At 50.2% G+C, this 264,391-nt stretch overlaps 3 protein-coding genes, 3 long non-coding RNA genes and 1 other non-coding gene across 12 annotated transcripts; 2 read left to right on the top strand and 5 right to left on the bottom strand.

Annotated features, from left to right (window-relative positions):
* The first annotated feature begins 13,209 nt into the window (after window positions 1-13,209).
* On the top strand, window positions 13,210-13,588 carry LOC138436514 (uncharacterized). The gene is made up of 2 exons (XR_011255444.1): window positions 13,210-13,295; window positions 13,394-13,588. It is a non-coding gene; the product is annotated as an uncharacterized lncRNA (long non-coding RNA).
* Window positions 13,589-23,441: 9,853 nt separating this feature from the next.
* On the bottom strand, window positions 23,442-26,355 carry LOC138436513 (uncharacterized). Its single transcript, XR_011255443.1, has 2 exons — window positions 25,654-26,355; window positions 23,442-24,131 (listed from the first exon to the last, which is right to left on the bottom strand). It is a non-coding gene; the product is annotated as an uncharacterized lncRNA (long non-coding RNA).
* A 7,116-nt stretch (window positions 26,356-33,471) lies between these two features.
* On the bottom strand, window positions 33,472-123,489 carry NUP214 (nucleoporin 214). Of its 3 annotated transcripts, none has more exons than XM_069582128.1 (36): window positions 123,316-123,489; window positions 120,816-121,011; window positions 120,029-120,180; window positions 118,453-118,651; window positions 117,485-117,555; window positions 116,906-116,969; window positions 116,181-116,284; window positions 114,897-115,003; window positions 114,212-114,278; window positions 111,819-111,945; window positions 109,857-110,018; window positions 105,749-106,208; window positions 104,206-104,381; window positions 101,672-101,766; window positions 97,353-97,439; window positions 96,996-97,145; window positions 95,163-95,321; window positions 93,330-93,433; window positions 91,177-91,359; window positions 90,148-90,233; window positions 89,965-90,048; window positions 87,941-88,201; window positions 87,031-87,192; window positions 84,844-84,943; window positions 75,278-75,353; window positions 73,845-73,923; window positions 70,807-70,894; window positions 68,620-68,681; window positions 64,037-65,863; window positions 62,190-62,260; window positions 46,451-46,604; window positions 42,016-42,168; window positions 37,964-38,135; window positions 36,053-36,192; window positions 35,166-35,190; window positions 33,472-34,667 (listed from the first exon to the last, which is right to left on the bottom strand). In XM_069582128.1, exons 1-36 carry the CDS (start codon window positions 123,358-123,360, stop codon window positions 34,634-34,636), a joined length of 6,282 nt encoding a protein of 2,093 aa, XP_069438229.1. In that variant the 5' UTR covers window positions 123,361-123,489; the 3' UTR covers window positions 33,472-34,633. The 3 variants fall into 3 exon arrangements, with proteins under 3 accessions (XP_069438229.1, XP_069438227.1, XP_069438228.1); XM_069582126.1 differs by having other exon boundaries at window positions 46,451-46,607; XM_069582127.1 differs by having other exon boundaries at window positions 46,451-46,607; window positions 122,971-123,455.
* On the bottom strand, window positions 56,676-56,807 carry LOC138438492 (small nucleolar RNA SNORA48). The gene has a single exon (XR_011256417.1). It is a non-coding gene; the product is annotated as a small nucleolar RNA SNORA48 (small nucleolar RNA).
* On the top strand, window positions 65,222-71,637 carry LOC138436509 (uncharacterized). 3 transcript variants are annotated; one of them, XR_011255439.1, is made up of 5 exons: window positions 65,225-65,301; window positions 65,595-65,767; window positions 65,974-66,060; window positions 66,199-66,267; window positions 66,934-67,211. It is a non-coding gene; the product is annotated as an uncharacterized lncRNA (long non-coding RNA). The 3 variants fall into 3 exon arrangements; XR_011255438.1 differs by lacking the exons at window positions 66,199-66,267; window positions 66,934-67,211 and adding an exon at window positions 71,372-71,637 and having other exon boundaries at window positions 65,222-65,301; XR_011255437.1 differs by lacking the exons at window positions 65,225-65,301; window positions 66,199-66,267; window positions 66,934-67,211 and adding an exon at window positions 71,372-71,637 and having other exon boundaries at window positions 65,329-65,767.
* A 1,226-nt stretch (window positions 123,490-124,715) lies between the features above and the next one.
* AIF1L (allograft inflammatory factor 1 like) lies at window positions 124,716-151,683 on the bottom strand. Of its 2 annotated transcripts, XM_069582160.1 has the most exons (6): window positions 151,120-151,683; window positions 150,830-150,891; window positions 135,493-135,559; window positions 133,018-133,059; window positions 130,999-131,161; window positions 124,716-127,490 (listed from the first exon to the last, which is right to left on the bottom strand). In XM_069582160.1, exons 1-6 carry the CDS (start codon window positions 151,148-151,150, stop codon window positions 127,403-127,405), a joined length of 453 nt encoding a protein of 150 aa, XP_069438261.1. In that variant the 5' UTR covers window positions 151,151-151,683; the 3' UTR covers window positions 124,716-127,402. The 2 variants fall into 2 exon arrangements, with proteins under 2 accessions (XP_069438261.1, XP_069438262.1); XM_069582161.1 differs by lacking the exon at window positions 150,830-150,891 and having other exon boundaries at window positions 151,120-151,267.
* Window positions 151,684-155,152: 3,469 nt separating this feature from the next.
* On the bottom strand, window positions 155,153-223,417 carry LAMC3 (laminin subunit gamma 3). The gene is made up of 28 exons (XM_069582129.1): window positions 222,949-223,417; window positions 207,443-207,747; window positions 203,168-203,298; window positions 198,990-199,156; window positions 196,664-196,852; window positions 196,466-196,583; window positions 195,122-195,220; window positions 191,457-191,593; window positions 188,853-188,966; window positions 187,371-187,563; window positions 187,078-187,196; window positions 184,361-184,579; window positions 181,976-182,164; window positions 178,178-178,423; window positions 177,228-177,381; window positions 176,428-176,570; window positions 175,759-175,937; window positions 174,221-174,362; window positions 172,784-172,989; window positions 172,182-172,258; window positions 170,379-170,513; window positions 168,706-168,853; window positions 167,041-167,190; window positions 164,474-164,576; window positions 161,816-162,015; window positions 160,419-160,565; window positions 160,232-160,331; window positions 155,153-156,640 (listed from the first exon to the last, which is right to left on the bottom strand). The coding sequence occupies exons 1-28, from the start codon at window positions 223,322-223,324 to the stop codon at window positions 156,390-156,392; spliced, it is 4,737 nt and encodes a 1,578-aa protein (XP_069438230.1). The 5' UTR covers window positions 223,325-223,417; the 3' UTR covers window positions 155,153-156,389.
* Window positions 223,418-264,391: the final 40,974 nt, after the last annotated feature.

Consider the following 264,391-nt stretch of genomic DNA (forward strand, 5'->3'; position numbering starts at 1 on the left):
TGAAACACCAGAGCAGGAAATTGCATAATAGGCCTGGCCGCCCTCCGCCAAGATGGCTTATGGGTGGTGCAGTTCGCTGTCGTGGTTTGGCTTTCGACCTCAGAGTCAGCTCCTGTGCTCTGCCCATGGACCGTGGCGTGCGTGTGTGTGTGCTTGGACGTGTGTGAATGTATGTGTGTGCACGTATCAACAGACAGTGGGGCGCGGCCCTGGCTCACGGCAGGAGGAAGCCGGGCTGGACCCCATTAGGGTCCTCAGTTTCTCAGACATTCGAATCTTCATGCTGACAGGCGAGGATGCTCAGATGGCTGCCTGCGTTTGGGGGTGACATTTGGGAAGGGATTGTGCAGGGGGAGCGCTTATGAGCGAGCATACTGGATTCCAAGTGGCATTTTGTCACCCGGTGGAAGCCTCCGGCCTCTCAGGCTGATAGCAGGTTAAATTTAGAACCCTCAGACTGGGGTGAGACACACACCAGGCTCCCACCGGCTGTTGCAGCGGCCCACCCCCCAGGAGTCAGGGTGTGAGGAGTCGGCTGTCTGGACTGGGCCAGGCCCACCTCCCCCAAGACACCAGGGAGGAGCAGGTGCGCCAGGCCCCGACACCCAGCCTGCCTCCCCCTTCTAATGCCACTTCTGGGTACAGCCCAGGCTCTGTTCCGGACAGAGTTCCTCTAGTTTGGGCCCCGAAGCATGGAAAAAAGAAAGAAAGAGAAGTCGCTCAGTTGTGTCTGACTTTTTGCGACCCCATGGACTGTAGCCTACCAGGCTCCTCCATCCATGGGATTTTCCAGGCAAGAGTACTGGAGTGGGTTGCCATTGTCTTCTCCAGGGAAACTTCCCGACCCAAGGATCGAACCCAGGTCTCCTGCGTTGCAAGCAGACGTGTGCCCCACCTTGTGGCTCAGCTGAGGCCTAGAGGAAACCCCATTTGGGTCCAAGAGGGAGACAGCTTTTTGTCGACTGCAGAAAGCCAGAGGATGGTGATACTCTCAGGCCCCTGGACATTTCCAATTGCTCACGTACTCGCTCTCTCCTCTGGCTTGAGTGGTCTCTTGGTCCTTATCTATCCTGCCTGAATGGCCCCAAGGAGACTGTTTCTCTCCTGGTTGGGATCTGGGCCCTCCATTAAGGAAAACGTCGTAGGTATGGACCATAGTGTGCACACACTGTCCACCGAGGATCCATCTGAATCATTAGTAGAACGACATCCCACCAAGACAGGCATCTAAAGAGCGAACGCTTGGCCTGCCACCACCCCTTCCCATCCCTGTCGCTGTCAGGTCACTAAGTCGTGTTCGACTTTGTGAGACCGCCAGGGTCCCCTGTCCATAGCATTCTCCAGGCAAGAGCACTGCAATGGCTTGCCATGCCTTCTCCAGGGGACCTTCCCCATCCGAGGATGGAATCCGTGTCTCCTGAATTGGCAGGCACATTCTTTACTGCTGAACCACCTGGGAAGCCCCTTCCTGTCCCTATACATCATCAATGGTGTTCTTCTTCTGTGGATGAGGAAACTGACTCTCCAGAAGGGCTGAGGGCCTTGCTGAAGGTCCCTCAGCTGCGAAGGCCCAGAGCTGGGCTGCTTTCAAACAGCTGTCTTTTTTTTTTTATGATTTATTTATTTCCTTATTTCTTTTTGGTTGCACTGGGTCTTTGTGACTGCAGAGGGTGGGGGCCGCTTTCTAGTTGTGGTGCGTGGCTTCTCCCAGCGGCGGCCTCCCTGGTTACAGGGCACAGGCTCTCGGGCGCGCGGGCTTCAGTAGTTGCAGCACTGGGGCTCAGCCGCTGCAGCCAAACAGCTGTCTTTTGACTTGGCTTTTTGGGCTACCCCCGCCCCCCATTTTCCACCACACCCCAATTCTACCACACTGCCCTTAATTGTTCCTTCATTAACTGGCCACACAAGGTCCCCAAGTATGTGGCTTAGTAGGCATCATCAGCAGCCCCTCTGGCGCTGGAAGACAGAAATTATCCAATGCAAAAAAACAAAAAGTACATCTTTGCCATGAGCTGGGCCTCTGTGCCTGTGACCAGAGAGGCAGAGCCACACGGTTGACACCCGTCCTGGCAGAAGCCAGCCCAGCTCCGAGCTGCCAGGCCTCCCCACATGTCCCTGCAGACTGGGAAACGCCGAAATTCTCCATCAGCTTGAGTCCAACTCAGGTTTCAGGGCCACTGCCCTGGTTCGTATTTTATGCTCCTTTTTAAAATCAGACAGATGAAGGGTGGCGCGGCTGGGTGTTTACAGCAGGCGGGACGCAGTTAGACGCCTTGCGCTATTCCCGGCTGCCACTTGTCTCGCTGAGAGAGGTCGGGCTGCTCGCCCATGCCCGTCTCCTAATCTGCAAGCTGGGACATGCACCCCCTCCCCCCGCTCTCCCGCCCTCCCCTGAGGGTGCTGCTCAATGTTAAATGTGCAGAGGGGGTTGCCTGAGAAGGATTACCCTGGACCCCGGTTTACGTGAGAGATCAGAGATTCCTTCTTTCTCTGTGGCTAAAAGTCTCGACAACATCCAGATGACAGGAGCTGGTTATTTAGGACTCAGCATCCTCAACAAATAGAGGCTTTCCTGATGACTCAGTGGTAAAAAACCCACCTGCATCGCAGGAGATGTGGGCTTGATCCCTGGACTGGGAAGGTCCCCTGGAGAAGGAATTGGCAACCCACTCCAGTATTCTTGCCTGGGAAATCCCATGGACAGAAGCGCCTGGCGGTCTACATTCCATGGGGTCACGAAAGAGTTGGACACAACTGAGTGACTCAGCACACACATGTCCTCCACAAATATACACTGAGGGCTCGCTGGTCTTCCAGACGGGTGTCTTAAACTTTTTTTTTCCATAGCTTTATTGAGAAACAGTTCACATACTATAAGAGTCACCCATTTAAAGTGTCCAACTGTATGGTTTTTGGTATCTTTACAGAGTTGTGAACCCATCACCAGGGAATTCGGGGATATTTTCATGTCAAAAGGAAGCCCTGCACCCATTAACTATCGCCGGCCCACGCCCTCCCAAACAACCCAGCCCTGGCTATCACTCATCCGTTTTCTGTCTCTATAGATGCCCCTATTCTGGACATTTTGTGTGGATGGAATCCTGCGAAAGGTGGCCTTTTCTCCCTAGCTTCCTCATTGAACATGTTTTCAGGTTCCCCGTTCTATAGCACACACCAGCGCTCCCTTTTTGAGAAACACACTTAGAAAACATTTATTTCCTTATCTATTTGGCTGTCTGTGTCCTCAGTCGCTTAGTCAAGTCCGACTCTTTGCGACTGACTTCCCTGGACTGTAGCCCATCAGGCTCCTTTGTCCATGGGATTTCCCAGTCATGAACACGGAGTGGGTTGCCATTTTCTCCTCCAGGGGATCTTTCCAACCCAGGGGTCTAACCATGTCTCCTGTGTCTCCTGCATTGGCAGGCAGATTCTTTACCACCTGAGCCTCCGGGGAAGCCCACTTATTTGGCTATACTGGGTCTTAATTGCAGCATGCGGGATCTTTGATCTTCGTTTCAGCCTGCAAAGTCTTATTTAGTTGCAGCATGTGAACTGTTAGTTGTGGCCTGCGGGATCTAGTTCCCGGACCAGGAACCGAACCTGGGGCCCCTGCATTGGGAACATGGAGTCTTAGCTACTGGAGCCCCAGGGTCGTCCTGACAAATGCACTTTTGGTCATCTCCCGTGTATGAGGTCGTTTGTTCTGTGCCTGAGAGGCAGCAGCCTGGAGCCCACAGCCCCAAGGATGAGCAGAGGGTGGGCAAGTCTTCCCAGAGGAGCAGGCTTTGTCAGGGAGACCTGGAGGATGAACCAAAGAGTCTGAGCCTCGTGAGAGTGGGGTGGGGAAGCAGCACTGCCTGGAGAGTCGGAGCTGGGAAAGCCCCCCGGGCTGGGATGGTGAGGAGCCCTTTGGAGAGACGGTGGCCGAAGTCGAGCCTGGGGAAGGAGTGCTCGTTATTTTAGGAGCAGAGAGGACAGGGGGTGCTCGGCCATGCCTGGGGTTAATTGTGCAGTGGCGGCAGCAGCTCTCTGGAAGGCGCCATCATTTGGGAACAACCCAGAGATGATTCTGGGAAGGACAGTGGTGGAGGCCGCGTGCCACACCCCCTGAGTGTCGGGAGGAGCTCTGGGTCTCTGCAGATGGCAGCAGCTCCTGATCCATCCTGGCCACTCAGGCAGAGAGGGTCACAGTGAGCTCAGCGGGGCCACATGACCTTGAGCAGGATACATGGGCGTGGGTACGGAGAATGGGGATAAACATGGTTGCTTAATGGAATTCTGGTCCAAGATGGCAGAGGAGGGAGACCCTGAGCTCATCTCCTACCAGGTGGTAGGGCTTAGTTGCCAGGTCGTGTCCCACTCTCTGTGGCCCCATGGATTATAGCCCTCCAGGCTCCTCTGTCCATGGAATTCTCCAGGCATGAAGAATCCTGGAGTGGCTTGCCATTTCCTTCTCCAGGGGATCTTCCTGACCCAGGGATCGAACCCGGGTCTCCTGCATTGCAGGCGGCTTCCTTACTGACTGACCCACCAGGGAAGCCCCTCCTACAAGGGAAACACTGAAAATCCCGGGACAAGCATTCAGCAGAGGGACCAGAATCTACCCGAAAGGACCTACAGCTGAAGATACAAGGAGAGAATCACGATGAGGTGGGAAGGAGAGACAGAGTTGTGGTGAAGTAGGAAAGACACGTGCCCCTGGGGGGTGACCTCCAAATGAGAAAATAATTGCAACGGCAGAGGTTCCCCTGAGAAGTGAGGGGGTCTGAGTTCCACAGCAGGCTCCACAGCCCTGGGGTTTGGAATGGGAAGAGGAGCCCCCAGAACCTCTGTCCTCGACGGCCAGAAGGGCATTGTGCATTCGGGAGGCCCAGAGGACTCTGGGAAATGGAGACTTTGCTCCTAAAGGGCACACACAGGATTCACACACTTGGAAACCCAGGGCAGAGGCAGTCATTTGAAATGAGCCCGGATCAGACCACCTGCTGACCTTGGAGAGCCTCCCAGAGAGGCAGGAGGCGACCGGAGCGCACCCTGGGGACACAGGTGCTGTGGCCGCAGACCCAGGGGCTGCTTCTACCGCGTGGACGTTGGCACTGACGAGTGCCATTTTGGAAACCTTCCCGAGGTCATTAGCGCCAGGACCTGTCCCTGCCCGCCAGCCTGTCGGCCCTAGGCCTGGGACATCTCAGGCCAAGCTGCGAGCCGCGTGGGGACAAAGCACCCCCCCACCAGCGGGCAGGCTGCCTTAAGATCTCCTGAGCCGGGACCTCCCCGGTGGTCCAGTGGCTGAGACCCCACGCTCCCCATGCAGGGGACCTGGGTTCAATCCCGGGTCGAGACACGAGATCCCACCTGCTGCAACTGAAGATATCCTGAGTGGTGCAACTAAGATCTGGTGCAGTGAGATAAACACAGTCAGAAAAAAATCCTCAGGCCTACAGTGTGCCTGGACAAGGCCCTGTCCACCAGGGAGGACCGGCTCAAGGGACCCGCACCAGACTCAGAATTCATAGGGGCCTGGCAGCCAGGGACTCCAAGACCAGGCTCCACCCAGCAGTGGGCAGGAACCAATCCCAGAGTCCCTGAGGCCCTGGCTCTGCCCATAAGCCAGCCAGATCTAGCCTGGGGACCAGCCTCACAGACAGTGGGCAAGTACTCAACTCAGGAAACCCTGGGCCCTGGCCTGCCCACCAGTGGGAGGCCCAACCCCAGTCCCAAGACCACTACAGTCCTGCAACTTGCTGCAGTAGGACCCAGTTTACCTACTGATAGCCTCGCACCAGCCCTGGGATGCGGCGGGAGGGAGAGACAGAGTTGGGTTGTAGGAAGGGCACATACCCCTGGGTGGGTGACCCGCAAATGAGAAAATTATTGCAGCTGCAGGGATTCCCCCGAGGAGTGAGGGAGTCTGAGTTCCACAGCAGGCTCCACAGCCCTGGGGTCTGCCATGGGAAGAGGAGCCCCCAGAACCTCTGTCCTTGAAGGCCAGCAGGGCGTCGTACATTCGGGAGGCCCAGAGGACTCTGAGAAATGGAGACTCTGCTCCTAAAGGGCGCACACAGGATTCCCACACACGGAGACCCAGGGTACAGGCCGTCATTTGAAAGGGGTCAGGCCTCGGCCCTCCCCACCGGGCAGGCCACCACCACCAGGTGCTGAGACAACTTGGGCCCCTCAGTCAGCTGCCCTGGGATTGGGCCCCACTCAGCGGTGGGCTGATATAAGCTCTGGGACCCCTGGGCCCTGCAGCCAGAGACCCCAGGACCAGGGTCTATCCACCAGTAGCCTGCACTAGCCCTGGGATCTCCTGGGCGCTGATCGCACCCATGGTCAGTCTTCACCAGCCCCAAGACCACTGCAGCCTGCAGCCCGCCCCTCCAGGCCTGGTCGCCCCCCGCCACCAGCAGGCCCACACCACCTCTGAGACACCTTGGAGCCCTCAGCAAGCCACCTTGGGACCCAGCCCCCTCACTGGTGGGCCAGCACCGGCTTTGGGGCACCTAGAACCTGCGTCCAGCCCTTTCAGGGATCAGTCCCGCCCACCAGCTGGGGTGCCAGTAACTCCAGGAACCCTGGCCTCAGGACCACCCACTTCAGAGTCTGGTTCTGCCCACTAGTGAGCCAGCACCCACACCAGGACCCCCGCCCCCTTGGGATACCGCAGCCTGTGACCTGGACTTGGCGACAGGGGCTGGCAGCCTCCACACCGGCAGGGCCTGGCAACCCAGCAGACTGGGGGTCAGCCACGCCCACTGGACCACACTCAGCAGTCAGCAGGACTCATGCCGCCCACAGAGGGGGCGCTCCTAGAAAATATACAGCTCTGGTGACCGGAGGGGAAGGCGCTGTGGGGCACACGTAGGACGCCTCCTGTAAACCGCTATTTCTCCAAGGTCGGGAAACATAACCAAACGACCAGATACTTCACAATACAAATAGCAAATTAAGAAAAATGAGGCAACAGGAGGAACATGTTGCAACAAAGGAACAAGATGAAACCCCAGAGGAAAAGCCAAGTGAAACGGAGATGGGCACCTACCCTGCAGAGAGTTCAAGGTAATGAAGCAAAAAGATGATCAAAGAACTCGGGAGGAAAACGGATGAGCACAGTGAGACGTTTAACGGAGAGTTAGGAGATATAAAAAAAGAACCAAGGAGAGCTGAGGAATACAGTACCCGCAATAAAAAATACACTAGAATACGGAATCGACAGTAGATTAGAAGAGATAGAAGGACGGATCAGGGAGTCGGAAGGCAGAGTACTAAATATCTGAACGACAACAACAAAAAGCATAAAGAATGGAAAGAGATGAGGACGGCTTAAGATACCTCTGGGACATCATGCATACCAACAGTCTCAGAAGAAGGAGAGAACATATTCGAAGACGCAGTGACTGAAAGCTTCCCTAACCTGGGAGAGAAAACAGACGTGGAGGGCCAGGAAGCACAGAGAGCTCCCAAAAGGATCAACCAAGAGAGGGCCTCAGCGACACACACTGCATTAAAAAATGATTAAAAAAAGAAAAAGAGTATTAAAAGCAGCAAGGAAAAAGCAACAGTTGTGTACAAAACAATTCCCATAGGCTAAAGCTGACTTTTCAGCAGAAACTCTGCAGGCCAGAAGGGAGTGTCATGATACAGTTCAAGTGATGAAAGGGAAATACTTACGACCAGTAATACTCTAGCTGGTAAGGTTTTCATGTAGATTTCATGGAGAAGTAAAGAGCTTTACAGATAAGCAAAAGCTCAAAGGGGTTTCCCTGGTGGCTCAGTGGTAAAAAACAACCCACCTGTCCATGCAGGAGACTTGGGTTTGACCCCTGGGTCAGGAAGATTCCCTGATGAAGGAAACGGCAACCCTCTCCAGTATTCTTGCCTGATAAAAGCCATGGACAGAGGAGCCTGGTGGGCTACAGTCCAGGGGGTCACAAAAGAGTCAGACACGACCTAGAGACTAAATATCAACAAAAGCCAAGAGTTCAGCGTCACCAAAGCAACTTTACAAAAAGTGTTAAAGGGACTTCTTTTTCATTCCATGAGATGAAGAAGCAAAGGACACAACTAGAAACATTTCCTGAAAATTACGGAGGGAAAAGCTCATCGGTAAAGGCAAATACATAGTAAAAGTAGGAAACCACCCATGTATACAGCTGGTAGGAAGGTTAAAAAGACAAAAGTAATAAATCATTACATCCGCAATAAGTGATACACAAAACAGAGTTACAAAATATGATATCAAAACCAGTGATCATGGGGGGAGAAGACTAAAATGCAGAGTTAAAATGGGTTTGCAATTAAGAGATCAGCAAGTTAAAATAATTATGTGTGATTATTAATAGAAATAAATCATATATATATACATATATATATACACACACACCCTTGTCATGGTAACTACAAAGCCAAAATCTATAATGGGTATACAGAAAAACCATATTAAGCATCTTTTCCAACCATAATGTGAGGAGACTAGAAATCAACCGTAAGAAATAAATTGCAAACAAAACAAAAACATGTGTTGTCTAAATAATGTACTATTAAACCACCGATGGACCACTGAAGAAATCAAAGAAGAAACAAAAAATACCTGGAGACAAATGAAAGCACAATTATTAAAAGTTTATGGGACCCAGCAAAAGCAGTTCTAGAGGGGGGAGGGAGGTTTATTGCCATATCTCAGGAAACAAGAAAAATCTCAAATAAACAACCAAACTTTACAACTGAAGGAACTAGAACACAAACAAAGCTCAATGTGAGAAGGAAAGAAATCATAAGGACTGGAGTAGACAGAAACACCAAAAAATTAAAAAAATCAATAGAACTTAAAAGAGCTGGTTCTTTGAAAAGCTAAACGAAACTGATAGCTCTTTAGCCAGCCTCATCAAGAATAAAAGAGAGAGGCCCAAATCAATAAAATCAGAAGGAGAAAAAGAGAAGTTACAACTGACACCCCAGGAATACAAAGGATCATCAGAGACAACTATGACCAATTCGCAGTAATGAATCAAAAAAAAAAAAACCTCACCACAAAGTCTAACACCCCTCCTTGGGCAGCCTCCCTGGAATGGGCAGCCGGCCTGGCTGTGCCTGCCCGGCTCTGTGGGCTTTATTTACCCTGTGCTCCCCAGGCGCTGAAGGCTACAGTGAGCTTCGCCATGGTCCTGAGCCAGATGCACGTGGCCCTGGAGGAGAGCACTGCCTTCACCTTGGCTTATGGGTTATCCTCCCCGAGCATTGTCAGCGTCCTGAGCTGAGAAGGCCGATGGTATGTTATTGATTGCTATTATTATTGCCATAACATACATGCACAACGTGGGGTCTCCCTAGGTGGCTCAGCGGTAAAGGCTCGGCCTGCCAAAGGAGACGCAGAAAACACGGATCGGATATTTGGGTCAGGAAGATCAGCCTGGAGGAGCAAGTGCCAAGCCGCTCCGGTGTTCTTGCCGAGATCGTCCCATGGACAGAGGAGCCTGGTGGGCGGCAGTCCTTGGGGTCGCAAAGAGCCGGACACGGACAAAGGGGCTGAACACGCATGTGTCCGCCTTACCCATTTCTCGGGCATCCGGTTCTGTGCCAGTCACATCGCACATTGCCGGCATTGCGGCAGAGCCCTCGCTGCCGCGTGTCCCCAGAGCTCTTTCATCTTACGCGATAAGAGACTCTGCACTCATTCAGCGACAACTCCCCAGTCTCCTCTCCCCAGCACCCCCTGGAAAGCACCCTTCCTTCCGTCTCTATGCATCTGAGCACTCCGGATGAGTGGAATCATATGTTATTTGTCTTTCTGCGTCTGCTTCATCATCACACATGGCATCCTGTCTTCAGGGTTCATCCACCCTGGAGCGGGCCTCCGCACTTCCTTCCTTTGGAAGGCATTTCTGTCTGACCCATTCCTCGTTGGGTCCTGACTAGGCGGACGTGCCCCAAGGTTACAGCCCCAGTCCCTGCTGCCCGCGGTGAGTCATCGACACGTGGGCAGACCTAGAGCTGGGCACGGAAGTCCCTGTGTTGTGCACTTTGAAAAAGTTCCCTCCAAGGGCTTAAAGGAAGAAATGTTTCTCACCTGAAAAACTCACTTACCTATAAAAGGCTCTTCTCCATGAAATGAAGTTATTTTGATGCACGTACAAGGAGAGAGGATGAGGAAGCACTTTCCCAAGTGCCATAGTGAACCTGGACTTCAGAGTGACCTTTGAGACGGTCCTTTATTACACCCAGGGTTTCCCTGATAGCTCAGTTGGTAAACAATCCACCTGCAATGCAGGAGACCCCGGTTCTATTCCTGGGTCGGGAAGATCCGCTGGAGAAGGGCTAGGCTACCCACTCCAGTATTCTTGGGCTTCCCTTGTGGCTCAGCTGGTAAAGAATCTGCCTGCAATGAAGAAGACCTGGGTTCGATCCTTGGGTTGGGAAGATCCTCTGGAGAAGGGAATGGCTACCCACTCCAGTATTCTGGCCTAGGGAATTCCATGGACTGTATAGTCCCTGGGGTCACAAAGAGGTGGACACTACTGAGCGACTTTCACTTTTATTACATCCTCGGGGGTGGCTGTTCACAGGTGAACCTTGGGCGTCCCTGGTTCTTTAAATCTGGAGACAGCCCATCATAAGAGGTGGCAGGGACAGGATGGGACCTAGAGGCTATGGCCAGGGTGTTCCCACTTGGTCACCCGATGACCTTGTTGTGGGTTAGTGGCCAGGGCATCTGCCCTGATTTCTGATTTTCAGCCATCGCTTGGTTTTGGCTGCAGATCTGGCTATCAGCAGTGGAAAATGAGTTCCCTTTGGGACTTCTGGTGTCTCTGATCAGTGAGGAGCTCTGCACGGTGGGGCCTCAGAGATTAAGCCTGGCAGCCAGCGAGGTGGGTTGAGGGACTAAGGCAGCCCTTAGGATGTTGTCACCTGCAAGGCCAAGGGATTTCCCTGTAAACAGCCTGACATTTCCAGCACAGATACATGAGGGGAGGCTGACCAGGCTTCTGAAGCTGTCCTCTTTTTTTTCTTAAATTTTAAATTCTGTATCAGGGTACAGTGGATTTAACAAGGCTGTGGTGGTAGTTTAGACATTAGGTCGTGTCTGACTCTGGGACCCCATGGACTGTAGTCTGCCAGGCTCCTCCTTCCTGTACCTATTAACAAATTTTAAAAAGGCTGTTAATTAGCAAGATAGGATAGTTGCAGGTGAACAGCAAAGGGACTCAACCGTACATACACACGTCTCCGTTCTCCCCCAAACTCCCCTCCCATCCAGGCTGCCACATAACACTGAGCAGAGTTCCCTGTGCTATGCAGTAGGCCCTTGGTGGTCATCCGTTTTAAACACAGCAGTGTGTACATGTCCATCCCAAACTCCCTAACTATCCCTTCCCACAGCCTTCTCCCCAACCCCCCACCGCGGGTAACGTTAAGTTCCAAGTTTGCTAAGTCTGTTCTCTTTCGCTGAGTCTCTCCTGTTCTGTAAATAAGTTCATTTGTCTCATTCCTTTTTGGATCCCACACATAAGGGGTATCACACAGTACTTCTCCTCTCTCTGCTTACTGCACTCAGTGTGACAGTCTCTAGGGCCATCCACATTCCGCAGCTGTCCTCTTGACACATGGCTCCGACACACGTGACACAGAATTACATCACGGCAACTCTGCCGCGTGGACACATGCCTCCGCTCGCGGACGGTGATGCAGGAGGAGGATCCAACTCCCCACCCCGACCTCCTGAAACGAAGCTAATGATCCCATAGGAACGACGGATGTGAAAAATGGTGTTGGCAGAATCGATGGGTTTGATGGCCAGGGAACCCAAAAAGGTCTGAATCCTGCTCACAACCCATCTACTTCCCTGGGGGGCTCTGAGGAAGACGGACACCCTAGGAAGAAGCACTGCTTCCCTGTAAGCTGGACAGGGGTCCTGAAAATTCAGCCTGAGAATCCAGACACCTGGGTGCTACAGAAAACCCCTGTGCTGCTAGTTTCTCCCACCTCTCCACTGCCAAGGCTCAGCCGTATGAGACACCACTGTGGCTGCTTGGAGGGCAGAAGAAACAAGACAAAGATGTCGACTTTTAGCACTTCTATTCAACCTTGTGCATAGAGCAAAAAAGAAAGAAAAATATAATGTGCGAAGAGTTGTTAAGGAAAAAGAAAACTGTTTGCCATGAAATGAAAAATGTTTGTGTGTGCAGAAAATGCAAAGAAATCTACATACACACACAGAGAGAGAAACACAATAGTAGAATTAATAAGCAAATTTAGCTCAGTTACAGAGCACATGATCAATTAATAGAAATTAATTATCTTTCTATATACTACCAATTGTTCAACATCATTTGCTGAAGATTATTCTTTCTCCACTGAATTGCCTCTTCATCTTTGTCAAAAATAAATTGATTGTATATGTACACATCTATATTTGAGCTTTCTATTCTGTATAATTGATCTATTTGCTTATCTTGATACCAGTATTGAATGGTTTTAAATATCATAGCTTCACAATAACTTTTGAAGTCCAATAGCTTCTCTTTTTCTTTTTTAATATTGTTTTGACTATGGGCTTCCCTGATAACTCAGTTGGTAAAGAATCCACCTGCAATGCAGGAGACCCTGGTTTGATTCCTGGGTTGGGAACATCCTCTGGGGAAGGGAACAGCTACCCACTCCAGTATTCTGGCCTGGAGAATTCCATGAACAGTATAGTCCATGGGGTCTCAAAGAGTTGGACATTGAGTGGCTTTCACTTTCACTTTTGACTATGATAGGTTGTTCGCACTTCAATATGGATTTTAGAATCAGCTACAAAAAAAAGAGAGTCTACTGTGACTTTCATGGGATTGCACTGAATCTGTAGATCAGTTTGGAGAGAACCGACATTCCTTGACAATATAGAGTCTTCTGTTTCAGGCATATATATCTCTCCTTTTATTTAAATTCATGCAGCAATATTTTGTAGTTTTCAGTGTATAGGTCTTGCATAAATCTTGTCAGATGTATACCTAAGTCATTTATACACTTGATGCTATTGTAAGTGGTATTTGCTTTTCAAATTTCAATTTTTGATTATTTGTTGTTAGTATGTGGAAATACAATTGACTTTTTACATTGACCTTATGTCCTGCAACCTTGCTAAAGTTCCTTACTAGTTTTAGTAGTTTTATAGATTTTATAGAATTTTCTATAGAAAATCATGTTATCTGCAAACAAAGTTTAACTTCTTCCCTTCTAATCTGGATCCTTTTGTTTCTTTTTTTCTTGCCTTATTGCATTGGCTAGAACTTCCTGTACAACATAGAACAGAGCAGGTAAGAATGGAATTCTTGCTTTGTTTTGAATCTGATGTGAAAGCATTCTTTCACCATTAAGTATGATGTTAACAGTGGGCTTTTTTTTTTTTTTCTAGAGGCCCTTTCTCAAGTCAAAGAGATTTTTTGAAGATTTCTACTTCATTGAAAATTTTTGTCAGAATTGGACAGTGGATTTTATCAAATGTGTTTTCCGTATCTATTGAGATGATCATATGTTTTTTTTAATTTTTTACTCAATATAATTGTATTGATTGGTTTTCAAATGTTAAATAAACAATTGCTAGAATAAATCCCACTTGATCATTATCTTATATAGACAGATAAATTGGAGTTGATGCCTAAACTGTTGTTAAAAATTCTTACATCTATATTAGATGAGTGATATTTGTAGTTGTCCTTTATATTATAGATCTTTTTTTGGTTTTGTTATTTGAGTAGTGTTAGACTCATAGAATGGGAGAAGGCAATGGCACCCCACTCCAGTACTCTTGCCTGGAAAATCCCATGGATGGAGGAGCCTGGTGGGTTGCAGTCCATGGGGTTGCGACTGACAGACTTCACTTTCGCTTTTCACTTTCATGCATTGGAGAAGGAAATGGCAACCCACTCCAGTGTTCTTGCCTGGAGAATCCCAGGGATGGCGGAGCCTGATGGGCTGCCGTCTATGGGGTCGCACAGAGTCGGACACGACTGAAGCGACTTAGCAGCAGCAGCAGCAGCAGACTCATAGAACACATTGGGATGTAGTTCATTCTCTTTGATTTCTTTTGGGAAGAGTTGGTGTACAATTGGCATTCTTTTTCCTTAAATATTCGCTGGCGCTCACTAGGAAAGTCGTTTGGACCTGGATTTTTCTTTATGGGAGAATGACAGCATCATCCAGAACTTTCCCCTACAGGAAACCAGATCCAAGAGGGTTGCTGTGGTTGCTGCTCTCCCCGCCTCCGCTTCTGCCTGCTTTGGATTGGTTTAAGTCTCCATCTCACCCCCTTTGTTGGTTTACGATCATAACTCCTTGTTGCGCCATTTTCTCTGCGTCCCCAGGAGTGGGCCCCTGTTTCCCCCAGTCCTGTGAGGTTTACTACATCTTTAACCCGTAGTTGATGAGCCCTACAATAGCCTAAGAGACTTGAAAAATACCCCCCCCCCCCATTTTTATATTTACTCATGTAGTTAACATTTCTGATATCTTTTGTATTTCCCTCATCTCTCTTTTCGGGGAGTTTTATGACACATACATTGAGCTGCCTGAGGTTGCTCTTCAGTTTATCGATGCTCAGTTTCAATTTTCTCTCAGCCTCCTTTGTGTGGTTCATTTTGGGTGTTCCTATTGCTGTGTCTTCAAGTTCACGAATCTTCCTCCGAAGTGTATAATACTGTATTCATCCCGTCCAGGATATTCTCATTTCAGACATTATAATTTTCATCTCTACTTGGTCTTTTCCATGCCCCTATTTAACATGTTGTCTTTTTTTTTTTAAGCTTCTTAAACATATATAGTTTTAATAATGATTGAAAAATTCTTAACCACTAATTGTATCACCTGGGTCACTTCTGGACTAGTTTCAATCGACTTTTCACCTCACAACAGCTCACATTTCTCTTTTTGCATACTTGGTAATTTTTGGTTGGATGCTGGACGTTGTGAAATTTATTTCATTGCATACTGGGTATTTTGTATTCCTGTGAGTTTCCTGAGCTTAGTTCTGGGATCTGGAAGTGATCTTATTTATCTGGGTCTTGCTTCTAAGCTTTGTTAGATAAGAGTGGCATTTTGTTAGGACTCATTTACCCCGACTTCCCTGGTGGCTCAGACAGTAAAGTGTCTGTCTACAATGTGGGAGACCCAGGTTCGATCCCTGGGTTGGGAAGATCCTCTGGAGAAGGAAATGGCAATCCACTCCAGGACTATTGCCTGGAAAATCCCATGGACGGAGGAGCCTGGTAGTCTACAGCCCATGGGGTCGCAAAGAGTCAGACGCGACTGAGCGACTTCACTTCACTTCACTGAGGTAAGACCCTTCTGAGTATATTATCTAATGCTAAGTAAATAATGAGGTTTTCCACTTTTGTTGATAGGAACCAGCACTAGTTTATGGCCTGGAGTCCTTGGGACTTTGTCTCTAATCCTTTCATGTTGCTTTTTCTCCAGACACGGGATTTCCTCACGTGTGTGCTGATCAGTGCTTCGTGCCGGAGACAGACCCTTGGCAGAGTCCAGAATTCTCGCTGTGCACCCGTCTTCTCCGACACGTCGCCTTACGAGCGCAGAAAGACTACTGGGCCCCGCCCGGATGCTCCTTTCCGGTGCTGTAACCTGTTACGTTCCCTGGGCAGGAAACTGGGGAGGTTGCAGGATTCACCTTATCTGTTCCTTGAATCTCAGGGGTCACTGTCACTTGCTGTTTGCTGTCAACTGTCTTGAAAAATTGACTGGATTTTTAGTTGTTTCCGAAGGAAGGTAAATCTGGTGCTTAGTAATTCGTCTTCCTGGAAATAGACAAAGTCAGCATCCTTGGAAAGAAAAAAGAATTCGCGGGCCAGTATCACGCATTTCTACAATTTCTAGAGGAAAAGAACTCGGAAACAACCGAGAATTAGAAGGATCGACTAATTTTTTCGAAAAAGGCATTACGGCAGCAATTTCACAGAAACATAATGACCCATCCAAAAGGACAAGTGATCCTCAAATTTATGAATTCACTCGTAAGTAGCAACTGAAAACCATGACAAATTCAAGGCAATGCTGATGCTCGCTGGAGAAAATCTGGCCCTCCTCCAAACTTCAAGAATCCCCACTCTCCCGACAGCTTTGATGCAGTGGAAAGTCTCATGATAGCTACAAATCTCAACAGGGACCTAGGGTTCCCTGTAGATTTCCCCCGTGCTTTCAGTTGGGAATACCTCAGATGGGTAACCTTTTCTAAGGCATTTTCCTCACATGTGAAGGAAATCTAAGGAATTCTGTGTTGAAGGAAAACTTCCGTTTTTAGATCCACAGACCCTTCTAGAGGATGTTGCCCAGAGGTTTGGGAACTTGGTCCATCGCTCTGGCATCGGTGACCAAGATACAGGTTGAAACAGGTTTACTTTAAAGATGAGTGGTTTTGTCTTCCCCTCTAGTCCTCTGCCCTCTCCTACCCATCCAATCTGGTGTTAGTGCCAGGGAATAAACAGGAGTCGCTGTCGGACAGCATTAATAGACTCACAAGTGGCAACGGGTCACCGTAACATAGGCCCCCATGGTCCTGTTTCCCGTTATCAGGTGGCTAAGCTGAGTGTACTCTGACTGTTCTATTTGTTCTTGACAGAAGTTTAGCGGGTAAGACAAAATAAACATCTTTGATTAAGAATCCAATTGGAAATTCAATTTACTTGCATAGATTAGCTCTATCTGCTCAGGCAAGTTCTTCTTGTGCCCTGATTGACATTAAATGATGAGTAGAGCTGGGGTCCTTTCTCATTCCAAATTCCCTAATCCAATACCTTTGGCACAAAATACTCCTTTATAGAGCTTCCCTGGAGGCTCAGTGGTAAAGAAGCCGCCTGCCAATACAGGAGATGCAGGTTTGATCCCTGGGTCGGGAAGATACCCCGGACAAGAAAATGGCAACCTACTCCAGTATTCTTGCCTGAGAAATCCCATGGACAGAGAAGGCTGGTGGGTTACAGTCCATGGGGCTGCAAAATAGTCGGACACAACTGAGCAACTAAACAACTTTATAGGCAAGAAGAACCACTGCAAAGAGAAATGAGTTTGAGAGAAGTCCAAGGTACATTCTGATTTTATATCCAAGAGTGGATGGACACCATCATGAAAAGGCTGATCTCTACAACAAAAATCAGACTAGAAGCTTCTTCGGGGCAGAGTTTTAATTTCTGTATATTTGCAGTTTCCAATTTCAGGCCCAGCGCACTTTGAGAGAGCTGGCTTTAACATGGATGAATGAAAAGTGAAATCTCTCCTTCATGGGTGCCATTCCACTGGGGAAACGTGTGCAGAGAGGGCATTAGGGACACCCAGAGGCACTTAGGGACTCATGTGGGTGAACAGCCACCACCCACGGTTTGCACCTTTGAGCGACAGGCACCTGCGGAGCCGGAGTCTCCGATGGACCACATGTTCCTGCTGCCCCCTAAGACCTTCCAGGACTACAGGGACCCACGTTACAGCTAGAGTCCCAGGATGCAACTTTGAATAATTGATTCTCAGGGCCCGTGGCTGAAAATGTGAAGATAAAACATTTACCACAGTTTGACTGTGGTTATTTTTCTTATCCAGTGAACATCTATTGCACAAGCTGACCTATCTCGCATGTCTTTTTGAGTTGTAATGCTCTGAGAAACATTTAGCTCTGGGCAGTCAAGCTCATTTATTTTGGAGTGTATAAACAGCTAACAGAGAAGAGCCTCAGAGCTTGCAACAGACTCATTTTAGCTCTTCGATTATTGTCATATACTGAGCACAAGGCTCCTTATGTGCAATAAATGAGAAGTAGGTCAGGTATGGGGAACTCAGGGTGCTGCGCTCAGTCTAATAAGCGAGGAGAATAATACCAGCTTTACACATAACGTCTCATTTAATCCTCAACAAATCTGGACAAATATATTATCATTGCTCCCCTTTTTAAAAAGCACTCCCCTTTTTATATAGGTGAAACAACTGAGACTCAGAGAGGCTAAGTAATTTGCCTGAAGTCACACAGCTAGGATGGAATTCTAGCCCAGAATTCCTTGTGTCCACATCTTAACCAATAAACTCTACTTGCTGGATTGAGTCACTTTCTTCCCGTTTTTAGGTCTGAATTCCTTTCTGTATTGAGGATGGAATTGAACAGGACCATTTTCAGCCTTTAAATGCTGTGCTTCTTTGAGTCCCACTGGGGCTGGCTTTGCTGCGTGCTAAGGCCACAGGAGGGCCCACCTCCACCCAGAACACACATCTCACAGCCAGCAACACACTTGGTGAGAAGAGGGCCTGTGGCTGGGGCAGTCGGACCCACTGCCCACCAGGAGGAGATGTGACGGGTGCGCCATCTAACGAGGGCCCGGCCGTGAGACGCACACAGGAAGTAGGACACGTGAGCACATGCTTGTGGACGGTGACCACCAGTGCCACCATCTGCAACACTGGCCACTTGGCTCGAATGTCTCAGAGATGATGTTTATTCCTGTTTCCAGAATGACTCAAGATGAAGAAAGCCGCAGCTGTAGACAGGAGTCGGGTCAGGGGGCGGGTCAGCTGCCCGAAGCCCCAAGGGGAGAAGAGGAGCCGGCCTGAGTGTAGCTCGGAGCAACTGCTGCTACTTGATCAAAGAGAGGAGTGTGGTTCTCGTGGGTCCGGGACAGGAGGGCTGGTGGCAGAGGTCTGGGCTGCGCTGCAGGTAGAAACTTGCAATTATAGCAGTTTCGTTTCCCTACACTGGGGCACATCTTTGTTCCCTAAAACTCAGAGCATGAAAGCGATTTGAAAGCAAAGCAGCCCAGGACTTGAGAATTCTAAGTGCATCTGAAAATGCTGGGTGGTGACGGCCAGGCCGTTGCATCGGCTCGCACGGCTCCTTCTGTCAGCTGCAGCCAGTGATTCAAAATTTGGCACCGCGGCCCTTCCTGCTCCTCCCGCACCCCCCAGGCCAGCTGGAGGGCTCTGGGATGGGCAGATTAGCAAGGGGTGGGGCTGGAGAGGAGCATGGCGGGTGTGAGCTGTGGATCCGGCGGCTCTTACTTGCAGGGAACCTGTAGCCTGGATGTGTGTGTGTGTGTGTGTGTGTGTGTGTGTAGCCTGGACAGGTGTGTGCATGCGTGTGTGTGTGTGTGAGGCTTGCACCCTCCTGCTCCAGGATGAGTCAGGCGGAAGCAGGGGCCACGTATCTTTCAGCCTGAGGCCTGTCCCTCCTCAGGGACTGAGCAGATGAAAGCGTGGCAGGCTGTGCCCAGGTGGGGGGCACAGGGGCGGGCACGGGGGCTCACCTGCTTGAGCTGGGCTGCCATAGCTCGTGGGCCTCTCGCCTCTCCCTGGGAAGCCACTGGTGAGACTCCCGGTGACGTGCAGGCACGGCCTAGTGCGCACCTGCTCCGAGAGGCGTGCAGCCTCTGCCTGCTTCTAACTTGGACGGAGGACACGACCAGTTGCAGCTGGGAAGTCTCAGGAGGACAGCTTTGTACCCAGGCCTCTCTGCGTCTGGCCTGTGCCCCCACACACTTCCCAACGTCACCTGCCGCGGGCCACAGACAGCGAGTCCAGCCCCAAGCAAGCACTGTCCAGCGATGCTGAGAACCTGGGGGCCACCGGGCAGGGTGGGAACCACGGGCCCAGCGACTGCAGTGACGCCTGTGGGGAGCTCCAGCCAGCTTGCACAGAGAGCCAAGAGCCAGGCCCCCAGCTGGGGGACGCTGTGTGGCCCTGGTGTGATCAGTTGGCTCCACGCTCCCTGAACAGCAGCCCTGCCCCAACCCCCCGCCCCCCCCCCCCCCCCCCCGCCGTGTCCTCCCCTGCTGGGTTCTGGCTTCAGGTGGGGTGGGAGGCGGGGAAAGGAACTCCTATTTGCTTCTGGAAAGTCATCCTGGGTGGCTTCTGCCCACAGTTCCTGACTCTGCCGCCCTGGCCCGATCGGGGGCTGTGGACAGACAAGGTTGACCCGACCTCTGCCCGCACTGAGCTGAAAATTGGGGGTGCAGGGGGGAGAAGGCATGGAACAGACCAGACAAACCAACAATCCACCCGTTCGACCGACGAATGACTGTAACTGCAATGTGGGCCTCAAAATGGCAGCAGGGCGGGACACAGTTGAATCTGAGCAGGGCAGGCAGCCCGGGGTGGGGTGGGGGCCGCCGGTGGAGGAAGCAGAAAGATTCAAACTGAGACCTGCAGGGTGAGTGGAGGGCCCAGCAGCAGAGGTGAGTGTGGAAGAGCCCTGAGCAGGGAGGGAGGCCCACCGGCTGTTTGAGGAAGAGAGAGTACAGAAGGGCCTGCAGAGGAAGGTGGTGAAGCAAGAGGGGGCGGCTGGGGTAGGCGGGCCTGGATGTGTGACCCGCAGGCCACAGTAAGGATTTCCTTCTCGATAGCAGGCTTGGTTGTGAACACCACCCAAAGGAGGATGAGCGCGGCCCACTGCGACGCGGGGCCCGAGGCTCTGGCCAGCCCCCCACACCACCCCACCCCACCCCACCCGCCTGCACAGACTTGCTCTCCGCAGCTGGCGATCCAGGGCCACAAACAATGTGGAGAATCTCTGGCTGGGGTTGTGGGATGGATGGGGTTCTATTTATAAGCACAGAGGGAGGGGCTGAACAATGGAGCCACTGCCGCCTGGGTGGGTCTGTGGCTGACCTCCTGGGGGACTCTGGAAAGCCTCAAAGACCGAGCCCCCCCCACCCCACCCCAAGAGACAGCGCAGGAAGGAGGGGATTAGCCGGCCAGAGGGCGTGAGGCCAGCTGCTTCCTCCAGGGTCTGATCACCTTCCTCCGAAAGCGGCTGGCAGGTTCCCATCTGTGGACGGCGTGTGCCAACACGGGCTCAACGGACTCGGCCCCTGCCCCCACCCCGCCTCCCTGGGGGCCGCGGCTTAGACAGACGATCACGTACAAGGTTGGAGCCAGTAAGTGACTACACGACAGGCAGAGCATTTACTGGAGTCCACATCCGTCGTCATTCCGTGGGGTGGACGCGATAGGCGTGTGAGGGGCTTGGCAGGGTCCTTGGCACAATTGGGCAGGTATTTCTTCTAAAAGGAGTGACCAGCTTCAGGAAGAATGATTGTGAGAGCCAGTGATGATGGCCTGGCCTAGCTGAGGGCACGGGGCTGCGGGGTGGGGCAGGCAGGAAGCACCACCCGGGGTTCCTTTCTGGCTCCACCGCTACCCACGCTTGGGACTCAGCAGACTGCTTCTTCACTTGGCCTCATTTGTATCTGAAAGGCGTAAGTTACACCTGAAAATGTCCATGAAACACTCAGGACAGGCAGTGCCTGGCAGCTGGTAATCACTGAATGAATTCTCACTCCTGTTATCATCAAATACAAGAGAGGAACGTCTTGGAAACACAACCCTCGGGAAGTAAATAAGCTCTGCTTTTGTCCAGAGACACCCACGATGAAGCAAAGATGAGCTCCAAGGAACCTGGCTCAAGAAGGAAGGTTCCACGGTCACAATGTTTGGGAAACGGAGGACTATTTCATCTTACTGATTTACAAAGCAAATCTGCATATTAAAGACACACACAGCGTCCTTCAATAGAAAGATCTATTAAATCTTGTTCTGTTCACTCTTGTCCCCAACTTATCTGACCCATGGAACCCTTTATGTTTTGGATGAATATACAAACTTTCCAGGCTTCCTGGGTGGCGCCTAGTGGTAAAGAACTTGCCTGCCTAATGCGGGAGACATAACAGATGCAGGTTCAATCCCTGGGTCGGGAAGATCCAGGGAATGGCAACCCACTCCAATATTCATGCCTGGAGAATCTGCTGGACAGAGGAGCCTGGAGGGCTACCGCCTGTGGGGTCACAAAGAGTCGGACACAACTGAAGCGACAGCTCGCAAGCAGTCTTCCCACAGGAAACATTCTGAAGATAGGGGAGGTTTGGGGGCTAAAACTATTTCAGTCTGATTGCTCCCCCCACCCCACCATGTAAGTGAGGAACAGACAAATCGGAGAGAACCAGGGTAGGAGGAGGAAGGGACTGATGGTAGAAGCTGGGGCCAGGAGGTACATCCGCCCTGCTCTCCTCTCAGCAGGCGACACCTCCTAACGAAGGAGCAGGAGTTGGAGAGCCGGCCGGTGCCTGGAAGCGCTGGACAGGGGCTTCATGAGACTGAGTGGGAACCCGGGGCTGATGGAACTGGAGAGGAAAGCATGACGGAGCTGCCTCTCGGTACTTTGTCTAAAAGTATGACGTGGAGATAAGAGACAGCGGGACTGAGCGGTATGGCAGACAGGATGGAGTTGGGGAGGGGGCCTCCTTGCGCCCGTTAACCGGGGACACTTCACCGAAGCGGCGGTCAGACACTGCCTCCAGGGGGAGGAGCTGACGGCCCACCTGTGCCTTCTCTTGTGAGCAGGTGCCCAAAACGCAGCTGAAACTTAAAACTCGGTGCTTCTCATCAGTGATTTCAGAAAGATCCTTTCGCCCTGTCGACTCAAAAAATAACATGCAACCTAAAAGTTGAGGGTTCTGCTTTACTTGGTGGAAAGTTTTAGGACTTAAGGCCGGGAGGGAGTCTGAATGTCAAGCGTATTTTTGTGAATGAAAGAAAACCAGATAATCCTAAATTAAGGAATTTAGTGCTTTTCTCTGTATGGGAGGAGGCAAGCGTCTGGGCTCCTTGATATCACCCCTTTCATATGCACCTCAGCCATCTGGGGCCGGTTTCCTGTGTCTTTCACATCCTGAGCTTCCTCCGGGCTCGCTGGAGGGAGTGGCTGCGGTCTGGCGGCTGCTAGATGGCAGGTGTTCTTTCCTCCCTGCGTTCCCTCAGGGCTCGCCAGCTCACCTTCCCTGGCGGCTGCAACTGCCGGTGGCTGTGATGTTTGTTGTCAACTGATATGGCGGGAAATACTCCACTGCTCAGTTCCTCCTCTTGGTCCAGAATTCGGCCAATATTTGGGAGGCATCTCATGACCAATTTTTGTCCCCTGTGGTGCTGGGAGGCTCATCCTGGATCAGGCAAGATTCTCATGGATGCGTCACTCCAGGTGTTAATTTTTGGATTAGGCTCATTGGGAGATAATCAAAGGGCTTCCCTGGTGGCTCAGATGGTAAAGAATCCGCCTGTAATGCAAAAGACCTAGGTTTGATCCCTGAGTTGGGAAGATCTCTTGGAGAAGAAAGTGGCAACCCACTCCAATATTCTTGCCTGGAGAATCCCATGGACAGAGGAGCCTGGCGGACTACAGTCCATGAGGTCACAGAGTCAGACACGACTGAGTGACTAATGTTAAAGCTTCTCTGGATCCTCTATCTACTAACCTATTATGGTCCAGGAGATATTTCCCTTGTTGCTTCTTCCCATATCTAGAATCACACTGTTATAATTATTCTATGTTATACACGCGATCTGTTTCTTCAAGATGTTTAGCCATCATTAATTTGGCCAGGGGCCTGGTTGCACATCGTGTAATGCAAGAGACAACAATCTTCTGGTTTTTAAAAAAATAATCTTATTCATCTTTGGCGTGCTGGATCTTCACTGCTTGTGCGGGCTTTTCTCTGCTCGTGGAGTGGGGGCTGCTTGCTGGTTGTGGTGCACAAGCTTTTCAATGCAGTGCCTTCTCTTGTTGCAAAGCACAGGATCTAGGGCATGTGGGCTTCAGCAGTTGTGATCCCTGGGCTCTAGAGCACAGGTTCAATAGTTGTGGTCCACAGGCTCAGCTGCTCTGGGGCACGTGGGATCTTCCTGGGTCAGGGATCAAACCCGTGTCTCCTGCATCGGCAGGCAGATTCTTAACCAATGAGCCACCAGGGAAACCCGACAACAATCTTATAAAATAGTTCTGGCCAAAATCTTGGCTTTCTCTGTCCACCAAATAAAAAATTATGGAGACAGGGTCTAGAGGAAATAGAAAGATGGCTTTAGTTCTCAGCTGGCTGAAGGGAGAACGCAGCAGGCTAGCGCCTCAAGAACCGTGCCCCTACGACGGGGAATCTGCGGGGATCACACAGATGGGGCTCACGGTCTGGGGTAAGTGATAAGCGCAAAGCAGTGAGTCTTCATTCTTCTTGCATGGTTTCAAAACGGTTAGAGCTCGCATCAGGTAGGCCGGTATGTGGGTCTGTCTCTGGTTTATGGTATTGCGTCCTTCTTTCTAAAATGCAAAAAGCTACAGCGGTGATCTGCAAAGAAGCGTGGGGAAGGTGAGCACCAGGTACAGGATGTAATCTGCCTAGAGTCAGGGGAGGTCGGTGCAGGATGCAACATGCAGAGCTGGGGAGGTCGGTGCAGGGTGTAACTCATGCGGAGTTAGGGGCAGTGGGTGCAGGTTAGTTCTGAGAGATACAGAGCACAGATTAGTAACAGTTAAAGTAAAGCCAGGAGTGATCAGCTCTTTCAGGCCCATTTGTTTCTTCTCTAGTCTGCTCACAGTTCTCTTTACTTTCCTTGTTCTCAGCAAAAATTCCACTTCTATTTTTGCTGCAACAAAATTGTGAGTAATACAGCTAGTAATGTTATTAAAGTTACAAGCAGGGATTTAAGCCATGGGTTTCCAGAGCCAAACCATCTTCCCAAAAGATCACCAAGGTTAGATGATATGGATCATCTCAGGCAGCCATCTGATTTTTCAGATGAGTCATTAAATGTGTTGCATTAGAGGATTTGTCTGGTGTGTAAACGCAACATTCAGTTTGAATTATGGCATAGGTGCCCCCTTGAGATGCCGTGAGGATATCAAGGGCTATTCGATTTTGTAAGACAGCTTTCCTCATCACAGAGACCTCAGAATTTAGCAGGCTAATAGCCTGGTTGCTATCATTTAAAGGCTTCTGAGTGAATTTTGTTAAGGTTTCAATGTGGGAAATTACATCTTTCAATCCTAGCGAAGGCACAAAAATAGCTGCCAAATGATCATACCAGTGGAGCACAGATCTCTCAGTTCGTCAGGCTCGGATGGATGGTAAATTTGCTGGAGTTACATGTAAATTTGTACATAAGGGGCCCTGAGCCCAAGGGAATCCTAAAGTACACCTTCCCAGCCACCCAGGGCCACAGATTGGACCCACAGAGCCACTGAGTCCTGTCAGGCGCCACCCAGCACATTTCTGGTTGTCTGATCCAACCTGTTCCGTACCAATCACTATCTTTGAGGGAAATGATATACTGGCATTTTTCACAAGGTGCCCATTCTAATTTTCTAGTGTTATTAGGCCAGTTAGTATGATTCGACTGTTCCCAGCGTAGGGAGGCCTTTAGAGAACTCACAACAAGAGCCTGGTGTTTCAGCCAGACAAATCCATCCCACGACTGGGGACGGGTCCCTCCCGAGAGCACAGAATTTACATTTTTTGACTGAAATTTAGCTTGTTGTTCTGATTTAGCTTGAGTAACCTAAAGAGAAATTTCGTATTTATGGCCAGGGTCAGAATAGGTGTGTTTGACTGGCCGAGTGAGTGGGTCCCATCTAGTGATATCAATGGTGGCCCAGACAGAACTATAATTCCTTTCTTCTAAAATAAACTAAGAGCCATCCAATCAGAGCCTCGGAGGGGAGAAACCCACCGTGGTAAACCAGAAGTACGGGATGCAGGCAATTGACCACAAACCCAACAATCTGATTTAAAATCTGCATAAGATCATGTCCATTTGATTCATCTGTAAGAGTCCAAGAAACCGAGAAGAAAACGTCACAAACAATCATACAGGTCAGGTCCAGCATCTCGGGGTAGCAGTCTCTTTTTGTCCGGTCCTGGCGTTGGTATTTCTACCTCATTAGGGCGACGTCTTAAAGTGAGTTTGAGGTCAGCAGTTCTTGCTACATACCATTCTGGTTCAGGAGTCCTTTTTAGGTGAGAAATAGGAATTCAAGAATCAATACCCTTCAGTTTCGCTGCACATGAGCTAGTTAAAAGACCCTGACAAGGGCCCTTCCAGCTAGATTGGAGGGGGGTCCGTTAGATTTGTCTTTTCCAGTATGCACAATCTCCTGGTTGTAAGTCACGCGACATCTGATCTTCATATGAGGACAGATTACTGTGACAAGCTTCAGAAACAAGCTTAGGATGTCCTGCTAATAATCTGATTAAAACTTTGCAATTGTGTAATATAGCTCCCTTCAGCCACATAGGATCATATGACCCCTCATCCATTCTCACTGGTCTCCCTGTGACAATCTCGAAGGGAGAGAAGTGATGTTAGCCAAAAGCAGTGGATCTGAGGTTGGGGAGAGCCAATGGAAGGGTCGCAGGATAGGGAAAGAAATAAGCAACCATTATTTTAGCCAACTGAGTTTTCATTTGTTCGATTCGCCCTTTCTACTAACCCAGAAGACTGGGGGCGGTAGGCACAGTGGGTATGTTGCGTAATAGGTCAAATTTTACAAATTTCCTTAACAATCTGTCCAGCAAAATGAGTCCCTCTGTTGCTGTGTAGTTCTGAGGGGATTCCCCAGATGGGAATCGCTTTCTAAAAGCAGCTTCCTGACTGACTGTGCCGTGGCCCTTCGGCAGGGGAATGCCTCAACCCAGTGTGAAAACACATAGATCATGACAAGAACACCCACATCGTAACAAGAACACACTGATAACCTTGCAAGGGAGGCTTCTGCTCTAAAATCAATCTGCCATACTTCAGAAGGACTTGCAGGTCACGGCAAACCTCTCTGAGAACCACACAGGGCCTTTCCTGAGTGATACTTCGGACATGAATCGCATTCTGAATAGACCTTCTGAGCTATGGTAAAGAAAGGCATCCAAAAATATTGTTTACCCCACAACACCATCTTATCTGGGTTCCGAGGAGTTTACTCATGAATGTATTGTAAAACAGGATACTGGGCTGAAAACAGAAGGACAGGTTTCCCATTTGGCCCTATTCTCTGCTGCAGTTGAAACCTCCCTCCCTTCTGTACACAGGTGTCTTTTTCTTGGCCTGCTACTGTTCTCTGAAACTTGGACAGTCAGTGGGGTTACTGGAGACTGAAAGGGAAAAGGCAGTGGTTAGTTGGCTGTTGATTGCGAGAGAGGCTGCTGTCTCGGTGGCACCATCAGCTGAAGGGTTTCCTTTGGCCTGTGCAGCGTCAGCCTTTCAGTGGCCTGGCATCTTGATGAGAGCAAGGGCGCACGGCAGCAGGATGGCATCTCCCCGCTCTGCGACCTGCTTCCCGTGTTTGATGGGCCGTCCTGAGGGTGCCAGAAATCCTGTTTCCAAAGCATACCAAAATCATGTGCCGCTCCCAAACCACAGCGGCTGTCCGTGCAGATACCGGCAGACTTTCCTCTTGCCAACGGACACACCCGGGTCAGTGCTATTAACTCAGCCTGTTGGGCGGAAGAGACATTAGGCAAAGGCCCATTTTCGAGGATGGACACTGGAGATGCAACAGCACAGCCAGCCTGGTATTCTCCCTGAGGTCCTCGTAAGTATGAACCGTCAGTGAATAAAGTAAGGTTAGGATTATTCATCGGACTATCTCCAAAGTCAAGCCCAGGAAATAAAAGACTGTTAGTTGCAACAATACAATAGAGCTTTTCCTCATCCAACTTTTCTGGGAGCAAGGTGGCTGGATTGTTATACCTGTGGAGAGTTTTGTTTGGCGAGAGCAGGACAATCTTACGAGAAGTTAATTGACTTGGTGAATAACGCTGTGCGTGAGGAGAGTTTAGTAAGGCTTCCACAAAGTGTGGAACAAAGATAGTGACAGGGTGACTCAGAACTCTCTCTCCTGTGGTTCAACACATCATAGCTGTTGCGGTGACAGCTCAGAGACACGGAGGAAGGCCACTGGCTACCGCATCTAGCTGCAGGCTCTAATATCTACCGGCTGGAAGGAGCCGCCATGTGGTAGGGATAATAACCTAGCGCAGCACTCTGGTTTCCATGGACAAAGGAAAAAGGGTAAATCCTAATGTGGATGTCCTAAGGCTGGGGCCTTTACCAGGAGGCCCTTAAGGGTCTCCATAGCTTTAGAATGTTCTGTTTCCCAGCAAAGAGCTTCAGTTTGGTCTTGTTTAACTAAATCATAGAATGTTTATGATTTAGTGGAAAAACTTGGAGTCCAGTTCCTGTAGTAGCCTGCAAGGTCTAGAAAACCTCTCAGTTGCCTTTCTGTTCTAGAGGCAGGGAAGGCCAGCAGGCCCTTTACTCTGTCTAGATCAATTAATAGCCACCCTTAGCTATCACATGTCTTGAATTCTTTACATTAGCCTTGTGAAAGTGTTAGTCACTCAGCTGTGTGTCTGACTCTTTGAGACCCCATGGACTGTATCCCGCTAGACAACTCTGCCCATGGACTTCTCTAGGCAAGAATACTGGAGTGGGTAGCCATTCCCTTCTCCAGGGGATCGTCCTGACCCAGGGATCAAACCGGTCTCCTGCGTTGCAGATGGACCCTTTACTGAGCCACCAGGAAAGCCTAGCTGCGGTTTCTCTTGGACCCCGTATGTCTTTTTGAAGCTGACTTCTGGAGCAAGTACAGGGTGTCTTGCTGACTATCTGTTAAGGAATTTGAACACAACAGCAAGTCATCTACATATTGTATCAAGACTGATATATGAGGAAAAGCTAGATTATCTAAATCTGCTTTTAATACCTGAGAAGAGCAAGTGGGGCTTTCAGTGGAGCCCACTGGCATCACAGTCCACGCATAATGCGCCAAGTGAAGGCAAAAAAGATACTGATCATCGGGATGTACTGGGATACTGAAGAATGCACTTCGGTATGTAGCGATACTATCCCAGAAAAGAAGTCACTGTTTTTAGGGCTATAGGACAGTAACATATGGGGTTAGGTACCACAGAGTGACAAGGAATAAAAATAGCGTTGCTAGATCTCAAATCCTGTGTCAATCTCCAACCTTTGCCATTAGGTTTTCTAACTGGCAGGATGGGCTAGTGCAAGGGACAGTGAGCCCTTCCTTAACGGAAGCTGATAATCAAGGGTTTTACTTCCTCTATGGGCTTCCCTAGTGGCTCAGCAGTAAAGAACCCACCTGGCAATGCAGACGTGGGTTCGATCCCTGGGTTGGGAAGATCCCCTGGAGAAGGAAATGGCATCCATTCCAGTATTGCCTAGGAAATTTCATCGACAGAGGAGCCTGGTGGGCTACAGTCCGAGAATTGGGAAGAGTTGGACACAGCTTGGTGACTAAACCACCACCACTAGGGTTCCTGCTATAGCTTCCTGCTTCAAGGGATGACTTGGGCAGGTGTTATTGTGGTCTATGGTAATGCTTTATTGACTATGCCAAAGCCTTTGACCGTGTGGATCACAATAAACTGTGGAAAATTCTGAAAGAGATGGGAATACCAGACCACCTGACCTGCCTCTTCAGAAACCTATATGCAGGTCAGGAAGCAACAACAACAGGCTAGGTCCAAACAGGAAAAGGAGTACATCAAGCCGTATATTGTCACCCTGCTTATTTAACTTATATGCAGAGTTACATCATGAGAAACGCTGGGCTGGAAGAAACACAAGCTGGAATCAAGATTGCCAGGAGAAATATCAATAACCTCAGATATGCAGATGACACCACCCTTATGGCAGAGAGTGAAGAGGAACTAAAAAGCCTCTTGATGAAAGTGAAAGAAGAGAGTGAAAAAGTTGGCTTAAAGCTCAACATTCAGAAAATGAAGATCATGGCATCTGGTCCCATCAATTCACAGGAAATAGATGGGGAAACAGTGGAAACAGTGGAAACAGTGTCAGACTTTCTTTTTTTGGGCTCCAAAATCACTACAGATGGTGACTGCAGCCATGAAATTAAAAGACGCTTGCTCCTTGGAATGAAAGTTATGACCAACCTAGATAGTATATTGAAAAGCAGAGACATTACTTTGCCAACAAAGGTTCGTCTAGTCAAGGCTATGGTTTATCCAGTGGTCATGTATGGATGTGAGAGTTGGACTGTGAAGAAGGCTGAGTACTGAAGAATTGATGCTTTTGAACTGTGGTGTTGGAGAAGACTCTTGAGAGTCCCTTGGACTGCAAGGAGATCCAACCAGTCCATTCTAAAGGAGATCAGTCCTGGGTGTTCTTTGGAAGGAATGATGCTAAAGCTGAAACTTCAGTAGTTTGGCCACCTCATGTGAAGAGTTGACTCATTGGAAAAGACTCTGCTGCTGGGAGGGATTGGGGGCAGGAGGAGAAGGGGACGACAGAGGATGAGATGGCTGGATGACATCACCGACTCAATGGACGTGAGTATGAGTGAACGCCGGGAGTTGGTGATGGACAGGGAGGCCTGGCGTGCTGCGATTCATGGGGTCGCAAAGAGCTGGACACGGCTGAGCGACTGAACTGAACAGCATGTCAGTGGTGGTTCTCCCCGCGTCAGCAGGGTCACATGCCCGTACTTCTTTAGGCACTAAGCCTGGCAGTTTTCCTTGCTCTGCATCCCCTTTATCATGGGCTATAAACATTATATGAAGAGAGAAACCTGATTGATCTTTTACACCTCAAAACATTTCTCCCTTAGGAGTAAAAGAAATCTGGGCGCCATATATTTCTAATGAATCTCTACCTATCAGGTGACTAGGGGTACTTTCTACTGGGAAAAAGGAATGTTTTTGAAGTTCTGCTAAGTTAAACTCTAAAGGTAATGATTTAAAAGCCTTAATGGGTGCACTGGAAATCCCCACTATTCGCACTGAGGTACTCCTCTGGGGGAGGGAGCCTTTGATTTTGGTAGGGTTTAAAACTGAGAAGGTGGCTCCTGTATCTACCGGGGTTTTAATCGTTTCTCCTTGTATATTCATTTCTACTTCCCCAAGGGTGCTAGAAAGGAGGAGGGGGAAGACTATCCAGGTTTCCTCAGTGCAGTGCTAATTCCTTTTTTCCCCTAATTCTTGTTTAACTTGAAATTCTGGTCTGAAATCTAGTCTGTCCTCGATTTTTAAAAATTTTCTGCAGTCCCTTTTTTAGGTGACCAAGTTGATAACAGTAAAAGGAAACACTAGATTTCTGTATGAGTTACGGATTGGACCAAGAGTTGTTAACCACCGACAGACCTTGATTACTTAATTGGCACAAGTGAAGGTTCACAATTTTTATAGAAGTGTCCTTTTCTTTCTTTTTAATGGTTTTGAAAAGTTGGTCTGCCAGCATGACAAAGGCATCTGTGGCGGCTCAGAGGGTACGTAACACAGAGCACCCTAGACCATGTCCTTTAATCAGAGCAGCCAATTTCTCACCCAAACCTTCTAAAAACCTCTTGATATCAGCTTACATTAAGAAAGAGCCCATCGTGCCTTGCACTAGCCCTGATACACTCCCATTCTGCCAGTAAGAAAACCTAATGGCCAAGGTTGGAGATTTGCACCTGATTTGAGATCTGTCAACGCTATTGTTATTCCTCGTCATTCCGTGGTACTCGATTTCTCACCCTGGACTTGTGACAAAATAAACACGTCCATGAGAATGAGAGTCTCTTTTGAATGTTCCCTCGGGAGAAAGTATTTACTGTCTCTAAACGTGGAGCACGGACCATCTTCGTGGGAATCACCTGTGAAGCTTGTTGGAAACAGGTTCAAGGGACCAACTCAGCTCTGCTGGGCCAGCACCTCAGGCGGAAATGGCCCCACCTGTGTTGGAGCTTCGTTAAGCGGGGATGACCCCTCACCCAGAGTGGTCTCCTATCTGCTAAGCCTAGGGCTGGACAGCCAGGTGGAAGATGCCCCCCATCACAAACCAGATGAGGCTGACGTGGGGATCTATCTAAAATTGTTTACCTGGGACGTAGGGTGAGGTCTGTAGGCTGAAGAGCCACCATTTAATGAGAACCTACTTTGTGCTGGGTGCTCCAGGGGTGGACCCTCCTTTCATCCTCACAAGGGCCCCCAAGGTTGGGATTTCACTGCCAAGGGAGACTAAAAGGGAAAACTGGTCCCGGTCCCAGAGCCAGTGAGGGTGAGAGATCAGCCTGCAACGTCCACACCCTCTCCACAGCGCCAGAGACCTGACTCAGAAACATCTCTGGGGGCTGCCAGAGACGGAAAGGAAAGCTGAAGACAGTACCAGGGTGCTTGTGGGGACAGGGCGGGGTGGGGGGGGGATCGGATGGAGGGGCCACCCGCTCAGGTACTGGGGGTGCTACGGCCACAGCTACACGCAAAGGGACTTGGTTCACGCGTCCAGTTTGTGAGCTGGGTTCATCTGGCCCCTGAGAAATTCAATTTCTGGCCTCAAATCACTGCAATGCCTTCTGAAGCACCAATTATGAATGAACGACATTTAGGTCTGGAAAAGTCTAGCAAAACACGACCTAGCTCATTAAACTGCCATCCTCCTCTTCCTTCCTGCCTTTCCTGAGTTACACAAGCAGAGATACAAAGCCAGCCTGCTGTGACTGCCCATCTCCTGCTGCCACCGGCCGCTCTGCGAGAGCTGGGGGCACCCCCGCCCTGGGCTTCTCCCTGGGGCACGACCCCCCTCCCTCCACCGGCTGCTCTCTGTCTGCCCCTACTTGGGAAAGGCGCAACCCCGCCACCTCCTCCCTGGGCAGGCTGCACTCCCCGCCTGATATCCTGGGAGCTTGGGTTTCAGAGGATGCATGTTGGCTGCGTGTTGAGATGACCCCTGCCACCTACCAGCGAAATCGACCCCAAAAAAGGAACTCGCAGGGGCTCTTACACCAGCCGCGCATTCCTCAGGGCTGCCGCCCTCCGGTGAGTGCAGGACCTTATCTGGCTGAGCACAGCTGATACAGCCTTCTGGAGAGATGTCACATGCCACCTCGATGGGGGATTAAGCAGAGAATTTGAGGTCAAGGGTTTAGGCCAAACCAGCTTCTATTTATAAAAAAGTGCCTCTGGGGGGAAACAGAAGGGCAGGAGATGGCTCTGTGTGGGTGCCGGTCAGCAGGGGGACATGCTGGGGCAGGTCAGCACCTGTCACTCAGTCACACTGCTCCGTGAAAGCCAGGCCTGCCACTGGCCCACCGCCGTGACAAAGGTCCTTTGTCTCAAGATGGCCCCGTTAGGAGCACACGCCCGGGAGGAAAGGACCCTGGGCCAGGCATGTGGACGTCTGGCAACCAGCTCTGTGGCTGAGGGGCCTCCCGCAAGAACAGGTGGAGACGAGCTTTTCAATTCCTCGAGGACCAAAAGGGTCCCCATGATAGGACTGAAGTCCAGGCTCTCTGAAGGAGGCAGACGCCCTGTATAGTACAATGGACGGATAGAGGCTCACTCTTCTTTCACAAACTGCACAGAAAACAGGGGAAGTCACCAGGGACCCAATCCTGCGCTGGGGCTCCTGAAACCCAGCGTGCTGCGCCGGCAGACTCCTCTTCTGATGAGCGGCAGAAACTGCTGACCTCAGCCCGAGGCGTCCAGGCCCCATCTCAGTCCGGCTGAACCAGAAGCTGCCGGCCTGGGGCCTGTGGGTCTGCGTCACCCAGAGCCCCTGGCAGAGTAGGGGCCGGCAGGGCAGGCTGTGGCCCCGGCTCCTCGCCGAGGTCTACCCTCCCCACAAGCCCACATTAGCAGCGAGGCCATGCTGGCTGCAATGTGACACACTAAATCGCATGGAAAACTTTTATTAGAATGTTTCAAAATAAAACTTTCCAGTATACGAAAATCTAAATAATTGTCCCTTTCCACCCCTCCCCTGCTAATGGCCAGGCTGTCCCACTCTGAGCCTGAAAGGTAACATACGCTTCTGCCTGCGCCTGGTGCAAGGCAGTGTCTGTCAGAAACCGCCTAGGGTGTCACAGGCCTAAGAACTAAATACGCCCAGATCTGAAGAACTCTGCCTCACAAGCACTTCAGCGAGACTGAACTCGACCTCCAGGCCACGCTAGCACACGCGTGTGGTGGCCAAGGGCAGCAGCGATGTCGTCTCAGCTCCTGGGCCTACCCAGGTCTGCAAGCACTGCAGTTCACAGACAGGAGCCAGGGGCGGTCAACCACATCACCAGCGCCTGCTGGAATGAAAGCGGTTTCTCAATTGACTGCCCACCTCCTTGCCAGAGCGTGAGAATCACTTGTGGGATGCTCAGCGCCCAGAGCCAAGTTGGGAAGAGGGGCTGAGGGCTTCCCAGGGCGGCGCCGCCATCGCAGGCCCTGCTGCTTCCATGCTCCTCACAGCCGCCCGCGCTCTGAGGGGCTTGTGCCGCTTCCAAGACTTGGCTAATGCCCGCGTCGGTGAGCTTCTTTCCCTCCAACTAGTCGCCATACTGGCATCTCGAGGGGCCTGATGCCAAGCAGCAGAAAGAAGTGAAGAAGAGACAGCAAGTCACGGCCTCAGAAAGGCGCTGGCAGGCACATGACCTCTTTCCTCTGGGGGACCGTCTGGGAGAAGCGCCAGCCTGGCCACAGCCCGCACCAGACCCTTCTGGAGGCCGCCTCTGCAGAGAGACACTGCTAGCTACCGGCAGGCGGTGCAGGCTCCTCAGAGCCCAGAAATGGGGGACCTTTCTCCCTGCCTGTGACCGGAGGAGGCCCATACACATTCCGTGTGGATACAGACCGAATAGTTTAATAGCAGGGGGGGACAACCAACACAAAACGCAATGCAGAACACGCAGTCAGGCATCTCTGGAGTTTGGTTTCTGCTGTTTCTTTGAGGGGGTGGTGTATTTCAATGAGAGCATCCAGTTCAGAGGACTGCTGCAGAGTTTCTCAGAGAAGGGGAGCTGAGAACGCACCGGGTCACAGGGATGGAAAGGAGTGCCAACACCCACTCAGCTTCTCCAGCCACCAAAGCCCTGGACAGACCTGCAAGGAAGCGCCGGGAGAGGCAGGTCAGCTACTGCTCTAGGAAGGGCTCCGGAGCTCATGCAACTGCCTGTGTTCAAAGAGCAGGACTTGGAATTTCCAGTGTCAGGCAGTTCTGCACAGACGCAGAAAGCGAGGACAGAAAAACAGGACTTGGGGATGGGCTTGGAGCCCAGGGCGCTTCTGAGAATGAACAGGGAAATAAGGAAAAGCATCTCTCGGGTTCTGCCTTCCAGGCTCTGCTCAGCAGAAGGCACCGTCCTCTCTCTTACACATGGCCCAGGAGAAGGCCAGGCCTGGAACCTCCGGCCACATGCCTACTGAGAGCAGCAAGTCCACACAGCCCAAAACCTGCTGCTGAAATGCCATTTCCAGAACAAGATTTTAAACAGGAAAAATAGATACCAAACTGTACAAACAGACCAAAACTACTGTTTTCACATACTGCACAGGCTTCTACCCTTACTTAATGACTCAAAACTGAAGAGGGGTACTTACGAGTTAGAAGATCCAAAGGTGAATCCTAAAAGAGAGGAAAAGGGTGCAGTTAGAACACACAGACGCCTGAAAGGCAAAGGTGGTCTCTAGGGCGCCTTGGCCCCCTCCCTGTGTCTCCATAGGAAGCCCTCCTCCCACAAGACGCAGGCCGGGAGGGGGTGGGGGCAGGAAGGGGCGTGGTCTGCTGGCTGTTTCAGGGTCCGTCCCATCTCCACCGTGGCCAGCAGAGGGTCACGGCAGGCCTCTTCTCACTGTTGCTGATGCCACACAAACTCATTTCATCAAGAAAACGTGCTTTTTCTACTTTCCCCATCCACTTGCTCTCTCTTCTCCTTGAGGCCAGAGCAGCTAGACACTCGGTTTGAGGGCCAGCCCTGCTGCTCACTGTCTAGTCCTTTGAGCAAACTGGCCCCTTGCGGTTTCTGTGTCATTTGTAAAATAATAACAATACCTAACTTTTGCATCTCATAAGTGTGCTGCAAAGATATTCTACTATCTGAAGAAGTAGGGTGTCAAATGAAAGACATTTTGTAAAGTTTCTACCTCTTATTTTTACTTTCTTCTATATCTTTTGAGTCTTCTGGTTTAGACTTTTACATCAAGGTCTAGTTAGAATGGATATTTTTTGGGGTCCTCAAATCTTGAGAGAAAAGTCAAGTCAGCCATTTCTTTATTTGGTAAGAAACAGCACAGTGTTACAAGTCTAATTAAAACCTAAAAAGAACACTGTGTCTTTCCAGCACTTTCAGCTTTTCAAGTACCAGACTGAATGGCCAGGTAAAATCACTCATTCTTTTGGAGGGTCAGGGTAGGGGTGAGGGTTGTCAGACATTTACTGGGGGAACAAAAGGAGAGACCACAGTGTAGGGAGAGGTCAGGCTGCCCACCTCCTCCGCCTGATCCGAAGCCTGAGAATCCGCTGCTCTGGCTCCCAAACCCAGCAGACTGCTGGGACAGCGATCCGAAAGTTGGTGCGTTCTGGCTGGCGAGGGTGCCAAACGACGTGGTGTTGCTGCTGCTCCCGAACCTGCGTCCCGGTGAGAATGGAGACTGCGGTTAGCGTGGCCACACGGTCCCTCTGCTGCCCGACAGCCTCAGCCCCCCTCCCGAGTCTCAGGATGCACGACATACATGATTCGAAGTGATGAGCTTGGTTTAAACTGGCAGCCTCTCAGAAAAAGTAGGCTAGAGCCCAGAGCAAACCTTTGCCTCAGCTTCGTGAAGAAAAATAAAGGGCTGCAGTATGAAACCCCACTTGTCCAGTGTTTGGGTTTTCCTCTGCTGTCTGGAACTTCCACGTCACTGGTCCTGGGCTAATCTCACCCATGCCTCAGGCCTCTCCTACACGGCTGTGGGAAGCCCTCAGGTCTCAGCCAGGGTCAGAGACAGACTCACGACGGGGACCTGAAGAACGGTGATGGGCTCTTTGGGAGATGTCCCACCAAAACTGGTGCTTGATTCTGCTGGACAACTCGGAACTAACCAGCCAGTCAGGATTTATGTGGGCGAGCCCCTGGCCAGGGCAGAACCTGATCCTTTTTTTTGCTAGTGAAGAAAATAGCTGGTTTCAAATAAATAAATAAAAACCTCAAGATTCCCAGTCAACTACAAACCTTCCAGCAACTTTGTAATATCATGTGCTGGGCGGCCACTGCAGAAAACAGTATCTGTCAGAACCTGCCAGAAAACTGGTTTAAGTCGACCCCAACTCTCCTTTCAAAGCTTTCCTTAATTTCGGGTTTCCTGACTTCCTGGGAGCAGCTTAAGAGACCCATCAGTCTCTACATGAAATCCAAGAAGCAATGTATCAACTGGCTCACTTTCCTTGAAACTTGCCAGCATGTCTGCACCAGCCTCTTTCATGGAGAGGTGAGGAGGTAGTGAGCAAGGGCTCCATTTGAGTTTACTTTCGAGACAAAGATGCTCCCGCTTTGCCAGCACTCATCCCGTGTGCCCTGACAGTGCTCCCAAACGGCCCTGGCCCCACCCGCCAGCTCTGTAGTGTTACGAGTCCCGAGCCAGGGTTGAGGGCTGTGAAAGGCCCAGCAGACAGTAACTTTAGATATCCATACTTCCTTCGAATGAGACACTTTGTAGTCATCACCACATATATTTCACTGGGATTTTGTGATGTGGTAAAGGCTATTTTCTCCTTGGGGTTTTGGTAACCAGACTGAATTTCTGGGGCCCTCTGGAGCAAATCTCTACTATGGCATTTTCAAGTGAGCATATACACCAAGCAGTAAGAGCAGCCTTGAAGGCAGAGCGGCCCTGGAGACTCTGCAACGTGTCCAGGGCCCAGACGGTGCCTGTGGAAGCTGGCCCGGGGACTGTGGGTGGGAGTCCTACGCTGGGGGTCTGCAGTGCAGCAGGGGGCTTAAGGAGCTGTCTGCTCAGGGACAGCAATCGCAAGAGAAAAGAATTTGGTAAAAACTGTTCATTCGGAATTTCCTAACACAAGTCACCACACGAGGGGCAATCTTGCAGTAAGGGCAGACTGTTTTTCTTCCTTTAACCAATCCTTTAGCTCTGCTAGGAGAGCAGGGATCTGCCAGACACCTATCAGGGGACAGGAACGTGGCTCATGTCCAGCAAGAACTGGACAGAGTCTGGCCTTATCCCTGCAGAGAACAGGAATCCCGGAGTGACTGGTTTGCGGATTTTGAGGAAGGGAATTTCAGCTTAGTCAAGAAAAGGGGAGACAGAAGAATTTTCTTTTCAAAACAGGAGTACTGGGCCCCAGTGCTTCTGCTGACCTGAGCCTGGGGGCTTCCTCTGGCCTCTCCCGGGGGGCTTACCCGAATCCTCCCGCGCTGGCGGCAGCAGTGCCCTCTCCGAACACTTTGCCTCCCGTCGAGCCCAGAGGGCTTGTAAAGGCTGGGGCTGAACCGAATGCTGGCACCCCTCCAAACCCAGGGGATCCCCCAAAAGTAGGAGGGCTGCCAAACACTGGAGCAGCACCGAAGCCACCTGAGCAAAACAGAGGCAAACAAAGAGAAACAGGGAGAAATAAAGGAGGAGACAGGAAGAGAAGACAATGAGCAGTGAGAAACCAAATCAAAAGAGGAAGAAGGAGAAAGGGGAAAATACATTAGAACTTCAAATTCAAAAAATTATAGCAAAGGGCAACACCCCTTCTATCAGCAAAGTAATAAACCCAAACCCAACCAAACCGCCACCCCCTCCATTTCCAGCAGAAGGGTCTGCGGTCCACGTAGGAGCACATCTTGGAGTTCTAAGCACCCAGGAGACCTCATGTTTGTCTGTGAGCTCCCCGGGCCTTCCCAGAGGCAAGCTGGACTCCTCAGCTCCACGTTTTGTAAGATCCAACTGCCATGAAGAACCAGCTTGGCCACATCAGGCCCCCACCTGGCCCCCCTGCCATGTTTTGAGACTCTTCACTGAAAAGTCACATGCAAGAGATTCAATCCCTACCCAGCTGTCAAAATGGTCAGAGTTTATTACTTATCATCACATAGGCAAGGTCTCTAGCTTCACAGAAACACGAATTAGAGGCTCACGGTGCCCTCTCAGGGAGGACCTGCGAGCTGGGTTCCGAGGAGACGCAGCGCCACGGGGCGCTGGCGCTCGGCCAGGAGCTCGTTACTTATTTACAGCCTGATGCCTCTCCGTCTCTCTCAGGAGTCTCCCTCTCCCTGCACAGAAGAATTAACAAAAAGCTCTCTCTCTGCAGTCAGGAACTACTCAATAAAAAAAGGCACACTGTGTTTCTTGTCTGGAGGACGGCTGCTGTATGAATGAGACAGAACCCTCCATCAGCGGGCAAGGCGAGCCCTGAGTCTACCAGCCCGTGGGCAGGCTCCCGGCACTGCTGCTCACATGGACACAGGCCCACAGGGGCGGCGCCCACGCAGGTGGCCGCACATGAAGGGCCAGGCGCGCCCGGGGCCGCCTCCCCTGACTGGTAGATGCCTGCCAAGTGGCAAGACGGAAGGCCCTTGCCTGACTGTTCTTCCTGCCCCCGAGGAGGATTCCCAAACCCGAGACTCTGCTGACATCGTTCTAGGACACGAGCAGAGACACTCGCCGAGCGTCTGTTGAACAGAACACGGCAAAACGGTATAAGAGGTGTGCTCTGAAGGGAGGAATGGTGGCCCAGGCCAAGCCAGGAGGCGACTGGACCAGCGAGATGGGGCCCTCATTCTCGCCCAAGTGGAAAGTGAATCCAGGTGTTAGAGGGATCACCCAGGCCTTCTTATTATGAGTGTAATCACCCACAAGCTTCTGCTGCCTGCATCAGGCAAGAGCAAACGCTGGATGTGAAAGGCTGGCAGCTGACCGCCTTAGCTAGCTGCTGCTCTCTGGTTCGGTCGTTTGCTCATTCACCAGGAACAGCAGGAGCACAACTGAGAAGGTGATTTCCGTGCGGGCTCACGTTTGGGTCTACAGTCTGTATTTTAAAACCTTGAGTGAAATTCCAAGCCATGATAATGGAGACTGCTGGGTTACGAATATAACAGACTGGAAAAAAAAAAGTGCTAAAAAACCCTTGCAGTTGAATTATTTAAGACTGATCACGGATCTGGTTACACTTTCTTCCTGGACACACAGACCTTCACCTAGTACTTTGTACTCAATATTGTTCAGAGTTCCTGGTGGAAGGTAAGTGAAAAATGAGAAGTCACAATGATACAGAAAGTACACTGGGTGGAGAGAGGAGATTACACGGGTACACACAACGCCCCAAAACAACGGATCCACCTCACAGCTAGACTAGAGAAGAGAATGAACGGTGATCCGGGCTTCACTGTTGGAGACAGACAGCTCACTCCTGATGCTGAGGGTTCCAATTTTACTAGATGCTTACATTTTCATGATTTTCTTCTCCAAAAGAGACAGGAGTTTAGTACTCAATAAGACATCCAATTTACTGAGGGCCCTCCACGTGCCAGGTACTGTTCACCAGTTTCAATCCTCCCTGTAAACCCGGGACCCTGACTTCACAGGGGAGGACACCGAGGCTCAGAGAGGATGCCCCATGTCTAGAATGAGCCACTGGTGAGCGGCAGAGCTTGGATGGGAATAAAGGCAGGGTGACCACACGACCACCCAGCACCTCACCACCATGCTGCCCCCTCCACTGCCACCAAAGCCAGTAACTCCGGCGGCAGAACATGGCATGACCCAGTGGACTGGGGCAGCAGGTCACTGTCAGTCTGTTCTACTTCCTGTCCTCTGTTCAAATCATCTCCAGTGGTGTTATTTTTTACTGCAACTGTACTCAAGGGAGGAGGGCTGCTTCTGGAATTTTTTAGAGACCCACCCAAACCCACAATCTGAAATTCCTGGAGTCCTCAGTCGAGGTGGTTCCATGGGGCAAGTCATGAAATAGGAAAAACCAGTCTGAAAAGTGGGTGGATGCATTTTCTCTCAGACTGAGAAAACAAAAGGGTCAAGTTCTCAACTCAACTGGAACGTGACCCCAGGATAAGGAACAACAGAGAGGACACAAGAGTTGAAGAAAACATGATCAGGTTCCTCAAAAGATAAGTTAAAAGGTCTTGATGATTAATAAACTAAACTATCTTAAAAAAAAAAAACAACAAACTGTCTTAGTCAAGTGCTATTTGCCCTGTTAACTGGGACCAAAAGATTTGTAGCCCTTTTGTTTTTAAATCACTCTCTGCAGGAAGTGTTTTTAAATCACTCAAAGCTGCAAAATGCAGCTGTGGTGCTCATTCCTATTCCAGTTTAGATTCTAGGAGAGAGCATCAAAAGCTAGCAAAGACATACCCACGCCAGGCACAGGTCTGAGTACAGGTGCCCAGTGTATTAGGAAGCCGCAGTAACTTCAGTTCTGAAAGGTGGGATTCCAGGTACTAATTCGGGGCAGCCACGCTCCCCTGTCAGAGGCATCCAGGAGGCTGCTCCTTCGGGAGGGTCCTTCCTCTGCAATCCCCACACAGAGTCCCCAACACACACCCGGGGAAGCATCCTGCCTGCTCACCTGTGGGGCATTTGCTTAAACAAACTGCTTGCTCAGCAGGTTAAGGCTCCTTGCCCCCCAAAATCTTTTCACACAATTTTCCACAAGACAAGGGCAGGTATGCAGCCCCTCTGTAGAGCTCAGACACAGAAATAGGATAGATGGGGCAGCTGACAGAGATGAAGGATTTTTTTTTGCAGGTAAATATATACTGTTCTTTAAAATCTTTAATTGCAAGTATAATAATACACGATTATAAAAAAAAGCCACACAGTTTACAAATATACATTTTACAAGTGATGCTGGGATAAAAAGTAGTACTGCAATGTTCTTTATCCCTAGGTAGGTATATTCAGAAGTGAAAATTAATTGTGTTGTATCATTATGCTATGCAAACTGTATACATACAAGAGCATGTGATATAGTTATGTGATTATACTTGATAAAAAGTTTAAAAAAAACTGACTTGGGTAGGACAAAATGATATAGACATAAGAAATTACACAGACCATCTGTCTTACCCATCACAGGTAATGGGCACCCAAGCAAATATGACTCAGGATGCTTTCCTGTTTATGTTTCAAGTTACAGTCTTATAGGCTCCCTTCTTTGGTTGTTAAATGCAACTGTAAATATCCACAATGTTTTCTTCCCTATGAAGACACTACACTCTGTTCAGGGCTGCATGACATGCATTCTGTGCTTAGTACGTCTCCAGAGACAGAGAGCAGTGTCAGGAATGTAGTAGATGCTCAATGAAGAGAATGAATTTGGCGGAAGAGTATCTTCATCTGCATTTCAGTCACCTCCCTCGAGAACCAGCCTGGAGAGCTCTGCTTCCAAAAGTCTATGCATATTACATACACGTGTAACCATAAGCATAGCAAATAGGCAGAGCAGTACCTGTTTTATTCGGAGTGGAAAACCCAAAGCCTTGGGAGGCCACGCTTCCTCCACCAGAGCTGAAAGTGCCAGCAGGCTTCTGGTCTCCAAATGATGAGCTGGCAAATCCGCCAAATGTCTTGGCTCCACTGTTTCCGAACAGGTTAGATGTATCTGAAGAGATATGTGTGAGGGAAGTCAGAGGAAGAAAGATGTCCTTACGTACTCCTCAAAACAGAGAAGGAAGAAATCTCACTAGGCATTTGGGGAGAAGGGCGTGACAAAGAAGTCAAGAACCCAAGGATGCTGGGTGGCAGTGAGACAGAAACCTCCTTTGATGTGTATGTATCTTCATGACAAGCTTGTAATCATTCCAGTGCCCAGGCTCAGGATTTCCTGATAAGATGTTACAGGCACAAAACAAAGGGAGGCAACAGGTTCCAAGGAAGGGCTCTTCTGCAGAAATGCACCTGTGAGCCCACAGGTAGCAGATGTGTCCAACGGGGGGCCCACCCCGCGGCCACACGAGACTCGGCTTCTGAAGAATGGGGCTGGTGTTCATGGATCTCCTCACATGAAGACCAACTTCAAATTTTGTCAAAACTAGAGAAAACAAAGCTAGAGTGAATTCAAACTGAGCACACTGACTTCCAATCCTACTCTTACATGCCTGCCATTGCCGGCTCTGCACAGAGAATGCAGGCAGAATAGGAAAGATCCTGCTGCTCCTCCTTCTGGTTGGATGGAAGCTCGGGATGTTCTGAAGAACATAAGAGGCCAGCAGGACTTCCAGTCCCACTTCCTCTTTCTAAGAGGTTCAGAGTAAGCCCTTGACCTTTTAGATGCTTATATGGTGGGTTGCTCCCTCAGCTGAATTGGCTCCAAGAATTACAGGAAAAAAGGAATTGAGCTCCTAAAAATCAAGATGGGGGTCAAGTTTTTTGTTACAGATACTGCAAATCTGACAGGCAATGTATAAACTGCCAAAGGTCAAAAACACGGACGCTCCTAGGGAGTACACACAGCATGCTATGTAACAGGAATTTTTCTTTAACCCTTCACTGGGAGGAGCGGGGAGGGGCGACTCACATTTCCCCACCCTGCTGTGATGGGTGTTTTATTACAATGAGCTTGCACCCACAGTAAGGCAGCAAACCGCTCTCTTTAAAGAGGATCACTGCTCAGACACAGGCAGGGACAGGAGGCTGCAATGACATGCTCTGGGTGTGTGTGGAGAGCTGACTGCACGGCACCAAGAGAGATGTACAGACACCTGCATGGGCCAGACAGGTGCTCACAGGGAGGGTGATGGATGGGAGAAGCGTGGAGGGTGACTCTCCAAGATTAGCTGTCTGAAGAGGGGGTCCACCACTAACCTGTCAAGGTCAGGGCCTCTCTTCTTGCTCTGCTGCCAATCCAACCCCAGTGTGAGATGCAACTCTGTTAACACTTCTGGTTTCAATGCTCTTGATCCAGAATCCAGCAAGTGCAGAGCCTCATCTCAGGGACCCAGCCATCTCTAATTTCCATGCGCCAGTAACACAGAGCCCCAGACCACGGCATGGTCACCTGCTCTGTAAAACTATTGCTGACAGTCTAAGAGCTTGGCTGTGAGCATGTCAGGCACTGACAGCATGCGTGGGTAGCAAATTTCTTTTCATCACCATCATATATGGTCCCAGGGGGCTACGTATGCCCTAGTGGAGCCTGCAAAATGCCCTCTTGAGCAGTCTGATCCTTTCCTGATCCAAGGTGACTGAGGATTACATTAGATCCCTTCAATGGCGGTGCGTCTGATATTGGAAACAAAAACCAGGCTTCCCAGCCATTCCTTTCATTTGATATTTCAAGAAGAGAGGGCGATGATTTTCTGACTTTGTTAGTGCTAACAAGGCAAAAATTCCAAATAACAAACGAATTCAAGTGTAAGATTAGAGACTAGATCTCCTCTTGGAGAAACCAGAAATACAGAGGTGAAATGATTTTACTGGAACCGTGTTGGAAGACCTGAATTCCGGGGAGGTCAGAGAACATTTACAAGCTTTGGGGCTTCTTTATCCCTTTATCTCTTTAAGACTCCTTGGTCTTTAGGATGTTCAAAGACATTACAGGGGGATAAATGAGTGGTGCAGTCAGCCCTGGCTTAGAAAACATAATAATCGAAGGGAAAGGACTAAGCCTTCCTGAGTCAAGGTTTCCTCACACATAATTCACATGGCCCCAGGGGTTACCTGTGTCTTTGGTAGAGTCTCCCGGGAAGAAAGAGAGCAGAAACCTTTGCAGTGTGAACTTCAGGATACAGAACACTCCAGCACCAAGCACCAGTCATATCCCTAGCTTGTCTTCTGAGATCACTGCATAGTTAGTTCCAATTATTTTTCAGGGCTAAGGAGGGCAGCTCCAGGACTACGCAGCCCGGGGTCTAAATGTCAACAGGGGAGGGGCTGGCCTCCCAATCTGTGCTCTGATCTATCTGCAGGGGAGCGTGTTCAATGAATGCCATGCAAAGCAAGCATGAGGGCCGTCAGACAGGGTGCACAGGGAGGGGTTCCATTCCATGGCGGAGCTGGAAGATCTCAGGAGGCAACACGGTGGATCAGAGCTCTGAACACATGCTTGGATGAAACCCCTCTTACACTACTTAATGGCTGTTACCTCTGGAAGCCCACACCCTCTCTCTGAATCTATCTCTTTATTGATAAAATGGGGACGGCCACATCTGAAACTAATGACACCATCCTAATGGCAGAAAGCAAAGAAGAACTAAAGAGCCTGTTGATGAAGGTGAAAGAGGAGAGTGAAAAAGCTGGCTTAAAATTCAACATTCAAAAAATTAAGATCATGGCATCTGATTCCATCACTTCCTGACAAAGAGATGAGGAAAAAACGGAAACAGTAACAGACTTTATTTTCTTGGGCTCCAAAATCACTGTGAACAGTGACTGCAGCCATAAAATTAAATAAAAGATGCTTGCTCCTTGGAAGAAAAGCTATGACAAACCTAGACAGCATATTAAAAAGCAGAGTTTTCATTTCACTGACAAAGGTCCATAGAGTCAAAGCTATGCGTTTCTAGTAGGTCCTGTACAGATGTGAGAGTTGGACCATAAAGAAGGCTGAGTGCAGAAGAATTGATACTTTCGAACTGCGGCGCTGGAGAAGACTCTTGAGAGTTCCTTGGACAGCAAGGAGATCAAACCAGTCAATCCTAAAGGAAATCAACCCTACAGTTTTCAAAAACTGTTAATGTACTCGAGTTCTAAGATCTCTCTGTTTTAGGTTCTAAATTCCTACTAGCAGAACAAAAATTTCTGATTATATAATTTTGCAACTTTAAAGATGTGTGTGTATCTTCACTACAATCTTTCCTTACATATTACTAGATAAACAGTGACATCAAAATAACTGATCTGTCAATATGTGAGTCTCAGGAAAGAGAGTTTTGCTTGTAACTACATGAGCCTCATCATCAAGGAAACCTCTGTCCCATCTGGAGAACATTAGCGCCCGATGCCTTGTTGTTCAGCTGCTCAGGTGTGTCCAGCTCTTTGCCACCCCATGAACTGCAGCATGCCAGGCTCCTCTGTCCTTCACTATCTCCCTGAGTTTGTTCAAACTCATGTTCATTGAGTCAGTGATGCTACCTAACCATCTCATCCTCCGTCGTCCCCTTCTCCTCTTGCCCTCAATCTTTCCCAGCACTGGGGTCTTTCCCAATGAGCGATCATGTAATCATCACACAGATGAGAGAAGCTTCTGGTGGTGCATATTTAATGAGAGCAGCTAAGATGAAGATTGACAGGTGCCTGACTTCCCAACTCAGTCTTCATCGGCAACACAATATTGTTTTTTTAGAAGATTTAAACAAACAAATTTCTTTCAGTTCCAATCACGAATAGACAGATCAACAAGGAATTAGCTGAAGAAGAAAGTGCCAGCACAAAGATACAGCTTCGTTTGAAAATAAGACAAAAGTGTAAGAGCTGGGAAATAATGATGGCTTCAACTTTTGTGTGACATTTCTCTACAGTAGCTGTATTTTAAAGCAAATTCAAAGCAAGTCCAACACAAATGAAAATCCAGATGCTCCTCCGAGCACACCCAGCCTGTTCGGCTGCTCTCTTTTATGCTTGTCTGCTTGCATTCATTTCAAGTCATCTCAGTCCTAAGAAACAGAGCAATGTGGGCCTTGGGAGAGACGATGGGAGTAGCTCAGTGCATAGATCCTCTCTCCCTGCAGCTCTGATGTCTTTTCATGGTTATATAGGACATCTCATTAAAAACCCCAAAATGAAAAACAAAATCAAAACAGACCGCACTGCTCTGGGGGAGAGATTTTAAATGGGCCTTCCAGACCTTTCCTCCCTTGCTACCCTTGTCACTGAAGCTCTGATACTGCCAGGAGAATGACAATGACATCAGGGGACCCAGAGACCAGGAAAGTTTCTGAACTTACTTGGGGTAGCTGTGGACCCAAAGCCCCCGCTGGCCGAGCTGAATGGGTTTTTGTTGGCTGCATCCTGGCTGGGTTTTCCTCCGAGGCCGCTGAAGAAGCCTCCCCCTCTTCCAGCATTTCCAGACCCAAACACACTGCCACTGGAAGAGGACGACTGCTAGGAGACAAAAGGGACAGGAAGCCAGGGAGGATGAGAGGTCACGGTAAACTGGCAGGCCCCGTCCACAGAGAGCAGCTCACAGCTGTGCAGACGGAACGAGCAAGGGAACGCTGATCAGTGCTGGTGCAGATGTTCTAACGACCAGAGAGGGAGCTGAACTCCGGATGGAATGATCCTACAACCACACGTTCTCAAGTTATTCTACGTTGCCAGTTCTCTGAAAACATCACTTGCGGTAGGTGGGAGCCCGAACAGTTCACCTGCCCTGATTCCTGGGGCAGGAAACCCAAGCCTCGGGAGCTCCCCCAAATGTGAGGGTTACACACATTTCTAGGTTATGATGGGCGTCACTTATTTTCATTCATCCTGTGTTTGGCTGAACTCATCAGCAACCGACTATCAGTGATTTACACAGTCTTTTCTCCCAATTTGTGCACTTTTATTTCATAATGACTTTCCCAGTGCTGCAGAAATAAGCTTAAATTAGCTCCATTGTTGAAATGATGACCACAGCTGAATCCTGTCCAAATCTGCAAATCTCACACTCTGAAGGTGTTAAATGTAGGCGCATGCTGACACAGAGCTGGACCCAGCACCACACGTACTTCTGCTGAGGAACTAGCTCTTTAAGGAAGATGGGTGCCAGATTTGAGGGGCCATTAACACTAGTTAGATACGTTACTCGCTGGCTGGTAATGAACAATACAGCGGGCCAGTAGAGACGGGCCGCTGTGCGCAGGAACCTAACAGGAGCCCCCTTCCAGGGGGGGTGCGTAGGTGGAGAGGTGCCGAAGTCCCTCTTCTGTAAGATGGGAAAATAAACTACTCACCTCCCAACACTGGGTGACATAAATCAGCTGGAAATGTAGTGCCCTTTAGAAAAGTGCCTCAAATGTAGCTGACATGCTCAGAAATGGTTGCTGGTATTTCAACAACCACCAGCCAGTGACTGAGCACTTGCTCTGTGCAGGCACTTTCCTAAGGTCTTTACACGCAATCATTTAATCCCCCAAAGAAGCCAGACCTCTAACGGGCGGTCCCTGAGACAGGCTCCCAGCGGGCCCCTGCTCTGGGGGGATGCAGTCGCCACCCGCAGTCTGAACTGCCCGATCAAGACTGGACCGCAGGAAGGGGCCACCGGCGTGCTGCTCCCCTGTGACCCTGCTCACACAGCTGCTAGAAGAACACTTGAAGACAGCAGTCAAGTCGCTCCGCTCTTGCTTACAAACTCTGAAAAGAAACTACGTGCTTTGGCCCCGCCCATCTCTCAGCATCACCCTTTATCCCCCGCCTTCTTTTGTGCCTTGAACAGGACAGGCTCATTTTTATCTGAGGGCAACCTACTTAAGGTACTTGCTTGTCTCCCGCCCCCCCACCTCTGCCCCTTTAAACTTCTTTAAAAACAACCGAAACTGTTTACTATACCCATTTAACAATGACTGATTTTTAAAACTTGGAATGAAATCCAATCATAAGAGCACAGGCTTTGATAACTAGTGAAGTGACTTCCAAAGGGACGAAGACATGACAAATATGCATGTGTGTGGAAAACAGAAAATACCAGGTTTCTCAGCTGACTTCCATGGATCCAGCTGAAACAGGAAAATTGCCAATAGATAGACCGTTTTTTGTCCTATAGGAAAGGAAAAAAAAAAGCCACAACAAAAAGCCCCACAAACCCCAGCAACTTCAGATGGTTCACTCTATTTTAAAAAATATGATTTAAAAAATAATGGCTATCTGTAGAAATGAGTAGAAGTGGGTAACACTTCACTGAAGTGAATGTGAACTGACAGTTAAACTACATCCTCAGAAGTGGGTTAGAATAGCCCATTCATTTTAATTAGAGTAAATAATAATAGTTTTAAGAACTTTAAATTATGGCAGATCTTGAAAGTACCTATGGAGGGGCACAACGAACCCACGTACTCACCACCTAGCTTCACCCATGACTCACAGCCAGCTGAGCATCACCCATAGCCCCATGTTCTGCCCCTGATCCTTGATTAGCATGAAGCAGACATCTTATCATCCCATCCACTGTGTAAAGCTCCAAGACAGAAACCGTAAAAGACTTACCACAACCAAAAACTAACAGTGCATTTACACCATTAAAGAGGGAGTCAGTGTTCAAGATCCAGAATTTAAAAATTGCCAAAAACCCTGAGAATTTCATCCGGCCTCCAGACCCAAGCACCACTTCACAGGAAGGGACAGAGGAACAAGTTAATCAGAAGCTACACCACAGGGATGCAATCAGAACAGGAGTGCGGCGATCTTAACAGGACCAACAACCTGCTGTGTTCAACAGCTGTATTCTGAGGAAAAAGAAAAGGAGGACAGACATGGAAGGGCAATCAAAGACCCTGAAGAGACCTATCAACCAGTCTCAGTGAATGAACCTGCCTTGATCCTAAATCAAAGAAACAAATGTAAAAAGAGAGATTTATGAGACTTTCTCAGAAAGGCATTTCCGGACAATTAGACCCAAGTAAGCTTCCCTGAACACTACCACATCATCTTGTTCTCTTCACAGTACTCTTTTTGCTTTTTTTTTTGGCCATGCCACATGGCATGTGGGATCTTAGTTCCTCGACCAGGGACTGAACCTGCACCCTCCACGTAGGAAGTGTGGAGTCTTAACCGCTAGACTACCGGAGAAGTTCCTCTCCTCATAGTGCTTAAAATTATCTGAAATTAAACTCTCAAAGACTGATCCCCCCACGTCCCATCAAAGGTAAGCTCTATGGACACAGCCACTTTTGTCTTTCTTACTCATTACTGAATTCCTGCATGAATGTTAGTTTTCCCAGCCCTGGTTCTCTACTGCCATTTTAACAACACTAAATCTTTCAATCCATAAATATAAGATGTCCTTCCATTTATTTTGATCATTTTTTATTTCTTGAAATAGTGTTTTATCATATTCAGAGTTTTGTGCTTCTGACTATTTCTGATATTTTACTCCTTTTTATGATACTGGAAATAGAATTGTTTTCTTAATTTCAACTTCATTTTTGGATGGTGTGTTGCAAATGTATATAAATACAATTAAAATTTTATACGTTGACCTTGCATCCTACAAACCTGCTGGACTCATTTATTACTTCTAGTAGTCCTTTGGTGGATTCCTTTGGGATTTCTCTATATATGATATTATCTGAACATATATAGTTTTACTTCTTCCTTTCCACTCTGGATACCGTTCTTTCATTTTCTTGCCTAACTGACCTGGCTAGACCAACATATGCTCCTGAGGTCCATCCATGTGGCTGCAGGCCTTGTCCCTCCCTTTTTACTGTTGAGTAGTATTCCACTGCATGAGGATGACAGGGTCGACTATTCTCCTAATGATGAATATCTGGGCTATCATAAAGCTGCTAGCAACATTCTGACACCAGTCTGCCTGTGAACAAATACTTTCATTTCCTTTGGGTAAACACCTAGAATTGCTAACCATAAAAAATAGTGTATATTTAACTTACTGAGAAATTGACAAATGGTTTCCCAAAGTGATCCCACCATTTTACATTCCCACCAGCAGTGCATTAAGAAATCAAGTTGTTCTACATCTTGTCCACGTTTGGTCTGGCTGGTTCTTCAGTTCAGTTCAGTTGCTCAGTCGTGTCCCACTCTTTGCAACCCCATGAACCGCAGTGCGCCAGGCCTCCCTGTCCATCACCAACTCCCAGAGTCCACCCAGACCCATATTCATTGAGTGGGTGATGCCATCCAACCAACTTATCCTCTGTTGTCCCTTTCTCCTCCTGCCCTCAATCTTTCCCAGCATCAGGATCTTTTCAAATGAGTCAGCTCTTCGCATGAGGTGGCCAAAGTATTGGAGTTTCAGCTTTAGCATCAGTCCTTCCAATGAACACCCAGGACTGATCTCCTGCCGGGAGCCACCACAGGAGATCCCACCCATGACAAGGTCATGCGGAAGAGATCTGATAAGCAAGGCTTCAGGACTCGATGGACCCCCAAAGAGCAGAGACATCACCTTGCTGACAAAGGTCCATATAGTCAAAGCTACGGTTTTTCCAGTAGTCATGTATGGATGTAGGAGTTGGACCATAAAGAAGGCTGAGCACCAAAAAATTGGTGCTTTCAAATTGTGGTGCTGGAGAAGACTCTTGAGAGTCCCTTGGACAACAAGGAGATCAAACCAGTCAATCCTAAAGGAATTCAACCCTGAATACTCACTGGAAGGACTGATGATAAAGCTGAAGCTTCAATACTTCGGCCACCTGATGCTAAGAGTCAATTCACTGGAAAAGACCCCAATACTGGGAAAGAATAAGGGAAAAAGGAGAAGCGGTCGTAGAGATGAAGTGGCTGGATAGCATCACTAACTCAATGGACATGAGTTTGAGCAAATCAGAAGACGGTGAAAGATAGGGAAGCCTGCCGTGCTGCAGTCCAAGGGGTCGCAAAGAGTTGGACACACCTTAGTGACTAAACCTCAACAAACTTTTCAATTTCTTCTTTTATGGTTTGTGTTTTGTGTTCTAAAAAAATCTCTGTCTTCCTAATTGTTTCTTCACAGTGACATTATTCACATTTTTGGCCACATAATTCTTTGGAGGGCTACAGAATGTCCAGCAGCATCCCTGGCTAAATGACTAAAGTAGTAGCCCCACTCATGAGGCTCAAACAAATCTCCAGACACTGTGACTGTGAAATTCCTTTGGGGATGAAAATAGACACTAGTTGAGCAGCACTGATTTACTCCAAGGTAGCAAACTTTTTTTTGCTTTTTTGCTATGGTTGTCATATATTTAATACCTTGTTATTAACTGCACAATACATTATTTCTCTTTATGTCATCACTCTTTTTTTCTTTAGCTGCTTTAAAAGTTTTTTTTCTTTTTGTATTTGGTTTTCAGAAGTTTAACTAAATGTGTTCAAGGGTGGTTTTCTGATATTTACTCTGTTTCAGAGTCACAGAGTTTATTGCATTTGTGGGTTCCAGTTTTTCAACAAATTAAAAAAAGCTTGGCCATTGTCTCTTCAAAAAATTTTCTTCTCTCCCATTCTGTCTCCTCTCCTTCTAGGACTCTTAATGACACCTTGCTGAATTGCCTTACACTGTTGTACAGGTTACGAATGTTCTGTCCAGTCTTTTTTTCCATCTCCCTAAGCTTCACAACCAAGATATTCACGATGGTGTGATCACTCACCTAGAGCCAGACATCCTGGAATGTGAAGTCAAGTGGGCCTTAGAAAGCATCACTATGAACAAAGCTAGTGGAGGTGATGGAATTCCAGTGGAGCTATTTCAAATCCTGAAAGATGATGCTGTGAAAGTGCTGCACTCAATATGCCAGCACATTTGGAAAATTCAGCAGAGGCCACACGACTGGAAAAGGTCAGTTTTCATTCCAATCACAAAGAAAGGCAATGCAAAAGAATGCTCAAACTACCACACAATTGCACTCATCTCACATGCTGGTAAAGTAATGCTCAAAATTCTCCAAGCCAGGCTTCAGCAATACGTGAACCATGAACTTCCAGATGTTCAAGCTGGTTTTAGAAAAGGCAGAGGAACCAGAGATCAAATCGCCAACATCCGCTGGATCATGGAAAAAGCAAGAGAGTTCCAGAAAAACATCTATTTTTGCTCTATTGACTATGCCAATGCCTTTGACTGTGTGGATCACAATAAACTGTGAAAAATTCTGAAAGAGATGGAAATACCAGACCACCTGACCTGCCTCTTGAGAAACCTATATGCAGGTCAGGAGCCAACAGTTAGAACTGGACATGGAACAACAGACTGGATCCAAATAGGGAAAGGAGTACGTCAAGGCTGTATATTGTCACCCTGCTTATTTAACTTCTGTGCAGAGTACATCATGAGAAATGCTGGGCTGGAAGAAGCACAAGCTAGAATCAAGATTGCCAGGAGAAATATCAATAACCTCAGATACGCAGATGACACTACTCTTATGGCAGAAAGTGAAGAGGAACTAAAGAGCCTCTTGATGAAAGTGAAAGTGGAGAGTGAAAAAGCTGACTCAAAGCTCAACATTCAGAAAATGAAGATCATGGCATCTGGTCCCATCACTTCATGGGAAATAGATGGGGAAACAGTGGAAAGTGTCAGACTTTATTTTTGGGGGCTCCCAAATCACTGCAGATGGTGACTGCAGTCATGAAATTAAAAGATGCTTATTCCTTGGAAAGAAAGTTATGACCAACCTAGATAGCATATTCAAAAGCAGAGACATTACTTTGCCAACAAAGGTCTGTCTAGTCAAGGCTACGGTTTTACCAGTGATCATGTATGAATGTGAGAGTTGGACTGTGAAGAAAGCTGAGAGCCGAAGAATTGATGCTTTTGAACTGTGGTGTTGGAGAAGACTCTTGAGAGTCCCTTGGACTGCAAGGAGATCCAACCAGTTCATTCTGAAGGAGAACAGCCTTGGGATTTCTTTGGAAGGAATGATGTTAAAGCTGAAATTCCAGTACTTTGGCCACCTCATGTGAAGAGTTGACTCACTGGAAAAGACTGATGCTGGGAGGGAGTGGGGGCAGGAGGAGAAGGGGACGACAGAGGATGAGATGGCTGGATGGCATTACTGACTTGATGGACGTGAGTCTGAGTGAACTCCGGGAGTTGGTGATGGACAGGGAGGCCTGGCATGCTGCGATTCATGGGGTCACAAAGAATCGGACCCGACTGAGCGACTGAACTGAACTGAAGCTTCGTTTCAGGTAATTTCTACTGACGTGTTTTCAAGTTCATTGTTCTCCTGTAGTATTTCCTCTGCTGTTAAATGAATCATATTGGATACTGTACTGAAACTTCCGATACGAATTGACCGTTTTCGTAATTTCCATTTCTCTGCTGAGATTCATTATTCAACCATTCTTTTATTTTCCTGTAAATACCTGAGCACAATAGTTATTATACCTGCTTGTTCCAATACGTGGATCATCTGTAGGTTATTATTTTATTATTATTATTTTTTTGCTGATTTCTAAAATACGACGGCAGGTCCCCGTTTTTGTTTTACCTCTTCATATGTTACCGAATTTGTTTGTTAGGTACAGTGGACTTAACATAGAAGAACAGTGTTGTGGTGACTGAAGACTGCTAATAATTTCCCCGGAGAGTGAGAGACCACTCTTTCATCTCTGTCCTAAAGTGAGGAGCTAATGGTTCACAGATTTAGAGTGAACTCTCCCCAAGTAAGCCCAGCACGGTCTTTGCTTGGGATCTGGGTTGTCTGTTGTGTGCGTGCTGGCGCCTGGAGCCAGAAGGCAGCTGAGTTGCAGTGTCACCCTTGGATTAAACAGCTCTAGGGAGCAGGAGGATGCAAGACTGCAAGTTCTTTTTGCTTCACTTCTTTACTCTTAGCAAAGGGTGGGAGGGGTGAATAGAGCAGTTTTACATTGAACCTGCAAGTCTTTCCGACTCCAGTCTTTTTTAAAGAACTTTATTGGGATATAATGCACGTACTACACAACTCACTGATTTAAAGTATAAAATTCAATGGTTATGGTATATTACATCTAAGTTTTAAAAACTGTAGTAAAATATATATGACCTATTTTCTCATATACAGCTGAATGGCATTAATTATGTTCACAATGTTATGCAACAATTAATACTATTTCCAAAATTCTTTCATCACATAACCGAAATTCTATAACCACTAACTCACTCCCTGGTCCCTCCTTCCCCTAGCCCTTGGTATACCCTGATCTACTTTCCAGCTCTATGGATTTACCTATTCTAAATATTTTATATAAGTGGAACCATATAATATTTGTCCTTTTATCTACGGTTTATTTTACTTAACATAATGTATTCACAATTTATCTATCTGTGATGTGATGTGAAGAACAACTTCATTCATTTTGAAGACCGAATAATATTCCACTGTATGAGTATACCATATTTTGGTTATCCAATCACCTATCGATGAACACTGAGCTGTTTCCATCTTTTGGCCATTGTGAATAATGCTACAATGAGCATTGAGGAACAAGTGTCTGAGCACCATTTCTGGCTCATATGACAGAGTTGGACTATAGAGATCAGTCCTGAGTGTTCATTGGAAGGACTGATGTTGAAGCTGAAATTCCAATATTTCGGCCACCTGACGCGAACTGACTCGTCTGAAAAGACCCTGATGTTGGGAAAGATTGAGGGCAGGAGGAGAAGGGGACGACAGAGGATGAGATAGTTGGATGGCATCACCGACTCAACAGACATGAGTTTGAGCAAACTCTGGGAGTTGGTGATGGATGGGGAGGCCTGGCATGCTGCAGTCCATGGGGTTGCAAAGAGTCGGACACGACTGAGTGACTGAACTGAACTGATGACAGTTGTATGTTTAGCTTTTCAAGGAACCTGCTTTCCATAACCGCTGTACCATTTTCCGTTTCAACCAGAAATACATGAGGGTTCCAGTCTCTTCATATCTTTGTCAATGTATGTTATTCTTTGGTTTGCTTTTAAATTATAGCCTTCCTAGTGGATGTGGAGTGGTGCCTCATTGTGGTTTTGATTTTCATTTTCCTAATGCTTCTAATACTATTGATTACCTTTTGTGTGTTTATTGGTCTTTCGTTTGCCCTCATTGTTACCAAGATCTTCCTCTGGCTTCTTCTCCAGCCAGTATTCTTCCTTCAGCAAGGCCTGTCTTCCACTTTTCCAAACCCAGTCCTGACAGTTACTCCCAAAGGCTGCTGTACCATCAAGGTCACGTACAACTAACTCCCCTCTCTAGAAATCAAGTCAACAGGCTCTCTGCCATGCCTCGACAGGCCATGTGACAGAGTATATTTCCCAAAGATGGTCACAGTAATATTTCCAGACCTAAATGCTCTTCTAGAGCAAGAGGTGAAGTTTAGTCCCCTCCCCTTGAGCTTGGTGGGACTCTGTGACACAGCCTTGCATAAGAAGATGCAGTATAAATGATGCTTGCAACTTCTGAGGATAGCTTCTGTATGGCTCCCTTTTTCTTGGAATAGTCTTCCTTGGAATCCAGCCACCATGTTGTAAGGAAGCCCAGGCCACATAGAGAAGCCACATGAAGATGCTGTAGCCATGAGTTCCAGTTAAGGTGGGAAATAACCACCAAGCCAATCTCCAGAGAATGCTACTATATTTGGAGTTAATTGGTTAAACAGCACTAGATAATTGTAACATTCATAAAACCAGTGTGATAGTCATACTAACTGGATTTTTCTTGGACTTATGAAGAAAATGAAATTCTATATCCTGGCCAGAATCTACCCTGTATCCTTAAATTCTTCTGAGAATACCCCTATGACCTGAAAATTCATTCATTTTTATAACACTCGTCTTGTGCTACCCATAGTCTGAAGCACTGGGGATACAGTAATGACTATAACAGATAAGGCCCCTGCCATGATAGAAAACAAACAAACAAAAAAAAACTGACTTGAATTTCCAGCCTTTCCAATGGCAACCCTAATTTCTGTGAAAGTGGGGTGGGGTGGGGGGAGTAAGCATTATGGAGTTTATCACAGTATGGGCTTTAAATCTCTTGGCTCAAACTGTGCCTGTGGGAGAGAGAAAAAACAGGCCTGTGAAAATCACCCATGCAGCTCTAATGTGTTCATTTTCGCAACCATATTTCACCATGTGGTAACATTCTATTACAGGATAATACGAGTTCATCTGCCCAATGGTATATCCATAACCATTTGAGTTGCTTCCAGGCTCTAGTTTTTATAACACTGTATCCCAGTGCACAGATGAGTTTCTCTACAGAACAAACTAGGAGTGGAACTGCAGGGCTTTACCCGATCATCCCAGACTATTTTCCCAGGCGATTGTGCCAACGTACACTGACTAAGAGCACATGTGAGTTCTGCTGCTTTGCATGCTCGCTGGCATTCAGTATTGCTGGGCTTTAAAATGTGTGCTGTCTTCCAGGAGGGTCTCTCTTTGAGGTTTTAGTTTGTGTTACTAATTCAGTTGAATATACTTATGGTCCTCTGGCTATCCTTTTTCAAAAAATATTTTTTCTTTTTCTATACTGTGGTAAAATGTACATAAAACTTATCATTTAAGCTTCCCCTCCCCTATCTGTTCAGGGCATGCAGCAGGCATGGGCACAAGCCAAAAGCCAAGCTCAGATAAACAGGAGTTGCTCTGTCCCTGGCTGGTATGAGACAGGCACCACCAATCAGGTAGAGTGTACCATTTTAAGCATAAAATGCTTTTCCAATGAGTCAGCTCTTTGCATGAGGTGGCCAAAGTATTGGAGTTTCAGCTTTAGCATCAGTCCTTCCAATGAACACCCAGGACTGATTTCCTTTAGAATGGACTGGTTGGATCTCCTTGCAGTCCAAGGGACTCTCAAGAGTCTTCTCCAACACCACAGTTCAAAAGCATCAATTCTTTGGCTCTCAGCTTTCTTCACAGTTCAACTCTCACATTCATACATGACCACTGGAAAAACCATACCCTTGACTAGACGGACTTTCGTTGGCAAAGTAATGTCTCTGCTTTTGAATATGCTATCTAGGTTGGTCATAACTTTTCTTCCAAGGAGTAAGTGTCTTTTAATTTCATGGCTGCAGTCACCATCTGTAGTGATTTCGGAGCCCCCCAAAATAAAATCTGACACTGTTTCCACTGTTTCCTCATCTATTTCCCATGAAGTGATGGGACCAGATGCTATGATCTTCGTTTTCTGAATGTTGAGCTTTAAGCCAAGTTTTTCACTCTCCTCTTTCACTTTCATCAAGAGGCTTTTTAGCTCCTCTTCACTTTCTGCCATAAGGGTGGTGTCATCTGCATATCTGAGGTTATTGATATTTCTCCTGGCAATCTTGATTCCAGCTTGTGTTTCTTCCAGCCCAGCATTTCTCATGATGTACTCTGCACAGAAGTTAAATAAGCAGGGTGACAATATACAGCCTTGACGTACTCCTTTCCCTATTTGGATCCAGTCTGTTGTTTCCATGTCCAGTTCTAACTGTTGGCTCCTGACCTGCATATAGGTTTCTCAAGAGGCAGGTCAGGTGGTCTGATATTTCCATCTCTTTCAGAATTTTTCACAGTTTATTGTGATCCACACAGTCAAAGATGTTGGCATAGTCAATAGAGCAAAAATAGATGTTTTTCTGGAACTCTCTTGCTTTTTCCATGATCCAGCGGATGTTGGCGATTTGATCTCTGGTTCCTCTGCCTTTTCTAAAACCAGCTTGAACATCTGGAAGTTCATGGTTCACGTATTGCTGAAGCCTGGCTTGGAGAATTTTGAGCATTACTTTACTAGTGTGTGAGATGAGTGCAATTGTGTGGTAGTTTGAGCATTCTTTGACATTGCCTTTCTTTGGGATTGGAATGGAAACTGACCTTTTCCAGTCGTGTGGCCTCTGCTGAATTTTCCAAATGTGCTGGCATATTGAGTGCAGCACTTTCATAGCATCATCTTTCAGGATTTGAAATAGCTCCACTGGAATTCTATCACCTCCACTAGCTTTGTTCATAGTGATGCTTTCTAAGGCCCACTTGACTTCACATTCCAGGATGTCTGGCTCTAGGCAAGTGATCATACCATCATGATTATCTGGGTCATGAAGATCTTTTCTGTACAGTTCTTCTGTGTATTCTTGCCACCTCTTCTTAATATCTTCTGCTTCTGTCAGGTCCATACCATTTCTGTCCTTTATTGAGCCCATCTTTGCATGAAATGTTCTCTTGGAATCTCTAAGCTTCTTGGAGAGATCTCTAGTGCTTCCCATTCTGTTGTTTTCCTGTATTTCTTTGCATTGATCGCTGAGAAGGCTTTCTTATCTCTTCTTGCTATTCTTTGGAATTCTGCATTCAGATGGGTATATCTTTCCTTTTCTCCTTTGCTTTTCACTTCTCTTCTTTTCACAGCTATTTGTAAGACCTCCTCAGACAGCCATTTAGCTTTTTTGCATTTCTTTTCCATGGGGATGGTCTTGATCCCTGTCTCCTGTACAATGTCACGAATCTCCGTCCATAGTTCATCAGGCACTCTATCAGATCTAGTCCCTTAAATCTATTTCTCACTTCCACTGTATAATCTTAAGAGATTTGACTTAGGTCATACCTGAATGGTCTAGTGGTTTTCCCTAGAAACCACTGAGCCACATGACGATCTGAGCCACAGATCAGCTCATGATCTGAGCCACAGTCAGCTCCCAGTCTTGTTTTTGCTGCCTGTATAGAGCTTCTCCATCTTTGGCTGCAAAGAATATAATCAATCTGATTATATTCTTCCATCTGGTGATGTCCATGTGTAAACTCTTTCCACAGTCCGTCGCAGCCAGCGTGCTTCTGCACGATCCGTCGCAGCCAGTGTGCTTCTGCGCTGTCCCAATCTTATATGTAGCGAGCTCAATGAATTTTGGCATAGAAGTGTTTATGATGTTCAACATTTAAGACATCAAACACTGTTAGTACTTTGGGTGGCTCCCCCAGACCTCACTTTTTATGTCCTAAGACTAACCACCATTCTGATTTTGTGGGTTACTTATCTAGAGTAGATACAGTCTGCTTATCTGGAGTAGATACACAGGTGTTCCATGTATCTAGTTTTGACACCAAAGTGATTCTATGAACTTTCACTCCTGCTGTGTTTCTATTATAGCTGCTCTGCCTCCTCCCAGGTACTGGGGTACCACCAGCCCTTCAATTTTAGCCATTCTGGTGGGGGTGCAGTTGTCTTTTTTCCTTTTGACTTGTATTGTTTATATCTGAATATGATTACTCTGTTGGTTATACAGGCTACAATTTTCCTATTTCATGGCTTGTTTTACCCTAAAATTAAGAGAGCTGTAATTTTAGTGAGGTCACATTTTCCTTCTGCCTGAAGAATATCCTTTAGAATTTCCTTCAGGTCTGCTAGGCATATATCCTCTCAGGATCTGCCTGAAAAGTGTCTTGATTTCACCTCATTATGTACAGATGTTTTTTTGCTGGGTTCAAAAATTCTGGGTAGACAGGCTATGTCTGGTTTTCACTGCCACCATCGAGAACTCTGCTGTTAGTCCAACCATTGCTGCCTTGAAGGGAACCTGTCCTTTTTCTGAGTGCTTTTAATATTTTATATCGGTAGTTCCACAATTTCACTATGGCAGGTCTTAGATTCAATTTCTTTTTATACATTCTGCTTGGTATATGTTGGACTTCAGAATCTGTGGGTTACTGTTTGCTGTTGGTTTTAGAAATCTTTTTCTCTTCTAATATCATACATTCTTTTTCTTCTCCTTCTGATTAAACGTACATTAGATTTCCTCTTTCAGCGTTTTTGCTTTCTCTTTTGTATTTTCCATCTTTTATGCTCTCCATGGTGAATTCCAGATAACTTAATCTGATCTTCTAGTTCAAGGGTCTGCAACCTCCAGCCCACGGGCCGAATCTAGCCTGCTGCCTGCTTTTATAAATGAGGCTTCATGGGAAAGTAACCGTGCTCAGTCTCTCCTGTGCAGCCTCTGGCTGCTTTTGTGCCACCGACAGCGGAGTTGAGTAGTTGTGACGGAAGCAGTAAGTAGCTCTCAAAGTCTAAAATGTTTATTATCTGGTCCTTCACAGAGAAAGTTCTCTGATCTGTGATCTAGTATATTACTATTCTCTTCAGCTGGGTCTGATCTGCTGAGTTAAAATTTTAATTGTAACAGTTTTCTCAAAGTTCTATTCGTTTCTTTTTCAAAGCTGCTATGACTCTTGTAATTTCTGATTCTTGATTGGTATTTTCAAGTCTGTCCTTTATTTCTTTGCAACATGTAAAACACAGCTGTTTTATATTCTAGGGAGTCTTTGCAAATGTGTGTCTCATGTTTGTTCTGGCTCTTGATCATAGCTCCTTATTTCCTGCTGTGACGAATTTACGTGTGGGAATCAATGTCCTTAAAAATTACCGGAGGCCTAGAGTTACTCTTCTTCAGTGTAGTCTGTGCTGTCCTGCCAGACGTCTTGGAGACACTGCCGTCCCTGGAGCAGGTCAGGCTGCATGTTTAGGACAAGACCGGAGAGGTGCAGTCACAGCGGACCATGGCGGGGGCTCTTTCAGCCTTCCCACTTTGCACATGCCTGTGTGAGTGAAGCCTGCCCCTCTGTCCTTTGGGGTTGTTAACACAGGAAGTCCAAGTGCTCTCAGACTAGTAATGCTCTCAGGGCAGAACTGGCTTCTGTGCTCCAGTCACTTCTACAGGTTCCCATTTCGCCTCTAATAAGGTGTGGTAAAATACCTTGTTAGCTTATAAGTGCTTTCGAATCTATGGTTTATTTGGTTTATCTAGCTATTTTTAGCTGTTTTCCCCGGGGAACTTGAAAATCAGAAGTTCTATTTCTTTCTGTCAAGAATCACTGACTAGGGCAGAGCCCATCTTCTTAGGAGAAAGGTGAAAAAGAAAATCTCCTACTGAAGACTTGGAAGAAGCATATGACACGGCCACCACTTTCTCCAGCTTCTGGACAAATGTCAATTCTACCCTTAGAAAGTCAGTCATTTCCAATATGTCAGAGCATCTTTCTTCAGAAGGACTCCTTGTGAAGGTACTATGATCTAAAAGCAGCATCTGCCTGCCAATGCAGGGGACACAGGTTCGATCCCTGGTCTGGGAAGATACCACATGCCAGGGGGGCAACTAAGCTCATGTGCTGCAACTACTGAGCCTGTGTATCTAGAACCTGTGCTCCGCAACAAGGGAAGCCACTGCAATGAGGAGCCTGCCTACTGCAACTACAGTAGCCCAAGAGCAGCAACAAAGACCCAGTGCAACCAAAGACAAAACAATTAATTACAAATAAATGAATAAAAGCAGTTGGATTGGGGACTTCCCTGGTGGTCCAGCAGCTAAGACTCTGCACTTCCAACACAGGGAGCCCAGGTTCGAGCCCTGGTCAGGGAACTAGGTCCCACATGCTGCAACTAAAGATCCTGCATGCCACAACTAAGACCCGAAGCAACCAAACACATAAACACATATTTAAAACCAAACAAAAGTAAAAGCAGCTAGCTTTTATAACAGTAAATTTAATCCCTTTGGGTTCTCAGTGTTCTCATGTGACAAATGGGGATAATGACAGCACTTACCTTATTCAAGCACTAATGATTTTAAGTCTATGTGGGTACATCACTAAAAACCAGGCCCAGCACACAGATAACCACTAGCTAGACAAACGGAAACAGCTCAGGTCACCAAAGGAGCTCCTGGACTACATGTTGCTTAGTACAGGGGCCATTTACAATTTCTGTTGCATATTCTTATTATTGTTTAAACAACCACTTAAAAAAAAAAAAGGGCCAAGGAGCAGATTTCGCTTACGGGCCATAGATGCCAATCCCTGGCCTCACAATAGGCAGAAGACTGACAGAAACCAGGCAATGTGCTTTAAAGTGCTTTCCGAGAGGACTTTCAAACAAGGATCAACACTGGAGTGATTCTCTCAAATCAGAAGCAGAGACTTTTGTGACCCCAAGGAAGCTACGGAAGGCAGAGCTTGAAAACCTCAGTGTTGTTTGCTGGACACACAACACATTACACCCTCTATACAGGAGCAACGCAAATGGGACTGACCGTGTCGGCCCGAAGAGAGGCAGATACCCACATTACCTGGCCGAAGACTGCTCCACTGGTACTGGCTGCTTGACCAAACAAAGAGCCAGTATTGCTAGACCCAAAACCTATAAAATAAAAGAAAACAGAAGTTTAATTCGAATGAAACTTCTATACATCAAAGTTTTGTTTTTCGGTTTTTAAATGCCATTCATGTATGTGAAAGTACCTCAGAATAAATCATCTCAAGAGTCAAATCTGTTTCCCTACCAAGGAAATGGAGAAAATTACGGGCAAATAGTTTTGAAACCTTTTTTTTCACTGCTAAAATTTTATAACAGTTAAAAAAAAAAGTCTCAAAGCCTCAGGGACTGAATCCTTGTCTCTACTAAACCCCAGGGGGTGGGGGTGAGGACTCTGAGTAGCTTTTCCTTAGACTCATAGCTGCTAAGAAGTGTTTCCAATGACTGACTTAATATCATGAGTATGACTACTCTCTGGTTTCCTCTAACCTCAGCGCCAGATTCTTGCAGAGCTGTTTATCTTCCTTCTAGGTGCTGGGTTGAACGGGGCCTGGGAAACCAGGCAGAACTATATATTGTAGCAGAAGAGCCCCAGACAAGGAGCTAGACAGCAAGAGTTCCATTCTCCATTCCTGCTACCGGCCTAGGTAGGGGAGCTCAGGCAGGCCTCAGTGCCTCCACCACAGCTGGAGGAGGCTGTGCAGGCATCTTCCCTCCTAGTTACCACAGGAAGGAAGAGTTTTTCACAGGGACTGAATACAAACTCGGTTGTATTGAAATAGTTTTGATTGTAGACAAGGATTCTCAAGTTTTGACTGCAGAACAAAAGATGCGCTAGAGATAGGGTTAAATATCCTATTCTCTTCTAAGACCCGCAAGACCTTCTCTCTGCCTGTGGTTTAGACCAACCTGTCACACTTCGCATCACTCAAACAGGCTGACTAGCTTCTGCACAAGGCATTAGGCGGATCTCAAAACTATCTCGCATCACTGTGTCTTGCATCCATTACTGTAGTGGAACACACTGGGGGTTCAGCAAATAGTTACTGAAGACAGGAAGGAATACACTTCCTTTCTAATAAATTGTGAGCCAGCTTCAAGTATATTATCATCAAAGGAATGAACCAGCAGTTATCTGTATCCCTGCCCACCAAGAAATCAATGACCTTTGATTACGCCCTCACCCTCTGAGCCTGACTGCTAAAGAAATGCCTTTCATAAGATAACCATGGAGAAAGGAAGGTTAGAAAAGATTTTGGGAGTGTCCCATCTATTGGTTTTTGGAGTAAAAGCAGCTGCTAAGATGGGACATGCAGTAGTGAGGATTACATTTTACTTTCAAAAACTGTAAAACTTAAAAGATTTTTTAAAACTTATACTGAAAATAGAAAAAAAAAAAACCCCAACTTTTCAAATGTCACTATCTGCTCTTCTAGGATGCAAGATGGTGTCAGAAGACAATGAAACAAAGGGCTAGGGTGAGGAGCTCTGGAGTCTAGGTCTGGTTCCATCACTGGCACCGAAAGACATTAGACCAGTCACCTCCAGGCTTGACAGTCTTGGACATTATGACCTCTAAAACACCTTCCAAATTTAACATTTCATACTCATGAGTCATTCATTACTTGCCATGTCTTTAAACTTGTTTTTCTCCCCCATGGAATTGGCACTCTGGTGGAGAACTTGCGGAGAAGCAAGACTGGAGCCAGTGATTAGACCAAAGAAACGCCCAAGGCCGCAAGTGTCCAAGCCCTCTTACAGACTTTCCAGAATCTCTTCTGTTTTCCCTCACTTCCTTTTCATTTCCAAAGCAATGCAAACTTGTTGCAAATGTTTCATATATGGAGGACAACCAAGGAAAAATCTCCCGTAAGTTCTTACCTGAAGCTTGACAGAAGCTAAAGCCAGAGGATGACGCTGTTGTGGTGGCGGCCGAGGTGCCACCAAACACGGAGCCTCCCTGACCAAAGCCAGGACTCTGACCAAAAGCAGGAGGGTTGTTCTGGCCAAAGAGCCCACCTCCGTTGTTGGTAGACGACTGTCCAAATGAGAAGGAGCTGGAGCTACTGGTGCTCGAAGAGGCACCGAAGACATTCCCGCTGGTGGACGTAGGGGTGGAGGACACGGACTGACCAAAAGCAGGCACAGAGCTGAACCCAGGCTGACTGAAGGAAAAGCTGCTTGCGGGGCTGCTGGTCGACTGCCCGAAGGCCGGGGCCTGCCCAAAACCCGGCTGTCCGAAGACCCCTGGGGCGGAGGTGCCAAAGGCAGGACTGCCGAACCCCGAGCTGCTGACCTGTGGCGCGGCGGCCGCTGTGCTGGCCATGCTGCCCGTCTGCTGCCCAAACAGGCTGGGGGCGGTGCTGGCGGCCACCTGCCCAAACATGGGGGTCGCTGAGGGGGCGCTGGCTGTGTGGCTACTGAGCTGGCTGAAAGCTGAGCTGGAGCTGGCAGCGGGAGGCTGAGTGAAGACAGAGGAGTCAGAAGTGGCCATCCCAAACACTGGGGTCTCCGTGGCTGGGCCTGGAGCAGCGCTGCAAACACCACTGGAGGTGGTGGCAGGTCTGGATGTTTCTGGGGCCACAGGGATGGTGCTTGAGGCTCCAGGTGCCGAGATGGTGGCTGGCCCAGGCACAGAGACGGTGGGGCCTGGGGACGGCACTTCCGTCTTGATGTCTGGGACCCCAGGGGCTGCTGGAGCAGCCTCAGCTGCAGGCACCAGGACACTGGTACTGGCCGCTTCAGTGCTAGGACTGCTGATGGCAGGCTGGGTGAGAGCAGGCTCTTTCTTCCCAGAGTCGGGAGTTTGAAGCGGAGCCTGGGGAAGCGGGGTTGGTGGCTGCTGCCCCAGGAGGGAGGCAGTTGATGTCGAGGCCTCATTACTGCCTGGCTTCTCGGGCAGAGCCGATGATGCAGCTGCTTCTGAGCTTTTACCAGAGCCCGTGGGCAGGGTGGGGGCAGACCCTGAGCTCAGGGGGCTGCCAAAGGACAAGGTGGGGAGTGACGTGGGCAGGGGCGTGGCAGTGGACGCCGGGGAGGAGGAGGGTGCTGTGCTGCTTGTCGGTTGGCCTCCGAATGAAAAGCTGGTCTTGCTACCACTGAAAAACAGGCCCCCAAAACTGATAGCTCCAGAGGAGCCTGCACTGGTGAGTGGCAGGTTGCCAAAGACGCCCGTTGAGGAGCTGCTGGGGCTGGGACTGGCTGCTGCTGTTGGTGCCGCTGCCGAGGTGGCTGCAGAGGTGGTCTCGGGGGGCTCTGCGGGCTTCCCCAGCACCGCAGGGCTGGGAGAACTGAACCCGGAGGGGGCGGTGGGGGTCTTGGTGGGCTGTGCACTGGCACTGGTCACGCCTGGGGATAGTGCCTTGCTGGCTGGCTTGGTGGGCTCGTCTGCTTGGCCGACCCGCAGTCCTGAGAAACTTCCCAGAGTCTCTCCCGCCAGGGAGCTTGGGAACAGCAGCTCGCCCAGCTTGGACGGTGGCGCCTCCAGCTTGCCAGTGGGAGTGGAGAGAGAGATTCCAGAAGGGGCTGCGGGTCTGCTGCTGTGTGGGGCGGACTCTCCTGGCGCGGCACCAGCTGCTCCTGTGCTAGCTGATGTCATCGTCCCTGAGGAAGGTAAGCTTTCAGGAACGGTCTCATAGAAAGGCTTGCCTCCCCCGCCAAAGGAGAATGCATCGAGCTGGCTTGGCTCTTTGGTGGGGGGTGCTGACCCTGGCAAGAAAAAGAAATTAGGAGATGGGTTGGGTGTCACAAAATATGACCGACCACAGCCTCACTGACTTCTCTAAGCCAGAGCCTCTCTCCTCCCTTGACCTCATCAGGACAGCCTGTTCTGACAGCACTGTCCTTGCGCGGGACAGAACGTGTGCTTCTCCGTGGGAACATGAGCACTGAGTCGTCTCACTGAGGTGAGAGGAACGCACGTTCTTTTCATCACCATTAAGTCACAACAAATACACTTGTATCTAGAGTACCTGAAGTTAACCTAGTTGTCCACAAGAGAAACAAAAGGACCTCACGCACATTTCCTCCCGTGTGTGTCTCAGGAGTAACATTCTCAGCACATGCTAGCCTATGGACCTCTTCTTGACAAGACAAGGAATTGATTCCGTATGGTAGGTTTTCTTTTGCTTCTATGAACAAAGTGTCAATCCGCAGGTCATCTTTCTTACCTACAATTCAGGGCTACTTCCTAGTGCTCTCCTCACGGAGTGCTCTCACAGTGGCAGCGTGGTCTGCTGGGCAAGGACATGAGGGGCTGAGGCTGAGGGCTCTGCCACTTGCTGGCTGTGCCACTCTGGAAAAGTTAATTGATTTCTCTGGGCTTCAGTGTCTCCATTTGGAAGACAGATAATAATAGCTATACCTCATAGAGTTGTTGCAAAGATGAAATAAAATGTAGGTAAAGTACTCACAAGGCCTGGTCAAAAAAGTGGTCAACAAAGAAAACTAAAATTTGATATTATAAATGGAAACTGGTCTGTTGCAAGGGCCTGTTGAGGTGTTTAGCTCCATGTGGTTTTAAGAAGTCTAGCTATCACAAACACCTGGGAACACTGCGAAGCCCCTGGTATCTGCAGATAACTTCCAGAAACCCCTCTTTGTATCACTGAAGTTGTACTGAGTTGCTTGTGATTCTGGATTGCTGTCTGTTCTAGTATTAATGAAAATGGTTATGGAATTTCTGTTGTGTTTTATTCCTAATGTATTTCATTTAGGATTTCTGACAATTATTTTGTTCTTGCCAATCTTTTTATACCATTGAGCTGTTTTTCTTTTAGAAAGTGAGACTCGGGAGAGGAGTGGGCCTCAAGTGGTCCACATCTAAGTGGACAGAACCGTTTAGGAATCACTGCTCCAGACAGAAAAGACAGAATGAAATCAACAACCTTTTAAGTGCCACACACAGACTGGGTTTAAGATGCCTGGTATGCTTTCAGCTCCCGAATATCCCTCTAGCAGATTTTAAGAGATCCCTTTTTTACCAAAAAATGTTCATCACTTGGGCTGACACACAGAAAAGCACTCATAAAAGTACATGCTGAAGGAAAAGTTGAAAGATGGTCATTGTCTTATTTATTATAGGAAAACCTGGAAAAAGCCTGAACCGTTCAAGAGGGGGATGGTTAAATAAATTAGGGCACATCTGCATGACAAATTATGTAGCCACTAAAAATGACATTTAAACAAGACTCTCATTAATACTGGAAAACTCACAAGGATTGTGTTAAATGAAAAGGTAGAAGCAAAAAATCCCAAAAGGAAATAGAACTGAATGGTTAAGGGTACAATGTGTAATTCTAGAACATATTACTTTAATAAAAAATATAAACACTTTTATAATAAAAGCTTTCTTTTTAAAACAGAAGTAAACTCAATTACTTTGAACTGAGAACTTGAAGGCACTTAAAAAATACATCTGGTTTCTGATAGGTCCTCAAAGTCTTTTAAACATTAAAAACATGCTGGTAGATGTTGGTCTGAGCGTCCCAGCTGGCTCAGTGATAAAGAATTTGCCTGCAATGCAAGAGACTCAGGTTCAATCCCTGGGTTGGGAAAATCCCCAAGAAAAGGAAATGGCAATCAACTCCCAGACAACCCCATGGACAGCAGGAGTCTGGCGGGCTACAGTCCATGGGGCTGCAAAAGAGCCAGGCCCGACTCAGTGACTAAACAACAACAGACGCTGGCAGATCTGCACCAGCGTGCGCGGGACAAGTGTGTCTCCCGATAGGTTATCAAGGAAAGAAACACGAGTTTAGTCTTTCCTTTCTACAGTACTGCGTGTGTGTTCAATCACTCAGGCCTGTCGGACTCCGTGGACTGCAGCCCACCAGGCTCTGTCAATGGAATTTCCCAGGCAAGAATACTGGAGTGGGTTGCCATTTCCTCCTCCAAGGGATCTTCCCAACCCAAGGATTGAACCAGCATCTCTTGCGTTTCCTGCCTTGGCAGGTGGATTCTTTACCATTGCCTATCTCAACCTACAAATTGATACAATTTTGACTTCATTTAAAAAATTTTTTTAAAACAAAACAAACAAAAAAAATTTTTTTTAATTATGAAAGTATGATAACACTCTACAGGAAACTGGGAAAATACAGAACAAAGTTACATATAGTTTCACTACATATTATGATTATTAAAAATTGATATAATTTTAAATACCATATGACAAAGATGGAGAAAGAAATTTTAATTTGCGTGTAAACATTCACATTTAAAGCACAGCCTTGCCTTTCTAAAAGCAAACCCTTTCTGAGTTTTTAACTATGAAGACAAAAGTCATTCCCCACAGTTTCTTAAATCCAGCCTATTTCTAATGCATAATATCAACACCAAGTTCACTGCAGATACTTTAAGCAAAATGCAGCAGCAAGTAAAATGTCAACCAACCTGCCTCCCTCAAACCTGCACTTGTTTAGAGGGAAACACGAAAGTGAGGCGACTCAATGCAGAGACTGTACCTTGTGTGGCAGTGAAGTTAGAAGACGGTGTTGGTGTGACTATCCCAAAATTAAAGCCAGTCCTAGGGGTGGAAGAAAAGAAGTTAAAAACGAACAGACTTAAGGCGCAACACTGCCCTTTAACAGTACATTTATAATCCATTCACATAATCTACTCTCAGGGACTTGCAATCTATCGATAAACATCAGCAAGCGCATTGCCTCTGAAGCAGCAGCGCAGAGCTCTCAGAGCGTGGGGGGGAGCGATGTGTGGGTGAGGTGAGAGGGAAGCAGCCAGTGAGGAGGCCTTGGAGGAACAGCCAGGCTTCCCATGGTAGAGGGGGTGGGGACCTATTTCAAGGAAAGTGAAGGAGCACTAGGACTGTGCCTTGGGATGGTGGCTGGAGCGGTTGGCTCGCCTAGTGAGGCGGACGGGATGGGCTAGGTGAGGAGGAGCCTATGACCCACCCAGGGAGCACGTCAGGACAGCGCATGCCACTGGGGGAGACAACAGACAGTATGAAATGGAAGCCACTGTCTTTGCTGTTCGGACAAAACGCTTAGTCCTCGGCTGGGAAATTTGGTTCAGAAACTTTAAAAAAAAAATTTTGGTTGCACCAAGTGGCTTGTGGGATCTCACTTCTCTGACCAGGCACTGCACACAGCCCACAGAAATGAAAGCGCTGTAGCTGTACCCTAACCACTAGGCCACCAGGAAAAGTCCCTCAAAAACCTATCTGATTCTTTTCATCCTCTCCTCTCTTTCTGTACATTTTCTTCACCCTGTGAGTGAAGACAATATAAGCAAAGAAGAAAACTCAGCACCAGCTGAGCCAGAATGGAGTACTCATTCTGAGAAAAGTTCAAATAGCAAATTAAAAACTGTTGGATTGGTCAAAAAGTTCATTTAGGCATTTCTGTAAGATGTTATGGAAAACCCCAAACGAACTTTTTGGGCAACCTGATAAAAAGCCGAGCATATCAAAAAGAGTAAGTAACAGTAAAGAGTAGAGTTGGGTTTTTTTTTAAACTCGTCACTGGCTTCATCAAATGGTCCAAGACCACCTAAGATGTGTTAAATATTTTATCATCTTAAAAAAAAGAAAACAAATCTCTTTCTTTGTCTCAACTCTGGTGAAGAAATTTGATGTAACAGAGGTAAGCAGCTGACCTATGACCCAAACCTCTGTAGGTTATTTTAAAGACGGGAAGAAGAGTATCAGGTTCACAGAAGTAAAGATTAATTAACAGATGCGGTAGCTCCTGGAACTGACCTACTCTCTAAAACTGTGCTCCAAACTACCTTTGGGGAGTAGAAAACTAATGATTTACAGGAAAATATATATGATTTCCCCCTTAAAATTCTATTCTAACACCCTCCTTTCTCGTAATGTGTTAGGCTGAAGGGTGTTCAAGAAACAAACTCACAGCAGGGAAAAGAGACTGTGGTCAGTGTGATTCCAGTTACAAAAGCATAAACTGGAAGAGCTTAAGAGACTTTTCTAGTGGAACTGAATGTGCAACCCTTCACAGTGAAAACAATCTTTGGATGAGTATTTATCTCAGCCACACAGAGACTAACTCCACCCCAAAGAAGAGAGATGCTCTGCCAACTCTCACAGGTTTCATGATGAGTGTTCGCAGGATAGTGAAAAGGTATGCCCCCTCCAACGTTAATAAGAACTTCCTTTGGACTGAGGGTTAGAAGACCCTTTTGTTTTTAAAAATAACTCAATTTGACAAGTACAGACATCATCACTTTAAAAAAAATGAAACAGAAATGGACTTCCCCACATCTATATAAAACCCCAATTCTTAAATGGCCACTGTCTTGATTGCTCAGCAGTCTAGTATAATGTGACCTCTCGGGGCAGAGAAGCCAATCCAAGGTCTCACCCAGCCGCCAGATGGTGTCAGAATGAAAAGATCTCGGTGTGATAAACTAGAGTAACCACAGACCCACTACCCAAACAAGGCTTATCCTAAACAACAAAACAAACAAGCCAGTAAGAACACACATATAAAACTGAATCGAAAAGGGCAAACAGATTTACATTAGGACACTAAGCTACTCCCACTATCATTAAATGTGTCACTGTGGAGATAAGAACTCTGGCTTCATATAAGTATACCCGCTGACTATAAGATTTGGAGAAGCAATCTATAAGGATTTTGTGATCTGCCACAAAACTTAAGTTTACAACTGACCCTGATGAAAATGAGAAAGGCTTGCTGAACTGCCCAACAGTAGACGGGGTAGAAGTCACAGCTGTTTCTATCTTGGTTGCCACTGGTCCTGGAATTATGGGAAAAAAAGAAGAGCATTACAAAAAAACCAACACCATTTTAGTTTAATTCTCTGTGGCACTGAATGCTTAGTGCCACGCAAAGCGCAGCCCCAGGTCACGTGCTTCCTGTAGGTCAGCAGTCAAGGGGAGAGTGAGGACTCGGTCGTGCTCAAGGTCTCTGAATGGGCTCTCTGGCCCTGTCAACTGTCAATTTCAAACCAAGGCATGCCACTTTACCCTTTCCAGGAAAGACATCAAAGTAACTGGAGTGCAGGTCAAATTTAAGGCTTTAAAAGTAGATTCTGCAATTAATGAAATGTGATACATGTCAAAGGAAAAGAAACTCCAAGGGGAAACAGGTCATGTGAAACATCTCTGAGTAGTGACTTCACGGCTGCTGGCTTTCTCGCCGCATCTGTTTTTCCAGAGACTTCTTGTATTACTATTAGTTAATAACAGGTCTGCTTCTTTATTTTTTATTACAGAGGTAACACGACTGCTGTCACACAGAGAAGAGTGGAGAGTTAAAGTGTAGTCCGTCGTCTCCCCACATCTGGTGTACTGTGGCTGCTCACTAACAGGCTGGGGCAGTACCCACACTCTCCCCCCCACCTCTCCCTCTCCTTCTAAAAGGAGAAGAGGGCTGGGGGAATTACACTTGAGAAGCCCAAATCAAACCAACCCAAACAATAAGAAAAAGCATCTTCTGTTTACATGAGTATGGAGTAAAGATTTGCAAAATTATCTAAAACACTACTATAATACAACGTGATGCGGACAAGGATGTCTAGTGCAGCCTTACTTATAATTCTGAAAAGTTAAGAACAATCTGAACTATCAGCAGAGTATTGGTAAAAACTGAACAGGGTACAACTGTACAGCGAAGGGATTAAAATGAGACAGGCAGACTTATACCAGACCTGAAAAGATGAACATGATATTTTCCTGGGGGAAGGGAGGAGAGGGGACAGATTACAGATCAGTATATACAGGATATGGCTATCTTTGTTTAAAGAAACCAACAGATATACATCAAACCCCAAGACACATCAATTCTTTGAGGGCTGTTATCTCTGGAATAGGGAACTTACAAATTTTCTACATTATACAGTTCCACACGGTAGACTTTTTGTGGTCCTGTAAATGGCAACCCACTCCACTGTTCTTGCCTGCAGAATCCCAGGGACAGGGGAGCCTGGTGGGCTGCCGTCTATGGGGTCGCACAGAGTCGGACACGACTGAAGAGACTTAGCAGTAGCAGCAGCAACAGCTTTAAAATCAGGAAAACAATGAAGGTGTTTCCATTATTAATTAATAAGGGAATTATTCTATAGAGGTTTCAGAGATGACTTTTTGTTTTTGTTAGAAGTTTTTGCAAACTCTTAAATAGTGTTTTTCAGGGAAATTTTCCTGCTCAAAAAAAGTCTGTTTCTGGCAAATAGAAACAGAAGGACATCTAGCAATGAGAGTGAATATTTCACAATCATCATTGAATGATGAATCTTAGAAATTTCTTTCCAAGTCATGCTAACTGCCCCTGAGATGTTCTTGACTCTTAATTTCAAGAGTGACAAAAAACTCTCCAATAAAATCCTTGAAAGAGGTTAGGATATATAATCTTTCAAACTTTCTTCTAAAATATTAGCCAGAAATGGAAACAAACTTCTTAATTTGAATCCTAAATGATTCAAAAGTCTTTGACAACTGCACTAAAATTTCCCTTCTGAGTTAAAGTTTTAGCTCCTAGTCGAGAAGCGCTACATACTGCCTTCTCATGGAAGGCTTATATGATAAAAACTGTGCATTAGTCTGAATTCTAGAATAGAGCATTGGCTACACAATGGTTTCCATCTGAGTGCAAGGAATATTTGCTGAGGATAAACCCAGTATCCAATGAGAAAGCTTCTGACCACAGAGGAAGGTGGGATGACAGCATGACTATGTAGAGATTACGGTAGGCAGGCTCCTCATGTGTGAAGTTCAGCGTCTCTGACAGAATTTATTAGCTTAAAGACCCACTTGAGAGCATGAATCAAAATAAAAGCTGGAGTTCAGAGCACAGGGAGAATGCTGGGCTGTGGGTGGCACAAGAGCCCTGCAGCAAGAAGTGACACATGCTGAATGAAGTGGGCTCTGACAGGGAGCCAGCAGCAGAGGCCTGCATTCAGCTAGGCTGGATGCACAGGCACGCTTCTGCATCAGGTGGGCTCAGGCCAGCAACGATGCCTGGTCAGAGCACTTCATGGTGACTGTAAAAACTAATTTCAGTTAAGAGGCCTGAGTGTTGGAAGCATGTGAAGCTCAGTCTTTCAATACTGGATTACATCCACTTATCATGCACTATGCTTTGTTGCTCAGTCGTGTCTGACTTTGCGACACCATGGACTGTAGCCCACCAGGCTCCTCTGTCCATGGGATTCTCCGGGCAAGAGTACTGGAGTGGGTTGCCATGCCCTCCTTTAGGGGATATTCCCAACCCAGGGAACGAATCCAGGTCTCCGTATTGCAGGTGAATTCTTTACTATCTGAACCACCAGGGAGGCTCTCCATTTATCATATTATCGTATATTGTAATGGATCCATTTTACTTTCTATATTTTACTGGCTTTTGAATTATCCTTAAAAACCCAGAGAGTTTTTCTTTCCCTTTAGTAGAAGATATAAGAGTTCAATGTTTGGATCTGCTTCTCTCAAAACTTCGATATCCAACAAGGCAGGTCCTCTTTTTAGGAAAAATGTTTAAAGGAAGGCTTTCTCCTACTGCTCTCCTATTTCAGAAGTCTACAGAGCTGCCAAAGGGCACACTGACTTCCTGGAGATTCTACATCCCCTGAGGCTTTTCAAATATGTCTTTACTTGATTTTACATTAACTGCCCTTGTGATCTAGAACAATTAAATTCCTCTGTGGAAAATATCTTTCACCTCTTATTTTCACTAAAACAAAAGTGCAAACTGACCTGAAGCTTTATCACCAGATGACAACGGACTGGGTGCTGGTGGGGGCCCAGATGGCTTTAAGGCATTTATCAGCGATCCCTGTAATAGGAGGAAAACAGTTACGTGACCCACAAAACAGTCTTTGGAATAAAGGAACACGTAAAATAATGACATAATTTAAAATAAGCAAGCACAAACACTTCTATTCAGTTAAATTTTGTTCTTCAGTTTCAATTTAGGTCAATATGTTTAAATGTGATATCGTCTCAGAGATGGGAATACTCCACAAGCACAAGAAAACAGGGTCCTGCTTGCCGAGCCCGCAGTTCCTCCCGCAGCGCCTAACGCGATGCTCAGCACATGAAAGGCATCAGGGTGTTTGAAACCCAAATGAAGGAAGAAGTAAATGAATGAAATACATCCTGGCTCTCAATTAAACTTATAGTAAGGGTAAGAAGCAAAACCGCCCAACTTAACCATCTCCAGTCAATGCTCTTTCTCTCTTGTTCGTTATGGTTTCTGCCTCACCACGTGTCCTCCAAGGTGAAGATGGAAAGCTCCAGAAGAAAGACCAAACGCTAACTGCTGAAGTGCCATGTTAAGTCAGGGCAAACTATGGAGGAGACAGCCATGTCTGAGAACTCACATTAAGCAAGTTCTGAGGGTCAATCTCAAACACAGTCTAAAATGACCTTCCTAGAGACAGAGTTGAGTAGCAGAGAAACCAGGTTTCCTTTGGGAAAGTTTCAGAGAGGGCTTGATCTGCCTTTCCACCATCTCCTATTATTTTCTTCTGGATTGTTTAGCTGTCTACAATATAACTTACTTTCGTAAGAGACCATGTTTATCAGGCAAGAGCCTGCAGGCAGACATAACAAACATCACTGAAGATTCACAGGCTGAGAAACCGGGATGACAGGAGAAAGCAGAAGACTCTACTCCCTGGAGGCTGATGCCCAAAGGTACAAGGAGCAAAGCAGTGGGCAGGGAGAAGCCGGAAGATGGGTTCCAGCCCTGGTTCCCCATCCACTACAGGTGGAAGCCCGTGTCAGCCACTTGAGCCCTGGTTTCTTCATTAGTGAAACGTAGCTGAACATCTGTCTTGTCTATATGGCTGTTGTATGGGTTAACTAAGACAAGATTAAATGAAAGTAAACTTCAACTCCATACAGATACCCTCCCTACAGAGAATTATGACCCAAGACTACCAGATGCAGAATGCCACATGGTCGACAAAGACATCATTGGGTCCTGACTGACCTACTAGGTCAAGACCATCATGAATTGTGGGGAAAGGATCACAGGTCTTTTTCAGAGTTCATTTAAAAGACGTGGGAAAAAAATTTTAAATAAAATAAAAAATAAACAGTGCGGGGACTTAGTACCAGATTGTCTTCAGTTACAAGGACAGTCACTGCATGTCACATTAGCAAAGCAAAAATCCACAATTTACCTGCTTCGCTTGGTTAACAGCCGCTGGGGTCAACACCGGATGAGGCGTTTTGGCTGCAGAGCACGGCACTGAAGAGCTGGAAACACAAAGCACACGCTCAAGAGGAAGACGAGACTGGGGGAGACTCACACTCAACCCTGAGCCGCCTTTTGTCAAAAAAGTAATACCAGTTCTGGGGTAGAACACAGATGTCTCAGACCCCAATCAAAATCATTTGACATGTTTCTGATTGAACAATCAATTCTTTACATGAAATTTGGGTCTTTAGCATAAAAGTCAAAGCAATGACCTTAAAATGTATCTTCTTCCTGAAATTTTAAGGAAAAAAAGTTACGGATATTCTGAAGTAGATCTTTTTCTTATTTGAAGAGAAAGCTTTCTCCACCTCCTCCCCATCACCCACCACCATTCCAGACCAGTGGGAAATTCCTGATTCTCTTCTCCAAGTCTCAGAAAATGTTCATCAGGATCGATGGGGTGTATGTGATCTTCTCAAAGCAGAGCTCTCAGCTTCTCCTAGCAACCAGCCCCGAGAGCTCACCATATGAGCACACAGGAGAGTTAAAACATACCACAGCTCCGTGCCCAACCTGCACTTTTGTTGTAGTGTCAACGTGAAAAGTGCCTCCTGTCTATGTAGAAAGAGTCCTCGCCATCTTTTGTTATCCCTGAACACAGTGTGCATGGAACTGTTATTTTAATAACTACTTAGTGTTAATTTTGTTGTTGCTGTTGCTTAGTTGCTCAGTTATGTCTGACTCTTTGTGACCCCATGGACTGCCAGGCTCCTCTGTCCATGGGATCTCCCAGGCAAGAATACTGGAGTGGGTTGGCATTTCCTTCCCCAGTGGATCTTCCTGACCCAGGGATCGAACCTGCATCTCCTGCATCTGCAGGCAGATTCTTTACCACTGAACCATCAGGGAAGCCCACTTAGTGTAAATATGTGAGGGAAAAAAAATCCCCGGTTCAACCCAAAGCTCTGTTCTTGGCTCCTGGGAGCAATTCTTTTCATCAATGTATCTGTCCTCCATCCAGAGCTCCTCTGACTGGTGGGTATAGCAGTAACAACTGTAGCATCTGGTTTTATTTCTCAGAACTTCTGCTTAAGGAGGATTAACAATTTTCCATTAAAAAGTTAACTTGTGAGAGAAAAGACAAAAATAAACCCACGCCTTATGGGAAAAAATTATCAAACATCTTAATAATCTTACAGTTACCTCAGGATACTCTCTTGGAATAACACGAGAACCTTCCCAAACTTTATTAGATTCAGAGAGAAGAAAAAAAAATGCAATTGTTTTCAATAAAACCCTCTTTATTTTCCTACTGAAGAGAGAAGCTACAAATGTGTGCCTCTCTGAAGAAATGCACACCGGTCCCCCAAGATACTTAACCAAGCAGGCACACAGGGACACTCCCCCATCGGCTTACACTCCAACAAGAAAAGGAATGTGTGCGTGAGAGGCTGGGACTGAGAAATCCCTGGGCAGACACAGCAGCGTTAGGTGGAAAATGACTGCAGCTCATGAGAGTCACAAGGGAAATGAAAATCTTTCATGCTTTCTCAAAGTTGAGCTAAAAAAAACTACGAATAAAAATAAAAGCAGCAATTCATCCAACTTTAGAACATTTATACCTCAAACTTAGTTATGATATGATGGTAAATTAAATCATGCATGAAGCAGACTAAGTGCAATTATTCTTCTGTTTATTTGTGAGAAAGCCATAAATCTCTTGGGTGTCCTAAATCCCCAAACATGCAAAATTAGGATTCACACTATTTACACACTGGGCTACATGATGACCCAGCAGAGAAATAAATGCTGTTCATGCACTCAGCTAGTAAATGAACTGATTAGATCAGACCCACCATGATCTAACAGAACAAGCAGAAAAGGACAGTATACGGCTAAATAAATGTGTTCAAAGACTTGTACATGATCATGAACCAAAACAATGGAAATCAACAGCTAGAAATGTTCAAAGGAGATGGAAATACCAAACTCGGAATTATCATATTCTGGATGACTGTATTCTACTAGCAGTATGCACCTGAGAAGAGATCATCAGAAATTCATCTGAAATGTTCTGTTCCACAACTGAAAACAGAAATCAAAGGACCACAGGCAGAAAATGGCACTGTAACACATATCTACCTCCATTTCATCAAAAGTACGTGACCATCCTAAATGTTTATGTAACTAACAACAGAACTACAAACGAGGCAGAAAAAAAAGCTAGAACTGAAAGAAAAATAAGCAAATCCGTAGCCACACTTGAATATGGCAATACTATTGTCAGTAACTGATGGAATAACCAGATAGAAAATTATCATCATCAACCACCTTAACCACTGCAGATGGTGACTGCAGCCATGAAATTAAAAGACACTTACCCCTTGGAAGGAAAGATATGACCAACCTAGACAGCATATTCAAAAGCAGAGACATTACTTTGCCAACAAAGGTCCGTCTAGTCAAGGCTATGGTTTTTCCAGTAGTCATGTATGGATGTGAGAGTTGGACTATAAAGAAAGCTGAGCACCGAAGAATGGATGCTTCTGAACTATGGTGTTGGAGAAGACTCTTGAGAGTCCCTTGAACTGCAAGGAGATCCAACCAGTCCATCCTAAAGGCTATCAGTCCTGAGTGTTCACTGGAAGGACTGATGTTGAAGCTGAAACTTCAATACTTTGGCCACCTGATTTGAAAAGCTGACTCATTTGAAAAGCCTCTGATGCTGGGAAAGATTTATGGCAGGAGGAGAAGGGGACAACAGAGGATGAGATGGTTGGATGGCATCACTGACTCAATGGATAAACTCCAGGCGTTGGTGATGAACAGGGAGGCCTGGCGTACTACGGTCCATGGGGTCGCAAAGAATCAGACAAGACTGAGAGACTGAACTGAACCGAACCACCTTAACTGACATTTATAGAACATGCCACCCAATAAGAGCAGTGGCACAGAACATTTACCAAGATGACTGACATTCTAGATCAAAGATTGGCAAACTAGAAACAAAAGACCAGCTGCCTGCTTTTGTAAATAAAGCTGAACTGTAACAAAGCCATGCCCATTCATTTACGTTTTGTTTATGGCTGCAATCAGGCTACAAGGGCAGAGTTGAGTAGTTGAAGCAGAGACTGTATCTCCCATAAGCTTAAATTATTTACTGTATGGCCCTTAAAAAAGAAAAACCTTGCTGATCCCACTTCTGGGTCATAGAAGTCTCCATAAAACCTAAAGAATTCAAGTCATACAAAACATGTCTAACCATGATGGAATTAAATTAAAAATCAGTAACAAAAAGATATCTAGAAAATGCCCAATTATTTAGAAACTAACACACTTTTAAATATCCCATATGTATACAAAGAACCCAAAATGTTTTGAACTAAATGAAAATGAAAAAAAAAAAAATTCAAAATCTGTGGGAGGTAGCCAAAGCAGTTCTTAGATGGAACTTTATAGCACCAAATGCCTGTGTTGGAAGAGAGCAGCATCAAATCAATGACCTTAGCTTTCACTTTAAGAAACTAGAAGAGTAAATAAAATCCAAAGTAAGCAGGAAAATGAAATAAAGATCAAGTAGGGGAAAAAAAAAATTCAATGAAGCCAAAAGCTGGCTTGTTTGAGATCAATAAAATTGATAAAACTCTAGTTAGACTGATGAGGTTAAAAAAAAGACCCAAATTACTATTAAGAGGAAAATAAAATCTATATACATTTAAAGCATGATAATCAGTGACTATTACTGAAAAACATGTCAATAAATTCAACAACTCAAGTGAAATGGATTTCTTGAAACATACAAACTACCAAAGAAGTAGATAAGCTGAACAGTCGTATATGTACTAAAGAAATTGAAACTTCCAAGCCAAAATAACTTCACTGGTGAATTCTACAAAAATTTAAGGATGAAATAGTAACCAATCTACAGAAACTCTTAGTGGAAATTGAAGAGGAAGGAACACTTTCTGACTTATTCTATAAGGCTAGTATTACTCTGAAGCTAAAATGGAAGAAAGACATTATAAGAAAAGACCATCTACAGACCAATATCCCTCATTAAGACAGATGCAAAACTATTAACAAAATTTTAGCAAATTGAGTCCAACCATATATGAAAAAGTTGAATACATTATTACTGACGATTGGTTTAACATTAGAAAACCAATCAGTGTGGCAAGGGTACCAAGACAATTCAAGGGGAAAAAAGGCTTTTTCCAAAAATGGTGCTGTGGCAACTGGGTGGGGGCTGCTGCTCAGTCACTAAGTCGCGCCTGACTCTTGCGCGACCCCATGGACTGTAGCTCCCCCAGCTCCTCTGTCCACGGGATTTCCCAGGCAAGAACGCTGGAGTGAGCTGCCATTTCCTTCTCCAGGGGATCTTCTCAACCCAGGGATGGTACCACGTCTCCTGCACTGGCAGGCGGATTCTTTACCACTGAGCCACCAGACAGTCCCTGGGACAACTGGGTATCCATATGCAAAAGAAAAATATTGGACCAGAAATCACAGTATTTACAAAAGTTAGCTCAAAACAGATCAAAGACCTAAATGTAAGGGTTCCAAATATAAAACTTGGAAGAAAACACAGGAGTAAATCTTTATGATCCTGCATGAAGCAATGGTTTCTTAAACATATATCAGACACCAACAGTGCAAGCAATAAAAGAAAAAATAAATCGAATTTCATCAAAATTAAAAACTGCTGTTTCAAAGGACACCATTAAGAAAGTGAAAACCACACAAAGAATGGGAGAACATATTTGCAAATCATATATCTGATAAGAGACTTGAATCTAGATTACATAAATAATATGACACCTTGGGACTTCCCTGTTGCTCCCAACTCAGGGGTCCCAGGTTCAATCCCTGGTCAGAGAACTAGATCCCGTATCCTGCAACTAAGAATTTGCATGCTGCAACTAAAAAGAAATCTTCCTCAATGAAGATCAAAAATCCTGTGTGCCTCAACTAAGACCTGGTGCAGCCTAATAAATAAATAAAAATAAATATTAAAAAAAAAAGAAAATGACACCTCAACAATTAAGATAAAGAACCCAATTTAAAAACAGGCAAAAGATTTAAAGAGATATTTCTCTAAAGAAGACACAAATGGCTAATATGCACACAAACAGACATCCAATATCATTAGTCACAGGGAAACACATATCAAAACCACAAGGAGATACCATGTCCATCCATTAGGATAGCTATAATCAAAAAGACGGACAGTAACACATATTAGTGAGGATGTGGGGAAACTGGAACCTCATATATTGCTATTGGGAATGCAAAATGGTACAGCTGCTTTGGAAAAGTTGGAACTACATTTAGCTCAGCAAGTAGACTGCCATATGCTCTAGCAATTCTACTCCTAAAACGTTACCCAGAGTAACTGAGAAGCAGGGACTCAAGGAGAGGGCTGCACAGCAGTGCTCAGTGCAGCACCATGCACAAGAATCAAGACGGGGAAGCCCCCAACCCGAGTGTCTACTTATAGATGAACGGACGGGCGAAACAGGGCATATGCATACAGCGGAATGTTATTCAGTCATAAAGGGAATGAAACTCTGACATATGCTACGACATGGGCTTTCCTGGTGGTTTAGACAGTAAAGAATCTGCTTCCAGTGCCTGAGACCTGGGTTCGATCTCTGGGTTTGGAAGAACCTCTGGAGAAGGGAATGGCTACCCACTCCAGTATTCTTGCCTGAAGAATTCCATGGACAGAGAAGCCTGGTGGATAACAAACAGTCCATGGGGTCACAAAGAGTCAGACATGACTGAGCAACTAACACTTCACAACATGGATAAATCTTAAAAATTTGAGTGAAATAAGCCAGATATAAAAGGACAAATACTACATATAGAGCAAATTCTTAGCGACAGAAAGTGTATTAGAGGTTACCAGGGACTAGAAGTAAGGCAGAATAAAGGGTTACTATTTAATGGGTACAACCGCTGTATGATAATGAAAAAGTTCTGCAACAGATGGGGTAACACTTATACACACTGTAAACATACTTAATGTCTCTGAATTGCACACTTAAAAATGGTTAAAATAATAAATTTTGTTATACATATATTTACCCACAATAAAAAAAGAAATAGCTTCTTAACTGTTCTCCCTTTTTTTATTCTTCACTCCAGCCCTTCTCATCTATTCTAAATATACGAACCAGAAACTTCTTGCTAAACTCACAGGTCAACAAAATGATCTGCATTTATCATAGCTCGTGGAATTTTAGACTACAAAAAGGTGAATTTTACTGTGTGTTAATCATGCCCCAGTACTTTTAAAAATTACTAAAACTGCTTTAAAAAAGCAAACGTTAATTAGATCAGGTTACTCAGCATCATGGTCAGCTAGGTCCTCAACCAGGCTTACCAGATGTTATTGGATTTGTACCCTGGCCCTATCCCACTCTCTTCTCTCCTTTCAGCCACCAGGGGCTGCCTGGCTTCATCCTGAACCTGCCAGACAAGATCTCACTACAGGCCTGGTGCTTGGGGCTTTCTTCCTTAGGATATTCATGAGTCTGCTCTCTGGTCTTTATTCAAATGTAAAATGTCAAAAGCCACTGCAAGGCAGAGTATTATCAACATACAAGACAGGAGAATCACCAGTTTTGTGGTGAAAAAAATATGGTCTGGTATTTCTGAGACATGGTAGTCATTAGTCATGTAGGAGAAGCACCTTCTTTGCCTCTATTTAAAACTGCAACCACGTCTGGACAAAAGTCCCTAAACCCCTTTTCTGCTTTAATTTTCTCTGTCATACCTATCCCCTCCTAAAACACTGTATTTAGATGAATCTTACTTGTCACCCGTCTCTCTGTGACTAGGGCAGGGTTTGGGGACTGGGGGGCGGGGTCTGCTTTGTTAACTGTGTTACTCTCAGCACCTGGAACAGTGCGTGGCATAGACAAAATGCTGCTTAAGTGTCTGTAGAAAGAATGAAGAAGCGAACGCCAGAATTCCTGAAAGGAATGGCGATCTGGGTGTGTTTTGGAAAACAAACAACCAATAAAAAATTCCACCATATTTCTCACCTCATTTGGCCCTATTTCCTTCACCCTCCATTTCCTGCCAGAACTCCAGACACAATGGCCTCTCACTTGCCCTCAGACCTGCGCTGCCCTTTCCCAGCTCTGGGCTCTCCCAGCTCCGGGCTCTCCCAGCTCCGGCAACCCGTTTACAACATTCTTCTTCCACTCTGCCTGGCAACTTCTGGTCGTCTCTCAACTTCCAGCTGAAACATCTTTCCTTCCTAACCTCGACAGCCCTAGACTCGACCAGACTGCCTCACTGTGAGCATTCTTAGCACCCTGTACCTCTCCTTCATCAAACTCATTATACTACAGTTAAATAACTGATGTGAAATGGGTAGCTTAGTGGCTGTCTTCTTGCTAAAATCTAAGTGTCGTGAAAGTGGGGATTTGGTATATCTTACTGACTACTGGACCCCAAATATCCAGGGCGTTATCATGCTCATGGCAGACATCCCTTAGGAATCTGCTGAATCAAGTGCCTGGGCGCTGGTGAGGAGTCTAAATAGCATGAGTGTGCCCCAAATAAGCCCTCTTCTTGAAAACAGGATGACTGGTCAATATAAGGGGTGAGCGGGGTGAGGCCAGTGAACATAAGCTATACCAGTGGCAGAAACATAGAACCTCTTCTTATAATAAATCTCTTTAAGATGTTACTCAGGAGAAGTTAAATGCAAAATTAAATACTTAAAATACACTTAGGAGGGACCTCCCTGGCAGTCCAGGGGTTAAGACTCTCTATGTTTCCACTGCAGGAAGCATGGGTTCCACCCTGGTCAGGGAACTAAGATCCCATAAAGGCTCGAGGTGCCACCAAAAACAAAAACAACACAAGCAAAAACAAAAAACACTCAGGAAACTACTGCTTAACAGAATCTGAAAGTAATTTTATAATGAGTATAATTCCCTCTCAAGCTTTCTTATTGGGGAAGGTGGTAAATACCAATTTCCACTTACCAACTGTGCTTAGATTCACCTATTATTCAACAAGGTATTAAAAAGAAACAACATTCCAGGTGCCATGCTGGGCATACAAGTTTAATAATAACCAGAGTCCAATTCTGCGGAGAAAAGAAGAGTTTCTTCAACTCTTTTTAAACTCCTATGTCTATTTTTCTTAAGTCAGAAAAAAGGGCAAACTCAGAATTGCTCCTTTAACAAAGCTCATATCAATGATTAGCTCAGATGAATCACTGGAGGAAAACACTGCCTGAGATAAGATAAAGGAGATCATCAAGAGGTGCTTCTCACATACTGTGAGAACAGCTAAAATATTCCAGACCATGTTTCTTTCACCATTAAGCTGGCTTTTCCTGTCTTATGTAAGATTCTGCCTTGCGGTGGCTTTTCCTTGCCTACCCTACACTAGGAATCTGGCTATAATTCCCAAACTCGAATGCACAGTTCTTTCTCTTGAGATGTTCACAACAACCACAAATGCCATCTTGGTCTAAACAGCATACCAAAGCTTCAAGGTCACTATAAGATAGGAAAGCTAGGCTTGTTTTTGGCTGTTAGTATGGCCCTGAGATAACTAAGAAATTCCTGGCAGTGTTGATAAATGGACCAATGTGGAAAAAAGAGAAGGCCAGTGGACTAGTGAAGCAGGGCCACTTGATAAAGCCAAAACCGAACAGGGAGCAGACCTAGGGTGGGGGAGGAGAGGGCTAACGTGAACTGGAAAAACCACAGGGTTAGCGGCTGTTCTTCTTGCAGTTGGACTGGTCACAGGCACCAGACACTAACCCCCTGAATGACCCTGGTCCTCACGATCTCTACATTCAAACTGAGGACACAGCCCTCAACTCTTCCCCGAGCCACACTGCACAGCTCTTGGCTACAAAATACTTGGTAGCAACAGGACACCGGCATGTTCTATGAACCGTGCTGCCCACAACAGTGGGAGGGAGTCAATGCCTTGAATTCTAAACACAGATTCACACTTAAAAGTCAGTTCTGGCAGCAATGATCCAGCTCTTAGATGTGGCATGGGGAGAAACTGGAAGTCTCCAAACAGAGCTTCTGCCTTTTAAACCACTGCTTTTTCATACAAGCAATATGAGAAACTTGAACAAACAGGACTGCCTGGAGAGGGGAAGGAAGGGAGGAGAGACCATCATTGGGTTTTTAGAATCAACAGTCTGCGTTAGAGTTGAAGTGTCAACTCAGGAGCCCCCAAAATAAATCAAACCCTCCACCTTACCTGACTTAATAACTGTAACGTGTACCACATGCAGACTTACATACGGCAAACAGCACACTGAGTATGTAACACCAAGACTTTGGAAGTTTATGAGGCAACTGTTACTGCCAGTTGGAGAGGACAATTTCCTGAAAGCCCAACTGGGTGCCTGAGATTAGCTGTCCATTCCGCTCCTCTGATCACCTGAAGTTGTGCAGGAAAGTCACACTGGAACAATAGCACTGCTGCTCCCTGCAGGCAGTTCTACGCTACTGCAGAATAATTCGTTGGCTGAAACACACCACTGAAGCAGTAACGTACCCCATGGTTGCGGAGGGGGCTGTAGCATTATTCTTCAGTTCCTGCACATTTACCACTTGAGGGACATTCTTCAAAGTTGATTCAGTCAACGTACTGACGGCTATTTAAACAGAGAAGAGAAAGGCACGTCAATTGCAATACAAGATCAAAATTCTAGCCAGGTCTAATGAATAACTAGGACACAAGCAGAATGCAAACTTATTATATAAAGGAAACTTAGATGGTTCTGCAGCCCTGTGTTCAATGGAACACCTGGCCTACGCCCTTCATAAAGATTATCCAATGAAGCTTTGTGCAATTTAATCAAATGTACTAGTTCAGAAAAAAGGAATTCACCAGCCAGCTTTTATAGAGCAGAGCTGAGATACCTGCCATATTGGCTTGTCCTGGAAAAGGGCCGAAACAGCTAGAAGATTACCAGTGTTTCTGCCTCCACCATGCATTCATTCATTCAGCCACTCTTTCACATGAGCTTATTATTGTCAGACTCTGTTAGGTGCTCGGAATACAAAAAATGTCTAAAATATAGTGTCTTCTTTAAAGAAGTTCATGCTTTAGTGAGATAGACACAGTGAATAAAATATGAAAAATGGAGCTTGAACCAAAATGGAGGAGGAGGCCAAGCAGGCCTGAATTAAGGAAAGGTACCAGGGACTGATGTGGCACTTACTCACCTGTCTTAGGCTTATCAGCTTTCATACCTTTTCTGTATATGTCTTATAATTTATAAATAACTATTAAGGCCTAAGCAAAGCTCTTGGATCTTCTCCAACTATTTTGGGGCAGTTGGACTTGTAGCCCAGGTAGGATGGTGGCTCTATGGCAGCTCACTCCACTCCCTCCTTCAGGGAGTCCCCAGGGATGCCCTGCTTATGACTGCACGTAGTTCATCCTTGACACTCACAGGTGCCCACACCTTCGAAAGCTGTTTTCGAATAATGTCTTCTGAAATGATCACACCACCTCCTGCTGAGAATGGACTAATCCTAAATCCTGGTAGACTTCAAGCTGATAAATAATCAATCAGCTTGATTTTGGATCTGTTCAGTACAATGCTAAGATTCTGCTTGGTCCGACTAATATTTAAAACATCAAGGAATTCTTATAGTTTTCAGAATGCTCAAAAGTACCTTAAAAAGTTCTGTTGTTTTTTCTTTCATATCTATTTTAGGTCTCTTAGTAAGGGTTTTAATCTGAACTTTCCCTAGAGATCTATTATCATCTAATGGCAACTATTTTTGGCTAAATCAAACTACCATGTCTTTTCCATCTTTTACAATTTTAGTGTAAATTGGCATATGTTCTAAGCAGGTATAAAACTAAAATAATTCATTCAGCTAAAACAAAAATATGATTTATAGCCAAGTTTCTCACTCTTGGCACTACTGACATTTTGGGGATAGATAATCCTTTGTTGTAGGGTTCTCTTGTGCTTTTGGGAGTTTCTTTGCAGCATTACTGGCCTCTACCCACTACAGGCCAGCAACACTGCCAACTGTTGGAGGGGAAGCAGGCGGAGTAAAAGAGCCTCTGGTTGAGAAGCACTGGCTTGTAAAAACTGATTAACTCAATTCCGAGGCAAATTACCTAGAAACCTTGATGTAGAAGATTACGGAGAGCCACAAACCACTGACAAAGTGCAGGAGCTGATTAGCTCCTTAGAGCTTCAGGTTTCCAGGTTAAAACTGCAATCTTAAGAAAAAACTGTACTTCAATACAAAGAACACAGGATTGGAGTCTGGGCTTTGTTGCATATTGGTTGGTGACCTTTGCCTCTCGAAACCGAGCACTACTCAAAAGCAAAACGGGCACATGTACACTCATTGCAAAGGGTGGCTCGGATCCTTAAAATACTACAGGACAACTCTAACATTATTAGGTGATCTAACAGCAAAGATTAATTCTGGGGCTTAAAGCAGACATTATTAAAAAATAGGGATGAATCCTTATTATGTTGAATCTAAAAAGAAATGATGCAAATGAACTTAACATGGTAGATCTTATACAGCCCTTTAAGGGCAAGTTTCCAACTGAGTCTGCCCTCTCAGAACTCTCCCCCAAAAGGCGCGAGCTGTCACATCAGTCCTCTTTCCTGAAAGGCAGTGAAGGGCCCGCTGTTTCTTGGCCGCTGTGTCCTGGCCTGTGGCTCAGAAAGCTCAGCATCAGCCCCTGTACCGGTGCTTTTACCTGGTGCCTGACTGGCCATCTGCCGTCTCAGTGCTGCTGCAGCGGCCGCCTGGGGGGCAGAGATGGGGTGGGAAGGGCCAGGTGCACCATGCTTCACGGTTTTTGTTGCGAGCATGGTGCTATCAGCTCCTTGGGGAATAATTTTGCTAGCAGGTGTAGACACTGAGGGAAAAAGTAAAGTTAAGTGAAACAGTGGATCAGAACAGAAGCACACACAAAAATTAAAAGGGTAAATTCTCCACGTTAGGTTGCAGGGAAAATGCAAAGATTTAAAATCCTTAAGCATTAACAGAAAATACTGGCAAATTGACAGCTTGGCACTTTTATCTTTCAAAGATGCTGTGTGCTATTTGTCTGCCCACTTCTACTGGTGAAAATATGTTACATGATCATTTCCTCTGACACTGAGTGAGATATAACTTCTATGCCCATACAAAGCAATGAATAGTTAGCTCTCCTCTCACAAATCTCTCCATTCTAGTACCTCATGCCTAGGTTGGTCTACTTAGGAGTCACTTCAGTACAAAGTCCTGACCCTCTGAGCTGAAGATCTAACAGCCCAACATAGGTCCTGTCAGCAAGCCATCAGAGATAACGAGCACCATGGCTGGTGAGCCCTGAGACAGGAATGGCTTCAAGCTGAAATGAGCCGAGGTCAGAAGGGCACATGCTGTCCTCCACGTAACGGGCAACAGTGTGAGCCTTGCAGCGCCTCCTCTTCCTCACAGTGCCCTACCAACCACTTTCAAGGGGAAAATATCTCTTGACTCTGTAATTTCTAAAAGATTAGCAGAAATGGGCTAGAACCCACAACTTTTGCGTGTGCTAGTAATAAAACCCAGCCACAGTTCCTTCATGAATTAGGAACCTCTTAGGGAAAAGATTGTTTCTGGTCTCGCTGTTTACTTACTTGAAGTTCCCATCATACCCTGCGAACCATGAATCAGGTGAGATTTAGCAAAAGGAGTTGCCTGGGGTAAGAGACTGGGCTGGATGGAAGGTGTTCGAACCACAGGAGCGTGCCGGGGGACCTGGACCACTGCGTCGTCATCCTTACAGGATGTCCGTGTGTCTTCACTCTCCAGAGACTGGGAAATGGATGATGTTGAGCTGGCTTCATCCAAGTCTTCATAATACCTCTGAGACAGGAAGGCCGACCGAGACAGGCTGGCTACAGAGCCCAAAACAAAACACAACTGAGACAATTCGAGTCCAAAAAGCTATGTAATTTTCACTGTTGCTAGAGAACTATCCAATTTGTAAAGCGACTTAATTATTACTTATTTTAAGTGGAAGCAGCTGCGGCTGAACGTGAACAAAGATAGCCTTTGCTCAAATGGGTTTTGCAAAACTGAGCTGTATAGGACAAGAACATTTTGACTGTTAGGCAAAAAAATGTGAGGTGGGACACAGGATGCACACTGGTGTAAAAGCAGGACGTTCACGGGCAATAACGCCACCTCAGAAAAGCAACAAACTCCCACAGAGTGAACAAGCAGTCACATTGGTGTCCCTGCTTTCCAGCAACAAACTTCTAAGAACAGGCCTAATACAAACTGGAGAAGACATCACATCCTCAGTCCCGAGGATCTCAAACAATGCCAGGTAAATCCAATGCTTCTTTTGAATGAGACAATTAGTTTAAAAAAAAAAAATCACTAAAATCGATTCTCACTTTCCCTGTTTTGCTCCTTCCATAAACTGTAAGGTAAGGCTTTATGCCATGTTACTTTCTACCATGAATTTCAGAAGTCATGTTACTGTCTGTGTATTGGAAACACCAAAACCAAGCAAAAAACAGCCCCCTCGCCTCCTCAAGTTATTTAAAAGTATTGCTAATACTTATTGACTTATGTGTCCTATGGGCGCATCACTCTGCAAGATTTTACGTATCATAATGCGAGTGTAACATGGGCTTCCCTGGTGACTCACTCAGTAAGGAATCTGCCTGCAACGCAGGAGACCCAGGTTCGATCCCTGGGTCGGGAAGATCCCCTAGAGAAGGAAATGGCTACCCACTCCAGTACTCTTGCCTGGAGACTTCCATGATCAGAGGAACCTGGTCCGCTGTATGGTTCATGGGGGTGCAAAGAGTCAAACACAACTGAGCAACTAACGCTTTCACTTTTTTCAAACATAATATAAACAATTGCAAGTGAAAACCACGCATGGGGACTTCCCTGGCAGCCACAGCCAAAAGAATTTTTTAAATTAAAAAACGCTGTACTAGGGCTACTGCTAGGTGGCAATGTCAGTTTGGTAGCCACCAGCCATGTATGGTTATTCAGATGAAAAACAAATGAAAAATTTGACCTCTAAGTTGTACCATCCCCCTTAAAGCACCCAATGGCCACCAGTTAACTGCTGTATTGGACAGTACAGATCCAACATCACAACCACGGCAGGAAGTTATACCGGGTAGCACTGTACCAAAGTGTTCCGAGGCAAGTCAGTGTGCAGCACAGTCCCTCAGAGTCCATTCATAACTACCTGCGCCTGCACGTTCTATGTCTGCATCTCTCATTAGAGTAGCCACTAGTCACGCGTGCCTGCTGAGCAGGTCTTTTTTCAAATGCAGACTTACTCAAAATCCGACACAAATCAGAAAAGTAAAGCTTTCCCAGCTAAAGCGAAGGCTAGGACCCCTGGAACCAGTTCAGCGTCCCCCCAAATCCTTGGCAATCACTGCCATAGAACCTGAGGACTATGGAAAACACAGTGTGAAAGCCGAAACTACCACCTCGAGTTGACTATGCATAAGCTTCTTCTTAATCCCATATTCAGACGGATGACAGATTCTAGAGACACTTCCTCTATCTCCCATTAAGAACCAAAGGAAAACACACACAGACACACACACACACAAACCCCATCCTACTCCCACACAATGTACTATACAGTTTATCCTAAAAATTCAGGACCGGGTTCCTCTACCTGGAGCAGTGGATCTCACTGGGGGGGTCTTCCTTTTGGCCAAGAAATTTCTCAGTTGTGCCTGTTTCACGGGGGACAGTTTAGCTGCAAGAAATTCGTGAACCCATAAATGCTTAAAACTTGGTTTTTAAGGTCAATAGATGAAAGAGAACAGAGTTTAAAGACTGGGGAGAATGCATTTACCTGGTACTTTAGGCAACGGTTTGGGGTGAGACTCTAGAGTCGTTTTCAACAAAGCATTGCGCAGGCTTTCGAGGTCACTGTCAAAACTGAAAGAGGACAATGTTACGTATGAACCAACTATGACCTGAGAAATTGGGACTCATGGTAATGGTGATGGTACATTATCCTCCCAAATACAAAGGCAAGAGATAAGAGCATCCTGAAAAGGAAATGGAAAATCTGACCAAACAATGAATTAACCCCAAAGGAAAATGATCAGTCTCACTATCACATCCCACCCCAGAGCAAACACAACCCCAACAGGGCTCCAGAAGGAAGGGCAATTAAAATCTATACATTCAGGCTAAAGGCAGTTACCACTTTGGTAACTTTAGGGGTAAACTGTCTAAGGCAGGGTCTGAAATCTCCACACTTGCAAAATGACAACTCTGAGTTTCCAGACAAGTTGATCAACCTAATCCTGACAGCTAATTTTCAATTGAACAATAATGCTATGACTACAGTACCAGCTATTATCTATCGAGGGCCTGTTCCATCAGGCACACTGCTAGGTACTTTAAAGACTTAAACCCTCCAGTAACCCCATGAGGTGCACATTGTTAGTTCCCTGCGTGCACGCATGCTCAGTCATGCCCAGCTCTTTCGCAATCCCACAGACTGTAGTCTGGCAGGCTCCTCTGCCCATGGGATTGTCCAGGCAAGAATACTGGAGTCGGTTGCCATTTCCTTTTTCAGGGGCTCTTCTTGACTCAGGGATCAAACCTGCGTCTCCTGCATTGGCAGGGGGATTCTTTACCATTGAGCTACTTGAGAAGGCTATTGTTAGCCCCACTTTTTGGCAGAAGGAAAAAGGATCAGAGAGGGTGAGGAATCTGACCACGATCACAAAGATGAAAGACAGCAGAGTCACTTTCAAACCCACATCTCAACTACTCTGCGACTAGTCCACTTTGCTCTGTGTATTTATTCGCTCATCCCGCCTCATTTACTAAGCGCACGTGGCATTAACAGACGTGTTCTCCTGCACACCTGTGTGTGGTGCTCTGGGAGGGAACATCCAAGGGAAGGCTCCAATGGGAGGTCTGGTTGTAAAGTCGGAGCTGCTGGAGATTATCCACCAGGTGATTCAGCCTCTTCCTCTGTTGGTTGATGATTTCCCGGTTGTTGGCAAGAGTATTAAATAGTGTCTCTCGTTCTGGCACAAGCAGGCGCCTGTTTAGACCAAGGAGGAAAGAACTGTATAAGAACGGTTCAAATAAAAGAAATTTCTACTGGAAAGAAAGAAAAAGGACTGTAACAGTGAAAATAATAAAATGAAGAACCACTAGTGGGAAAGAAACAGCAAGACGTTACTAAGAGGGACTTTTTTGGTGGTCCAGTCATTTAAAATCCACCAGCCAATGCAGGAAACAAGGGTTCGATTCCTGGTCCGAGAAGATTCCATGTGCCATGGAGCAACGAAACCTGTGCTCCGTAACAAGAGGAGCCACCTCAGTGAGAAGCCCGAGCACAACTAGAAAGTAGCTCCCACTGTCCACAACTAGAGACAGCCTGTGTGCAGCAATGAAGACCTAGCATAGCCAAAAAACAAACTAGTCAATTTAAAAAATAAGCATGTCTTCAGAGTGCCGTCAAGAAACAGAGGACAGCACATGACTTGGCAGCAGGGGGGTCCCCTACCCAAAAGAATTAAAAGGAGAAAAGGACAATGGTCCCTTTCTTTCTGGTGACAAGGTCATTAGCTCAACATATATTTTTAAAAGGCATTTCAGTGGGGTTCCAGATAATATTTGGAGAAGGGTCTAAAAGAGAGACGTGCCAGCAAACCATATAGATTTAAGAATCAGAACTCCGAAGAAAGGAAACTTAAAAAAGGACATTAAGTATAAACAGAAAATCCATGGGGTTGTTTAAAGGAGAAGAAAGCCTGGCTTTTCTTGTTAGCCTCACGCACTTTTTAAAAAGTCAACGTATTAATTAGACAAGAGTATTCCAACTGTCAAGCCGAGCAGAACGTTCATGCTGTCAAGTCAAGCCATTCTCTCACTTGGGGAGGAACATGAATTTAGCAACAAGGGAGTGCACTCTGAAACCTCTTAGAAAGGGGCCAGGCTGCCCCAGGGACAAGGGCTCCAGGGCACAGAATCTGCCCCTGCCAGTGTTGGGAAGATCAATTTTCACCTCTGTCTTACCACATCTATGCTCTGAGGTTCCTCAGGTTAGGGACAAAGACTTTCTCCACGCTGTACAATATCATGTATTAAATTCTGTTTACTGAATTTTAAACACATTCTACCCCTGCCCCTGACACAACACTCAGGCTGCCCTACTTAAGTCTGTGACCTCACAGTTTTGTAAACAAATAAACAGATCATTTCCTGGTTTATTTCCTTACAAGGCTAATCACACTGATCAAGTGTAGGTGTTTCAGAAATCTAGCATTTGGAGGGCTGACCTATTTTTCACATCATCTTATTGCTTTCACGATGTACTGCATTCTATTCCTTCTGGAAAACACAAGGCATCAAACCAAACACCCATGGACAGAAGATCACAAGAGAAGGTTTTCCTCTATGTTATCATTCCTCTCATCCTTTTAGTTATCCAAACTAATTAGCAATGTTTCCTTCAAAAGAAAATCTGGAATATACAGGAAAGTGTAAAAGAAAAACCCCTCTGAATCCCATCTTACAGCTATAAGTGAGTATTCTGATAGATTTATTACCAGCCTTTTTTTTTACATTAGACTTCCACACTGAGGTCATCTAGTATGACTTCATGTCTTAACTTTTTCATTTCTTATATGCTGTACCTAATAATTACAGTTACACAATTATATATTTTGTATATTTCATGTAAAACAGAAAAGATATTTAATGATTTTTTGAGAATATGAGATTCAACAGTTACCCAGTACTTTGTTTAAGAGAAAAATGTGGTCAGATTTAGCTACTCTTAACTTTTGCATAACTAGGCTGAATCCAATTTTTCACTCTCATAAACCGTGCTGTAAATTCTTTTATGTATTACTGTGAGCAATGTTATTATTCCATAGAATTTCTTGATGTATAATGACTGTGTCAAAGAGAAAGAACCTGTGTAGGGTTTTCGGAAACCTTCCTAGATGATCTCTTTAAAAGGCCACAGCACTATCAAGATGGTGGGTGAGAGATCTCGCTCACTTTTGTTTTTTCTTTTGTTCCAGATGCCGATCCCACTCCAAGTCTAGAACATCATTCACATCTTGGACAGCAAATTTCACATACTGATGAAGGCGCCGGATTTCCTACAAGAAAAAAATGAAATGGCAAAATGACTCGGTTTTCTAGTAGTTTGCAGGAATGTGTCTCAAAACAGTTAAAATGACTTTGAAGTCTTTTCAAACTGAGAACCACAAGGAATAAGGAAAACTTAACAGGTTTTAAATAATCGTTAGATGGAGAAGGAAATGGCAACCCACTCCATCATTCTTGCCTGGAAAATCCCATGGACAGAGGAGTCTGGTGGGCTACAGTCCATGGGGTCACAAAAGAGTCAGACACAACGTAGCGACTAAATAACAACAAATAATCATTAGAATGTTAGAGAAACCCAACCTTTAAAGTGTGTGAAAGAGAGATAGTGTTAAGAAAAGGGAAAGAGAAAGGGTGTGTCAGCCCAGGGCCTCTAGGGAACTGATGTTCTGGCTTAGTTCTCATTTTTCAGCTCTTATAAAGTATCTCCACGTGGCCTAGGAATTTTCCACTGTACTCTGCTACTCCAACAGTACACCCATTTAGATTTTGCTCTCCCACCCATGAAATTAACTGTAATACAGACAAAATTATCCTACAAAACAGCACTGAAAATAATTCTGCACCTATCTATTCACAGAATAGAACACATAAGTCATCTCACCAGCGGGGGAAAAGTCATTTCTCAAAAACAAAGAATAGTATCAGTACTAGAAATGGAATTTTCCATTATTAAAAGTCTTACCTATTAATTCATTTTAGGCCTTCAATAATTTTCTTTAAATTCTGATCTAGCATTAACCTTTATGGCGCCATAACTTAACTCTCAAAAATTAAAATAGAGCATTCTACTAATGAAAATGAAGCATTCCATTAAATGTGTATACAAATAAAGATGAAGTGCTATACACTGGGAAATACTTTTACATCTGTACCAAGATCTTATTGTGTTTAACTGTATTTTCAAAATTATTCTTGGACAAGGGTATGTGCCCTAACTGAAAATGACAATGTCACTTAAAAGAGAGTCAGGCTGATTCTAGGAAGCAGCAGTAACCTTAGCATCAAATACAAATTTCAACTCAGTACTCTGTGACTACAGGGAGGCCCTTTACTGCAGACACTTCAAAAGTGACCGTATCTCTGCATGAACTCATGCTGTTTCTTCTGAATGCCCTCCCAAACTTGTTTACCAAGAAAACAACTCCTTTTCTTTTAAGGCCAATAAATAGCTGTTACATTAATAATTATTATTATTCCTGATTTGATTTCTAAATATATCTTTTCAACAGCTACTTTCTACCAAGCTTCAGTTCAGTTCAGTTTAGTCGCTCAGTCGTGTCCGACTCTTTGCGACCCCATGAATCGCAGCACGCCAGGCCTCCCTGTCCATCACCAACTCCCGGAGTTCACTCAGACTCACGTCCATCAAGTCAGTGATGCCATCCAGCCATCTCATCCTCTGTTGTCCCCTTCTCCTCCTGCCCCCAATCCCTCCCAGCATCAGAGTCTTTTCCAATGAGTCAACTCTTCGAATGAGGTGGCCAAAATACTGGAGTTTCAGCTTAAGATTTAATGAAAAATTATGTTTTTGTTGATCCAAAAAACCTCAAGGGGGAAAGTGCTGTCTTCTTTGTTGTAGTCAAGGGGGTATATATGAAGTGGGTTAGCACTCAGAGGAAATGAGCAACTTTGTCTGGGCAGTCCTGCAAACCCGGACCTTTTAGAGGAGTGTGCCCATCTAGGTATCTGTTTTCGGCAGCTCTGGTGAGGTTCTCCTACCTGGAGTTGAGCTTCACTCCTGGGGTCCAGCGGCCTCTTGTAGAGCAAGTGCAGATATGCGGAGTCACGGTTCCTCTCATTCTGTTCTCTGGCTTCTTCGACACCAGCAAAGCCCTCCAGTAAAGTTGTCTTCAGGGTACTTATATCTCCATGAAGAGACTAGAAAAGGTATAAGGATGGCCTGATACAAAAGTGGTATTTCTGAGAAATAAACCTTTCTTGCTAGATCAAGGTGGTGCTTCTCAAATATTTAACAAGATGAACATCTGAACAGAGCCAAAAGTGATTTCACTGCTTGGAAAGAAAGATACTAACATTAATTTTTTTGTTTTTCCCTTTTTCATTAAAAAAATACAACTTTGATGATCAGAAACTGAGGAAATAAAAATAAAAATACTGGTAATCCTTCCGTCTAAAGATGATCACTGGGATTTCTCTGGCAGTTCAGTGGTAAGGAAGGGCCTTGGTGTTTTCACTGTCAAGGGTGTGGGTTCAATCCCTGGTCAGGGAACTAAGATCCCGCATGTTGCAGGGTGTAGTCGAAAAAAAAAGAATAAAGAAATGAATAAATAAAGATGATCACTGCTAAAACCTTGGAGAATTCTCCTCTTTTTTTTAACTTTTAAAATTTTTATTGAAGTATAGTTGATTTAAAATGTTTCAAATGTACAGCAAAGTGATTCAGTTTCACATATATATATACACACACACATATACTTCTTTTTCCGATTCTTTTCCATCATGGGTTATTATTAATACAAGACATTGAATACAGGTCCCTGTGCTATATGGTGGGTCCTTGCGGTCTATCTATTTGATATACAGAGTGTGTATCTCTTAATCCCAAATTCCCAATTTATCCTTCCCCCACCCTTGAGAACTTTCCTGTTTCCAAGCATGATATTTAAGACAAGAACTCTGGAGTCAGGCAGTCTGAATTGGGATCCTGGCACTATCACTCAGTAACTGGGTGACTTTGGGAAAACACTTCATCTCTCTAAGCCTAGGTTTCCTGTTCTTGCAAAACAGAAAGAATAATAGTGCCTACCACACAGAAAAGCTGTGACGATTCATTGAGATAATATTGAGACACCTGGCACATAGTAAAGAGTAATAATAGAAACACAGGGGTCTCCCCTGGTGGTCTAGTGGCCAAGAGCTCTCAATGCTGGGGCCTGGGTTTGATCCCTGGTTGGGGAACTAGATCCCACATGCCACAACTAAGACCCTGTACAGCCAAAAAAAAAAAGTAACACAGTAAATAATACAGTGAACAGCAAACATTTGTTATTTTTATATTGTGTATGCTCTTGAGTATCCTGCTTTTTTCTTAAACTTAACACTTTATAACCTAACAATTGACTATAAAAGACAGTAAGTTTTCTCCTGTAAATGACCCACAATATCTTCATTAAAGTTTGCTTTTATACCAAGAAAAAAAGCTAGTAAACTTTCAAATATACCTAAACTAAACTAACAACTAGAATAAACTTTAATGGAATACCTTGTGCCAATGGGATACAAAGTACTTATTGCATTTTCCACATGAAAAAACTAAAACACAGAGCTGCTAGAATAACTTGCACAATGTCACATAGTTTATTGTTCAGTATCCATGGGAAATCACATGGACCAAAGTCCATAGGGTCATAAAGAGTCAGACACGACTTAGTGACTAAAACAAAAGGTAGGGTTTGAAGTCAGGCATTCCTGGGTAAACCACTCATCCACATAAAAAACACTACCAGTGGTCCTTTAAGAGAGAAAATATATATGCCCATGGAGTATCAGGATGACAATGTCTAACTTACGAAGAGTATCAAAAACACAAACCTCTGTGGTCTCTTTAATCTCCAAGAGAAAGGTGTGTAGGTCATCTGATTCTGTTCGCAGCATCTTCATCTCCTCAGATGTGCCCACCTGGAAACAGGCTTTGGACATTCGGGCTTTCAACTCTTCCAGCTCCTTCTGAAAGTGAGCGATCTGTCAAGGCCACAAATGAGGAGACAACTCAGTCTGAATGGTGTGGCAGGCCTGTCACGGCTTCTGGGCCCTCTAACAGCACAGACTCCCAGGACACGCCAAGGCTCAATGCCAGAATAAAATAGTCACATAGGAGTCAGCACCCAGAGCCATTCAAGTCTCGCCATCAGAGCTATTTCTGGGAAAAATCTGCAGGAACAGATTTACCTCCTCCCCAATTCCAGCCATCACAGGATCTGACTCTTTCCACTGGTGTCCCTGCTTTTCTGTAACAGGAGGCTGAAGTGATTTTGGCTGAAATGAAAGGGAAAGGTTTAAAAATGCATCCCATACCCCAAGCAAGATGTTACGAGCAATGGCTTCCTGGAGTAGGAGGCTCAGTGTCTGCTGCAGGTGTAGCACTCTCACAATACCGTGACCATTCCCCCATTCGGTCTTTTGAACCCATATTTGCTGGGCACCGTCTTGGTATAAGGCATGTCCTAGTCAGTGGAGATGGAGGTAGACGAGGCAGATGGGGTCCCTACTCTCACGGAGCTCACCTTCCACTGGGACGAGACAGAATAAGAAGTAGACAAATCTTAAGTAATTGCAGCAAGTGATAAGTGATGTGAAAAAATGAACAGGAACATATAGAGAGAGAATAAAAATGAAAACACTGCTTCAGATGAGACGGCCCAAAAGCCTTCACTGAGCATTGTCTCTGCACTGAGATATGAAGTAAGGGAGAAAGCTATGGCAAGTTTAGGTAAGCACCTCCAGGCAGCAAGAAAAGCAAGTGCAGAAAAGACTTTGGCAAGTTCAGGGCAAAAGTGAATGTGGGCACATGAAGTCAGGCAGGGAGTCGGGGGCAGGCAGAGGGAGGTCATGTAAGACTATACCAAGGAGTCTGGATTTTATTCTGTGTTGGTAAACTACTAGTGGAGTTTTAGGAGAGTTGAAACTATTCTTTGGTTTATGATATTAGAAGAGTCCTCCTGCTATTCAACAGAGCAAGGATGACAGTGACAGGCAGGAGAAAAAACAGAGTGGTCAGGAGGCTACTGAGGGTAGAGAAGATAAAGGCCTGAAATTCGGTATCAGCAGGGACAGAGATGTGGATTTATGACAAATAACACATCACAGAGCAAAGCTGGCAAGACCTCTGCTAGCATGGACCAGAGCAGGTGCTATTACAGAGAGGAATCCAGGGTGACTTCCGGATCAGGAGCTGGAGCAAACTGCCAGGTTAGTGCTTTTCAAGATGGGACTACCAGAACAGGACAGGTTCCTAGAAAATACAGATCAAGAATTCTGCTTTGGGACTTCCTTGGTGGTCCAGTGGTGAAGACTCTGTGCTCCCAATGCAGGGAGCCTGGGTTTGATCCCTAGTCAGGGAGTTAGATCCCACAAGTCCCAACTTAGGAGTTCACATGCTGCAACTAAGACCCAGCACAACCAAATAAATAAATAATGGGGAAAAAAAAGAATTCTGCTTTAGAGATGTTATAACTTGAGAGGATGTTCAAGTGATTTGTTACCTACACCAATGAACATACAGAGGAGTTTTTAGATTGCATAAGCATTCAGTAGAACAGCTTTATTTAATAAATGCCATGTGTCACGTGTTATGCCAAAAGCTACAGCTGAAAACTGGGCATTTACTGTGAAGCCTGTACAGGTATGTGCTGGGGCGGGGAAGGAAGCAGACTGGGAGAGAAACAGAAGGAAAAGACATGACTCCTGTTCTGAAGGCACTCAAATAATCAAGTGGGAAATGGACAGAAAATTCTCTTTAAACTATAAAAATAAACTGAGATGATAGACTGTAGATCTAATATGAAAAGTAAAATAATAAAACTTTTAGGAAAATATCTTTTTGACCTTCAAACAGGAAATTATTTTCAAAACAGAATACAAAAAGTACTCATCTTAAAAAAATAATTAAATTACATTAAAATTAAGCACTTGGCATCAAAAGACACCTCAAGGGGAGGTAAAGGCAATTCAGAGCCTGAGAAAGTATCTGCATTATATATGTGTTTACACATGCATATGCATATCCAATAAGGAATGAACTCTGACAAGTCAATAAGAAAAAAACAACCCAATGGAAAAATAGGTAAAAGACTCGCACAGACACCACTGAAAAGACGATAGTCAGATGAAAAAAAGCTCAATTTTACTAGTCATCTGTGAAATATTAATTAAAACCACAAAATACAACAACAATAAAAATGTAAACTACAAGACTAGTGAGGACGTGCAGCTGAACTCAAATACGTCTGGTGGGAAGGTACTAAAAAGGAATATATGCATATTCTATGACCTAACAATTCCACTCCTAGAAATGCATACACATATTCACCCAAAGACGTCAACTGGTGTGGTTATAACAACACGATTCACAATGACTTCAACCTGGAAACTACTCAAATGTCTGTCAAGGGTGGGATGAAACTTGTAGTAATAGTCGCCCAGTGAATTCCAGACAGCAACGACGACACGGAAAAACCTCACATACACAACACTGAGCCAAACAGCCAGATACAAGAATGTATACTGTATCATTCCATTTTACAGAAGATACTCACAGGCTAAACTAAGCTATGCTATTAGAAATCATGATAGTGAGACCCCTTTGGCAAAGGTAATGTCTAGAAGGGCTCACAGGAGGGGGGACTCAGGGACTCCAGTATGGTCTGTTTCTTGTTCTGGGTGCTGGTTACCAAGGTGTATGCCAGCAAATTCGGAAAACTCAGCAGTGGCCACAGGACTGGAAAAGGTCAGTGTTCATTCCAATTCCAAAGAAAGGAAATGCAAAAGAATGCTCAAACTACGGCACAGTTGCACTCATCTCACATGCTAGTAAAGTAATGCTCAAAATTCTTCAAGCCAGGCTTTAGCAATATGTGAACCGTGAACTCCCTGATGTTCAAGCTGGTTTTAGGAAAGGCAGAGGAACCAGAGATCAAATTGCCAACATCCGCTGGATCATGGAAAAAGCAAGAGAGTTCCAGAAAAACATCTACTTCTGCTTTATTGACTATGCCAAAGCCTTTGACTGTGTGGATCACAATAAACTGTGGAAAATTCTTCAAGAGATGGGAATACCGGACCACCTGACCTGTCTCTTGAGAAATCTGTATGCAGGTCAGGAGCCAACAGTTATAACTGGACAAGGAACAACAGACTGGTTCCAAATAGGAAAAGGAGTATGTCAAGGCTGTATATTGTCAACCTGCTTATTTAATTTATATGCAGAGTACATCATGAGAAACGCTGGACTGGAAGAAACACAAGCTGGAATCAAGATTGCTGGGAGAAATATCAATAACCTCAGATATGCAGATGACACCACCCTTATGGCAGAAAGTGAAGAGGAACTAAAAAGCCTCTTGATGAAAGTGAAAGAGGAGAGTGAAAAACTTGGCTTAAAGCTCAACATTCAGAAAACAAAGATCATGGCATCTGGTCCCATCACTTCATGGGAAATAGATGGGGAAACAGTGGAAACAGTGTCAGACTTTATTTTTGGGGGCTCCCAAATCACTGCAGATGGTGACTGCAGCCATGAAATTAAAAGATGCTTACTCCTTGGAAGAAAAGTTATGACCAACCTAGAGAGCATATTAAAAAGCAGAGACATTACTTTGCCGACTAAGGTCCGCCTAGTCAAGGATATGGTTTTTCCTGTGGTCATGTATGGATGTGAAAGTTGGACTGTGAAGAAGGCTGAGCGCCGAAGAATTGATGCTTTTAAACTGTGGTGTTGGAGAAGACTGGGATTTCTTTCAACCCTGGGATTTCTTTTGAAGGAATGATGCTAAAGCTGAAACTCCAATACTTTGGCCACCTCATGCGAAGAGTTGACTCATTGGAAAAGACTCTGATGCTGGGCGGGAATTGGGGGCAGGAAGAGAAGGGGACGACCGAGGATGAGATGGCTCGATGGCATCACGGACTCGATGGACGTGAGTCTGAGTGAACTCCGGGAGTTGGTGATGGACAGGGAGGCCTGGCGTGCTGCGACTCATGGGGTCGCAAAGAGTCGGACATGCCTGAGCGCCTGGACTGGACTCAGCTGGTGACAATTCACCCAGGTGGGTGTGTCACCTGTATCCTCCTTCCCACTATGTGTGCTCCATGTTAGCGAAAAATTAAATAAAATAACCCAAGTCGTAATGGAAAGGCAGAAAAAAAAGAGGGCAGTGGGAGATTTCTTGATTACTTTGGGAATAACAGAAAAAGATCAGGTGGTATACTACAGTCTTCAGAAATGAATAGGATTCCACAAATGGAATATAGCATGGATAAGCTCAGGAATCAGCAGAGAAAACAACCCTAAGATTCTAGGGTTGCGTTAAATGGCTTTTATGAGCAGACATTACAAACATTCACAGCTCCCACTTTGGTACTTCCTATCACATAGTCCGAAATACTTTTGCTGTGAAATCTAAAACCAAAAAAAAACCTCACTTTATAAACATGTATGTCTGGGGCAGTAAATTAATAAACACAGTGTTGCAGGCTGAGTTTAAACATACCTGAGGAGAGCCTGACTTAGTCACTGGAGGGGTTATCCTAGGTGATTTCTGGACCATTGAGGGCACCGGACTTGGACTGCCCTGAGCAGCTCGCCCTGTAAGAACAAGAGGTCAGTCAAAACAAACAGTATTCATTCCCATTATTTCTTTCAGAATGAATATCCTTTCCTCAAATCTAATAAGTTTTTCACTGTGCCTGGCCTCCATTTATGATCTTGGTTACCAAAAGAGATAGCCACGGTTTCCAAATACCTAAAAAACACATACAACATTTTAAAACAGGAAGCTCCCTTGTAAAGCAGGTAAACTGGAGTGTCTCTAATAACAGGTATGTGCACTGGTGTCCAGGCCCAGGAGGCAGAACACTCAGCCCATCCCTAATCCTCACAGAGGTACCTGATGACCTCTGGGAACTGGGGACAAAGTTTAAAGACCATGAGAACAACAATTCTCATCACCTAGGAAGAACTCACAGGGCCTTCGGGACCCTCCTGGAATCCTCTAGGACAAGTCTGTTGCACATGAGAATCACCTAGGAGCTTTTAACAGAGAAGGCAATGGCACCCTACTCCAGTACTCTTGCCTGGAAAACCCCATGGACGGAGGAGCCTGGAAGGCTGCAGTCCATGGGGTCACTGAGGGTCAGACACAACTGAGTGACTTCACTTTCACTTTTTACTTTCATGCATTGGAGAAGGAAATGGCAACCCACTCCAGTGTTCTTGCCTGCAGAATCCCAGGGACGGGGGAGCCTGGTGGGCTGCCATCTATGGGGTCGCACAGAGTCGGACACGACTGAAGTGACTTAGCAGTAGGAGCGTTTTTAAAACAAATATACCAAAAACTTGTATCCAAGCCTTATCTCAAGAGAACCAGATTAAACAGTGAGAGAGGGGACTTCCCTAGTGGGTCTAGAGTACAATCCAATGATCCAGGAGCCACCAAACTGTTAAGAATTAAATAAGAGCAATGGTGGTAGGGAGATGTGGGTGGTGAGCAGCAGACAGGGAGAAAGTGTGTGTGGTATGGTACACTTTTTCTACCGTAAACTATAAAGAGATATGAAAAGACAAAAGGCTTGTTAACTCTTTAGGTCATAGACAGGTACTTTCCAGAATCTGGTGAAAAGTCCCAGAATGAGATAACTTTGACAAATGCTACAAGGCAGTCCTTGATCAGCAGCTAAGAGAGAAGATTTCAGGAATTTATACAGCTCAATGCTTGCTCAGGATCTACCAAGATAAAATTATTCCTGACACTCAAACACCAAATGGCTATGCAAGTACGTCTGGCTGGGTATTATCGCTGGCATGAGCAAACAACTAACTTAAAAACAGAGACATATCTGACAGACGCCACCACAACTGTGAGCAAGACGACGTCGCTTACGTCAGGACAAAAGGAAGTCACGGGATGTGGCACACACATCCACCACATGGTATCACCGCTCAAAATGTGTCAGGTAAGTTTCACTGTGTGGAAACTCTCAAGTCCAAATTGGAGGACAGTCCACAAAACTACTGGCCTGATCTCACCAATGTTAATGCCGAGGAAGACAAAAACGGTAAAAGACTGCCTGAGACCAACGAGACAAAATCAGAACATAACGTGTAGTCCTTGAGTGGCTTCTAGAAAAACAAAGGGGGAAAACAAAGCTGTAGGAACATTACAGGAACAACACTGGAAATGGGAATCGGGCTACAGGCTGAATTGCTGTTAAATTTCTTTAGTGTGATAATGTATTGAGCGCCCTTGTTTTTAGGAGAGAGACACTGAAGTTCTTAGGGGTGAAGTGTTTCATATCTGTGATTAACTTTCAAATGTTTTAGAAAAAATTTACATTAAAAAAGAAAGACACAGGACTTCCCTGGTGGCGCAGTGGTTCAGAATCCGCCTGCCAATGCAGGGGACAAGAGTTCCATTTCTGGTCCGGGAAGATTCCAGATGCTGTGGAGCAACTAAATCCACAACTTCCAAGCCCCTGTGCCACAACTTCCGAGCCCGTGTGCTGCAACTACTGGCGCCCGCGTGCCCTAGAGCCTGTGCTCTGCTGCAAGAGAGGCCTCAGCCTCCGAGGGCTGAAGGAAGAGAAAGACAGGCTGGATGCATTTGCTCATGGAGCTGTATAATGCACTTCAACCTGGAGAGAACCACTATCATGACGTTTATTTTAAAAATCTGCTTAAGGTAGGGCTGAGTGTGAAAATCCAGGGCAGTCACCAGAGGAAATATGCAGAAAGCCTCCGCAGGTTCCTTATCGTCTATGTGTCTTCAAGACTTACTTGGTGACTGACCTGCATGGAAAGCAAGCTCTATGTGAAGATAAATGCCTCACAAGACAGAGACAAGCACTGAAGCCATTATGAATCTTTCCAAACCGGAGTACAAAAGCCACTGGACTTCAGTGTGAGTTACAGGAAGCAAGAAAAAGGAATCCAGTCCAGCTATGTTGGCTAGGATTTTTAAATAACTTGGAGAAATGCTAATCTGGGAATTCAGGACTGAGCTTTGAAGCTGTTTGCTTAAAATCATACCTGATGCCGATGGAGTGACTGAGGACTTGGATGGCAAGGAACTGGATGATGCCGAGAGGGGTGTGGGGTGGCTGAGAGGTCCAGAGGAAGCTGGCTTGGAGGCCGAGGAGAAGGGCAGCATCGAGGCTGTGCTCTGTGAGCTGTGAACAGGAGCCGAGGTGGCTGCAGGCGTGAACCTGAAAACGGCAGCCCAAGTGGGTCAGAACAGCCTGCTGCTATGGGATTATTCGCAACAGTCATGAATGATCATCAAAAGGTAACTTCCTAGACTCTTCTGCCTTTAGGAAGTGCAAGGAAAGTGAAAGGAAAGTGAAGTTGCTCAGTCGTGTCCGACTCTTTGCGACCCCACGGACTGTAGCCTACCAGACTCCTCTGTCCATGGGATTTTCCAGGCAATAGTACTGGAGTGGATTGCCATTTCCTTCTCCAGGGGAGCTTCCCGACCCAGGGATCAAACCCAGGTCTCTCGCATTGTAGACAGATGCTTTACTGTCTGAGCCACCAGGAAAGTCCAAATGTGCAAATGTTTAGCTGTTTCCTGGGGCCTCCCCAGTGGCTCAGAGGTTAAAGCGTCTGCCTGGAATGCGGGAGACCTGGGTTCGATCCCTGGGTTGGGAAGATCCCCTGGAGAAGGAAATGGCAACCCACTCCAGTACTCTTGCCTGGAGAATCCCATGGAGGGAGGAGCCTGGTAGGCTACTAGTCTATGGGGTCGCAAAGAGTCAGACACGACTGGGTGACTTCACTTTCACTTTCACTTTAGCTATTTCTTACAAAAGGTGAAGGCTGCATGGAAACATTAATCATCTGCTTATTTGGAATGAAAATATCAAATACATACTTAACATGATGACAAAACTAAGTTTACCATGATATAAAACATTTACTGTCTAGCCTATCAGGCTGAGTGAAAAAAGAAGGTGGGACTCGATGGACTTCAGAGAGTTTAGTATCCTCCCTTTGTCATGGAAATTACTGAGGGATGATCATCTCTGGGGAAGGAGAATGGAAGATGAGAGCAGATTACTATCTCTGGGATGCTGACGGTCTACTAGGAAGGCGAAGTAAGTTTCACCTAAAAGAGTAAATGTCTGTAAACAATATAAGTGTACAGCATCAGATGACTAGTGAAATAAATCACGGTGTTACACAATGGAATACTAGGCAACCTTCAGAATGAAGTGGCTGCATGACAGTTTAGTATCGACAATGACATCGGCTGGCATCCCCTCCACAGTAACAAGGGAAGATACAGAAAAGTGGAGGGGGAAGCTGGTAGTATTTACACTCAATGGCAATTATGCGAAAGGGTACAGGTATAAGGGATACTTCTCTCAAAAGGCTTACATTCTGGTGGTGAGAACAAAACAAGCAGGTACAGAAGTGAAAAAATAAGATCACATAGGGCTTCCCTGGTGGTCCAGTGGTTAAGAATCTGCCTTCCAATGTGGAGAACTTAGATCTCTGGTCAGAGAACTAAGATCCCACATGTAAGTGAAAAACAAGTGATATGTCTACCTGTCAAACTTGAAGTGTTACTTACTTTTCGCTAAGGTTGACCTTGACTGCAGGAGCTGACGGTGGGAAGGTGGGCTTCATTCCCATATTTGGAGCTGACACACTTGGCATTGGCGTGCTTTCCAGGGCAGGCTTAAAACCCGATGATCCAAAGGAGAATGAAGCAGCTGAGGGGGTCATGGGAGAGGCCACAGGCGTGGGCGCGAGGGAGGCTTGAGAAGGAGGAGCAAAAGAGAAGGGCGATGCACCAGAGGCCAGGGCTGCTTTGGCACCGTCAGAGCCACTGGAACTCGGAGGAGCCTCCCCAGGGACAGAACCAGAGGACTTCAAAGATGAAGAACCAAAGGAGAACACAGCAGAAGGCAGAGAGAAGGTGGAGGTGGGGGCAGCCTGTGATGAAGGCAGAACAGAGGCAGGCGCCGCGGCAGCTGGCACATCAGGCTTCTGCGGGGCCTGCGGGGAGGTGGGGGTAGTAGGAATACTTCCTGCAATGAAACACAGGGAGGAAAAAGGAAGAGACAAGTTAATGCCGTGACAGTGGAGGTCCACATCACAGGAAGCAAGTGGAAAAGGGCTGGTGGAAGAATGAGGCCAGAAATAATTGGTCCTCATTCCAAAAGTTGTGGGGAGAAGAAATGAGAGCTGATGTTGAACTTTCCAGAGCAAACATTCCATATGGCAAGATATCTAAAACTTTGAAGGAAAAAGAAAATGCAGAAAGACATCAGACTAATGGGACTTCATAAACACCAACTTGAGTAATACAGAAAAAACACACTTCTCGATGTCACAGTGAAAAGTAAGTCATTCTGCAATATTTTATTATCAGGAAAAAACTTTAACTCAGACCTATGCCTCTTAATAGTCACTAAAACAACTCCAGTTTAATCAAAGATATATCTCCTTTGTTTTGAGATATACAAAAGGATATATGTAACTGTATCTCAAAACAAAGGTGGCAAAAAGTGAATTAAGTCCAAGTGTCTAACAACCCGATAAACCTAAAAGTGACCCCCAAAATCACAAAAGATAAAGATTTGACTAAGTACAAAAACTGGCATACAACCCAAAGGTATACTAGAAAAAAATCTGCAGCAAATGACAAGTAATATGTATTATTTTTTAAATAAAAATTGAGATTTAAAAACCTTTTGAGGAGTTCTCTGGTGGTCCAGTGGTTGAGTCTGCCTGCCGGTGCGGGGCAAATGGGTTCGATCCTTAGTCCGGGAAGATTCGACATGCCTTGGGGCAACTAACACCATGCGCCACAACAACTGAAGCCCTGGTGCCCTACAGTCTGGGCTCCACAACAAAAGAAGTCACCACAATGAGAAGCCCGTGCACCGTAACAAAGAGCAGCACCCGCTCACCACAACTGGAGAAAACCCCACGCAGCAGTGAAGACCTGGTGCAGTCAAAAACTAACCAATTAAAAAAAAACAAAAATATAAAAGCAACAACAAAAATGTGGGGGCCTTTAAATTTTTCATTTGTTTATTTCTTAAATTTTTTGGCCATGCCTTGAAGCATGTGAGATCTTAGTTCCCTCACCAGGGATCGAACCCACACCTCCAGTATTGGAAGCAGAGTCCCAACCATTGGAACACCAGGGAAGTCCTGAGACTTTAACAGATAAACGCTGGGAATCTAATTCACAGGAAGAAAATACATACATTCTATCTAGTCAGAGAAACACAAATTAAATGAGGCATACTTTGGTTCTCTAAATTATCAAAATATAGATACATATAATACCCTAGGTGTGAAAGGGTAAAATAAACCTGAAACTTTTTGTTAACAGGTACCTAATTTAGCAATCTTCGAGAAAACATTAAGTCTCAAAAAAATCATAAAAAATGGACCTTGTAATCCCAATTCTAAGAATAATGCCTATGAAATAACTTAAAAAGTAAAAAAGATATTTAATACAACCCAATGATAAAATATATTCAACAGAATATTAAACATTCTTAAATAAATCATAAGAATTGCATAAGAACCTGGAAAACACTTAAAATTTAAATAAATGAACTGCATATCAATTATGTATATAATATGATCACAACTATGAAGATGTTTATGAAAAAACACTGGAAGAGAATACCACAAAAGGCAAGTTTAAATTTTTTTCTATTTTCCAAACTTTCTATAAACAAGCTAGTTCTCTAAGTTCCCCAAAATTATTCTCCAAATAACTAAGAAAGCAATATTTTTCAATCAAAATATTTATAGGTCTTGGTTCTTTCAAACTGTCAGAGATGACAGTTTATGCTCACTGTATCTAAAAGAACGAAATACTTAGGACACAGCCATGAAAATGCCGGGCTTCCCAGGTGGCACTAGTGGTAAAAGATCTGCTGACAATCAGGAGACACACGAGGTGCAGGTTCGATTTATGGGTTGGGAAAGACCCCCTGCAGGAGGGCAGAGCAACCCACTCCAGTGTCCTTGCCTGGAGACTCTCCAAGGACAGAGAAGCCTGGTGGGCTACAGTCCATAGGGTCTCAAAGAGTCAGACATGACTGAAGTGATTTAGCACATAAAAATGCCACTTTCTGAAAATAGAGAACCCCAAGTAAATGTTCACTTCTTTGAAAGTATAAATACAAGTAAGTCTATTAATACTTCCTGGGGCTTCCCTGGTGGTTCAGTGGTAAAGAATCCACCTTGCAATGCAGGGGGTACAGGTCCAATCCTTGATTGGGGAACTAAGATCTCACATACTACAGAGTAAGCCCATGTGCCTCAACTAGAGAGACCGTGGGCTGCAACGGAAGCTTTCACAGGCCACAATAAAGAGCGGAAGCAGTCAAACAAGTATTTAAAAAGAAAGAAAGAAAGAAAAAGAAACAAACATCATTCCCCAGGCTCCTGACTTCACAGGGCACACTGCTTATTATATATGGACCCAGAAACTGAGTGTAGGGAGTTCATGGGACGCAGGACCACTTAAAGGGAAGAAAACAACTCAAGAGTACACACTGTGTTGAGGAGATTTTCCAACATAACAGCACGAATACAGTCTATGCAAGGCACCTAGTATATTACTTAAGGTCACACTGACAGTTGATAGGAGCCCAAGTATCCAAGTGGCTCTATTTATGATGTATAATTCACTCTGCACTGGGAAGCAGTGCGATAAGACACTCTTAAGTGTTCTCAACCCTAGCCAAACCCACTGGTCCACGTATTTCTTACAAGATATAGAATTGGTTACACTATGAGCTTTAAAAACTATATTAGCAGAGAAAAAGCTTACTAGTTATATATTCACAGAATTCAAAAAGAGAAATACTAGTGAAATTCTAAAATATGAAACAATGCCCTTCTAAAAAGTTTATTTTGTTCTCACAGGTGACTGTCATTGAGAAAACACTGAAAATGCAGACTGGCATTTATATGCATGCATTTATGGACATAAAGAATATGTACCAAAATGTTGACTGGCTATTGCTTGATGACTAATGGGCTCTAAAGTGTTTTGTATTTTTCATTCAATTTCCCTCCAATAAGCATGTATTACTTAAGCAATACCTTTGGGGATCAGGGGGGTGGGTGTGGGGGGAGGAACTAAAGAAAATTAAATACAAAGAGAAAAGAAAATTTCCATGTTCTCACCACGCAGCAGTAGCCACTATCTACATTTTAGTATCTCACAAGTAGTTTTTTAATGTATATATTTTTCTCATAAAAAAAGAAACCATAGTGCTCTTTCATGCCATGTTCTGCCCTTTCTCTGTTAATAAACATAACATTTTTAACTGTTACATGACATTTCACTTTTTAGACGTATAATTACTTAACCAATTTCTCACATTAAACATGTTGGGTTTCAGATCATATAATATGGGGTCTCACAACAGGGTACTGTCAGTAAACTACCTAATGGGATCCATCGGGTTGAGCTTCCTTTTTCTCTAAAGTAAAGGTTGGTGAATAAAGCTTGAGGGTGAGAGATAGCAAGTGTGTGCATGTGTTCAAGGGGAAGACTGGTCCTCCCTTGAAGAGACAGACTGGCTGACAGCGATAACACTTTGCGAGCTCACAGCGCTCATCCCAGCAGACACTCCTGTTCGAGCCTGCAGGACCCCCTCTCAGCACAGCTGGGGTGGGGGGGCAGTGGAGGTACACACCTGATGACTTGGGTTGCCGCTCTCCTTCCAACGAGAGCCGCTCTGGTGTCCTGAGGAGGGACCTTACGCCAGGATTTTGATTGATCATGTAAAAAGGACAAAGCACACCATCTGTTGAAAGTAACATAAGCACTGGAGCAGGTGGAAGAGTCTTCTCCTCATCTGTTAAAAAAGAAAACCAAGGTAGTAGAAGGGCCAAGTCAATGGAAGGGCCCCTGCGTGGGAGGTGAAGACAGCCTGACGTGCAAGGGGTTTCACTGGACTCTTCCGCATACAAGCTGCAGTTGGTTCGCTCTGACTTGGAGCTGAACAGCCCTTATGAATCGGCCCTTTAAAGCAGAGCTGTGATCAGACAGCCGGTGTACTGCCAGCTGCACAAACACCAGCAGCTGTGCAGTGGCTCTGACTCTCCCAAAGCTCTGATTTTTATGTGTGTCCCGGTGTCAGGGAGACAGGTTCAGCATCCCCCCGACCAACACAGGAGTCTCTAGGAAAAATGACAGAGGAGACTCTTGGGGAAAACACACAGAAGGATGCAGAAAAGTGAGTCCAATTACTTTACAGTTGAATGATAAGCATGTATTTTGTCAATTAAGTCTTCGTGAGAATCAAAAGTAAAGTGAACCAGACCAAACAGTCTGGTCAGAGAAAGGAAAGGAACTCAGTGGTGCCTGACACAGACACCTCTCTAAAATAACGCACATAGTATATGCCTTTTTAAAAATATATACATACATTCCCAGTTTTATTCACATAAAACTGACAAATAAAAATTGCTATGTACTTAAGGTGTATAACATGATTTGAAGGACACACATACTGTGAAATGACTACCACAGTCAAGCTAATAAACACATCGATTGTGTGTGTAGTAAAAACTTGTTAAAAAGTTTTTATTGGCACAGAGCTGATTGACAACGTTGCATTAGTTTCTGCTGTATGGCAAAGTGAGTCAGTCATATATACTGTACACACACATCCACTTTTTTAGACTGTTTTCCCATCTGGTCACTATAGAGTATTGAGCAGAGCTCCCTATGCTGGTAATTAGTAACGTCGAGCACCTTTTCATATACGTTGGCCATCTGTATGCTTTCTTTAGAAAAATGTCTATACAGGTCCTCTGCCCGTTTCCTAATCAGGTTATTTATTTCGCTTTGCTATTGAGTTGCATGGGTTCCTTATATATTTTGGGTTATTACCCCTTATCAGATATACTTTGTAGATTTTTTTTCCACTCCATTCTTCTGCCTTTTCATTATACTGTCTCCTTGGCTCTTTTTAAAATTCTTTACACAAGTGTTACAGGTTGCACCCCACTTACAGTTACTGCCAGACGCTGGCCGCGTGCACCGCCTCCCTGCAGCCTGTCTCGCACCCAGCGGTCTGTGCCTCCTGCTCCCCCTCTCCTATGATGCCCCTCCCCGCTTCCCTCTCCCTACTTGCAGCCAGTAGCTTGCTCTCTGGATCCCTGAGAAAAAATATGTCGTTTCTCATGTTCACATTTCACGGGACTGCAGCCCTGCCAAGACTCAGCAGGGGAGAAGACAGACTCAGAGCACATGCTCGGGCCCCATTTGGAAGTCTGTACTTGAGGCCTCCAATTTCTTATCCAAGCCATGGAACGGAGTATTGGGATACACCACCTGCCTGGGAGGCCCTGGGAAACCGGGAGGGGCAAAGAAACAAGGCTACAAAGTTGGTGTTGTGTATTCCAGCCATATTCTTACACACACAGAGACACACAGAGTGTGTGGCCTTGGTCAGTGAATATCCACTCAAATCAGACGGGTGTGGTATAGTGCACTCTGTCTCACTCTTTACACAGACACGCTACGACAAGCTGAAAGTGCACGGCAGAGAAAGTTCCATCAGGAAAATGTAGAGCTGGATTTGAATATTAACCATGATGGGAAGAAGACTATTCCTGCACGTAGCTTAGCTATGACAGACTATACTTACTGATGGTAATTTCCACTTGGTTAGTGTAATCTATGGCGACTCCCATGGGCAAGGAATCATCACTCTTGTCTGTCACAGGCAGTTCAGCTCGACTAGAATCCTCCAGCAGCCAAGATTCCCAGCTATTCTGGAAAAAAGAACAAGTAGAAGAAGATACAGCGTTGCTTAGAGCTTTTTCCAGCACTGTTCAAATAGGAGAGGAGAAAAAGGGAACTCACTTGGTTTAGTATTGCATTCCCTGGGACTCTAAAATCTGGAAACATAGTCTAAAAGCTATGAACCCCGCAGGAAGCAAGGGGTTCCTTTTCCAAGTCTTTCTATCTGTTCCTGGTGTACAAAGCTCCTGTCTGGTGAATAAATATCACTATCACGAACATCCTCTGACGTGTCCTCCACCACATCTGAGTGGACTCCTGACACAGTGGGACCATCTGACAGCCGCGTGGAGCCAGCCAGCAGCTGCTCTGAGGGATCTGCATGGGGACCAGGAGCGCCAGGTGACAACGGCTGTGGCCGTGAGCACACAGCCTAGAAAGCTGCCGGACGCCCCATGCTCACTCGACCACAGAGGCAGAGCTCTTGTCTTCCTAGTTCTCAGTGTATTTCCTCCAACGGTCAATCTTCCTGCCACCGGATTCCCTGAGAAGCCACATCTTTCCAATAAACTCCCCTTTGGCTCATGTTTGCTTGAGTGGGATCTGTTCCCTGCAACAAATGACTCCTGGTTTTTAAAAATCACAGACATTTCGTCCAACTTTCAATGCTGACCAAAACTGGGCAGCATGAATTAAAGGAGGAATAATGCTCAACGAGAGACAGAAAAACAAAAAAACTGTTGAGGAAAGAAAACAATTGTGATCCAAGCCTTAGGCATGAAGTGAACAGTCACATTCATAATAACGTTAGTAAATGAAACAGGTTCCAACTTTGAAAAACAATCGGCAATACAGCAACACACAAAACAAAGAAGGCTTGCTAATCACTACAGGGCGAAATACAACCAACATCAGCTTTGATTTTGTGGAATATGAGATGCAGGTGACAACAGCTTACAGGTGGGCATGGAGGAGGTGTGCTAAAGGCAAGGGTGGGTACTGAGATGGTCCTCTCACAGCTCGGAAGATCATGAGAGATGGTACATGGTAAAACTGTAAGAATCGAAAGTAAAAATGATGACTTACAGTTCAAAGGGAACAAGTAGAAGAGACTAAAACAGTGCTCTAATCCTGTTGAAAGGAAGGACAGGAGTATAAAGGCCACACGTGAGCTAAACCTTCATTTGCATCATGGCCAATAATTTAAAGTTAACAATTGATAACCAGTGATGCAATAAATTATTATTTCGGGATAAGGAGATAACCATTAAGAGAGAGAGACCACAAGTTAAAAATGGTCTCTTTCAGAGAACAGGACAGACCAGGACAGGATGGGAAGGGCTGTTATTTCACGTATAAGCCCTTTTCCACTACTTGACTTTTCAACCATGAACATAAATTACTTTGATAAAAAGCAAAAATCAGAGTGTTTCTTAATGTGTGAATACATAAAATACTTGTGCTATCAGGAGATTGTTACTGAAGTTAATCCAATTGGAGATTGTTACTGAAGTTAATCCAAGAGCAGCAAATCAAGAGTGCTGGACTCTGAGAGCTAAGCACTTATGGTGGGCCACCGTGCCACTCAAGAGAAGGGTGGATAAATGCTGAATGACTGAAGAGGCACAGGATGCACAGAACATTTTCAAACTCCAGGTAGACTTTTCAAAAGGGAAAGTTTTCGGTTGAGGAGCTGTGTCTCCCGTGTAGTCTCTCTGCATAAGGGGAGTGTACCATGACAACCTCAGCCCACTCTGGCCTGCAAGGAGCACAAAGCAAGAGAAGGAAGATGGGGGCTTGTCTACACAGATGCTTTTAGCTTTCTGGTGGTTTTCCAAACAGAAAGTATTTCTCAAGAGTCACAGTTTGGTTTGACTTGCATGTCTCTCTTCCATAATCAAGGATGGGTTATAGTTAACTGAATAGAAGAGGCAGATTCAAGTAATAAGGAGAAAATAAAGACAGTTAAACAGAATAAAGCAGAAAAAGGCTCCTACACACCCAGGTACACTCGTATTGGAATACATTCAATTACGACTATGGGTATGAGGTATTCATGGAGGGTGGAAACAAACAGAGGGCTTTGGCTAACACTGAAGGAACTGCTGAATCCAGCACCCAAGTTTGTCCAACACAATACCCAAGCCATTTGGTCCACAGCTTTTTTAAGCCGTGCTCTCATCCAGAAACTCAATAAAAGGAGTGTGACTTCAGCTAAATCTTAACCTCACAGTTAAACCCCTCCAAAATCTCTCTCAGAACAACATCACATAAAAGTGACAAAAGAGAAACATTTACCTGGCTGCTTTGTCGCGCGAGGATGCTGACTTCTGTGGAAGCTGCGGATGCTGCCAGCACTAAGTCCCTTCAAGGAATAAAACCGGAAGACCATTAAATTCAAACGGCAACAGCTGTACCTTGACTTGAGTCAGTGGTGACACCTACAAAGCTTCCCTAGATGTCAAGGAGAAAGGCGAGCTTTCTACCTCGTTGAAGGTAAGAAGATTTTGGACGTAAAGCGTACTTTTTAGTCCACAGGGCAGAGCCCTGGAGACTCAGCCAACTGTCTCCTTACTTAAGACAAAGGGGAGACACTACAGAATCAGTTCAGATCCCAATAAATATACCACTCTGAACAGAGAATAACCTAACTGAAGCAAGAGAAACTTTGTTTCAAGAAATCCATCTTTCAAAGGGACACTTCAGCTCAGAGGGAAACTTTTAATATGTTCCTTAAATATCTGTATTTTCTTAAGTCATCAGTGGACTTAGTGAGAAAATGGGATTTTTAAGTTTAGTGTGTATTCGAGCTATATAATTCAAGACTGGGGAAACAGATGTAGTAGTCAGGCATTATCCAACATGAGCTGAATATATGGTTAGGGCATCTCCAACCTCTATTCTCCTCTCTTACAGAGAGGAAACAAAACAGAACAGGCAGGACAAAATGACCCAGGTGTGCCCTCCCTCGTCCACAGCTCACCACTCTTCAACGAAGCTGAGGTAGTAATGATGCTGCCTCTCGGTACAGCTGCCATAGCAGGGCTCCATGAAGTTCATAAACACCTCAGGGTGCTTTTCCTCTTTTTTCTACATTGAACAGAATGAGAAAAAAAAAAAAAATCTCATGGGTGATTTTTCTTTAATCCTACAAAGTTAAGAATCTCAAAAGATAAAATCCTTTAAGTTTTATGAAAAAAATTTACTGAAAAAATAAAAAAAGAAAATACATAGACACACTATAAAGACAACATTGAGCAATACAAAGAACAGAAACGTTGGCCATGGAGATTACTCAACTTCTCTGACAATGTTTTTCCCTATGTATGATGGACCTACACCTAAAGGAAATCATTCCTGAATATTCACTGGAGGGACTGATTGTGAAGTTGAAGCAGCAATACTCTGGTCCCCTATGCAAAGAGCCAACTCACTAGAAAAGACCCTCATGCTGGGAAAGATTGAAGGCAGGAAGAGAAGGGGACAACAGAGGGTTAGATGGTTGGATGGCATCACCAACTCAACGGACATGAGTTTGAGCAAGCTTCAGGAGATGGTGAAGGACAGGGAAGCCTGGCATGCTGCAGTCCAAGCAGTCGCAGAGAGTCGGACACGACTCAGCAACTGAACAGCAACAACAAATGATGGACCTGAAAAAATCTACATCAAAGGCTGTTTTAACTGAGATATGAAAGGATATGTAGACAGTTTCTAATCCAGGACACGGAACATAAACGGTACTCAGCAAATGCTAGTGTTAAATTATCCCTGGGAATAAAAAATCTTAATCTTGAAATAAGGCACCTTAACAAACTTATTTTTAAAATTTGACATTGTCAGGAACCCAAAAGAGTTAATAAAAAGGAGGCACTTTTTTCTCATATCAGATTGGCAAAGATTAAAAATGGTACCACTGCATATTGACACACTTTGTTGTTCAGTCGTTGAATAAGTGAATGAATTTTGAAAATCAAGATATTTTCTTGCTTTTCTAAAATGACTTCATCAGATTAACACCTATCACAACTCACAGTTTACAACTTAAAATTTTAGGATTTTTTTTCACCATATGGCTCAACAATAGAATGTGCTCTAAGCGGACACCACAATTTTGGTCCTCAGGCCCCTAGTGCAGCATTAAAAAAATCTCACACCTCAAGTGGTACCACTGCCAGTAAGGAAAGGAGAGAGACGCCTAAAGTCTCTAACTTTATTAGAAGACTTATATAATTCTCAAATAATCAAGACACCGCTTTCACACACATACCGGGAGCAGAGCCATCACCACATCTGGAGCCGTTTCCAAGGTCCCATCCGCCGCGGCATACACTATAGTGAATTCATAGGTGCCAATCCACAGAACGTCCAGAACTGAAAGACACACATCCTAATAAACCATCTCTGTGCTTGGAATAACCCCTGTACATTATAAAATTATCAGCTCATAGATAAACAAGTATCCAACTACTATAGCTTTTAAAAAGGTCTAGACTTCACTAAACGTCATTCACAAAGATTCAAAAAGCTCCAATTCATTCCAGAGTGGTATTTTACCCCCAGCAGATGATAATCAAAGCAAATAATGAAGAATTCTAATTAAAAAAAAAAGTCAGGATCCATTTAACATCATTTACCAAGTGACACAGGTATCTACTAGAGAATTACTGTTACGGTGGCTTAATTGTGCATGTATGCTGTGCTCAGTTACGTAGCCGCGTTCAACTCCTTGCCGCCCACGGACTGTAGACCACCAGACTTCTCTGTCCGTGGGATTTCTAGGCAAGAAGACTGGAGTGGGTTGCCATTTCCTTCTCCAGGGGATCGTCCTGTCCCAGGGATCGAGACCTAATTAGCTAGCTGAAACAGTGTTTTCACACAAGAGGCACCAGCACTTTCCTGAGCCAGTATGCAGGCCCCACATGGTCTAACATTTCTGCACCACAGACAGTGCCTCATTAGACGTTAGCCCAGTGAGAAAAGCAGATGCGTTACCTCTGACGGGATGGTCTGCCTCATAAAATGGAGGACAAGGAATGACTTTCTTTTCCTGCAAAGTCTGAAAGAGATTTGAAAAAACCAGTGTCAAACAAAACAATCCCCAGACCGCAAATCCAACAACTGTATTGTCGTTTTACAGGCCAATGCCCTAAAAGAACATGGACCAAATTTCATGTAACGACTTTCTGTGCTGATAAAGAAGAAACTGAACCTGAACCTGAAGCCTGTCCCACCACATTCACCCTCTGTACCCTGCAGAGAACAGGAGGGATACACAGCAGCACAGGCCTCGGCACTGCCCGCGAGCCTCTCCTTCTCAACCGGGTGTGATCGGACATACACAGATTCTCTGCCGATTTATACTGAAGAGTACTCAGGAATATTATCTCTGGAAGACCACAGGAAAAGGAGTGGGCACGCGACAGCTCTTTCCTGCATTCTCTTGGGTACAGACAGATTTGTTGCAAGGAACATAAACTATATTTCAACAGGAAAAAACAGCAAAGATACTACCAAACCAACCCCAAAACAGTTACTTGATAAAAATGCTCTGAAGCCCAAGGCAAGACTTACAGGAAGATACTGGACCACAGTTCCATTCTGTTTCCCCACAGCCAGCTGCTTTCCTTTGGGGCTCCAGCACACTGGGTAAAGAAGAAAATACTACCAATTAAAAACTGAAGAAAATGGAGCAAACCGTGAGATATGTACCAAAACAGCCATGTAATCACCACTTCAGGCTTCCCTGGTGGCTTAGCGGTAAAAGATCCACCTGCCAATGCAGGAGGTGCAGGCTTGATCCCTGGGTCAAGAAGATCTCTTGGAGAAGGAAATGGCCACCTACTCCAATATTCTTGCCTGGGAAATCCCATGGACAGAGGAGCCTGGCGTGCTGCAGTCCATGGGGTCGCAAAAGAGTCTGACGTGACTTAGTGACTAAATGGCAACAATTACCACTTTGTGTTCCTCTTTCTGTCAGTCCATGGAAGACTGTGGGATCATCCTTACTTGGCAAAGTAAAAAAAGAAACATCATGTCGATGACACAATCGAATTGTGATTTGTTACTGGGCCATTGAACCAGTTGCTAGAAAGGCTTTTTCAATGGAGTATTGCCCAGAAAGCTGTAAAGTGCAGAAAACTCCAGTTTTTAGATAAATCGAGGAGGATAGAAAAGGTTTTCAAATATCAAGAAATCTTTCTCTTGCTTCTATTGGATATTTTCTAATGTTTTCCCCCTAAGGTACAAATGACTGTTTCAGAGTCTGATCTTTTAGGTCAAAATAATTATTTCAACAACACAGTTCTAAACCAAACATTTCTATACCCAAACATTTCACCAGAAAACCCAAGCACACTGAAGGTAAATCATGTGTGCTGTGTGGCTTCAGGGACAGTAACTACACAAATAAAATACACTCTCTCCACTTCTACCAAAAAACTAGTATGACAAAGAGCCCTATTTGCTTTTTTCCTCAGAGATTAATTTTTAAATAGATGACCATTACCGTATGTTAAAGAGTAAAAGACGTTATTACTCACCAGACGTTACTCCTACTGTGGAAGGAAGGGTCGCACACACTTTCACTGTTTCTGTGACTTGTAGGACTGCAATGCTGCCGTCAGCCAGACAAACTGCCACCATGGAGGAGACTGTAGGGTTCCACTTCATGTCAATCACCAAGCCTCCTGCATCTTTTAAGAGCTTATGATATGCAAACGGACGCTTCTGCTGTTTAGCCTTTTAAAACAAATGCCCAGAGGCAAAAATAAACAGATAAATACAGAGACATTCAATGGTCCAAGAAAATTATTGAATATGCAAGTTTTCTCAAATTACAGTTCACTTTTCCCCATGACCATGAAAAAAAACTGTAGCCCTATACAACAGTCTATTTGTTACAGAAAATTTTAACATAATTTTGAAAATGGCCATCAATTATTGTAGCATACTCAGAGGGACTCTCAACAGGGAATACACAAATGCAAAATAATGGATAAAGAGCATATACTAAATAAAAACTGAGACTCTGCTTCTTAATAGTGTTGGGTCCTTGAATTTTAGAGAGTGCTCATCTTAAAATACTGCGCTTATTTTAATTGGTACGCAGAAGCCCCGGAAGGCTTCAAAATTCCAAAATTGCCTCAGTGAAAGATTTGTTGTAGAAGGCTAATGAAAGATTAATGATATAAAAGGTGCTTCAATATGTATGATTGAGTCCCTTCACCATTCACCTGAAACTATCACAACATTGCTAATCAGCTATACCCCAAAACAAAATTAAATGTTTAGTTTAAAAATTAAGAAAAAAAAGAGAGACCACCTGAGACCAGATTAAAGGCGTGCAGGCCCTGCACACAGGCTAATCTTCCATTAGCAACCCCGCCGTTGAGCCATTGCTGCAAAACTCCTTGCCAAAGCCTCTGGGCTTGAGGCGCGATTTCGGGGCACGAGCCTGCTGCATCCCCCTTTCCCCAGGAAAGGAATAAAGAAATTCCTTTCTACTGAAAAAAAAAAAAAGTGCCTCAAACAAACCCCCCCCCACCCCGCCCCCCGCCCAAGTACTGCTGGACTCTTGGTTACTTAAACTCTTTGGGCCTGTTTCTCTATCTCTGAGATGAAGACCATGATACCGAGTGTATGAGGCTAGTATAAAGCCAAGAGGGGTGGGCATGGATGAAAACAAGGCATGCAAAGCGCCAGCACAGGGCCTGGCACGCAGTCAATCTCAACACTCAATCTCACTGACGATTACCATTACTACACAGCCTGGAAAGGAAGAGCACTGCGGTGGGAGGCCAGACACCCAGGATGCAGGAACTTCTGACACTGTCTACTAACTCTGCGGCCTCAGGCAAGTCACTTAGGGTCCCTGGGCTCTGGCTGTCTCAAGTGTAAATGAGAAATGACAGCACCCTGGGGCAGGTGGTATTACAAAATAATTTCTTGAAGTCCCTATTATCGCAAAGATCTTGATTTATGATTCCGTAACTAAGGACCTCTTAAAAACCCGAATTCAACTCTAGAAAAAGAATTCAAAGGTCAACCAGGAACTTCTAGGTTATGATTCAACACCAGGCACTCTCCTTAGGTCCCTAGAGTTTGCCGGCAGCTTACCTCATTTGAGAATGTGCGAACATCAAAAAAAGCAATAATGGAACCATATTCACTGGACATCATGCACACGGACAGTGTGAGGTTATCGCAGCTCAAGGCCAGGTGATGTATTGGGAATTTCATAGGAACCAGCAAGCTTTGAACTTTATCAACTGAAAACCAAAAAACACAGAGCAGAAAATGGAATGTTTGAAGCATAAGCCACAAACTCTCTCTACTCAGGTCTATGTGACATCATTCTTGCATCTACATAAACGTACGCGCACACACCCGGATACCAAGTTGTGCAGAACTGCAGCTTTCTTATAGATGGCTAATGCTGCAGTGAGTGTTGTAGGGACTCTCCCTCATACGGCCTGGGGAAACCAACTGTGGCCAGAGCCCTGGCTGAATATAGTCCTGTACCATATTTCTGCAACAATGCTCCAAACAGTACACATTCCCCTGTGTTTGGATGATGCTATTGTGACAACTAAAAGGCCATGCAGCAAAGTTCTTCTCCTACAGAGCCAGAACCCAAGTTGAACTGAACAACAAAAAAAACGTGTGGCACCATGGTAAGCCGTTCTTCCCTCTGAGTTCAGAGGAACAAGTCACCAGAAGAGAAATACAAAGGAGCAGAGAGAACACCCAGGAAGGCGTCCAGCAGCCCATCTAGCACTTCCTCTTCTTGGGGGTCAACCTCAGGACTAACAGTAGTTTTGCTATGTAAAACTTGGGAAGCAGATGACGTTAGCACTTCTCTATGCTCCTCTCTCTATCATGCAACAGAAACCAAGGAACTTACCTATTTTATTAGGATCATCTCCAGGTTTATTCTGAATAAGAAGATTTTTAGTAGAAAAAACGTGCAATCCACTGGCTCCACCAGCAAAGACCAGGCCGTATTTGTTGGACACAGAAAGCAGACTCGAGCGTTCCTTGGGCAACTCCTCAGGAGAATCAAAGATTCTCACTTTCTTCAGTGCTCTAAACTGAAAATCCTATGGTGCAGGGTCAAAACAAGATCAATTCAGGACAAACAGGACGTTAGATTACCTGTCATATTCTGGTACAGCAAAATATATATTACCCTAAGAGTAAAGACTGTGTGGCTGGTTTCACCCCTGGGTGGGGCAGATCGCCTGGAGGAGGCAATGCCAACTCACTCCAATATCCTTGCCTGGAAGATTCTATGGAAAGAGGAGCCTGGTGGGCTACAGTCCATGGACTTGCAAAAGTTGGATGCAACTGAGCATGCACACGTTAAGTTGTACTCTACATATTTTTTTCCCTTCAATTCTAAATCTATCTTTAAATCAAGGTTTTAGTGAAAAGAATGTAAATTTCCTTTTGCTTACACTCTAAGACATAAAAACCAAAGACAGCCTTTCTCAGCCTTCATTTGTGTACCTTTATGGTGTTTCCTATGGCTTCCCTTGTGGCTCAGGTGGTAAAGAATCTCCCTGCAATGCGGGAGACCTGGGTTTGATCCCTGGGTTGGGAAGATACCCTGGAGAAGGGACAGGCTACCCACTCCAGTATTCTGGCCTGGAGAATTCCATGGACTATATATAGTCCACAGGGTCGCAAAGAGTTGGACATGACTGAGTGACTTTCACTACACTACGCTACATGGTGTTTTCTACAGGATCCCCACATACTAATTCCCTTGGATGTGATATTTAAACATATTTGGTAAAAGAGTAACTGAAATAATCTTCGTAATTGCAACTGTGTATGGTGATCAGAAATCCACACGGATTTCCAGATGAGACCATAGTTCAGTTCAGTCTCTCGGCGACCCCATGGACTGCAGCATGCCAGGCTTCCCTGTCCGTCACCAACTCCCAGAGCTTGCTCAAACTCATGTCCATTGAGTCAGTGATGCCACCCAACCATCGCATCCTCTGTCGCCCCCTTTTCCTCCTGCCCCCAGTCTTTCCCTGCATCAGGGTCTTTTCCAAAGAGTCAGTCGCATCAGGTGGCCAAAGAATTGGAGCCTCAGCTTCAGCATCAGTTCTTCCAATAAATGTTCAGGACTGATTTCCTTTAGGATGGACTGGTTTGATCTCCTTGCTGTCCAAGGGACTCTCAAGAGTCTTCTCCAGCACCATAAAGTTTTCAGTTTTTTGTTAATTCTCATCCTGATAACCTCTGGGTCTTGGTAATCAGAAACTCAATGGGAGACCACCATTTTCTGAGTCTGTGGTTCTAAAACCTTTTTATCCTTCTGCCCCAACCTACATGAGGAACAGGGCACACACTCATTGGGTTGGTCACCCTTGGCAGAGATTCTTAAGAAGAGACTTCTACTCTTAACATGGTATGGATTACTACTTCCTAATGCATTTCAGTGAGTTGTTGTCCAAATGCCTAAAATCTTCCCATGACTTATTAATATTTCCTTTCTATGGACATGAGTGTGAGCAGTCCATGGTGTCGAAGAGTTGGACATGCTGGAGCGACTGAACTAAGCTGAGATTTGGATCATCTGGTCCTCTCAAGTTTCCTGACTTCAGAAGGATTTCCAGTGCCAAAAACGGACCTCCAAATCTAGTTAATTAAAGGATTTGTGGGCTTCCGTGGTGGCTCAGATGGTAAAGAATCTGCCTGCAAAGCGGCAGACATGGGTTTAATTCCTGAGTCAGGAAGATCCCCTGGAGGAGGGCTTGGCAACCCACTCCAGTATTCTTGCCTGAGAATCCCATGGACAGAGGAATCCGGGGGGGCTACAGTCCATGGGGTCCCAAGGAGTCGGAAACGACTAAACACAACAAAAGCGCCTGTAGGATAAGGGATGATCCCTGCTCTGCGTTAAGCAAGCCTGGGTTACAGGCTTGAAATTCAGCGACAGAGAGAGAATCTCTCCTCTGCTCACAACAACCTAGATTTCACTCCGCCTGTCAAGGGCGGCTTTGGGTAAGTTAACTTTCCGAGCCTCTATTTGCTCCTCTACTTACCAAGTACTTCCTAGGGTCGCTGTGATAGTTACCAACGCCTGGCATGCAAGTAAACGCTCAATAAACAACAGTTATTCCCATACTCCGACGACCACATTAAAGTAACCACGATAACTCAGGAGGCTCGCACAAGACCAGCAGGGGACGCGGAAAGTACATTCCGTGGGGCTTTCACGCCGGCTGCACGGCAGAGCGCTCCAGGACGCTCTGGAGACAAGAACTTGCATCGCCTCACACCGTTCAGTCAGGAGGCGGGGCAGCGGACACCCGCGCTTCCCGGGTCAGGGAGGCGCCAAGGCAATACCAGAATTAAGGAAGGGTGGGAGGCCCTGGCCAACACCTGACCTTCATCTCCCGCTCAGGGATCACGGCATCCATTTCATCTCCCATCGCGCGGCCTCAGTTGGTGAAAGGAGCCCCCACCGCCGCCGTCCGCGGCCTGGCCCACACAGCCCAGGTCTTTCCGAGGCCAACTTCCTCCCCTCAGAGCTTGCGACGAGATGCACAACTCGCACTTCCGGCGCGCTTTTGGTGACGGCACGCATTTCGGCCCGCGGCGTGGCTGAGGAAGGCTGAGGGGACCTTCTGAAGTCGCGCGGCCGCCTCCTGGCCACCGCCTCCCATTGGCCGGCTCGGAAGAGGAGGAGGCGTGGCCTGGCAGTCACTGCGCCTGCGCCCGGCTGCTCCCAGGCCGCCGCTGTCGTCTGCAGGTGGCGTGGGCTCGCCTCGTGTGGGTTTCCTTTAGTCGGTAGTGCAAGCGCGAGATATCCACGCTCGTTTCGTTGAGGCTTCACAGTAATCTTTGGATGTAGGTGGTTATTAATACTTTCGATTTCAGAGATGTTAGGAACTTGAGAAATATTTCCAAGGAGCAGCTCCTGAGAAAGGCTTTGGACGGGGTGTGGAAGGAAAAGGTGTTCAGAAAATTGATGGGACGGGGCCTCTCCCCTGGTGTTTCTGAAGGCTGAAAGGGGAGATTAAAGGGCCCCAGCGATCAGCTTTGTTTACTCCTTTTAAGGTAGTCATTTCTGGAGCAAGAGCCAGTGAAAGTGAAAGTCTCTCAGTCGTGTCCGACTCTTTGCGACCCCATGGACTATACAGTCCATGGAATTCTCCAGGCCAGAATACTGCAGTGGGTAGCCTTTCTCTTCTCCAGGGGATCTTCCCAACCCAAGGATTGAACCCAGGTCTTCTGCATTGCAAGCGGTCTCTTTACCAGCTGAGCCATGTGTAATTGAATATTCAAGACGTCCTAGTCACCTAGGGATTATCATTGCCATTTAATTGATGAGGCAACTGGAAGCACAGGGAAGTCAAGAAGATTCCCAAGTTCCTCTCAGTCAAAAAGTGGTGAAGGCCTGATTAGAATTCAGCATGTCTGGATATGCTGATTGCCAACTGTTACACAGTCCAAAGGAGAGATTTTTGTAGTGGAATATTATAGACACTCTAGGACACAGATTCTTAATTTGGATCACATGGGTCAGCTCCAGGGGGTGTATTGTACTGCTTACTATTTGGTTTTCAGCAAACTGCTTATCTCCTCCAAGCCTGCTTCTCATTTTTCAAGCAAGGCTGATACACTAGAACCTTACTCACGGGGTTGCTGTATGCAGTAAAGGAAGTTCAATGTCTAACAGCCTGGTACACAGATACAGTCATTCACTTTGTCACTATATGAGCTAGCTCTTCTGAATTTCCTGAGTGTCAGAGCCATCCCCAGAATACACCAGTCAAGACATGGATAAGTTTGTATGTTTTATTTCCAGTCTGTAGAGATGATATCCAGTATCACACACACTCACACGCACACACACACACATACTGCATCCACCTTAACTTGCCCGACACACTCCTTCCTTTGAATGGCAGGGACAAAGCCATACTTGGCAGTCCCCAAGTTGCTGGTTACATTAGTTAGATTTGGTCTTTCAGAAAGAAGGCAGCTGACATCTAAGAAGCTGAGCCCTTAGCCAAAGAAGTAAGAGTCCTATAGCTAATAACCACAGTCTGAAATACATGCAGACCTCCCTTTCCAGCAACCACTCTTGAGACTCTCTCCCTTCAGGAGCTGCATTCCAAGAAATGATGAAGGAACTGGTGGGGTTTCCCAGGACACTCCCCATCCAGTGAGAGAACCCTTTCCTGCTCTTTCAAAAAGCTGAAAACACGCCCACTTGCTCTCCTCCCTTAAAGAGGCTTCCTGCAATCTTGTAAAGTGTGTAACCACTGCACTAAGCCTAGATGGGTCTGCCCTCTTGTCTGAGTAAGGTACAGATACACTATGATGAAAGGTCAAGGAAGGCATTTCCTTGCTCAAACGTCTCAGCCTGTCCCAGAAAGGAGAGGCAGTGGGAAGGGGAGGAGATAGACACTTGCTCAGCTAAGGATCTCGGGGGTGGGAGCAGGGGAGGAGATGTGGGGGTGAGATTTTACATTTACAGGGAGGAATGTTTTGCTGGGGTTTAAACTTCAACTAGGCTCATGCATTTGAAGTACCTCCTTAGACTGAAGATCAGCCAGTCATGGCCGAATAATCTTGTTCCTGAACTGGTCAAGACCAGTGGATTAATCCAACCTGGCCATATCCCCACCCCCTACCTGCTCCACTTCCTCAAAAACTGTCGTCAAGTCAGCTCCTTGGGTCCTTGATTATGGGTCAAAGGAGCCACGGGGAGCTCACACTGGCTCCAGCCTCCAACAGCCCCCAGACTTTCCCACTTGAAGTTTTTCAAAGTCTTCTGCAGGACTCTTGCCCAGTCTTGGGCCCAGTTAGGCCCCTAGGATTGCAATGTAGTCACCTCATAGCTTCCTCTTTCCCAACATTCATCACCAGGGTCTGAATTCCCCACTAGACTCTAAGTCTGTTCTTTTCAGTACTGGCCGGTAACAGGTGCTTATAAACATGTGCAATGGATGAGTGCATCTAAGTCCTGAGTGGGCAGGGGAAGGGACTATAGAATACAGGTGGGATCAAGGCTGACGGCCCTGCTGATCCTGCCTCAGAGGCACTAGGAAGGGTGAATCCTGGCCCAGGGCCCTCCCCGAGGGTTGACCTAGGAGACTGCCCCTCCCTGTCCCTTCCCTGGTTTTCATCACTGACTGAGGCCAGCCCAGAGCAGAGACGAGGCAAGGGCAGAGGGTATCTGAACACCCAGGCCCCAGTCCAGATCCCCCATCTCCAGATAAACCCCTGACCTTGGACAAGGCACTTAATCCCTGTGGGTCACCACAGTTTTGTCACCTGTGAACTGAGAGGCCTGCCCCAGCTAACCCACAGGGTGGCTCAGGGCTCTAAAACTCTAGTCCATAATAAAAAACACAGGTGACCCTGATCCAATTCCCAGGCTCAAGGTTTTGAGTGATTTGGAAACAGAGAGATGAATCAGAGAGACAGTGGGCACAGCACATGTCAGGACAAAGTGGGGTGGGGGTGGGGGCTTAAAGCTTGTAATAGGTTGTCAATAAATATCTGCTGAGTGGCTGAGTGAATGAATGAGAACAAATGAATGAGTGGTGTACGGAAGGTGTGGAGGCAAACGAGGAAGCAGAGTCAGGTTTCAAGCAGATCAGGCCACCTATTTCTCAGCTCCTGGCTTAACAGTGGTGTGCTGCCTCTCTTTGCCATGAGCACTGAAGTCCTCGCCCGCCTACCCCATCGCCCTCAACATCCTCCCTGAAAGGTGGGACTAGACTGAGCTAAACCCCTCCCCAAGGCCCCAGGATCCCCTCCACCTCTGAAGCCCCAGCAAGGGTCAGGGGGTACTGCAGCCTCCTTCTGAGCTGCCTGTAAAGGTGTGGCCGGGGGCAAGATTAGAGGATTCCTCTGGAAACTTCTGGAAGGGCTCACATTGCCAAGCCCCTCTCCTCGTCTCCTTCTGTCACCTCACTGAGAATAAGACAAGGCGTGGACGGGGGGAGACCAGCCGGGGAGGTGGGACCCTGCGTGGCCACATCCTAGCACACCCAAGATCCCTGTCTGAGGAAACCCTAACGAGACCTTACAGCCTTATCCCAACTCCAGGGTCTTCTAAAAGTGGGCTGAGGTCTTCACCAGGGCCAGGCCAGGATGCCAGGACTCAGCTCAGAGACCTGGAAGGACAAAGAGTGCCAGCTGCACGTGCGGGAATCACAGGCTCTGGTCTCCCTGTCCTGGCCCTGTTCCGTCTGGTTTTTGGTTTAATGTCAGCCCTTCTGCACAGGGAGGGGAGACGCAAGGAAAAAGAGAGGGAGGCGATCTGGACTCCCCAACCCAGGGCCCCTTTAAGGCAGATCATTTGTGCTATACAAAGAGATCACTGATTCTGCTGAAGAAAAAAACAAACACACGACGACCAAACAAAATGAATAAGAGGTCACAGTGAGTCACGAAGGGTGAGGTCAGGAGGGAGGAAGAGAGTGGGGAGGGCGAGGCAGGTCCAGGCAGGGGTCCTCAGGGCAGGCTGGCGATGTCTCTCTCTGGAGGGGGCCCGACTGGCTTGGGGCTGCCCTCATTGGCTTTTCCTTCGAACATCATGACTCTGGTTTGGAAGTGGTGAGGAAAAAAAAAAGAAAACAACACAAAACAGGATTAGAACTCTTTTCCTCATCCAGGGAAAGATCATCCCGGCCCTCACATCTGCAGGGACCACCACAGAATGCCTTTGCATCCTCTCTCCAGGGGGATTTCCCCAGAAGCCTCTGCAGGCAGATGGTCCCATTTTACAGAGGAGAACACTGAGGTGCCAAGGGGCAATGTGACTCAGAGCCACACAGGCAGAATGAGATTCCAGACTTCAGACTTCTGGGTCATGTGCCTCCCCCGACCATGCTGCCTGGAGGAGGCAGGGCTAGTCTGCGCTGTGGGTCTGCTCAAAACCCAGATCTTCAAAAATCTCCCACTGCTCTGACAGTAAAGTCTGGGGAGCAGAGGGTGGGGGTTCAAGGTATAGCCTCAGGAAGGAATCCCAGCCCTACTCCTTCCCAGCTGGTGCCACAAGCAAGATACTCAACACATGCTCAGTGTTTCCAACTAAATGTGATGATGCCCAAAGCGCTCACATCCTGGAGCTTTTCCAAGCGACAGTGTTCTCCTCCCTCTGGTCTCCCTCCCTGGGTAGGCTCCTTCAGGCCCCTGGCTCTGAATCCCATCCAAGGTTCGATCGTCCACAAAGGGCCTCTGAGCACCAGACCTGCACAGCCAGCTCCCTCCTCAACCTCTCCCCTTGTGTGTCTAGGGGCACTTCCAAGTCAATACATCAAAACTGAGCTCAAGTCCCACCTGCCCCCTGCTCTTCTCTCAAAGCAAACTGCACCATCACTCAGTCAGCTCAGAACCCAGACCTTACAACCATCAGACTCCTTGTTTTCCTTTAAACCTGGAAGCAACCCTGCCAGCTCTAACTCCAAGATCACCCCCGACTCCAACAGCCCCTGCCCACCTGCACTTCAGCCCCTCCAGGCTGAGCACCTCATTTCTTACTTGCACAAGCGTGTGAGTCTCCTAACAACCTGCCTGCAGCCACTCTTCCTCCAGTGCAGTCAGGGAGACCTTTTAAAAGTCAGCTCCATGGGACTTCCCTAGTGGTGCAGTGGATGAGAATCTGCCTGCCAATGCGGGGGAAGGCGAGTTCATTCCCTGATCTGGGAAGATTCCACAGGCCGCAGGGCTACTATGCCTGGGCTCCACAACTACTGAGCCTGTGCTCTGGAGCCCATGAGCTGCAACTCCTGAGCCTGCGTGGTGCAACTGCTGAAGCCTGTGTGCTCTAGGGCCCAAGAGCTGCAACTGCTGAAGTCCGCGTGCCTCAAGCCTGTGCTCTGCAACAAAAGAAGCCACTGCAATGAGAAGCCCGCACACTGCAACGAAGAGTAGCCCCCGCTCACTGCAGCTGGAGAAAGCCTACATGCAGCAATGAAGACCCAGCATAGCCAAAAATAAATAAGCAAATAATGCTAAATCAACCGTGGACGACAAGGCCCCGCATCGTCTGGCCCCTGCCCATCTCTGCAGACTCACCCTTCACTCAGTGTCCTCCAGGCACACAGGCCTTGTTAGGCTTTATGCTATTCCTTGAGCATCAAAGCACGGCTGTGCCACAGGGCCTTTGCACGTGCAGCTTCCCCCACCTCATCTCTTCACATCCCCCTCACGCAGGGCCCTGGTCAAACGTCACCTCACTGAGATCCTCCCTCTCCACTACCCCGCCTCTTTCTAGTCCTCTTGCCCACTTTATTTTTCTGTGTGCTGCCCTATTGCAACCTGGTGTTTGGGGTTTTTGCCTTGTTTTTGTCTGTCTCCTGTCATTAGAATGTAAGTAATTCATGGGTCCCCAGCACCAAGCATAATTCCTGGCACAGAGGTGGTGCTCAATAAATATTTACTGAATTCATAAATGACAAATCTAAGGAGTCAACGTGCAGACTGGGGCCCAATACAGAGTAAATATCCACTGAATCTTAGGTGTATTTTATCATCACTCCTGTTGCTACCACCTAGCCATTCAGGTGCGGTGTGATCTCACCTGTATGGTCTTCCTATCACACCTCCTGATCATCCCGCCCCACACTAAACGCTCTGACCAGCCTGAAACCCATGGGCTCATGAGCAGGTCACTCAGCTTTACTCTTTGTAAAGTGAGACAGGTATATTTTACATTAGTACATTTGGTTAACCTTACACAAACACACCACTGTACATAAAACAGATAAACAACAAGGATTTACTGTATAGCAAAGAGAACTATATTCAACATTTCATAATAACCCCTAATGGAAAAGAATCTGAAAAAATATATATACATACTGGGCTTCCAAGATGGCACCAGTGGTAAAGAAACCGCCTGCCAATGCAGGAGACCCAAGAGATGTGGGCTCAATCCTTGGGCTGGGAAGATTCCCTGAAGGAGGGCACAGCAACCCACTCCAGTGTTCTTGCCTGGAGAATCCCATGGTCAGAGGAGCCTGGTCGGCTACAGTCCACAGGGTTCCACAGCGACACGACTGAAGTGACTCAACATGCATGCAGGCACGCACGCACATGTATAACTGAATCACTTTGCTATAGACCTGAAACTTACTCAATATCATAAATCAACTGTTTCAATTTTTTTAAATTAATCTTATAAAATCCAAGCAAGGGTCCTTTACAGTCTGAACAAATACTGTGGGACTCTCCAAGGAATTTCTCCGCTGCTCTCCAGTGGGGAAGTACATGCAAACTGGGATTTTGGTTACCACACACTAGGCGCTTGCCATCAGCCAGGTGCTGGACTCCTCATATGTATTAGCTCATTAACCCTCAGGACAACACTTCATGCAAGATACATAAGATCATCTCTATCTTACAGGTGAAGGAACTGAGGCTCAGGGGCTGAAAATAATATTCCCAAAGTCATTTCAGTAGCAAGAAATAGCGTTAAGAGGAACTTCCCTGGTGGTCCAATGGTTAAGAATCTATCTTCCAGGATAGGGGATATAGGTTCAATCCCTGGTCGGGGAACTAAGAGCCACATGCCGTGGTGTGATGAAGCCTGCATGCCACAACTAGAGAAGCAACAAAGGACTCTTGTGCCGCAACAAAGACCCACTGTAGCCAAAAAAATTTTTTTTAAAGAAGCAGAATTGGGAAAAAAAAAAAAAGAAACAGCATCAAGATTGAACACTACCTACCTTTTGAGCTGGTTTTTGCTCTAGATTATGCTCACAACAATCTGTGGGGTAGCAGAGTCATTTTACAAAGGAGGAAGCTGAGGGTCAGAAGGTCTCAGCTGTGCAGTTATCATCATCGTCATCACCATCACCGTTGCCACTTACCGAGCACTGATTTCGCTAGGTTCTGCTATGGGCTCATTTTGCGGGCAAGGTACTTATTAACGGGACCATTTGATAGATGAGACATCAGGTTCAGCGAAGTTAAGAACCTTGCCCAGTGAGTCAGAGAAATAAATTACCTCCTGGCGGGGGACTGGCTCAGGTGCCGAGCCAGGAACCTCTCCACACACGGTAACTCTGCCTCCAGAGACCCCAGGAGAGGCAGGAGGTACTCACAGCTTAAGGACCGCCGAGCGTTTCCCCAGCATCATGTTCACAAAGTCTCGGTAGGAGATGGTGTCGCTGACCCCACCTGTCACCTCCGAGATCATCTTCTTCATCTCCAAGTGGGTCTTGGGGACCCCAAGCTTCTCCATCATCCTTTTCAAAGACATTAGATCTGCCAGAAGAGAAGCAGATCTGTTAAGTGGGGACAGGCTGCTGGGCCAAGTTGGGAAGCTCCCAGGTGGCACCCCATGCCCAGAAGAAACCCAGCAGGATGGCCCCTCCCTGGAGACTGCAGGCAATGACTTTTCTCTTCTTGGGAGAATAAGCCCATCACACCCTCCCTGCCCTCTTCAGAGGCAGTATGGACTAGGGGTTAGGGACATGGTCTTCTAAAGTCAGGCAGATTTGGTTTGGAATCCAGCTCTGCTATTCTTGGCTGTGGGATGTGGGGCAAACTCCTTAACCTCTCTGAATCTTCAGCCATCAGTGATCAAATAGTCAATGGGATCGTGTGGAGTGAGGATGCACAGGATGCCCCTGACACACAGCTCCTCTTCATTCTATTTTTTCCCTGCGGCTGCCTGAGGTTCGGGTGACCATGAGTCCACTGCTCCAGCCACCCGGGAAATCGAGTCCAGCAAAGTGGGATCAGAGAGTCGGCCTGACCCATGCATCAGAAATCGCTTTCCCGGGTGCTGGCTGCCAGCTCCTCCCCGACCTGCCTCTCCCACCCCACAGTCCCAGGCTCCACCTTGCTGGAAGGGAGAGGGGGCCCAGAACAGCCTACAGAGCAAGAAAGCCAACAAATGAACCAAATTCAAGAAAAACAAGGGAGGCACCCCGAGGAGCTGCTGCCTCTGACCTCCTGGCTCCCAAGATCTGAGGCAATTTCCTTCTGATTGTTCCATGAACAATGGGTCAGCAAACAGCGGAGTGGGGGTAGGGTGGGGGCCAATTTTAGGGCCGGGGGAGGGGTGGACCAGCTCCCCGGAGAGGCAGGGTGGGCCGCACTGATGTCAAACCGAGGTGCCAGTATGTCCAGGACATTTCAATGAAGGCTGGACAACGCTCTACAGAAAGGAGTGAACCGTTCCCCGCACGCTGTGGGCCAAACTAAATTGGCAAGACCTTTCCGGATGGCAACTTGGCAAGATGCTTCAAAAGGCTTTAACCCAGAATGCCTAATTCCTGAGATTTACTCTAAAGAAATAATCATCAGTGTGGACAGGGACTGACATACAAAGACGTCCTTCGTGGGAGTACCAGTAAGACTTAAAACCAGACATCATCTGAAAGGGCGATGCTAAGGTGTCGGGTGAATAAATCATAGTCCATCCCCACAATGGAATATTATGCAGCCATTAATTATAGTTCAAAAAAATGAATCATATGTCAAAATACAAACAAGATATTATTTTTTAAAAAAGGCTCTAAAGTGGTATAAAACTGCTTGTGATTAGCACAAAGAATGGAAGGAAGCTATTGGGGTTGGGGTTGTGGTGATGTATTTTGGGAGGTGGGGTTGTGGTGACATATTTTGTCCCTGTGCTTTGCGGTGATTTCCAAACCATTTTATAGTGATGATGTATTAATTTAATAACCCCCTATTTTTAAAGAGGTTTCCCTGGCGGTTCAGATGGTAAAGAATCTGCCTGCAATGCAGGAGACCCGGCTTCAATCCCTGGGTGGGGAAGATCCCCTGGAGAAGGGAATGACAACCCACTCCAGTATTCTTGTCTGGAGAATCCCATGGACAAAGGAGCCTGGCAGGCTACAGTCCATGGGGTCGCAAAGAGTCAGACGTGACTGAATGACGAACACTTTCACATTTCATTTTTAAAGAAAACAGGATAAAAATATTCAAAAAGGAGAAAAACGAGAGAAGACAGAGGAGGAGGAGAAATGCTGGAAGGAGGGTTCACTGGGAAACCACAGGCTGGTGAGGCAGGAGGACTCTCTGACCTGCCACCCCCGACCCATCAAACTGCCTCCCCTCCCCCAGCCCCACACCCCTGGGGTCTCACTTACCAATCTCGCCCTCATTGTTCAGGTCAAACTCCATGTACTTCTCTGGAAATCACAGAGCAAAAACTGGCATTAGCAGGGCCCCAGTGACTCCCCTGGGGGGTAACTGGCTGGGTCTTCAGGGAGCCCACACCAGCCTCCTCACCCCACTTGGGGGGCTCGATGCCAAGTCCTGCCATTTCAGCTGTTGTCTCTGGAGAAAGGGCTCACCCCCACTGCACCTTTTGACAGCAGGCGAGGTGGAGAAAGATGCCCAGGCTCCACTCTGACCCTCTGCCAAGATGGGCAGCTGCTTTGCCCCAGACCCCCAGCAGTGCAGGCTGGCTGCATCCCAACCATCTGTGAAGAGACTGAAATAAATACCTGGCCCCGGGGAGGCGGATCTGCAGGATTTGGGAAGCAGATCTTGGGGGCAGGAATTGGTGGGTTCAGAGCATCTCAGGTGATTCAGATGGGCAGCTGGGTGAGAGAACCTCCAAGCTAAGAAGTCCCCACAGTTCTGATCTTTTGTAGGCGGCTCATGGGTTTCACTGAGAACCTGATGCTCTCTTAGGACAAATGCTCGTGCAGCTGCCCTTGACTGCAACGTGCCATGTACAGTGCCCCGGGGTTCCCGGACACTCCCTGCAAACCTCGCTACAGACTTGGAGTTCGACCTCCTGGATCAAGGGGTCGGAAGAATGAGCCTGGTATCTCCTGAGAAGGCAGTGTGTGCAGGGAAGTCCTGAGGCCTTGGGCAGGTCGCCCCTGCCACAGGAGGGCAGAACCTTCGGGGTCTCTTCTGCACTGAGCAGCCAGCATGAGACACCCAAGATCCTCCCAGTGATCTGCAAGGCCCCGTGACCTTCACAAGCGTCTGCCCTCCAGACTCCAGGCCTGCCTCTCCCCTTCAATGTCCCCCATCCCACCCTGCTCCCCGCAGCAGCATGTTACGGCTCCTGGCCCATCTCCCACATGCTCCTGCTTTAGCCTTGCCACCCCTCTGCCTGAAATGTCCCTCCAGGAATTCTCAGGGCCTTTCCTCTTGCTCTCAGGGGCCTCCAGCCTTTCTAACTGGGCCCCGTCACCCCCACAAAGCACCTACTATCATCTGACACACTTTCCACTCCCTTGCTCTCTCTTCACCACCCTTCCCCCACGAGGACACGGGCTCCTTTGGCCAGGGGGCTGCCCTGTGTGTGTGTTCCTTGTGGCCCCCAGGTCCCAAATGGCCTGGTGCCTAGTAGGACTCATTTGGAGATAAAATGAGTGAGTGATTTAAAACTTCCACATTCCCTTCACTTCCGAGGTATCTTCCTATGGTCCCAGGATGGACCCCATCCTACATCCCAATGAGGACCAGGAGCGTGGAGGGACCTCTATCCCTCCTCTCAGAGCCACCTCTGAAGAGTGACCCTGTTAGAGACCGGCCGCTCTGCATTGGCACAGGGAAGGGGGGGCAGAAGGACCCGCCAGGGCGGGAGTGTCTGTCTTCTACTTCTTTGCCTTCTTTCTTCCTTTCTTCTTTCTTTATGATGTAAAAAGCACCAATTGTGTAATGGTTAAGAGCAGAGGCTTTGGAGTAAGACCAATACTGGTTCAAGCCCCAGCTCTGCCAGTAGTGAGCTGTGTGACCCCAGGCAAATGTCACCACCTCTCTGAGCCTGAGTTTCTTCATCTGCACCATCTCCTCGCAGCTTGGATTGGGCTGAGGCGGGGAGATCTGCAACCCTGAGCACAAGGTCAGCGCTCAGCACACGCTCAGCCGTTGGTGTCCTGCCTCAAGGACGGCTGAGCTGTAAGCGGTCCGAGGAGCACTGGCCAGCTCTCTGCCCTGGAGCAGTGAGGATGCCCACAATGCCAAGTTCGAGTGGTCCCCCAGCGCGCCCAGGGCTCCCACACCCAGAGTGCATCTCCTGGGCACCAAAGGTGGGTCTGTCCGGCTCCTTCTGTGCACAGCTCCTCTCCTTTCAAGCCGCTGGCTGGAAACCAAGCACCAGAGCCCAGAACAGAGGGACCTTTCTGCCGCCCCCGCCCCGCGCGGGCTCCTGGGCCCTGTTTTCTTTTCATCCTGTGCTGCTGGGGATTCAATGGGCAGAAACTCTGCCCCCTGCCCCACTGTGGCGACACAAACGTCCATTCTCCGCAGGGGCTCCCGAGACGCTCCACCGCGGAGGAGGGGAGGCAAGCAGGGCGACAAAGAGCTGATTGTGTCCTGGGGCCCCGGGAGCGAGCAGGGCGGGCCTGGGCAGAAGCGGGCAGGAGCCAACCTGAGCCATACTGGGCAGCGGAGGGGAGAGAGGGCCAGGGTGGGCCCGGGGCCTGCGGGCAAAGGGTGTCCCCGGGGCTGGACACCCTGTCTCATAGTCCGCCCGGAAGTGGGGTGTTTTGGATGAAACCGGGGTGCAGCCTGGCCCTGTGGGTGAGGAATGCTATGTGTGAGGGCAAGGGGGGCCACCCAGCTCTCCTGGGGATGGGGGGCAGCCAGCCCCAGCTCACCTTTAAAGGCTGCGAGCTTTTCTGGCAGGTTCTCTTCATCACTGAACTTTTGGTCGCAGAGGAACTCCTATGGAGGAAGAGGACAGCGGGGAGCAGGCGGTCAGCAGGCAAAGCTCACCAACACACAGGCCCCCTGCCCGGTGCTGCCCTTCCCACCAGGTGGCTGGGCTTGGCCGGACTGGGAGGGAGGCTTCGGGGTTTATCTTGGCCTCCTGTCAACCCTCAGGGGCAGACCTGCACAGTCCAGCCCGTGGGTAGGAAGTTTGTTTAGCAGCTGGCGGTGAGGCCCAGTGGTTCTGCTCTGGAAGACAAAGCACCTTCAGTCAGCCTCTGAAGTAGGGGCACAGGGACCTGGACTTCCCCTCTGGGCACCCAGGAAGCTTCAAGTTCCACAAAGCCATGAGCTGCAAAGGCAAATCACGTGGTTCCAGCATGAACTCCTTAAGTAGGCGATCCTGAGCCAATTGACCCCTCTTTGAATCTCTCTCGCTTTATCTGTCAAATGGGTATAACTATCGGAGATCCAACCAATCCATTCTGAAGGAGATCAGCCCTGGGATTTCTTTGGAAGGAATGATGCTAAAGCTGAAACTCCAGTACTTTGGCCACCTCATGCGAAGAGTTGACTCATTGGAAAAGACTCTGATGCTGGCAGGGATTGGGGGCAGGAGGAGAAGGGGATGACAGAGGATGAGATGGCTGGATGGCATCACTGACTCGATGGACGTGAGTCTGAGTGAACTCCTGGAGTTGGTGATGGGCAGGGAGGCCTGGCGTGCTGCGATTCATGGGGTCGCAAAGAGTTGGACACGACTGAGTGACTGAACTGAACTGAACTGATCGTCAACTTCTTGTCTGCGAATCCAAGGAGAGTATATATATGAATCTTGGCAGCTCAATAAACAATAGCTGTTATGTTATTATTATTATTACTCTCTCTCCAGAAGTCATTTACCCTCCCACCTGTGTCCTCATCTGTAAAACAGGGTCTGCCTTCCCCTCAGATGCTTCAAGAAACTCAACTGAGCCCTTTCAGAACCAGATGGGGTTGAAGGGAGATGGAGTAGGATTAAATAACAGTCCCAGAATGAAGCACTTGCCCACGCATTCACTCTGGATCTCCTAGTGAGCCCAGAAGGTAGCTATAATTACTATTCTCATTTTACAGATGTGGAAACTGAGGCTCACAGAGCCAGAGCTTCAGCTCAGTTCTGTCTGACTTAGAGCATGCACCTTTAATCCCAACACTTAAAAATGGGCAGTGAGCAGGTATTCATCTGACTTTAAAACAAAAACTAACAGTTAGCACCTGCTAGGCTAGGCACAGTGGCAGGTGTCTTACTTGAAACTGAAAGTGTTAGTTGTCCAGTCATGTCCAACTCTTTGTGACCCCATGGACTGTAACCCGCCAGGCTCCTCTGTCCATGAGATTCTCCAGACAAGAATACTGGAGTGGGTTGCCGTTGCCTTCTCCAGGGGATCTTCCTGACCCAGGGATCGAACTCAGGTCTCCTGTGTCTTACCTCCCTTGTTGCTCATCTTCAAGTGGCCTGGAACCTGCATTCAGAGGAGGAAGCAGAGGGTGCGCTCGCATCGTGGCCCCAGTGTTTGCAGAATTTCCCCTCTACTTCCCTGGACCTTGCTTTTCTCACTGAGCCGCATGGACATGCCTGTGACTCCACCCTTTCATTATTTCAACAGTTTTTGAGGGACCACAGGGTACACTGCTCTGTTCTAGGTATCCTGGGAGCAGGTGAGACCAAGGAGGGTAAGACAAGGTCCTTATCGTAAAATTACAGGAAGTCCCTGTTTAACATGATGTTAGAGGACCTCCCTGGCAGTCCAGTGGTTAAGATTCCACGCGTCCATGCAGAGGGCTCGGGTTCCATCCCTGTTCGAACACATGCCATGCAGTGTGGCCAAAAACATTAAAATAAAGTAAAATGTTAAATATTATCTAGGCCTAACTAATACACAGTTTGAAGCTCCCCTCTGCTCTTCCCTAATCCAATTTCTCTCCCTTCCCAGAGGTAATCACGATACTGAACTTGGGTTTCTACCATTCTCTTGAATGTTTTTCCTGTTATGACCAGGCCAACTACTATTGAAAAATACATCTTACAAATTAATTTGGAGGAGTTTACAAAATTCTAATTTAAAATTTTGGAACGTCCCATATAAATATATACTTGTAGTTCAATAAATGATCTTTAAGTGAAAAAAAAAATTATCTGGGCCAATCATGCAACCTGTTTCTGATAATTCCTGCCATCATTTCCTGCTAAATGATGAACAAGTCTATACTTACACATCTCCTAGGACAGGGAACTCACTACCTCTCCAGCCAGTCTTTGTAAATGCAATGTAGAATGGGAGAATGACAAGCACCTTAGTTAGGATAAAGTTCTCTGGGTTTGGATCTCAGCCTCCTCCTTACTAGCTGCAAAATGGGCACACAGGTACCCACCTCCTCAGGCACCTACCCCTCAGTGGAGACAACCCTCTGTGGGTAGTTAGCACCAGGCTCAAACGTCCCTGCTCAGTAAACAAGAGGTACAACTCTGTGTGGGGCAGCATCTGATCCCTTCGAGGGTTCGAGTTCCTCCCTACTAACTCAGAACCCTTTGACAGAGTAGGAGGCACCCCCCTCCACCGCCCTGCCAATGTGGCTTCTCTCACTGGGTCAGGGGGCCTCTGATTGCTCCTTTGCTTTCAGCAGACACTGTGTGATCCCACTCAGTTCTCACAGCCACCATTACTTGAGTTTGCAGGTCAGAATAGGACCAAGGTGGTCAATATATTACACGTCCAAGGTACCCAGGCAAGGTGAAAGCTCAAGGTTGATTTGGAACCCACATCTATCAGACCCCAGGGCCCATGGCTCCAGCAGCTGAGTAGGTGGGGGGCAGCCCCGGGGCCCATGGGGTCCAGCTGGCTCAGCCGCAGCCTCACTCGGAGCCTCATTACCACGCACCATGCACAGCCTTGCTTGCACTTGGCTCCGCTGAGCTGGAACCTTCCCCTGCAGCCTGGGAGACTGCCCTCCTGTTGGCTGGCTCTGTCTGTCCATCCCTTCCTCTTGGCTTCTTCTCGTAACTCTAGCTCTTCTCCTCTGCACCCCCCCCACCCCCACCCCCCCTGCCCCGCCGACCGAAAGCAGGACAATTAAGTCTTGTCTGTGACCCTGTGCCAACCAGGCACCTCCTGGGGTCACAGATGCCACATCTGTCTGGCGGAGGTACAAACCAGCCAGGGCTTCCCAGCCTTTGGGGTAAAGCAGAAACATTAAAAAAAAATAGGGGGAAATGCGAATATAGGGCGTCCAAGATTTTATTTTGCCAAGTCGAGTCTTTAAACAATGACCATTGACGGTTGCCATGAGTTCAGAAAAGGATATTTCATAAAAGAAGGAAGTTCACAATCTCTGAATTTTTAAGTGGAATCCATTTAGGCTACTCACCACACTGTGCCTGTGACCCCTTCACTTGATCATGTTAGGAAGCACAAGAGCACAGGCAAAGCCCAACATCTGAGATCCTCTGGGGAGAGACCTGGGGGCCCTCCGAACTCCCCTGTTCTTTCTGGTTGACCAGAAATCCTGCACCATCCTGGAGCCTGTCTGTAATGTATGTTGACCACCTCTGAAACAGGAGGGAAGGGGGCAGGGGATGACTTTAAAAGAATGATACAGCCTGAGTATGCAACACAGACTGATTAGAACCAAACAGGTCCCAGATGGTGGCCGAGGGGACCTCCACTAGACCGGGAGCCTCAGCTTTAAAGGGCAAAAAGTGGGCGGTGGCCCAGTTCCTGGAAATCCCCACCCCTTCCCCCAAATAGCTGAAATATTCCTCCCACTCATTAGCCTACGAAATTACCCAGCTCTATAAAAACTGACAACCCCGTACCGTGCCAAAGCTCTCGCTCTCTGAGATGGCCCACACTCTCTGTGGAGTGTGTTTCTCTCTAAGTAAATCCACTTCTTACCTATCACTTCGTCTCTCATTGAATTCTTTCTGTGATGAGACATGGAGAACCTGAGCTTCATTAAGTCCTGAGACCAAGTGTGTGATCTTAGTTAAAAGACTGTGGGTTCAAGACCCAGTCTGAGTTTCAAGGTTTCACCTCTACGGATTCCAGACAGATGGGGGTCAAGGGGTAGGACTTCATCCCGGGGCTTGGAGACAAATCAGACCTGAAGGCAAGAGCTCAGCCTGAACTGCGGGGTGCTTAATAGCCACACCCCTCTCTGGACCTGACCCTGGGCCTGGCTCTCAGCAGGCAGCCCTAGGTGTCCAAAACTACTGTCTGTTCACTGATAAAGCCAATTTCCTCCTTAGCACTGATCACCATCTAACATGCTATTTCACTTCTGCCCTCTACATCCCAGCTCTCACCCCCAGAGTGGGTGCCTCAGCAATCCTGCCTCCTTTCTCTGCTTCCCCCATGCCAGGTGCGCTCCCACCACAGGATGGCAGCTGTGTCCCCTGCCTGGAGCGCACATAGCTGCATGTCACCTCCTTCTGGTCTTTTACTCAACTGTCACCCTCTCAATGCCACACAGCCTCCTGGAGACCCCACCCCACTTCCGATCCACCTTAAGAAAACACTTTGCATTCCACGGTGAGTTATCTCTTAACACGACTTACAGTGTAATTGCTTATTGAGGGTGTTGTCCATTAGCTGTCTGCCCCTGCTGGGTTCTACTCTGTAGGTGCTCAGTCAATACTGGGTTGGCCAAAAGTGGTTTTCCTATAATAAAACCTAAATGAACTTTTTGGCCAATATTTGCAGGAAGGGTTAATGAACTGAGACTCAGGGAGGATAAACAACTTGCTCATCAAGGTAATCTTTTCATACTGTTCATGAGGTTCTCAAGGCAAGAATGCTGCAGTGGTTTGCCATTCCCTTCTCCAGCTATGAGAAACCTAGACAGCGTATTAAAAAGCAGAGCCATCACTTTCCCAACAAAGGTCTGCCTAGTCAAAGCTACGGTTTTTCAAGTAGTCATGTATGGATGTGAGAGTTGGACCATAAAGAAGGCTGAGCACCAAAGAACTGATGCTTTTGAACTATGGTGCTGGACCCTTGACAGTCCCTTGGACTGCAAGTCCATCCTAAGGGAGATCAGTCTTGGGTTTTCATTGGAAGGACTGATGCTGAAGCTGAACTCCAATACTGTGGCCACTTGATGCAAAAAGCCGACTCATTGGAAAAGACCCTGATGCTGGGAAAGATTGAGGGCAGGAGGAGAAAGGCGACAGAGGATGAGATGGGTGTATGGCATCGACTCAATGGACATGAGTTTGAGCAAACCCTGGGAGATGGTGGAGGACAGGGAAGCCTCGAGTGCTGCAGTCTGTGGGCTCACAGTCGGACACGACTGAACAACATCAAGGCAGCACAGCTGGCAAGTGGCTGAGCTGGGATGAAACTCCACAGCAGAGGCTCGGGTTCCCTCCCTGAGCAGAGGTGAGGAGCAGAAGGAAGGAAGTGGCAGTGGGTGCTGGAAGAATGCTATGAGAAGGCAGGTTCTTGGTAACAGGTTCTAGGAGGATGTGTTTACTGTCTCTGCCCCACGGATGCCTAGCACCTGGCAATTCCCAACATACAGTAGGTGCTCAATAAATGTGAGCACTGAGTGAACAGGGAGGACTGCATTCAGCCCAGGAAGACTTTCTCCACCCTCCCTCCTGAAATGGAAAGGGCAGCTTTGCAAAAGCATGTTTATGCACATGACAGAGGCTGGAGAGGACTGAGATTGGAATGACATTTTCCCTCAGTGATAAATGCTTGAGCCATTGGGCAACTATGGGCGGGAGAAGCAGCTGACCTGTTTATGGGCGGGTGGGCAGCCCATGCTGACCTCGGGCTTGGGGCAGCTGTGTGGACCATGCTTTTGGCAGGGGCGTGGGGAGGCGGAAAGGCGGGAGGTAGGAACAGGAGCTCTATTGGCTGGGCTGCCAGCTCCCACCCCACCTCGGAGCTTTGGATTCCTGGTCCCTGCTCATGCTCAGCCCACAGCTTCCTCCCTCCAGACTCCTCTCCCTACATCCTTGCCCAGCCTCAGGGCACAGCTATGCCCACTGGGCGGGTGCCTTCTCCAGACCCCAGCAGCCCCTGCCCTAGCTCTGGGCCTAGCTCTGGGCCCCCAGGTGGAGGAGATGAAACTAGAAGGTCACCTTAGATGTTAGAAAAAGAAAGAAACTGGAGGAGGAAATGGCAGCCCACTCCAGTATTCTTGCCTGGAGAATTTCCATGGACAGAGGAGCCTGGAGGGCTGTAGTCCATGGGGTCGCAAGAGTCAGACACAATTGAGCGACTAAACCACCACCACCAAAAACAGAAACAAGAGGGCGAGCTGGAGTCAGAATGCCTAGGTTTGAACGCAACTGAGTGCCGCGGGGAAATGACTTCATTTGTCTGGGCCTCAGTTTCCTCATCTCTGCATGCTCCATCACTCAGTCGTGTCCAACTCTTTGCGACCCCAAGGACTGAAGCCCACCAGGCTCCTCTGTCCACCCCATACAAGAATACTGGGGTAGGGTACCATTCTCTTCTCTGGGGGATCCTACCGACCCAGGGGTCAAACCCAAGTCTGCTTGGCAGGCGAATTCTTTATCACTGTGCCACCTGGGAAGGAGAAAAATAGTTACCTCATAGGCTTGTCCTGAGTATTACAGTAGGTAGGTAAATATACCTAAAGTGCTTAACTCAGCGCCTGGCACTTGGTAAACATTAAATTAATGTTAGCAATTTATTATTATCCTGGCATGCTGCAGTTCATGGGGTTGCACGATTTAGTTACTGAACAACAATTTATTATTATCATTTAACGTTTCTATACATTCAATCCACTTATAACCCCCAGCTCATCATCCAGACCATCATCAACTATTAAACAGATTAGGAAGGAAACCCCCTCCCCCAATTCAGGCCGGTTAAAGTTGCCCTTTCCCTTCTCCGGGTGTCCTCATCTCCCAGATAAGACAACGGAAGTCCAGAGAGATTGCTCAGCTTACTCAAGATCACAGTGTTTTCACAATTCAAGGTCTATCTGCCTTCACCATCCCAGCTCCCTCCCTGCCCCTTACAAGGCCTGGCCACGGTTTCCGGGCAAAGAAGGTCAATACTGGGATTTGGGCAGTATTTCTTCTTGGGCAGCTACAGAAAGAGGTTACTCCAGAGGCCAGGGAACCACTCTATAGCCCTCTAGGGGGTTGAGAAGGGGTGTGTGTGCAGACGTTTCATTCTAGTCCCATCCCCCACTCCCACTCCAACCCACTGTCCCCACAGACCAGTTTTTCAGGCTGCAGAAACTGCTGTCAGAGCATCCAGGTATGAGGGGTTCAGGGGCCCACTGGGCTCTGAGAGTAGACAGTCTAGAGCCCTTGGGGGCTTGGTCAGTTCCTAACAAAGGACCAGGAAATGCAAGCTGGAAAGAGCCTGGGGTTGAAAACAAGAAGCCATGAGCCAGGAGGTCACTGCCCACGGCCTGGACTCCCAGAGGTGGCAGAGCTGCTCTGACATCCACCCAGTCACAGAATCCAGAAGGGACTCCTCAGAGACCCAGCTGGTCCTCTTTGTCAACACCTGGGGAAACTGAGGCCTCAGAGGGCAAGGTCTTGACCAAACCATCTTTCCTCCAGCAAGTGCAGGGTGTGCTCGGCAGAGGGATGGGGAAGGGAGCTTGACTTGGATTGCTTGGGCTCAAATCCCAGTTCCAGCACTTACTAGCTCTGTGGCCCAGGGCAACTTGCTTTACAACTCTGGGCCTCAGTTTTCTCATCTGTGAAATGGAACCATAATAACAGAACCTCCTCACTGGGTTGGTATAAAGATTAAATGAGTGAACAGTATAGAAAAATCCTCACTTCTAGTATACTTACTGTGTATATGCTTAGTCACTCAGTCATGTCTGATTCTTTGTGAACATCATGGACTATGGCCCCCCCAGGCTCCTCCGTCCATGGGATTCTCCAGGTAAGAATACTGGAGTGGGTTGCCATTCCCTTCTCCAGGAGTTCTTTCTGACCCAGGGATTGAACCTGGGTCTCCTGCATTGCAGGCAGATTCTTTACTGTCTGAGCCACCAGGGAAGCCCAGTATATTTACTAAAGGTTAGCAGTTATCACTGTGTGTTTGGATCACCCAAACTCAAGCCACACCAAGAGAGTGCATAGCAGAAGGGCAGAGAAGAGGCCCACCCACGACTCTGTCTCACATTGTGCCATCATGTCCTCCTGGTGAGCCTTTACCCCGGTCACTCCTCCTCCTCCAGGGCAAACTTGGCTTTGTCCTTGGATACCAGGCTGAGCTGGTAGTAATGGGCCATCCACAGAGGACAGAGTGCGCCCATCTCAGACCCCAGGGATGGTGCCCGCAGCTGCTGCCTCTCTTGGTCATCTATACTCTCTGACGCACACCAGTCTCCCCCTGAGAGCTCATGCCCAGAAGGGGCTGTTTCCTGAACCAGCAGGGGTTGGCAGCCCCAGGATGCTGTGTCCTGGCCTCCTGATCCTCGCCATCTGCCTGTCCCACCCCCAGACCCCACGTAACTCCCTTTCTGGGCTGGTACCTCTAGCACTTGCTCCCGGCCCTCCAGGCATGTCTTTATGTATTAGCTGCAGCAGAATTTTAGGGTAGGCAGATATCACCATCTTGGAGGCCATCCAAGGGGCTGGTGGCCGCAGGCCTGGGAGAAAACCCCAAGGACAGGTGGCACCATGCCTGGCCCTATGGCCTCTGACGCAGCCCACAGGCTCTTAAAGGGCCAGAGCCAGGTCACGGATGCCCGGCCTGGGGCCTGGCGTGTAGCAGGTGCCTGTAATGTGCACCCGCGAGGACAACAGGCTCACATTCCCCATGGCAGCTCTGAGGCCTCATCCGGACACAGTGTGCTCGCCAATAGATGGGGCAGCTGGAGAAAAACACCCCACCACCTGCCCGAATGAAGCAGACCCTGCAGAAATTCCATCTCCAGCTTCCTGTGACGTGGCCAAACTAAGGTCGAGAGGAGCAGGACCTGCAGGGACACTGAATCCTCAGAGGTTCACGTGGTTGCTTATCACCATCTCCCTTATAATATATTAAGGAAGAGCAAGAGATACGGGTGCCCGGCGATGCCAGCTGGGCATTCACCTGGGCAGGGGACAGGGTAGCACTGCCAGTCCACAGGACAAGAGACACACCTGTGCAGTGCCAGACCAGGGCTCAGAGGCCTCCCGCTGCTGGGGGAGGGGCCAGGGAGAAGCAACCCCTGGGCAGAGCTACCCGGCCTGCTGTGCCCAGTTCCTGGCGCAGGTGGCACGTGGGCTCTGACTAACCATCAGGCACCAAAATGCTACAGGGAATGCCGAGTGCCCTTCATTCGACCCTGGAGGGCTGAGAGGGCGGGATGGTAGCCAGAGATCCTTATCCACGTAAGCAAGAGAGGCCTGTGTCATAGTGAGGCCACAGCCACCTGGTGGACAGGGGCTAGGCCGAGCCATGGGCAGCATTGGGAGACAGAATCCCGACTCTGTCACTTCCTGGCTGGGTGGCTTTGGGCAGGTGACTTCACCTGGCTGAGCCTCTGTTTCCTCATCTCTAAACTGGGTGGCCAAGTAATCCTTGTCTCACGAGGATGTTTACAGACTCTTGCTGGGCATCCACCTCATCCGGTGTTCCACTGAGAGGAGTCAGTGAGATGAGGCGCGCTAAGCACCAGGCCTGGAGCGAAAGCACAATGCAAGCTATTTTGTAAATGAGCCTCTGGCCACCAGCTGCAGCTCTCACCACCCTCCAGGCTCCTCCTGCTCCATCCCATGGCTAAGGACACTCTGAGGGGCACCCGCCCAGTCCTGTAGCTTCCCTTGGTTCCTGCAAGAAGCTGGAGAGAATCTGTCCTGTTGCCATATAAGGCCGGGTCTGGCTGACCCGGGGTCACCTGTCATGCCATCAGGGTGCGGGGAATGTCAGCTATGTAGGGGGGTAGGAGGTCCTGCTGGCTCCAGTGATGCAGAGAATGCGCACGCGCAAGCACACACATACAGATACACACACACAGACATACACACACAGACACACACAGAGACACACACACACAGACACACACATAGGCACACACACATACACAGACACACACACATACACAGACACACACACATACACAGACACACACATAGACATACACACAGAGATATACACAGGCACAGACACATACACACAGAGACACACACACAGACACACACAGACACACACAGACACACAGAGACATACACACACACAGACACACACAAAGACACACACACAGACACACACAGAGACACACACACACAGACACACACACAGACACACACACAGACACACACAGAGACATACAGACACACACACAGACACACACAGAGACACACACATAGGCACACACATACACAGACAGACACACACAGACACACACATAGACATACACAGGCACAGACACATACACACAGAGACACACACACAGACACACACAGACACACACACTGACATACACACAGACACACAGACAGACACACACACAGACACACACATAGGCACACACACATACACAGACAGACACACATACACAGACACACACATAGACATACACACAGAGATATACACAGGCACAGACACATACACACAGAGACACACACACATACACACACACAGACACACACAGGCACACACAGAGACATACACACACACACAGACACACAGATATATACACACACATGCACACAGACACACAGAGAGATGTACACACACACAGACACACACATAGACATACACACAGAGATATACACAGGCACAGACACATACACACAGAGACACACACACACATACACACACAGACACACACAGGCACACACAGAGACATACACACACACAGACACACACAGACACACAGATATATACACACACATGCACACAGACACACAGAGAGATGTACACACACACAGACACACACACAGACACAGACACACACAGACACACACAGACACATACACACAGAGACACACACATAGGCACACACACATACACAGACACACACATAGACATACACACAGAGGTATACACAGACACAGACACACACACACAGAGACATACACACAGACACACAGAGACACACAGAGACATACACACACACAGACACACACACACACACACAGACACACAGACATACACACACAGACACACAGACATACACACACAGACACACACACACATATACACACAGGTACAGACACACAGATATACACAGACACACACACAGACACACAGAGACGTACAGACACACACACACACAGACACACACATAGGCACACACACATACACAGACAGACACACATACACAGACACATACATAGACATACACACAGAGATATACACAGACACATACACACAAAGACATACACAGACACACACAGACATAGACACACACAGACACACACATAGGCACACACACATACACAGACAGACACACATACACAGACACATACATAGACATACACACAGAGATATACACAGACACATACACACAAAGACATACACAGACACACACAGACATAGACACACAGATATACACACACACACAGAGATGTACACACACAGACACACACATACACACAGATATACACAGACACACACACAGACACACACAGAAATACAGATATACACAGACACACAGACACACACACACAGAGACTACACACACACACACACACACACACAGAGATATACACAGACACAGAGTGGGGATGCCCACAAGGGAGCCCCAGCCAAGCTCAGAGATGGAGAGGAAAGGCTGGGGTCAAGTGTGGCCACTTGTCTGTGTGTCATGCTCAGTTGCTTCGGCTGTGTGCAGACTGTCGCCCGCCAGGCTCCTCTGTCCATGGGATTGTCCAGGCAAGAATATTGGAGTGGATTGCCATTCCCTCCTCCAGGGGATCTTCCCAATCCAGGGAATGAACCCGAGTCTCCTGCATTCCAGGCAGATTCTTTACCCTCTGAGCCACCTGGGGAGCCTCATGTGGCTGTTTAAACCCAGGTAGTAATATTCAGCCCCTCTGAATCTCGCCTCATGCAATATGGGAACAGACACTCACAGGGTTGGAGTGAGGATCCAATAAGATAATGTCCCAAGCATGCCTGGCATACTGCCCAGCACATGCCAAGTGCGCAGAAAATGACAGCAAAAACTAGAGTGAAACCCCCAAAAGTGCATTTTCATACAGCTCTACAGGGACCTCTGGGTCCACCCAAATCTCCTTCTCTTTTGACTCCTGAATCCCTTATCATAACAATAGCCAAGACTGAGCTACCCTGCTGCCCTCTGGAAACTGGCCCATCCCAGGGAGGAGAAAGGCCGCAGGGAAACTGTTGGCCCAGAGAAGCCCCCAGAGCTCGTCGCCAGGCCAGGCTCTGCCCCAGGCAGCAGGCACAGCAATGCCCAAACACATACAGTGAGTCATGAAGCTCTGACCTTCATGCCTTCCAGCTTCCAAAGGGCCACTGGGCAGCTGCTCAGCCCAGCACCCCAAAAACCCCACTTCAGTGGAGCAATGAAGCTACACCCCAAAAGCAGGCAATCTGGGCTGCCAATACGGGTCGCTGACTCATTGGAAAAGACCCTGATTGGGGGATAGACTGAGGGCAGGAGGTGAAGAGGGTGACAGAGGATGAGACTGCTGGATAGCATTATAGACTCAAGGGACATGAATTTGAGCAAAACTCTGGGAGACAGTGAAGGAGAGGGAAGCTTGGCGTGCTGCCATCCATGGGGTCATAAAGAGTGAGACACAACTGAGCTACTGAACAACAAGAATCCATCCACCCTAGGGAACCTCCACTGCGGCCATGGCCATGTGCGAAATGGATGCAGACCTTCAGACTCAGTGACTCCCCTAGAGTCTGCAAGGAGCTTCAGTCTGATCATCTCTAGTGACAATCGTTGTAGGGACCTGGAACAGAGCAGGCATCTCTGCTCCCAGTTCAGGAAGGGGAAGATAAGATTCTGCCAGACAAAGGGGTCTGGTTCAGGATGAACAGCCAGCCTATCTCAGACCTTGCCCCTGGTTTCCACTCCTGCACCTTGTAGTCCCAAACAAACCAATGATAACAATCAAGACAGCAGGCAGCTCTCCTGTGTACTCTACATAGATTATCTCAGCTGAAAAATCACAACAAACATATTACCATTATCTCAAGAGGCTTGCCCAAGGTCACAGAGCCAGTGAACACCCCCCTCCACCCATGACTCTCAACTATGGTGGGACAAACTTGCTGCTGTGGTAGGGAACAGCTCAAGCTTCTAGTTTCATCCTGGTGCCTCCTTCCTTGGGAGCCCAGAGCCTAGATCCCAGCAGCCCAGCCTGGGCTCCCACAGTGGATCTCAGAATAGCATCCAGGCAGGGAAAGGACACTAGACCAGAAGTTCTGCCACTGGCCTCTGTGAAGCCTTGGCCAGTGGCTTGCCCTCTCTGGGCGTAGGGGTCCCAAGGTGGTTAGACATAGCCCTCTCTCGTTCACCATCTCCAATCTCAGTGCTGTCCAGACTGGCCCCTGAGAGCCACAGTCCCTCCCTTTTCTGAGCCAAGTCAGCACACCTCCCAGAACAGCCCTGTAGCCTCACCCCCACCCCATGTAGTCGCCCCATCCCCCACGGGCAGGGTTGGCATGGAAAGTCCCACACACTCTCCGCTCCGCTGGTCTGTCCAACTATAGTCACCTCTCTCCCATCTCCAGCTGTCTCTGGCTCGGGGTCCTCCGGCTGTGGGTGGATTCAACTGGCTTGGAACCCGGCCGGCTGAGTGGCCCAGGGGGCTGTATGAGGTCAGGGTTCCAGGCTCCTGTCCAGAGGGCAAAAGCAGCCAACACCAAGGCTGGGCCAGCTGCGACGGGACCTGGGAGGGAGCCCAGCAGCCTGGACCCCTGAGAGTCCCAGCCAGACGTCCAGGTCCGGACATCCAGCTGTGCTCAAGAAGGCACCAAGAGGCCAGGCGTAGGATGATGACAAGGGGGCCAGAGTTTAACCTGGTGGGACTCTGGGGTCTCCAGAGCCCTCCAAGGGTTTCCTACTGGTGGAGTGAAACCAGGTAGGCTGCCTAGTTCTAGACAGTCCATGGAAGTCAGACTGCAAGCCCTGGGTGAGAGTTAATACTACATTTGTGCCACAGCCCTCGGACCCGCCTCCACACGGCCTCCCCCCAGGACCCCGCGGACCCTCACCACTGTCCACTTGGGACTCTGAGCCGCACTTGGATCTTGGATGCCCAGCAGCCCAAGGGAACCAGCAGGGGAAATGTCCAGCCTTGTTTCAGTGGGCATGACTCTGCCACCGGTTAGAAACCTGGGACATCCTCCTCAAGAAGTCATCCGAATATCACCCATGGAGGTCTTCTCTCCTGCTGGGCCAGGTGCTGGACCAATCACAAGACGTTCCTTCCCTTACAGAGCCTTCGGGGGACCCAGGCTCTGCGAGGAGAGGTCCTTGCTACGGACCGCAGAACTGGTACATGGTGGAGACCAGATCTGAGCCCAGGGCTTGTGGTGCTGCCTTCGAGTTCTGACCAATCCGAGCAGGCCCGACAGTTTTCCCTTTCTTCCAGAGTTTAAATGTAGTCTTTAAGCAAAGGTCTAAAACGTCCCATTGTGTGTCTGGCAAGAGCCGGAAGGATTTCTTTATAGAAATCCACCAGGACCAGGATGAAAAGCATCAAGTATCTAAGGCAACCTTTCCTAAAAGCGCTGGAGCGAGAAGGAGTTGTGGGAGTGGGGGAGCCAGCCAGGAGGCCAACATTTTCTGGGGGGCGAGATCACTGGCCTGTGAGTCTGGAGCCCGGGGTCCTAACAGCAGCCTGATCCAGACTTGCTGTGCCACCTTGGGCCGCTACCTCACCTCTCTGAGCCTCTCTTCCCTCCCCCGCTGTAAAACAGGGGACAACTCAGACATCGGGGGGCCCTTCCAGTGCCAAGTCCCTGCGCCAGATCCCAGGCCAGCTCCGGGGGTGGCCAGGGCGGGTGAACTGGGCTGGCATCAGAGCTCCAGAGAGGGCCCCACCTCCCTAGTCTGAGAGGGACAACTTGCAACCCGAGACCAGAGGGAGGTGGAGGGGCTGGAGGGGGACCTACCTGGAGGCGCCGAGACAGGGCTGGAGGGAGGAAATTGGGGAAAGCCGGGGAGAAGGAGGGGGGTTGATTTTGCAGCCAGCACAGCCTCGCAGACGGAGGTGGGACCCACCCCACGGGGCGCTCGGAGATTTGGGGGCGACTGGCACGCTGCCCTGGGGGGCAGCGTGGAGCTGGAAAAGCGAAGGCAGCGGCGCGCGCTTACCCGGTTGATCTCGGCCAGCCTCCTCTCCTGCCGGGCTTTGAGCAAACCGAAGGCTTTCCCTCCTGGAGGAGACAAAGAGGCGGCCGGGGAAGCCGGGGGGGTCTCTCTCCGGGCCGCGCGCCCTCGGCCCGCGCCCACTCCCCGCGCGCCGCAGACCCCACCGAGCGCCCCGCGCGCACAGGTGGCGGGCGGGGGCCACCAGGCGCGGGCCGGGGGGGTGGCGGAGGCGCGGGCGGGCGGGCAGGGGGCGGGGCAGGGGCGCGGGCCGGCGCGGGGACCGCGATGCCTACCTTGGAACCTGTTGCTGAGCGCGACCGACATGGTGAGCACACGGCTCCCGCCGGCTCGGGGCTTCGCGGCCGCCAGCGAGGGACGAGGAGGAGGGGCGGGCGCCTGGTCCGAGCTCGCGCGGCGTGTGGCGGCGGGACCGAGGGGCGGAGGGATGGCGCGGGCGGCGGGACACTCCCCTCCCCCCTCCCTCGCCGCCCGGCCCGCCCCGCTTCCCCTCCCCTCTGCTCCCCGCCGCCGGCATCAAAGCGGCTATTATGCGGGACGCCGAGCCCGCCGGCCGGCCCCTCTGCTGCAGGACGCGGAAAATGCTCCGCGCTGGGGCCTCCCGGGAGCGCCTCCCTCTCGCTTCGTCCCCGGGACCTCTTCCAGTCCGTTCCCGTTCAGGCCGCGGTTTACCGTTGAACGGACGGGGACGACCTTAGTACTCACTTCGTGGAATGACTCTGAGGATCCATCCAATGCAGGTCCCAGTTGCCGGGAGTTGAACTCTCCTTTCGCCTTTTGCGCAGCACGTACTTTCAGAAAGGCAGGCCCAAAGTTCCCAAACTTTCCTCTTAACTCTTGAAAGATGTACACGCTTGTAGCTTGCTGAGAAAACGCATAACGACAGTGTCTCTCGGGTATCACCAACACTTGAAATCAATTAGAACGAGTTGGTGTTTTGTTTATAAAACCTTTTCCTTGATCACTCACTGGCACCAACGCAGGATATATATGTTACATCATTTAATCCTCAAAACTTTGTGAAATAGGACTGCACCGCTCCACGTTATAGAAAAGTCAGAAAGTTGGAGCCTGGAGTACAAGTCCACCAGGATGATAAACCAAGCCTCTAGTTTCTGAAACAGCAGGTCTCAAGAACTGGAAGAAAGTGAAAAGTGGTTAGTCCCTCAATCGTGTGCAACTCTTTGCAACCCCATGGACAGTAGCCCTCCAGGCTCCTCTGTCCGTGGAATTCTCCAGGCAAGAATATTGCAATGAATAGCCATTCCCATCTCGGGGGGGGGGGGGGGGGGGGGGGGGGGGGATCTTCCTGACCCAGGGATTGAACCTGAGTCTCCTGAATTGCAGGCAGATTCTTTACCGTGGAGACACCAGGGAATCCCCAGTGGCCCTCCTAACAATTAATTATGCATGGGTCACAGCACTGACAGGGACTAGGACAGGCGAACAGCATACCTGGTCACCGCTTCCCACCCACACGCCCACTGAATGAGCAGGTCCCTGGGGACTGGGTGCAGAAAGCCTCCATTTTCACCCCTAGGATTGAAGTCCTGGGGCCAGCTGATTCCCTTTTTTTTCTGCTGCTGCCTCTGAGGAGGGAAGTGGCTAGGCTGTCCCAAAGGAGAGGACTACACAGGTGGAGATTGGTGGAGATGGGACAACCCAAGGTGGAGATTGATGCCAGGGCAGCAGGTCCCACCTCCCCAGCACAGCCAGTTATTCTCCAGAGGCCCATTCACCCCTACTTAGGGTTTGGATATAGGCCAGCTGTGTGACCTTGGTCAAGGTACTTGACCTCTCTGAGCCTCAGTCTCCTGGTCTGCAGAATGGAGGAAACAATGCTTCTCACCCAGCTGGGGCTATTATAAATTTTATTACCATGAGGGTGGTTTAAGCAGGTAGAAATTATAACCCTGGGTTAAAAGGAGATACTCCGTCTGGACACCAGAGAAGAGAGCGGACTTAGAATGTTTATTGTTTTAGTCGCTAAGTCCTGTCCAACTCTTTTTCGACGCCATGGACTAGCCCACCAGGATCCTCTTTCCATGGGGATTTCCCAGGCAAGAATACTGGAGTGGGTTGCCATTTCCTTCTCCAGGGCATCTTCCCAACCCGGGGATCGAACCTGCATCTTGTGCACGGTAGGTGGGTTCTTTACCACTGAGCCACTAGGGAAGCCCCAAAGTATAGGCCCGTCCCTGGGTGGGCCCGAACCAGCAACCTTTCGGTTAACATCCAAACTTAGAATGGGGCCCTGATCATGCCCTTCCTGATCGAGGCTCAGACAGCTGTTTGCCCTGGGTGTTGGGCTGGTTGGTTCTGCAGGGCAGAGGCTGCCCTGTCGTCCACTGCTCAGCTGCTGGGCTGCATGCCTAGCCAGATGTTCAGCAACTGCCGCATTCCACCCAGCCACAGCCCCACCTCTGGGGCCAGAGAACAGCTCTCCACACCAGGCACGCCTGGACTGCATGAGTCACGAGATGTCAGGCCCGAGGTACGTCACCACGGAGCAGAGAAGAAGCCTGTTCTCCACCCGTCGGGGATGCTGGGACAGGGCTTTGCTGAGCCCCCTATGGCTTGGGCAGATAAAAGTGGAATGCCAAGAGCAGGCATCAGAGCAGCTGTGTGCCTCTGTCAGCCAGGAAGAGGGGTTGGGGGGCATCAGACCCTGCCCTAGAGGTCTTCAAAGAACCCCCATCTCCTTGGCACCACTTACACAGGCATCAATCATCAAACTCTCGGGAGAGTAAAACCCTCCTGCTTTGGCCTCCCCACCCAGATCTACCTGGTCCCTCCTCGGGTCACTGTTGTGCACCATGTCACCCCGCACCCCGCCAACCCTGGCCTCGGCTTTTGGTTTCTCCATGGAGGAGCACACCTCTTCTCTGAATGCTGTCCCCCAGAGGTTGGCAGAGATGGGAGAGGCACAGCCCAGCTCTCATTACGGCCTTGGGCCCAGAAAGAAAGGAAGTGTCAAAGTGCTAGGCGCTCAGTTGTGTCCGACTCTTGCAACCCGATGATACTGTAGCCCACCAGTATTCTCCAGGCAAGAATACTGGAGTGGGTTGCCATTCCCTTCTCCAGGGGATCTTCCTGACCCAGGGATTGAACCTGGGTCTCCTGCACTGAAGGCAGATTCTTTACCATCTGAGCCACCAGGGAAGCCCAGAGAGATCCTTGTTATTCTGACCAGGAGTAGGGGAATCTGGTTGAGCTGGGTTGGTCTCTCATGGAAAGCTGGAATCAGGACAGTTTCTAGCCTGTCTCTGCTAAGCATCTGACCTGATGACGAGTCAACAGAGGGGCCACAGTGGGTCTGGGTGGAGACGGTAGGGGTAGTGAGGACATTCTCTTCCATCAAAGCACAGGAAAAGCAAAGAAAGCTGCTTTGTGGAGAGAAAAAAAGTAAACACAGAGAGAGCAGAGGCAGAGAACAAGGGGAAAGACAGAAAGGAGGGGAGAGGTAAGCCTCCGGCCCCTGGCCACAAATGCCCCTTTTCTGCTTAAACCAGAGCAGGAGGGGGTGCTCCTTGTGGTCAAGAGCCCTGACTGAGCATGCGCCAGAATCCCACCCTCAACCTGGGTTCCCAGAGTGACCCATGCAGGCCAGGCCCCCACCCTGCAAATGCTGGGCTGCTGCCCACTCTCCTGCCTGGAATGTTCCCTGCTGTCTCCCCACCCTTTGAGGCCTGGCCCCAAGCCCTCCTCTCCTCACTGGGGTCCCTCCTTGAGCCTTCCTGCACCACTGGACACCGGTGTTGAGTTCCTTTCCTGCCTCAGTGTCTCTAGCCTGAGCCAGGGGTCAGCTGAGAACCTCTCTGCACCCCACCCCACAGGCTCCCCCAGCCCCTGTGAAAGTGTGAAAGTGTTAGTCACTCAGTAGTGTCTGACCCCATGGACTGTAGCCCGCCAGGCTCCCCTGTCCGTGGAATTCTCCAGGCAAGAATACTGGAGTGGGTAGCCATGCCCTTTTCCAGGGGATCTTCCTGACCCAGGGATCGAAGCTGGGTCTCTCGCGTCACAAGTAATTTTTTTTTTACTGTCTGAGCCACCAGAGAAGCCCCCTCCCAGCCCCGAGACTTTGTCTAATAAGCCCCTTGAAGCAGAGAGGAGAGGGCGGATGGCTGGGGTCGCAGGACCCCTGCAGAGTCCCTGCGGTGGGAAGACACTGGCAAAGCCGGTGGGCTCAGCTCTGCCATCGTCCTAGCCCCTCACGTAGGCCGAGAGGCGTCACCAAATGTTCTGCCACCCGCTCGCTGGGTGCACCCACAGCCCAGGCCCCTGCTGGACCGGAGGCACACCACCAGCTAGTAAAGGAGTCCTTTATTGCCACGTTAAACAGAACTGGTTAAACAGAGTTGGTCTGAGCTGCTGCCTGTCGCCCCTGCTGGGGGCGGGGGAGCCAGGAAGGGCATTGGGAAGGGGCTAGGCTCCTCCCCGTGCCAGGTGCCCACCCTCCCAGTGCCAGGGTCCTGCCATCTGCTGGAAGAGAGCCCAGGGAAGGGAAGGAGAGCCAGGAGGAGATGCCGAGACTCCTGGGCAGAGGTCGGCAGGGGGCCTGGCTGCATGGGGATTCCCCGGCATGACAGGGTAGAAAGGCAGCCAGGCCTCCCCGCCAAGTGCCTGGCTGGGCCTGCCTTGTGGCAGGTGGGGCTGGCAGGGCTGCGCGGCCAGTTTGGGAAGTATTGATCGGTCAAAGGACAACCAGGGTTGGCAGGGTCACAAAGAGCTCCAAAACCCAGGCCCTCTCAGGCCATGAGACCCAGCTCTTTGGACAGGCCATGACCCCTTAAAGGGTCATGACCCTACAAGGGGCCTCGGGCCCAGGGTTGGCGGTTCCTTCAGTGAGTGCGACCCAGTCCCAGGATCTTGAGAAGGGAGGCACTCCTTGAAGCCAACAACGAGGCTCCTTCCCGGGTGGGCCACGCCCCAGCCAGCCGAGCAAGCAGGCTGCCCTGGGGCCCCAGGAGCCCTGGGCCTCAGCTTCCTCTGCCGAGAAGCCTTAGCATCTTGCAGCTCTTGACCTGCCTGGTCCCTCAGCTGGGCTGGGTGTTCATGGTGGATGAGAGATAGGTTAGAGGGGGCGCTGCAGGAGAGAGGGCAGGTCTGGAGACGGGGGCTGTGGCTGAACCCACCCTGGATCTCTGCAGATGGCCCCCGACTCAGCCTCCTGGGTACCGACCCTGCCCGGGTATGTCACAAGGTGTTCAGAGTCCAGCAGGGAGGCGCAGCACACATGGATGGACTAGTTCACGTGCGCGCTGTGCACACTCACAGGTGCCCACGTGTACCTGCACGCGTGCAGGCGTGTATGGCGTGGGAGTGCACGCTGTTGGGGGTGTGCACACCATAGCCGCCTGGGTGAGCTCTGAATGCACACTCACTCCTGCCGGAGGGGAGGGAGTGTGAGCACGGACTCGGGAGGGTGCGAAGCAGCAGGCTCTGGTGGGTGTGTCTGCACAGCGCACCTGCGGGGGTGTGCAGGCCCTGGGCCGGGGAGTGGGGGCACCTCAGGGTCTGGGGGCACCTCGGGGCCCGGCAGCCCTCACTGCCAGCTGGCACAGCTCCCGGGCAGGCTGTGCAGGATGGCCTCCAAGTTCTGCTTGTCAGCGCGGATCTCTGCGAGGTCGCTCTCGAAGCTCTGGATCTGCAGCTCCTGCAGCTTGGACTCCTCCTCCAAGAGCCTCAGTTTCCCCTGCAGGGCCCCTGGGGGACCCAGCCGCAGCCTCAGACGCTCCAGTGCCCGCTGGGTCTCGTTCAGGGCCCTGGCTGGGGCTCTCTGGGTGTCTAGCGACCCTGCACAGAGGAGCACAGACCGACTTAGGGAGGGGGCCGGCTTCCCACCCCTGGAGGGCCCTTCCCAACCCCAGATTTTCAGGACCCCAGCTGCCCCCCCCCCCAGCTATCAGGAAAGCAAAAGCCCAAGAGGGCAGCGTGGTGAGGCAGGAGAGGGGCTGGGCCAGGTTTGTACGCCACCAAGCTCATGTGCTTAGAAGGCTGAGCGCAGAAGAACTGGAGCTTTTGAACTGTGGTGTTGGAGGAGACTCTTGAGAGTCCCTTGGACTGCAAGGAGATCCAACCAGTCCATCCTAAAGGAGATCAGTCCTAGGGGTTCATTGGAAGGACTGATGTTGAAGGTGAAGCTCCAGTACTTTGGCCACCTGATGTGAAGAGCTGACTCGTTTGAAAAGACCCTGATGCTGGGAAAGATTGAGGGCAGGAGGAGAAGGGGATGACAGAGGATGAGATGGTTGGATGGCATCACTGACTCAATGGACATGAGTTTGGGTAAACTCCGGAAGTTGGTGACGGACAGGGAGGCCTGGCGTGCTGTGGTTCATGGGGTCGAAGAGTCGGACACGACTGAGCGATTGAACTGACCGACTGACTGAAGCTTATGTGCCAACCTTGGAAGTTTCCCTCGGGTGGCATGGAGAAGCTGTTAAGCTTTAGTACTGGCAATACTATTACTGTTAAAGAAGAGAAGGCCTTGGGTGAGTCCTGAGCCCCGGTTTCCTCATCTACAAAGCAGCGTGTATGAGAGAGAGGTCCCCACGTGTCTGCTGGCTCCCCCAAGCTGTTAATTCGCTGAGCGAGTACACTTATGGATGGATTTCACCTGGGATGCAGGGACACCAGGTGAAAAGAAAGGTCTCTGGCATGAGAATGAGGGGGGGTGGGACAGGAGGAGCTGCAGGCGTGGGAAGCAGGCAGCGGGGGTCTAGTCCTGGCCCCGGGGCCTGGATTAGTTTTGCTGCTTGGGGTGAAAGACTTCCCCCGGAAGACTTTCCAAGTGTGAAACGAGGCGGGTGGGGCCGGGTGCTCACCTATGAATTTGGTGATGGTGGTGGCATGGAATCCACCAGCTGTCTCCCCTGCTTGGGCTTTGTCAGCTTGTCATTAAGGTGACACTCAACGGGAAGACAGCTGAGCCAGGCGGAAGAGTGGTGGGGACAAGGGAACAAATTCTAAATGGCATTTTAAAAATTAATTCATCAGGCTGTGCCCGGTCTTAGTTACGGCACGTGGGAATTTTCGATCTTCGTTTCGGCATGCAGGATCTTTAGTTGCGGCCACGCAAACCCTTGGTTGCCGCCTGTGGGATCCAGTTCCCTGACTGGGGATTGAACTCAGGCCCCCTGCACTGGGGACGCACAGTCTTAGCCACTGGATCCCAGAAGGGAAGTCCCTAAATGGCTTTGAACCCACAGACCCCAGAGGCCCCTATGGCCCTGAGTGTCCTGGGCCTCGAAGGCTGGCTAGGAGGGCAGGCAGCTGCAGGAGCTGAGCCCGGGGTGGGAAGAGGCAGAGGGAAGATGCTCCCAGCAAAGACCCTCAGAGGCTCCACCATCCACCGCAAAGTCCAAACAGCCTGGCCTCGGAGGAGCTTACAGCCTCCACTCTGCCTGCCCCGCTGGGTCTCCTGGGGTGGGGACAGGGTCTAGGTGTGCGTGGTCACTCCTACACCTCCGGGTCAATCCCAGTGCCAACGTGAATGAGTGAATGACAACAATGGTGAGAATGGTTTTACCCACACAGAGCGTTTGATTCAGGCTGGGCCAAATCGTGTCCAGTGTGCTGAGTTCTTGTGGGTATAGACTCGTGGCTATGAGTGGACACACTCTGAGTCAAGTCAGACCTGAGTGTGACCCACAGCCTCCCTGCTGACTGGCTGTGGGACCCCGGGCACATTACTTAAATTCCTGTGCTTCGGTTTCCTCATCTGCAGAATAGCAGGAGCATCAGGATCCTTGGCTGGAAAGGTTCAAATGAGATCCGATTGTGTGTGCGAATAGCTGAGTGGGGGCCTGGTGTTCAGGCAAAATGCAGAACACGCTGATTTCCCCTTATCTTATTGACAGTGAGAATTGAAATGCATGCTATCCCATGGACAAACCTTGAGGATGTCACACTGAGTGAAATAGACCGGTCACAAGAGGACACATAATGTATGATTCCACTTAGGTGAGGTGCCTACAACCCCAAATTCACAGAGACAGATGGTAGAACAGGGGTTGCCAGAGGCTGGCGGTGGGGGAGTGGGCTTTGTGTATAATGAGGACAGGCTTCATCTTGGGATGGTGAAAAAGTTCTGGAGATGGGTGGTGGTGATAGGCCACATGGTAAGATGAATGTTGTACCTAACGCCATTGACGTGCAAATTTAACGTTTTGTGTGTTTTAAAACGGCATGCTGTTCACTTCAGCAGTGAAAGTTGCTCAGTCATATCCAACTCCTTGTGACCCCATGGACTGTAGTCCATGGAAATCTCCAGGCCAGGATACTGGAGTGGGTAGCCTTTCCCTTCTCCAGGGGATCTTCCCAACCCAGGGATCGAACCCAGGTCTCCTGTACTGCAGGTGGATTCTTTACCGGCTGAGCCACAAGGGAAGCCCAAGAATACTGGAGTGGATAGCTTATCCCTCCTCCAGAGGATCTTCCTGACTCAGGAATTGAACCGGGGTCTCCTGCATCACAGGCAGATTCTTTACCAACTGAGCTACCAGTGAAGCCAACTGCTTCCCTGAAGGTCACTGAAGTTTAGCACTTCAGCCTAACTGCTATTAGGCAGTTGAGCCCCTCACCCCTGCTCGAGGGCTCCACATCTTGGGGGCTGTCCCCTTCATGATTTACTGACTCACCACACTTCCCAGGTGGCACTAGCAGTAAAGAACCCACCTGCCCATGTGAGAGATGTAAGAGACGTGGGTTTGATCCCTGGGTTGGGAAGATGCCCTGGAGGAGAACATGGCAACCCACTCCAGTATTCTTGCTGGAGAATCCCATGGACAGAGGAGCCTGGCAGGCTACAGTCCATGGGGTCACAAAGAATTGGACACGACTGAAGCGACCGAGCACACAGGCACGCACACACCGCACAGTGTGGCAAGCACCCTGTAAATTACCCCCTGTGACCCCATTTCACAGATTGGGTGACTGAGGCTCAGAGAGGGTGAGTGATTTTCCTAAGATCTCACAGCCCAGGAAGGCAAAGTGCCAGACTTGAATCCTGGTCTATCTGATCCCAAGCCAGCACCTGGTCTCCGGCGCCACGCTTGCTCCTGTGCCATTCTCTCTCCTTCTCTGAAATCCTCAACCACTGAGGCCGGATCCAGTCACCTGGTGCCTACAGGTGTTGGGCAGGTAGTGAGCGTTCCCTCCTCCTGACTAGCAGCCCCTGGAGGCACAAAGTAAGCTTGTTTCTGGACCCCAACCCTGCCTTATGTGAGGGGGCCTGGAGCAGTTACGACCACAAGGCTCAGGATGCCAGAAGCAATGGATAGGAGGGCTAGGAGACAACCTTCCCCTGGACTGGGCCTCACAGAAAGATCCCAGAGGTGTGCCAGGGACCCAGGGGCCCAGGGCCCGGCCTTGGGGTCTCCTTACTCAGCCTGGTGAGCAGCTCTGACAAGGCTTTGATGTCTTTCTCCAGGGAGCTGCGTGACTCCCGGATCTGCCATTCCATCTGGCTCAGCCTGGCACCATCCTGTTGGGGGGCAGGGGGAGAGGAAAAGCTTGAGCGGCTCCCAGCTGGTGTCCGGGATCAGGAGGGAAAAGGGTGGGGGTCTCGTACCCGCTCAGCGGCCTCCAGCTCCTGTCTGTGCACTTTTGAGGCCAGCAGCTGCCGGGAGGCCAGTCCGAGGGTCGCCCGAGCCTGGCTGGAGAGCCGGCCAGCCCGGCGGTGTTCCTGCTTCCCTGCCCTCAGCAAGGCCTTGGCGAGCTGTGGGTGGGAGGCAGCAGAGAGGGGAGGGTGAGTGGAAGGAGTCCTTCTATTCCTTTTTTTAAGGTTTTTTTTTTTTAATGTGGATTATTTTTTGAAGTCTTTACTAAATGTAATACAATATTGCTTCTATTTGATGGATTTTTTTAAATATTTTGGCTGTGAGGCATGTGGGATCTTAGCCCCCCATCCAAGGACTGAACCTCCCACCCCCTGTATTGGTGAAGTCTTAACCACTGGACTGCCGGGGAAATCCCCAGGAGAGTCCTTTTAGAGGTAAAGGATATTAATGGTCATCATGCCAAGCGGTCATCACTTCACTTCATCCCTCCACGATCATTCATTCATTCATTCATTCATTCAACAGGTATGTACCGGATGCTGGCGCGGTGCAGGTCGCTGGACCCTACCCATCTCTCCTGTGAGGAGAAACTCCAGCTATTTCCGAGACAGGGAGACAGCTGCAGAGGAGAGGAGCTGGCCGGAATTGAAACAACGGGACCAGAAGCAAGCCTGGGGGCGCCTGCAAATCCAGCACTTCCTCTAGGCAGCTGTGAAGGCAGTTTAGCAGACTTCCCTGGTGGTCCAGTGGCTAAGAATCTGCCTTGCAATACAGGGGACATGGGTTCGATTCTCAGTCAGGAAGCTGAGATCCCACAGGCCTCAGAGCAAATAAGTCCACGTTTCACGACTACTGAGACTACTGACGCCTGAGTGCCACAACTACAGAGTCCCGCAATGAAGATCCCGAGTGCCGCCGCTAAGACCCCGCTCAGTCAAATTAATTAATTTTTTTAAAAAGAATACACTTAAAAAAAATAAGGCCAGTTCACTTGGGACCCAAGCAACAAAGCCAGTAAAGGTGCTGGGGAGATTCACATCGATTCAAAGTTGGCCCCAATTAAACAAGAAAAGCCTAGAGGTTTAGGGAGTAGAGCCCAACACACCGAGGTGTGAGTCCTGCTCATGTGATTGAAGCTACTGAACCAGGCTGGGCCCCAGGGTCCCCACCTGTCCCACAGGGACTGCAGTGACATCAATTTCATGTGAAATCAACAGGGTCACCCGTGTGAAGCTCCAGAACTCAGAGCCTGGGAGCCCCTGGTTAAGTGCAGAGCACTCAGCATTGCACACAGAAAGGGGCAAATGTGGGAGGGCAGCTGCCCCACAGAAGGGCACCTCCTCTATGCCAGTCCTCCCCCAGGCCCTGAAGACATGGACGCCCCAGGAGTCATGTCCCTGGCCCTGACCTTGGCACTGTCCTGGGCCAGCAGCTCGGCTTCCCTGCCCTTCTTCTTGGCCCTGGAGGAGACAGAAGCCGCATCTCCCAGCATCCTCTCTGCCTGCTTGGTCTTCTTTCTCGAGTCTGCAAGGATCCTGTCCTGGACGATGGCCGCCTTCCTCCTCAGCGCGGCCTGGTCCTTGGGCCGAGGAAACCTCGGCTTCATTCCTGTAAACCCAGCCGAGGCTGTGTCAGGAGGGCTGGGCTCATGCCTGGAGAGCCCAACAGGAGGTCCCCACTGGAAGCTGACCGTCCCCAGACCCTCAGACAATGAGGAATAAGACATACGGGACCTGTGTGTGTTACTTCTCAGGATCACCCGGGAAAAACCTAAATGAGACATAGTGCTCTGTGAGTGTAAAGATTCACGTGATACTATGATATCAGATTGGCCAAAAAGTTGGTTGCGTGAGTGTGTGCTGTCTTGCCTGACTCTGTGACCCCATGGACTGTATGTAGCCTGTCCGGCTCCTCTGTCCATGGAAGTTCCCAAGGCAAAAATACTGGAGAGGGTTGCAATTTCCTCCTCCAGGGGATCCTCCTGACCCAGGGATGGAACCCAGGTCTGTTGAGTCTCCTGCATTGGTAGGTGGATTCTGTACCACTGAACCAGCTGGGAAGATCTTGTTTCAGTTATGGAATATCTTATGGAAAAACTCAAATGGACTTTTGGGCCAACTCTACATACAAGTCACAGGGTTACATGGTGGTCAATGCCTGGGCCAGTGGAGATGGGAGCCACAGCCCAGTATATAGAAAGATCCATTCAGTTCTGTGTTTTTATGGACCGCCCATTTCTACAAAGGCTTTGAGGCAGCTTATCATGATAGATCAACTGGACCATTAAAATGAAAAACCAAGGGCCATATGTAACTCGGAGGACGAGGAAGAGTGCGAAGAGCCAGAAAATCAGGACCATGCCAGTGCAGGGCCAGATGCTCTGTTCACCAGTTAGCCTCCTAGCAGCCAAGACAAAAGGGGAAATTCGACAATTCACACGGATTTTATTATCTAATAAAAGGCAGTGTCTCTCCATAAAGAAAGAAAGACTTTCCCCTTTCCTTTCAGATCAAATTCTAAGGGAAATTTATCCCAAGGGGTACTGATTACAGTTGTTCTTCAGTTGCTAAGTCATGTCTGACTCTTTGCAACCCCACGGACTATAGCACGCCAGGTTCCTCTGTCCTCCACGATCTCCTGGAGCTTGCTCACTCAAATTCATGTACATTGAGTGGGTGATGCTATCTAACCATCTAACCATCTCATTCTGGGTTGCCCCCCATGGTGGACAAAATAAAATTTTAAAAAGAATCAAGCTTTGTAATTTTCAAGGACATAATAGTACATAATCATTCTATGAGGATAATCCAAAGGTTAGATCTGTTTTGCTTCTTGTACACAAAACCAGTATTTCTTAAAGGGCACGCTGCTGCTGCTGCTGCTGCTGCTAAGTCACGTCAGTCATGTCCGACTCTGTGCAACCCCAGACGGGGTTGGCAACGTCTAGGCAACCCCTAGACGGCACAGCCCAGCAGGCTCCTCTGTCCCTGGTCTTCTCCAGGCAATAATACTGGTGTGGGTTGCCATTTCCTTCTCCAATGCATGAAAGTGAAAACTGAAAGTGAAGTCACTCAGTCATGTCCGACTCTTAGGACCCCATGGACTATACCCTACCAGGCTCCTCCATCCATGGGATTCTCCAGGCAAGAGTACTGGAGTGGGGTGCCATTGCCTTCTCCGAAAGGGCACGCTGGGGAGTCCTAGTTCCATAGGGTGTTGAGAAATGCTAGGGTATAATGTCAACTAAGTTTATATGAAGTGAACCCGGGGCACTTCCCTGGCGGTCCGGTGGGTAAGAATCTGCACTTCCACTGCAGGGGGCACATTTTCAATCCCTGGTGTGGGAACTATCCCGCATGCTTCATGGAGGCACGCCAATAAAAAGTGAACCTGTTTTTTTTTTTATTGCAGGACTTCTCAGAGCCTTTAGTATTCTAAGGTGTGCACTGCAAGGCCTCAGGGAGATCTACAGCTTGTCCCATTTCTTAAACTTATTTGAACACAAACACTCTCTTGGCAGAACAGTTACAGGCTAAGGGCTGTTCCACATTTCATGCAGCAGAATTTCCTTTCTTGGTCTACTCATCTGTAAAATGGGGCCACTTGGCCTCATTTCCCTAAAGTTCAAGAGAGACTTGGACTGGCATCAACCCACGCTCCCTTCTAAAGAGAAACTCCGAATCCCTTCCCGTAGCCCCACTGGAGGCTGGACCAGGGCAGCCATTTTTGTACCAGGTGACTGAGCCAGAGTGGCCTGGATCAGGGATGGACAGCTGACGGCATCCGATTCTCTTCCCATCTGCTCTTGAGAGGTTCTGTGTGTGGTCTGGTGCTGGATGGCCATGTGGGCAAGAACGGGGTGAGCGGTATGTGAGATGGGGAGAGACAAGCAGCGACAGGAAAGGGAGGTCCTGAGAGGCGGAGGCAACGGTCTCTTTGGCTCATGCTCACGTGACTGGGCCTCTGGCCCCTGCAGCCAGGCCTGCCCAGGGTGAGGCCCGATCCCTGGGGTCTGTCACGCGCGTCTGTGCACTGATGAGCCTGGGGCCAAGCAGGGCACACATACCTTCCACGTCAGCCAGCAGAGCCCTGGCTCCCATGACGGTCACCGTGGCAGCCTGGACAGATGAGGAAGCTCGGGTCAGGGCGGCTCTGGCTTCCTGCTGCAGCTGGAGAGAGATGGGAGGGGTTGGGCAGGTGGTGCTGGAGGTGTGCTGGGCAGAGCCGGGTCAGGTGGGCACCAAACCCACATATACAAGGTCCCCAAAGGGCACCAAAATGGACGCGGAATTACGCTGTTTACCAGGACTACCTGACTTGTCTTACTCTGTCAATGTTACACTTTGAATATCTCTCCCAAGAGCTTCTCTGTCCCACAAAATAGTAAAGGAACGCTGGAACCGAAGAACTAAAAGAAAGATGGATGACTGAAAGTTTCTTTTCAGAATGCTGCTGTATCTCAGCAAGAGGATGCGAAACAAAGAATCTGTTTCTTACACAACTTTTACTCCTAGGAAATTAGTTTCTTCCCTGCTGTCATTAAATAAGGTGATGGTGGCGGTTCGGTTGCTAAGAGTCGTGTCCAAATCTTTGTGACCCCATGGACTGTTGCCCGCCAGGCTCCTTTATCCATTGGATTTCCCAGGTAAGGATACCGGAGGGGGTTGCCATTTCCTTCTCCAGGGGATCTTCCCGACCCAGGGATCGAACCTGGGTCTCCTGCATTGTAGATGGATTCTTTACTGACTGAGCTATCAAGGAAGCTCAGCACTAAATAAGGCTGGATACTCAATACATATTTGATGGATGAATGGATACACAAAATGTGGTGTATCCACTCGGTGGAATATTATTCAGGGCTTCCCTTGTGGCTCAGCTGGTAAAGAACCTGCCTGCAATGTGGGAGACCTGGGCTCAATCCCTGGATTGGGAAGATCCCCTGGAGAAGGGAAAGGCTATCCACTCCAGTATTCTGGCCTAGAGAATTCCATGGACTGTATAGTCCAGGGGGTTGCAAAGAGTCAGACACGACTGAGTGACTTTCACACGTCATCACATGTGAAAGAATGAAGTGCTGATATGTACCATAATGTAGATGAACCCGGACAATATTACGGTAAGCGAAAGCAGCCAGACACACAGGGGCCCATATCACATGACTCCATTTGTATGAAATGTCCACAGTAGGTAAATCTACAGAGACAGAAAGCAGGTGGTTGCCAGGGGCTGGGGGAGGGAGGGCTGAGGAGTGACTGCTTAATGGGTGTAAGTTTCCCTTCCAGGGTTTCCTTCTGGGGTGACGAGTGTTTCCGAATTGAGAGGTGATGGTTGCACACTCGGTGAGCGTGCTAAACGCCACTGTGTTGTACACTTAAGATGGGTAATTTTAGGGAATTCCCTGGTGTTTCAGTTGTTAGGACTCCACCTTTCCATCTCAGGGGGCATAAGTTCAATCCCTGGTCAGGGAACCAAGATCCTGCATGCTGCAGAGCCTGGCCAAAAAAAAAGGAGTGGGGTAATTTTATGTCACATGAATTTCGGTCAATCGGTCAATCGGTCAATCATTCAATCATGTGGGTTTAAAGAGCTACCAGATGCTGCCCAGGGAGCCCTCATGTCTTAAGTCCAAACGCCTGGCAGAGGCATTCCTGGGAGGGGAAGGGGGGAGGCACTGTGCTCAGGCTGGTCACTGCACATTGGGGTCTGGTCCTGACCCTGCTGTGGCCTCATCTGCTCCCCGGACCAGGGGGATGGACTAGATCAACGAGTACCACCCCAGGAGACCCTAACACAGCACAGCTCACCCAGCGAGTGACAGGCACAAGGCCCAGCTCTTTGGATGCTGGCAACAAGCTTCTCCCCCGAGCCTTGTCTTTAAAAGGACAATAAAGATGTCTGTGGGATAAGCCACTGCTGGGATAAGTGGATGATAGATTTGAATAAAGTCTGTAGATCAGGCTCATCGTGTAAATATCACGTTGATTTCCTTACTCTGATCTTTATAAGGTGGTTAGGTAAAATGTTAATAGAAGGGTAATCTGTGTGAAGGGTATAGGGGAATTCTTTGGATTTTCTTCACAACTTTTTTCTAAGTCTAAAATTATTTTCAGATGAAAAGTTTAAAAAAAACCATACCTGAAGGGGTGCTTATACTTTAATAGGCTGGAAACCACTGGGTTGGGCTAAATTCACCCCATAACTCTTGAGTTCTGTGATTACTTAGCACTGCCTCCGCTTCGGGGCTGTCAACTGTGGGGTTGAGCGCAGGAGTGATGTAGGTGTTTGCTAAAATATCTGGCAAGTGAACTAACGAATTGGAGACTGAATGGATGAGACTCCTCCAGACGTAATTAACACTGCAGAGGGTGGTAGGCAGGCCCTGGACACTGCTGGTGCTCTGTCTGTCTAACCATCCTGCCTCCTCTCACACCTTTACCCCTTCTCGGGCAGTCAGGACCTCCTGCCGTGGCACATGCTGACCGAGGTTGTCGGGAGTTTGGCGGGGAGGCACTGGAGGGGCAGAAAGAACTGCTCTGGTCTTTGCCCCCACCTCCCCTGCAATCCCTGACCCCAGATCACCCCTGGGGCAGCCCCAACCTCCTCCAGGTGCTGCCTCAAAGGATGAGAGCCCACCTGCGTGAGGGGCTCCATCTCCTGCAGCACGGCCTGGGCGGTGGCCTGCAGGGACCGGGCAGCCTCGGTCACCATGCGCTCCCTCGACGTGACTGTCTTCTCCAGCGTCTGCACCTTCAGGCTCATGGCCTCGGCCTGGGACTTCTGAGGCTGCTGGGAAACGGAGGGCTCAGGCAAGAAAGATCCAAGGGGCAGGGGGATGGGAGAAGCCCAGGGGCAGAGACAGTGGGGGTCAGGCTGCATGTGGACCCTCAAGACGCAGAGGAGCCAGGGCGAGAGAAGCCAGGCTGGGGAACCTGTCACTTGAGGCCTGATTCCAGCCCCAGCAATTTCTAGAAGCATGGCCTCAGGCAACTCAGCTGATCTTCCTGACCTTCGTTTCCTCCCTCAGACTCCCTACTTGATTCTAAATTCCATCCTGAATTAAGTACACAGACTGGTACGCTGTAGGTGGTGGTGGTGGTTTAGTCGCTGAGTCGTATCTGACTCTTGCAACACCATGGACTATAGCCCTCCAGGCTCCTCTGTCCATGGGATTCTCCAGGAAAGAATACTGGAGTGGGTTGCCATTTCCTTCTCCAGGGGATCTTTCCAACCCAGGAATCGAGCCCAGATCTCCTACATTGCAGATAGATTCTTTACCGACTGAGCTACAGGGGAAGCTGCCAATTGTAGGTAGATAAGGATTACTCATAATCTTATACCTGGAAACAGCCAGTCAGAGAAACACCCTCAATAGATTGTTTTCTTTTTCTATGGCAGAAATGAATCCTAGCTGAGCAGTGACTTCCTGGTTTTGTTTGTTTGAGGCAAGCAGAATGATTCTGAGGAATGTTTGAGTATCTGAGGTTGGGCTCCTTTTAAGGATAAGGGGCCTGAAAACCAGTATCTAGTCCAACCCAACTGGCCCTTTGTCTAGCTTTACTCTGGGGAGGGGAAAGGTGTTAACGGAGAGGACCAATAACCTGTACTTCTGAACTCAGACTGTTCTGTGGGGACTGCTTCTTACCTAACACCTTCAGTAGTATCTGGGACAGCACTCAGAGCCAGACATGTCACTACCCATGTTTTCCTTTTTTATACACAGCGGGAGAACCAAAGACCCTGAGCATTTAGCCTAGGGCCCGTCAGTCCCAACCGGCTGGGTCCCAGATATATTTCTTGTTTAGTCTTTTTTTTCAAGTTCAGGTCCCCAGTTTTGGGATTTCAGGATTACTGAGAAGTCATGATGAAATGATTTATCCAGAGGTGAGCCATGAATGCCCTCCCCGCCCGTGATGGATATAGCCCAGAAATAACCTAAAGGGTGAGCTCCATCCGACAAAGTAACTGAGGCACAGAGGGGGAAGGTCCTTGGCCAAGGTCACAGAACTTGAATGGTGGGGCTGGGATTTAACTCCATGTCTGCCTGGTGTCATTGCCAATGCCACAGTGACGGAGCAGGGACCTCGGCCTTAATATTATTTTCAATAATTAAGATTGGCTGAGCTCTGTGCCAGGCAGGCACTCTGCCAGGCCATGGAGGCGCCTTATCTTTTAATCAACCGCTATCGAGCTAAAAATAAGCCACGTCATCTGCCTCTGCCTGGGCCACACTGGTTTCCCAGCTGCCACGTTCTCCCCCATCCCCACCCCATGCAGAGCTCCAAGGACAGCCGAGCTGACCGGTGATGCTGGGGCCACTGGTGAGGCCAGGCGCAGGGCCGAGTCTGCGCCAACTTGCTGCACGGCGGCCAGCACCCTCTCAGCTTCAGGCAGCGCCTCTGCAACAGCTGTGCCCAGCGCCTTCTGGGCTGCTTGTACCTCCTGGTACCTGGGGGGAGACAGAGGCAGGGTGGCCTGTGAGCGGGTGTAGGCTGTGCCTCCCTATCGCTGTCCCGGCCGCAACCCCCCGCCCCCACCAGAATCCCCGATGGAAGAGGGCTCTGGCGACTTCCCGGGCAGAGCCACCATCTGTGGAGTGGATACCCAGCAGCTGGCCTCAGAAGCTGGCTGCCACTTGGCAGCTTCCTCATGAATGAAAAGGCCACAGAGTCGCTACATTCTTGTTCCTCCGTTCGCTTAATTCAATCACGCTTTTCTGAAGGGGCTCCCGCTCGGTTTCCACTTGAGAGTCACACGTTATGTGAATGTCTGGCTCCTCTGGATGAATCTCCAAGAGGAGAAGGCCTGATGCTGGTGGAGGGATAGCAGCCCAGGCCCTGATGCCCTTGGGTGACCTTGGGCATGCTGGTCTCCAGGTAAAGAGAGATCCCTGGGTCGCATGATCGCTCTGGGGGCCTTTTCCCCCCAAGTGATTTCCCCCAAATCAATCAATCAACTAAGATAGCTTTCTGATCCAGCTGTCCACATCTTGCTCCCCGACCAGTTCCCCCAACCATGGGTACTGCTGGAGTGGACCACCCCCTGAGAAAGAAAGTGTTAGTCACTCAGTCGTGCCTGACTCTTTGCAACCCCATGGACTGCAGCCCACCAGGCTCCTCTGTCCATAAGACTTTTTTCCAGGCAAGGATACTGGAATGGGTTGCCATTTCCTCCTCGAGGGGATCTTCCTGACCCAGGGATTGAACCTGGGTCTCCTGCACTGCAGCCAGATTCTTTACTGACTGAGCTATGAGGGAAGCCACCCCCCGAGGTCACTCCCATCCCTCATCCCTTTTTAGGGAACCAGCATCCCTACCTCTGGGAGTGAGTCACGTGATTCACCCAGCCATACTGATTGGTTCAGGATGGGCCACCTGACTCAAGCTGGGCCAATCAGAGTCTTTCATCTAGGAAGTCCACTTGGGCTCAGTGAGATGTTGGTGGGTCTTTGCTGACCCTCTGAATGGGGGGGATAGGAGGGGGCCACCCCCTCCTCAGCAGAGAATCAGGGGCCAAGAAGAAAGCTAGTGCCTGAGAGGCACTCCCCAGGGCCTGGGGTGGGGGTGCGGAAGTTGTGGGGGTGGGGTGGGGGGAGGAGGTGCTGACCTGGACCCTCCTCCTTCACGTTTCTTGTCCCTTCTCTCCATAGGCTGAGCTGCACCCCAGGCGAGAGTGTGTGTGCTCAGTCATGTCCGACTCTGCCACCCCCAGGGACTATAGCCCTCCAGGCTCCCCTGTCCATGGGATTCCCCAGGGCAAGAATACTGGAGGGGGTTGTCATTTCCTCCTCTAGGCATGAGTGGGTTCCTATAACTCACCACCAAGCAGAGCCAAGACCCCAGCATCCTACCCCACCCCAGGGAACATCAGGACTCAAGGGAAGGGAGGTGTTTCTGGAACCACTGGCCTCTGGTCAGGCCCTGTGGGCTCCAGGAAGCCAACCCAGGCTCCGACCCACACTTGGGAGGTCTCACCTGTCCTCCAGCTCCTGCTGGGCCTCCAGGGCTGCTCGGCCCTCCACCAGGCTCCAGAGAAATGCATAGCTGGTGTTGGAGGCGAGCAGGGCCCTCCGAGCCGTGGCCTCAATCTTGGTAGCGGTGTCCCTGTGGCTGTGTGAAAATGCCCACCTGACCATCACCAGGAACTCACATGGAAGAGGGTGTAGGTGCAAACCCGCACCCCCTGTGTGAGCCTCGCACCATCCCACGCAGAGTGCAGCCATGGGGGCCAGGCTCCTTTACCCTCTGTGCCTGGCAGGCAGCGAAGACTTGATGGCAAGAGGACCCACGCCCCTTCTTCCTGTTATATTGGGTTTATGCCGGCTGTCCTGGCAAAATGTACAATGGGGCCTTTCATCACACATAAAATCTCAGCTTGGACAATAGATTATACGGTCACCCTAATAAAGACAGCATAGAAAAGAGTGGTCAAGACAGCCTGGGTTTGAATCCGGCTCTATCGCTGCTAACCATTTGTCCTTAGGCAAGTCACTTCACTTCTCTGAGTCTCTTTGCTCATCCATAAAATGGACCTACAGGGGTGAAGTACAGCCAAAGGGACACATTGTTTCAGAGCTTGTGTCTTGAGGATCTTAAGCTGCTCCTTAAAGGCACAGGATGAAACAATCCAAATATCCGTCAATAGATAACTGGATAAACAAAATGTGACACATTCAAACCACGGAATAATACTATTTGGTTGTAAAAAAAAAAAAATGAAGTATTGACACAACGCACAATGCCGATGAACCTTGAAAATTTACACTAAGTGAAAGAAGCCAGATACAAAAGACCACGTGTATGACTCCATGCATACGAAATGTCCAGGTTAGCAAATCTATAGAGACAGAAAGCAGATGAGCGGTTACCAGGGGCTCGGGAGGGTGAGGAGGACTGGAGAGTGATGTCTGATGGGTATGGGACTTGTTTCTGGGTGGGGGGGTGACGAAAGTGTTCTAAAACTGACTGTGGGGATGGTATAATAGCTTGATTCTGTGAATATACTGAACACCATTGAGCTGTTCAGTTTAAACGGTTGACTTGCATGGCTTACATCTCAATATAGCAGCTCCACCCACACCTCGCCCCCCTGTCTCTGGGCTCAGAGATGCTGTGAGCATCCTGCACAGCTCTCCCCCACCATCCAGCCGTGTACTCAATAGTTCCATCTTCTCGGGGTGGGGACACCTCAACTGGGCTGGCCCCAAGCCTGGAAGCCCTCAGGAGAAGGGCTGGTCTCCTTGCATGGTTCTGTGGACAGGACCTTGAAGAGCCTAAGCCACTCCATTTTGCCAAAAAAAAAAAAAGACTCCATTTTAGAGTTCTGAGGAAAGAGTCTTTGGAAATCCCCTGACCTCACCCCACCACCTGCTAGCCAATCAGATCCCAGATCAGGATCTCCTGACTTTATGTTCAGGACTTTCAAATTAAACCTGGGAAATGGGAACCAATCAGAACCCATGGCCAGCCCGGGAAATGAAAACCAATCAGAACCCAACACCTAACCCTTCCACAGAAGGTAACTAATTAGACGTCTCCCAACCCGGAAACTCCTGTTTTTCGAATTTTTTGTGCTAGAGTACCCTATATAAGCAATGTAACCCAGAGTTCGAGGCTCCTCTCCTTAGCCGCTGCGTCGGTAACGTGGGAGCCCCAGCTCGAGCTTGGTAATAAAAACTCTCTTGTTTTGCATCAGATATCAGCTCCCTGGTGGTCATTGGGAGATTTCGCGACTTGGGCATAACAACCTCACCAAGCTCCCGGGGCCTAGGGGCTCACCTCCTGGCAAGGGCACGTGCCTCTGTGGCCAGCTGGCTCCAGTTGGCAGGTTGGCCGAGTCCTTCCTGAGGAATCACCTTTAGAGGAAAGAAGGAAGTCAGAGGGAGCTGATGGCCCATCCCTGAAGGTTCAGGGCTGTACCTGGCTCAATTATTGGGAGAACTGGGCCACACCACTTAATGTATAAATGCTCAGTGAAAGCGAAGTCACTCAATCGTGACCGATTCTTTGTGACCTGTGGACTGTAGCCCACCAAGCTCCTCTGTCCATGGGATTCTCCAGGCAAGAATACTGGAGTGGGTTGCCATTTCCTTCTCCAATTTATATTTAATGTATAAATGCTCAGAGCCAGCTGCAAAGTCAGCATCCAGTGGGTGGAGCCCTAGAGCTTGGAAACAACAGTAACGATGCCTGCCACTGGCTGGGCATTCACTGTCTACTTGGAATATGCCTCATGCTTTGTGAACATCATCTCACTGAATGGGCAGAGGAGCCACTGTGTGACCCGCTATTCTGCGGATGAGAAAACTGAGCCTCCCAAAGCGGGGACATGCCCCAGGCTCAGTGGGGGGAGGGATCGGGGAGGGAGTCCCCTAGGGTACCAGAGATGCGAGGATAGTGGCCGCGTGCAGAATCTCCTCTTCCGAGGACTCCAGTGCTGCCGCTAGGTCCGCCAGCTGGACACAGGTCTTCTCTGCTCCAGCCTGGGCACAGCGGGCACTCCTGCCCAGCGCCTGCAGCAGCTCCCGGGCAGCCTTCACAGCACCCTCGAGGCCTGTCATCTGCTCCAAGAAGGCTTCCTGGGCCCCTGCAGAAAGCCCCCAGCCCAGGGGGTCACAGAGCAGTCGAGATTTCACAGTAAAGCCCACAGCCTCAAGGTGCCCCAACTGTGGCCTCTACTCCAGGGCACAGCTTGACTCCCCGAGCAGGCCTGAGCACTGGCTGTAAAGGAAGAGCCTCCCCCATTTTACAGATGCAAAAGCTGAAGCCCAGAGATGGCAGATCATGACCCAAGGTCCCCCACGCAGGAAGTGAGCCACAGACAAAGGACTGGAGGGAAGCCAGGCCGTCTAGAACCACTGCGAGTGCTTCCTGGACCTGAGAGACCAGGAAACCTCCCCAAGCCAGCTCTGTAATCCAGGGCGTGGCTCAGAGTGGACATTTAATGCACAGTGTCTGACAGCTCCCTATTGTGTGCGTCTTGCAAACTGGTGCTCAGCTCACCTGGGGCTGCTGCAGGAGTACAGGCGCTTGTGAACATATAACTTGACAAAATAACCAACTGGCTTTTGACGCCCCCATCAGTGTCCCAGAGCCACACCTCGACTTAATGACAGTCTTGTTTCCTATTTGCCATTCACTTTCTGTACTGGTGCCTCAGATGGTAAAGGGTCTGCCTACAATGCGGGAGACCCGGGTTCAATCCCTGGGTTGGGAAGATCCCCTGGAGCAGGAAATAGCAACCCACTCCAGTACTCTTGCCTGGAAAATCCCATGGACCAAGGAGCCTGGTAGGCTGCAGTCCATGGGGTCACAAAGAGTCGGACATGACTAAGCGACTTCACTTTCACTTTGCTATGCTGGGGATACAGCAGTGAGCAAAATGGCCAACAGTTAAGACAGCAGGAACTTTACCTGTTCAGCACCTGGGACAGCGCCTTGATGTTCATTCGGTGAGTGACTGACTCAGTGAATGAACCCAGCTCCTGCCCTCACTGAGCTTACCGGTATAGTCTAGGTGGTGCAAGGGACATGGGGACTGAGGCTGTAGTCAGAGACTGATCTTAACAAAGCTACAAAGTACAACAGGGCAAGGGATACTGAAAGAGAGGTCCGTGGGCTGACAGGACTGCAGGGCAGGAGGGGCTCACACAGCCGGGGAAGTCAGACATGCTCTACCAGCAAGCGAGTTCTCCTAGGGGTGAGCCCAGAGCCCTTGAAGCATCCTGAGGCCAGACCGAGGGGCTCCATGGTGGGCATCTGACCAGCCAGCCCCATCCCCTGGCCTCCCAGTCTCCCACTTTGCTCTCCCACTGTACCTTGCAGCAGGTGGGGGCCCTGGTAGACATCCCTCCGTGGGGCCTCTCCCTGTAGAATGTCCAGCGGTCCCCAGGGCCTGCCGCAGTCAGACCCTTGCAGCCATCCCTCCATCAGGGTCAGCCTGGTCTTCAGCTTGGCAGCCTGGAAGGGTCAGGGAGGGAAGGGTGTGTGAGGCTGGTGGCCTGAAGTCCTGCTTGGACACCTCTGCTGGTTTCTGCCTGGCCTGCCATCCCCGCAAGTGTTGCCTTCTCCAATCCTAATCTAGGCCTTAAAGCAAAGGATACATTGGACCTCTGGGAACCTACTGTACACCTCCCCCATCCTTGGATCTGACCCTTCCCTTCTCACACCCATGGTACCTACTGGCCTTCAGCCAATCACACCTCTGTCCTGCTGAGGAGGGATGGGAAGGGAAGCCTCAGGAAGATTTCCATCTGTCCTGCCATGTTCCCAGGACTTGGCACGGAGCAGACACGTGATCCTTGCAGATAGAGTGACAGCGCTCTGCTCCATCTCCTAGCCCCGTTCTTTCAATCATATGAACAAGAAATGCATTTATGGAGCCCTCACTAGGAGCCAGGTGTGAGTGACCACCAGCCACGCGCCACCTCACATTCACCTTTTAACCACCCTAAGGGGTGGGGGATACAGGTCCCAAGCTCTCTCCTTGATTCTGAAGTCCAAAATGCTCTGAAAATCCTCAAAGATTTCCATTCTGCATAGGATGGCAAAATCAGGTTTTTAAAAAAAAATCCCTGAATTCACTTAGAATAAGGCTAAATTCTTTATTCCCTTCTTGGTGTGAATATTCTGAACAAGGCTACCTGTGATCTTTATCTATCCTCTTGGTGTGAATATTCACCTGAGTTCCTGTAGATGTGTCAACGGGCTTGATTAGGGCAGCTGGCCCAGGCGCTGCTGGGAGTGGTACCCAATATCCATCACACAGCATCCTATCTTTCTACAGAACCATCATTCCAAAAGCTGGCCTCACTGATTTCATGAAAGGGGTCGCAGGTCTGAACCATCTCCATTTTGGAGTGAGAGAGACCCACTGAAGCTTACGAAGGCTGTCACCTGCCTGGACACACGACAACTAACAAACACGGCTGGGGGGGGTCACGCTCCTGGGGTCCAGAGGTCATGCTCCTGACCCCTGCTCCACGTCATCTCCCTGCTTGAGGTTCTACTTGTGTTCCAGCATGAGCATCTCCCTCCCCCTGACCCTCCCCACTAAGGGCCACCTGTGTCCTCATCCCCAGGGAATGTGAGTAAGTGTGAGACCTCGGCCTGGTAGTGGGGAAGGACACAAGGCTGGGGCCATTTTTCTCTTGTCCACTCAGGAGCTGGGAAAGGGGAGAGGGGAGAGCTGAGCCAGATGGCTGGATGAGCACAAGAAGAAGGTGGCCGGTGGTCCCAGAAAGACCAAGGGCTCAAGATAAGCGGGCACTTCCCAGTGCCCAGCACAGAGCAGGCGCTCGCTGGGGGCATGAAATGAACAGCCGGCCTGGGCAGGGCCTCGACGGGGAGGGCTCACCTCCTCCTTCACCAGGGCGTAGCAGGGCGGGCACTCCTGGCACTGCGTGCCGCTGGCCGTGAGGAAGAAGTTGTTCTGGCAGCGGTCACACTTGTAGCCCACGAAGCCAGGCTTGCACACACACGTGCTGTTCTCGTGGCACTGGGGCGAGGTGGCACCCAGCGGGGAGCACCTGCAGTCTGGGGGGGGGGTGTGCAGATGGCACTGGGCACCCTGATGGCCACCCCACACCAGAACCCCCAGATGCCCTGCAACTCTGGCCACCCAGATGCTCCCGATCCCCGTGGGCAGCTCAAGTACCTTCCTGGGTCATTCCCAGGGGACTGATTCAGACGGTTGGAGGCGATGACCAAGAACCTGAGATATTTCAGTGTTCCCAGGATCTGAGGACCAGGCAGGTTTAGGATAGCCATGCAGTCCACGTATAAGTGAGGCCCAGAGAGGTGATCTGATGGCCCCAGGCACTCAGGAGGTCAGTAGTAGCATCTAGGATTCGATCCCGTGCCCCTCCTCTGCTCTGTTCATCCACTCCACATTCCCACAGTTACTCCAAGAAGACCTGCCCCTTATCCGATCTGTCTCCCTCCTGCTGCTCGGCCATCCCCCGCTGACCCTCTTTCCTAGAAGCCTCCGTCTCCGGGCAGCCCGGGAAGGACCCGGCTTCCTTACCGCGGCAGCCCTTGACGGAAAAGCCGAAGAAACCCAGCTGGCATCGGTCACAGGTCTGGCCCTCGACGCCTGGACGGCAGGGGCATTGCCCAGTCTTGGGGTGGCACTGGTCCTCCAGGGAGCCCCACGGGTGGCACTTGCAGCTACAATAAGGGAAGGGAAGGAACCCAGGTCTGGGACGAGCTCTGGGCCGTTCCCAGCCCTGCCTCTGTCATCTCAGGCTGGCGCGGGGCCTCGGGACCTTGCCTTCTGCGGACGAGGGCCTATCTCTGTGCGGGAACGTGTCCGACAGCCTCCTCCAAGCTGTAGCCAAGGAGGCACAGTCTCACAAAATCCTCCCCTCCACCCCCCGGAAGAGGGTATGGGGACATATTCATGTATACATCTGGGCCTATACCTGCAGTTGGAAATCACAAGGCAACTGGCGTATTGAAAGCATGAGAGAGACAGTCTGCTCAGAAAGAAACCGATTTGTTTCACGGGGCATGTCCCTGGAGTCCTCCGCTGCTCCCTAAAGACGCCATCTAAGCTGCTGCTGTGGCCGCAAAGGTCACAGAGTGACCGAGTTACCGAGGAGGGAAGCAGAGACCGAACCAGCTCCTGCCTGCCTGGACATCCCTCAGGGCTGCTCCTGGCCTGCGTCCTGAGTTGGCAGGGCGGTGAATCTGACCCCAAGGGACCGTTCCCCTTGTCCCCCATCAGTGCAGGGCACCTGGCAGTGGGCTTGGAGGCTCCCTGGTGGCTTCTTCCGTCCTGGGGGGACCGCCAGGGGAAGGGCACCCCAGCCGCGCCCCACTCACCGCCGGCAGCCCCTGCCGGGCTGGAGGTCGTGGAAGCCTGGGCTGCAGTGGCCGCAGTCCCGTCCGGTCACATGGGGCAGGCAGGCGCACTGGCCGGTCCCTGGGTCGCAGGGTCTCTGCTCACTGGCTGAGCCCTCCGGGTTGCAGCTGCAGGCTGGGGGATGGGAATAGGGGAAGGAGAGGGTGTCAGGGCACCCCGCAGACCACCTATCCCACCTCGAGGGGTCCCAGAGAGGCAGAGAAGGTGGGGAGCCCAGGGAGACGACTCCCATTCAGCTCAGACTCCTGAGCGGTCTCTGAAGAAAGGCTCCAGGGCCGGGCGCTAGTCTCAGCCCATTTTCTATGTCCTTGGAGAGACAGGTCAGATGGCCGTGGTGGCGGGTGGCCCTTCTGAGCCCCCTACAAGGCTGTAGAGAAGGCCAGAAACTAGGTTGTGGGGGTTAGGGGCCGACCTGGCTCCTACTGTTTTGGGTCACTTGACTCTGCTCTCCTGGGCCCCCCTAAGAATAAGAGGCCAACAGGGGCCGCATGGAGTAGGGGGGCAAATGCTGAGCTTCTCCCTGGGGCACTCCTGGAAGCCTGCCACAGGCTGGTGCACGCCTCGAAGGCCCAAGGGCTGAGCATCTTGGAAGCCCAAGGGCAGGACAAAATGATGAGGGCCGCAGGCCGTCTGGGACAGTCCCAGGTGCCGATGGCAGAGCATGAAATCGGTGCTACATCATCTGGGCAGGAAAACCACAAACAAAGAAAATCACAGGGTCAGAGCTGATCAGATCCCGAAGCCGAAAGAACCTTGGAGAAGAAACAAACCCTTACACTTTCTTGACAAGGCAACTGAGAAGGTGAGTAACCTGCCTAAGGCTGCACAGGAGCCTTGCAGAACAGCCGGCTGGATCTGCTGAAGGAGCCCGCCCCGCCCCGCCCTGTGGGCCTGGGAGGCTGGTACTCACGCGTGCATTTGTCTGCAGGCCGAGGGGCCAGGGCGCTCCCGTAGAAGCCTTCCTGACAGTGCCCGCAGTGGACACCGGTCGTGTTGTACAGGCATCGCAGGCAGCGGCCAGACAGGGGGTCACAGTTGCCCACAGCGTTGGGGTCCACGTTTCCACTGCACTGACATGGCTGGCAGGGCTGGGGGCGCCCAGAGAGCCCCAGTGGGTCCCCGAAAAAGCCATCATCACAGATCTCACAGCGCCGCCCTGGGAAAGAAGAAGGCTTGTGTGGAGGAGCAGGAACGAGGGGCCTGGCCTGCTGGGTCCATGAGGGGTGAGGGTGGGTGGGAACCCAAGAGAGCGCCTGCAAGGCTCCTGGTGGAGTGGAGCACGGGCTCTGGGGTCAGGCTGACCTGGGGCCAGGGGGCTATCAGTTGGCCCTGTGGTCTTAAGCGAGCCGCTGGGGCTTGCTGAACTTGGACTCCGTGTCTGCAGAGCAGGGACAATAAAGGCAGCGACCTCAAAGGACCCATGAGGCGAGCAAAGCACTAAGCCCAGATACTGGCACGTGGTTCACGATCAGCAGCAGTGGCTGGCATCATCCATTCACCATCATCACCCTCCTAGCCATCAGACCCTCATTCACCATTCTCTTCATCAGCGCCTTGACCATCCTCTTCCTCACATAATCATTGTCGTCACCACAACCCTTGTCTGCAGAGGGGAGCGGCGGCCGGATGATGTGGGGTCCGGTTGATTTCTCGCCCACGGCTGATTTAGCATTATTCATTTATGGTCGTGCTGGGTCCTCGCGGCTGCCCGCGGGGCTCTCTCTAGTTGCGGAGAGTGGGACCTACTCTCTTATTGCAGAGCAAGGGCTTCTCGCGGCTGGGGCTTCTCCGGCTGCAGAGCAGGGCTCTAAGGTGCGTGGGCTTCAGTAGTTGCGGCCCATGGGCTCTAGAGCACGGGCTCAATAGTCGGGGCACCCAGGCTTAGCTGCTGCACACCACACAGGATCTTCTTGAACTCGCGTCTCTTGTGTTGGCAAGTGAATTCTTTACCATTGAGCCAAGGAAGCTCTGTGGACGTCACCTCTGCCATCGTTTTCATCCATCATTCTCATCGCTACGGTCATTATCTTGACCCTTATCTTCCTCATGACCTTGAGCATTGCTCTCCATCATCACTCAGCGTCTTCGTTATCGACACCTTTATCACCATCTCCACCTTCATCATTAGCATCCACTTGACGGTCTTCATCACCTTCATCCATATGTCGCTCATCCCTCTCTGTCGTCATCTTCCTTGTCTCCGCCTTCAACACCACTGCCACCCTCCTTGTCACCATCCCCTCCGCCGTCTCTCTCCTTCAGCCGGGGCTGCTTCTTCCTTGTGGTTTCTGGCCCCTTTGCCTGTTCTGCTTCTCATGGCTTCTGACCTCCCTCTGGACTGTCTATTTCCTTCTCCTGCCCTGCCTCCTGGGTTTGATCTGGTGCTGTGGCTTCATCTTCCAGCCATAGGGTTACTGTGAGTCTCAGAAAAGACAGTGTGTGAGGAGGCTTCTGGAGGCTCATGGCCTGGGAAGCCCACTCTGAACACAGATCAAGGGCCATCCTTGTTCCGCAGGCTTCATGCAGTGTCAGCCTGTTCTCGGTAAACATGCCTACCTTTCTGTGCATATCTGCATGAAACAGACAACGGGGGGACCTGGGGGTGCTGGGATGATGGGCATCTTAAATGATCTTCGTGCCTGTAGGCACTCACGTTCCTTTACACTTTTCCCAACAATTTACTCATTGGTTACAATGAGTATTACTCAATTTATAATCTAAAAAGTAGCTACTGTCGTGAAAAAGAGCTGTGGGCTCCCGACGTCCTCAAAGTTCATCACTAAGGTGGAAATCAAGTTAATGCGATGAAAGGCAGGCAGCCTTGAACCTGGAGAGGGCGATGACTAAGGAGCAGAAGACAAAAGAGAAAAGGAAGGAAAAGAAAAATCTGAATGGAGTTCAGAAGGTAGAGGCTAGGGTCTGGCTTTGAGACCTTGAAACAGAGATGGAGTGAGATGGCCAAGGGGGAGATTGAAGCCAGTGATGAAGAATGTGGTCCCTGCAATTAACTTGCCGTCCACCTGGGACTGGGTGAGGACAGTTCCCCGGCAGGAGGCAGCTGCGAGGGGTCAGGGTGGTAGGCAAGCGAGGCAGACAAGGATCAGGACTTGACTGCGGTCAGTCCCGGATCAGACTGCGTGGCTGAGTCCCCTGTGTGCTGAGCTCTGGCAGGACCTGAAGGATGCTGGCGTGATAAAGACATGAGCTGGCACAAAGCCCTGATGTCCACCCTCGCATCCTTCCCAGGGCTCCTCCTTCGCACAGCAGTGCCCTCCTCCCCCGAAGTCCTCTCTTGGGTAATTCCTCTGTCCGCCCTCTCTCACTGACTGGAGTCCCCTTGAGTTGTAGACTGGGGGCAGCCACAGGTGGGGAGCCAGGGAATGTTGGTTGTGGAAACATGGGCAGCGTGATGGTGGGGGGCAGGGTCCTGAGGTGGGACCTCACTCCCGCAGTTCCTGGGGACCCCCACTCTGGAGCACCTCCCCAACCTGCTAGTGGTCAGGAAGCTGCTTTCAGTTTTTTGGGGGGCCACACTACATGGTGTGCAGAACCTCCTCGACCAGGGATCGAGCCTGCAACCCCTGCATTAGAAACATGCAGCACTAACCACCGGCCGCCCGGGGAGTCCCAAGGGAGCTGCTTTCAGAGTGGTCCCAGATGCAGAGCCAGGTACCTGAGACCATGGGCACGTTACGCCAAGTGAAACAAACCAGTCACAAGAGGACAAATATTGTCAGAGGCCACCTACCTGAGGCACCCGGGACATTCACATTCAGAGAGGCAGAAACTAGGACGGTGGGTGCCAGAGGATGGGGCGGGGGGAGCTACGAGATAATCATTTAATGGGTTGGGAGTTTCTATTTAGGATGATAAAAAATTCTGTGGGTGGATAGCGGTGATGGTTACATAACACCGGGAATGTACTTAAGGCCCCTGAATTTTACACTTAACAATGGTCAAAACGGCAAGTTATGTGTATTTTGCTAAAATAAAAAAAAAATCAGTAATTGCAAATATGAAAAAAAAACCATTGAATTGCACCCTTTAAATGGGTGAGTCAGGGGGTATATGAATACTATCTCAATAAAGCTGTTGCGTGCTTTTCTTTTTTTTAAAACGATCAGCTGTCTAGGATGACTCTGCTTCCTGGAGCAGGAATGAGGAACAGGGAGACGACTGGGGACTGGGAGAGTTTTGCATCACACATTACCTGGCGACATTTTTAAATTATTTATTTGTTTCTGCGTTTGCTTTTCTGGCCACGCCGCATGGCTTGTGGGATCTTAGTTCCCCGACCAGGGATTGATCCCAGGCCCACAGCACTGAGAGCTCCGAGTCCTAACCACAGACCACCAGGGAATTCCCATGGCGACATTTTTTAAAAGCTGAAAGTTCAATCAGAGGTTTTCCACCCAAACTATGTAAAAGAATAACCCAGGAACGTGACAGGAATACAGATTCTAGAGCTCCGTCTTAAACTACTAACCCAGGCTCTGTGGGTTGGGGCAGGGCTGGACACGACAATTTCCAAACTCCCACCTGGATATGCTCAGTGAACCCACAGCAGCCCACGGCCCTGGCTATCAGACTATGAGACTCAGGATTCCCAAAGGTCAGGCCTGACACCCCTCAGCGAGGCCCTCCCTCATCTGTGGACCCAGGACTCACTCCTGGAGCTTTGGCAGAGGCAGGGTCCCCAGGCACTCACCTCTCTGGCTCGGCGGGCAGTGGGTACACACCACTTCTCCGCTGTCTAGGATGGTCGTGCAGGCCGATTGTCCAGGGCAGGGGCAGGGCTGGCAGTCGTCGGCCTGGCCTGTGAAGGGGTTGCCGTAGAAACCTGGCAAGCAGCGCTCACATGACGGGCCCTCGGTGTGGTGGCCGCACAGGCAGATCCCTGAGGGGCGAGACAAGCACCTGGTCACCACCACCTGAACCCAGACCCTGCTCAAGACAGGGGGCAGGCTGCTACACAGGAGCCACCGAGCATGTCCTGGGGTGGGAACTGGGGTGGGGCCTCTTCCACGGCGCAGACAGCATGGCCCAGGGATGAAGCATCCACCTGGGTTCACGTCCACCACTTACTGATGATGAGAAGCTGGGCACCCCTGGGCCTCAACCTCCTCACCTGCAAAATGGGCACACATGACTCTGATCGCAACAGGTTTTCATCACGATTCAGTGCAGCCATGCACAGCCTCTGACACACAATTATTACTTGTCATCACTATTATTTGATAACCTGAAACCTATACCTGAACCGGCTGACGATACTGCTAGCATTTGCTTCTAGTATTCCTTTTCCCCTTCCTCAGTGGTTTCTTTGTTTTATTCTGTAAATTAAAGCCTCCAAGCCCTCTTAAGCTCAGGGACAGTGACACAGACCCAGGATTCCGGCCTTAATGTGAGGAAACCCATTTAGGGGGTCTGTGGGTTTCCAGAGGCTTTCCTGGACTCATAGAATGGAACTCCCCTCCTTGCCCACTGGTTTCTATTTATTTATTTACGACGGATCTTCAGTTCCCTGACCAGGGATGAAACCCGTGCTCCCTGCAGTGGAGGCGTGGAGTCTTAACCACCGGACCACCAGAGAATTCCTGCCCACTACTTTCTAATGAAGGGGACACTGCAACCCCCCTTCTCTAGCCCCATGGCGTCCAGAGCCTGCTCAGAGCCACTACCAGGGACTAAGGGAGGAGCCTGGCTAAGAAGGGGTTAAGCAAGAGCACCCCTTCCCAGAGGCACCCCCCCCAGCAGCACTCATCAAGGACTGGGGTGAACAGGAGGAAAGAGAGAGGACCCGGGGTGGACAGGCAGAGCACGGGGAGGCACCCAGGGGGTGCTTTCCATGGCCTCTGTCTCTGCCCAGCACCCACCCACTCACTACTCCTCCATCTTCCCAGGAAGGGCAGCAGTGACCGCTGTGCCCCCACCACCCTTACAGATGAAGACCTGCCCAAACGGAGCTGGAAGTTGTTCCAAGGCCAGGGGCTCTGAGGGACAACAAACCAGTCCCATCTCATGAGATGACCCTCCCAGAGTCCGGCATGGAAGGATCACGAGGCTCCATCTGGCTCGATTAATGATGCCTGCCTGGGCACCAGAAGGAAGGAGCCCCTCGTGCTGTGGGTGCCCCCGACCCCGGCCGGCCTGCTGATTCCCAGTCTACTGTCCTTTGACAGCGGGGAAAAGGCATTTCCCTTTGCAGAGATCCTAGAAGCTGCAGAAGAGCAGCAGGGCGCCGGCCCTCCCACCTCCCGTGTGAGAGGCTAGTGTCCAGGCCCAGTCTGGCAGCTCCGGCCCAGGGCCCGTGGTCTCCCTGCTAGGCTTTCCTCTGCTGCAAGTGTGGGTGACCGTCGCTGGCAGTGACCTGAGAGAGGACTAGCTCTGCCACCTACTGGCCAAGCTGCCTCCCTGCACTTTTGGTCCCACACCTGTAACATGGGACCGGAAGGATCCTGGCACCTCCAGGGCTTTTTGCAGGATCCAACGATACAGCTTATAAAACGGTGCCTAGCACATGGGTGTGAGAGTTGGACCGTGAAGAAGGCTGAGCGCCGAAGAATTGATGCTTTTGAACTGTGGTGTTGGAGAAGACTCTTGAGAGTCCCTTGGACTGCAAGGAGATCCAACCAGTCCATTCTGAAGGAGATCAGCCCTGGGATTTCTTTGGAAGGAATGATGCTAAAGCTGAAACTTCAGTACTTTGGCCACCTCATGCGAAGAGTTGACTCATGGGAAAAGACTCTAATGTTGGGAGGGATTGGGGGCAGGAGGAGAAGGGGACGACAGAGGATGAGATGGCTGGATGGCATCACTGACTCAATGGATGTGAGTCTGCGTGAACTCCGGGAGTTGGTGATGGACAGGGAGGCCTGGCATGCTGCAATTCATGGGGTCGCAAAAAGTCGGACACGACTGAGCGACTGAACTGAACTGAACTGAGCACATGGAGGAAATTGAGGACACCATCCTATCAGTATCCGTGATCACTCGCACGCACGCAGCTGGCCCCGTTCAGGTCAGTGCTCTTCTCGCTGCTCTGGGTGTAGCCCAGGTGGCCTGGGGGTGGCGGAGGTGCAGGGAGACCTACCTGTGTTGGGGTCACAGGTGCCATGCTGGTTACAGGTGCAGGGAACACAGCCGGCATAGGGACCCCCCAGGGGCGTGTCCCTCTTGTATCCTGGAGCGCAGGACTCACAGAACTGGCCGGTGTAGCCCTGGGGACAAGAACAAGTCTCCACCCAGGAGGCTGGTGGGGACAGCCCCTGCCGGGCAGATGTGAGCTGGACCTCAGTCAGCAGCACGGGACCTTCAGAGAGAGACAGAAGGAGACGGCTCCATGCACGTGATTCTCCCCCGAACCTTCCTACTCACCTGTGTAACAGGGTATTGGCCCACATACACAAAGGCCGTCCATGGGTCAATTGCAATTTTTAAAAAAGGACAAAGGGCAAAGGAAAAATTGGTAACTTTCAGAAGGAGAAATTTATATGGCTGGGAATTTTACAAGAAGAACCTTACTCTCACTGGTTATTAAAGATACATATATTTATGGGACTTCCCTGGTGGTTCAGTGGCTAAGACTCTGTGCTCCTAATACAGGGGCCCTAAGTTCGATCCCTAGTCAGGGAACTAGATCCCACATACTGCAACTAAGAGTTTGCACGCCAAAAACTGAAAAAAGGTCCCACATGCTGCAACTAAGACCCAAATAAATAAAGAAACAGCCAAACAAATAAATATGTACATATAAACACTAATATTGCTCACAACCCTCAGCTTGGTGAGCATTTTCCAGAGTAGTGATGGCGGAGGATGGGGGCTTGGGGAACTCACACATGGGGATGTATGAAGATGAATTGGGAGCCTCTAGTAACACAGGAGTAGCTCTTATCAGACCAACTCTCCCACAGAAAACTACTAGAAACTTGGGGCAAAATAGAAAAACTATCTGTCAACGTTGAGCAGGCAAATAGACAAAGAGAGTAGACACGGCATCAAAATATAGAGAGATACAGCCTTGCTGAAGCAAACTTTGGCAGCATGCGTTAAAACAGAAAACATACACTCTTTGACCTCACATTTCCATTTTGAGGAATCTGACCTGAAGACATGCTTGCATGAGGATAAAAGACCTTTATCTGAAGCTTCCCTGGTGGCTCAGATGGTAAAGAAGTCACCTGCAATGCAGGTGACCCAGGCTCGAACCCCAGGTCAGGAAGATCCCCCGGAGGAGAAAATGACAACCCACTCCCGTATTCTTGCCTAGGAAATCCTATGGACAGAGGGGCCTGGTGGGCTACAGTCCATAGGGTCGCAAAGAGTCGGACACGACTGAGCGACTAACTAACACACACACACAGCGACTGACACACACACACACAGCGACTGAGACACACACAGACACACACACAGCGACTGACACACACACAGCTCTTGGTTGCAGTATGTGGGCTTTTCAGTTGTGGCAATGTGAACTCTCATTCGCAGCATGTGGGATCTAGTTTTCTGACCAGGGATTGAACCTGGGTCCCCTGCGTTGGTAACATGAAGTCTTAGCCACTGGACCACCAGGGAAGTCCCCATATGGTTATTTCTAAATATCATTCACTTTTTATTTATTGTGTATTACAGTTAGCATATTATATTGGTTTTTAAAAATTGTGTCTAGGTGGGTGATAATATCGGAGAAGGCACTGGCGACCCACTCCAGTACTCTTGCCTGGAGAATCCCATGGATGCAGGAGCCTGGTGGGCTGCAGTCCATGGGGTCGCTAAGAGTCGGACACGACTGAGCAACTTCACTTTTACTTTTCACTTTCATGCACTGGAGAAGGAAATGGCAACCCACTCCAGTGTTCTTGCCTAGAGAATCCCAGGGACGGGGGAGCCTGGTGGGCTGCCGTCTATGGGGTTGCAGAGTCGGACACAACTGACGCGACTTGGCAGCAGCGGGTTATAATATCCATGAATTTCCAGATAGTAAAGGGGTGCGTGTGTGTGTGCTCAGCTAGTCAGTCATGTCTGACTCTGTGACCCCGTGGACTGTAGCCCTCCAGGCTTCTCAGTCCATGGGATTCTCCACACAAGAATACTGAGGTGGGCTGTCATTTCCTCCTCCAGGGGATCTTCCTGACCCAGGGACCGAACCTGCGTCTCCTGCATTGGCAGGTGGATCCCTTATCTTTGAGCCACAGATCTGTCCTAAAAATGGATACGGAGGGTGCCTGGTCTAGGCACATATAGGCACGGGGTCGGGGGAGGAGGAGAGAAAGTACACTAGGAAAGAGAGAGGAACCAGGGACAGTGAGAGGACCACCAAGGCGATCACTCTGTGACCAGGATGAGAGGTGGTGAGAAAGAAGGCTTGAGGCTGTGATGACTCAGCAGGCTGGTTGAGAGGTTTTGGAAACGAGGCTTTTTCTAGGTGCAACACCTCTAACGACCAGCAGGAGAGGAATCCCAAGCATCATCGAAGAGCCCCCCAGGGTCCAGCCTCCTGTCAGGGGTGGATTCCACCCTGGTGTGGCCACGTCAGGTTCTTGGTTTCTTTGCGTCCCTTAGAGCTGTCCATCTTCAGCCTCCTCACCTGTCCAGCCCCTGCCTCTGTCCTCAGGATCCACTCCTGCTGCCCTTACTGGTTATACGACCTTGGGCAAGTGTCTCGACCTCTCTGAACCTCAGACCCGTTTGTGCTAAAGTGGGGCCGATAACCGCCGGCTGTGAAGACTCCATAAGGCTATGATGAAAGAGCCCCCGGGGGCCTCGCTGGTTCGGGGGCTGGGGAGTGTCCTGGTCATTACTGACCGGAAGAGCTGGTGCTGTGGCCACTGGTCCAGATACGCAGAGAAGTCAGGTTGGCGAGCACCCGCTGGAAGTGGAAGGGGGGCAGCGGAGGGTCCACGTCCTCGGAGGTTTCCTGCAGCCTGGCCGGGGGGAGGGTCAAAGCAGATCCTGAGGCCGGGGGTCGTGAGAGGGGCCAGTGGTGCCAAGAACCCCCTGGCAGGAGCCCCCAGACCGCAGGGGAACGGATGTGCCTGGATCTCAGGGCCCATCCCAACTACCCGACCCCATCACTCAGGACACAGCAGGACACTTACAGGAACTTCAGCCGCACCTCCCCAGCCTGCCCAGAGTCCGGGGTGTGGGGTGAGTCGGAATGCCGCAGAGTCAGGGCCAGGCCCGCCCCTTCCAGCCTCAGCTGCGTGGAGAGTGGGGAGCCCCCAGGGGGAACCTGGAAGGTCAGTGTGAGGGGCTGCCCGTAGCTGAATCGCTGATCTCCCAGAAACTTCTCTGAAGACAAGAGAAGAAGGCTTTGATAGTCCTCACTTAATTAGCTGGATTTTTAATGTCTATATTGATTTTTATTGGCAATTAAACTCTCAAAAGATAAAACTACAAACTCAAAGGGACCCTGCACAGAAGATCCTGAGGGTGGCCTGCCCACATCTCCACAGCCAGAGCTGGCTTCAAGGGCATGCGACCCTGCCAATCACCGGAGGTCCCACACCCAGACCCTGCCAATCACCGGGGGTCCCACACCCAGTTTAATGCTCTGCTGTCACTATCTTGACACTCATTTTTTTTGTTAAACTTATTTTATATTGGAGCATAGCTGATTAACAATGTTGTGATGGTTTCAGCGAGGACAACAAAGGGCAACCACACACACACATGAATCCATTCTCCCCCAAACCCCCCTCCCATCCAGGCTGCCACATAACACTGAGCAGAGTGCCGTGGGCTGTTCAGTAGGTCCTTGTTGGTTATCCTATCTTGACATTCTTAAGACTTTTGTCTTGAAACTTGGCTTTTGGAAGTGACATGCTATGGGACAAGAGAGTCCGAGTGGGAGCAGAGGAGATTCAGTATGCCTGGTGGTGGAGATACCGTATGTCTGGTGGCACCAGTCTGCCCGTTCACATAGCACTCACGATGCCAGACGCCCCATGAGCTCAGAGTCCTCAGGGACCCGCATATGTGGGAGTTCAGTGAGGCTCCAGCAAGTCCCAGGCAAGAGGGCTACATGCGTGACTAAGCTGGGGGGGCTGATGGCCCCACAGGCCACCTTTTCCATGGGAATCAGAACTTGCTTCTAGCCAAAAAAAGGCAGATACACCAAGGACCAAGGGGCCCTCACCTAGCCTTCTGACTGTCGTTTCTCTGTATTAGTCAAGCGCTTAAATATAGTCCATGGGATCACAGAGAGTCGGACACAACTGAGCGACGTTTACTTTCACTTAAGCGGAAAATCACCGCTCAGAAGGAAAGGGGACCAGCAGACACCTCATCGTTCTTTCAGGCCTCTGCCCTCAGGAAGGAAGGGGCCATGAGCAGAGGGGTGCGGGCCACCTTGAGAAGCTGGAAAAGGCCAGGGAAGGGACTCTCTTCCAGAAGCTCTAGGAGGGGCACAGCTAGACCACACTTTGATTTCGGCCCAGCAAGTTCATTTCACGCTTCTGACCTCCAGAACACTAACGGAACACATTTTTAGCCACTGGGTTGGTGGCACTTTGTGACAGCGGTCACAGGGCAGGTACACAGGCAGCCCCCCCCCCCCCCCCGCCTGTGCCGGCGGGTACCTGGTGCTGTGAATTCTGCCTCCTCGTCCTCTGGGTCCAGGAGGAGGCCCCCTGGGCTCCATCGTGCAGGATGTCCTGGGTCCCCCATGCTTCCGGCCCGCCAGCCCTCGGCTCCTGGACAGCAAACACACACGCCCCACATGAGGTCCTGGAGGGTGACCTCTGCCCCCTCCCACTTCACACCCTTCCCTGGGTCCCAAGGACAACCCCCAGAGGCATGAGTGCTGCCTGAAACAACAGGACCCAGAGTGGGAGAGACTGTTCTAGAGACAGGTCAGGTGGGGAGGGGAGCCGGCCAGGACCTCGCTCTGTGCCCAGACCTAGGCAGCTTGGAGCCCCAGCCCAGATCAGGGCAGGATCGTGGGATGGGACGGGGCCCTGAGAGAAGCTAGAAGCTTCAGGAAGTCGCCTCTGCTGGGGCAAGGTCATGGCTGACCTCTGAGGCCGCCCTGCCCCATCAACGGACTTTGAGCACATATGAGGACATGGCCCCAGAACCCCATGGTGGGCCGTCTCTCATGAGACCGGGCTTGATCTGGTTTTTGGTCTTCAGGGAATTCCCTCGCCTGTGACCTCACCGCCCCTGTCCTTCCAAGTGCACGTGCCCTGAACCTCACTGCACCCAAGGAGGCCCCCTGGTTAGGAAGTGGCCAGGCAGGGGTGGTAACCCAGTCCCAGTTCGGTCCACTTCCCTCCCCCGACCCCAGCAGTTCACCAAGCAGTCAGGCACAGAGCAAGTGGCCTCCAGGAGAGACTCTCCAGAAGACAGCTGGAGAATAGGGTGGAGACCTGGGGCTCCCAAGGGGTGAGGAGGGAGGGAAGAAGAAAGGGAAAGAGGTCAGAAAGGGGAAGTCTGGAGCTCCTCGGTGCTAGGCTAGGTTGCCCCCTTGCTGGCTGTGTGACCCTGGGCAAGTTTCTTAACCTCTCTGAGGCTAGGTTCTCATATGCAAAAGGAGGGCAATGAAGTACTTATGGCCCCAGCAGCAGTTCTCAAAGTTTGTCTGAACACCCTGGGGGATCCCTAAGACTCTTTCAGGGGAGACCATGAGGTCAAACGATCTTTTTAGTAACATTAAAATGTCATTTGCATTTTTCATCCTGTTTCGCACGCTGAGAACTTTCCAGGAGCTACAAGATGTGTGATATCACAACAGACTAAACGGCAGAAGCCGTGGTAAGAATCAGCTAACTTCTATTAAGCCAGAGCTTAAAGAGAGGTGCAAAAATGTAACATGAGTACCACTCTTCTCAAAGATTTTTGTCTTTTTTTTTTTTTAATTTTGGCTACGCCACGATGGCATATGGAGTTTCAGTTTCCCAACCATGGATCGCACCTTCAGCCTCTGCACCGGAAGTGCAGAGTTCTACCTCCTAGACCACCAGGGATGTCCCCAAATTTTTTGTGTTTTAAAAAGTTGTTTTTCACAGGCAGAAGTTATTTTTTTTTTGTTATAAGTTTTCTATAGTCATTTGTAAATGAATTGATGCACAGATACTTTTAAAAATTACTGTTCTAATGTCTAATCCAGAAAACACAATCCCCATAAACAAAAGGACTTTGAGATTGTCTCTGATTTTCAGGAGCATAAAGGGATCCAGAGACCCAGAAGTTTGAGAAGCGCCGGCTGAGGGTGTTTGTGGGATCACATGGGATGCTGAGACTGAACTGTCAAACCCAGGGCCGAGTGAGGGCAGACCGCGATGCTCTCCTAGGATTTCTAAAATGAGTCCCGTCTGATGCTGACATGCTTGACTCCCGGCCAGGTGACCACAGGGCTGTCCCCATTCCAAGCCCCTCTCAGTCCAGCAGAGGGCGCACTGCCCCCTGCATCTGGGGCGCCCCAGAAACGGCCCTGAGGAGGAGATGCTGGAGGTGGGGTTGGGGAAGGAGGGTCAGTGGGTCATGGCTGGGACCCACTCAGGCTATGATGTTTGGCAGAGTGCAGAGCTCCACTGCTTTCCTGCTCTAAAGAGCCACCTGGAATTGGGGACCCTGGACCCTGGACTCAGAAAGAAGGCCGTGCACAGCCATGAAGAGCAAAACTCAGGAGCCAATGAACCTGGGGTGCCAACAGCTAAGCTATGTTACCTCCCTTTTCTGGGTCTCGGTTGCCCCATCTGTAAAATGGGAATGAGAGTATCTACCTGCCAGGGAATCCCTCAGGTTCTATGCACATAATGAGCTCAGCAGGGTGTCAAGCATACAGCAAGCGCTCAATAAATGGAGGCCAGGGGACCAAGCCTGGATCCCCAGCACTAGGATATGCCAAGGGGTCGGAGGAGGAAATGAAAATCCCCCTGAGATTCCAGAGGCTGCCATATACCCATCCCCTCCCCTGCTCCTACTGGAGACTGAGGGAGCAGGCAAGGACTGGAAGGAAGCCAGGGCGCAGGAAGGTGCTGGGGGCGCAGGAAGGTGCTGGGGGTGCAGAAGGGCACAGAGGACCATGGCCACTGTGCGGGCCTGTGGGAGGCGCTGGGGCTGCGGCCTGAGGCTGCCCCTCCTTTCCGCCCTCCATCACTGGATGTCCTCAAAGCAGGCCTGCCATCCCACCTGGGCTGGGAGCAGAGCCCTCGGAGGCGGCTGCGGGGATCACTTCTTACCCTGGCGGAAGTCGGAGAGGATGTGGTGCTCCTGGAAACCGGCAGCGGCCGCGCACACCTTGGAGTGGCCGTAGCAGAAGCAGCTGCTGCAGCCGGCGGGGTTGTGGGGCTGCAGGTTAAACGCGCCCGGACGACATCTGCAAGGGAGGCAAGGGAGGCGGGACACGCCCCCGGGGGGCCGGTGAACTGGCTGTGTTCAGGGAGCCCAGCTAGCCCAACTGCAGCCCGCAGTCACTGGGGAGTTTTCTTTAATTTCAGATTTAGAGAAGGGTTGCAAACATGACAGACACAGTTCCCATGGCATCTTTACCCAGCTTTTCCTAATTGTAACGTCGGATCTCACCAGGGTGCACTATCAAAACCAAGAATTTAACACTGATTCACGCGGCCATGAAATTAAAAGACGCTTACTCCTTGGAAGAAAAGTTGTGACCAACCTAGACAGCCTATTCAAAAGCAGAGATATTACTTTGCCGACTAAGGTCTGTCTAGTCAAGGCTATGGTTTTTCCAGTGTTCATGTATGGATGTGAGAGTTGGACTGTGAAGAAGGCTGAGCGCCGAAGAATTGATGCTTTTGAACTGTGGTGTTGGAGAAGACTCTTGAGAGTCCCTTGGACTGCAAGGAGATCCAACCAGTCCATTCTGAAGGAGATCAGCCCCGGGATTTCTTTGGAAGGAATGATGCTAAAGCTGAAGCTCCAGTACTTTGGCCACCTCATGCGAAGAGTTGACTCATTGGAAAAGACTCTGATGCTGGGAGGGATTGGGGGCAGGAGGAGAAGGGGACGACAGAGGATGAGATGGCTAGATGGCATCACTGACTCGATGGACTTGAGTCTGAGTGAACTCTGGGAGATGGTGATGGACAGGGAGGCCTGGCATGCTGTGATTCATGGGGTCGCAAAGAGTCAGACACGACTGAGCGACTGAACTGAACTGAACTGAATGTTATTTACTGAACCTTACACATTATTAGGCTTTCTCCCGCTTTCCCCACAAATGTCTGTCTTCTGCTTCAGGATCTGATCCAGGGCATGGTGTTGTATTTCACTGTATCTTTAATCTCTGTCTGTAATAGCTTGTAGGTCTTTCTTTGATACTTTTGATAGTACTGGTTAAGTACTTTGTAGCATGCCCTCCGTTTGGGTTTATTTGAGGTTTTTCATAATCAGACTGGGACCAAGGGTTTCGGGGGAGAAAGTGCCCTTCTTGTCACATCTTACTGGGGTAACTGATACCTCTGTGATGTCCTGGTCATGTATGACATCACTGGGGATGTTAACCTTCACCACTTTGTTAAGGCGTTGGCCACCAGGTTCCTCCACTGCAAAACTGCCATATTTTACTTGTCAAAAGCAAGTCACTAAATCCATCCCAGACTAAAGAGGAAAGGAATTAAGCTCCACCTCTGGGAGGGGGAAATAATCAAAGAATTGTGGACCTATGGTGAAACCACTGGAGTAGGTAGTAAAATTTTTGGTTGGGGGGCACAGGGTACGAGGGATCTTAGTTCTCCAACTAGGGATCCAATCCATGCCCCGTATTGTGGAAACTCGAAGTCTTAACCACTGGATCTTCAGGGAAGTCCCAGTCATTGGTAAATTTTTTGAGGGAGATGTTTGAGGGCTATGCAAATGTCCTGTTTCTCCTTCAAGTTCTGCCCACGAATCTCAGCGTTTCTCAGCAGCTCCGGCCTACAGTGACTGTTGCTCTGATATTCTAACTGTGATTCTGTATTCCCCTCATTCCTTCTCCATTTCTAAATCTTCTGTGGAATTCTTCTGCAAGGAGGATTTGTCCCCGTGTATTTATTTACTCAGGCATCTGTTTATGTCAGTGTGGACTTATGGATATTTGTTTTATTCTTGGGTTATAATCCAATATTGTTATTATTTATTTTGTTCCAGCTTTGGGAACTCTTTCAGGTTGGTGTTCATGTCCTTTTGACACAGGCCCCCGTCCTGGTTTGGGTCTTTGGGGGTTTGTCTCTGTCTGGTTCTGTTTTTCAGCACTTCTCTGCTTTCTACAAAATGCTTCAGGCTCATCTTGCATTTTCTCAACCCCAGCCTCAGAATCAGCCATTTTCCCAATGAGCCCTGCAGATGCCTTTTACAAATACAGATTCCTGGTTTGCACGATGTTGGGGGGTTGCCCAGAAACTCCATTCAGACCAACCCAGGTGGAGGAATCTGATTCCTGAGAATCTTTACCTCAATGCTGGGCTGCTCCAACAAACCTGTCACCCAGTCCTCCCACTTCACAGATGGGTAAAGAGAGGCTGAGAGGCGAACCTCCTCAAGGTAGAGGCAGCAGAATAGAGTTAGTGGGATCTAGCCCCCCAACTTCACTCTGTCTCTTCAACTTGAGAGGTTTTGTGGGAGGAAGACCCAGGAGGGTGTCCACCTCCCACTCCAGGACCCACAAGCCACACACAGACAAGGTGAGGAAGAGGCCTGGGGCTGCCCAAGATGAGAGTCAAGGCTGGGCGTCTTCCTGACCCAGTAGAGGAACATGATCTGGCAATAGTGGAGTCCACAATGTACTGCTGGGCCAGGTCCCCCCACATACTCCGTGGCCAGAGGATCAAAGAGGCCCTGGCACGCCCCACGCTGGCTGTAAAGGCTTCAGAGGTCAGAGACGAAGCCAGGAAGAGGAGATGAAGATGCCCAAGAACAGAAACCCACATCTGTCTGCCAGCCCACTGCTGGGGCTAGGAGGCCCCGGAACGCCTGAGCAGGAAGCTTAGGGAAAAGCCCTTCTGCCTCATTGAGCTTTAGGGCCTCCATTTGTACCACGACAGGATGGCAAAGATGGCAAACAAGCTTGAGTCTCAGCTCAGTTGGTTGGAGCTTCTTGGAGCAGGGCATGGAGAAGGATTCTAAGGTAACAGCAGAGCTCGCAGTAAAGATTGCTGTGCTCCATTAGTGATGTCTGCCCTGGGTGTGAGATGGGGGGCTTATAGTAGTGCTCCATTAGTGATGTCTGTGCTGGGTGGGAGATGGGAGGGTTGTGGTAGTGCTCCATTAGTGATGTCTGCCCTGAGCTGGAGATGGGAGGATTGTGGTAGTGCTCCATTAGTGATGTCTGTGCTGGGTGGGAGATGGGAGGGTTGTAGTAGTGCTCCATTAGTGATGTCTGCCCTGGGCTGGAGATGGGAGGATTGTGGTAGTGCTCCATTAGTGATGTCTGCTCTGGGTGGGAGATGGGAGGGTTGTGGTAGTGCTCCATTAGTGATGTCTGCCCTAGGTGTGGGATGGGAGGGTTGTGATGGCCCTCCATTAGTGATGTCTGCCCTGGGTGGGAGATGGGAGGGTGGTGGTAGTGCTCCATTAGTGATGTCTGCCCTGGGCCAGAGATGGGAGGATTGTGGTACCAGTAAGATGTGGTTGCTATCCCTGGATTAGATGATCTCGCCTATCCTTTCTAGCTCTTTCTTTTCAAGAAGATGTATTTTCACAGCTTATGAACTATCAGTGGTGGTGTATCACAGTATAAGCAGTGTCATAAAGTCTTTGGATGACTTCCTGGGTATCAGATTCGCTGTGCTCTAAGAAGAGAGCCAGGTGGTGGGGTTGCCCAAGTCTGGGAGGAACATGCTATGTGCTCCTCCCACCACCACCAATGTCTCTGCCAGCAGACTCATTGTTGGATCGGTTCACCCACCTGTCACACAGGTTGCCTTCCACGTTCTCTTTGCAGGGGCAGCGCCCACTGCGGGGATCACAGGTGCCCAGGCTGCCCGCAGGATTGCAGGTACAGGGTCTGCCAAAGAGACAGGACAAGAGGAGGTTGTCCAACGAGAGAGCTCCAGAGTGGGAACAGCCCATCCTCATGGGAAGGACTCTCTCTATCCTTCCTGATGCACGAGAGGAACAGGAGGCAGGCTGACCCAAGAGCCTGTCCCCTGGTTTCCGCTGAGCAAAGGAAGTGACCTAGTCACTCACCTGAATAGCTAACCATCTGCCCCCTCCCACCCGCCTGTCCATCTGCCTATCCATTCATCTACTCACTCCTCCATCTGTGCATCCTTCCATCCACTGATCCACGTATTCACCCTTCTATCCATCACCCACCCATGCACCTGTTCTCTCATCCACCCATCTGTCTGCCCATCCATCTGACAAGACATGGTTCCTGTCCTCACAGAGCCTAGAGTCCAGTGAGGATGGACAGGCAAACAGGTGGGTGCTGGACTTTGATACAAGCTACAGGAGAGAGAACATACCCGAGTCCACGGCAGCACCAACGAGATGCCTGGGGTGGGGATGAAGTGGGGGGATTGTACCTTGGTTGACAACTAAAGGACGAGTAGGACTTTGTTCAGACACAGGCCAGGGGGAGGTGGCAGTGGGTGTTGAGTGAGGGAGAGTGCTCCGGGGTCAGAGAAGTGGCATGTGCAAAGGTCCAGAGGCCGGAGAGACACTGGAGAAGCATCCCGGTCCCCACCCAATGGCAAGTGTGATGCTGGAACCACTGGGTATTCTGTGAGCGAGAGCCTCCCTTACCTTCCCCATGCCATTTCCACTGCCTTTCAAATATCCAAGAAGACTGCTGAAATTAACCAAAGCCAAATTCATTTAAAAGTGCTTCTGATTTATAACGGCTTCATTTTCTTGGTCGCTGTGTATTTTCTCAACCAGGTGAGAGCAGATATGTAGATCCCCCTTCTGCGGTCCAGACCCCAGCAGCCCCGGCCTGTCTCTCTCCCCGTTGGTGCCTCTCCCCATCCCGAGCACTGCAGACTCAGCGTCTTCCTGAGTTGTGTCCCCCTTGCTAAGAATGGCTTCCCTTTGCCAAGATGCCCAAAGCAGAACCTCAGGGGTCAGCCTTCAACTCTGCTTCCTCTTCTGCTCCCTGGTACCACCTTCTACCCATCTATCCAAATGCCCACCGACTCTGCTTTCTGAGGGGCTCAGGAGCTCCCCGCTTGCTTCCCGCCACTCAGCCCAAGTCCACTGCCACGTGCCCTTGCGGACCATCTCTACCCACCGCCCCCGCCACCCTCACCTGCAGCCGCCCTCGCTGAGCGAGTGGAACCCAGGCAGGCAGCGGTCACACTTCCAGCCCGTCACCGTGGGCTTGCAGACACAGGTGCCCAAGTCATCGCACTGGAGGCGCAGGGAGCCTGGGGAGGAAGGGCACAGGGCAGCAGGGGCCCGCGGCGGTGGGTGAGGTTGTGGGGGCGGGGCGGGGCGGCTCACTCACCTGCTGGGTGGCAGTCGCAGGGCTGGCAGGGCATCCGCGGGTTCCAGCGATAGAAGTTCTCCTGGCAGCGCTCGCAGTGCGGCCCAGCTGTGTGGGCACGGCAGCGCAGGCAGCGCCCACCGTGGCCTGAGCTGCGGAAGAGCTCCCGGTCAAAGGTGCACTGCTCAGAGTGGCCGCTGCAGTTGCAAGCTGTGGGCAGGAGGCAGGGGGAGGGTGTGAGTGTAAGGCTGAGGCACGTGGTAGGAGGGGAGCAGGTGCCGATCAGCCTCCTCGGTGAGTGAGCAGGCAGCTGGAGGAAGGTCCAGGATGAAGGAGGAAGGCCAAGGATGGAGTTCAGGCCCGGCTTGATCAACAATCTGGAGACCAGGTGGTTGATCTTCCAAAATAGGACACTCTCAAGAAGAAGAGAGGCACTGTTAATAAAACACACCCAACACAGGACCCTCCCAGGCAAGCCAGGCCTACAGTCACCTGGTCATGGGTCACAGACTTGTTACCTTCCAAAGCAGCAGCCTGGCTCCCCCTGTGGACCCTCCAAGCCGTGATGGTGTGTGAATCTGACCCCCAGTGACCATGAGGTCACCCAGAGGCATGAAAAATACAAGTCACCTTTCATTCACTCATTAATACATTTTTTCAAGAAGCAGTATGTATCAAGGATCAGCTCCGTCTTGGCTCCCATATTGAGCCCAGCGTGGGGTGGACCCGTGAACAGTAGGAGCTCAGTTCCTGCACACATGGTCCCACTGTTTGACGAAGGACAGATGCAGCAAGCAGGTGAACATCCTGCAGGGGAGGGGCTGTGACGGGAGAAGCAGGGAGGCGCCAGCCTTCCTGGAGGAAGTCACAGCTAAAGGGACTGAAGGGTGAGCAGGAGGGAAGTGGGAGGGCAAAGGAGGAGGAAGGGAAGGAAAGTCCCAGGCGGAGGCAAGAGGCCCTTTGTGACACAGCCAGAGGAGCAGGCTTCGCCCAGGGTCGGGGTGGGAGGTGGCATGTCATGCGATGGGAGGGTGTGGTGTGCAGTGTGACGGGAGGGAGAGGGGTGCAGGGGCAGCTATGAGGTCAGGAGGTCAGCCAGGGCTTGATCAAGGGAGGCTGGGCAGTCAGGGTCAGTGGACTTCACCTTGGAGCAAGAATGTGGGTGACTGCAACTGTATTTGCATTTGAAAGTGGTGCAGGCAGGGGATGGGGTGAGGGGGTAGAGAGGGCAGGGAGGTGGGGTCTTAGACGCTCAGAGGAGGGGTGACTGGCTGGACCATGTGTTGGCTGTGCAGAAGGACACAGTTAGCCGGGTTGGAGGGGCATGAATGTGATCAAAATCGGGGCTCAGGGCTGCCTGGACTTGGTGGGTGAGAGGGGTCAGGTATACAGCCCAGCTTTCAGGCTGGGAGGACAGAGATGTGACCTCAGGGGTGAAGACACAACCTTTGGTGTCCCCACCACGGAGTCAGCCCCAGGCTGGGAATGGTGAGCCAGCCAGCTTCCTTGGCTCCAGGAGGACTTCCTGGTGGAGGCAGGCCAGTGAGGGCAGAAGGAACTCATTAGGGCCACAGTGGCCCTGGGAGGCTCCTGCAGACAGCATCCTGTTCCGTGGAACAGACCGTCCCCTCCCTCCCCCCTGGGTCTCTGTGTCAGCAGCCCAGGCCCAAGAGTACAGTGGGTCCAGAGGCTGAGCCGTCAGGAGCGTGTGCGTGGGAAGACGTGCCTCCCACCAGCATGGAACCAGGCGGGGTCTGGCGCCCAGCAATGGCCAGCTACACTTGCGAGGGCTTAGCAAGTCCGATGACTGTCGGGGGAAAGGGAGGCAGGCAGGGCTTGGGGACACAGCGAGGCTGAAAGGGGCACGCCAGGCGGGGAAGAGCCCCCAGCGGGGGAAGGTAAAGCGCCACCAGCCTCTGCAGTGTGCCTCTCTGAGGTTAGGCAGCCCTGGCCACATCACACGGGCCGGGCATCCCAGGGCTGCCTGGGGGCCTGCGGGAGAGGATGGGTGGGCAGGTCAGCACCTTCCCAGGGCCCGGGGTGGCCTGGCTTTGATTAGCAGCTGCGGTTGGAGCCGTGAAAACAAAGGAACAAGTTGGGTGTCCTTTCCAGCCCTCCCGCCACGCACGCCTCAACTGGGGAGACTGGGTCTGGGGCTCTGTGTGTGGGGGCAAGGGCTGAGGACCAAACGCCCCGTCCAGCTCTCCCTCAGCTCCTCCGGGTCCCTACGTGGGGGTGACAGCCCCAAGCTACTGCCAGCCCACCCAGAAGCAGGGCTGGGGGCTTGGTTTCCCAAGCCTGCAACCCCCCTCCCCGCCTCTGGCCTCCAAAGTCCTGGGACACTCACGTAGACACTCGTTGGCGGCCTCGGCCGTGCCCCGCGCCCACGGGCGGTCCTGGAAGAAGGGCAGGCAGCGCTCACAGTCCGTGCCCGTGGTGCTGTGCTGGCACCGGCAGGCCAGCCGGCCCTCCTCATCCGGGCCACACTCGCTGGCATGCCCGTTGCACTTGCACCTGGGGAAAGAACATGGGGGCAGGGTGTCTGCAACTGGGGGAGGCGCCAGCACAGGAAGGGTTAATCAGCAGGTAGCCCCGGCCTTCAGGGGAGCCCCTGACTCTACCGCTCAGCTGTGAAGCTTTGCATGCCAAGTCGCTTCAGTCGTGTCCGACTCTTTGTGACCCCGTGGACTGTAGCCCACCAGGCTCCTCTGTCCATGGGATTCTCCAGGCAAGAATACTGGAGTGGGTTGCCATGCCCTCCTCCAGGGGATCTTCCCCACCCAGGGATCGAATCCTCATCTCTTGTGTCTCCTTGGCAGGTGGGTTTTTTACCGCTCGAGCTTTCTTCCACACCTACTCTGGGCTCAGGGCAACAGGAACACAGCGGGCTGTTCTGAGCCCCGCACATGTATAAACCCATCATGACTTCACAAGCCCACTATGACCCTACATTCAGGGTGCTATACCCAGGGGAAGAAGACCCTATACCCAGGGGAAGAAGACCCTATACCCAGGGGAAGAAGTCATCTCGGTTTCCTGGGTAGGGAGAGGGTGGGCCAGCTCTCAGGGCAGTGGGTGGAGGTGGGGGCAGCCAGGGAGGCCACCCCATGCCCGCTCCTTTGCATCTACAGGGATGGGAAGGAGACTGCCCCACACATAGGACAGCCCCCAACTCATCTCAAGGCTCCAGTGAGGCTGTGCCTTTGAGGGCAGTCCTGGGCCTGCCCCGCCCACCCTCCCCCAGGGTCACACAGGTGGAATCAGGCAGGAACAAAGGTGCCCGGAGGATCACACAGCCTGCTCCGCTGAACCTGACCCTGTGGGACCGTCACCCCGACCCCAAGTGGCCAGACTGGGCCGCTCAGACGATGGCCATGGCTCCCGGCTCCCAGACTTCTCTGTCTCAGCCCCCAGCTGAGCAGTCAGCTCACGTCATCTGTCTGGAGTCTCACCACCACGGTGGAAGGACTGTAACTATCCCCATTTCACAGGAAAGGAAACTGAGGCTCAGGTCATGGCGTGACGGATGCCATGCAGCAGAGCTAGAATCTGAAGCCCATTCTCTCCTAGTCCACACCGACCCCCAGCTCCTGGACACTCCTCTGTGCCCACTTGGTGTCTCCCCATAAGCTGCGTTTCATGCTCCATCCTAAGTGGGTGCTGAAGACTCTCCAACCACTGCTGGTGGGGCACTGGCTCCTCTCCGGGAGCTCAGGGTAGGCAGGTAATGCCCAGCACTTCTGGCAGGTGAGGCGGGCACCAGGCAGTCTCGGGAGACAGCGGTCACCCATCTCAGGATAAGGGACTGCTCTCGGCCCAATGGGATACTGCAAACACTGCCTCCTCCGTGAAGCCCTCCGACCTCAAGGGAAGGAGTGCAGTTCCTGTGGGCCACTGAGGGACACAGGCTGCCGGGCCACTGTCCCCAGCCAGCTGCTGGCCTGAGGGTGGTCCGGCTCTGGCAGCTGGGACCCAGATGTTCTCTGTCCCAAAGCCCCCTGACAGCAGGCGCTGCAGCTCACTGACATCCACCATCCTCGGAGGGGCCCTGCCCCTGGGTGGTTTCACTTGAGTCAAGTGTGGAGTCGGGGTCGGGGGAGAAGGGGCAGAGAGGTCCTCACAGACACTCCGCCATTTCTCCTTCACTCCCGAGCCTCTGCCTCAGAGGGGTGCAGACGCCCCAAGTGCGGACAGTGGACCCATGCTCCCTTCGTGGATACCCATCTCTCTGCACCCCGTCCAAGCACCTCTGATTTCTGGAAGCCCCTGCTCCCTACCCTCCTGGGCCACCACTCCCATGTCGAGCTGACTTCCCATCCTAACTAGCTTTCAGACCCACACCTCTCCCATCCTCTCTGCCTAACCAGCTTCTTCTTTAAAATATTTATATTTATTTATTTGGCTATGCCTGGTGTTGGTTGCAGCATGTGGGATTTTTGCTGCGGCATATGAACTCTTAGTTGAGGCATGTGGGATCCAGTTCCCTCACCAGGGATAGAACCTGAGCCCCCTGCATTGGGAGCACAGAGTCTTAGCCACTGGACCATCTGGGAAGTTCCACAACCAACTTCTCTCTCCTCTCGTCTCCCTGCTTATGCTGTCAGGGGCTGGGGTGTTTTAGAAATCCAACCCTCTTGTTACCTGGCCAAATCCTTCAGCAGCTTCCCACTGACTGCACAAACTTGGTCCACGGTCCAGACAAGCTTCCAGCCATCTCTGTCCCCCGTTCCAGCCACAGGGTTGTCACCTCGTTCCTCAAGCCTGGGTCTCGCACACTAGTTCTTTCACTGGGATGCCTGCCCCTCACCTCCTCCAGCCTCATCGGGGCTCCCTGACCTCCTGTGGGGTCCCCATCTGCAGGGTGGTCCCCCTGACCAATGGCACACCTTGCCCTGGTCTCCCATCCCTGTTACTCTGGGGTGTGGTTCAGTACAGTTCAATTGTGTCCAACTCTTTGCGATCCCGTGGATGGCAGCACGCCAGGCCTCCCTGTCCATCACCAACTCCCGGAGTTTACTCAAAGTCTTGTCCATTGAGTCAGTGATGCCATCCAACCATCTCATCCTCTGTCATCCCCTTCTCCTCCTGCCTTCAATCTTTCCCAGCATCAGGGTCTTTTCAAATGAGTTAGTTCTTCAGATCAGGTGGCCAAAGTATCGGAGTTTCAACATCAGTCCTTGCAGTGAATATTCAGGACTGATCTCCTTTAGGATGGATTGGTTGGATCTCCTTGCAGTCCAAGGGACTCTCAAGAGTCTTTCCCAACACCACAGTTCACGGGTACTGGGTTCTAATTAGTTTGTGGTTACTGGGGTCTAATCTGGTGACTGTCTGCCTGGGGCCAGAACACATCTGTCTGTTTTCTCCATTCCAAGAAGCCCGATAAGCATTTAGATTAAAGATGTCACATGTGCCTGGAGGGCCCAGTACCGGGTGCCTACATGTAAGGCAGGCCTGAGATGTCGATGATCCTTGCTTCTTGGAGAGACGAGATGCTTAAGCAGACAAACGACAACATGCAGTGACTGAAGCTTGAGGAGTATGTGGGCCAGGACCAGGCGTCCCGACAGTAGGGCCTGGCGATCCCCAGGAGAAGCACGGAAGCACGGTGGCTCCTCCCACAGCGACCTTTCCAGGTCATGGGCCGAGGGGCTTTGGAGCAGCCTGAACCATTCCTCCTATGCAGAGATGCCTCAAAGCCTTTTTCAACAATGCGAATGTCCCTGGGAAGCCCTACTGTACCCAAGTTTACAAGATTTGGGGACAAATGAGGTTGATTGGCTCCATCGGTTATAAGCTTGTGAGTGCTGCTTAAAGAAGTGAAGCTGAAAGTCTGGGGTCCCGGGCCTGCTCGAGGCCACTGTAAACCAGTCTCACTTGGAGCACATGTCCCATGGAATGGTGGGTGGGCGAAAAATGTAACAGGCTCTGTGTGTTAGATGGGAGCGTGGAACACTGCTGCACACGGGCACGTGTGGCATGAATGGATGAGCACACCTGTCTGATGCCCAAAAAAAGGAAGGAAAGGGAGGGGGAGGGGCTGCCAGGCAGAAGGAACTGCAGGTGCAAAGGGCTGGCATGTCCCACAGGTGGTGCAGAAACATGGCTCATGTGGGAAGAGCAGTGGAAGGGGTGCGGGAGGCGGGATGCAGCCAGGTCATGAAGGTCTTGAATCCTGGACCCAGGGGACCAGGCTCTGGCTTTTCCCCAAACCCCCCATCACTCAGAGCACCAGAAATGGCTTCTTTACCGTCCACGGTGGCTCAGATGGTAAAGAACCCGCCTGCCAATGCAGGAGATCTGGGTTGGATCCCTGGCTGGGGCAGATCCCCTGGAGAAGGGAATGGTTCCCCACTCCAGTATCCCTGCCTGGAGAAGTCCACGGTCAGAGGAGCCTGGCAGGCTACAGTCCATGGGGTCGCAAAGAGCTGGATGTGACTGACCGACTCACACTTCCCCTTTCCACTTTTTCCACCCTCCACGGTAGCCACCCTTGTCCCCACTGCTGCCCTGCCTGCCACCTACCTGCCGCCCACCGAGAAGTCCGACACGGCGTAGTAGTAGGACTGTAGCACTTTGGGGTCCTTGAAGATGTCATCCCCAAACGTGTTGAGCCGGTCCAGGGAGACGAGGAGCTCCGTGCTGGTGACCCACTCCTGGGGGACAAGACGGAGGGGAAGGGGCACCATCAGCAGTGTGTGCTTCCAGGCTGTGCTCCCACCCTGCTCTGCTGGGAGGTCCAGCCTGTGGCCTGGGGGTGGTGGTGGCAGCGGTGGTGGGGTCTCCTGACACGCAGGGACAGGCCCAGCCCAGACAAACCCTGAGAACACGGCAGAAATAAGAAGCCTGTGCTTTGGGGCCATGTCAACCTGGGTGCCCAGCCCCGTCCTGACTCTGCAGCTTCAGGGAAGCAGCTCAGTGTCTCAGAACCTCCACATCCTTCCCATCTGTGAAGTGGGACAAGGGATAACGTCTGTCCCAGGAGGGTGATGGAGGAGGAAAAGCCAGTGGCAGCGGCGGGGCATGGAGTCCGCCAAGTGGCCGAGGTACTGGGTGAAGGGCTGGAGCAGCCCTTTTAAAACCGTGTCACGCGGGTCCCCAACTCCTCCCAGTAGAATTACACTGCCACGCTAGAGGTTAGCCGAGGGAGGGCGCGTCCCAGAGCCCTGGGTTTACAGGCTTCTCACGGGCTAAGGAGCTGCCTCCCACAGACAAGGCCCTTGCCCCAGGTGACACGTCTCACCAGAACACAGCCCCATGAGAACAGGGACTCGGGGTCCTCGCGGCATCCCCAGCCCCGGGCTCTGCCTGGCCCGGAGCAGACAACGCGGTAAATACTTGCTGATGGCAGGAGGAGAGGCTTCCCCCTGGAAGAGCTGGCGGGGACTTGGGGGAGAGCCCACGTGAGGGCTGACATTTTCATCGGCCTGGTGTCACAATCAGAGGTGGCTCCAGCTGAATGTTAATCACCTTTTTAATTCAGCCCAGGAGCCCCTGGTTTAGCAATCAGGCCCATCAGGCCAGGAAATGAACTCCTGGCAGAGTCTTGACTTCTCACCCCAGCATGACTCAGGCCAGCAGGCCTCCCCGGTCCCCCTCAGGCTCAGCAACTTTCAAGCCCGTGACCTGGGGCCCAGGACCTCTGCCTGAGGATGCTTCAGCCAGGGAGGAGTTAAGAAAACTTCAGAAGGGACCTCAGCGCTCGGAGGAGTTTGTCAGCTCCCCCGGGGGTGTCACTCTCTGAATCACTTCCCAAATGTCAGTGTGCATTCAGGGATCGGGTTAAAAAGCAGCTTCTGATCAGAGGTGGGGCCTGAGACTCTGTATTTCCACACGAGCCCAGATATTGCTGATGTTGCTCGCCAGTCCCTGGGGCAGCTGAGAAGCAAGGGGCAAGGCCTGGGTGGGAACCCAGCAGAGCACAGCTGAGGCACTAAGAGTCTTCTTTGTCTGGAGACAGTGCCCGTGGAGAACTCAAATCACTGCTGCCTAAGCTGGAAGGTGCAACCGCTGGCACTTACTGTGTGGTTATGACTTGCTGCTGCTGCTGCTAAGTCGCTTCAGTCGTGGCCGACTCTGTGCGACCCCATAGACGGCAGCCCACCAGGCTCCTCCGTCCCTGGGATTCTCCAGGCAAGAACACTGAAGTGGGGTGCCATTTCCTACTCCAATGCATGAAAGTGAAAAGTGAAAGTGAAGTCGCTCAGTCGTGTCTGACTCTCAGAGACCCCACGGACTGCAGCCCACCAGGCTCCTCTGTCCACGGGATTTTCTAGGCAAGAGTACAGGAGTGGGGTGCCATTGCCTTCTCTGGTAGTTATGACTTAGGTCCTCACAATAACCCCATGGGGAGGGTTTATTCTCAGCCATGTTTTACAGACGAGTAGGCTGAAGCACCTGATGCAAAGTGTTGACTCATAGGAAAAGACCCTGAAGCTGGGAAAGATTGAAGGCAGGAGGAGAAGTGAGCGGCAGAGGATAAGATGATTGGATGGCATCACCGACTCAATGGACATGAGTTTGAGCAAACTCTGGGAGAGAGTGAGATAGTGAAGGACAGGGAAGCCTGGTGTGCTGCAGTCCATGGGGTCGCAAAGAGTCAGACACGACTTAGCAACTGAACAACAACATGACCCGAAAGACTGAGGCTCAGAGAAGGTAAGTGCTGTGCTTCCGAGCTGCAGGGCTGGTGCATGAGGAGCTGGGGTTCGTGTTTGACCCCCAGGGTCCCAGCTTTAGCCACTAGGTAGCCTGCCTTCCTGCATCTAACCGCAATGCCCTCATCATATCAGTGGAGTCCAGAGGGCAATGACCCGCCAAGGTCTCGGTCTGCAGGGGCCCTCCTCTGGGTTCCTGCATCTGCCCTGCAGCCTATGACCTGCTCATCAGTCTGTGAAGACAATGACCGTGGGAACAGCATCAGGCTCTCCCTGAGACACCGGGAAGGGAGCTGGGAGAGGGAAGGGGAATTTGCTCCCTTAGCCCAAACTGTACAGGTCACTCCCTGAAGGTCGCTTCTGGGCAAACTGGGGACCCACGCAATGGGTTTCTGCAACTTCCGCAATGGCCCAGTTAAAACTGCAAGTGGGCTCTCGCGTTGATTTTGGACACACCCGGGGGCCAGAATGCAATAGTAAGTAGCAGGAGGCGGGAGCTTCGGCTCCAGGCAGCAGTGGTTCTGCCCCAGGCAGCACCCTGCAGAGGGTCAGCCTTCTACCCCAGGCCTGTGGCCCCTCCATGGGGAATGGGGGGATCCAAGACGCAGCAGTCACACGAACACATCCCTCGTTGTTGTTGTTCGGTCGCTCAGTTGCGTCTGACTCCTTGCGGCCCCTGGACTGCAGCACAGCAGAGTTTCCTGTCCTTCACTATCTCCAGGAATTTGCCCTAACTGATGCTCACTGAGTTGGTGAAACCATCGAACCGTCTCCTCCTCTATTACCCCCTTCTTCTCTTGCCTTCAATCTTTCCCAGCATCAGGGTCTTCCCCAATGAGTTGGCTCTTCACATCAGGTGGCCAAAGTATTGGAGCTTCAGCTTCAGCATCAGTCCTTCCAGTGAATATTCAGGACTGATTTCCTTTAGGACGGACTGGTTGGATCTCCTTGCAGTCCAAGGGACCCTCGAGAATCTTCTCCAACACCATAATTGATTACATCCTTGGGTACCCCCACCCCACATGCTCCTCATCCTTGGAGGAAGCACCACCCTGGGGGCTCCCAGAGGGGAAAGAAGGGGAGCGTGACTTTGTCTTTCTTTGTCTCTGACCTTGGTTTCTTTCTCTGACCTTGGTTTCTTCCTGGGGGGCTGCAAGGGGCTCATTTCTGCAAAGGCTGTTTCTCATCAGGGATAACATCCAGGACATATGGGGCAACAAGACAGGGGACCCCCCCGGGCCGGCCGTAGGTCTTTTGGCACGCTGCCAAGATGGCACAGATGCAGGTGGATTGATTGCCCCATGAATGGACTCAGATGGGCAAGATACGGGGACCTGGTGCGCACCCACAGCCACAGCGCTCTTCCATGGAGATGAGATCAATGAGCTTCTACGATCTCACCTTCAAAGGGTGAATAAGCATCTCTTAAAGGCCACTCACTCTGCTGGCGACCTTGTTGACTATCCAAGGTGGCAGCAGCCAGCCCCATGGGGCTAGTAATTAAAATTCATTAAACTAAAATACAGTTGAAAATTTAGTCCCTCAGTCGTGCTAGTCACACCTCACGTGTTCTTACAGACACACGTGGTTCGTGGCAACCCCCACCGCACCGCGCAGCTTGGGGTCATTTTCTTCTGTCACTGCAGGAAGTCCTGTTGGACAGCTCCGACTGGCAGCACGGAAACCACGACTCCACGAGTCCAAACGCGGGTGCTTTTCACGTTTCCCTTTCGTCCTCGTCACAGCCCTTGGAGACACATGGGGCAGGCAAGGCCATCCATCCCAGAGCGGGGAGCTCTGGCAGGGGCTCCAGCTAGGAGTCAGGGCACTCAGGACCCTTCCACCCACCCGCACGCCCCCCTGGAAAGTCCCTTCCCCTGCTCTGAGCCTCCGTTTCCCCAGGGGAAAGGGGCTAGCTGAGTTGGTGGCTGTCACAGGGCAACCTCTTCCATCTCTTTCATTATCAGCCATTCACAAAAGATTCAGGCACAACAAAAGCTTCTGTTGTTTAGAATCTAAAACCCAGGGGATCTCGAAGAGCTCCCTGCGTCCTCCTGCCCTTTCAGTCTTCCCTCTGGTCCCCTGGACCTGAGTGTCCGGGTCAGCCTCTCCCCTCCACCCTCCAGTCCCACTCCCCTCTAACCTGCAACACCGGGCTCTCTTCAAAGTTGTAGGCACTGGGCCTGCCCTCCAGGGTGGAGAAGGCCACGTTGCCCCCGCTCAGCGGGGAGATGTCGCTGAACTCGGAGGTGCAGAAGGCCACACGCTCGTCCTCGCCCGGCCGCAGGAACAGGCCCTCGGGCCGGCCATAGGTCTTTTGGCACGAGGCGCTGTAGTACTGGTAGGGCTCCCAGGGGCCCCCCGCCCGGCTGCGCTTGTAGATGGCAAAGCTCTCAGGTCGACTCGTGTGGAACTTCAGCCGCACATAGGTGATCTCGTAAGCTTTCCCTGCAGTGGGAACATGTGGACCCATTTTACAGAAGGGAAGGGAGAGTCAGAATCCTGGTCCAGGGAGAACAGAACGGCTGGGCTGCATAAACTATCTTGGATGGATCGTTAGAGGCTGTCTGGAGCACCGCGCGGGGCATGCCATGATCAGTTAATGATGCCTGTCAGGGACACCAGAGAGGACAATGCTGGCATGATTCCCAGGCATTTGCCATCCCTTAATCAGGCCAATTGCCCCCCTGCCCAGCAATCAGCAATGTAACACCTCCGACTCAGCCAATCTCTTTCTGCTTCAAATTGCCCCAGCAATGGGATAGTGCCACAACCTGAAGTCTGCTCTGCCATTAGAAAGTTATTTCTTTTACTACACCCCAACAAAGCCAGACCTCCCAGCTGTGCCTTTTTATACCTCCTTCCCTCCCAGTGATCTCAGACTCCTGGAGTCTGGAGACATGCCTGTTTCAAGCCCCCCCGCCCCCAATCCTAATGCAATTCCCTGGGATTCACTCTTCCCCTGCTTCCATCAAACTCCTCCTCAATCCAAATTTCTCAAGAGAAGTCTCCAGCTCTGGGGTCCATGGCCTTATCTCCCAATTTAACAGCTGTGCGTTGTGCCTGCCTGTTTGCGATGCTCTGGACAGTAGCCCGCCAGGCTCCTCTGTCTATGGGATTCTCCAGGCAAGAATATTGGAGTGGGTAGTCATTCCCTTCTCCAAGGGATCTTCCCGACCCAGGGATTGAACCTGCATCCCAGGCGGTGCTAGTGGTAAAGAACCCACCTGCCACTGCAGGAGACTTAAGAGACATGGATTCAGGCCCTGAGACTCTACAGTCCGTAGAGTTGCACAGAGTCAGGCATGCCTGAGCAGCAGAGAACTTGTCAAGGCCCCCTTCCTGCATCCACCTTCTTCCCCTGGCCTTTCTGCCCGGTTCTGGATGCCCCAGGAGGCCTGCCCTGCTGCTGCCACCTCCATCACTGTCCACAGTCTTCCTTACCCACTGAGGACAAGTCACTTCAGTCTTCTGTTTAAAACATTGTGGCCCTATGTGAGAGCTAAATCTATAAAACTCTTAGAAGAAAATAAAAGAGTATATCTTCGTGACCTGGGTGAGGTAAAGCCTTCTTAGATGGGACACCAAAGGCACAAGTGACAGAAGAAAAAACAGACGGACTGAACTTCACCAAAAACTCCTGTGCTTCTTGACACCACTGAGAAAATGGAAAGCCAACCACAGAATAGGAGAAACTATTTGCAAAGCATGTATCTGTTAAGGGGCTTATCTAGAATGTATAAAGAATTCTTACAGCTCAAAAATAAAAAGATCATTGGGGACTTCCCTGGGGGTCCAGTGATTAGGACTTGGTGCTTTCACTGCAGGGGGCACGGGTTCTATCCCTGGTCAGGGAACTAAGATCCTGCAAGCCACGTGGCTCCACCCCCCCCCAAAAAAAAGGACAGATAGCCCAACTGAAAAAATGGACATTTCTCCAAGGAAGATATATAAATGGCCAATGTGCACAGGAGAAGATGTTCAACATGACTACCCAGAACAAAACTACAAGATACCACTTCACTCCCCTAAGATGGATATAATAAAAAGACAAAAAGGAGTGTTAGCAAGGATGTGGAAACACTGGAAGCCTTGTACACAGCTGGTAAAAGTTTAAAATGGTGCAGCTGCTTTGGAAAAGAGTCTGGGGGTCTCTTAAAAGGTTAAAATAAAGTTACCACGCGGCTCCTCAGTCTCACTCCCAGGCGTGTGCCCAAGCAAAATGAAAACATATGTCCTCACAAAAACCTCCACACGAATGTTCACAGCAGGATTACTCATAAAATCCAAAGACCGGAAACAACTCAGACGTTTGTCGACAGATAAATGAAAAAATAATAAGTGGTATATCACACAAAGGAATATTATTTGGCAAGAGAAAGGAGTAAAGAGCTGACGCAGGCTACAAGGGAGATGAGCCTTGAAAACAATATGATACATAAAGGAAGCCGGGCTTCCCTGGTGGCTCAGTGGTAAAGAATCCACCTGCCAGTGCAGAGGACACGGGTTCCAGCCCTGGTTCAGGAAGATCCGCATGCAGCTCAGCCCGAATACGCAGCTAGAAGCCCGCTCCAGCCTGTGCGCTGTAAGAACGGAAGCCACGGCAGTGAGAAGCCGGACACCGCGGCTAGAGGGCAGCCCCTCTCCGCAACGAGAGGAAAAGCCCGAGCAGCAAGAAGACCCAGCACAGTCGAAAATACAAAGACGTTAATTCCACGGAGCACATACAGTATGATTTCACCTATATTAAATGTCCCAAATAGGCACGGTCAGAAAAATGGAAAGTAGATTAGTCGTTTTCAGGGTTTAGAGGGTGGGAGAATACTTAGGGGGAGATGATTGCTAATGGGTACAGGGTTTCCTTGGAGGTGATGACAGTGTTCAAAAATGGACTGTGGTGATGAGTATACAACTCTATGAGTGATACTAATAAGCACGGAATTGTATGCTTGAGTTGGGTGCACTGGATGGTAAATTATGTTTCCATAAATTTGTCTTATATATTTTTAAAAATTGGTCCTCACATCCATTAGGATAGCTATTATTTTATTCTATCTTTAAAATTCATTTGGTTGCCCCAGCTCTTAGTTGCAGTACGTGAGATCTTTAGTTGCAGCATGCGGGATAGAGTTCCCTGACCGTGAATTGAACCCTGGCCCACTGCATTGGGAGCATGGAGTCCCAATCAGTGGACCACCAGAGAAGGGCCTAGGAAGGCTATTATTATTATTATTATTTTTTAAAGAAGCAGATAACAATACCAAGCGTTGGCGAGGATGTGGAGAAGTTGGAAGCCTTGTGCACTGTTAGTAGGAGTGTAAAATGATGCACTTGCTATGAAAAACAGCTTGGCGGTTCCTCAAGAAATTAAAAATAAAATTACCATATGATCCAGCAATTCCACGACTGAGTATATACTCCCCAGAATCATGCAGGGTCTTGAGGAAATATTTGGGCACACACATCCTCACAGTAGCATTATTCACGATGGCCAGGAGGTAGAAGCAACCCAGGTGTGCATGGATGGATGATGAAGAAACAAAGCATGGCTCATCCCACAATGAAATATTATTCAATATTATTTAAAAGCAGGGAAATTCTAACACATGCCACAACCTGGACGAGCACCAAGGATGTTATGTGAAGCAAATTAAGCCAGTCATCAAAGGACAAGTACTAGGTGATTCCACTTACATGAGGTTCCTAGAGTAGTTGAATTCAGTGTATATACTGCTGAAGGGAGCCCTAGAGTAGCTGAATTTATAGAAGCAGAAAGCAGAACGGTGAGTGAAGGGGGCGAGAGTGTTTAATGGGGACAGTTTCAGTTCAGTGCAGTCCAGTCGCTCAGTCGTGTCCACCTCTTTGTGACCCCATGGACCACAGCACACCAGGCCTCCCTGTCCATCACTTACTTGCAGAGTCTACCCAAACCCATGTTCACTGAGTCGGTGATGCCATCCAGCCATCTCATCCTCGGTCGTCCCCTTCTCCTCCTGCCCTCAATCTTTCCCAGCATCAGGGTCTTTTCCAATGAGTCAGCTCTTCGCAGCAGGTGGCCAGAGTACTGGAGTTTCAGCTTCAACATCAGTCCTTCCAATGAACACCCAGGACTGATCTTCTTTAGGATGGACTGGTTGGATCTCCTTGCAGTCCAAAGGACTCTCAAGAGTCTTCTCCAACACCACACTTCAAAAGCATCAATTCTTCTATGTTCAGCTTTCTTCACAGTCCAGCTCTCACATCCATACATGACTACCAGAAAAAGCTTTGACTAGATGGACCTTTGTTGACCAAGTAATGTCTGTGCTCTTTAATATGCTGTCTAGGTTGGTCATAACTTTCCTTCCAAGGAATGAGTGTCTTTTAATTTCATGGCTGCAATCACCATCTGCAGTGATTTGGGAGCCCTGAAAAATAAAGTCAGCCACTGTTTCCATTGTTTCCCCATCTATTTGCCATGAAGTGATGGGACCAGATGCCATGATCTTCGTTTTCTGAATGTTGAGCTTTAAGTTCAACTTTTTCACTCTTCTCTTTCACTTTCATCAAGAGGCTCTTTTCTTCTTCACTGTCTGCCATAAGGGTGGTGTCATCTGCATATCTGGGTTATTAATATTTATTCCAGCAATCTTGATTCCAGCTTGTTGTGAATCCTCCAGCCCAGAGTTTCTCATGATGTACTCTGCATAGAAGTTAAATAAGCAGGGTGACAATATACAGCTTGACGTACTCCTTTTCCTGTTTGGACCCAGTCTGTTGTTTCATGTCCAGTTCTAGCTGTTGCTTCCTGACCTGCATATAGCTTTCTCAAGAGGCAGGTCAGGTGGTCCGGTATGCCCATCTATTTCAGAATTTTCCACAGTTTATTGTGATCCACACAGTCAAAGGCTTTGGCATAGTCAGTAAAGCAGAAATAGATGTTTTTCTGGAATTCTCTTGCTTTTTCGATGATCCAGCAGATGTTGGCAATTTGATCTCTGGTTCCTCTGCCTTTTCTAAAACCAGCTTGAACATCTGGAAGCTCACAGTTCACATATTGCTGAAGCCTAGTTTAGAGAATTTTGACACATGGACATTACCAGATGGTCAACACCAAAATCAGATTGATTTTGTAGCCAAAGATGGAGAAGCTCTATACAGCCAGCAAAAACAAGACTGGGAGCTGGCTGTGGCTCAGATCATGAACTCCTTATTGCCAAATTCAGACTAAGTTGAAGAAAGTGGGGAAAACCACTAGACCATTCAGGTATGACCTAAATCAAATCCCTTATGATTACACAGTGGAAATGAGAAATAGATTTAAGGCACTAGATCTGATAGACAGAGGGCCTGATGAACTATGGACAGAGGTTCATGATATTGTACAGGAGACAGGAATCAAGACCATCCCCAAGAAAAGGAAATGCATAAAAGCAAAATGGCTGTCTGAGGAGGCCTTACAAATAACGGTGAAAAGAAGAGAAGCAAAAAGCAAAGGAGCAAAGGAAAGATATACCCACTTGAATGTAGAGTTCCAAAGAATAGCAAGGAGAGATAAGAAAGTCTTCCTTAGCCATCAGTGCAAAGAAATAGAGGAAAACAGAATGGGAAAGACTCGAGATCTCTTCTAGAAAATCAGAGATACTAAGGGAACGTTTCATGCAAAGATGGGCTCAACAAAGGACAGAAATGGTATAGACCTAACAGAAGCAGAAGATATTAAGAAGAGGTGGCAAGAATATACAGAAGAACTGTACAAAAAAGATCTTAACGACCCAGATAATCACGATGGTGTAATCACACACTTAGAGCCAGACATCCTGGAATGTGAAGTCAAGTGGGCCTTAGGAAGCATCACTACGAACAAAGCTAGTGGAAGTGATAGAATTCCAGTTGAGCTATTTCAAATCCTAAAAGATGATGTTGTGAAAGTGCTGCATTCAGTACATCAGCAAATTTGGAAAACTCAGCAGCGGCCACAGGACTGGAAAAGGGCAGTTTTCATTCCAATCTGAAAGTTTCAGTTTAGGAAGATGAAAAAATTTGGTGGGTGGATGGTGGTGATACAACTATGCGAAAGTACTTAATACCAGTGGACTCGGCACTTAAAAAAGGTTATGCTAATACATTTTATGTTATGTGCATTTTACCACAATAAAAGAAAAACTGGGGCAAGAGTATACATATTGGTCCCTGGGGAATGCAGTGTGGCGACACAGAGCCATAAACATGTTCTCGGGCTTTGGTTAAAAAAAAGAAAAAGGAAATCCCACTTCTGGGAAGTCAGACAAGGCACTGAGCCTGAGTCGACGAGTCAGTTCATCAAGGAAGTGCTTTTATAACAGGGGAAAACTGGAGCCATCAGGGCTCAATAAATTGTAGGGCATAAACTCACAGGCTAGTTGAATCCACCGGAACAGCTGACAATGAGTTTATATTACGTGGGGAAGTCAAAATACTGAATGAAAAAAGGAGACGAACGATTCTACATTGGGAATCATCAGCTGATATTTAAAAATCCCCAAAGAAGAGGCAGAAAAGAAAGACATCGAACGCGTCAGCATGACTGTCCTCAGGGCAGAGGGCTCGGGGCTCTTCTTTCCTCTTCAATTGTTCTCCATTCTCCCAGTTCCTTTTTCTCATGAAGCTTGTTCTAATTTAAAAACTGGAGAAAACACAAATTTTTAAAAAAAAATTTTAAAAAGCAACCGCCTTGCCATGTTCTGTTTTAAGATGTTTTTCAAAGTTACAGCACAGCTTGGCACTGTCACTCCGAGTCCCTTAAAAGAAAGCATGTGTCCCACACAGAGCCAGTGTCTGGGGCGGCGGCTTCTGTTCTGAGCAGGCGTCAGGCCTTGGAACCAGGTGGGGACCTGCCCCAGACGTGCGTTCACGAAAGGATGCTCGTGGAGGTTGCCCTGGGTCCACCGACCCAGACTCCTCTGTAAACATCCAGCTAGACACCTCACAGGAGGGGAGCTTGGAGCCACTTAAAAGGTAGCTGGCAGCTAGAAGCATGATCGGAAAAAGGCAGCCACTGAGATTTCATGCAAATGAGGAACTTCACACGCGAGGAAACATCACAGCTTTTCCCTTTCCTTGCCAGGCCAGGAGGGGAGAGAAGATGCAGGAACATCACAGAGGCACGGCAGCAACTTTCTGTTACAAGAATTAATTAGAAGGGCGAAGAAAGCAGCGTAATCCCTGCTCTGTGATGAAAAGGTTCCTGCCAAAGGCAGCCGAAAGGCTGGGAAAGGAACTGAGGTCTTCTAAGCAGCGACAAGAATGAAAACTGCAGCTTTGACCCAGACCTTTGCAAGCTGTGGGGCCAATAGGGCTTCAGGGTGATTGAGACAGGTGTGCTCCCGTTAAGAAAGCTGGGAACACACTGGTGTCATCCCCAACTGTTAACTAGGGGGCGACACTGCTCAGGACCACATGGCTCCCACCTCCCAGCCACCCAACATGCTGTTCCCTCTGCCTAGAATGCTGTTCCCTCTGCTCCTCACCTGGCTGACTACCATGCATCCCTGCTCATCCTACTGGCTTAGCAGACTGATCACATGCCCCAGCCTGAGTCCTGCATGGAACTGCCTTCTTCCAACCTTCCTGATGGCTATTCATCCATGGGCTGTGGGTCTGGGTATCTCACTAGTGCTCCCCAGCTTCCCTAAGTCTCTTTGCCCTGTTCTGTAAAGACCTGCATGTCCCTCCCACTCGACTGTGACCTCCTGGGGACGGGGCAGTGCATCCTCAGAGCTGAGCATCGTGCCTGGCACACAGTGTGTACGTGCCCAGTCACTCAGTCATCCTACTCTTTGCAACCCCGTGGACTTCAGTCTGCCAGGCTCCTCTGTCCATGGAATCTTCCAGGCAAGAATACTGGAATTGGCTTGCCATTTCCTCCTCCAGGGGATTTTCCCAACACACAGTATGTGCTCAGACGCTTAGTCGTGTCCGACTCTTTGTGACCCCATGGACTATAGCCCGTGCCAGGCTCCTCTGTCTATGGGATTCTTCTGGCAAAAATACTGGAGTGAGTTGGCATTTCTTCCTCCAGGGGATCTTCTCATTCCAGGGATCAAACCTGCGTCTCTTATGTCTTCTGCACTGGCAGGGGGATTCATCACCACAAGCACCACCTAGGAAGCCCAGCACACAGCAGGTGCTCCATAAATGCTTGCCAGATGAAGCATGATTTTTATTAACACCTTTTGCTGCTGCTGCTGCTAAGTTGCTTCAATCGTGTCCGACTCTGTGCGACCCCATAGACAGCAGCCCACCAGGCTCCCCCGTTCCTGGGATTCTCCAGGCAAGAACACTGGAGTGGGTTGCCATTTCCTTCTCCAATGCATGAAAGTGAAAAGTGAAAATGAAGTTGCTCAGTCATGTCCGACTCTTTGGGACCCCATGGACTGCAGCCTACCAGGCTCCTCTGCCCATGGGATTTTCCAGGCAAGAGTACAGGAGTGGGATGCCATTGCCTTTTCCATTAACACCTTCTAGGAGGGTATAATCCAGCGAGCAAGTGGAGACAGGCAACCCTGACAACATGGTTGAGGCTATCACAGAGTCTGCTTTTCATGACCTCTGAATAAGTCTGTTTAACAACAACTGGCATTTACTGAGCACCTACTATGTGCCAGGCACCTTGTATTATTTTCTTTAAGTCTTCTTTAATTTACATTTATGTATTTTTGGCCACAAGCCATGTGGGCTCTTAGTTCCCCAACCAGGATTGAACATGTGCCCCTTGCATCAGAAGGTTGGAGTCTTAACCACTGGACCACCAGGCAAGTCCCGCCAGGCACCTTGTTAAGTGCTCTACGTACACTGTATCTCAGAGACCCCCAAACGCTTCCATCGCTGTGTGCATCTCGCTAACGAGGAACCCGAGGCTTGGGCAGAAGACAGGGACTCGCCCAAGGTCACGTGGAAAACAGCTGAGTCTCTACTCAACCGCAGGCTTGTCGGCCCCAAAGTCACCGAACCACAACCCTCCATTCAGGGCTCAGAGAGAAGGGGTTGCCCAGGAAGGAGGTGCCTGTGCCCCCTGAGAACCGCTGAAGTCAGCCAAGCCAGCACCAGAGGCGCCCGGCGCTGTCCTCTCCAGCCAGCTGGGCCATAAACCCCAGGAATGACACCAGGGCGGTCAGAGAAGCAGGCCGGCCCACATCCGGCACTGACCGAGCACAGGGAGCTCCGAAGGAGAGGCTTATTTTGGGAAAATGGAAACAAAACAAAACCCTTTAATTGGAGCCATCTGGGGCGCAGTGGCCTGGGGATGGGGCTGGAAGGGGGCAGGGTGCAGAGCTGAGCTGGAAACGCGGGGGTGAGGCTGCTCTGCCCACCAAGGGCATGAGAACCAGGTGGGGAGAGCCGCTCCCGGCCTGCAGGGGCGCCACAGAGGGCTCCTTGGGCCTAGCCGTCCACGGTTCTCTTCCTCTCCCACCCCGTGTTAGCCCCACTCTTGGCGACCCCATGGACTGTAGCCCGCCAGGCTCCTCTGTCCATGGGATTCTCCAGGCAAGAATACTGGAGTGGGTTGCCATTCTCTTCCTATCTCGATGAACATGACTCTTTCAGGGACCCTTATGCGTGGATCATGGTGCGTTCATCCACCCTTCTGTGTCTGGCTCATTTCACTGAGCATAACGTCCTCGAGGTTCATCCATGTAGCAGCAGCGGTCAGACCCAGGTGTCCTTCCTTTTTAAGGCTGAAAACATCCCACTGTGTGACTCTCGCCACATTTCGCTTGTTCATTCATCAGTGGACACCAGGATTACTTGCAGCCTTCAGTTACCGTGGACAATGCTGCTACGGGCACGGTTTACACGGTGCCTTTATCTTTGGACCCGCGTGACATTTAAGAGCTGGCTTTCGGGTGAACGCTTGAATGACCCAGTCAAGGGCTCAGGTGGGAGCCTGGGCTATAGGTGCAGGGGGAGCCCCAAATGTCAACCATGACCCCAGTAGGTAAAGCCAGGGGGCATGAGACGGGGAGAGGGCACAGGGTGGGGAGACGAGAGAGAGCAAGGGAAGGGACGGGGTGAAGCAGCTGGAGCACAGGCTGGGCAGGAGAGGCACAGGGCCAGGAGGAAGGGCGGGGCTGCAGCTCAGGAGTCGGGATTTATCTGGAAGGCTGGGGGCAGGGGGCGGCGGTCATTCACGCATTCACCCACTTGCTCCTTGTTGCCGGGAGGAAATACGGTGTGGCCTTCATGAATCGGGGTTCACATTCCAGCTCCACTGTATGCTTACCAGCTCTGTGGCCTTGGGCGAAATACCTAACCCCCCTAGTGTGAACTGGGCATGTGTTTGAAACGGAGTGACTCAGTTTCCCCATTTGCAAAACGGGCATCACAATAAGAAGGATTCATGAATAAATGACTGCAGAGCACTTAGAATAGTCCCTGGCACACACGTGATTAAATGCTCGCTGCTGTTCCATTCATCCACCCCAACCAACAGCACCAGTGCACAGGGCAGGCCCTGGGTGCTGGGGGACAGCTGTGAAAACAGGCATTTTCCCTGCTGCCTGGAGCCAGTGATGGACATGAACGAACCAAAGCTCACACTCATGATCTAGACTGTGACAGGGGAAGGTTAGGGCTGCAAGAACACAGAGGCAGGCCCTCTGCCCAGTGCCGGAACCTGGAGGCTTCCTGGAGGAGGTGACCTCAGAGCCTAGCAGGGGAGAGAGCAGCTTGTCCACTGCTGGATCCACATGCTCATCCACTGCTTGGCACAGGGACTGGCGCGCCGTAGGCACTCGGTTGCTTTATGAATGAGATACGGGTGATCCGAGAGAGGCGGGAACAGGAAGTTACCCCGGCCAATGCCACAGCAAAGGCAAAGACGGAGAGCAGAGAGGCCGTCTCCGGCCGTCATCGGCCCTGCTAACGGGGAGGTGACGCGGCCAGAGTTGGGGAGAAAGGGGCAATCCGGAGGCTGCCTGCATCTTCCTGGGTTTGGGGACTTCCCGCTCCTACAACGGCCGGATCGATCCTGAGCCCAGAGCCAGGCGAGGCGGCCAGGGCCAGCTGGGCCCAGGGCCGTGGGGGGCCACTTCTGTGGTGGAAGCTAGTCATGGCTGCTGCCTTGACCCCCTGACCTGCCTGGGGCCCCAGCATTCCAGCCAGAGCCCCCTGGGAGAAGGAAGGAGGACTTGGTTCCCCCCGGCACTGGCCTCGGCCAATGCAAACACGGCCGCCCACTCGACAGGAAGACGCAGTGGAGCCAGGGCTTGGGAGACACAGCCCGCGTCAGGCTCCGCAGGGGCCAGCAGGTCCTTCTGACGTCAGCTCCCACCGGGCCAGGCCCCGCTATCCTCTTGTTCCCTCCTCTCTGGCTAGCCAGACCGCCAGGTCCAAGAGCACACAGAGCGGCCTCCTAGTCCCCCTGTGTGGTCCCCTTGACCTGGAAGGTCCTCCCTTCTCATATCAGCTCCCGCCACCCTTCAGATCTCCAGGAGGTCCACTCTGGGTATGTCCCCAGAGCGTAAATCTTCATCCACATGGTTCCAGGGGCCTAGCTTGTCTTCTCGCTCCATGATGCGGGGCAGACACTGACTGGATGCTGGATGCTGGAGAACTGGTCCACCCGGGGTCAGCCCCCAGCCGGGAGCCCATCCCCCACACCCCTGCGGCCTTCCCGCTCAGGGGCTCAGGGCTCACCTGCTCAGGGACTTAAGGGTCCTTCCAGGAGGTTCTTGGGAATTCAAGAAAGTGGACAAGCAGAAGGGAGACCCCACTGACCCCAGCCTAGCCAAAGGCTGAGGCTCCACCGGGCCTAACCTGGACGCTTATCATCCACAAGGGCAAGAGCATGGTGGGGAGGGTCCCAAGGTATCCGGTGGGACCCTGGGCACTGATTTCACGCTCAGAGCCTCAGCTTCCCTGTCTATACAGGATCAGATGGTGCTGGGATGGGGGTGCAGGCTTGGTGGGGTTCCCAGCACATGGGAAGGATCCCCCGATGAACAGCCACCTCCACCCTTGCACCTCTCCCCACCCCCGGCTCCAGCCTGTCCACTTTCCAGGGCCTCCGTGGAGGCCGAGGAGCCTCCAGCCCCCACTGCTGCCTTTTATCCCAGACAGGAAGGCTCAGCTGGGCGACTGGACTCAGGGATTCAGAGCAGATGTCTGCGAGCTTGCGGGGGGCTGGGAAAGCAGCGACCTCCTTCCAGGGTGGACGGCCACCTATTCTTCCACCGCCCCTCACCCCCCTCCCTCCAGAAGACCCGGGCCCCCCCACTCCCGAGCTGCCACCCACGAGGTCAAGGAGAGAGGGGGCGAGGTCGGTAGTGGAGGCCTGAGGGCTGGGAGAGGCTCCCCGAATCACCTCCTCTGAGATTGGGCCCCCACTGGGAGCTCCTGAAGACCCCAGACCTGTTCTCCCCGTTACTGCGTCATCCGTGGCTCGGGGTGGAGAGACCCAAAGTGGAATGGAACCAAAGACGGGCCACATCCAGGGCTGCTGTGGGTTCCCAGCACCCCTCCTGCATAGACGGAACCTGGGGTCAGGACATGTTTTGGGAGCCAGCTGGGCGAATGTTTCTCAAGCCCTTCGGAAGAGGCCACCTTCAAGGGGAGCCGCAGCCTGAGGCTCTCTGAGCAGAGGCCCCCGGTCACACACAAGGATGGACCCAGCTCCTGTAAGCACTGGGCCAACCTGAGCTGGGGGGCCGGGACAACCACCCAGGAGGGGCGGCTCTCACCCCATTTGACAGGGCACGAGGAGGGGGTAGCGTTCGTGCAGTGAGCGGCTGTGCTGGGCGCGATGGCAAAGGCTGCTCTGAGTCCTGAGCAGCAAAAGAGAGCCCTGAGCTGGGCCCAGAGCACAGGACGGAGGAGGTGATGCTGCACTCACTCACTCCCTGTGCAGACCCTTCCAGAGCCCCTCCTGCATGCCTGGTACAACACAACACAATGGGAAGAACAATGGTGTGTGTGTGTGGTGTGTGAGTGTGTATGTGTGGTATGTGGTGTGTGCGGTGTGTGAGCATGTGTATGTGCGTGCATGTGTGGTGTGTCTGCGTGTGTCTGCGTGTGTGTGTGTTTGGGGTGTGTATGTGCCTGTGTGTGTGTGCACGTGCGTGCAGTGTGTGTGACCGCGTGTGCACGTGTGTATGGTGTGTCTATGTGTGTCTATGTGTGTGTGGTGTGTGTGTGTTTGTGGTGTGTGCACGTGTGTGGTGTGTGTGTGTGTGTGTGCTTGTGTGTGGTGCACATGTGCATGCGTTTGTGGTGTGTGCGCACGTGTTTGTGGTGTGTGTGCGTGTGTGTGGTGTATATGTATGTGCATGTGTGGGCATGTGTGCATGTGTGTTGCTTGTGTGTGACGTGCATGTTCATGCATTTGTGGTGTGTGTGCGTGTGTGTGACTGTGTGTGCACATGTGTATGGTGTGTCTATGTGCGTGTGTGGTGTGTGTGTGCGCGTTTGTGGTGTGTGTGCATGTGTGTGGTGTATATGTATGTGCGTGTGTGGGCATGTGTGCATGTGTGTTGCTTGTGTGTGCGTGTGTGTGACTGTGTGTGCACGTGTGTATGGTGTGTCTATGTGTGTGTGTGGTGTGTGTGTGTGCGTGTTTGTGGGGTGTGTGTGCGTGTGTGCAGTGTGTGTGACCGTGTATGCACGTGTGTATGGTGTGTCTATGTGTGTCTATGTGTGTGTGCCCCACGCAGGGCCCGCACACAGCGCAAATAAACGGGAAGTGCCCCAGACGAAACTCACCGATGCCCCCCCACCCCCCTCACCCCTGCCTCATCTGTGCCTGCCCCAGGCTCCACCCACACAAGCCCCACATCAGCCAATCTCACACCCTCTGTCACGGAACAGAGTGTCTCCCGCAGCCTCCACCCAGCCCCAGATTCCTCCTCCTGTGGCCATGGGGTCCTGCCAGGCCAGTCCAGCCAGTTCCCCCAGCCTCTTTCCATGCACTGGCTTCCTGTCGCCCTGCTGGACAGAGACCCTGCCCCATCCCAGCCGTCCCATTCCATCGACAAGCCCCACCTGGCAGGCCTGGCAGGTCAGTGGGAGGTGTCAAGGCCCGTCAAGACCCCAGAGCAACTGAGCTTCTTGGGGTGGCAGTCAGCACCAGCCTGCTCTTCTGAGAAGACTCAGTGTTCCCCCACCCACCACTTCGGTCCCATCTCCCCGCCCTCCCCAAGGCACTGTCACCCAGAGCTGGGAAGAACAGACTCCACGGGTGGGTGGAATGCATGTCGAGGAGTTTATGCTCGTCTCTTGGATATACACAGAGGCCGGTAACATTGAGCAGTTGTGTGTCTTTGAGCCAAAGACTTAACCTCTCTGAACCTCAATTTTCTCATCTGAAAAATAGGGATACATTCCCGCAATTCTTTATCCAGTCTCCAGATGTAGTGTAGAATTCAGAACTTTCCAGAGTTTGGAAAGAGGATACAGCCCTTTTACCATGGACTGTGTTAACACCCCCAGCTGGGTCTGGGGCCAACAGCCATATTCAAATAACATCTCAGTAACCAAATGTATGACTATTCACTCTAGGATCAACAAGGTCTATAAATAGCCTCAGGGCAGGTTTAGCAGCCAAAATGAGTGTATAAAAATACTCTGAGTTCTCAAAGCTTTGGGAGATTTTGAACTCACAGATAAGGGAGTAGGGACAGTTTGAAACACTCCCTCCCTGAAAGGGCTCTGGAGGGAGTGGGGGGCCAGGAGGGCATGTTTTATTTCCATTCCCTGCAGTGGGGGCAGTGCCAGGAGTGAAGGGCTGGGTCTGGACTCCAGATTCTGATTGCCAGGGACCTAAGAGGCTTCCCAGACACTGCAGTGGTAAAGACTTCGCCTGCTAATGCAAGAGACCCAACAGACATGGGTTCGATCCCTGGGTCGGGAATGTGCCCTGGAGTAGGAAATGGCAACCCCACTCCAGTATTCCTGCCTGAAAAATCCCACGTACAGAGGAGCCAGGCGGGCTACAGTCCATGGGGTCGCAGAGTTGGCCACTACTGAACACACACACAAGGGCTCCTGCGCCCTGGCCTGGGGTTGGGTGGAGGGATGCTTGGAAACAGCAGAGGGGCCAGGCCATCCGGTCCAGTTACCCCGCAGCCCAGTGAAACTTGGCTCCTGCCTTGAGGATAACCCTCCCTGTGATGAACAGGCTGGCTCCATCCCCGAGGACACCCCCAGGGACGGCACACAACCTCAGGGGTCACTGAACCCCATAAGTCACCCGATAAGCCAGGACGAGGAGCCCAGGCCCAAGAGAGCCAAAGAGCTGACCCCCGGGTGGGTCACCCCCCTCCTCGGCCAGAACAGCTCCGGGTCTAGGATGGACAGTCTTGGCACGGCTCTGGCACCCAAATCCACTGCTCTGTAAAGGGCTCCCAGGAGGCTTCCCACCCCTCCCAGACCCAAGGGACACCCATCAGTTTATCCTTCCTGATGGCGCTGGACATAGGTCCCATTCCCTCTGTGGTGGTCGTTCAGTCTCCCAGTAGGAGCGGACTCTTCCAGACCCCATGGGCTGCAGCAGGCCAGGACTCGCGGTCCCATTCCTGAGCAACGCCCCCCCACCCCCCGCCCAGTCTGGATCCTATGGCTAACCCAGGGGCCCGCGACGGTCGGAGAGGGGACGAGGGGGCAGTGGTGCCGTCCCCCCACCCCGAGCGCGCTTACCCAGGTTGAGGGTGATGTTGACCGAGGTGGGGTACTGCACCCCGAAGGCCATGGACGGGCTCTGCCACCACGTGGTGTCGTCCTGGCTGTGGAAGTCGGTGAGGTAGGAGGCGTTGTGGTGGCGTGCGGGGTCGGCGGCGTCGCAGCGCTGGCACGGTGCCCCCGCGCCCTGGGCGCCCACGTGCGGGCAGAAGTCCTCGGGCGGGCGGCCGCACGTGTGCGAGGCCTCGGCGAGCCGGCCGAACGCCGCGTTCTCGAACACGGGCAGGCAGCGCTGCGGGCGCCCCGCGCCGTCGTAACACGCGCCCATGCCCGCTGCGGCCGCGCGCGGCGCCAGGAGCGCCAGGCTCAGCAGGAGCGCCGCCGCTGTGCCCATGGTCGGGGCCCCCGACGACCCTGCGTTCAGCTGTGCGCGCCCGGCTCTGCGAGCCCGCCTCGCCTCCGGCTCCTCCGGTGGGCGCGGACCGCGCCTCCCCTCGGCGGGCGGGCCCCACTGCGGGAGGGAGGGACGGACGGCGGGCAGCACCCCCAGCTCCCGACCGCTCCGTCTCTGGGCGCTCACCCCCACCTGGTGGACGTGCCCGGGAGTGCCCGGCTGGGGACTCAGCTCTCTGGCTGCCTTGCCCTGGCTCTGCCGGGGGAACCTTGGCTCTCTGAGCCTCAGTGTCCTCATCTGTAAAATGGGAAGGGTGGTGATACAGGTTCATTACCGCGGTTGTGAGGTTTCAATGGCTGCTGACGGGGAAACCTCTCCCCAGTGCCTTTCAAGTCCTGAGATAAAAGGGGACATGCGGGTTTTTAACAAATCTGGTCTTTCCCATTGCATGTTTCCTCTCAGCAGTGAAGTCACCCTAGGCAGGATCTTACAATGGTTCCTTACGTCTGCACGCTTCCATTAACTCTGAAAATTGCTTTTGCTGCTGGCTTTTCTCTGCTCTCAAAGCAGAGATTTTAACCTGATATTTGTGACCAAGGATTTGTGTCTCATCCGCAAACATCACTTGAGAGAGAAGCCTTCCCTTCCCCCACCCCCAGGAGATGCCCCCTTATGTTCTCCATTCATTAAAATTAGTAAACCAAGAGAGAAAGCCATACGCTCATATAAATAGATGCTAGAGAAAACACTTGATAAAACTTAGTACCTTTCCCAGAAAAACTCTAAAAAAAATAGGAATAAATTTCTAAACATGCTCAGGACTATCAGATGTTGCTTGAGACTGGGAAGGTAGAAGTGGGCGGAGGATCCATTCAGTTCAGTTCAGTTCAGTCCCTCAGTCTTGTCTGACTCTGTGACCTCATGGACTGCAGCACGCCAGGCCTCCCTGTCCATCACCAGCTCCTGGAGCGCACTCAGACTCATGTCCATGATGAGCTGGTGATGCCCTCCAACCATCTCATCTTCTATCGTCCTCTTCTCCTCCCGCCTTCAATCTTTCCCAGCATCAGGGTCTTTTCCAATGAGGCAGGTGGCCAAAATATTGGAGTTTCAGCTTTAACATCAGTCCTTCCAATGAATATTCAGAACTGATTTCCTTTAGGATGGACTGGTTGGATCTCCTTGCAGTCCAAGGGACTCTCAAGAGTCTTCTCCAACACCACAGTTCAAAAACATCAATTCCTCGGTGCTCAACTTTCTTTATAGTCCAACTCTCACATCGATACATGACTACTAGAAAAACCATAGCTTTGACTAGACGGACCTTTGTTGGCAAAGCAATGTCTCTGTTTTTTAATATACTGTCTAGGTTGGTCATAGCTTGTCTTCCAAGGAGCAAGTGTCTTTTAATTTCATGGTTGCAGTTACCATCTGCAGTGGTTTTGGAGCCCAAGAAAATAAAGTCTGTCACTGCTTCCATTGTTTCCCCATCCATTTGCCATGAAGTGATTCAACTGGATGCCATGATCGTAGTTTTCTGAATGTTGAGTTTTAAGCCAACTTTTTCACGCTCCTCTTTCGCTTTCATCAAGAGGCTTTTTAATTCTTCGCTTTCTGCCACAAGGATGGTGTCATCTGCATATCTGAGGTTATTGATATTCCTCCCAGCCGTCTTGATTCCAGCTTGTCCTTCATCCAGCCCAGCATTTTGCATGATGTACTCTGCATATAAGTTAAATAAGCAGGATGACAACATACAGCCTTGACGTTCTCCTTTTCCGATTTGGAACCAGTCTGTTATTCCATGTCCAGTTCTAACTGTTGCTTCTTGACTTGCATACACATTTCTCAGGAGGCAGGCCAGGTGGTCTGGTATTCCCATCTCTTGAAGGATTTTCCACAGTTTGTTGTGATCCACACAGTCAAAGACTTTGGCGTAGTCAATAAAACAGAATTAGACACCATAGCCACTGATGTCCATGAAAAGGGTGATAGGATGTAACAGAAGGCTGTGCATGGGGAACTGGGGACGTAAGGAGGGCAGGGTAGATAGTTCTGCCTGGACCTAGAGGGTGTTGCCCAGAAGAGGTGATAAGCAAACTATATGGTAATGGATGAATGGGGGAAAGGGCATCTCAGGCACAGCATGTGCAAAGGGTCTGAGGTCTGAATGGCTAGGGAAGCTTGATGGGTGTTTGCAGCTCTGGGTGGGGGGCTAGTCCTGGGGACTAAGACTGGAGCAGGGTGCAGAGGCTGGATGAAGTGGGATGCTGGGCACTATGGTGATGAACTGGGGCTTTGTCCTGAAGAGGCTCTGCGGCTGCTGAGGGTTGTGTGTTTGTGGGGGGGCAGGGACCTTGGGTACCTCACCCTTGTGTCCCCATTGTGTGAACATACAGTTCAGGGAATGTTTGGGAACTGAGCAGGAACCACATGGCTGGCAAAGGATTATCCTACAGGAGCCGGGTTTGAGATGATGGCTTCTTTAAGAGGCACCAGCTGGGTGCTCCCTGGCCTTACCCAGCTCCTGGCAGCGGCTCTCGAGGGAACCATCCTGCCTGGATAGCCACCTCCGTCTGCCTGAATGTCTCCTCCCAGCGCTCCCGGTCCCGCTGGTCCTGTTCCCCCGCCCCAACCCACCAGCAGGTGGCGACATTGGCCACATTACAGGACCGGCTCCTTTCGCCCCCTGGAGACCAAGGCCAATTCTGCTGTCCCACACAGATGGTGGACCACGGACCAGAATAAAGTCACTGGGCCCCAGGGGCACTGGTTACACATATGGGGAAACCGAGGCCCAGAGACGGCACGTGGTTCGTATTTGCCCAGGCCTTTCCCATCCCTGGGGTCAGCTTCTCCCAGGATGGGAGTCAAGGAGGGGCTGGGGTTCCCAGATGCCAGGAAGCCATCTAGGAATGTGGCCCCCAAACATGGGATGTCTGTGCACCCACAAAATCTCAGGATAACTCCTGACATCTGCATGATAAAGGGACAGCAAACACTTGCACAGCTTCAGGAAGTGAGCCAGGAGACCTGTGGGAGTTGCCATTAGGAACCACAAAAGGGCAACCAAAGATGCATGCTGCCAGCCTCCATCAAGTGAAGGCGCTGAGTGGGATCTCCCTGGTGGCGCAGTGGTTAGGACTCCGTGCTTCCACTGCAGGGGGCATGGGCTTGATCCCTGGTTGGGGAACTAAAACCCCACAAGCTGAGCAGGATGACCAAAAATTAAAAAAAAAAAAAAGTGAAAGGAGAGGGAGAGACTAGTCTGAAGGTCAGCTTTAGGCAGGACCTGCCATGATCCCAGCAAAAGGATCCGTGCCCTGCGGCCTGTGCCCTGTCTGCGCACACACATGAGTTGAAGCCCAATTCTTTGTGGGGTCACAGAAGCCACGGGGGCACATGGCCTCAGTTTTCCTGCAGCCTGGAGGGCCCACAACCTGCCCAGTGTCCTAACTCATCGTCTTAGGAAGATGGGAAGCCTCTTGAGCAGCAGAACCCATGTTAGTTTCCTTCAAGAATCCGGGCGGCATGGAGGTGTCGTGGGAGGTGGCCCTGCTGTCCGGGTGTGGCTGATGGTGGGGGCCAGGAGGGGCTCTGCGTATCCTAAGGACCTGGGGAGCTCCTGCAGAGGCCTGACCTCTCGCTTGGAGCTGCAAGCAGAGGCACAGACTCTCCTCCCTACAGTCCACCTACCAAGGGTTAAAACCTTCCAGGCAAAGAAAGGAGGAGAAAAGCCCTGTTCTGATTTGCTTAATGAATGTTAATTAAGAAGACAGAAGAGAGCAGATTCCTTCAGGACAGAGATGAAAGGCCTGTTAATTAAATCTGGGGAGATGGAGCCAGGACCCTGCTGATCCCGCCTGACAGCTCCCTAGCCTTGTTGGAGTTGGGGGCACTAGAAGAGGGGGAGCAGCCCCGGCCCCCAGCCTCAGAAGGAGCCGGGGCTGGCCCAGAGTCATCGTGGTACCTTGACTGGGCACTGTCCCTCTGGGGCACCTCGTTTTCCCTGTTGGGACAGCAAAAGCATTGGTCTAGGTGATTTTTCATGATGCACTGTCTGGCTCCAAGGCACTTAAGTCTGAGTTCTCTGTCTGCATGAATGGGTCTCAGTCTTCCTTTCTGTCAAGTGGGTAGATTTCACTTGCTCAGCAGACAGGCAGACAAGCAGGAGGTCAAAACTGGGGGTCTAGAGGGCTACACTGGCTCCCTAGGACCCTGCTGTCAGGCCCAAGCCCGTCTGTCTACACTGTGATCATCCTCTGCCCCTCTCAGTGACCATCCTGCACCTCTGAGCAAGGACAAGGCGGCCATCTCAGAGGCGTTCTGGGAGCCAGGCCCAGCTGGGCTGAGCACACCAGCTGCAGGGAAGTTCAGACCGGGAGGCGGGCCGAGGCTCAGCCAGAGGCAGGTCCTTGCTCAAGACCACCCCACTGGTCCTCCCCAGAGCCTGGATTCAAGCCCTATATGCCTGGTCCCAGAGTTAATGCACTTTCCACTCTGCTCTCATCTCATTCATTCATCCACTCCTTTGGACTGCACCTAGGCCGGCCGCTGGTGTTGCAGGCAGTGGGTATTTCACAATCTCATCCTAATTGTTTCCTAGACAATTAGGGAGACAGACAGTGACCGGGAAACAAATTGATAAATTAGGTAGTGACATTATGGTAAAAGCCACGAAGGAGATAGATAAGGGGCCAGGACAAGGAAGTAAGTTTAGTTTGGGCAATCAGGGGAGGCTTCTTGGAAGAGGTGACAGCACAGTGGAGACCTGAAAGATGGGATGGGAGGCAGGGCGGAGAGGGAGGGCTCATGCTAATGGGAGCTGACAGGGGCCCCTCAGCTGTCACCCTCAGTGAACATCTTCTCCCTGGAGTTAACAAGCTCAGACAGGCCCAGGGACATGTTTGGCCTCGGGGCATGCCACCCCTCAGTACAGCAACTGTCTCAACCCTGCTCTGTCCCCAGCCTGAGTAGGGCCTGGGTCTAGGGTTGAGTCAACCCTGGATAGCCCTTCAAATCCAGGGGGCCCAGATGGGTAAATGTTGCCCCTCTCTTCTGGATGGTACAGGGACCAGAGGCTGGACTGCAAAGGAGGTATGACTGGCTGTCCACTCATCATCCGCTCACTGTCTGGACAATTACTGAGTCCACATGCCAGGGCCCAGGCTGGACACAGGGGACAGAATGATGCATTGGTGAAATTGTCTCTGCACTTGGGGGACTCCAATAATAGACTGGTGATGATAACACTGTCTGGGGAGGCCTTACAAATAGCTGTGAAAAGAAGAGAGGCGAAAAGCAAAGGAGAAAAGGAAAGATATACCCATCTGAATGTAGAGTTTCAGAGAATAGCAAGAAGAGATAAGAAAGCCTTTTTCAGTGATCAATGCAAAGAAACAGAGGAAAACAACAGAATGGGAAAGGCTAGAGATCTCTTCAAGAAAATTAGAGATACCAAGGGAACATTTCATGCATAGATGGGCTTGATAAAGGACAGAAATGGTATGGACCTAACAGAAGCAGAAGATATTAAGAAGAGGTGGCAAGAATACATGGAAGAACTGTACAAAAAAGATCTTCATGACCCAGATAATCATGATGATGTGATCTCTCATCTGGAGCCAGACATCTTGGAATCTGAAGTCAAGTGGGCCTTAGAAAGCATCACTACGAACAAAGCTAGTGGAGATAATGGAATTCCAGTTGAGCTGTTTCAAATTCTGAAAGCTGATGCTGTGAAAGTGCTGCACTCAATATGCCAGCAAGTTTGGAAAACTCAGCAGTGGCCACAGGACTGGAAAAGGTCAGTTTTCATTCCAATTCCAAAGAAAGGCAATGCCAAAGAATGCTCAAACTACCGCACAATTGCACTCATCTCACATGCTGGTAAAGTAATGCTCAAAATTCTCCAAGTCAGGCTTCAGCAATACGTGAACTGTGAACTTCCAGATGTTCAAGCTGGTTTTAGAAAAGGCAGAGGAACCAGAGATCAAATTGCCAACATCCACTGGATCATGGAAAAAGCAAGAGAATTCCAGAAAAACATCTATTTCTGCTTTATTGACTATGCCAAAGCCTTTGACTGTGTGGATTACAATAAACTGGAAAATTCTTCAAGAGATGGGCATACCAGACCACCTGACCTGCCTCTTGAGAAAGCTATATGCAGGTCAGGAAGCAACAGTTAGAACTAGACATGGAACAACAGACTGGTTCCAAATAGGAAAAAGAGTACGTCAAGGCTGTATATTGTCACCCTGCTTATTTAACTTCTGTGAAGAGTACATCATGAGAAATGCTGGACTGGAAGAAGCACAAGCTGGAATCAAGACTGCTGGGAGAAATATCAATAACCTCAGATATGCAGATGACACCACCCTTATGGCAGAAAGTGAAGAGGAACTAAAAAGCCTCTTGATGAAAGTGAAAGAGGAGAGTGAAAAACTTGGCTTAAAGCTCAACATTCAGAAAACAAAGATCATGGCATCCGGTCCCATCACTTCATGGCAAATAGATGGGGAAACAGTGGAAACAGTGTCAGACTTTATTTTTTGGGGGCTCCCAAATCACTGCAGATGGTGACTGCAGCCATGAAATTAAAAGACGCTTACTCCTTGGAAGAAAAGTTATGACCAACCTAGATAGTATATTCAAAAGCAGAAACATTGCTGACTAAGGTCTGCCTAGTCAAGGCCATGGTTTTTCCTGTGGTCATGTATGGATGTGAGAGTTGGACTGTGAAGAAAGCTGAGCTCCGAAGAACTGATGCTTTTGAACTGTGGTGTTGGAGAAGACTCTTGAGAGTCCCTTGGACTGCAAGGAGATCCAACCAGTCCATTCTGAAGGAGATCAACCCTGGGATTTCTTTGGAAGGAATGATGCTAAAGCTGAAGATCAGTACTTTGGCCACCTCATGCGAAGAGTTTACTCATTGGAAAAACTCTGCTGCTGGGAGAGATTGGGGGCAGGAAGAGAAGGGGATGAGATGGCTGGATGGCATCACGGACTTGATGCACGTGAGTCTGAGTGAACTCCGGGAGATGGTGATGGATAGGGAGGCCTGGCGTGCTGTGATTCATGGGGTCACAGAGAGTCGGACATGACTGAGTGACTGAACTGAACTGAACTGAACTGATGATAACACAGAGTGATCAGAATAAGCACTGGGGAAGTGAGAATAAAGAGAAGGTGCCTACCCTGGTCTGGAGAAGTCAGGGAAGGCTTCCTGGAGGAGGTGAGGTCTCAGCTAAGACCCAGAGAGGAGGAGATAGCCAGTAAAGGGGATGGAAATGAACATTCCAAGGGAGGGAAACAGCATGTAGATGGCTTACAGGCAAAACCAAAGAACTGAAGGGAGTCCAGAGTGGCTGGAGACAGGAGTTTTGGAAGAGACGGGTTGGAGGTGGCACAAAGGGTAAGCTGGTGGGTGGGCAAGGGCCAGCCTCACATGTCCTGCTGAAGAGGTGGACTCCATGTGGGGGCTGCCAGAGAGCAGCCTCCCTTCTCTGACTTCTCCTAAGGGGCCAGATCCCTTCCCCCCGAGTAAGAGGCTCTAGCCCTAGACCCAGCCTCTGGCTCCTCCTAGGTCCCCTCTGTCTTCCTCTGGACACTACGGGTCCAGTGCAGTAATCCTTGGGCTCAGCACTCCCTGGGGAGACCCCGTGGCCGAGCCCACTCAGTCACATCCCTGCTGTGCCAGACACTGCCCACACACAGCTGAAGTGACCCAGAGACAGGTCAGCCAGGAACATTGGGACATAGGGCCCAACCTGTGGGTGGATCACACAGCGCAGCTGCTCCTCGGGGGGCTTTCTTACTTGTCTGCACCCACCCCATCCCTGCCAGACTAGGGGCCCCTGGAGGGTAGGCAGAAGGGGTGTGACTCATCCCTTGGGGAGGCAGCAACGTGGATGCTTGCAGAATGCCTAGTGAATGAATGAAGGGTGATGCGTGATGAAGGGATGGTGAGTGAATGGAAAGCGCGTGCAGAATGAGAGCATCTGGATGGGTGGATGGATGGGTGGATGGATGGATGTGTGAATCCTGCTGGCGGTGATGAAGATGGTGAGGATGCTGACAGTGATGACGGTGGGATGACGGAGAGGGCGATGATAAAGATGACGGTGGTGCTGGACGAATGCGTGCGCGTGGGAAGCTAGCACCTCTCTCCCTAGGTTCTCCTCGCGCGGCCTCTGCCCCCAGTTCTAGGGACCCTACCCTCCCACTAGGAGCACTATCTGGGGCCCCCTCCCCACTTCGCCCACCGCACCTGCCACCCTCTCCCTTCGGCCGCTCAGCTCCAGCCACACGGGTCTCCTTCCCACACACACAGAGCCCACTCCTGCCTCAAGGCTTTCGCACGTGCTGCGCCTTGTGCCTGGAGCACGGTTCCCCCAGATTCCACGTCCCTCCCTTCCCCAGGGTCCCCACGTGCAGAGTCTGACCCAGACCGTCCTTGGCCTTCCCCTGAGCTTCCTGCTCCTGCACGGCGCAGCGTTTTCCTCCCTAACCCGCACCACAATTGACACACGACTCGTCCTCGCTCGTCTGTCTGTGGTCTTTCTCTCCCAGCAGACTGGGAGCTTCCTGAGGGCAGGCTCCTGTGCTCCCCGCCCCTTCCTCTGCCCAGCGGGGACAATGGTGGGCTGAATCCATGGGACGCAGAGCAGCAGATGAGGGCACAGCGTCCTCAGCGGAGTGACCGGTTACGCGCAGACACTGGTCCCCGCCAGCAGTCCCTGCCGCAGCTTAAACAGTAATTGCGTTTCCACAATTTTCTTTCAGCTGAGGACACGGGAACAGCGATTATAAGTCAGCGCCAGAACCCAGCCAGGGAGGGGAAGGCACAGATAAGCCTCCAGTTCCCCCAGGGACTCTTCATCATCACTCTGAGCACCACTGGGAACAAGACGGGACCCCCAGACCTGAGTCAGACCCCCGTCTGTCCCCTAGATCTGCATGCCTCTGCAGGAGCTCAAGTTCCTTTTGGGTCAAGGCAGCCTCTGAGAACTCAGATCCTGAGACCCCAGAACCCCTGCGCCATTGGCCAGCACCTTCCAGACCCTCAGACTTGCCGGGTCCCTTCCAACCCCAGGACCTTGGCACCTGCTGGTGTCTCTGCCTCCTCTCACCAGCCTGACTCTTGCTCCTCCTCTGGGCCTCAGACTTCGGGATGATGTCGCTTTCTCAGGATGCTCCAGCCCTGACCTCGTGGCACTTCTAACCCATCATCGTTTCATGTTCCTCTTTCCCACTGGGCTGCTGGCCCCAGAGGACGAGGGTCCGGTGGCTTCCTGCTCTGTCCTCAACGTGCACCCCAGGCAGGGTGTCTGCTCAGTGGTCCATGAATAGTATGGAGTGAATGAGTGAGTGTATGGAAGCAGATGGAAGGGAGGGAAGGAGAGAAGGATAAAGTAATCTGGCAGCAAGGCCCAGGTTCTGGTTTGGGAGCAAGGCTGCTGGTGAATGCGGGTGAAGGCTGAGGGCAGGGAGGGAGCTCGCCAGCCCATGACTCACGACCAGAAAGTGATCTACAAATGCACCTCGCCCTTCACGTGACTCTGTTTTAAAAACGTGAACTTTGCAAATGTCAGGGAGAGGCTGGGATTCTCGGCCTGGGACCAGGCGGGCCGTTAGCGTTCCCAGCGCTGGCTTAACGGGGCTCCCTCACGGGCTGCGGGAAATTTATGCCGCCTGCTGGGGCCAATCCAAGGCCGAGGTGGGAGTAGGAACATCTAGAAAATAAAGCGGTGAGGTTGCCAAGGCTGTGCCTCCCCTGGGAGGGTGTGGGCCATTGAGGGGCACCTGGAGGACAGGGGGCAGTGCGGAGTGTGGCCCCACAGGCAGTGGTAGCCGTGGGGACGGGGGGTTAGAGGCCCCCATGTGCTGCAGCCGTGGAGGGGTGAACCCTCAGCCTCATCTCATCAACCATCAGGCTCCTCCTCACGGGATCCTTCTAGGAAGCAGTATCGACCCATGCTTCAGACGGGAAGACTGAGGCTCAGGGAGCAAAGTGACTCACCCAGAGTTATTTGGCTGGTGGGGTGGGTGGGGTGGTGGTCAGCTGGGGTTTGTACTCAGTTATCTCAGACTCTCTAGCAGCCTCTCCGCCCTGCCTTCCCCCATGTGCCCCAATTTCCAGGACAAACCACCCAAAGGAGAGCCCGCAGCATCCATGTCAGGTTAGAACTCCCTCCGAGAGCATCCGGGCTGCTCTGCCTGGGTCACAGAGCACTTGCACACTCGCTGCTCACGCCGCTGGCACACCCTCTTCCTTCCCAACCGAGGTCAATTGTCTGTCCCGCCCCCAGCAGGGAAATTTCTCTCTTCAGTGGAGATCCTCTTCGCAAATTGCTTTTCTTTCCCACACTGCTGTGTCGGGGATGTGCTGGAGCTGTCAGGCTTTCATTTGGATACCTGTGTGTGTGCACGCACAAGCACACGTGCACGTGCGTGTGTGCACACGCATGAGCTGTGTTATGTGTGCATGCGGCGTGCAGCATGTATGCACGCGATCAATGCGAGGTGTGTGCACGTGTGTGCTGTGTGTGTGCATGTGTGCATGGGGGATGTGTGTTTGTGTGTGTGTGCCTGTGATCAGTGTGGGGTATGGGCACGTGTGTGCTGTCTGTGCGCATGTGTGCATGGGGGATGCGTGTTTGTGTGCGTGTGCCTGTGATCAGTGTGGGGTATGGGCACGTGTGTGCCGTGTGTGTGTGCATGTGTGCGCATGCATGCATGGACATGTGTGTTTTGCATGTGGGTGTGGGCTGTGGGCACCTGCATGTGTGTGTGTGTGTAACTGTGGCATGTGGGCATGTATGGCAGGACCAGAGCTGGGGGTAAGCACACGCCAGCTGAAGGCTGTGGAGCTGTGAGACGAGGGATCCAGCGGGCAGGCCCCATGGGAGCTGGAGGAAGAGAGACTAGAACCGATGGGGAGCGGGGAGGGTGGCAGAAGGGATGTGGCGCTGGAGCCTGAGGGTTTGGGCAGGGTGGTCATAGACCCCGTGGCCTGGCCAGGCTGGGGAGATGCAGACGGAGGGGGCACCCAGCCTCAGGCCTCTGGAAGACAATTCCCGAGGGCCCCAGGGAGGGGTGCTTGCTGCAGGCTCCTGAGATCGCGGGGTGTGGGAGTCCGCATGAGACAGGGCCACAGACAGCTGCGGAGGGCAGCCTTGAAGCCTGCCTCAGGCCTCTCCAAACTGTGTCCTCAGCAAAGGGCAGGGGCCCAGCCACAGAGCCCTCTGTCAGCCCCAGAGCAGGGCTGGCTGAGGGCAGGGCTGAGGTCTGCCCGCTCCTGAGGCCCCTCAAGCCGCCGGTGCCTGGACAGCGCCTATATGAACACCCAGCCCGGTGAGCAGAGCGTGTCCCGTGTCTTGGAAGCTGCCCTGGGGAATGAAGGCTGCTGCCCCTCCCTCAGATGGGGAGGCGAGGATCAAGCAGGGGGACTTATGCCGGTCCCCAAGGCTCAGAGCTGGCCCCTGCTTGGTTTTCAAGATGTGGCCTGACTCCACAGCAGAAGCGTGGCCTGGCCACTTGGCGTGAGGGCCCCATGGGCGAGCAGGCAAGGGGCGCATGTCTGCAGTCTTTGGTGTTCTCCACCATGGCAGAGCTGGGACACCTGGGACTGGGGGGGTAGGATGGTGGTCCCTTCAAGTGACTGGCATTGCCTTGGGTCCTGAGCAGGGCTGCCTGGGCCCTCTGGCAGGCAGAGGGCAGGCAGGGCAGCATGCCAGCGGGGGCCCCTAAATAACTAGGAGTGACCGGCACATCTGCTCCCCATCCCAGCCGGGGGACAAGCTTGGGCTTCATAACCCGTGATAGATGGGCCTAATATGGGACTGGAGACGGCGGGCTGGCAGCCCCGGCCCGGCCTGCCGGCTGCCATTTGCCCATATATTTATTTATTTATGCATTCTCCTCCATGGCAAGAGCCCAAAGACAATAAAAGAAATTGAATTGCATATCAGATGGGACATCAGAGGGAGATACAGCCATAAATCGCGTCGTATTTATTCCATAAATATCAGCGCCTCCCGAATAGCCAGCGCCCGTGATGAAGTTATAATCAGGAATCTGGTCCCTCGATGCTCACCACCAGCCCCTCCCCCATCAGACAAATGGGCTGAGTCTCCCAGATAAATATGCGTTTCCTCAGGCCACCTGCCCCCTTCGGTGCCCATCTGCCCACATGGGGTGCCTCCACCCAGAGTAAGGGGCAGGGTCCATGGGGAAGGGCAGGCGGTGGCTGGCACCATGTGGTGTGAAGGCCCAGAAGCAGTGAGCTCACAGATGGGGAGTGAGTTTCTACAGGCCCTTTGCCTCTGCCTGTACATCTATCACCCTGATACCTGGTTGGAGCCTGGATTCTTTCTCTTTCATCCTATGACAGTTTTCTCCCCCCACCCAAGGTATATTTCACATTCAGTGAAATGCATCAACAAATACATGTTGTTCAGTCACTCAGTCGTGTCCGACCCTTTGCCACCCCATGGACTCCAGCACGCCAGGCCTCCCTGTCCCCCGCCATCTCCCGAAGTGTGCCCATGTTCACGTCCATTGCATCGGTGACACCATCCAGCCATCTTATGCTCTGACGCCCTCTTCTCCTTCTGCCCTTAATCCTTTCCAGCATCAGGGACTTTTCCAATGAGTCAGCTGTTCGCTAGCTTGATGAATTTTTCCAGGGATGTGTGTTAATCGCTGAGTCATGTCTGACTCTTTGCAACCCCATGGACTGTAGCCCACCAGACTCCTCTGTCCATGGGATTCTCCAGGCAAGAATACTGGAGTGGGTTGCAATTTCCTTCTCCGTAGATATGTACCTCTAAAGGGGTCTCCTCAATGGCCCAGTGGGTAAGAAATTCACCTGCAATGCAGGAGACCCAGGAGATTCAGGTTTGATCCCTGGGTCAGAAAGATCCCCTGGAGAAGGAAATGGCAACCCACTCCAGTGCTTGCCTGAAAAATCCCATGGACAGAGGACTCTGGCAGGCTGCCTTCAAAAGGGTTGAGAAGAGTCAGCTACAACTGAGTGACTAAGCACACTCGTTATACCTGTAAAAACACCACCAGGATCAAGACCAAGAACATGGATCACTAGGGAAGGTCCCCTCCTGCTCCCTCCTTGTCATTGTCACCTTTCCTAAGGGAGCTACCACTTCTGTCACTCTAAGTCACTCCACAGGTTCTAAAACTTCACAAAAATGCTACTGTATAATATTAATATGTACTCTTTAGTGTCTCTTTTCTGATTTGTTTGCATTAGGGGAGAGGAGATGCATCCATGTCACTGAGTATATCAGGGGCGCCTCCTTTTTCACTGCTGTGTAATATTTCATTGTTGTGGACACACAATTGTTTCATTCATTCTCCTGTGGATGGACATTTAAGCTATTCCTAGTTTGAGGCAGTTGCGAAGAAAGCTACTGGTATGTGTCTTTTTGTGAATATAAGCCCTCATTTCTCTTGGGTATATGGCTGTGAGTGGAACTGTTGGGTTGTAGGGTAGGTAGAGGTGTGTTTAATTTTGCCAGAAAATATCAAGCACGTCTTCCAGTTGGCAGTGACATTTTACACTCCCACAGCAATATGTAAGAGTTCCTGTTGCTCCAGGTGTGTGTCAACACTTGGTGATATCTGTCTTTAATTTTAGCCATTCTGGTGGCTATGTACTGGATCTCATTGTGGCTTTCATTTGTATTTTCACCACTGACTCTTACCTAGATGACTGCATTGGCCGCCCATCTGGGGTCCCTAGGCTGGTCCCTGGCCCCTCTAGTCCATCCTGTATTCAGTAGCCAGAGGGATCAGTTGTCAGGTTAAAACCCTCCTTTGCTCAAAACTCTCCCAAAGCTCCCAGCTTGCTGACAGTAAAAGCTGAGGTCCCGATGGGCCCCGATGTGCCTGGGCCTCCCCTCCTGCTGTCCTCTGTCCCCCCTGCACCCCACCAGATGCCAGCTCTCCAAGGGAAGCACCTATGTTCTGCTCCATGTTGCATCCCCAGAGCCTACACCAGGGTCTGGCACAGAACAGAATCTCAGTCAATACTGGCTGAATAACTGAAGCAAGTCAGTGGCGGGTAACATGGCATCTGGTGGAGCCACTGTTCCGAATGAACATGAAGCTCCTGTCACATAGAGGTAACACTTTTTAAAAATTTTTTGTTTGGCTGGATTGGATCTCGGTTGCAGCATGCAGCATCTTCATGTCGCAGCACCTGAACTTGGCGTGTGGAATCTAGTTCCCTGACCAGGGATGGAACCTGGGCCCCTGCTTTGGGGGAGTGGAGTCTTAACCGCTGGGCCACCAGGGAAGTCCCCAAAGTATCCGTTTTAAAGCATATGATCTGGTGACAAATACTGCTGATACATGGTCATGCGACCACCGTCTTTGCCTTGTTCCAAACAACAGCCATTTAAAAAAATACATTTTATTTTTGACTGTGCGTGTGTGCTGTTGTGTCCGACTCTTTGCGACCCCATGGACTGTATGTAGCCCGCCAGGCTCCTCTGTCCATGGGATTTTCCAGGCAAGAAGACTGGCCTGGGTTGCCATTTCCTTCTCCAGGGAACAACAGTCATTTTGATGCGGCCTCTTCAACCCCTGATGTGACCTTAATAGTTCCCTACCCCCATCTTTTTTATTTCTAAAACAACAAATGCCTCTGAGCTTCCAACTCCCAGCTCTGAGTTTTGCTGTGACCTGGAGCTTTCTCCCACAGAGGTTGCAGCTGATCAGAAGGCCCCACCTTGGGACTTCCCTGGTGGTATGGTGGCTATGACTCTGTGCTCCCAACGCAGGGGCCCGGGTTCGATCACCAGTCAGGTAACGAGATCTTATGTGCCATAATAAAGATCCTGTGTGCCACAACTAAGGTCTGATGCAGCCAAATAAATAAATATTAATAAATATTGGGGAAAAAGTCCCCCGTTGAAGGTTGGCTGACCAAGGACTCCCATCCAGGTGCATAGCACCCCCCTTCCACCTTGTGACCCTCCCAGGGGCCTGATGGAGAGACCGGGGGCAGTGAAGTGGTTGGTTATCCACACCTCCCCGCTTCCCCCTGCAACACACACACACACCATTGACCACTCCGCCTGGGCCCACAGGTCCCCTAGAGGTGGGACAGTCCTGGGCAAACCTGGGCTCTGCCACCCCACACCCTTGCCAGCCTCCCTCTTCGACCCCCAGGCGTCTTTCCTCTCCTTTGGCTGATAACTGGGAGAGGGGAGGACGACCCAATTTATTTGGCAACAAATAAAGAGCTGCCATGATTAAGAGTGGGGGAGAAAGTTTAAAGGAGGAAAAATTCCTCGGGTAATGCCATCTCCTGCGTCTTTATATTCCGAAACGGATCGCTCTGGACGCGGGCAGAAGGCCTGATTTAATATCCTCATGGAAAATACTGCACCTGATCCAATTACCACGGGAATTTTGATACAGTCAGCAGTCAAGTTGAAAGATTCAGAGGCACTCACCGTGGGAGTAAACAGAGAGACTGAATTACCCGGACTCCTCTGGGGGGTGTTAAGCGGTTCAGGTCGCTGTGAGGGCACCTCAGGGCAGCTGGTTTGCTGCAGCCAGCCCTGCGGCCGTGCTTCTGCGTCCCTCCGGTCGCCCTCCAGGCCAGCGGAAGGCCCTCAGCTTTGGGTCTTGGTGCAGTGGGCCAGGGTCTCCGTGTGGAGAGGGGAGGTCCACACAGGTGCCCGGGCCCAGTCAGTCCCTGGAGGTCCTCCTTGATGTCCAGTTTCTCCTCCAAGCCATCCTTGCCAAGCCCTGTGCAGGCTGCCTTCTGAAGCCATCTCCATGCACCCGCCTGGCTCAGTTTCCAGCCATCAGACTGGCCCAGGCTCCAGTGCCCTCTCTGGTTGCCCTGTCTGGTCCTGCTCCCCTCCGGTGACAGACGGCCCTCAGACACGAGTCTAACTGTGCTCAGAACCCTCCAATCACCTCAAGCTGGTCTCAGGAATAAGTCCAAAGCCAGGAAACACCTCCGAGGGGCTGCCCACCCGGAACCGGCCTGCCCCTTCCCCACCGTCCCCCTCCCCTGCACCCGCTCCAGTGCCCAGTCCAGTCCCGGTCTCCCTGCTCCATGTACTCTGAGCCCCTGTGCTCTGCCTGCTAAACACTGGCCACGACTGTAATTATATCAGAACCATCCGGGGACTGTGGGTGGAAATCCACCTGCCCCGCTGGATTTGGGCTGCACAGATGTTGGAAGGGCCACAAGCTGCAAAGTCTCTGTCCCATGCAGGCCACGCAGCCTTGAGCCAGTCTCCAGCCTCTCTGAGCCTCGGTTGACTGGTCTGCACAGTGGGACCACGGTGTCTTGCTTCACGGGGGTGGGAGGCTGGGGGAGAGGCTGAAGGAGAAGAGCCTGATGAAGAGCGAAGGTTCTGCCACCAGACTCTTTGGAGGCAAGTCCCAGCTCTGCCACCCACAGCTCCGCATCTCAGGCTCCTCCTCTGTGAAACGGGTCCTTATGGTGATCGCGTGAGCTACTATCCCTGCTCATAATAATACTGTAGCTGTGTTAGCTCTTGCTGTCTGGTGAAGTACCTTGAACATTTCCTGGTTCATATTGGAGCTTCTTCCCTCTGGGAGGGTCAGCTAAAGGCTTCGGGCAGCCCCACCATTAGAGACCAAGGCCAGATTCAAAGGTCCTGGTGTTTCCCGCTGCAGTCAGACGTTATCCTGTTAACCGTAAACCCATGAGTCCAAGCAGGCCTATCACCTCCAGAGCTCACCTTTGGGAAGGGACATGGCAGGTGGGGTGCACGGGAGGAAGTCGAGAAAGGAGGCACGAATGTAGCCTTGGGATTGGTTTGTTCCCTGGGTGACTTTTGTGCTCAGAAAAGGTGACTCAGACAATGCCTTTGACTTTAAACGTTCAGATCTGATTCATGAATGTTCCATATTAAAAAAAAAATGCTGTTCTGGGAATTCCCTGGCAGTTTAGTGGTTAGGACTCTGAGCTTTCACTGCTGAAGGCACAGGTTCAAGCCATTTTAAAAATATATATGTATTTATTTATTCGGCTGCACCAGGCCTTATTTGCGGCACAGGGGATCTTCAATTGTGGCACCCAAACTCTTAGTTGCAACATGTGGGATCTAGTTCCCTGACCAGGGATCGAACTCAGGCCCCCTGCACTGGGAGAGTGGAGTCTTAGCCACTGGACCACCAGGGAAATCCCCTGGGTGCAAGCCCTGGTCGGAAAACCAAAATCCCGCAGTCCACATGGTGTGGCCAAAAAATAAAAATAAAAACAAAAATGCTGTGCTTTCTTAAGTTCAGTTGACATCTAGCTATTTTATTTCTATTTCTATATTTATAAATTCAGCACATCTACACAATCTCTTTCAAGGGCCACTGATCACCGTTCGTTCCCATTTACAAAACTAGTTAATCAAACTCCTTAAAGCCTTTGAAACGGCATGAACAGATTGAATACATCCCGCTTTCCTTTAGGTACTGCAGTGATCTGACTGAGAAGCCAGCCTCACTGCAGAATTAAGTGCATCCTTTGTAGGTCTAATATACGGAATCTATAAACTCCAGCACTGTTTACAAACTTCCCAAGAGTACAACCTCAAATCCCAAGTCTAAATCAAGTGCTCAATCTCATATTTTAAATTCGAATCACAAGGCTGAACCAGTGCTTTAAGCAGCAAAACGCTCCTGAAACAGAAATGCGTAAGCCGCTCAACCTGCACACACTTCAGACAAAGATATTGATATTGCTGTTTTGATTCTCTTAAAGATGCCTATTCTTTAGGTTTTTTTTAATATTATTTATTTGGCTACATCAAGTCTTGGTTGTGGAACACGGATCAGCTGTGACGATGCAAGGACTCTCTAGTCGAGGCGAGAGGGCTCGGTAGTTGAGACCCGCGGGCTTAGTTGCTCTGTGGCACGTGAGATCTTTGTTCTCCAACCAGGGATCAAACCCACGTCCCCTGCATTGCAAGGCACCAGGGAAGTCTCGGGGTGCCTATTTGCCCTCCGAAAGCTTCTTGGGGCTGATCGATGCTAAGCCAGCTTGGAAAGCACGGGGCTCCCTGGGCCCCCCTGGCTGGCGGGCTCATGCTGCTGGGCCCCTCTTTCTCCTCTGCTCAGCCCGTCGGAAGCCCCTCACCATGTCTGCCCCCTCCCCAGAGGACTGGATTCAGCTAATCAGGTTACTGATTCCTCCTGTCCGGGACTCTTCTCCTTCCTTGACGTTAGAGGCAACGTGGAGGACTCCTAATGACGGGTGATTGGATTCTGTGTGTCTCTTGGGGCTTTTATTGCGGTTCTGAGGTCACTACAAGGACGAGGGGGTGGGGTAGAAAGCCTGGCCACTGCCCTGGAAGAGGCCCAGCCAGAGTCGGCGGAGGAGTGGGTGGTCATGAGGAGACCGGACCCCTCCAAGGGCTGGAGGAGGCTCCAGTCTCCCAACCATTGTCAGCTGCAGGCCCTGTGTCTGCCGCTGCCGAAGCCACAAAGCGGGGCTGCTGCTTGCAGAAGGTGGGCTCCGGGGAAGACCTTGGGCTCCGAGTCACACCAGCCTGGTGGGCCTCCGCCGCCTCGCCCTCCTTGCTGAGAGAATGCTGCAGGGCTGTAGCTCTCACTCTCTCTGAATCCCACCTGTTACACAAACCGACCGCACACAGGGTCTGACGCTTCCTCCTGGGGCCCCGAGCAGGGCCTGGCACCCAGCCGGCTCCACGTGACCGTCCGATGCCTTCTCTTCTGGAGGCTGGGGTGGGGTGGGGGTGGCATCCCTGTCACTGACTGTCTGCTTCCTGGGTGCCGCATGCCCGGGAGGAGCTGTCCACACCATCTCTTGTCTGATGTCCCAGTGAATGCTCGAAGGCTATAACTAGTGTCTGAGTCAGTCCTGGGGCTCAGAGAAGTTAAGTAAGTTGCCCAGCGTCACGCAGCTTAGAGACAGTGGAGCTGGGGTTGGCACTCAGGCAAGTCTGACCCCTAGGGCCCCCTCGTCTTGGCCCCTGTGCCATCCTGCCCACACACCCCTGCCTGGGGCAGGCAGCAGACAGCAGGAGGAAGCAGCGTGACCCAGCTCCTTCCACCGTGGAGAGGATTTCGTTCCATTGGCTCATCTCTCCCTCCTCAATTATCTCGGCACCAGGAACCTGAGAGGATGAAATGTACCGCAACGACCGCCTCTCGCAGATGAAAGCCACCGCCTTCAAGTGGGGCCAAAAGCCCCGTGGCAGGGGTGCCCCGCTGCAGTGTGGGGGCCCTGGGGGAGGGCCAGCGTGGGTGGGGTCTCCCCTCCAGCCTCTTTGCCTTCCCACCAGCCAGCGGCGGGCAGGATAGGTTGTCTTGGCAACTCAGGCTGAGTTGATGTTAGTCATCTTCCTGGTATTTTTTTTTTTTCTCTGTGATGAAAGGTGGGAGCGGGAGGGGCAGGGTAGGGGGGGAGAGCCAGAAGGAATCAGATGCCCTCCTTCCACGGGGGCTGCCGACTTAATAAGAATAAAGGCAGCTCTGGGGAAGCTGGAAAACCCCAACTGCAGGTTTGAGATATGTCCTGGGGGGATGGGGAAGCCGGGCCCGGCTGTGGGGAAAGTCCTCGGGTCCCATATGTCCCCCCACCCTGGGGGGCAGGGGCAGAGCCTCGGAGGGACCTGTGTGGGTCAGTGATTCCACAGACTTGGGCACAGCATTCCAGTGGTTAGAGCTCACCCTGGTTGACCTTGATTCCCCTCTTCACAGGCAGGTAGCCTTTTGCTCATCAGAACAGTGTGGGTGGGGTGTGTGTAATAGTGTCCCTCCCCTTGGGGTAGGGGGTTGAGTGAGATGCTGCCCTTGGTGGGCGCCCCTTCCAATAGGCCAGCACTGCCCTAATCACGGATGCGGTGGGCTGGATGGCCTGGCTGGGAAGTCTACCCAAGAACTGAAGGGCACAGGACCGAGACCAGCCTCCCTCTTCCCTCTTCCCTCTTCCTTTTCCTTTTCCTTTTCTTTGAACCAGCCTGCAGAACAGCAAACCATCTCCCTTGGACTGGGAAGAGAGGCTCGCCCTGGCCTGCGTGGGGCAAGGGCATGTCTCTGCCTTGACCCCTTACTCTTACTCTTTATAGACATGGCCACAAGCCGGAGGGGGGGGGGACGCAGCGTGACTTGCCAAGGGGTTCCGGGCCAGTTGGGTTTTCTCAGACCCAGGTGGGTGTCCTGGGGTAGGGGTGAGCGGGGGTCCAGGCGGCCCCCACCCACGGCTTTTTTTTTTTTTACAGCCCATCGGCTCTGCCCTCTGCTCAGAGACCCTCGAGGCCGCCTGGAATGAGGATGGCTTCACTCATGAGGTAAAACATCATCACTCTCTAACTCGGAGCCCCACGCGGCCTTGGCCACGCCTCCAGGAAATGGCCACATTAGAGGACAAACTCGCTCTCCTAACCGACCACCCCCAAGTCACCAACCCATGGCCTGAGAGTTGGGCAGAGCGGTTCTAATCAGAGAGCCAAGGACGAAAACTCTGATGGGAAAAGGTGGGTGGGACAGGACTCAGAGGCGGCTACAGACATGTTCTTTCTCTATTTTTTGGCCACGCCACGTGATATGCAGGATCTTAGTTCCCCAAGCAGGGATCGAACCCTTGCTGCCTGCGGTGGAAGTACAGAGTTAACCACTGGACCGCCAGGAAGTCCCAACAGACATTTCTAAAGCTGCTTTTCCCCAGTCACTGGGCAGGTGAACTGGGACAATCCCGACTGCCCGAGGGGCAGTGCCTCATTCCTGAGTACCCTTACTGACAGGACGGCTGTGTGTTCCACAGTAATCAGAAGAGATTTCATTTAGTGAGCCCTTACTGTGAGCCAGGCCCTATGCTAAGACCCCTCGTGCTAGTAGTGAGGAATGTTACGTCCATTTTACAGATGAGGCAAGTGAGGCTCAGAGAGGCAAAGTCACCTGCTTATGTTAGGTGGACTCTTCCAGGAGCAGACCTGAGTTGAGGATTTTAGGGCAAGCGATTTTATAAAGGAAGTGCTCCCAGGAGAAGCCAGAAGGAATAGGGGAAGCAGGACCAGGAAAGAGAGAAGGCCAACGAGGTTGTGATTTCAGGTCGGGCCCTGGGCTCAGCACGGGAACATAGACTGTACTCTCGGCGTTTGTCTCATTCGAGGAGCGGCTGGGCTTCTGTGTCAACTGAAGCCAATGGCTGTAAACTGTTCTCGGCAAAGCTGGGGGAGCTGGCAGATGTGCACCAGTGCCATTAGGGAGCTCTGGGGATCTAACCGGCTTCCCAGGTTGGGCTAGGAGTAAAGAACCCTCCTGCTAATGCAGAAGACCTCAGAGACATGGGTTTGATCCCTGGGTTGGGAAGATCCCCTGGAGGACAGCGTGGCAACCCACTCCAGTGTTCTTGCCTGGAGGAGCCCAGGGACAGAGGAGCCTGGCAGGCTACAGCCCATGGGATTGAAAGAAGTCGGACACAACTGAGTGACTTAGCACGCACGCACCGGGCCAGACACCAGAGTCCCTACCTTACTTGCTGTAAGTCACACCCCTGGCTGGTGGCGGAGCCAGGATTCAAACCAGCACAGCCAGGTGCCCAGCCCTGGGCTCTCACCCACGCCCCGCCCCCCCCCAACAACCCATGGCCTCTCCTGGGGCTGGCTATCCTCATTCAGAGCTTGGTGTCCCCTCTGTTTCCTGCTCTCTGCTAGGATGCCACGGGGCACATTGTAGATGCCCACGTGACAGGCGCACACATCACACACTTCCATCACTGCACGCACTGCGTCAGGTCTAATACAAGTCTCGCCAGGAAAGCATAGCTCAGGGCCTCATGTATCTTTTATGCATCAGGACTTTCGGCGCAGGTACTGTGGGGGAGCCCTGGATATATGCCAACGTGGCCCTGCATGCTTGGAGCATCTTCCGTGTGCAGGGGGACAGTTAGACACTCCTGAATTAGGGCCCCTCTCCTTGCCTGGCAAAGCGAACAAACAAATGAGTGGATTTGAAGAAAAGGATCTGTAAATACGTGATGGTTGGCCCATGGATATGGCAGGGTGACCAAGGTTCGGATCACGCTGCCCACTTGTGGGTTAAGGGAACAAAGGGGCAGGGACGGGGAGGCAGGCCTGGGGATGAGGTCTGGGAAGTCATTCCTGCCCTACACTGGGCATCAGCTCGTGCCCTCTGGATGTTAGACACAGACATGTGACTAGCTCTGGCAAAGGAAAGCTGACATGGAAAGATGGGGCCACTACTGGGCCAGAGCAGGGAGATGGGGGTGCAGGAACCCTGGCCCGGCTCTCCCTCCAAATAGAAGAGCATCTGTTCACCTGGTCCCCACGGCCCGGGAGCCGCAGGTGCTGACAGAGACATCGGGGGGTCGGTCTGGGGTCTGCACAAATAGGGGGTGGGGGTGGTAGACCCCGCACCCTCCGGTTGGGTCCCCAGCAGGCCGGGGGGCCTGTGCAGCTCCAGGGGCCACCCGAGGCCGCAGCCCACCTGCTGCAATTTCAAAGGCAAATGTTCTGAGAAGAAGCAAGGCATAATAAACTGGGTTGATCGATATTCCACTGAAGGAGAGGGACAGAGGGAGCGGGAGAGACTGACCTGGAGAGACATGGAGAGACACAGAGAGACACAGAGAGACCTGGAGAGACATGGAGAGACACAGAGAGACACGGAGAGACACGGAGAGACACGGAGAGACCTGGAGAGATGCAGATTAACAGGAACGAGACTAGAGAGAGACCCTTCTATACAGAAAGGTAAGGCAGAGAGAGATACAGGCAGAAATCCACAGAGAGAGGGGGATGGAGAGGGAGACACAGATAAATACATGAACAACAGGGAGACACACAGAGAGACAGTGAGATACACAACAGCCCCACCGTACACCGGACACGTGTGACAGATGCGTGCACAGACACAGACAGGGTTGCAGGCGGACACCTGCAGAATGGGGGACACGGGGGATCGGGCGGCTGTGGGAGAGTGACGTAAGAGGCGGGGGAGGAGAGCTGCACAGTCTGAGCCTGCTGGGGAGCTCGAGTGAAGCTGCTGGAGTCCTGGGCCCGCTGTCATTCCAGCCTCGAGGTCTTGTCCTTGGTCCTCCCGCTCTAAGGCAGTGGGGGCAGGCATGTGGTCACTCCTACCCCAATGCTCGGAATGACGGTCAGAGGGACGGGCGAGGCTGCGACCTCCCACCCGGGGCCAGCCCACCTCTCACCTGCCTCAGTTTCTACATCTGCAAAATGGAGGAGGCCCAACTCTTGCCTCCCAGGGTGGTCTCGAGGGTTAAATGAGGTGACGACCACAGAAACTACTAGTCCATCAGCAGTTACCCTTTCTAGAAACTTCTGATGTGCCAGGTCCATCTGGGGACCTCGGGAGTCCAGCAGTGAGTGAAACGCAGAGACCCCATTTCCAGATGAGAGCATGGGGGCCAACAAGAGAAGTGACTCGCCTGAGGCCACAGAACTGCCTTCACAGAGGTGAGCTGGGACACTGGCCCCCTCCTGTTCTGTCAGCCTTCAGGTATGTTTCTACCACTTTGAGGAGCAGACAGCCCAAGTCCCGTGTTAAGTATGGTGAATGAATAGCCAAGACAGGGAAGAAATCTACACGCCCATCAACAGAAGACCGGATGAAGAAGCCTTGTTGCACACACGCAACGGAATATTACTCTGCAAAGAAGGGAATGCCGCCGTTTGCAGCAGCGTGGACGGCCCTAGAGACGGTCACACTAAGTGAAGTGAGGCAGACAAAGACAAACCTCACAGGACGTCGCTAACATGCAGAATCTAAAAAAATGATGCAAATGAACTTATTTACCAAACAGACTCACAGACATAGAAAACGGATGATTATCAAAGGGCAATGGTCAGGGGAGGGAAAAATCCCGAGGCTGGGATGAATATACACATACTGTGTCGGTGCTAAGTCACTTCGGTTGTGTCTGACCCTTTGCGACCCCGTGGATGGTAGCCGCCCAGGTTCCCCTGTCCAGGGGATTCTCCAGGCAAGAATGCTGGAGTGAGTTGTCATGCTCTCCTCCTATATATAAAACAGATAATCCAAAAGGACCTATTGTATAGCATAGGGAACTCTACCCAATAGGCTGTAATGACCTTTATGAGAAGGGAGTCTGAAAAAGAACGGGTATACAAATATGTATAGCTAAATCACTTTGCTATGACACACCACTGTAAATCAACTATACTCCAATATAAAATTTAAAAACTTTAAAAAAAACAACAGGTGAACATCCACCCTGGAGGGCAGAGAACCATTCACTCATTCATCCCCCACTCCGCTAACTCATTCATTCCTTCCCTTCTTGAACATGTGTGAATTGTCTGGCTATCACAGATTACTGATAACTAAACAGCATTTTAGAAACCAGCTACCTCCTGTCCCTTCCGCTGTTCCTCGGAGGCTGTTTTGAGCGTCCTTGGCCACCCGTGGATTGAGGGACCTGAGGCCTCCTCCTCCGAGCTCAGCAATAACGCGCGTCCGCTTCTGTGCAAGGTTCACGTTTTGGCTGGCGTGCCCCCCAGAGCAGGGCAGGGGGCAAGGCGCTGGGGCTGGACATCCGTCTCAGGGGCCTGCCTGTCTCGCCCCATCAGACCAGCCTGGGCCGCATCCACGCGCCCACCACTGGAGCATCTGCTGGACGCCCGCCCCTTGCCAGGCCCACACGCTGCCCCCTCTCAGCTTTGCCAAGAAGGAAAGGGAGCTCTTCACAGCTTTGTTCAACAGCTGGGAGAGGGAGGAGTCAGATCCAGGTCACACGGCTTGCGATAGCAGGGCTGGGACCCCAGCCCACGCTCTTGGCCACCCTCCTGCCCAGCAACACCTCCTGGGGCCCGGGGCTTCACTCAGTGGCCACTTGGGACTCATCTCTGGAGCTTGGTCCTGGAGTCTTTCCTCTGCAGGGAGCAACAGGCCTTCCCCACCCTGGTCTACGAATTGTCACCATAACCAGCAAAGCAGCAACTGGACTCTTCCTTTTTCTTTGAATAATTGACCTACTTCTGGCCGTGCTGGGTCTCCGCTGCTGTGTGGGCCTCTCTGGCTGCGGCGAGCGGGACCTGCTCTTCAGTTGCGGTGCCTGGGCCTCTCCTGGCTTTGGCAGGCGGATTCTTCCCTGAGCCACCAGGGAAGCCCTGGACTCTTTTTCTGCAGAGCGCCGGCTCAACGGTCCAGCCCTCCTGCAGCACACACGCTGCATGGGCCTCGGGGCTCCGTAGAACGGGGTTTGAGAGAAAGTGCTCCCCTCTCTGTCCCACTCCCCCTCTGCTGAGAGCTTCATCTCCAAATGCACACTTCCTGAAGACCTCCTCTTAGGTGTCTGCCACCCAACCCTGGCTGCACATCAGAGGCCCACACAGCACAGTCCAGTTCCACCAGCCTGGACGTCTTCTGATAATTGTTTATAGTGGTAAAAAACACAAAACATAAAATTTGCCGTTTTAACCATTTTAAAGTGTACAATGCGATAGAATTCAATATATCTACCATGTCCTGCAACCATCTCCATCATCTGTGTCCAGAACTTTTCCATCATCCCAGTGGAAACCCTATACCCACTAAAGAGTCAGTCTCCATTCTCACCTCCCCCAATCCCCTCCCTGACCCCAGCAACCATTTATTCTTATTCTACTTCCCGTCTCCGCAGACTTGCCTGTTCTGGGTATTTCATATAAACAGGGTCATACGGTATGCGGCCTTTTGGGTCTGGCTTCTTTTGTTTGCCATGCTGTGACATGCATCAGAACGTCATTCCTTTTCATGACTCAGCAATTTTCCAGTGTACGGACGTACCACATTTTGTTTGTCCGTTCATCCATCCACGGATGGACACTGGGCATCCATTTTATAAAAAAATATTTATATTTCTTTATTTGACTGTGCCAGTTCTTAGTGACAGCATACAGGATCTCTAGCTGTAGCATGTGGGAGCTAGTTCCCTGACCAGGGATCAAACCTGGGCCCCCTGAATCGAAATTGCGGAGTCTAAGTCACTGGGCCGCCGCAGAAGTCCCGGCTTCCATCTTTTGGCTACTGTGAATAAAGCTGCTATGAATGTGGGTATACAGATATCTCTTTGAGACTTTGCTTTCAATTCTTTTGGGAATATATTTTCTCAGAATGTACCCAGAAGTGCAACTACTGATCATTCTATTTTTAATTTTTTGAGGAGCCACCATTTTACATTTTACCGGCAGCGCACAGAGAGCCAATGTCTCCATATCCCATCAACATTTGCTATTTTCTGCCTTTTTTTTTTTCAATATATAGCCTTCCTAATTAGTGTGAAGTGGTATCTCTGGTTTTGATTTGGATTCCCTGATGGATGCCTTTTATCTTTTTCTTGCTTAACTGCTTTGGCTAGAACTTCTACCACTATGTTGAACAGAGGTAGCAAAAGCAGACAACTTCACTTTGTTCCTTCGCGGTGGTTGTGCCCAGAGTATTTTTTCAGGATCTGGGATGATTCCGATGGGCAGCCTGAGGTGCAAGCGCCTGGCTTGCTTTGGTCAGTGTTTCCCATCTTATCTCATTTACTTCTCACAGCAGTCTTTCGAGGCCCCATTTGTGTACCCACTTTATAAAAAGAGAGAAAACAGATGTCCCAAGGTGGGGGTTATCCACAGGATGGGGGGTGGGCAGCAGAGCCGGGAGGACCCAGGCAGGGAGGTCCCCATGTGCCCTCCTCACAACTGGCACCTGTTCTGATCAGTGGAATGAAGTTGCACAGCTTGGTGACTATTTCAAAGGTCACCATGCCTGGCCCAGGACTGCCTGATTCCAAAGCCCTTTGCTCTGGGCACACTATGGTAGCCCTGGCGTTGGCAAACTATGGCCCACAGTCAAATTCAACTCCAGCCGGTGAGCTAAAGGTGTTCACGTTTCTAAAGGGTTGCAGAAAGAAACCTAAGAGGCACATGCGACAAAGTCTAAAGCATTTGCTGCCAGCCCTTTACAGGAAAAGTTTGCTGGCCCCAGCTTTGCCCAGAGAAGAAACTCTACTGGAAGGACCCTCCCTTGCCAGGGTTAGATTGGCACCCGTGGGTAGTGTCTCCCAGCTGTGCTTTGTCCAAGGACCAGGCCCTGGTTGAGGGTTGTCCCCACCCAGTGCCAGACATCAACTCTCAGCAGCTCAACCCTCACTCATCCCAGGGGGTGAAAAATGCGACACCTCAAAGTACTCCATTAAAGTTTAAAGGGGGTGATGCATATTTAATGGGGCTTAACAAAGCATTCTTACAGAGGCTCAGACAGCCCCCCAGGGGTGGGGGCAGGCTGCAGGAGAGCCACCCTGCCCATGGCAGCCCCCCTCTCACCCGAGTCCCCTCATCTGTCTGTGGTGGGACAGCTTGGCATTCCAAGCTCCTTCGGGAGCCAAGTGCAGGCCCTTCCATTATTAATATCATGTGGATGTCTGAGGAGCTGTGTGAGTAGGGTTGCAACTCAGGCTGGCCTGGCCCCATTTCAAGCAGCCCCCAGCCTGTGGGACCTTTGTGGGAAGGCTGCCCCCCACCTCATCTCCATCCTCTGACCCTCCACTCGTGTTAGGGGTCACTGCCAAAGGCGAGAGGTCAGCAGGAGGCATCCCTGGGAGTAGGGCATGGAGACAGCCCTCCTGGGAGTTTTGCTTGTGACACGCCCCAATCCCTGACTCAGACATCAGTGTCTGGGAATCAGAGGTCACAGATTCATAGAGTCACGGCATCTTAGAAGAGCTGTTCCTGACCCTCCTACATCCCAGCGGCCCGGCAGCTATGAGTTCTGACGAATCCACGTGAGCCACAGGACTCACTTTGCTGCTCCTCACCATCTGAAAAGCAGAGACCTCACTTTGCTGACAAAGGTCTATCTAGCTGAAGCTATGGTTTTTCCAGTAGTCGTGTACAGATGTGAGAGTTGGACCATAAAGAAGGCTGAATTGATGCTTTTGAACTGTAGTGCTAGAGAAGACTCTTGAGAATCACTTGGACTGCAAGGAGATCAAACCAGTCCATCCTAAAAGAAATCAACCCTGAATATTTATTGGAAGCACTGATGCTGAAGCTGAAGCTCCAATACTTTGGCCACCTGATGTGAAGGAAGAGCTGACTCATTGAAAAAGACCCTGATGCTGGGAAAGATTGAAGGCAGGAGGAGAAGGGGACGACAGAGGATGAGATGGTCGGCTGGCATCATCCACTCAGTGGACATGAGTTTGAGCAAACTCCAGGAGACAGTGAAGGACAGAGAAGCCTGCTGTGCTGCAGTCCACAGGGTTGCAAAGAGTCAGACACGACTGAGCGCCTGAAGCAGCACCATCCACATGGTTGTGTGGCCTCTGTCTACTCTTAGAGCCACCCAGAGCCTTCCAGGGACCCCAGGGGTTTCCCACAAGGAGGCCACCAGTCCTTACCGATGTCCTGCCCTGGCCACTTGATGGAGGAAGCTCTCCTTGGCCACACGGCAGGTGCCCCGCCCAGGACGGTGACCTGGAATTCTCAAGCTGGGAGTCCCTGAGACTTGCCATGGCATCTCTAACCCTTGATCATTCTGTGTGCAGAGATGATACATGACCTGCACCCACAGTCCAGCACATGGACCTCTGCCTTCAAGACTTGCTGCATGGAAGGTTTCAGGGGTTCCCCCCAGCTTAGGGTATCAGTAGAAAGCTTCAGATCTACACCCACTCCCCTGCAAGCCTGGTCCCCACCTGGGTTCCTTGTTGAAAGCACCCCATCATTGAAATGCCTGCACCAGATGCCTGCTTGGTCACCCCTTGACACCCACCTCTCCTTCACCCCCGCCCACTCTGTCCTCCCCACTCCCTCTCTTTTCCCCAGGCTGGTCCAAGTGGGCAGTGCCTCTCTTGGCCCCTGTGCAGCCCCTCATGGGCCCCCAGTCCATCTCCCATTGTCATCAATGTGGACTTCCGGAAGCGCCATCTGATGACATCAAGCGCCTGTTTGAAACCATCAGTGAGTTCCCAGTTCCGTCCCCAGCAGGACATGCAGGCGATGTAGAGTCTGACCGCTCTTCCCACCAGCCCTTATCACACACCCTTTCCCTCCCTGCCCTGCCAGCTGTCCCCGCCCCCTCCATCACAGGGCCCTTGTGCAGAGATGGCACATGACCGGCACCCACAGTCCCGCACGTGGACCTCTGCCTCTAGGACGTGCCACATGGAAGGTTTCAAGGGTTCCCCCCAGACTTGCTCCATGGAAGGTTTCAAGGGCAAGGCTGGGGGGAAAAGGCCCCTTCTCAGAGCAGACACACCAACCCCCACCTCCTTCAGTGACCTCTGCTGGCCGACATCCGGGCCCCTGCTCAGCTGGTCACAGATGTGAGCAGAGCGGCTGGCCAGCCTGGCAAGGAGCCCAGGCTCCCTTGGCATCTGAGGAGCTGACCCATTGTCTTAGACTCTGAGGATTTTCCAGCGTGTGCAGGTTTGATGTTACCTCTGCAGAGCATCCCTCCAGGCCAGGGGTTAAAGATGTCTGTCTTGCCAGCTCAGGTTCTGCGGAGGGGCTCTGCGGGGCTGAAGGCAGGAGGGGCTGAAGAGGGTGGCTGGCAGGCCAGCAGGGAGCCAGGGGCCTTCAGCACCCCCTCCCCACCCCTCAAGAACAACTTTGCTCTCCAACCACGGGGTTCCATAAAAGATCTCTTTTAAACAGAGTATCTCGGCTAAAATCAAATCCAGAGACTTCATTTGAAGATGGGGGAGGTGGGGCAGGGCCTGAGGGGAGGGGGTCTGGGCTGGGGGCTTGTCCTGGTCACAGTGGCATCCCAGGCTAGCAGGGACCCAGTCGCAGGGGTGGGAGTTAGCAGGAGAAGGTGGGGGTGGGTGGGGGGCTGGGCGACATCTGGAGTGGGTGCCAGTCTCTGGTTCCGGCTCAGGAAGCAGCAGGTGTCCGGGCAGCCTCTCCAGCAGCCCCTCTGTGTTCCCACCCCCTCCCAGACACCCCGCACCCACCCGCCAAGAGGCACAAAGGAATCAGCCGTGCTCACATTTGGGAAGAATTACCAAATTCCTTTGCCATTTGCTATCTCTCACTTTTCTTTTTTTTTAAAAAAAATATTATCCCAAACATCCTGGGAGGCCTTTGATTTCATGATTCTAAGAGCCTCTGGTCCTCAGATTCAGCAGTCGGAAGATTCTAGAAGCTGGAGATCCCTCTCCAGTGTCTGGGCCCAGCGTCCCCAGCTGGGCGGTCAGCAGAGCCCATCCTGGCCTCAGGCCACCTGCCTTCTTCCTACTCTGGTCTGAGGCCTCACACCTGTTGTGTGAGCTGAGAGATGGTCCCAGGGCCTGAAGGGGGAGAACTGACGTTTCCTTTCCGGGCAGAGACTTGGGGTCAGAACCACCTCTTGGCCCACTCTGATCTCGGCAGTTGAGACTGGAGTTGCTCAGGACTGGACAGAACTCCCACAGAACCTCCTGGAATTGGATGCACACTCAGGTCCCATTTTGCCTCCCACTCACCATCATCATCCCTGGAACCAAGCTCCTTCGGGGGCCTCCGGGCTGGGGAAACCAGGGTCTGGGGCAAGGTCCCCGAGTTCCTGGTCAAACTGTATCCTATGAGAACCTCAGTTTCACCCCCTTTCCCAGGTCCCTTTGGGACTGGAGCCCTGGGGTGGCCAAGTGCGTGGTTTACCCCATCCTGCTCCTTATAAGCCCTCTCGACTCGGATGCTGACAAGTTTATGGAAAAGGGGGCAGACTGCAGGCACCTGGGCACCTAAATGGGGGCAGCCCAAGGTACGATGAGGGCACTTCCTGGCTGTGCAATCATAGGTGGGTGTCTCAGCCTCTCTGAGCCTGGGTCGGGACTCAGCACAGGCCGTGGAATGGGATAACATATTGGTCCATGGGCTTGTAGCAGAGGGCTCACGCTGGGGCGAGTGGTAGCAGCCCAGAGCCTTGAGATCCACACAGGAGGCTACCCTGCCACCAATCCCCCCCACCCAAGGATGGACCGTCCTCACCCTGGAGGAGAGGACCCAGTACATCCCAGTGGGTTAGAAGCCAAAGCTCCCCCTCGCCCACCAGTCTCAGATGAGGAGCCTCGGAGGTGAAGAGCCGTTCTGAGCGGCTGAGCTGTGGGTCCTGGGGATACCAGGCAACCCAGGGCTCTGCCTGGCTGCCTGGAGGAGGTCAATCACAGACAGAACTCACTGTTCCCAGGGTGGCAGGGCCTCTTGGCGGGGGGGACCTCCAGGCTGGGCTGCAGCCCCTTCCGCAGCACCCAAGCTGTTGATAGTGGAGGAGATTGGAAAAAAAAAAACAAAACCAGATGCTTCTCTGAACATTTTTGGCATTCATGAGTTTCATCCCAAACGCGGCTAACTTCCGCTCCCCTGCTGCCGCCTGTCTCTGCCCTACGCTTCCCCCACCCTCCAGGTGGGCAGCAGGACGAAGGGAGGGCCCTCTCCTCCCTCTGGGTCCCCCTCTCCCCCCTCCCCCTCCCTCCCCCATCACTTAGCCTCCCCAGGGAGTCACATTCCTGGCCTGGCGGCTACAGCTGGCCCCGTGCCTGGGTCCCCGTCTGATGACCCCTCACCTGCTCCCTCCTCCGCACGCGGGAGGCCATGGCCTCTGCCAGCCCCTGGGGGCCTCCAGTAGAACAAACGAGGCCCCAGCTGTGTTCTGGAGAAAGGTGACTCATGACAGGAGCTCGTTCAGCCAGCACCCGGGGAGGGGTGGGCCTCTGGGGGGCTTCTGAGGGGCTTCAGCTTCAAGAGAGGTGGTCCCACCTGCCAGTTCCAAAGGGGCAAGAGATCTGGGCTCTGAGTCTTTCCTGGATACCTGCCCCGGAAGGAATCTGTGGAGGGGCCCCTGCTCCATGTGCTGAGGGCCCTGTGGCCTCAGTTTCCCCCCAGACATTGAAGGGAGTTAGACTGGATGGCTTCATGGCCCATCTGACTCTGATAGTGCAGGATTCTAGAACCGCGACCCCCAGTAACCTCACCTCCATCTACAAGGAAAAGAAAAGGAAAAAATAACACCCACCCCATCTAATCCTTTGCTGGCTTATACCACGCAGCTCAGCTCTCTTGCCGGCTTCTCTGGGGGATGATGGAAATGTGAATTTAAATAGAGTTATGCTGAAAGAACATTAGCCAGCATGGCCCCAGCAGGGAGAAGCCCCGCGAAGCCGCAGAGGCAGGCCGCCAGGTCCCCGCGTTCATGAGGAGGCCGGCACCTTCGGACAATTACAATCAGGAGACTTGATTAGCCCTCCTCCTGCCTCGCCCCCTTCCCGGGACTCTCCTTAATAGCCCGCTGCCTCCTCTCTGGGTGCCGGGGGGCCAGCTGCTGAGGACCAGCTGGGTGTAGCTAATCTCCCAGTGGCACCACTCTGCCATCCACGGCGAATGGGGACTCCGAAGCAGCTCTCTGGGGTGGCTCAGTGCCCCCTCCACGGCTGCCAGCCTGAGACGGGATTAGCACGGCTGTCAGCTCTGAGTTCAGGGCTCAGCCGTGGGGCTCCGGGCCGAACAGAGCTGGTGCCAGGAGCTGGGGGCATCTGGGAGGCCCTGGCTTCCCCCTAACCCCCGCACAGCCCTGAGCCAACCCCCTCCTCTGCGGCCCCCACACTCCCTGCTGTTTCCCATCACCTGGGTGCCCTGGAGGGAGGGGACAGTCTGCCTCCCTGACTGCTGGGCACAAGGCAGACCCTCAGGGAATGGCTGTTCCAGCTCTGGGCCAAGGGTTTTGTAGGGTTTGGAAGGTGGGCAGGGCTGACACTGAGGCCTTGTGTTGGAAGCGCACTCCTTGGAGTGGGGGTAGGGATCCCAGTACACCCAAGCTCAGGCCAAGGGGGCAGGGCAGGCCCCAGGGGTGCAAGCCAGGAGGCAAGCGGGGGCCCAGTGCAGTGATTCCGGGGAAGGGGGTTGGATATGCCGGGTGAGCCAGGCCCTGGATTGGGAGCGAGAGGCCTGGACTGAGCCCAGAAGGCAGGATTCTCACGTGATCGGAGTAAGGGGCCTCTGAGCCCACGCGGGGCGGGATCAGCATGGGGAAGGGACTGTGCTTCCCACTCTCCTTTCTGACACTGTGGGGCCTGATGTGGCTAAACGGGGCCTGCTTTGGGGTTAGGTTCTAGAAGCTGCTCTTGCCACACCCCCACCCCCAGAATTGGTGGTGGAGGTGATAACAGCTATTGTGGCCCCCGGGATGAACCAGGTGCATCTAGAGGGCCCTCCTTGCCCAGGGCAGGCCCCAGCCCTCTTGCCAAGCTCTAGTTACTGCTGGAGGTTCTGGGGCGGGCTCTCAGGGCCCCAGGAGCAGGTGGCTCCAGTTCTGTGCCTGCAGAACTCCAGCCCCCCAAGTAGGCTCCTGGCCAGGCCCTTCTCCCAGTCCCAGGAGGCAGCAGGGATGAGGTGACTGCGTCCATGGAGGTGCTGACTCACCCTTGCAGCTGAGGTAGGCATGGTGACAAGGCCCCTTCCCCTTGCTGAGCTGAACTTAACCCCCTCCTGCCCATTAGCCACACTCTTGGGTCCAGAGTCTCAGTCTCTCCAGGGAACCACTGCTGGTTTGAATGTTCTGGGTGAGTCTGTACCATCCTATCCAAATCTTTGCCTTCTAGCCACATGCTAAGGCCTTTGCAGCCCCACCATCCCATCCTGTGCTCTTGGTGAATTAGGGAAAGGTGCCCATTTCAGGTCTCACCCCCTTTCTCAGTCAGGTGCCCTTGTTTTTTGTTTCGTTAATTATGTTAATTCATCATTTATTTGGATGCACTGGGTCTTCGTTGCAGCACACAGGATCTTTAGTTGTGGCATGTGGGATCTGGTTTCCTGACCAGAGATTGAACCCAGGCCCCCTGAATTGGGAGCTTGGAGTCTTAGCCACTGGACCACCAAGGAAGTCCCATAGCCAGGTGCCCTTGTGCAGCACACAGCCTGGACAACTGTTCCAGGCAACCCTGCCTCGTTTCTCCTCCTGAATACCTAAAGCAGAAAGTCCTCTTGCATTAGTTGCCTGCATCGGGATCTCCCAGGTGTACCAGTTCTTTGAGGCTGCAGGCAAATCCACTCTGGATCCCAGTTTTGACTCAGCTGTTGGTGCCATTTGACATAGACTGGGTGTTGGATAATTGTAATCAGGTTGGGTGCTGGATAGATAAAACAGAGGGCCTATGGGTGCCCAGCGCCAGGCTCAGAGCTTGTCAGACCCATCTCCATGTATTCTCAGCACCCCTGGGAGGCAGCTGTGGTGGGCTTTTGAAAAAAATATCCATTCCTTTCTTAGGGCAAACCTAATTCCCCTCCCCCTAAGTGTGGACTGTCCATAGGGGCTTCTTTCTGATGAACAGAATGTGGAGGAAATGATGGAGGATGACTTCTAACTGTAGATCATAAAACACACGGTGGCTTCCCTTGCTCTCTCTGACCTGCTCCTATGGGGGAAGCCGGGGGGCATACTGTAAGGATGCTCGTCATCCTCTCAAGAGGGCCATGTGGCGAGGAGGAGCTGAGGCCTCCTTCCAAGCAGCCACGTACGCTCTCCACCTTGGAAGTGGGTCCCTCCAGCCCCAGTCAAGCCTTCAGATGATGCAGCTCTGTCAGCATTTTCTCTGCACCCTCCAGAGGGGGGCCTTGAGCAAGAACCACACAGCCCAGCTGCTCCTGAAGTCCTGGCCCCTATACACTGTGTGAGATGATAAGTGTTTGTTGTTTCAAGCTGCTAGGTTTCAGGGTAATTTGTAATGGTGCAGTTGATAACCAATACAATAGGCATTTTTGTTCCCTGGTTTGTTCAGACTAGAAAAGTGAGCTCCAAAGTGTCCTGGCAGGGACCTGGCTTAAGCCAAGGAGCCCTGGCTGGAGCACTCATCTCAGAAAGAAAAGCACTTGTCACATGTACAGTGGAGATGGGACCAGGGATGGCTCTGGGGCTTCAGCTGCAAAATTGAGGGGTCCCTTCCCTCCTGCCCCCCAGTGGTGGGGGGCTGCCCTGTGGGCATGGCAGCTGGCCCTGTGGGCTTCAGAGTGGGGAAGCTGCTTCACAAGGAGCTGCTGGGCAACCAGCAGTGGATCTAGGCAGGCCAGGCATCTTGCTTGTTTGTTCATTCATTCAGTGATAACCAAGCCCCGACTGCATGCTGGGAGCAACCATAGTCCCTCCATTAAGACACTCCTGTCCTCCCTTCTCCCATCCTTTCTGGAAAAAAGCTGACTCATTGAGAGCCTCTGGTCTCCTTGGCAGGGATACAGACAGGACCCGGGATGTCAGGCTGGAGGTCAGGTGCAGATCTGGGCACGAGGGGGCCAGGTGGAAGGAGGCCAGGGCTGGACACCTCCCGATGATGCTCGGCTCAAGACGGTGTGGGAAAGAAGGCGAGAGATTCCAGAAGCAAGGCCGGAGCAGGGCGATGGGGATGAAGAGTCTTAAAGACAGTGCCGTCCTTTGACCCTGTAATTCTCTTCCTGGAAATCTACCCTAAGGAAGTAATTAGCAAGGCCGACAGCAATGGGGGGTGGTAGGAGGCTGCTGCGCATTGTTTACAACTGGAAAACAGAGGTAAATGTCTAACAATGAGCCAGGCTTGTAAACGCCATGTCCCCTTCCCACCCCTCTGGAGTTGGAGTCTGGTGACCCGGATGTAAATCTCCAGTCTACAGTGGTGACCTCTCTGTGCCTCTGCTTCCTCTTCTGTCAATGGGGAGAATAACGGGACTGAGCTATGGGCACCTGTAAGGGTCTGATGAATCAGCACTCTGAGCAGGCTAAGCTCAGCTCCTGGCGCAGAGATCCCCTCCCGTACATACTAGCTGATAGCTTTGCGGTGGTGTCGCTTAGTCACTAAGTCGTGTCCGACTCTTTGTGATCCCCATGGACTGTAGCCTGTCAGGCTCCTCTGTCCGTGGGATTTCCCAGGCAAGAACACTGGAGTGGGTTGCCATTTCTTCTCCAGGGGATCTTCTCAACCCAGGGATGGAACCCGCATCTCTTATGTCTCCTGCGTTGCCGGGTGGCGTTCTGCTCTGACACAAGCCTAACTCTGACAGCGAGTTCTGGAATCACCAAGAACATGGGCCAGTTCTCACAATCAGGTTATGCGAAGCTATGTATCGCAGGCCCTCCATCTGGTAAAACATGATGTGTGCCAGAAATAACCATCTCCACCGCCGCCTGGGGCCCTCCTCTGGGTCAAGGGAGAGACCTGGTCACTGGGGCGCAGACGCCCGGCGACTTGCATCGGCGCATTGGTCATGGTCCACGTCTGGCACACAGTAGCAGCAGCAAGCGGAGTGCGGTGACGCTAGAATTTGCTGAATGACTGTGAGAAGGAATGGAGACGAAGGTGAAGCGTATACACAGAACACCTGGTTGCCTTATGTGGGCTTTCCCAGAAGCAGAGACATAAACACAAGCGGTTTGTTTGGAGGTGATCCCAGGAAGCGCTGCCAGGGGAGGAGGAGGGTGAGATGGCGGGGGGGAGGCAGACAGCATGGTGGGGAGAATGTGTATCAGATCACACCGTGGAATCTGCAGCACCAGCCCCAGGGGACTCTGGGAAATGGGCCAGACCATGCCCTCAACAAACAGCGAGGGAGCTGGAGATTTACCTCTCACTCTCTTGACTCCACTCTGTTGTTGGCCAAGGGCTGCCCTTGGGGGAGAAGGTACAGCACATTCTGGAACCATGAGTACCCACATGGACAGAGATTCAGCTGTGCCCACTGCACTGATATCTGGTAAATGTTGAATAAGTGCTGCTGGTATTTTCCCATCTCAGCCTCACTGGCCTGCTCAGAAAAACACTGCCAAGATTCTTTCCCGTCTGTGTTATGTATCGGTACATACAGATAGACTCCCGAGCCTTTGCTAGTGCCACAGCCCCGTAGTCTCTGGCAAATACTTAGAAGAAAGACTGGAAGGAAGAACTCCCAAATGGTAACCTAGCTAAACTAGGCGATCTTTACAACTGGAAAAACTGATGAGTTGAAAACAGAAACACAGATGGACAGAAGGCATTACCTGCGAACCTAAGCCCAAAAGGCTCCCGTCTGAGTGTTCCCGTCCCTGGGCTCCTCACAGTCATCCCTGCCACAGTCTGTCCCATCTGTTTCTCAGCCAGTGCTCAGCGGGTCTGGTGTTGGGTGCACGGGGCTTCCAGATGGGTCTCCAGAAGGGGACACAGATGGTACAGGAACCACGGCTCTTGAGCCCTGGGCCCCCGTGGAGGGCAGGCCAATCCCCGCTGGGATGTTCTGACCCAGAGGAGCTCCCGGGGGCCTGTCTGCCTGCCGGGCTTTCTCTGTCTAGCCTCCTCTGTCACTCAGGTGAGACTTGGAGCATGGGACAGAGGCTACCTGGAACCTCCCGCTCCAAGGCCTTGAGATCCGGGAAGGCAGGGAGTCAGAACCCAGCAGAAAGCCGGGGCCACACCCTCAGTGAAGGAGGAGACTGAGGGCATGCCCACCCACGTGAAGGAGCAGGAGTTTAACAAGGAGATATGCCCACCACAAGCACGTGGCCGGGGCCTTGTTCTCGGGGAGACCTGGGATTTTTTTGTTTCGTTTTGGCTGTGCCATGCCGCATGTGGGATCTTATTTCCATGACCACAGATCAAACACGTGCCCCCCGTAGCAGAAGCGTGGAGTCTTAGGCACTGAACCACCAGGTAAGTCCAATTTGGGCTTTGAATTTTATTTTCCCCCTCATGCTGCTAATGGGGGTAGCAAAGGCTACAACCACGTTGCGAAGCAATTGGACCACTGTTTCAGGAGGCACGGCCTTCAGCCCTTGATGCTGCTGGGTACTGGGCAGTGCGGCTAGAGAGAGCGGGGAGGCTGGGAAATAGAATGATGATTGACAGGCTCTTCCACACGCTGACACGTTTCTGAGGCTTGAGCAAGACATCAACTCCAGAGCACAGATGACAGCCGAGCTGCCCTCCAGACCACGGCTGCAAGACAGACCCTCAGGTGGGTGTGATGGGAGAGGGCACCCTGATGGGCACAGTGGCACCAGCAGGCAGGCCGCCCAGCCATCCCGAGGCCCTAATGAATGAGACAAAGCAGGGGAGGTGCTCCGGAAATGTTCGCAGAATGACTGAGGGAGCAAGCGATGGGGCTTCGAGCACCCCCATCAGAGCCGCCATCACCCACGTGGTGCCCACAGGCGCACTGGGAGGAAGCCAGGTGTGAGTCACAGGGCACCCGCACCCCCCAGACAAGCTAGTGGGGTGTCAGGGTGTATAGCCACGTTGGAAAGCAACTTGGCTGCTTCCTATCAAGCTAAACTTACTCCCACCCTGTCACCCAGCGATTCCAAGGACTGTGTACATGTGTGTACCAGCACGGGCGTACAAATGTTCACAGCAATGCTGGGCTTGACAGCCCCGCATGGAAACAGCCCAAACGTCCATCACCAGCGAAGTGCTTAAGCCAATTATGCAGAACCATAAATAAAATACTATTGCAGTAAAAAGGAAGAAACGACCGAAATACGCAACATGGACGCATCTCTTCAGCCCAACGCTGAGGGAAGGAGGCCAGATCCGAAGGAGCACACACCAGGTGGTTCCACTACGTGAACTTTAGGAAAAGGCAGAACGAAGCTGTGGTGATAGAAGGCAGAGCAGGGGTTACCTCTGGGGGGACCGTGTGTGGCGGGGGAGGGGCAGGAGAGAACTTCCTAGGGCGACAGAAACGACAGGAGTGACGGCTGAAATTCACCAAACTCTGCCCTTAACGTCTGTGCATTTGTGGACTTCCCTGGTGTCCAGTGGCTAAGACGTCTCCTTCCAATGCAGGAGGTATGGGTTCCATCCCTGGTCGGGGAGCTAGGAGTCCTACCTGCCTGTGGCCAAGAAACCAAAACACAAAACGGAAACAATATTGTAACAAATTCCATAAAGACTTTAAAAAATGGTTCACATCAAAAAAATCTTTTTAAAAAGATCTGTGCATTTTATCATACATAAATTAGAATTTATTTTTTTAGTTAAAAAAAGTAAATAAGCATGAGAGAAGACGTGAAAGCGAAGTCGCTCAGTCATGTCCGACTCTCTGTGACCCCGTGGACTGCAGCCTACCACGCTCCTCTGTCCATGGGATTTTCCAGGCAAGAGTACTGGAGTGGGTTGCCATTTCCTTCTCCAGAGGATCTTCCCAACCTGGGGATCGAACCTGGGTCTCCTGCATTGTAGGCAGATGCTTTACCGTCTGAGCCACCAGGGAAGTCTTGAGAGAAGAAGGGACTTGTGTGTTTTATAATATGGTAGACTACTGCTGCTGCTAAGTCGCTTCAGTCGTGTCCGACTCCGTGTGACCCCATAGATGGTAGCCCACCAGGCTCCGTCATCCCTGGGATTCTCCAGGCAAGAACATTGGAGTGGGTTGCCATTTCCTTCTCCAAGGCATGAAAGTGAAAGTGAAGTCGCTCAGTCATGTCCGACTCTTTGCGACCCCATGGACTGCAGCCTCCCAGGCTCCTCCGCCCACGGGATTTTCCAGGCAAGAGTACTTGAGTGGGTGCCATTGCCTTCTCTGAATATGGTAGACTAGACTTGTGTTTTTGATAACATGGTAGACTCAACTGCTATCTGGTGGCCCAGTCGGTAAAGAAACCACCTGCAATGCAGGAAGATCCCCGGGAGAAGGAAATGGTAACCCACTCCAGTATCCTGGTCTGAAGAATCCTACAGACAGAGGAGCCTGGCGGGCTACAGTCCACGGGGTCACAAAGAGTCAGACACGAGTGAGTGACTAAACCACCACAGTCACCTACCACAACAACAGACGCCTGCAAAAGTTGGATATGATACCACGGAAGTTCCTTTAAATGCGTAGTTAGACTGAAAAATAAAGACGGAATCAACAGGGGCAGAAATCAAGAAGAACCGGGGCTAGGGAACCTGCCTAGAGATGGGCAGGCTAGGAAAAATTCCACCTTGGGAAGGGAAAAGGACCAGGAAAAAGTTTCCACTTTGGGTGACCAAACGGAAATCTGTTTTCATGAGGATTTGGGGTCTGAATTCGTTCTACATACAAGATAAGAACTTAAAGTAGCTCTGAGTTTGAAGCATCTTCAGTTATCTAGTGGAAACAAAAGCCATTCCTCCAGAGAAGGACAAATTCTCAGCTCAGAACACACCGGATTCCCGAAGATAAAGTTCTGACCAAGTTGGAACACGCAATCCAAAATTACAAAACACACAGGGAAGCAGGCGCAACGGAATTAGCAGAGCAGGGACTCAAGACGGTGAACCCAGTATCACAGTACCCAGAACAGAAGACAAGCAGAGAAACAGGCACACCGCCTTTGAGGGTTTGGCCACGTGTGGGCTGGGATGTGGCCACTGGTTGCAAGAGATTTAGTTTTCTTCACCCAGTCTCCTTCATTGAACAACAAACATAGGGAACCTGAGGGTTAGCCACATAGGGGTCCCCGAATTCTAAAGGAGTGGGTTCTGGGACCAGAATGCGGAGGTCAAATTGATGCTGTGATTTTATCGGATGTATAACCTTGAGCAAGGCACTCGGCCTTCACGTGCTTCAGCTGTTCCTTTATCTGTGAAGTGGCATAAGAAATGCTAGCAATCTGCCTCTTAGGTACCGGCCGGGGTTTCCGTGAGAAAATTCAAGTCACCTACACGGTGCATAGCGGGCATTCAGCAAAACAGCACCTACCCTGATTCCTCTATAACAAAAGCTTAAATCACCTGCCGGCTGGATTTCTTGCTTGGCCTGAATTCTGGACCACAGCTGTAGCATTCCTCCTGTCCCCTGCCATAGCCGACCCTTCACTGCGCCTTGCGACCACCTTGGTAGGGGCAGGGCCCACTTCCTTCATTTCTCCCAAGCCTTTCCAACACAGGTTGTTGAGCAGAGCAGACTCTTAACCAAAGACTGGGGGATAACAGATGGGCTCTCCTGTATCACAGCTCGGAAACCACAAACACCCCACTCACACTCACATCAGCGCTGGGGTTCCCAGCCCAGCCTTCTCCCCAGGCCCCCAGGCGGCTGGGTGGGCTTCAGCCCCTCCCCCTCTGGTTCCCTCTGCCTCCCTTCCCCTCCCCCACATCCCCTCCCCTTCCAGCTGCTTCTGCCGAAACCA

Source organism: Ovis canadensis, chromosome 3 (genome assembly GCF_042477335.2).
Source record: "Ovis canadensis isolate MfBH-ARS-UI-01 breed Bighorn chromosome 3, ARS-UI_OviCan_v2, whole genome shotgun sequence".
Taxonomy (NCBI): domain Eukaryota; kingdom Metazoa; phylum Chordata; class Mammalia; order Artiodactyla; family Bovidae; genus Ovis; species Ovis canadensis.

Excerpts from the sequence above, each read along its gene's own strand:
- NUP214 (XM_069582126.1), bottom strand. The coding sequence starts at position 123,360 with ATGGGAGATGAAATGGATGCCGTGATCCCTGAGCGGGAGATGAAG. Across the intron at positions 97,146-97,352 it reads TGGCTGGAATTGGGGAGGAG|ATCGCTCACTTTCAGAAGGA; the intron begins GTAAATCTGTTC and ends TGGCCTTGACAG. Across the intron at positions 91,360-93,329 it reads GAACAAAAGAAAAAACAAAA|GCGCCTGCTTGTGCCAGAAC; the intron begins GTGAGCGAGATC and ends TGGTCTAAACAG.
- AIF1L (XM_069582160.1), bottom strand. The coding sequence starts at position 151,150 with ATGTCGGTCGCGCTCAGCAACAGGTTCCAAG. Across the intron at positions 133,060-135,492 it reads AAAGCTCGCAGCCTTTAAAG|AGAAGTACATGGAGTTTGAC; the intron begins GTGAGCTGGGGC and ends TGTGATTTCCAG. Across the intron at positions 127,491-130,998 it reads CGCTCGGCGGTCCTTAAGCT|AGTCATGATGTTCGAAGGAA; the intron begins GTGAGTACCTCC and ends CTTCCAAACCAG.
- LAMC3 (XM_069582129.1), bottom strand. The coding sequence starts at position 223,324 with ATGGGCACAGCGGCGGCGCTCCTGCTGAGCCTGGCGCTCCTGGCGCCG. Across the intron at positions 196,853-198,989 it reads GGCCGCCAACGAGTGTCTAC|CTTGCAACTGCAGCGGCCAC; the intron begins GTGAGTGTCCCA and ends TCCTGCCCACAG. Across the intron at positions 195,221-196,465 it reads CTCAGCGAGGGCGGCTGCAG|ACCCTGTACCTGCAATCCTG; the intron begins GTGAGGGTGGCG and ends TCTCTTTGGCAG.